At 52.9% G+C, this 216,438-nt stretch overlaps 4 protein-coding genes and 1 non-coding gene across 11 annotated transcripts; 3 read left to right on the forward strand and 2 right to left on the reverse strand.

Annotated features, from left to right (window-relative positions):
- Nucleotides 1-23,737: 23,737 nt before the first annotated feature.
- On the reverse strand, nt 23,738-174,559 carry RXRG (retinoid X receptor gamma). Of its 7 annotated transcripts, none has more exons than XM_066371375.1 (11): nt 174,421-174,559; nt 142,324-142,410; nt 45,976-46,223; nt 39,264-39,408; nt 36,961-37,143; nt 31,897-32,057; nt 31,652-31,781; nt 29,750-29,882; nt 28,561-28,652; nt 27,238-27,343; nt 23,738-23,979 (listed from the first exon to the last, which is right to left on the reverse strand). In XM_066371375.1, exons 3-11 carry the CDS (start codon nt 46,192-46,194, stop codon nt 23,832-23,834), a joined length of 1,317 nt encoding a protein of 438 aa, XP_066227472.1. In that variant the 5' UTR covers nt 46,195-46,223; nt 142,324-142,410; nt 174,421-174,559; the 3' UTR covers nt 23,738-23,831. The 7 variants fall into 7 exon arrangements, with proteins under 7 accessions (XP_066227472.1, XP_066227475.1, XP_066227474.1 ...); XM_066371378.1 differs by lacking the exon at nt 174,421-174,559 and adding an exon at nt 174,171-174,285; XM_066371377.1 differs by lacking the exon at nt 174,421-174,559 and adding an exon at nt 173,355-173,541.
- On the forward strand, nt 30,624-30,699 carry TRNAV-AAC (transfer RNA valine (anticodon AAC)). The gene has a single exon. It is a non-coding gene; the product is annotated as a tRNA-Val (tRNA).
- On the forward strand, nt 130,054-141,185 carry LRRC52 (leucine rich repeat containing 52). The gene is made up of 2 exons (XM_066366015.1): nt 130,054-130,713; nt 140,807-141,185. Exons 1-2 carry the CDS (start codon nt 130,092-130,094, stop codon nt 141,130-141,132), a joined length of 948 nt encoding a protein of 315 aa, XP_066222112.1. The 5' UTR covers nt 130,054-130,091; the 3' UTR covers nt 141,133-141,185.
- MGST3 (microsomal glutathione S-transferase 3) lies at nt 173,686-192,502 on the forward strand. The gene is made up of 6 exons (XM_066371381.1): nt 173,686-173,826; nt 188,721-188,842; nt 189,644-189,717; nt 190,571-190,628; nt 191,665-191,737; nt 192,247-192,502. The coding sequence occupies exons 2-6, from the start codon at nt 188,726-188,728 to the stop codon at nt 192,381-192,383; spliced, it is 459 nt and encodes a 152-aa protein (XP_066227478.1). The 5' UTR covers nt 173,686-173,826; nt 188,721-188,725; the 3' UTR covers nt 192,384-192,502.
- A 326-nt stretch (nt 192,503-192,828) lies between these two features.
- On the reverse strand, nt 192,829-215,214 carry ALDH9A1 (aldehyde dehydrogenase 9 family member A1). Its single transcript, XM_066371372.1, has 11 exons — nt 214,967-215,214; nt 213,631-213,776; nt 206,137-206,266; nt 205,649-205,783; nt 204,463-204,659; nt 203,743-203,883; nt 199,284-199,472; nt 198,954-199,041; nt 197,556-197,697; nt 195,020-195,132; nt 192,829-193,575 (listed from the first exon to the last, which is right to left on the reverse strand). Exons 1-11 carry the CDS (start codon nt 215,145-215,147, stop codon nt 193,481-193,483), a joined length of 1,557 nt encoding a protein of 518 aa, XP_066227469.1. The 5' UTR covers nt 215,148-215,214; the 3' UTR covers nt 192,829-193,480.
- Between the last annotated feature and the right edge of the window lie 1,224 nt (nt 215,215-216,438).

A 216,438-nucleotide genomic window follows, 5' to 3' on the forward strand; every position in this document is an offset into this window, starting at 1 on the left:
CCAGACGATGTGACTTAAATTAAACCGAAACTGAGCTGAATTGAAGAAGGGCTATATGGCTGTGAAGGGATTTCTTTTGGGACAATCCCAAATGCTCTGTAAAAGTCCCTGGATTGTGCCAGCTTCCTGCGTGAGTCTGTCACTCCCGGGGCTCCCACAAACCCTACCTTTCATGTCTACGTGTGACATTTCACACCAAATATCGGGAACCTGGAACTAATGGGGGTGGGGAGGCATAAGGAGTGAATTCTCCCAGCCGGGAGGGCCCCCAAACAGAAAGAGCGGTACCAGGGAGTGAGTGAGGTCCGTGACCGCTCTGGGCAGAGGCACGGAGCCACGAGCCAGCCACGCCTCTGTGTCATGCGGTGAACGTGCTGGTGGGTCAGGTGGAGGTCCCTACACATAGGGCCCATGGAACAGTCTCAGGCTGTTGGCCGCACGGGGGCGTCCAGTCCTGGAGCTCAGCAGCTCTGAACAAGCTCCCATGGGGACAATGCCCAGCACAGGCGCAGCTTTGTGCTGAGCAGATGCACAGACCACCATCGCCAACCCCATGTCAAGACCCCAACTCCTTACAGGGATTTCCAGGAAGGAAGGGACCCCCTCACATCTTCACCCACCGAGGACACTAAATCCTCAGAGGACCCTGGGGACACCTCTCGGCCCTGAACCCACACACCCTCTCTCCCTGCTTCTGAACTCACTCCGCTGTTCAGCCATTGACGTACTAGCTAGCTCGCCTACTTTCCAGAAGGGATTTGAGGTGACCTACAAACGCTGTGAATATTGAAATGGATCTTTTTTCATTTTTAATTAAAATTACATACCGGGAACAGAAAAGCAAATCACTCCCCCCACCCACCCAAAATAATAACGTGGGGCCACTATTTTAACTGTGAAAGGGTGTGAAACGTCACCCTAAGTTTACAAGGTGAACCAGAAAATGCAAAGCCCTACAGAATTGCTAGGATCACCTCAAAGTATGGCTCGGTTCTGTTTCTGTGTCCAATTGACTGTAGGAAAGAGTCTGTAATAATAAAAATAAAATAAATAAGAAAAATAAAAACTCCATAACTCATGGCCACAGAGACCAACTCTGCAATCTCATTATCTGTGTTGGGAATTTTTGCTTTTAAGGGTGTAGCAGAAAGTAGGCTTACTGTTGTCCCCATATGGAAAAACAACAATACAATAATTAATAAGTAGCAATACAAGAATACATTCTGCATTTTGCATACTCAAATCGTCACCTACCTTTGCCCAGCCCTGTGTACCTTGTACTCAGTTTCACCTCCTCCGAAAACAATTTTGGTTAACGTGAAACTCAAGACATACACAGCACACTAAGAGAGGACAACTACAGGATCAGGAATTGGAGAAAACAGACAAGGAGGATATGCTGAACGTAAGAGATAAGATTGATCCCCTGTGGTCAGGAGCTATGTCTACATCTTGCTCACCATGGTTTGAGCCAACAAGTTTGTTCTGAATGCATACTGGGCCCCTGTTCTGTGTGAATGTTGCAGTGAGCCAACCATTACTGTAATCGAGAGTCAAATTTGCCTTGGAGCTTCCTAGTAGCCAGAGCAAAAGGGAAACAACCATTCTGCATTGTGATTGTAGATTTGAGTAAGCAAAAAAAAAAAAAAAAAAGAAGTGTACCCTTAATCCTCATAGCTCCAGATCCCTGTGCCCCAGGTGGATAACCTGAACCTTTCACCCCAATACCCAGCACGGGGCCTCACACTAAATGAATATCTGCATCGTGAATACATGAATGCAATCATGAACAAGAAGGATTCTTTGAGGCATCTGACATAGAACCACTCCCACCTTGCTTATCCATAAATAATTCATTCGCAACCCTTTTTGAACCTTGAAGAATGAAAAGAAAAAAATTCATCAGGAGGTTATGGATAGATAGCAAAGGCAATTCTGGGCAGATGGCCGTGTGAATGCACCAAGGACAAAGCCCAGGTGAGTCGGAGAGTCTCTGTGAGCACAGGGAGGTGGGGAAAACCAGGAGTCAGTTAGTCTGGAGGCAACAGAGAGCCTCTGACAGTCCGGGCGGCTGGGCAGTAGGATAACAGGGGTGTGGTCTGAGAGGACGGCACCTGCTCCCAGTGCGGCCGACAAGCCTCAGGAAGGAGGAAGGGGAGGTGGGGGAGCCAATGGACCTTATGACTCAAACCCAAGTGAGACAGCCGGGGGGCCTGCACCAGGGCAGGGACAGCGGGGTGGCAGGACGTCACCCCAGAAGCCGAGCCAGCCACACTCAGCGCCGCCTGTCCATGGCGAGGGGAGGAGCTCGGGGACGTGGCAGGACAGTGATGACACAGAGAGAAGGGAAGAGGGATGGGGTGCAAGGCAAGTTCGGTGACTTTTCCAAATGTTTCCACATTCATTATCTCATTGAGTTCACACGCAAGCGGAGTGAGGTCCACCCTGAGCGTCAGCCTGCAAGGACTCTGCCCCGGTTTGGAGCTGCCAAGTGCTGGTGACCAGAGCCTTGCCTCGGATGCGGCCGGCCATGGCAGGGCGCCCACCCGTCAGCCCGGAGTCCGGAGCCCGAGCCCCACCTGGGCCACCCCATCCTGGTTCGGGGCCAGCAGCAGCTGAGAGCGAGGTAGCAGAGCATGCCGCCTGCCCCGCTGGCCTGAGCGCGTGGGTGTGCCCCACAGTCCAGCCAGAGCCTCCCAGCACATCTGGGCAGGGCGGGGAGGGAGGCCGCCGTCCATCCCAGTGCCTCTGGCTGCTCGACCCTGTCCCCGCTGGGCTGCTGGCTCTGGCCTCCCCACTGACTCACTCAGAGACGCAGGCAGTGGTCTCAGCCATAGGGCGGATGGTCTTCTCAGCTCCCAACGGTGCCAGGCCCCCTGCATGGTCCTGTGTGCGGCATCCAGAGCAGAGACACAACCTGGTCGTGGAAACAATGGAAAGTTACCCTGGAGGGCCCCGCAGGCTCACCTAGCCCAACCCCCTGCTTCATAGACGAGGGACTCCAGGCTGTAGCTGCTGGCCCACCCCATCACCGCTGGGTCTCAGGAAGGCACGTGGGGTCTTCTGATGGAGTCCCCTGTCCCCAGAAAAGTACACATTTCTCCTCACAACTGTATGTGGACTGTTCTAGCCTCCCCCTCCCCCACCCTTCCCCACTCAACGCAAAGCACTAACCCACAGTGCTGGGGACCTTACCCAGACACACCCCTGCACACCTGCAGACCTCTCCCTCTGTCCTCTGCCCTGTTGAGTGCAGTTCCTCCTCTGGGTCCCCTCCATGGGCTGTTGAGTATTTGCCACATGACATTATCTTTCCATGCTTGTTTTCGAGGCGCACACACCTGGGTCTGAGGACCTCGGTCCTCCCGCCTGGAGGTCCCCCCTGGAGGTCATGGTGGGTGGATGAAGCCGCCAGCCAGCCAACAGAAAGTCGCATTACCCTCCTGCAGGACCGCAGATGTCCACAAGGGGGCAGCAGCTTCCCCATTTGCAGTTTCTCCCCCAACCCCCTGGCTTTGGAGGGCAGCCCAGGGACACCCCCCAAACCCCCCACCCCTGTCTTGCCATCTGCAGGGAACCTCCTGCAGCTTGATGGTCAGAAATGGGGCCATCTTATAGTGCAGGAACCCAGGCAGCCGTTCTGACGTCACAGGAGTTGGTCACCAAAGCTATTTTTCTTGAAGCATCAGCAATAAAAAAAAAAAAGAAAGAAAAAAAGAAAAACACAAGTGTTGGGCCCCTGTCACTTCCCCTCGCTCACTCTTGAGACTCTTCAAGCACATGCTGTCCCCACGTGCACCTTCCCCACCACAGAGCTGGCTCCCTGGCGTCCACCTCAGAGCCCCGAGCGCCAGATGGCCGTGCCTCACGCTCCTGGCTTCAGGTGCCAGGTGCACAGGTCTCTCCCCCAACATCCCAATTTTTATCATCCCCACATCTTCCCTTCATCCCCCCACCCCGAGCTCCATGGTAGGGGGACCTCCTGCAGTCTCTACACTTATGGTGACCCAATGTCCTCCTCCTGCCCTGCCGTGACCTCAGTAACAGCGACATGCCCAGCTAACTGCCCTTTACCCGAGAGTCTCACCGGGCCAGTCACAGGGGTGGCTCGGTTTCCTGACCTGATTCTGGCTGACACCTCACCTCTCGCAGCTCCCGAACTCACACGGGGTTTCATGGTCAGTGTTGGGCCACAGACCCTGGGGCTCACCTGAAAGCTGACGTCCACCCATGCTTACCGCATACCCACCTGAGAAGGGTGAGGGCTCGGTGCTGAGGCGCGGGCACCATCAACTGCCTCAGGTGTTCTTGTCCCAGGGCACCACCTACTGCCTCAGGTGTTATCGTCCCAGGACCCCACAGGGCCTCAGCCTTAGTTCTCTGCCCCCGTCAGCAGGGCGGCCCCCGGACCGTGTCTGTTGGGCGTGAAAAATGCAGACTAGCGGCCTCTGTTCCCCCAGCCCACCCAACCCCATGCCCCAGACAAAGGACCGCAGAGTAATAAGGATGCCTGGAAATCCCCCCCCCCCCGCCCCGGACTCTCAGGTTGCAGCTAGGCTTGGTCTGGCAGAGAGCCCCCGCCTCTCAGGCATGGGTCCCTCCACCTGCACTGCCACTAGACACAGAAAAGCCATGCTGGACACAGAGAAAGGGGGCACAGACGTTCGACCTGCTGACCCCTGACACTGAACAAAGACCAAACAGCAAAGGAAGAAAGCACCTCGTGTCGGGAGCAGAAACTATATTTTCCGGTGGAGAAAAAAAATTAAAAGTGAAAATGACCAGCAGCAGGTCTGGATGGGCACAGGGGTGGAGGTGGGGGCTGGGGTGGACAGTCCACACCTGTCTCTGCCTATAGCAAAGCCACCGGTCAAGGCCCATCGTGCTAGCTGTGGCATTTAGAAAACAGCTGTCATCACAGGAGAGCACCAAGTCAAGTCGTCACCAGATGACTTCATTGGGATTCCTTCCCAGGAAGCCTCTGTCCCCCGCCCCGGCACAGAAAGCCACCACGCAGGACCCAGCGAGCTCCAGGCAGTGCTGTGACCTCGAGCGCCCCCTGGTGGATAATATAGGCAAAGGCATGGGGCCTCCACACCTACCTGACTGAGTTCAAGGTTCCTCTGTCCAATTCTTCACGTCCGCTGTCCACATCCAGCATCTTCATCCCCTCTTCTTCTTCCTGATTTTTTCTCTCCTGCTTGGCCCGTGTCAAGGCCCTTTTTGATGGAAGCTGTCTACTGAACGCAGCCAATGGTTGGCTCCTCGTAGCTCTTGGGTCCCTGGACCGAGGTGATTGTCTTTATGGGAGGGGTGCGGTGGGCATAAAGATGAGGAGTCTCTTCCAACTCTCTCTGCCATTCTGGTTTTAGAGGCCTGTGAGAAGAAAGCCAACCCTGGACACCAGGACCCAGAAACGCCATTGGCAAATCATCGTAGGTAGGTCCGGTCCTGCTACTGACCTCCGGCTGCCAGGACCTCAGGACCGGAGACGCTAACGGATCAATGACTCTCTTCTGGGCACCATGGACTGCGGCTGGGTAGCCCCAACCTCCAGCCCTCTCAAACTCAGGGCTGGCTTCCCTGTTTCAAGACTTGATTTCAGTTCTGAATGAATAGAAAGAAGTCAACTTTCTTGCTTTGGTCTTCTTCCGGGGAACTTTGGGGGGATCTGAGGAGTTCTCGAGCAGCATTCTGACCTTCTCTGCCTCCTTCTTCCCTGCTCATTGTAGCTGTCAGAGTGCAGGGGTCTGGTGTGTCAGGAGATCACACCACGGCGGGGTGGGCACAGGTCAGGGCAGGGAGGGCGGGCAGCCCTGGGGGGACTTATCTCCTCTGGCTCTGGGCCGGTGTGAGCTACCACCCGGCCGGTGTGGGCCGGTGTGAGCCGGTGTGAGCTGAACATGAGAGAAGTACTTCCCCTGGGACCGATAGACTTCCATGATGGCAAATTTGAGGCCCCCACGCCCTCCGCCCCATGCAAGTATGCACACTAGCATGGAAGACACAACTAATGGACCATGGCAAAGAGCCGAGATGCCGTTCAGATTCCCACTCTGCTGCGAGCCCCAAGCAGCCCCTTCAAATCAGTTCATGTGACACATAAGATAAAGCCTTCTCGCCCAACCTGGCCTGTTTTAAAACAACGTGTAAACATGAACACATGCTTCATTGTCCTAGGGCACACTCACTCGCCACTCCGGAGCTGGCCTTGTGAACATCTCAAATCTTCTCCCTAAAATGTGGGTATCTTGGGTCTTCTAACATGCCCTTGAACAAGATTGCACCGCAGGGCCTTTGCACAGGCTTCCCTCCTGCCCGTCCCACTTCCACTGGATGTATGTCCCTCAGGCCTTCACGTCTTTGGGCCTCTGTCCCATTATTTCTCAATTGGAGAGGCACACTGGCCTCTTTTAGACAACAGGCTTCTGTGTCCACTCTGAACCTGCTCACCCAGCTCTTGTTCATGATGTTTATCACCACCAGGTTTAGAATTTGGTTATTGATGAGTTGATTTTTTGTTTGCCCTCCTGTAAGGCAAGGCCCGTGAGACCCGGGGCAGCTTTGCTTACCACTGTTTCCACGGTGCCCGTAATGAGCCATCAGTGGACACCTGTTTCAGCAATGGTCAGACGCGTCCACTTGCCAACAAGCAAGGAATCAATAAAGGGGACACTTGCGTGGTGCCCTAAAAGCTTTGCCCCACATGGCCAGTGACAGGTGAGGCGCAGAAGGTGGGTGACCAGTCCACAGTGGGGGCCCAACCCCCACAACGTGACTGGTCACTTTGAGCAAAGTCCACAGTCATAATGTGATGGCACCCATAAGCATTCTGATCTGTTTTTACTGATATAACCACGGAGACAGACCGCAGAAGTACAAACATAACCAAAAACATACCTTCGACACACAGAACATGCCTTAGCGGATTTGGAAATCAGGCACGCATGCAGCGCTGGGAAGTCCAGACTACAAACACTTTTCATCAAATACACTTCTTTCCTTCTTTTCAGACCTGGGACACCCTTCTAATCCAGCCCTCAGACCCTTAATATCTCGATTCAACTTACTTCTATTCTGGCACCGAGAGCAGCTGCAAACCGGGAAGCAGTCAGAGTCCTTCAGGCATCGACGGCGGTGAAGAGATCGAGAACCAGCCCCCCAACTTTGCTGAGAGGCAGCTCTGGTGCTAAGAGAAGTCAGTGGGCCCCTCCCTGACGGGCAGGGCCAGGCCAGTGCAACTCTGCCTGTCTCCACGTCGAAGGGCACAGGGGGAAGGAAGCACACAGTAAGAATGCTCACGATGTCCAACAGCACTGGCAACAAATGTCCACGAAGTGCTTTCTACGTGCCAGGCCCCGCCTCACTTGCCTTCGCCGGCGTCGGTTAGGTGCCCATCTAATCACCGCGTCGGGTAGCCACAGTGCTCATCCGCACTTTACAGATGAGGGTGCTGAGGTACAGAGAGTAGAACAACAAAAGGGAAAAAGAAAAACAACACAAAAATACAGAACCAGGAACCACACTTCCGACAGTTCCGACTGCAGGCGTGGAAATGACCACGTAGATTGGAAATAGGCTGGCGGCCAGAGGACATGACGATGGAGAACAGAGGTGGTGGCCACGAGGGAGGACAAACCCAGCCAGCACCTGCAGGATGACCAGTGTGGGTGACCCTCAGGAACTCGGCTGCATCCCTGCTCTATGGCACAGGTCAATACTAGAACCTCCAGAGTGATCACAAGGCAAGAGGGGGCATACCCCTGTTACCCAGAATTCCCTGTCTAAGTGTGTGGATAACTGTCATTACTACACCAGCTGCTTTGAATTTTTGATCTGTGGTCACCGGCACATTTACACAAAGAGTACCTTTCAAATGCCATGCACGTTACATGTTCTCAAGCGTGCAGAGGCTTCCCCTCCCAAAAAAACCCATTTCTGCCTGACCACTGCTTCTGCATGCAACAGACCCCGCACACAGCTGGGGGGCTTCCCCTTCCAGCCTGGGCCGTCCCTGGTCCTCTGCAATGCAGGCATCGCTCACAAAATGTTTCCCACTGCTCCAGAGAGAGCAAGGACTAGGGTAGGGCAGTAATTTGGGGTTCCATCAGTTCCTCTGATTTATCATGGGGCCCCAAAGTTGTCAGCGTAAGTCCAGCCTTTCACTCACACACGTCACAGGCCCCTCGACTGCAGGGCGGACCCCAGGCTAACATGTCTGCAGGAAGGCCAGGTCTCTAACTGGCTCAGGGTCTCTAACTGCCGCAGAGTCTCTAACTGCCATGCCTCATCTGTTTCATGATCACCCCAGAGCAGGCATCCCCAAACTACGGCCCGCGGGCCGCATGTGGCCCCCTGAGGCCATTTACCTGGCCCCCCGCCGCACTTCTAGAAGGGCCAACTCTTTCATTGGTGGTCAGTGAGAGGAGCACTGTATGTGGCGGCCCTCCAATGGTCTGAGGGACAGTGAACTGGCCCCTTGTGTAAAAAGTTTGGGGACCCCTGCCCCAGAGTATCCCCTCAGATCTGTCGTCACTGGCCCAATCAGCTAAATTTAGTCATAGATATTCAAAGTCCCGGTTGCCTCATGGTGACCATATGCGCTGAGATTTTCCAAAGGTTTGTGTCCCATTGCAAACTGTATTCCCCAAGCGGGAACAGGCCTCAGGGTTTCCCTGCCCCTTCAGGGGACAGATGGCCTTTGTTCTCTCACTTGCTAGTCCTCTCTCGTGGCCAGGGAACCTTGTTCACTCCCCAGAACACTGCTACCTCCATGGAGACCCCAAGTGATGCCAACCGAGTTATCCAACTTCTCTCCAAAAGGCAGAGGCAGGTGTGGGCACGTGTGGAGCATGGCGTGGAGACCACGCGGATGTGGCGTGGCAGTATTCCAGCATGCTCGTGTCTGACGTCTGTCACCTCGGGTTGGGGGGAGGGTAGGGGGATTCGAGTGGCAGGACATAGGATGGATACTTTTCCCCCTTCCGTCCACATCTCTGCAATTACCAACTTCTCACGTACATGTTACCTCCCGGAAGGAAAACACCTGCCCTTAGTAAAAAGCAATAGATGGCTCGGATCAGCTGTGAGCCGACTCCCTGTGCATCGGCACGTGGACATGTTTAGTGGTTTCTCCCGAGTTCGTGTTAGGCGAGCATCAGTGTTTATATTTGAGAAGCCGGCCCATTGATCCTGGGAGATCCGTGCCGCGGCTGGGTGCGCTGTGTGGGACCTGTCCCCCTTCCGTCCCCCTGCTCCTGCCTCAGCTGGCTGGCTGCCCCTTGCCTGCCCGCACAGGGCACGCCAGGCCGGCCTCCCACGGGGGCAGGTCCCTGTTGTAAGGCTCCCGTGGGAAATGTTGTGAGTCCATCTTCTCCCTGCGTTTCCAGCTCCCAGGCTGGACTCCCCTCGGGTTCCCTAGTGACATGAAGGACTGACAGGGTTCCCCAGGTCAGAACCGGGGTGCCTGGAGGAAACACAGGTTCGGCAGGAGCTCGAGACCTCGGCAGGTGTGCTGGGTCCTTCCTCAAGGGTCCGCAATGACGCCCTCCAAGGAAGGGGAAGGCAGTCCCTGACACGGGCGCTGCCCACCCGCACTTCGCAGTCAAGCCCCGTCCTGGGCGTCGGAGCTCCGTGCCTCAGTGGCCCGACATGTCCAGTGGGTTACATTTTATAAGCCAGTGAGGCCAGAATGTCGAGTGTTCCCATCTCGGAAAGTTTTGTGACGGTGTTTTCCGCTGATGCGTTTGCAGGATTGTGGACCGACAAAAAAGAGCTCACATTGGAACAAGCAATCACATCCAAAGCACAATAATACCCCCCCAAAAGAAAAATTTTAGAAGACATGGGCACGTACCAGCCGGCCCTTGGGACGAGCCCCACAGTATCCCAGGAAGGGTGGGGAAATTTAGCAGGAAGACTCGTCGTGAGTAACAGTCAACACTGGGTCCGTGCTCACGCTGCCCACGACTCTGCTGCCTTGGAGTCTGAGAACACACCTGTCAGACGGGTGGGTTCTGTCGCTCAGGGCTCACAGACCAGGAGACTGAGGCTCGGAGAGCAGCCCCTTCCCCTGGGCCCACGTGGCCCTGGGCGCAGGGGCAGCACGGACAGCCCAGCTCCCGTGCTGGGCGAGCCCTCGCCTCCTGGACCCTCAGCTGCCGGAGGGCAGGGCTGAGGCTGAGGCTGAGTTTGACTCAGGGCTGCGCAGGGGCCCTGAGCTCAGCGGTTAGATCACCCCGGGATGGCCCCAGGCACTCTCTCTGCCAAACCACAGGGAGGGAGAGGCCGGCGCAGGGGTGGGGGTGGGGGGCTGCCAGCTGTTGCCGGTTGCTTTTTCTGAATTAAAGGAAAACACGAGGAAACAGAGCAAGGAGGGGGCAAAGTTCAGGGGAGGAGCTGGCAAGCCACCTCGGGCAGACCCCTGGACCGCCTCCAAACTCTCTCTTGGAAAGGGCGAGGCCAACGAGGGTGCGATGAGAGCTTAGTGAGGATTCATTGCGGATGACGGATGACTGGCCTGGAGCCCTTCCACACCACAAATTTGTTCCTTGTACACCCAAGCGGCTGAGAAGCCAGAGGAGCTGGGGGTTGGGGGACACGCTGCTTTGATGGCAACTTTTCTCTCCGCTGCAGGCATGGGGAGGGCGCAGGGGCAGCTCCCCACGGGCTGGGACTCCGTGTCCTTTCCCACTTAGCCCCAGGGGGTAGGCAGGGCAGGACCCTTGTGGCTGGAGCCGGCCCAGGATGGCCTCCCGCCTCCGGCCCTTCCCTCCGCGGCTGCATGGCCCCCGCCCCCACCCGCCTGCGCAGCTGCCAGCATCGTGTTTCGCTCCCTGGTTTTAATCATGTAACATCCCCACTTGGAAGACCCGACGCAGTCCCAGTGGCCTTATATGTCAAATCTCAATTTCTAACCCTGCGCGGTAAGATCCTCTCCCCCGGCCCCCCATTACGCCTGCTCCCCAAACTCTCCCTGCAGAGCTGCTCAGGTTAGGCACACACACAGAAACAAACCCTCAAGAGCCCCGCCCTCCCTTCCCCCACCCCTTGGTCACCTGGCAACTGTGTGCTGAGCATCCATCGCTTGCCAAGGCCCTGAACTAGGATGGGCTGCCAACATAATGAAAGGACCGGGAGGGTGGGGGTGGGTGGGGGGTTGAACACCTCAGCCCTCACAGACCCTACGGTTCAGGGATGGAGACCGTTGAACAAGGAATGACGTTTCCTTGCTCCCAACCGCCACAGCAACCGCAGCGCCCACGTTGAAACCCCGAACGCAAGGATGTGAAATAACCCAAAAAAACAGACTGTGGTGCGGGGGAAAGACATAAAAGGAAGCAAGCCAGAAGGGAGGTCCCTGGACACCTGAGTGTGGAGATTAGAATAACAATTTCCTTCCTCTTATCGTTAGGTAGTCTCCGAAGTTTCAAGACCGATCAGGTGTTCGTTTTATAATACAAAGCAAAGTGTTTCCTGACGTGTCTTCCCTTTTTCTGGCAGGAGGAAAAAAAAGAAGAAGAATAAGAAAAGAAAAGAAAAAGCCATATCGTTTCTTTTAAGGGAAATTTCGAAACTGCACCAAGCATAAAAGAGAACGTTAGAATCCCCCACAATTCCAGTAAGAACCCATAAGGAATATCAACATGTGATTGGGTGAACACCTACCTACTGTTGTGTTGTGTTGTGTTGTGTTTTTCTCATCAGATTAGGCTCACGTTGTACACAATAGTTCATTCCCTAAACAACGACATGTTATCAAGTGGTTTCCCACGCACGGCCCTGGAGCGTTCTACAATCTCATTTTCTGTGTCTTCCTAATAGACGGCCTACAAACCATATAATTGGTTTCATCAATTCTTAAACATTCATCATTGTCTTTGTCTCTAAAGAGGGAGGGAAGTGTGTAGGTGGGAAATGGGTTTTTTTGACTCACCCGAAAGTGGATTCGAACCCTAGCACAGCGACAATACTATCTTCCGCCCAGATGTTCAATTACGGTGAGAGCAAAGTCAAATAATGTACTGAAGTCATTTGGGCCGTGCCTGGCACGCGGAGCTCCACTAATGGCCGTTGTTCACCCAGGAGCCTTTGCTTAGAATACGGTCCTAGAAGGAAACCTTTGGGTAAAGGAGTTTGACCATATTGAAGGGGGGTTTTTTTTTTTTTTTTTTTTGAGGCATACTGCCAAGTTTCACTATAAAAAAAAAAGAAGAAGAAGAAATAAAAATGTATGAGTTTCATTTAAAAGAAGAAGGAGGTGGGGAGACACTGAAAAAGCAAACTTGCATTGAGCCCTGTGTGGCCGATACTAGAATGAGCTCATTGAGGAACACGGACGTGGGCGACACCCTCCCAGCCCTCCTGATACTATGATCAATCAGCCTTCTTTCCACCAGCATCGTCTGTTCCGGTCCTAGGAGTCCCCTCCCACGTGGAGTACTCCAGACCTGCCTCTGCGGCTCACGCAGAGGGCCCTCGCCTTAAGACCCTTCTCCGCGCAACTCCTTAGTTGTTTCTTTGCTCTGTGCTGCTTGAGACTTTGCCGTCTCTGCCACAGGTCCCCCACTGTCCCCGCCATCAGACCGTCAACTCTGGGAGGTCAAGGCCCAAGGCTGAGCAACGACCATAATAAAACTGGTTGTTTTTGTTCCTTCGTGAGCTACTTGCTTTCTTTGGAAGTGGAGTGAATTGTCCCCAGGTCAGAAGTACGCAGGAAGATGTCAGAGGAGGGAACACCCTCGGTAAGGATGCTCTCTGCGGGTGAGAGACCTGGGCCGCGGGCAGGGGGCTTGTGCCCCGGCAGAGGTCACACGTGAGCCGAGGAGCCCCGCCCGCTGCCCTGACACTCCTGGTGACCGCACGTTCCTGCTGTCATCCGGCTGCCTCCCATGCACCAGCGTGTTTTATGGCTCCAGAGAAGCCCTCTGTTATCCGCCACGCCATCTCAACTTGAAAAATCTTGCCCTTGACTCCTGCTTTCATGCACCCCTGCCCTGCTATCGGCCCAGATCACGTCTGTGTCGGGAGAGCGCACTCCCACCCACCGCCCTTCCTCCGCGCACGGGGGCAGGGGACGGCCCGTGCCTACCCCGGCATTCCTGCACACCCCAGACATGAAAGCGTTGGGGAGACACGCCGCATCCTCCCGGATTTATCTCTCTGTGCCTTCCATCCCCTTCCGCTTTGATGTCAGGAGAATAGTGGAAGGGAAAGCATCTAACGTGACCTCCTACCCTGGAACGCCGAGAGAGAAAGCGGTCACAGGAGGTGGGGCGCAGGGAGCAGATGGCAGAGGCGAAGGTGGAAGAGCGAGAAGGCTCTGCTTCCCCAACTCCTGCGACACCTCAGGGCTGCCCAGCGGGGACCTTCTGCAGGAGATCGCAGCGCGCCCCATTCACCCGGGTGCCGGGGCCCCCACAACTCATTCCAAGGGGGTACGGGACCCTGTGTTCATCTCGGATCCCTCAGGCAGGGCTCAGTGAGAGCCCTGGGGACTTCCCAGAAGTCAAGTACATTCAAAAACACTGGGAATGGTAAGGGTGGGGGTGAGTAGGGTGGGGAGTAGGACCACTCTCTTCCCAGGCCAGCTACTAGGGATATTAAACTGCCTCAGGTTGATCCGGAGGTCCTCATGGCACTCGGTTCTCTCCTGCCCAAACCCCCGGAGCTTGTGAGGACCAGCATCTCCCCAGTTATCATGAGTATAGCAACCGTACCCCTTCACACAGAGGCGAGGGGTGGTGGGTGTGGAAGGCAGTGTGGCCTTGGAAAGGGTGCTTTCTGAGTGCATTAGAATTTGACCCTTACCCTGGATAACAAAGCCCACTTTGTTGTGGCCTTTCATCCGCTAACTTGTTCACCAGGATACCAGCTCACTGTTACCTTCTTGCTGCTCTTCAAACAAGCCAGGATACTTCGTGCCACAGGACCTTTACACGTGCTGTTACCTCATGTACTGTATGGCAAGGTGAACTCAGTATCCCAAGTATCCACCAACTTGCACTAAACATGGTGGCTACAACCAGCCGTGGCTGTGAACACTGCTACTTAGAAACACATACATGCACGCACATGCACACATATACACACATACACATGTGTGCACACACATGCACACATGCACACAGGTACACACATGTACACACATGCACACACTCTTTTAGATAAACACACACATACACACACGCACACAGAGAAGGAAATACTGGGCCATATCTGAGCATGACCAGCCCCATCTCTTCATTCACATCTCTGACCAGGCATGTCTTCCCCGGAAGGTCTTCCCTAAGCCCCTCTGTCTAGAACAGCGACTCCCTCCCTGACACAGGGCGTCCTCTCTTCCCTCCCATTGCATGATTGTCTTCCTCACACCCTCCACCTGAGACAGGACCCTTTACCCACGGGTTCCCTTGGCTATTTTTCTATTGCCCAGAACTTGAACCCCACAAGAGCAGACAACCACTGACTCCCGAGATCATGAGTGAATGCTGACTCCCAGCAAAGCTGATGTGAAACACGCACATACAGCCCAGCTGGTCCCCAGAATCGCTTCGAGCGCCTCTGATTGCTCGGGAAGGTTTTGTGTCGGCTGAGAGAGGCTCAGGGGCGGGAGCTCCGATCGCATTTGGATGCACCCGCGGTTCCAGTGGACCGCCGCGGGAACCTCATCTACAAAGTGGGAACACTCCCAAACCCCCCAGCGAGAAGGCAAAGATTCTTCTGGAAGTGGTTGGCTGGAAAAAGGAGGCTTTCGCCAGCGAAGGCTCAGGGGCACATGACGTCCACGCATAGCCCGGGTCAAAGGCGCATCGTCTGCGGGTCATACCTGGAATTCCACTGTGTCCAAAGGAAGTGCTGTTGTCGACAAGCATAAGCCGGTTAGATATACGGCAGGCGGCGTGAACCCTGATGTTGGGAACCATCTGGAGTGGAAGGCTCAATGTGGAATTTCAGTCTTTTGGCTCATTATTATAACTGGTCAGAATTGTTTCTTTTCGGCGTTTTGACCGGCGGGGAAATGAGTTCACACAGCAGGAAATGGAGCACAGACAGCTGCCCCAGCCAGTGAGATGCTCAAGCCTGGTCTCCCGGTCTCGCGTCCTAAGTGGTTGGGTGTCACCTTGGCCACCTGGCCCGTCACACCCATCCTCACACACAGCGGTGGACGTGACAAGCACTCTCCAAAGTCTCAGACCTGCCCCCCCTCCTGAGCACCCATCCCTCAAAGGTAGAGGTGCTCTTGCGACTTGCTTTCGGCACAATGACCTGTGGAAGAGGCCACACGCATGTTATGTCTCGGAGAGAACATACCGGAGCCTGCCAGATTCTCCCTGTGTTCCTCCCAGCCACTGTGACCCCAAAGTCTGGTATCAAGGTGGAAGTGGAGATGGTGTCAGCGTGGGCCCTGGGGGTGTCTGCCATCAACAGTCCCACCGTCACCATCGCCCCTGGAGCAGGAAGTGTGGGGAGAAATGAAGCCATGTTTTATGCTCTGAGGTGTGGACTTTGGTGACAGCAGCAAGTGAATTCTATCCTGGCCAATCCACACCAACAAATCAGATGTTTCCACCCACGTTTGCTCATGGGACCGCACCATCACCGTGCGAGCCTCATTCGTCCTCCACGAGGCCAGGAGTCAAAGCTCAGATTCAAAACTGGTTCTAAAGCGGATCCCCTCTGGGCTGTGGGGTCTCCACTCTGGATGAGGTGCAGCCTTCATGCATCTCCAGACCCTGAGGGGCCTGCAGCCATTGTCCTGAGGCCACAGCTCAGATTTGGATTTGTTGTGGCCTGCGGCCTCCCAACTGAGAGAATCAGAGAGGCAAGTCAACCTTCTCCCACCCCTGGCAAAAAAAAAAAAAAGGGTTCAGAGCAGGCACACATGGCCCGGGGCGTGGGGCAGCTGAATGAGGTCAGGAGGGTCCTGAGGGCATCATGCAGGGGGTGGGGGCGTGCAGGCCTTGCCAGGGGGCACAGACATGGGGGATGTGTGATGGGACGGGTCGCTGGAAGACTTGGGTGGTGAGTCACCCACTGGGCCCGCCGCCCAGATGTGGAAGGAGCACCGTGGGTTCCGACGCTGCCCGCACTCCATGTCACCTGGGGAGCTTTAAAGAGACAAACACGCAGCCACCACCCAAGACTGACTCAGAGGCCAGGGCTGCACAGGGGCCTCCCGAGCTCACAGAGGCTTTTATTGTAGAAGGGCTCGAGGCACAAGCCGATTTCGGTGTTGCGGGACTAGGTTGTTTTCAGAATGCCCCTCTGGCAGCTGGACTCCATGGCAGAGGGCAAGGCCAGTGTGGCCTCGGTGGGTGACCATATCCCGGTGCCTCGGAGTCCCGGGGACCATGTTGCAAATTAGCCACCAAAGCCACCAAAGGCCAACGCCAGCGTCGTCACTGACAAGGGCAGGCTGCTGCATAGAATGGAGGAAGAGCCTCACCTGCCTTCCACGCACCTGTCTGTGGATCCTGAGACGCACAAGGGTTGCCCTGGGCCCATGCAGTAGCGTGGTCTCCCGCAAGCCCAGTCTCTCCGGCCTGCAGGCATGCAAGGGACCCTTGCTCCCTCTGCCGGTGCTGTAGACACAGCAGCCGTGTGTGACCCCCCAGGCCTGGGGGGGGTTCAGGTTTTGTTCAGTCCTGGTGCCACGAGCCCCATCTGTTTGGGCACTGCCCCTGTGCGGGAATCTGAGAAGCACTGAGGCTGCTCTTGGCCGCAAAAACTCAATCATCTGCTCACCATGGTACAAAGCCTGCCCTCATCACCCACAGACTAAGTCCCCACGTCTTGCCAACGTCCACAGAGGGTTTGAAAAGGCACAGTGCATGGCCCCGCTACCCCTCGGACTGGTAAGAGAAAAGAAGGGGGCCGAGGGCAGGGATCGTACCGAAGAAGCAAGGCCGTGTCCCTGCCACCCAGTGTGCCCATCAGCCCTGAGCCCCCCATGACCAGTCAGGCTGTGACAATGCCCCTCACAGTCTGGAAGAGAAACCACACCAGGTGGGTGGAGAGGCCACCGCTTCCCAGCTCTGAAAGGAGAGGGACGTTTACTTTTTAGAGATCTTTCTGTAAATATCACTGAACGATAAAATAGACAGTTACCTCCGAAAGTCTGTGTCCCCAAAATGGCCCTGCTGAGGAAGAAAATTGTCATCTGGTAGGATATGTCCCAGGGAAGCTGGAATCATATAATTTCAGGTTCTAGGCCATGGTGATTGAGCTATTTATTAGGATGCAGGTACATTCATGGCTTTGCTGGGCTTCAATTGCACAGACCTTTCAGCAGCTGGGGTGTGGATGTTAGAGTCGAGGACAGAGTGAGGGTTAGAGGTCAGGGACCAGGTACCATGCACCCTTGTCCTACTTGGGAAAGTACCAGCACGCCCGGAAGCATGCCCCTGGCTCTTCCTGCGGCATCCCACACTCGTTCAGCAGCTCAACATTTTCTAATAGCTGCCCACCTGATTACTGTGTGTGTGTCTGTGTGTCTGTGTGTCTGTGTGTGTGTGTGTGTGTGTGTGTGTGTGTTCCACTATACTCGTGGTAACATGCAAGGACCCTGAGAGATCACTAGTTTGGAATGGAATGCTCCAAAGAGCCCGTATCTGCCTCCAGGAAGCTGTGTCTGCATCGTGAACAACAGCTGCGTGTGCCCCAGCTTTTAAAGATCTTTGGAGGAAACTGCAACAAGTCAGCAACCATCCTGGACCAGCCTTCCAAAGGGCATTTCTGCAGACACAGTAGCTTCCTACCTTGTCACCTGGCTTACCCCCATGAGAGAGACTCTGCCTTCTCGTCATTCCTGACAATTTTCCAGCTTTGCCTCCAGTTCAGTCCTCCTGCTGGACTTAGTTGTATTAGGCATGTGACACTGTACCTTTGGAAGGAAGGTTATAAGTCACTTTTGAAATGCATGTGAAAAGTTCACTCTTTCCCCCATGTTTATCTTTATACATTTGCAACATTTTTTCCTCTTTTTTTCCATGTGCACTGGTGCTCTGCAACCCTATTGGTGGGGTCCCCAGTCGGTGCCGCTGTTACTAATTACGGGACATCTAGATGAGGGTCCTGACACCTGCTCAGTGTCACGAGCAGCCACCGCCCCCACCCGAGAAAGAGAGAGAGAGAGAGAGAGAGAGCCCTGGGTTCCCTAACGCTGGATGTCAGGGTTGAGAGACAATGTCCATGAAAACCTCCTATTTTCACTCACTTGTAATCGTCCTGAAATGGTCCTGTTGCCCCAAATCACTCCACACGCTCGCCCCACCCCAGGGATGAAACTGGCTGGAAAACTCAAACCAAAGTGGTTCCGCCAGTTTGGAATCAGGCAACTTGTGGGGGGAGCGGGGCAGGGAAATATCCTTCTTCAGCAGAAAAACAAAGTGTGTCCCTGGCTGTGGATGACTCCAAACAGCTGTCCCCTCACAACTCAGCTTCCCCCCCCCAGCCCCGCGGAGGGAGTGTCCAAATGAACTAGCCATCTTTCTGCATGGGGGGGGGGGGGTGGAATGGGAACAGTGCGTGATGTACGTGAGTTCCTGAGCTTGAGTCTGGGCTCTGTCTCTTGCGAGCCATGCAACCTTGAATTAGCCCTAGAGCTAAGAGCGTGTTGTGACTTTAACTCACTCAGAGTGCCTGCACCACCGGGCTCTGCAGACTTGGGAAGGGTTGAGCAAGAACATTTATACGCTGCATTACGGCAGGCTTGTGGCCTTCCCGGGGAAACAATAGCAGTACTTGTCCCTAAACCGAGGTTCCCCTGAGAAGTCACACTCAGCCATTCTCAAAATCTTCAGTTCTACCACTGAGAAGGGAGTCTAATTGTCAGTCAGGGTTGCCGCAGGAATGTCTGCTGCTGCACTGGTGTGTCACCCACCCCGCGGTAGTACTGTCCTTCCTACGTTGTCGTATATAACAAGGTGACTCAATGGTTGCAGGCCTGTGTCCCCTCTAGCTAGAGAGGGGCTGGCCGATGAGAAGAAACTGGTTCCTTCCTAGTGTAGACTAACCCCTGTTGGAAGCCTTCTCTACCAGACTCCCATCCTTCCCACCAGGCCCCCTACCCTTACCCACAGGACCCCCCATCCTTACCCACAGGACCCCCCATCCTTACCCACAGGACCCCCCCATCCTTCCCCTTTGATATTCCTCTTCTGAGCCCACCTCCCCAGAAGCTAAGCCTCCACTGTGCAAGCATCCGACCAGGGCCCTATCTGACTTTCTGTGTCCATGCGAGCCTCATTTTCCAAACCACGGCTTCCCCCCACTCTCCAAAGGTAGAGGTTCCTCTAAAACCTTCCAGAAATGGGGAATGGTGCAAAGTGAAGACGCAGGTACGATCGATTTTACAGGGAAACGTTTCTGAGTGTTCCCAGACCCCGAAAAGAGAACCGAAGAAATTAGACCACATAACAACGAATCGCACCCCACCCAGGCAAAGCAAGAATGACTGGCCAGTGCTCAGCCCGCGGAGACGAGAAATAATAAATGCACCTGTGGCTCTACTTACCGGCGTGATGCTAAGACAGCTGAACGCTTTTTGTTTATTTATTTATTTTCCGATCATGTGAAAAATCTCTGGATTTCTTTTCGGTGAGCGGAAGCAGGTTCTTTCCTAAAAAGCGAAGCAGCGTAATGATGCGAACTTTCGGAAAGCGGGGAGACACGCATCCCGGGGGGTTCCCATAGTAACAGAGAGGGACCACTCTCCGGGGAAGATGCCTGCCTGTGATGCCCCGGGCCGGCGGCAGAGGGCGCGCGCGCCCAGCGATCTTGGCACCGAGTGTCCCCCTCCTCCGCCCCCAGGGACTGGGCGAGTCACACTCACCCTGCAGCTGCACAGACAGAGGAGCCACCCGCGGGGACCTGGCTGCACGCCCATGCGTTGTGGGTGTGGCCCGAGCTGACCGCGTGTGCGCCAGCGCTGTCACGGAAGAGGCTGCCGTGGGCGTCCAAGGCTCTTCCCTGGTTGGGGCAGGCTTTGGGGTGTCCCCTTCTCCTCCCCTTCACAGGCTGCAGAGACTCCTCCTCTCTGTGACCTCCTGCGGGGAGGGGGAGGAGGAGGGAGCACACACATGCGGAGGATGTCCCATTTGTCCCAGGTGTTCCAAACAGAGGCAGGTAGGGAACAGGGTGGATAACCGTGCCAGGTGGGCACCAGACTTTGCCAGAAATCACTCGGCAGGTGCATACACGCCTAATCATGACGTTGTGCACCTGAAGTGAATATAATATCCGTTGTCATTGAAAAATACTGTTTTTTGTTTGTTTGTTTGTTTAATGGAGGCACAAAATAATGATAAAATGACCCAGAGGGGGAGACCAGGAAAAGCTCCAGAGGTGTGGCCTTGAGCTGGACTTGGAGACCAGCAGCCCGGTGGGAATCCATTGGCGCAGAGGACAGACCCCCCACCCCCCAGACACACACCCCAGGAAAGACTTAGGCCGCCGGTGGGCGAGAAGGGGCTGACCCGGCAGGAGGTGGGCATGCTCTGGGGTGTGTGAGGAGGAGGAAGGGACCAGTGGCAATTGGGGGGGAGGGGCAGCAGCCTCGGAGAGCCTTGTTGTCCTGTGAAAAAGCCCGGGCTTATCTCCGAGGAGAAGCAAAGTCAACACAGCTGACAGGGAGGCTTGGAAGGCCTCACCCCCGGAGCTGGGGACTGGGGGCGGTTGTGGGGGGGAAGCCTTGGAGGTTGAGGGACTGCTTGGTGCCCCAGGAAGGCCAAATCAAGGGGGCGCGAGACTGAGACTAGTCCGCGGGACACAGACAGGAAAAGGTCCCCCTTTCTTCCAGCCTCAGCCTCCCAACCTGCCCTGTGGTATGTCCACTCCTGTCCTTTGATAGGACCTCAGGCAAAGCTCAGAACATCCCAGTCAAAGAGTCTAGTTGAATCCAACTTTCCATCTCACATCGACTTCAACCAGGCCTGCCCCCTGAAACTTGGGCAATTTCTTCTTATTCCTCCTCCCCTTCCTCCTCCTCCTCCCCCTCTTCCTCCTCCCCTCCTCTTCCTCCTCCCCTCCTTGTCTTCCTCCTCCCCCTCCTCTCCCTCCTCCCCCTCCCCCTCATCCTTCTCCTCCTCCTCTCCCTCCTCCCTTTCTCCTTCTGCTCCCTTCCCTCTGCTCCTAATTCTTTGGGTCTAACGTCCCTCCCACCAGCAGAGACTTGGAGGAGAAGAAAAGCAATGCCTGTCACCTGGCAAGTCCCCAGCAGATGGCTCTCGTGGGGCACAGGTGAGCTAGCTCTCTGGGAGGCCTACGGGGAACATCACACTACACAAGGACCAGGTGTGGGCATCACATGCTCTCCTGGACCTCACGTTTGATATGATAGCAACTCCTGTTTGACCCCCTAGTCACTGCCCACAATAGTTCAACCCACAGCACAGCCTCTTGCTGCTGGGTGCCCAGGCCTGGGCAAGACGTTCCCCCGGGCTTGGTACCTTCAGGCACTCTAAGCACGACTTCCTTCCGCGGTGTTCACTTGACCCACTGGGAATGCCACATCCTGGCCAGACCGAGTTGGGGGATGGGGACAGCCACTGCTGTCCTCTTTCCCTGCCCCCACTATCACCCCAAGATCGACCCAGTCTTCAGAGAGCCCCGGTCAGGAGGGAGGCATCGGTCTGTATGTCCACGGGCACCCTGTCAGGGTGGCTCTGCGTTTCTGCCACTGAGAAACCTTGGGCCAGGAGCGAGATGCCAGCCTTCCTTCCTGTAGGAACCCACGTCCAGTCCTGCGAGGGTGCTGTTGTGGCCCCTCGTTTAGCTTGGGGGTGGGGCTCTGTCCCTCCTCCTGGGTCTCCTGGAGAGGTGGGGTAAAGCCACGGCCCTGCCCCCTAGGTTTCTCTTAGTCTCAGTAACTCTCTCCTTATCTCTCAACCTTCTGGGAATAGAGGCTCAAGAAGAATGTAAGGTAAGAACTACAAAATCAGTTCATGATGTCAATAAGTCCTGTGTGGACGCCTCTGAAAAGCTCCTGTCGAGAATATGAGGGGTCCTCCCGGTCTCACCTCGGGACTTTCGCCAGAATTCCCAAACAAGAGGACACCCCACTTCCTTTCCTGTCCACTAGTGAGGCGCTGTAGTCTCTCTGTCTCGGCACCACGGACCTGTGGTCACGGGATGGCCCCACACCCTGGAGACATTGGGCGGCACCCGTGATTTCTACCCCCTGGGTCTTCCCCAGCTGTGACATCTTCAGACATGGCTACACCTCCGAGGGGCGGGAGGTGGGGACAGAGCAGAATCCCCCTCCCTCACCCCGTGAGAATCACTGCTTCATAGACAAGAGGAAGTCATTGAACGTTTTTGGTTTTCTCTTTGTATTTTTCTGAAGTTGGAAACCGGGAGGCAGTCAGACAGACTCCCGCATGCGCCCAACTGGGATCCACCTGGCATGCCCACCAGGGGGCGATGCTCTGCCCATCTGGGGTGTTGCTCTGTTGCAACCAGAGCCATTCTAGCGCCTGAGGCAGAGGCCATAGAGCCATCCTCAGCGCCCGAGGCCAACTTTGCTCCAATGGAGCCTTGGCTGTGGGAGGGGAAGAGAGAGACAGAGAGGAAGGAGAGGGGGAAGGATGGACAAGCAGATGGGTGCTTCTCCTGTGTGCCCTGGCCGGGACTCGAACCCGGGACTCCTGCACACCAGGCCGACGCTCTACCACTGAGCCAACCGGCCAGGGTCATTGAATGTTTTTGAGCAAGGAAATAAAATCATAACCCAATATGGTTTGGTTGACCTCGCTGAAAGGTAGGAACGGGAGTGGTCAAGTCCAGGCTCAGAGTGCTTACTCTACAAAGGACATCTTCTAAATGATAATCTCTCCTCGTGTACAAAGTAGTATCAGAATGTCACCTCAATTTCCACATGAACTACCCTGAAGAAGGCAGGGACCATATGTCACTGATGCGTTGTGAACGTGGAGCTCAGGCGTGTGTCCCTGCTGAGCCCTGTCCCTGCGAACGAATGTCGGAGGGATGCCTTGGAGGAGAGGGGTTGAATAGGCTAACTGTGACATTGGTAAGACACGGTCCCTGCCCCCGGGGCTCCTGTCCCACAAGCAGGAGGGCTCCCGGGGCTAGAAGCTGGGGACGTTTCCTCTGGTTCCCTTTTAAGAGCAGGTGACGTAGGTTAGAGAATAAAGGGAACACAGCTGGTGGGCTCTGGTCATTTGCTCTTGGCTGTTGGGAGATGACAGGAACGCCACCCTTTAGTCACTACGTCTCACCAAGGCCCGGGACCCAAGACTCTTCCCCATCAAGAGACCATCTTTCCTTGCCTTATACTCAATGCCCCCCCACCCCTGGGACCAATCAGGACGAGGCTCTTTCTGCTTATTGATCTTAGGAGGAAAATAACAAACCAATAAACAAAAAAAGGAGCCGTTGCTGAGCAGGCACCCTCCCCCCGTTTCACCCCCCTCCCCCACGACATGACTCTGCCACCCCCCGCCCCAGACCCCTCACTCCCAAACTGCTGAGACCAGATTATTTTATCAGCCACTCCTTTGCTTTCCGTGGCAAATGAGAAAATAGTAATAATAATTCAAACCCGTGATAGGTACGGAGGCTGAGTTAGCTTCCCCCCAAAACTTCCAGAAAGACCCCCGGTCCCTCCGAGAGTGACAAAGGGTGGCCCCTGACCTCCCGACAACACTGCGCCCAGAGAAATCTCGAGTGTGTAGAAAGATTTATTAGAAGCATCACATTCTGGGAACGGGGTGGGGGGGAGCGGGGGGGGGCAGGGGGAACGTGGGTGGGGCAGGGGTCCACGCACACCTGCCCAGGTGCTCCTCCCGGCGGGAGGCCGTGGCTGCTGAGGCTCAGGTGCCCTGCAGTGGGGCTTCCAGCATCTCCATCAGGAAGGTGTCGATGGGCGTGTCCCCGATCAGCTTGAAGAAGAACAGGTGTTCCAGGCACTTCAAGCCGATGGAGCGCAGGGCTGGCAGACGCAGCAGCAGCTTGGCGAACCTGCCGGGATGCCCGGGAGGGATCAGGACCTTGGTGGGCACACACATGGCCGCCCTGCCCAGGCCGGAGGCAGTGCGGGGGTCGGGGGGGGGGGTCTGTCCTCTGGACCATCTCTGAGGCAGGAGGGAGTCAGAGAATCCAACCCTGGGGAGTGTCAGAAATGGGCTGGAGGGGCTGGCTATCTTCTAACAGGCAGCAGGCGGACCCTGCGACCTCTCTGGAGTCTTTTGGGAAGGGATCACATGGGGATTTTAATGCTGCTCCTTGCAAACACGTCAGCTTCTGCACTCATGCCGCAAAGGAACGCAGCAACACAAGCATCACAGGTTGGCTACTCTGCTGGGGTGGGGGGTACTGAGAGTCTATACCAAGGCCAACACAAACCTCCCAAACTTTGGTCCCAAAGCCTCTGCGTGCATCTGAATGGTCCCAGCATGCAGCGAAGGGGCAGTTAGACGAAGGGAAGGAACACTGGGACCCAGGCATGGCCCCACCCCAAGAGGGTTTGATGGAATTTGGCAAAGGAAGCAAGTGACTTCTCTATAAAGTACAAAGTTAGGCTAACTCTGAAACTATTTTTTTTTTCTCTAGGCATGCCAGGTTTGCAATTTGTAGAATGCCAAGTGGACGGCACTGCAGCTCTCTGAGCTGTCTGTGCAGGATTGAAGAGCTGAGAGACTAGGTCTATAAAAACTAGAAGGCAGCTGCTGTCCTCACACCCGTGCTGGGAGCAGAGTTTGAGGGCGCCTGCTGTGGGCAAGGGGAAGTCCAGAGCTTGGCCAGGACATGTATTCTGAACAGTGTCCACAGGGTGGCAGCACTCCACCACTGAGAAACCAGCCTCCCCCTCCCCCACGGACCAGGGACCCCTTCCACCACGTGTCTGTCTGCAAACCAGATATGGCTACAGAGCACTTACCTACCTGAGCCCAGGAACATCCCCGATGTAGCTGCTCGGACTCAGGGTGGTCACCTTGTGTCCACAAACAAGGGACATGCGAGGGACCCCAACTCTGCACCCCTCCCTGAACGCCCAGGCTCTGCCCCGGTCCAGGATACAGGTGTGGCCCCTGACCCCAGTGCCCGGAGGCGGCCCAGGCCCCTGGCAGCCCCTTGGAGGGAAAACAGGTACCATATTTTTCACTCCATAAGTTGCACCTGACCAAAAGACACATCTAAGGTTTTAAGGAGGAAAATAAGAAAGAAAAAAAAATTCTGAACAAAACGGTGTGTTAAAATATTTAATAAAATACCGTATTTTTCACTCCATATGACACACGGGCATTTTCCCTCCACTTTTGGGGGGGAAAAGTGTGTCTTATGGAGCAAAATATACGATAAGTTCCAAAGTTTTTAAACTGACACTCACTAGAAACAGCCTAAATGCCAATAGCTAAAAAAAGAAAAAATACATGAGGACACATCCTCCCTGTGAAATACTACAAAGCCATGCAAAAGGATAATTTTGTACGTTTCAATACCGGATAAGGTGCCTGAACCGGCTGTGGGAGGAAGAGGAGTGCCCACGCTGCCTGATTTCGTAGCCGTCGGCACTTGTTCCTGGGTGTACACATGAGGGCTGGGGAGACATCTACTCCCCCCAAAAATGTACAATCGGTTTTCACTACCTGCTTTATGTTCTGCAAATGCGTTCCTTGTTTCCTACCAGGGCGCACGCTGTGCTCTTACAATAAGGAAGAAGAGAGGGGTTTTGTTTTTGTCTGTTTGCTCTGGCTTTGCTTTTCTGTTTCCTGTGCTGAAGATAAACAGCACAGCCCAGAGCCAACCCCCGAAAAAGGCTGAGCATCTGAGCTTTCTCGTTCCTAACACCCCACATACAACACAGGCTCAGAACAGCACGTTCCGGGGCTGCCCCAGAGCTGGGAGATTCGGCACAAGTCAGCCGACGTGGGGCTTCGGAGAGCTCCTGTCAGTGGGCTCTCCCATCTCACCCACTGCAGGTGCAGGCGGAGAAGAGATGGCCAGGTGTCCACCGAAACCCTTCTCCCCGTCCTGTGATACACAGCTGGTATGTGCTCCAGTCTCCTGTGTGGCCGAGTGACCAAGTTTTAGCCAATGGAAGTGAGTGAAGGAGCTGGGGGGGGGCTCTCTCCAGGGGGCGGTCTCACCCCCAGAGCCTTACCTGTGTCCCCTCCATCAACTTGATGGACAACACAGTGTGGCTCTGGGACGTGAGAGAGCACACGGAGCAGGAGGTCTGGGCCCCTGAGTGACACATGGCAGTCACCTCTCCTGACTCACTCCCCAACCAGGACCGCTTAGTGAGCAGGAAACCGACTGCTGTTGGGCTCACTGCTGACACGGGAGGTGGTGCGTGGTCCCTGCTCTCTCTCTAACACCCGCGCGCAGGGTACCAACGGGCCGGAGCCTGCACACTCAGGTGCGTCCACAGCCTCCGACGATGGAAAACAGTTCGGCCTCTTCTGGATGAGGGGTCGGTGCTGGGTCATGACCCAGGGAAAACGGCTGAGTGGACATCAGCCTTTGCGGAGGAGTGAGTCATCAGCGAGATCTGGGAGCCCACCAAATTAACGCTAAAAACAAATCTAATGTCTTCAAGTTTTGTTTTCCATGTTCTATGAGATTTGAGGGCCACATTCTCTCTTTTTAACTGAGTTAGCAGAGGAGAGAAACTTGTTATCTAGCTGTGCTTTGGAGGAACTATTGGAGAAAAGGATTCTTTTAATGACCTGGGAACAGACTGGCCTGAGAGCTACTGACCAGTGTCTTCCTTCCCAGATGAGGAGCCCAGACCCAGACCCTAGCACCTTGCTGGAGGCCACACAGGCGGTGGTCACCTGTCCTGGCTTACCAACGCCTTCCCCTCACTGCCAGGGGCTTCCAGGGGCGGGGCGGGAAGCAACCATGTCACTCTGGAAATCCCAGCTATCTGAAATCAGAGAGACCTGGGTTCCTAGCCAGGCCCTTGGACAAGCTCCTGACCTTTGCTGACCTCCATGCCTCCATCAGAAGCTGGAGACAATGGGACCCACACTCATTCACTCGGTGCCTTGTTTGTCCGGCACGGTGTCAGGCTCTGGTGCTGCATGGTGACCGGCGGGCCAGAGAGGCAAGACCTCTGCTTCCACGGAGACAGGGTTCCAGTGGCCTTCAGCTCATCCCGGAACCCAAGTCCCATCGGAAAGCCACCTCCACAGCGCCTGCCGCCTGCTGCCACCCACCGACGAGTGGTGAGGACAGTTGTGGCCCTGACAGGCACACCACCAGCCTCCTCACCTGCCTGGCTGATCCGGGTACTTCTGCTTGGTATAGGCCTCGAGGGTGGCGTAAACCTTCTCCCGGAGGGTCTCAACCTCAGAAGGGTTGGACAGACCCTTGGCATCTGGAAAAGATGACTGATTTCACCCCCGGTGTCACCTTCCACAGAAGTGGTTCCCACCTGCGCTGGCCACTGCCCTTAAGAGTGACCAGACACACAGTGGGTGGGGAGCAACAGCTGATCCTTTGTGCCCAAGCAACCCCAAAACTCCTGGGGCAAAGGTACCGCCACTGGCTCCCTGAAGGAGTTTTATCTTGTCTGGGCCATTCCTGAAAGAGTCCCTCACACATGTGCCTACTATGTGCTAGGCGCCCGGTGAGTGACGACCAGGGCACCGAGCCAGGCCGACCGTGCCCTGCGTCAGTGCATGGAGCGACCTGTTCAGATGAAGCAGGAGCATCAGTTCCTGCGTTATTCCCGAGGCTCTCCTCCCCTGACAGCAGCGCATTGGGGGAAGCCGCTCGCCCCCTCCCCGACATGTTCATCTTGTTGGCCTGCAGGACAGCTCTTGCTGGCCCCCGCCCCGTCTCCTCCACGGCCCCTCCTAAGGTTTTCTTCCAGCATCTTCCCGCCCCCTCCCCGCCTGCCCCCAGGTGTCAGGCCAACCCCCTGCCCTCTTTCCCACCAACCAACCTTCCCCCACTCCTCAGTGAGCTCAGACCTGGCGCCCAGCCTCCGGGGCAGGTGTCGGCTGCCAGCCCGCCACGTACATCCCTCGTCCTGCTCCCCTGACCTCCAGACTCACCGGGAAGCCAGTCCTGGAAGTCTACCCTCCACCTCCAGCTCAGATTGTAACCTCCAAACACAGACTTCCGATTCCTACTCACCCATCCTTCCTTCCGACCCCACCTCCATACGCGCTAAACTCCGTTTTACCAACTGCTCGGGGAAACGCAACAAAAAACCTGGAGAATTATATCGAACGCCTCTCTTCCTTCCACGTCGGCAAATCTGTCTCTGATCCATCGGCAAATCCCTAAAGTCCACGCAGAATCAGGCCATTTCTGACCCCGTCCCTCACTACTGCCAGAGGCCACTGTCATCCCTTACCTTCCCCACCGGACCCCGAACACCCACCCACCCCCCACGCCCGCTCAGGACCCTTCGAGGTGGCGCTGGGAGTGGAGGACAGGAGGGGCCGACCCTCTGCCCCCCCCCCCCGAGTTTCCTGGCCCTGCATCCTCTGCACCCCAGCTGAGCTGGAGGACCGGACTAGAGACTGCCCCTGGTGGGGACGGCCGCCCCCCGGGTGGGGGGAGGGGCCAGGGCCGCGCAGTCACCTGGGTTGAACAGCACGATGGCACGCAGGCACCCCAGCTCCGACTTGTCCATCTGCATGTCTTTCATTTTGGACACCAGCTCGGTCAGGACTCTGTTCACAGGAGGCAGACACGGGCGATGAGGAGACCGGTCGCGCCCACCCAGGACCAACGAAAGGGACGCAACCCACGTTTACTACGCGCGCGTAACCCGTGTCCAGACAATGCACCAGGTGCGAGGGGCACAGGGAGGGGTACGATGCAGCCCCTGGTCTCAGGGCCGTGAGCAAAGTCCAAGGGAACACGGGGCGGGTGGGGCAGTGGACTCTGAGGGCTGGAGAAGCAGCCCGCAGGGTTCAGAAATGAGCAGAAATGCAACAGGCAAGGAAGGGCGAGGGCACTGCCCATCCGGGAACGCAGCAGGGTGTGGCATTCAGTGACAGGTAGAGCCCTGCGGGCACCATGAGGAGGGCAGAGCCCACTGAAGACCAGCCTGGTGGGGCCACATGGTGGGAAAGGACAGAGGAGTGGAGATGCTGGGCGGGGGACGTGCACGTGGCCCCAGAAGACCTCTACGATGGAGGTGGGGCGGCCACGGGGCCCAGGCCTTGGACAGAGAACAGCTTGGACCTTGACCTCCGCCTTCCCGGTTCCCCGTCCTCTCACCCTGAGCCACTCGTCTATCTCCACTCATTTCATTCATCTCCTTAAACCACATAGTTTGATTTTCCTTCAGCAACGTTTAGGGTGCAGAATCCCAGACTGAGGTCGTCCCTGCCTGACCAGAGGTCCTGCTGCAGAATCCAGCAAAGCCTCAGCCTGGACTCCTCGGGCCAGACCCTAGTGCTTCCTGCCCCACCCTGCCCCTAGGATGAGCACTCCAACACCCACCCCCACCCCCCACCCCCACACACAGCTCTAGCACAGAAGGTCACGCCAACACTCCAGTCTCTTCTTTGGAAACCCACAGGGATAGTGGGTCCTCCCCTCTGTCCAGCGACGACGCTGGTCTCTAACGGGTTTCACCTCATGGCCTCCGCCTCTCCCTCATCCCCCGCCCTTGCCAGGATTCCTATCACACTGTGCCACGGTCCCTGCTTCTCACCACCAGTGGCCATGGGGTCTGCCCGTCCTGTATCCCGTCCCTACCCACACCACATGCACACGCATGCACACGCATGCACACACGCCCTGGAGGCAACAGAGACACCTGTCAAAGATGGAGCCCACGCCAGCACTATGGGCGCTGCTCCGGTGGACGTGCAGACCCGTGGCCAGGAGGATGCCATCCTGCACGGAGACCGAGCGATGGGAGAAGGAGGCGATCAGGAGCTCGTTCCACCCTGCGGGGATGAGAGGGGGCCTTGAGGGAACACCAACCACAGCCTGCTTCGCTGGTCACCACCCAACACGCAGTATGATTGGGGTCAAATGCCAGCTCTAGATGGCACCGCTACTGCGTGACGGAACAAAGGATGAAAGTGGGGTCCCCTGGCCTGTGGCCCTGGCACTCCACACCCCAGCTCCCCAGTGCAGCCCAGAATGGCAGCACAAGGACAAGGACTCTACTTCCCTCCGTCAATCAACAACTACGTATCAAACGTGGAACAGGCAGTCGTCACTCTGTTGGCTGCCGTGCTGAGAAAGCAGACCTTGCCATCCCTGACCCCAGGACCTGACCACCTAGTTTTGTGTCCTCGGTGTTGACTAGAGTCATGGGGCACAGGGAGGGGCTTTCAGCCAACACCTGGTGCTCACTCATTATCACACAGGGATGGAACGGTGGACGGCCCACTGACATGAAATCCCCCTGCTGGCTCAGCGATGGAGAGGAGGCGTGGCCTATGTCCTCCACACCATGTCCTGCGAACAGGAGCCAACAGAGAGCACGGCACAGAGAGAGAACCTCAAACTAGGAGGGGCCCTGGGATGCATCTAGCACAACCTGAGCAAAGATCTGTGGCTCCTCCAACCTCGTCTGTGACATGAGACTCTCTCCCTTTCCTGATGTCATCATGATAATGAGGCACAGCTTCAGGTGGGCCTCAATAAAAAGGATCGAACTGTCTGAAAGTTAAAACATGGCCCTGGCTGGCTGGCTCAGTGGTAGAGCATTGGCTTAACGTGTGGATGCCCCGGGTTCAATTCCTGGTCAGGGCATACAGGAGAAGCGCCTACCTGCTTCTCCACCCCTCTCCCCCGCCCCTCCGTCTTCTCTCTATATCTCTCTCTTCTCCTCTCACAGCCATGGCTTTATTGGTTTGAGTACATCAGCCCTTGGCTCTGAGGATGGCTCCATGGAGCCTCCACCTCAAGCAGTAAAAATAGCTTGGTTGTGAGCATGGCCTCAGGTGGGCAGAGCATCGGCCCCAGACAGGGGTTGCTGGGTGGATCCTAGTCAGGGTGCATGCAGGATTCTGTTTATCTCCCCTTCTCTCACGTGGAAAAGGAGAGAAAAAAAGTTAAACGCAAATGATAAAGCCATGGTAGGGTTCCCATGGAAAAGGAGTCTCCTTCCTCTGTAAACAAAAGATGTTTCATCTGGGAATGAAAGTGTTTGGGGAGGGGGTGGGCCAAATGTAAGAGTTTATAAAGAATGTAAAAAGAACCACCCTGGCCTGACCAGGTGGTGGCGCAGTGGATAGAGCATCAGACTGGGATGCAGAGGACCCAGGGTCGAGATCCCGAGGTCGCCAGCTTGAGCACAGGCTCATCTGGTTTGAGCAAAAGCTCACCAGCTTGGACCCAAGGTTGCTGGCTCGAGCAAGGGGTTACTCGGTCTGCTGAAGGCCCGTGGTCAAGGCACATATGAGAAAGCAATCAATGAACAACTAAGGTGTTGCAACGCGCAACGAAAAACTAATGATTGATGCTTCTCATCTCTCCATTCCTGTCTGTCTGTCCCTGTCTATCCCTCTCTCTGACTCTCTCTCTGTATCTGTAAAAAAAAAAAAAAAGAACCACCCTGGATGGTCATCCTGTCGTAAGCATGGTGCACAGCTTGGGTAGATGGCCACACCTTCATGTTGCTCGCTTTAGGGTCCCTAGGGGAATTTCAAAATGGCAGCTCAAGTGACTGTCCCAAGAAGAAATGAACCCCAACATCCTTTACCTGCCCGGAGCAGAATAACCTGGTCCTCCAAGGTGAGGTCAGAGAAGTGGGGGATGCGCTTGGCCCACTCGACGAGGGTGAACAGCTGCTTGTCAGCGGCATGGCATATGTTGGTGACGGGGTCATTTGTCTGCAAAGAGATGAGGCGCTGAGGGTAGATTCTGGGACCCTCACACACCCCTTCCCCATCGCCAACTGCACCCAAGGAGTAGGAGACAGATGGACGGCAGTCCAGGACCACATACCGAGTTCTCCATGGTCAGGTCCCCGTAGGGCTCTGTCTTTGGTTCCACAGCAAGCTCAGCCTCCAGGATCCGCTCCACGGGCATGTCCTCGTGGCCCCCACTGGCACACTCGGCCTCGCTCTCCGCCCGCTCCCGGCTCCTCTGCCGTTCTTCTTGCACAGCTGGCAGGCAGAAGGACACACGGACATCACCAAAAGCCCAGGACAACGGTGGGGAAGGGGACAGTCTACCTAAGCCTCCTGTGTGTAAACTGGGCATCACCGGGGTGCTGAATCAGCACCAAGTCATGATGAGGACAGAGCGGACAGACCACAAAGCTATTTGCTGACACCCGTAAGGAACTGTGGGTCCTTGGATCCCTACTCTCCCTAGTTTGTTACGGTAACGACTCTGAGAAGCTTGCATGTGAAGCTTTAATAACCTCCCATGCTGCCCCTCTCTCCATGAGCCCCTCTCTCCTTTCCCACCCGCGGTCCCCTCATCCTTCCTCTAGTACACTATGAGCAAGCACCTTGCTTCAACCCCCTCCCCCTCCCCCAGGCCCCATGCGTCATCCTTGGCTGTCACGTCCCATTAGCTCCACTCCAAGTGCAGCAGCCTGGACACACGTCATCTGTCTGTCTTGTCAGGGATGCCCTCCAGGGCCGCGTGGGTATTTCGTAAGTGAAGGGGTGGAGGAAAGTCACCCAGATGACACTTCAGAACCCACAGCTCATTTGGGGGTGGGAAGGGGACATGAGAGAAGCTGGAGGTGGCAATGATCTCAGCCTCTCCAGACTGAACATCTCCAACCAGGGTCCTCGCAGCCTTCAGAACCATCTGGGTCTGTGCATCGGAGTGTCAGGCGGACCCACCCCAGCTGTGTCCTCTCCAAAGGGAGAACAGCCTCTGCAGTGTTAGCTTCCAGCCCGTGTTATCTTCCAGACCCCAGAAAGCAATGGTCTCCATCTTCTTATTCCCATAGCAATAGCAGAGTTCAGCATTTTTTTTTTAATTCCAAGAATCAAGAAAATTATTGTGTAAACTGCTGGCTTATGTGGAATCCAGCAACAGCCACTCCACTGACTACTTCAACCTCTCAGCTGTCCACCCTGCCTCCCACTGTCCACACCCCAAAGCTCCTCCTCTCCAAGGGGCCATCAGCCAGCCGCAAAGGCTGTGGAACAAACTAGAACCAGGGGCGGGACCTCTGGCTCATCATACAAGTGAGATTGAGGCAGGTGTGACAGCCTCGCACTCACAGCCCCTCGTAGAGATCCACCATGAAGCCTCCGGGTAACAACGCTCTTCAGTGGTGGGGACAGGGCCAGGATAGGAAGGCAGGGGCAAAGGAACCGAGGGAGAGAGGTTAAAGAAAGAAGAGAGGGGCCATCGCCGAGAGAAGAAGTCACAGTACCTTGGTGTCAGTGGTCTTTTTTAAAACAGCCTCTACCAGGTCCTAGCTAAGTGATGTAGGTCACAGCCCTTCACCGACCAACCCTCAGTTTCTCCATATGGGAAGAGGAACTTGTGCTGCTTGACTGAGATTGTCTCGTTGAGGATTAAATAAAATAATTACAAAAGAGTTCACAAAGGGTGCGTATTTCCTCTTCCCTGTTTGTCTCTATGCTCCTGGGCTTCCGTCCGGTCCTGTCTCCATCTCCTGTGGGACCCCTTGCCGGGTCTGCCTGCCTCTCCCTTCCTGACTCTGTCCATCGTCGGCCATGGACAGCACACAAAAGCGATCACACGTGTGTTTACTATCGGTTGCACTTAACTGGTTCACGTTGACTGCTTCTCCTATTAATTTTTCAAGCTAGGTTAACAGGCTCCCGTTTGTCTCTCTGGTGAAAGCTGGGGATGATTTCCACCACAGAGTGGTAACAGTCAAGGAAAATAACCTTCGAGCGTCACAGAAAACAAAACAACCTTGGCCTCGGAGAAGGGTTCCCATCCGATTTTCCAATTATTGAATAGTTGAGTGACCCTTTCCTGCAGATCTTGCTTTCCTAAGCGAGGAGTCCTGTCTGTCGCCGGGGGGAAACTTCCACGTGGGGGACATTCTGAGCTCCTCCCTCCATCAGGGCACATCCACGGGACGCGGGATGACCTAAAAGAGCATCAGTGTCCCGCCTTGCGACAGCATTGTGTCCAATAATCAAATGTGTTTATCACCGAAAGTTAGGAGCTCTTGCTTGTTCTCAGGAGTTCTGCTCAACCCTTTGCATGGGTTGTATTTCATACAATCCTCACCATTAGTCCCTGAACTACTATGAACCACTCAGAAGTGAGGTCACAGAGCTAGAAGTGGAGCCAGCAGGCAGCCCTAGGCTGACCGCCACCCAAGCCCACCTCAAGCCCCTCTGTTCTGCCTCAAGGCTCTGGACCACCTGCATTAATAAAGACACCAGGATGTCAAGTACTGCCTACAAGTGGCCTCAAAAAATAATCCATTCTTCAGCTATCCAAACCACACTGCATGACCAGAAATGAGGAAAACAGGACTTCACCAGGACCCCTGAGGACTGTTCAATGGCCTGGAAGTCAGAGGGTCCCAGTCCTCCACCTACTCGGCTAACAGTTAGCTGCGTAAGCTTGGGCACATTCCCTAACCACTCAGACCCTCTGTTTCTTCTTTCAGAAAATGAACACTGGAGAACAATAAATGTCCAATCCAGCTTCACCATCATGTACCCTAAAAAGGCAACAGTGCCCCCTTGGCCCCAGGCAGGTGAATTCTCAGCCCACTCCCATTCCATTCCTTTTGATCTGTCCAGCTTCCCAGGTGTGTAAATGCCACAGCCTCTCCCCGTTATCTGTTGCGAGATTTCATTATTCTCATCCTCAAGAAAGTGTCCAAACTGAGCCCCATATTCTGTCAGTCAAGGCCAGGAGTGACAGCGGCGAGGGCTTCAGCACACGGCCCCTTCCTGGAGTGGGGAGAGGAATGGGTTCAGCACGCTGCCTTCTCTTTGTCAGAGTCAATAGAACCAGTTACTTTAGAAACTTCGCCAAGAGCCCCCTTTCTCCCTCCGAACCTTTACGACTCAGCTTTCCATCATTCTTGTTCCTCCACATCCTTTTTGAATGCAGGAGCCAACACGGGACCAGTTTCACAGAAGAATCAGAACAACGTCAAGTTTAAAAGAAGGGCTACCCAGGCTCTCAAAATTCACATTGTCCCTGTTGGACCTACTTCTCTTTTTTTTTTTTTTTTAATGAAAGAACCACACTTCCCACCATTTGACCTGTGGACCACTTTCTTGCTGTTACTTGGGGGGGGGGGGGGGTTAGGTATAACAAACATAAAACATTATGTTAGTTTCAGGTGTACAACAGAATGCCTCCACGTTTGTATATACTGTGAAATCACCACACTCGGTCTCGTCAATGTCCCATCCCCACACACGGTGACACATTTTTTTTTTCTTGTGATGGGAATTTTTAAGATCTCTCTCTTAGCAGCCTTAAAATATGCAGTGCAGTATGATTAACTATGGTCACCATGCTGGACATCCCATTCCCAGGACGTATGTATTTTCTGTCTGGAAGTTTGTACCTCTCAAGCCCTTTGTCCCATGGTGTCCACCCTTCACCTCCTGCCTCTGGCAACCTCTGATCTGGCCTCCGTATCTAGGAGCTGGGTTTGCTAGTTTGTTCGCTTGTGTGCTGTTTGGGGGGGGGGGGGGTGTAGATTCCACAGGGAAGTGGGACGGCTCGAGTTCAGGTTGAGTTTTGAGATACACCATCAGATTGCCGAGAAACAGAAAGCACCGCTTCTCTGAAGGAAGCCTTTTACCTTCTCCCTTGAATTCAGCGATTGTCAACTCTGTACACCACCAGAATTTTCAAACCATGCAATCCCTGACGACTGAGTCAGGGGCACTGACCTCTTTTCCCTTAGACTGTCAAATAATAATAATAATAAAAAAAAGACAGCAGCCAACACCACCATGGCCGTCCGGTGTGAATGAATCAAAACCAAACCTCATACTTGTTGTTCAGGTCAGCAAAAACTATCACGTATTTTTCGGTGTGCCACAGAATTTTTAGTAATTGGTTTACATTTGCCATGAGATGAAAAAAAAAGGTTGAAAATCGCTGCTTTAATTCAATCTTATGTACTTTAAAAAAAAAAAGTACTATTTTCCCAAGTCGACCTGAAACTCCTCTCCAGTCCTGGACAGGGGAGCGGAGTAGGGGTGGGGCTGGCCCTGCAGGCAATAGGCCACTTGTCGATGGGAGATGTTTGGGGGTCGTTATGCCACAAAGCATGTCAATCCTATCCTGGGGAGGAGGGGACAGCGTCCAGCGGCCGAGTTTCCATCTCTCACGTTCTAGTCCACAGCATCAGGGATGAGAGGGCTTTATGAGGTCCTCCCTGTCACTTTCCAATCTTAAAAGGAACAAGAAGGATTTTCAGGTTTGTTTGTTTTTCTCACTCTGCAACCACTCAGCTGTCCCACCTGTGTCTGGAAAGATGTTATGGTTCAGAAGCACATAGCGGAGGTCTCTCTGAAGGAGACGGCTAAGCCTGATGACCGGAAATACCGACGCTCCCCAAGACCACGCACGGCACGTACCAATCCCTGAGGACCTGCAGCGGCCAAGCTTACAAACGTCCAGAGCCTGGAGCCAGGAGGCTTCCCCCGAGGGAGACGCAGGATGAGAGGGGACACGTCGGCTCTGCCGTGCCCGTGCAGGAAGGGCACTGAGCTCCAGGACCCTCCTGGACTCTCACATTTGCCCTGTGGCCATTGGAAGGGGCCGGATTAGGGACCCATCATCTGGGTACCAGGCGAGCCTGGGTGAACGTGGAGGAGGAAGCTGCCCCTGCCCCCCCTTTGCTCTGGGGACAGGTTCCCTGGGACAATGGACATCTGAGTGCCCCCTTCGGGAGAGCACGGTCCCCAAAGCCATTGCAGCCTCCCCTCCCCACTGCTCCCCACGGGAGTCCAGCTCAGCAGGGCTCTGCCTGCTGAGTCCCACATTTGTCATCTGTCCCCCACCCTCCATTTCTGTGCGTGCTGCCTCCCCCTCCCCAGGAGCGCAGGGAGGGTCGAGGATGGGGGCCGGGGGGCCTACCTTCCCTCTTCATGCCCATGACCAGGCACTTCTGGTAGCGGCAGTACTGACAGCGGTTGCGCTGGCGCTTGTCGATGAGACAGTCCTTGTTGTCGCGGCAGGTGTACAGCAGGTCCTTCCGGATGGTCCTCTTGAAGAAGCCCTTGCAGCCCTCACAGCTGTACACACCGTAGTGCTTGCCTGCTTGCAGGAAAGACACATGGGCCCTGGTGCTTCCTGTCTTGGCTTCTTTCATTCCAAAGAACCAGAATGGCTCCCCTCCCCTCCCCCCCGCCCCTCACCCAGGACACTGGCAGACCACCTGGGCAGAAAGCAAAGCAGAGAACGCAAGGCCCCACAACCCAACCCAAACCCAGTAAACACGCCAGGAAAAGCGTCTGCCCTCTGGGAGGGGGTGTGGCTTTTCTTTTTCTTTTTCTTTTTTTTTTTTTTTTGGAATTGCCAATTCCAAGAGCATTATTGGAAAAGTCCCAAGCGAAGATTTTGTGTGCATTTATTTTATCAAGTGACTCTTGTGTTTGGTAAAACAGAATGTTCTCCCTCCATTCAAGACATCATCAGTATACTTCACAAAAATATCTTTGCCTGTCATGTATTATCTAGCAGAAAAGGACCCTCGGCAGCATGAATATTTCCCCCAGAGTTGAGGTCCAAAGACTTAGGAAACCTTCCCCTCAACGTATTATCCTTCTCTAGAAACTATAAACAGGCATCTCTGACTTAGGAATTTTTTTACACGCTCTTGCCACTGGGAAAAATACATTGGTATCTGGTCTTTGTAACAAGCCCAACATGGCGGGCAGTCTCCAGCTAAGACGTAAAGGTCCGATGGAAGGTGGTTCTGCTGGACCCAGAATGACCTGTCCCATGTCTCAGTGCCTGTAGTACCTGTCCCACAACTCAGTCTCCTGCAGAGCCAGCACACCCAGCCGCCCAGGCGTCAGCCAGCGGACACGGCACCAGTTTCTAAGTGGAAGTCTTCTCAACGCTACGCACCAGGCAGCCCAGCCCCGTTGACGGGAATTGCAGGACTTGGAAACTGAGGAAACAGATTGGGCTGAGCATATGCGTGGCTGGTTCTCGAATATAACAAGTGGCGCTGCTTAGCTGCAGACCTGACGTGACTTTCTGCTTTGGCTGTCTGCTGACGGCGAAGGAAACTTAAAGTCCCTGAGAACCAGCACATGGAAGTATATGCGTCCCGGGACCTTACACATCAGAGGAAGTCACCTTAAGATGAAATCATGGCTGAGGGCGGGGATTGCCTCATGAGATGTCAGTCTGTGTCTAATCCGTTGACTCTACCAATCTACTGAACTGACATGGATCTTAAGCACGGGATTTTATCTTGGTCCCCAAAAGCCTGATGCTCTCAGCTCGGCAGTATTCGTCTTTGGGAAACAGGGGACCAATCTGTCATCCCTGTGGCTTTTCAGTATATGAAAATCCCCTGCGTGGTTGGCTCAGTGGTAGAACGTCAGCCCAGCATGTGGATGTCCCAGGTTTGATCCCCGGTCAGGGCACACAGGAGAAGTGACTATCTGCTTCTCCCTCCGCCTCTTCTCTCTTCCCCTCCTGCAACCATGGCTCGATTGGTTTGCGCATGTCGGCCCCCGGCGCTGAGGAGGGCTCCATGGAACCTCTGCCTCGGTGCTAAAAATAGCTCAGTGTGAGCATGGCCCCAGATGGGCAGAGCAGCACAGCCACACGGGGGTCTGCCGGGTGGATCCCAGTCAGAGCGCATGCAGGAGTCTGTCTCTCTATCTCCCCTCTTCTCACTCAGAAAAGAAGGACAAAAAAGAAAAGAAAACCTAGAACATTATAGAAACAACACATTCAAATACTAAAGGGCTTGTCTTTGTCGGGAACATCACAGATAACTTTCCTTAAATTTTTTTTTTTGTACTTTTCTAGTTCTTCCAGATTTTCTACATTGGCACATTACTTTTAGAATTATTTTTAAAAAACTTCATTTTTTAATTAAAGAACCCCTCAGGTACGACAACTAATGAACCACAAGACGCACTCCCAGACGCACGCCCAACACAGCAACTCCAGAGAGAGCGGGTCTTCTGAATGTTCCCTCTAAATGTAACCCTCAGAAATGAGGTCAAACTCTAAGTTCATCAAAGCTACAGGTGGTGAGCCCAGTGACCACAAGCTACACAGCCCTGACCCCGCACTGGACCACACTCACGGGCCGTTTTCATTCCCGGGGGACCAAGCAGCAGAAAAGCAGAGAGACAGCTCCCCATATGAGACAAGCATCACCTGAGGCACTAGCCAGGGGCATCTGTACGTACCTGAGGACCTGTCCCCACAGATGGCACAGATGTGTTTAACCAGAGCCCCGGGGCTGGTGGATGGGTAGTTCATGTTTGCGATCCCGGGAAGCCCCGGTAAGGGCTTGATGTCCTCTGAAATGCGGACCCCGTTGGCCACATTGAGCTGCAAGAGAAGACAGCGGAAGTAACACACAGAGCTGGCTCATCACAGCCCCAGAGCCAGAAAGCCACCAGGGAGGCCTCAAGAAGACGCAAGGTCTCTTGGGAGGGACTTCCTGAGCAGGGGTTATTGGAACAATGTGGGGTGTGATATGAATTTCGAGGAGCAAAAGAACTGATCGCAACTAGAAACCAAAGCCTCCCCCACCCCCCAACATCACAGCATGCCTGCCCCTCCATGTGACTTGCATGGCTCATGCGTCCCGCCTGAGCTAGAAACCCACCCAGAACGGGGCTCCGTGTGAGCCCGCTGTGTGTGTTTAGACTTTGAATAAAGTACCAGCTTTGCTCCAGGACAACCACAGCCCTCAGGTGGAGGGCAGAGCCCAGGAGAGCAAAAAAGACATGCACCTCCGTTCGTTTGGTCAGTGAGCAGATGTGCACACGATCGAGCAGACAGAGCTCATGGTAAAATGGAAGAGAAGATATGCGTATGGCCCTCGCCAGAGGCCACTGAGGCTGCTGAACCCACGGCCCCAGTGCACCCAACACAGGGCGGGAAGTCCCAGAGCACATTTTTGAGGGAACAGTTGATCTTCCCGCGAGCGTACAAAACCCATGGAGCCAGAGACAGCTCCATTTCCCCAGTACCCACCATGGACCAGGGTACGTGCTGGGGCAGAGCCAGCCGACGTGAACATCTGAACACATCAACCTTGTGTACGCTCCTTAGCTCACCGTCACCTGCTCCACGTCCCCCCAGGGCACTTGGGAAGATGCCACTGCTCAGGGTTTTGTACTCTACTGAGAAGACAGGTTATTCAAACCCCACTAGTGGCATTTCTGTGTGCCCATGGACACAAGTGTACATTCTGGGCCTGGTAAAGGGTGTCTCTCCTTCCTCAAAAATGCATACAATCTTGGCCCTGGCTGGTTGGCTCAGTGGTAGAGCGTCGGCCTGGTGTGTGGAAGTCCTGGGTTTGATTCCTGGCTGGGCCACACAGGAGAAGTGCCCATCTGCTTCTCCACCCTTCCCTCTCTCCTTTCTCTCTGTCTCTCTCTTCCCCTCCTGCAGCCAGGGCTCCACTGAGCAAAGTTGGCCTGTGCACTGAGGATGGCTCCATGGTCTCCACCTCAGGTGCTAGAATGGCTCTGGTTACAACGGAGCATGCCTCAGATGGGCAGAGCATCACCCCCTAGTGGGCTTGCCACGTGGATCCCAGTCTGGCACATGCAGGAGTCTGTCTGACTGCCTCCTCACTTCTCACTTTGAAAAAATACAAAAAAAAAAAAAAAAATGGACACAATCTCATTGAGGAGTTGGGACAAGCACCCAAATTGAGACCAGGCACAAGGAAACTCAAGCTTTGCAAAAGAGGGTGCAGTGTGCTTAAGTGTCCGTAGCGACAGCAGGTGACTTTCTGGGGGGTTAAGGGTGGTCCCCTGACTTCTGCGCAGTCCATGTGAATTGTGTGAGTCACGTCGCCTAATCAAAGTGACTCTAGTTCTCACAATAAACCAACTGTAGGATCTTCCTCTTGAGTCAAGGCCTTGGGACACAAGGAATGATCTTTTAAGAAACGGGGCAGAGGTTTCTATCCATGTGAATTTGAGACGTCTCCTGAGAGCCTCAGGGGCACAGGTGTTAGCACTGAGATCCACCCCATGAAAACAGGTGCATTTTAGGTCAGACGGCCCCAAAGAAAGAGCCCTCTAGCTGGCCATGGCTCTGTTTCCAATCCTCAGACGGGCAAGAACAATGATGGGAATGAGGACACTGGCAACCCCTTCCCTCCTACTCCCATCCCTGGCAGGCCCCGGTAGACAGACCCCCGCAGCCTGCGGTGATCACAAAACCATAATTACTGCTCTTGCTGCCCTCAGCGCCCCATCTTTGGGAAAGCTTGCTCAGCACTGATTAAGTATTTTAATCTTCACAACAATCCCATGAGGCCTTCCTGTTTTTCAGATGAGGAAATGGAGCCTTCAGGTGGCTCATTCATTCATTCACTTATTCATTCTGAAATGCTGAGGGGGAGGGGGGACAGGAAGGAAGAAGATGCAGGCACGGCCTCCAGGAACTGGCCGTCAGTGAGATTAAACGTCAGAAGAGGCTCTAGTTGGTTGGTTCAGTGGTACAGCATTGGCCCAGCATGTGGAAGTCTCAGGTTCAATTCCTGGTCAGGGCACACAGGAGAAGTGTCCATCTGCTTCTCCACCCTTCCCCCTCTCCTTCCTCTCTTTCTCTTCCCCTCTTGCATCCAAGGCTCCATTGGAGCAAAGTTGGCCCGGGCACTGAGGATGGTCCCATGGCCTTCACCTGAGGCACTAGAATGGCTCCAGTTGCAGCAAAACAACATCCCAAATGGGCAGAGCATCGCCCCCTGGTGGGCATGCCGGGTGGATCCCAGTCGGGCGCATGCATGAGTCTGCTGACTGCCTCCCTGCTTCTCACTTCAGAAAAATACACACAAAAAAAAAAAGTCAGGAGAATTTAGCAAGGAAAGAGTTCGAGTGATTGAGATTAGGGAAGACTTCCTGGAGGAGGTGGCATTTGAGCTGGGACTTGATGGCCCTCACCAAGGGGCAGGATTAGGGCAGGCCAGTGATGGGTAAAAGGCTGAGAGAGCAAAGGCCTGGAGGGAAGCCCAGGTGTGTGTGTCCCGTGGATGGACGGGGGAACGAGGTGGGAGGAGGGGCTGCGACAGAGTCCAGGGCTTGGCTGTCTGGCTAAGGAGAGCGGGTCAAAGTTGGGAGGTAATGAGGAGCCACTAGAGGCTCTGGACAGAGGAACAATGTCCTCCACAGTGCCTCGGGCAGCAGCGCGAGGGCAGTCAGGAAGAGATGCACAGGCTGTCGCCCCTGCCCTAGTACCACATGAGGTGCCTTCCAGACCTAACAGGTGGAGGTACAACCCTGGGCTTGGACCCGGTCATCATTCTCCCTTCACCACCTTGCCTCGTGCAGCAGGAGACCCTCAGACCCGCGGGCCGGGGCAGCTCCCTGTCCCACCTCCCTGGCAGGAACACCTGGAACAGCCCCTCTCGTACCCCTTCCTCGTGTCAGTGTGGCGGGCGGAGGGGAGGCCAGGACAGGTGGGTGGACGCTCTCTCTCTCCGTTGGCCTCTCTGTGGCTTAGGGTTTGTATGGGCTCTGAGCGGCGGCAGAGGAGATCGAAGGCAGCACCAGAGTGCAAACCCATTAGCTGCTGGGTCCCCAAGCCCCAGTCCCGGCTGTCTCCTTCCATTAGAAGCAGCCCCACTGAAGGGAGCACCTTAGGGCCAGGAGGAGGTGCCAGGGCTTCCCAGATGCCCCCTGTGCCATCATGAAACACCAATGCCCATACTTCTGAGCCGCGTTCAGTCCAAATGAGCCCACTAAAGGCAGATCAGCAGCCGGTCCAGCTGCAGGAAGACCCTCCCTGTCCAGGAGACGGACCCCTTCCAGCGGCACCCGGTTCACCTAATGAGGGTCTTTGTCATGAGGCGTAAGGACCTCCTGCAGTCAGAGAGGAGCCCCAGAGTCTGGTCCAGACCTGCCACTTCCCCGCCGGGCCATGCCTTCCGAGGGTGACCGGGGTTACTTCACGGAGACTGTCTCCCCGTCTACAGATGGGTCAGTGGTATTCAAGCTCAGAGTGTGGGTGCCAGGCAAGCAGGAGGGACGCGGAGGAGCTGCCACACCCCCTGCCCGGGCTCAGCAGACCTGTTTTTTATTTGACACGTGCATGCAGCTTTCAAAGAGGATGTTGCTGGAAGGAAAGATGTTATGGTTTAGATGTTCTTTCATCGCTAGCCAGGATGCTGTCTCAGGTCAGCTCGAGCATTTGTGGTGACAAGGCAAACATCTGAAAAAGGACAGTCACTCAGGGATCCATCAGCACCTGGGCAGGAATTACCACAGACAGAACCCAGGTCAGGCGGCAGGGTCAGGAGGGGACAGAGAGAGCATGCCAAAGACACACAGGGCCTGCTCCCGGGTCCAGCCGGCAGACATCACACTTGTGATATGCAGCCTCGCACACACCCACATTCACACACACACACACACACACACACACACACACACACACTCACAGCCGGGAAAATGCAGCCTAGATCATTTTGTCTGAAAGTTGCCTGAATACCTGTGCAAGTACCCCATGCCGTTTTGGGAAATTGCTCACCACTGAGACACTCCTCACCGGGGCAGGGACCCTGTCTTACACATGTTCAATTCTCCAGGGCCAAGCTCAGCCAACATCTGCTGAGATAAACTTCTCTAGAACGTTCCAGCCACAGGGAACATCTGAATCCATGATCACGTAGGTGTACAACATATATCACCCAGGTACATGATATAGCACTGAGATATAATAATGATAATAATAACAAATCACTTACTGCCATAGAGCTTTGTAAGCACCTAAGACATGAGTTTTCAAATCCGGTGCCTCCTTTGATTTTCATAAAAATTACTCTCGGGTAATCAAGGCAAAACCTGTTACCCTACCGTGGAGGACAGGAACTGAGGGACATGGTAGTTTGCACCGGATGACCCGTGCCCTGTCCATAGAATCGGTTCAGTGCTCTTTACGGCTCAGGACGGAAGGTCCAACAAGAGCAACAGGAGAAGGTCAAACCCTGAGTGACAGCTCGGGACAGGAGACCTGCCTGCCACTCCCATCAGGGCTACTCCCAGCTCCTTCACCCCACACCGCACTTACCCAGACCCGGGTCATGGAAGAGGCATGTTCCCCGACAAGTCCCCACTCAGCCCCACCGGCCCAGGATGCTCCAGGTCAGTTATCCAGATTGTTCAGAGGCTCACTCACGTGGCCAGCAAGGAGGGCACTCCACTCAGTGTCCTGTGTCCTCTAGTTAACTGGGCCAAGTGTCGCGGCCGCCGTGGTGGTGGGGCGGGAGTTCCGGAGCCCCAGCCCACACGCGGCTGGGTGCCTGGAGCCGGAGTTCCAGAAGCGCTTGGCAAGCTGAATATAGCTCCCAGCGCCAAACTTGGCCTTGGCCTCTGCACACAGCCCAGTTGGCCAGGACCAGCTTCCAGCTGACCTTTCAACCCCAATCCCTCTGTACAGACAGACATATGGTCCAGGAATAGCGGCCCACGCGCACACGGCCATGAGGCAGATTTGCTGGCCAGCTTTGGCTCCGGCCGCCGGGAGGAGTGGTGCTTGCGCACACCCACCGCAGCCTGGTCTCCGTCCATCACCAAACCCCTCTTATCTCTTCGTGATGATAAACGGACACTCTCTGAAACTGTGTCCTTCATTCCCTCGCTCTTTGTCTGTCTTGCCTGCTCCATTGTAACGGCCACAGCAATCAAGACTAGGCCACATACCTTATCCAGAGCTTGGACCCGGAACCCAGGGCAGTGCCGGACAGTGCTGGACAAGAGGGGGACCTCGTCAATGGCCATTTGGGTGGATAAACTCCCTCTACAAAGTCCTACTTTGTCCCAGAACCTCGACCTACCTTTCTGTCTCTAACCCACTCACATTGACCCGTTTCCCTGGAACCCATTAACAGAAAAGAAAATGAATCTGCAACTTCTTGAGGGTCCCACGTTCTGAAGGGGCGGGTGGGTGCCACCAGCTCTGCTAGTTAACAGGGTGAGGATGACATCGATGCATGTCCATCTGCAGTGCTGTCCAGGCCCCCAGTCCTCTGAGGGATCGCACAGCCTCTTGGATCCCATGACTAGGAAGTTCACAGGTCCCTTTCCCACGGTCTCTTGGACTCTACCCTACCACCCACGACAGCACAGACAACACTGCCTTGCAGTCACCTGTATGATGGGACCCCCCCCCCCGAGGACCCCCAGGGGCACTGATTCACTCCTAATTCTTCACATCCTCACACCGTTTCTCTGCAGTCTCTTCTACTGAACCCGCACAGCCTACCTCTCCGCCCACCAATGTTGGAGTCTAGCCGCAAGGAGTTCGCAGGCCGGTGGGTATTAGTGGGCCTGACGTGCGCAGAGACCTTCCTGTGCTCTTCTGGTTTTGTCTGGACTTAGGCGCCCCTGTGAGATGCCACAAGGAAAGCCCGCCCTGGGCAACTACTGCTCCTTCAGTCTGGGCCCCGAGGAGTAGACGCAGACCCCGGCCTCAGCCTCGCTGGGCTCACCCACCATCCAGGCAGAACCATCCTAGCCGACACAGAAACATAGGAGTGCAGAAAAATAATGTGTATATGATTTTGTGACACATGACAAATTGGGGACTGGTTGTTATACAGCCTCACCACAGCGAGAGCAGACTGCCACACACTGCCATCTCTGCGGGACGTTGTGAGAAGGAAGTGAATGGTGTTGGACCACTCTGTTGCCTCAGAAGCAATGCTGTGTCCACCAGGCACAGCCCTCTCTCCTGAGATCCACAAAGTCACGGCCAGGCTGAACCATTAGAACCCCAGACCCCTAGACCACGAGGCGTCCTCGGTCTGTCAGGGTTGCCCTGTCTGAGGACACACTTAGGGAAGACCCCACAGGAGGGAAGTCTGCAGAGACAGCCCAAGCTCTGCTCCAGCAGTGCCTGGGTGAGGCTGGTGATGGTGGCCGGGAGGATACCTACCTGAGAGCCAGGCGGGGCCACCAGGTTGATCCCAGGAGGGGCCGCCAGCGCTCCTGAGGGCGGGCCCATGGCCGATGTGATGACACGATACGGAGAGCCCAGGGCATTGAGGGGTGTCCCCACCGCACTCAGAGTCCGCGGGGCACTCACTGGAGTGTCCGTGTAGCCGGGGTGGCTGTCCATGGGCTTCCCTGTGGACAAGGCTGCTGACGGGCTCATGGACGTGGAGCCAGAGTGGCCAGGGGAGCCTGCAGGGAGAAGAACACAGGTGAGGGGGCTGGGGGACCATGGGCAGAGCCCCCACCAGGATTATTTCTTGTGCCCTTCCCTTCCTTCCAGCCACACCTGACCCCTGTGAGCCAAGGTGCTCACTCCTGCACCAAGCTGACAGAATAAAGACCAGCAAGGGACACAGAGGGGCGAGGCCTGCAGCAGGACGGGCCCCCTCCCTGATGCTTGAGTTCTCTGGTCCCTACCTGGAGTCTACCTTCAACTGTATCAAATCAGCCAGGGCCCTAGGGGGCCTAGGCCATGCAGCCAGGGAAAACAAGTTGATAGCAATCCCCCAGGTAGGGGGTGGAGAGCTCAGGGCTGCTCCAGAATTCCCTGCTTCAAAGCCACGTTGCTGTGAGGTTGGGGCAGGGCTGAGCCTGCGCGTCAGGAGAAATTCACTCACTCATTCATTCATCAAGGTGTCAGAGACAGTGCCAGGTCATGGGCACTCAGAGCCCAGGAGAGGATGGTTCTCCCCCCGCCCCCAACTCCAGCAACCGTCAAGCTGTTCTCGGTCTCCTCCAGGGTCCGTTTTTGTGTTGTTTTAGATTCCACATCTAAGTGAGACTTCATGGTATTTTGTCTTTCTCTGTCTGACTTACTTCGTGTTAGCATAGTGCCCTCAAGGTCTACCCATGCGGTCCCAAAACAGCAGGGTTTCCCCCCCTTTGTGTGGCTGAGCCATAGTATACGTTTTCCCCATCTTTCTCCACTCATCTATGAGTGGACACCTAGATTGCTTCCAGATCCTGGCTGTTGTGAGTGATGCTACAATGAACTCAGGGGTACAGGTGTTTTTTTGAGTTAAAGCCTTCCCTGTGAACTCTCCCTAAGCACCCCCCCCCCAGAAAACTGTGACCCTCCAGGCATCCTACCTCCATAGAGTTTCAATCTATCGGGACAATTGTCTCATAAACAGAGGTAAATCCTGATAGCCATGTTCTATGTCCCACAGCTGGGGAGGAACACATCCTGTGGGTCCACAAGGCATGGCACAGGGGTTCAAACAAACACTCAGACACGTGGGACGTGGCCTAAATTGCATTGGGCAGTCTCCACCCATTGACTCACTTTATCCCGTGAGGATCCTGCCAGCCTTGTACAGCTGAGGGCACTTAGGCTCGGTCTCACCCCCATGCAGCCCTCAGTTCCAGGAAGACTTGTCCCCTACCTCTGTTGTCTAGCGAGTTCTTATTCATCCTTCAAGGTCTAACTGAAGTGTCATCTCTTCCAGGAAGGCTTCCCTGCTGCTCCTGGTTTGGTTTGATGTGTTTTTCTAAGAAAGAGTCTGTTCATTTCCCATCTCCTTCCATTAAACGGAGCGGGGAGTGTCCACTTTTGTTTGCCCACTTCAACTGCAGCACTGCCGGGGTCCTAAGTGGCCAGGCCCTGATTTAAACTCTCAGTCTGAAGCCCACACTCTCTCCAGCCTGTGCCATCCAGGACCACAGGGAGGGTCTGAAGAGCCCTCACAGCGCTGGGTACGGCATGTGGTGACTCAGTTCTGAAGTGATCTCAAATTGAACATTCATCTGAACAGAGGGGAGGAGGGCAGCTAAGAACCCAAGCCGGAAAAACCAAAAATCTTCCCAGGCGGCTACAGACTGGAAAGGATAATTTTAGACTCTTCTGGGGCCCAGGAAGGCAGTGACATTTAAAGAGGCCAGGGTATACCTGGAACCCAGCACTGAGACAACATGTGACCTGATAGAGGAGCCGTGAACTCCACTGGGAACCAGCTGTCCCCCCCATAACTATGCCATCTGAAGGGATTCACTGTCCCTCCCACCTTGCTTCTGCGGATCTCAGAGAGACGGTGCCTTTCCTCTCCACATCCGGCGGTGCCCCATATGTGTGTGATGCCAGACCCCGTGCAGCGGGCCAGACGGGGCTGAGACCATGGTCCACACACCCACCGATTCAGGAGTCCCCAAGGGGTGGAGCCTGTACCAGTGGGAAGGAACATTGTGAATGGCATTTCAGCTGGTACGGAGGCACGCTTTTAAAGAGCATTCATATCAATAGTTTTATATTTATTTTTAGCAGTTCCCTCTGTTTATAGCAAGTGATCGGGCTTCTATTTTTTTTTTCATGGAATCATCCTCCAAAAAATAGCTATTTAAGTATTCCAAAAAGAAGACTAGATTTACCTAAAGAAAAAGTTATCCTCACTATACAAGGACACTCAATAATGTAGGCTATCATGAAATGAGTCAGGCAAAGGCATGAAATTTAAGAAACATGGGCCAGCACAAAATAAATAAGTAAATAATACACACACACACACACACACACACACATACAAATGAACTTTAAAGAACACACAAGTTTTTTTCAAAAATAAAATGAGATGATGTGAGAGAGATTTGAAACTTAAAGTACGCTGATTTTATTATTATGGGTAACAATAAAAATTAAGACTATCAGAGTGTGCCTTGACTACTCACCAGTGAGAGGGAGTGAAATAGAGAGTTCAAGTTAGCTTTGCATTTAAAAAAAAGCCTTGGCCGGTGGACTCAGTGGTAGAGTGCTGGCCAGCATGTGGATGTCCCAGGTTCAATTCTTAGTCTGGGCACATAGGAGAAGCACCCATCTGCTTTTCAACCCTCCCCCCTATTGCTTCTCTCCCTCTCCCTCTCACTCTCTCTCTTCCCCTCCTGCAGCCATGGCTCGATTAGAGCAGTTGGCTCCGAGCACTGGGAATGACTCCATGGCCTCCACCTCAGGCTCTAAGAAGAGCTTGGGCCTGACCTGTGGTGGCGCAGTGGATAAAGCGTCAACCTGGAAACACTGAGGTTGCCGGTTCAAAACCCTGGGCTTGCCTGGTCAAGGCACATATGGGAGTTGATGCTTCCTGCTCCTCCCCCTTCTCTCTCTCTCTCTCTCTCTCTCACTCTCTCTCCCCTCTCTATAATGAATAAATTTTTTAAAAATCTTAAAAAAAAAAAAAGAAGAAGAGCTTGGTTGTCGAGCAATGAAGCAACACCCCAGATGGGCAGAGCATCGCCCCCTAATGGGCTTGCCAGGTGGATCCCAGTCAGGGTGCATACAGGAGTCTGTCTCTGCCTCCCCTCCTCTCACTGAATAAAAAATAAATAATGTGGTTTTATTTCTGCTGAGTCAATAACCCAGAAGAGGTAGGCTAGCTCATCACCACATTTTTTTTTAATGAAAATTTGGAAGAATAAAGCCATCTTAGGCAAATGCATCTTGGTTCTTGCCCCCCTTCCATCCCCATGACACAGAAACATCCTTCAGAAACGAATAGCTTTGCTTTTAGACAAGGTCAGAACAGCGATGGCTTTGAGGGCAAAAGTGTTTCTCCGAGGGACCGCCATCCATTCTCACAAGCAAACACCAGAGCTTATCAGTCCATGATGTTTTCACCACCAGCTCCTCGATCTCACTCATTTTTTATTTTGTTTTTTTTTTTTTGTAGCCGCACAGGAACCATAGCTGGTTTCCCGAAGGCACCAGAGGTGTGCCAGAAACATTTTCTCTACTGCTGCGCCCTGGTCCCGAGTCTGGTTCTCCGTGCTTCTGCACCCCGTCAGTCTCGCTCCTCCCCGGCCCTATGCCCTCTAGACCCTACATGCCCGCTGCCAGACGCCCGGGAAACGCACTATGCTGTCCCACACAGTTCATTCCACCCGCTCAGGGGATGCTTTTTATAAAAAACAAACCTGTCTGGTGAGAAAGGGCTGGTGGGATTCCTCAGAAGCTTTGCTTCCCTTCTACAATGTTTCCACATTCCCAGGCCTCCTCCTCAGTCCTGGGGAAGGACCCTCCCAGCCCGGTTTCATGAACAGCACGGAGGCCGCAGGTGCCAACATGGGCGCTCTGGGATGATCTGAGTCTGAACCGGGAGGAGCCCAGTCATCCACGGGACCAAGGAGACCTTTGAGTTTTCAGAGTGTCACCAGGAACCGGAGCTGCAGGGACTCCACAGAGTGCATGCACTACCGTGACTCCTAAAGTCCCTGCGGGCAGTGGAGCACCAGAGCGCCAGGTGGGCAGGCCGGGAGCAGACCAGGCTCTGAAGCCAAAAGGCCACGGCTTAGATTTGAGCCGCGGTTTCCTCACCCGTCTGTGGAGACACTCACGACCCCTAGCCTGGGGGTTGGGGGGGAGTAGCAGCTGCCATTACTCACTGTGCTACGATGGTTGTGGGGGCGGGACTGTGTCTGGCCAGAATGCTACTGCAGATCAAGTACCTAAAAGAATTTAGCCTTAGCCCAGCCAACAGTAAATGCCCCACTGAAGATGGCCATGGCCATGCTGGTAGGGACATTCTATGTTTATAATACTGACTTCTCTGTTGGTTAGTAATGGGGTCTCTCCATCATCCCAGCCACTCTAGCCTCTCCCCTAGGACCCCCCAGATACCCCCAGAGTGGCACCCAGAGGTCCTCCGCACTGACTCCCACACTGGAGGCCTACTGGCTTTCACATATTCTTTTTTATTTTCTTTTTGACAGAGAGAGGGACAGATATAGACAGACAGACAGGAAGGGAGAGATGAGTAGCATCAATTCTTCATTGCAGCCCCTTAGTTGTTCATTGATTGCTTTCTCATATATGCCTTGACCGGGGGGGGGGGGGGGGGTTATAGCAGAGCAAGTGACCTCTTGCTCAAGCCAGTGACCTTGGGCTTCAAGCCAGCAACCATGGGGTCATGTCTATGATCTCATGCTCAAGCCAGTGACCCTGCACTCAAGCTGGTGAGCTCATGCTCAAGCTGGCCACCTCGGGGTTTCAAACCCGGGTCCTCTGCATCCCAGTCCAGTGCTCTATCCACTGTACCACCACCTGATAAGGCTCACATATTCTCAATTTCATCCCCTTGCTGCTAACAGCTACCACTGTGGTGTCCAGCACTGTGCCTGGAACATGGTAAATGCTGAAAAAATATTTGTTGACTAATTAATGAATGGGATAAATATTTTTTTGCCAATCAATATATTCAACCATATAGAGAGTTTAATCAATAGAAATTATTTGCATAAGAAATCTATGTCCTTGATGTTTCCCCAGCCCCAAACCTGTGACATCTCCGAATAAGGAAGTGTGTGTGTGCATGTGTGCGTGTGTGCGTGTGTGCGTGTGTGTGTGTGTGTGTGTGTGTGTGTTGAAGGGGGACTTACTGAGAAAGAGAAACTGGGTACTTAGAACTAGAGAATTCTTACCAAGGTGAGGAAGTTGCTTAGCAACCTCGCCCTCAGCCAATGAAAGCAAAATGCCACGCATGGGTCTATCCGATTGGACCCAGGCAGCCTGGCGTTCCCACCCCTTTGCTGTTGTGCAGGGCAGAGAGTTTGCTGTCCCATTAGCAACAGTGCTAAGGATGGAAACTTGCAATGAATCATTGATAATGGTTGATACCCACCCATGGTGGGGGGGGGGGCAGAGGGAAACACTTGCTATTTCTAAGCGTCAGCGTCCTCCCTCTGAAGTCAGGGGGCAGCTCAGGTCCTTTCCCACTCAACCCCTCCCTCCCCACAGTGGGCTCCATCGGACAGCCAGATCCATGCCTTTTCTCCTGGGGAGGGATGCGGGGCAAGCCTGAGCACCAGAGACTACCCGCCCACCTGGCCCCGTTCTTCCTGCCCCAGCTTAGGCAGGAAGACTCACACATCCTTCCCAGCTTGGCTTGTGCTGCACAGACAGGCTGTCTGTCGGGTGAGGTCAGCACGTCATCTCCCCTACTGAGGGACAGCCACAGCAACAGTAGATAGTATCGGGCGAGCGATGACCAGGAGCCCAACACGGCTTGAAACGCTTTATGGATATTGATGCATTTCGTGCCTACCGCCGTGAGGCTGGAACACGTACGTTGCTCTTCAACAGATGCAAAAACCGGTGGGCAGAGAAATTGCTCAGCCCAGCATGCTGGTCGCTGGTCACTGGTACAGGTGGCGCCCAGGTCTCGGGGAGAGGCAGCAGGAGCGGATTCTGATCCCCGCCTCGCGTGTCCTGACCCCCTCTGTGCAGTCCCTGATAGTGGTTCCTCAGTCACCTTTTATTTTTAAATCTGTAGAAGACATCTCTTTTTCTTTTTAGTTGAATCTATTGGGTGACACTAGTTAAGATAATTATACAGGCTCCAGGTGCCCGATTCTACAACACATCCCTGTACAGCGCACTGTGCATTCACCCTCCTTAAGCCAAGTCTCCGTCCATCACCATTTATCCCGCACACGCACCCCCATACCCTCCTCCCCCTCCCCCCATCCCCACCCCGGTAATCGCCACACTGTTGTCCATGTCTGTGTGTAAAAGACATTTCTTCTGAGAATCTGAATTCCGGACAAAGAATGTTGAACTTTTAGAAGAAGCCTACACAAAATTAGGTTGTTTCCTCCTGATACATCAGCAACCCTAATAATAAGGAAGGGGGAAAACCCCTTTAAAACAGTATTGTTCCAGTTTGTCTATAGTTGTGTGACTTAAAATATCCCTGTTCTACTGAGGTATAAGCTACAAACTTTGGTAAAGTTGGGGGGGGGGGGAATCATTTAAAAAAAAAAACCCACAAAACACAAAAATCCCTAAGTTGTAGTTTCCTTGGTTCATCTACAGTAACTATAAAACATTTTTCATTTAGAAAAGTGGGGGGGGGGGTATTCTTTAATCTCCTTGTCATTCTCAATCGACACATTGAAAATTCCATTTGAAGGATTAGCAAGACTCAGACCCGCCCAACACTCACCCCCACGGGAAGAACGGGCTGACTCCAACTCCTCCTGCACCATGTCTGTCCCCCTCCTGCCCTTCCCACCTAACTGGCAGCCCCTCTCAGGATTCGGGCCCTGGCACTTGCTGACGAGGACCCTCCGGACGGATCCTGACCCAGCCCCAGCCCCTCACAATCCCAGCCCCGCCCCGCTCAGTCCAGCCTCCCCCACCCTCCTCCACCTCCTCCTCCCGCAGGAGGGGCAGGGTCACTTGGCGCAGGGCATTGCCACACGCCTTTTTTATATCTGAATCGCTCCCTGCATATCCAAAAGCGCTCTCACACACGGCCATTCTGAGATGAGACAGGGAGAGCACAGACTCTGCGGGCGAACCCCTGTGGATCCCAGGACCCCAGACGCAGGGACTCTCAGGGAGTGGGGAGCAGAGGCAGAGCTGGCCTCTCTCTCTCTCTCTCTCTCTCTCTGAGAAATAAAGGAACTTGACGGAAGGGAGACCCTCCTTCTGCCCCCAGGCTCAGACCCCCTGGCCTCTCACATGAACGTGAGGACTCAGGGGTGCAGCCGCTGAAGGGCTGACCAACCCCCTTCCCAGCGTGCTGTCCCCAACCAGCCGGCCAGCCTCTCAGCGCCCATAAGGGGCAGCTCCAATTCCCCAAAAAGGAGTCTGGCTGGCTGGCTGTTCCTGTTGGGGGGCTGGCGTTGCCTCTTCCAGTGCAGGGAAGAGAGGGGTGGGTGGTCCCCTATCTTCCCCTCATTCCGCTCTCCCTCCCCTAAAATCTGCACCCATGGAAGGAGGGAAAAGCAGGCAGAGACTGATAAGCAGCCTCATTATTACCAGCATTATACATAATTATAGCAAAACCTCACTCATTTGGATGAGTTGAGAGAAAAAACCCGTCGAAATCCGTGACAAGTTGGCAGATTACTTTTAAATTACGATTTTATGACTTCTAAGTAACGCACGTCAAGAGTTTGTGTTCCAAGTTCTACAAGCTAATGGTTATTAAGTGGGGATTTTATAAAAATCTGCTTTCAAAGACTCTTTTGTAATTAACACCCCGTTAATATGCTAATGACGCTCCGACTATGCTTTTTAAATTGCTTGAAAACAGATGCAATTTAAATAGACTGCCACACTTCTACCATCTTACGTGCTTGAAGGTTGGTGGTGGTGGGGGGGTATTTATTTATTTTTTTGATGAATGAGCAAATACAAACAAACTAGCTCATACTGCGAAAATTTCATCACCATTCCAAGCTCACCGCATCATATATTAATAAGACCATAGTGCTTTTGGGGTTAGGAACCAGACTTTTGGGGACTGGAGGCACCACCTCATTTTACAGAAGAGAAAATATGTCCCAGAGTGGTGGTGTCCAACTGGCTCAAGGCCACACGGGACAAAAACCCGGGGGTCTTCTGGCTCACAGGTGTGGGCTTCTCTAACCCACTGAGAACCATGTCTCACTCACACGCTCTCTATAAATCTATGACTGCCATTTCCCCTAGTATCTGGTTCCATCAAAACGTATCTGCTGAGTGCCTACTAGGTGCCAAGTCCGGGCTGGGCACTGCGGAGACGCTGGCCCCTGCGGGAGACCACCATGGTCATTTCATTAGAGCTGCCAACTGGCTCAGAGTTTCCAGTAAGTCAGAAATTATCCCCACTTGACCAGGAGACAGGCTCCGAATGAAAAGGGTGACCCTTCAGAGGGCGTTGTGAATTATTACAGACCTAGGTTCCAAGTCTAGTCTAGCATAATGTCTGTCAATGTTTCTGCATGGAATTGATGGCATTTTGCTTACACACCACCTCTCCTCATCCCCACACCAAATTATGAACCTTGGTGGCACACGTGGGTATCATACCACCCCTAACACACGAGAGGCACAGGGCGTGGGGACAAGTGCACCCCTAACATGAACCAGCCCTGTTTTTCAAAACCAGCTCTGAATATGGGGCACCAGGCACCACTCGGTCCCTCGAGATGAGCGCCAGTGAGTGCTCCCGGCATCTGTGGAGGGTGCCCCCCACCTTGTTCCTGGAATCCCTGAATGCCAACTATGTCCGCACCAGCTCTTGAATCCAAGACCTCATTCCCTTTCTCTGTCTCGCAGGACTCTGTGGTCAGATGTGCTCTCCAGAGCCTCTGAACAGGACTCTCTGTCCCTAAAGACCACGGTCACCTTAAAATACAGTGACCAGCCCTGGCCGGTTGGCTCAGTGGTAGAGCGTCGGCCTGGCGTGCAGGAGTCCTGGGTTCGATTCCTGGCCAGGGCACACAGGAGAAGCGCCCATCTGCTTCTCCACCCCTCCCCCTCTCCTTCCTCTCTGTCTCTCTCTTCCCCTCCTGCAGCCGAGGCTCCACTGGAGCAAAGATGGACCGGGCACTGAGGATGGCTCCGTGGCCTCTGCCTCAGGCGCTAGGATGGCTCTGGATGCAATAGAGCGGCGCCCCGGATGGGCAGAGCATCGCCCCCTGGTGGGCGTGCCGGGTGGATCCCGGTCGGGCGCATGCAGGAGTCTGTCTGACTGCCTCCCCAGTTCCAGCTTCAGAAAAATACTAAATAAATAAATAAATAAATAAATAAATAAATAAATAAATAAAAATACAGTGACCGACATCTGTCCACTGTGACATCACTGTTGGGAGACACACATGGCATCATCTGTCCTCAGGTTAGGACCTTGGGTCACTCACTTCACCTGAGCCCCGAGAAATCTTTCCAGAAACAACCGACCTCCAAATGTTCTGCAGACTTCAGACCTTGTAACTAGTTTATAAGCGCCCCTCAGGGCAGAGGGCCTCCGTTCCCATGTCCCACCGTGTGCGGAATGGCTGACGGACTGGCATTTCCTGGGGCAGTCCCGGGTCTTCTATCCTTGCTGCTGACCTCTAACCTTTGCTCTGTCCACTCCCCCCCATATACATATTCCTAAGACTGAGAAAACACAGGAGACATGAGCTGCAAATCCTCCAAGAAAGAACCTGCATCGCCATGACATTAGTGACCAGTAAAAACAGGGACACGGGAGATGTCGAGTCCCAGAAATGAACCCCAGGCCACCAACCTCCCCAAAAAACATCCCCACGTATTTATTCAGCATCTCTGCTGTCGCGCCCCTGACTTCTTCTGAGTACCTTTTAAATTAACCATCACAGGCCCTTCCACATTGTAAGTTCAGATGTGGGACTCTGAAATCCCGTCTGGAGTCTGAGTTGGTCTTGAACCTGGGAGCTCTTGCTGTCTCCCTGGCCCTCCCTCGGTCACAGCCAGTGACAAGACAGGGGCCCCGTGGTCTCCTGAAGATGACGGGAATCAGAGGTCCCGGGTCACGGCTCTCGTTCTGCCAAATCTCACGCGTGGGGTGATTTATTGACAACTAATTTCCTGTGACTGGTGCAGAACCGATGTCCTACCACCTTCACTTCCTCGGCACAGCCAGGTGGACAGCCCGATGCTTTAGGAGGAGGCCGCCCCCTCTGAGAAAAAACCTGCCAACAAAATTCTGGCTGAAGTTAGTACCGCAGCCTCCACGTTTTCTGAAATGGGGAAGGGAGACTAACTCTAGTGTACATTATCATCTTCCAGGCTTTATTGTAGTGAGTCCCTACACTGTGGAAGGTGAACCCAGACCCTGTGTGGTTGGTATTGAGTGATTTTACCAAAGAGTGGGGGGGGGGGCAGGGGGACTGTCTGTGGCTTAGACCCCTCTCCTCTTCCTGCAGCCCCGATGGCCCATAGGGGGCTCAGGGATACCCAGCTGGAAGGCCACAAAGAGCTACAGACCCTGGGCCAGCCACTACACCTGTTTCCCAGGTGTCCTCATCTGTACTGAGGGGGGTCAGGTGACCTGCTGTTCCTTCTGTCTAGTTCTGAAGGTTCAGATCAGTGACAGGGGATGCCAGAGAAAAGCTGGCTTTGGGGACCCCTGCAAACAGGAGAACAATCAGGTATGGGAATAAACTTGTTCCAGAATGATCCCTGGGGGGGGGGGGGCTGGCACACCGCCCAGGAGGCGGCACAGGCCAGTGCCTTCATTGACACATTCTTATGCATTGATGACACGGGCTCTCTTGCTGGGACAGATCTGAGCAGCTAAGACAGAGATCCTACTGCTGGCAAAGCCTAGGATGTTTATTTACTACCTGGCTCTCTGGAGAAAAAGTTGGCTGACCCCTGCTCCAGAAGGTAACATGGAGTCCCATGTATTAGGATAAAGTGGGGTCCACCTAAACCAATCAGATTTTTGTGTATTAGCTCCCACCAGGTCCCGGTCCCCAGCCCCCACCCCCACCCCAGTCATTTTACGCATCTGCTGCAATTATTCGTGTTCAAAAGGAAAAAGTGCATTATGAGCCCTGTGTGAGCTGTGAGGAGCACAAAGTAAGCACAGCCTGGTCCGGCTCCCTGGGGCTGGACATTCCTGAGTAAAATGGGAAATGGGGGGTAATATAAGCACCCCTTCTCCGGGGACCCTTGACACTTTTAATTGAGATGGTGCGTCTCACTTGGCCCTGGCCAGTTGGCTCAGTGAATAGAGTGTCAGCCTGGCATATTGATTGATGTCCCAGGTTTGATTCCCAGTCAGGGCACACAGGAGAAGCAACCATCTGCTTCTCTCCCCCTCCCTCTCCCCCTTCTCTCCCTCTTCTCCTTCTGCAGCCAGTGTTTCTATTGGTTTGAGCATCGGCCCCAGGTGTTGAGGATAGCTTGGTTGGTTCGAGGGCATCAGCCTCAGGCGCTAAAAATAGCTCAGTTGATTCGAGCATCAGCCTCAGACGGGGGTTACCAGGTAGATCCTGGTCCAGGTGCATGCGGGAGTCTGCCTCACTATCTCCCTCCCCTCACTTAAAATGAAAGAAAAAAAAATAGATGGTGCACATCACACCCTTGGAAAAAGTTTCGGCACGTAGTAGGTGTCTTGATATATGCTGGTTATTCTTTTCGCTCTTGTGGAGATCTGTGAGTCAGGACCTGGGTCAGTCTCATGAGGGCTGCTCAAACCCAGGCATTCTAGAAAATAAACTGGCCTTCCCTGGGCCTCCATGTGTCCTGCTTTCAATGGCCCTGCTTCCTCTGGGGCTGGGACACCCCGGCCCCAGGTCTGGTGGCTGAGTTCTCTACAGCCACACCGGCTGCAGAATGCAGAGGAGGCAGAGGCAGGGAGCTGGCGGTCCCTGAGCTCATGTCTTCCCCACCACCCCCTCGCTCGCTGTTCAGCTCTCCATCTCTCGGAGAGACTGTAAATATTCCAGAAAAAAGTTTATACTAAATATGTGCCTTCCTAAATCTCATAAACAGCTACTCCTCTCGACGGAAGCCCTAACCACTAAGCACTTACACCCACAGGAGGTCCCCATCAGCCACCCACACATCTGCAGAGAGAAGAATATGTTCTGGCACGCACACGCTCCCCCCACACATGCATACACATGTGTACACATATCTTCATGTTGCCCACACACATGCACATTACACACACACACACACACGCACTCATACACATCATCATCATCATATTGCTCCCCCACACACACACACAAGCATCTCCAACTCCACCCCTCCCCTATGTTCATTCTTAGGCAGAAGAAGGACTATGTTACAGATGGTAAGGACTCTTGCAAATCAGGAGGCCCCCAGAAGAAGCCACCAATTAATTCTCCAAAGGTCACCACGGCCCCAGAGTGACCACTAAGCTACCCTGTGTTTTCCTCCTCAAAGGAGAGACCGTGAGTCTGCAGCCAGTAGTCTGTGCGGAGGCTGCAGGGACCCCGACCCCTCAGGTGGAGTGTGACACTGCCTGCAGCTCCCAGAGCAAGCCCACGCCCCTGGGAAGGCCACAGGGGCAGCGCAGTGGGTGCGGACTCTGCAGCCAGACGCCTGGTCCCAGTCCTCAACTGTGCCTTCCCTAGCACCGGAACCTTGAACACGGTGCTTCCCCGTACTGCCTCCGTGCCCTCATCCATAGGCGGAGCGTGGCAGTGATGGCACTAGTGCCCACTCAGAGGGTTGTTGTGAGGTTTACATTAGCTGAGCTGGTCAAGTACTGGCAGGGGTGGCGTGAGAAGAAGGAGAGCCCCCCCCCCCAATCGCCTTCGGGCCCTGCCGATTACCGCACAATTGGATGGGGGATTACAGGCTGTTTGCTGCCGGCTTCTCAGAAGAAGCAACTGTCTGATCCAGGCAAACAAATCCCTTCCGGAGCAGCTGGTAGAGCCAGGACTTGGCAGAGAAGATGAGGGTTCTCGCCTCATCACAGGGCAGGGCCGGAGTGGGCACAGTGGGCCCCTTTGTGGGGCTACTGCTATCACCCAGCCAGTCACCACCCTTTGGCCGATCTGATCAGCGTCTTGTTCAGATTGTCGGATACCGGTCCGACAGATGGAAGCATAGCCCCAGACACACATCCCAGGTGCTGATTCCCGAGGGTGACACCACTTCCCTGGGCATATCCCACACGAGTGAATTCCTGTAGCCCCTTAGGCCCCAGCTGCTAGTACGTAACAGGGCAGGGGGACATGCCAAGTGAGCCCAGGAGTGCTACACAACTCACTGCATCGTCGGGGCAAAGGCAGCTGGAGGCTGCAGGTGACATCCTCTCCTGCCTGTCATTTTCCCTGTCCCAGTGGGTAGGCCCTCCTGCATCCCCACTGTAGGTCCCCAGACTGACCTCCCTGCAGGTGGGGCCCCGTCCTCAGGCTCCTTGTCTCCTCAGCTCTTACCTGGCCATCAGCAACAAAATGAAATAAAATAATCATTCTCTCCCAGCAACGAGGAGACAGAGTAGCATCAGAGGGGACCGGGTTAACCAACCTCAATAACCTCTCCCCTCCCCTCCCGCATATCCACTTATTTACTTCCAGGCTGCGTACTGCCCTTGGGCTTCCTTTCATCTCAAATGGAATTGTGCCCAACTCCGGAGCTCGCAGGAACTCAGAGCTCCACAATGACGGCACTCTGAACCACCAACCTACCTACAGGCTTTGTGGTTGTCATTTTCTCTCCCCCCAGATCCCTAATTCACCCTTCCACAGTCGTGATGGGTGTTTAAACTCATCTGCCTGTTAGCACTTAGGTAAAATGGAGGGAGTGAACATATTAACTTTCATTAAGCACCCAGCATACCCACAATGCTCCAGCAGCTGCCTTTCCGGGAGTCAGCACATTTAATTCTCAAGGCAATACTCTGAAGATGGGACTATAAGACCTGTTTTACAGATGAAGACACTGAGGCTTGGAGGGGGTCGATACCTTGTCTAAGATCACACAGCTAGTCAGTGAGAAACTGAGAACGAAACTCAGTTCTATCTTCCTCCCTCCCTCCCTCCCTCCCTCCCTTCCTTCAATCCTCCCTTCCTTTCTTCCTTCTATTCTCCCTCCCTTCCTTCCTCCCTTCCTTCCTTCCTTCCTTCTTTCCTTTCCTCCTTCCTTCCTCCCTCCCTTCCTTCCTTCCTTCCTTCCTTCCTTCCTTCCTTCCTTTCTTCCTTCCTTCTTCCTCCTTCCTTCTTTCCTTCCTTCCTTCCTTCCTTCCTTCCTTCCTTCCTTCCTTTCCTTCCTTCCTTCCTTCCTTCTTTCTTTCCTCCCTCCCTTCCTTCCTTCCTTCCTTTCTCCCTTCTTTCATGTTTTTGTCACCATATCAGAGTGAGGGGATACTATTATAAGTTTGAGTCCAGGGCTTTCTGAAAGGGCTCCCCCACTCAGCCTCCCTCAACCATGGACTAGTCCCTGCATCCTTGAGACCCCTGTTTACACGTCTGTACAATGAAGGGCCTGAGGGGCCCTTAGAGGTCCCCAGGGTGCCAGCCCTTCAAGACCCATCAAGCAGCCCCACTGAATGTTGGCTCTGACCTCCTTTCTCCCGCCTTACCTTAGCTCTCTTCCCCAAATCCCTCCACCTTCAGCCTTTTATTCACCCCAACTGTGGCAGTGGGTCTCCTAAGCATTCACAAAGGCCTAACCTCACAGAACTTGGGGAACCTGAGGATCTCGGGGTGAGCATGCTCTTCAGACACCCAAACTCATAGGCCAGAGGTGGAAGGGCTGCCCTGCAGTGGACGGGACCAAAGTGGGAGCTGAGAAGACTTTTCACACCCAGGACCCAGCTGCCCAACTATGAACAGGAGTTGGGATGTCCAGGTCACAGCCTTGGCCACCGCACTCACTGGGCCATGTCACAAGACCGGCCCCAGTAACCTGAACGTTACCTCTTCCAGGAACACGGCCACAGCCCCACACCCCCCTGGGTCCAAGCAGTAACCCCCACATCAGTGCCCTGCATCCCTGTGTGATGAGTCTACCTGACCCAAGTGGCAAAAGGCCATGTCTCGATCACATCTGTATACCCACACCTAGCACCATGCTTGGCTCACAACCATGACCCCACGGCCCTGGATGAATGAGCAAACCCCCCTGGCCTAATGCCCCGCCTGGCAGGACCATGTCACCTTGTGAGTTCCTAGCACAGTTCACAGAGCGTCCTGCCCAGCACAGGAGCCACGCTTCACTCCAAGCCTGCGAACGAGTTGCCCTGTTTGTCCGGGCACAGGAAGTCAGGAGAGCAGGGACTTTTCTGTTCTCAAGACTTGACAAGAATTTCTGCTTTGTCCTGCCAGCCAGCACCTGGGACAGGACAGGACCTACAGGGCTCCCCCCCCCCCCCCGGAGCAGGAACGGCATGCCACCGCTGACCAGGGAGAGGCCGATAGGTCAATGGGCAGCTGGTTCCATTTACTCGAAGCCCCGGGGGACCTTGGAGCTCCCAGGGCCCATATGCCTGGGGGTGGAGGCAGCCCCTGCGAGGTGTGACCACCTGCCCTGCCTGCTCCGCTCAGTGATCTGCAGCCAGCCCTGACCCTCCCTGGAGGAGATAGCAGTGACCCTTGCCACAGACTTGAGGACAGCAGGGAGGGGACCAGAGGCTATTAGCAAATCAAAAGGGAAGACAACAGGAAGAAAATCACTGTGGCACATGAAAGTGTTACATGGAGAGCGAAATCTGCTTTCAAATACAACAAGCATGCCCTTGCTAAGAAGTGTCCCGGGCATTAAAGACAAACTCCCTTTCTCCCTTATTTTTTTTTTACACTCATTGCAAGCTAGATCGTCAGTAGTCCTGGTCATTTCTCTTTGAACTCTCCACTTTTCACACCTACAACAAACACGCAGGCTGCAACAATTCTCTCTGGTTCCAGGGTCTGTCTTCAAGTGTTCAGATGCTCCCCAGAACGGCCCCCGCCTCAACCTCTCCTGTGCTCTGTGCACATGTGTACCGCCACCCACAGCAGTCTCTCCCCTCTCCCGTGCACACGCACACTCACTCACACGCAGTCGCTCTGTGCCCGCACGGGCACACGCAGAATTCGGGACTCATCCCGTCCGCTGCCCCCTCCCTCCCTGCCGCGCCCCCTCCGTCTCCTGAGGTGGTCCAGACAGGCGCCACACTCACCGCCGAAGCCGGTGGGGAACTTCATGAAGTGAGAGTAATTCCCGTACATGTTGGCTCTTTCAGCTCATCGTCCTCTCGCGCGTCTTCCGAAGATCGCAGGAGGGGGGGACCCCTCCCCGGGCCCCCCAGGCACAGGCCCCCACGCACCCTTCAACTTGGGCGACCAAGAGTGGTCATCGCCGCCCAGCAGCAGCCAGGAGCTTGGGCTGGGCCAGCCCTCCCGGATTAGCCAGGAATCCGCCTCTCGATCGGGGCGGCCACATAGCGCGCTGCAGCCGGAGAGCGCGGCGGCAGCTGGTGCCTGTCAGTAATCACGCATAATACCGCCGCCGTCTGAGTTCCTGTTGCTAGTTTGATTAACTCGGTGCTGGGCGGCTGCGTGTGACTCTCCCAGCTCCCCACCGGTCCCCAGAGGTTCCTACCGGTGGCACGATCTATTATCTAGGAAGCCAATCGATGTGTGACCGCCCCTCCGTAGGTCAGGAGAAAGAGAGGGGGCGGTGGCAGGGAATGAAGACTCTTCAGGTGCCTTTTCCTGGACTTGCACCCACACACACACAAAAATCGATGGGGTTTTATTAAAATGCATTTTTTTCTCACTCCGGCTGCTCTCTCTATCTGATGCACTTGCCATCGGATCTGGGACCGGGCCTGGGAGGTGCGGGTCAGGGGAGGACAGATCCATCCCCAGCACTGGAAACCAAAACAGAGCAGCCCTTGGGTTTGGGGTGGGACTCTCTCCTGTGCCGCCGGAGGCTTTTGGATCTCAGAGTGGAAGCCTGAGAAAGTATAGCCAGGAGGGAGCCGGGCTCACATCCCAGGTAGGGCTGGGTGCTGGCTGCCGGTTCCCTGGAGGGCGCACTCACCTACGTCCCCTGTCAGCGCACTGCCAAGTCCTCACTCGCACAGAAACTCTTTTGGGTGGAACAGACCCACAGAGCCAGGTACCCCTTTGAGGTCAGGGTCTGTGACACAGCTTTCCTGACAAGGCACTGCTCAGCCTATACTTGCACACCTCCAACAACGGGGAGCTCACTACCCCCTCCCACTCCATTTCTGGACAGTTCTAACCATGGGGAAGTTTTTACTGAGCTGAAATCCACCCCTTCTCCCGCCCGCTTCTGTCGACTGGCTCCGGGCACCTCCCTGGAGCCACACAAGAGAGTCCCGTGAGGGTGCAAATTCAGACACAGATCTCCATGCCCATCGTCTGTCTGTCTTCTCCAGGCACGCGCGGCACCTGTAGTCATTCCATGTGTCCCCGAGTCTCCACTTGTGCCCACAGCCTATCCTTATGGCTGGCACTTGAATTCCCAGACTTGCCCTCCTGGCAGAGAACAGGGCCACCCCAGACTTGGATGTGATACTCCAGACATGGTACAAATCTCCTCCTCGTGCTGTGTGTTGGCAAAAGGGGGGTGCTGTCAGCACAGCCCAAGGCGTCAGAGCCCTAGGGCCAGGGGGATAGTGGGGGGGGGGCTGGAACAAGTATCCAAGCGTTTCTCCTGATCCGGCCCAGGACAGAGAGAGCCAGGGGGTGTGCTGAATCAGAGCCCCACAGGAGAATATCAAGACTCCAATGCTAGGAGATCCCGGAGGAAAAACTGAGAGTGAAGGGCCAGAAAAGGAACAAAAGTCAGGAGCGTCAGCCCCACATGTTAACTCGTGTAAAATGGACTTGATACCTTCCTCCCCCCATCACCAGGACCAGTTGTCTCTTTAGACACGGGCTCCATCCCATTCTCGGGCAGTTAGCTAGCTCGGGGGCTGGCACGCACCCCCTTCCCGATATCCTACTGACACGAAATGTGGGGCCAGTCCCTCTCTCCACCCCAGGTCTCTGGGATCCAGCTTCTTCCATCTGGTTATTTCTAATCCCCACCCCCACTTCATAACATGAAGAGCTGAGGAACTGATCCCTGTATCTCACCCAGCCCGTGGGGAGCGCTGTTGAAAAGGATACAGCGAGGGCACGACATCTTACAGCCCCCCACCAGAAGGTCCTCCGGCCAGGACCCTGGACCCTTGGTGCCCGCCACTTTCTAGTGATGTGGCCCAGAGAGGTGGGATCTGCGGACAGAGCGCCACTGCGGAAGCCAGAGTGCTGGGCACGGGTCCCAGCTCCACAGCTTACCGCCTCACAGCGCTGGCAAGTTACCCAGTGCCCTGGGCCGCAGTGACCGACTGCCTGGGCTTGTCGGGAGGACCAAGCACGTCCACACACGTGAGGCACCCAGACTGTCCCAGAGAGGCCAGTGAACATGTAGCTGCTCTTTTCCGTGACGACGGTGTGACGATGGTGATGGTGATGGGGCCTCTTCATCATGTCCTGCTCGTTTGTAAAATGAGGAGGCGGGGCTAGATGCATTCTAAGGTCCCCTTCTACTTGAAGTTCAGTGCGCATTCATCCGGCGCCCCCTCCACCGCCGTCCCCCTTCCCCACGGAGGTACCAGGAACATGCATTTTCCTGGGGCACAAACCACATCTTCTATCGTACACCCAGCAGGGAGGGAAGCGAGTTATTCCGACATACTTGGCCCTTTGGCAAACTGCTGCTGGCAAATGGGGGCTTCCCAGGACTCAGAACTGGCCCCTAAAAAGCTCTCTCCAGAGCTGTGTCCAAGGTCAATGTCGCCATGGCCTGTTGGTGGTCTGTGATGGACTCTGCCTGCCTCCGTTCCCTGGGTCAGGCATGTTCCGTAGGTCAGCACGTTCCCTAGGTCAGCACGTTCCCTAGGTCAGCACGTTCCCTGGGTCAGGCACGTTCCCTGGGTCAGCACGTTCCCTAGGTCAGGCACGTTCCCTAGGACAGCACGTTCCCTAGGTCAGGCACGTTCCGTAGGTCAGGCACGTTCCCTAGGTCAGCACGTTCCGTAGGTCAGCACGTTCCCTAGGTCAGCACGTTCCCTAGGTCAGCACGTTCCGTAGGTCAGCACGTTCCCTGGGTCAGGCACGTTCCCTAGGTCAGCACGTTCCGTAGGTCAGCACGTTCCCTAGGTCAGCACGTTCCCTAGGTCAGCACGTTCCCTAGGTCAGCACGTTCCCTGGGTCAGGCACGTTCCCTAGGTCAGCACGTTCCCTAGGTCAGCACGTTCCCTAGGTCAGCACGTTCCCTGGGTCAGGCACGTTCCGTAGGTCAGCACGTTCCCTGGGTCAGCACGTTCCCTAGGTCAGGCACGTTCCCTAGGTCAGCACGTTCCCTAGGTCAGCACGTTCCCTGGGTCAGGCACGTTCCGTAGGTCAGCACGTTCCCTAGGTCAGCACGTTCCCTAGGTCAGCACGTTCCCTAGGTCAGCACGTTCCCTGGGTCAGCACGTTCCCTAGGTCAGGCATGTTCCCTAGGTCAGCACGTTCCCTAGGCCAGGCACGTTCCCTAGGTCAGCACGTTCCCTAGGCCAGGCACGTTCCCTAGGTCAGCACGTTCCCTAGGTCAGCACGTTCCCTAGGTCAGGCACGTTCCCTAGGTCAGCACGTTCCCTGGGTCAGGCACGTTCCCTGGGTCAGCACGTTCCCTGGGTCAGGCACGTTCCCTGGGTCAGGCACGTTCCCTAGGTCAGCACGTTCCCTAGGTCAGCACGTTCCCTAGGTCAGGCACGTTCCCTGGGTCAGGCACGTTCCCTAGGTCAGGCACGCGCTTCACAGAACGCAGCCTGGATTCCTCGGCCTGGCCTCTCTGGAAAGTGCTCTGGGACAGTCGCCACCAGGCCCACGGACACACAGCTCCGTGGCTCCAGCCCTGTGACCTTGGCAAGCTCATTCACGTCTCCTCTGGGAAAATGCCCGCCCTGCCAGCCTCATCGAAATGTCTGGGTTTTGTTTTGGTTTCCTGGGTTTTGTGATGATGGTTGTGCATGTGCTTGGTTTTGGGGTGGGTAGGGGGGTTCTGTTTGTTTTATACTATGAAGTTCTGGGCAAACCCAAAAAAGTCACCCTTTCTTGTTTTCTTCTCTCTTCCTTTCTCCGACGGCCCCGTCTGGTCTGGGTGCTCTGCTCACGTGGGAGCACAGTTTGTTTGTTCTTTCCAGCCTCTGGTTCATCGTTCCTGCCGTCCACTGTGTTTCCACACAAATTGTCTTCCCCACATAAATGCTAGAAACACTAGTAGGTGTTCGCTGAAATTTATCTTTTTTTACTAGAAAGTGCTTGACGGGCTTCTACCAAAGCTTTTCTTGTGACATCTCCCTCCCTCATGGCTCCACGTCCTATAACAAGCCACAAGACAAGACACGGGGGGACACGGCCTTTGTGTCTAATCCACACGTTCTGAATGGCACCGCCGTGTCTTGTCCCAGACCGTTGTTGACATAACAACGTGATCCTCCAGTAAGCCCTTCCCAGACAGCCCCGCTGACTTCAGCCGCTCCACTGTCTCCAGCTGTTCCTGAGCGCTCACTCAGGTGTCAAACGGAAGGCCAAGGACTCCGGGTCCCGCGGGGGTGGGGGCTCTGCAGTGGGAATTAGCAAATTCATTCACAAGGACGCTACCTGAGCTCACTCCTCGCAGGTCCCCTGACAAGCTTAGTCCTCTTATGTGACATGCTCCACTTTTACAAAAGCCAACAGGGCCGCTCCATGAACGCGGAGGGCGTGTTTCCACCTGTGTGTTTGATGCAGGGTGGGCCAAATCGCTTATGTTCACCAGGTAATAAAAGATGATAGCTTTTTACCACAGGTCTTGTTCATGCATTTATTTGATTAATTTATTGTTTTGCTTTGGACCAATGGTGATAGAACACAGCATCTTGCAGAGAACATAAAGGAAAAACAAAGTTGCATATTAGATAATTGCCCACAGACATGAGATGTAAAATTTAGACACAAATACCTCCATGCTGTTGATGCAGATTACTAAGTCCCTATTTGTGTCGTACTCTCCCTAGGTAACAGCATGTAAAACGTTGACGGGTTTTCCCAAATAGTAAAGTTAAGCAGGGCAGATTGTATGATCCCAATATTATGAATGAAAGGTTTGAGCCCATGGCTGTGATGTCAGAGGAGGAAAGCTAGCTACTCTAACAATCCTATTTCAGGCTGTGGTCTCTCTCCACTAGGCAGTGACAGAAATGATAGGTATAAAAACCAGTCCCCTGAGCCCTGGCTGGTTGGCTCAGTGGTAGAAGGTCAGCCTGGCGTGTGGATGTTCCGCGTTCAATTCCCTGCCAGGGAACATAGGAGAAGTGACTATCTGCTTTTCCACCTCTCCCCCTCCCCCTCCTGCAGCCATGGCTCAGCCGTTTGAGCAAGTTGGTCCTGGGCACTGAGAAATGGCTCCATGGCCTCCACCTCAGGTGCTAAAAATAGCCCAGTTGCCGAGCAACAGAGCAAGCATTGCCCTTAGAGGACTTGCCAGGTGGATCCCAGTTGGGCACATGTGGGAGTCTGTCTCTCTGCTTCCCCTCCTCTCACTTAATTTTAAAAAAAAAAAAAAAGCCCCCAACTCTGACTCTTAGCCAATGCATCTTTCACCAAACAATGGTCCTTCTCTTGTTGTGTTTCTATTACATTATGTGTGTTTGGGCTGGGGAGGGGGGAGTCTATATATCAGTTTTCCCATCAGTTTTCCCCTTCTCCGGCACTCATTCATTCAATTATCATTCAGCCAACACTTCTTCAGAGCCTTTTACATGATAATCACCAGGAATGGGCCAAGGGACCAAGTATATAATGCTCCTGACCTCAGGGAGCTTACGCAGTCTGGCAGAGGAGACAGGAAGCCCATCCGTCATCACAGACACAGATCTATCACTATAAGCCATAATCAGTGCTATGAAGGGAAATAATTGGATGAGATGAAAGACTATAGCAGGGAATCTAATTTCAGTTGGAAGATCAGAGCAGACTACTTTGAGGAAATGGCAGTTACGCTCAGATCTAACGAATGGGTAGAATTGAGTCTAAGGGGGTGGACCAAGCAGAGAACACAGAGGGTCTCCTAGCCCCAAGGAGGGAATGAGCTCAGTGCATTCGAGAAGCCGGGGGTAGGTGAAATGTCCAGGTGTCCCCTTTAGAAGATCTGGCCTTTAGGACTTCCATGGAGCCACGGTCTTGGCCAGGATCCGGGGTGTACCACGCCACGTCCCCGCTGGGCTGGGGAGACCTCCCTTCCTGGCTTCATCTCCCCTCACGTGCTAGCCAGGTCCAGATGACCCGCCATTTTCCAATGGCGACACCCGGAAGCCATCATCACATGCGTGTTCATCCCCCCCTTCTACTCGGTAGCCTTTCTTCCTTCTCTTCTCTGTCCAAATACGACCCGGTTCTCATGCAGCCCTCAGGTGGCCCTCTGGTTGAACCACGCTTTCTCCCCTGGACCCCCCACTCGGTGGCTGGGACCACTCCTGGCCACTCAACATGTTCCTCTAACATTATATCAGGAATGCATCCGGGAACCCTTCTGACTAGACTGCCAACCCGAATGCCTGGCAACGGAGCCCAGGTCTTTTTTTTTTCCCCCAACAGCCTTCCCAACAGAGCCCAACACAGAAAGAAATCCCATTAAGTGTGTGACTAATGAAGGAATAAAGGTTCATTGAGTAAGCTGACATCTCCCGATGCCAGCTCACGAGGACATGAGTGTCCCCCGCTTCCAGCACTTCTGTGCAGCCCGGATGTCGTTTTCCTGGGTTACTCTTCCTGGAATCACAGCTTTGGGTGTGGACGGGCCCGGTGCCCACATTAGCACAGGGCCTCTGTCTCGGAGACTGAGCTCCTCGGAGGACAGAAAGGATTCAGAAAGAGGGGGCTCACTGACTTCAAGTGTCAACTGCCTCAGCTACCAAAACACACGAGGCCATGGCCATACGGCGTAAGATGTGTCCAAAGGCACACGCTCTATCTACACAGTGCTTTGCAGCCAGGGACATTTGTATCTGAGCTACTTGCTCAGTCACTGGTGAGTTCCCTTCCAGGGTACACATTTGAATCGGCCAGAAAGCTTTAAAAACATGGCAGAGGCCTTTGTCCACTTCCAGGGATGAGTCCATTGGTCCAGGGTGGTGGTCTGGGTTCTAGAACAGTTAAAAGACCCCCCGATGTGATCCTCGAGTGCAGATTTTGGGAACTATAGACTTGAGGAAAGAGAACCTTCCTCCAACAGGAAGCTGAGAAGGGCCCACGAGCAGAACATGAGAAACCGGCTCCCAGGATCATTCCGAGGGGCCCCTGTGCCCCCCCCCCACCTGGCCGATCTGCCAGTGCTCACCACCGGGGCTTATGACCCCAAGAAGCTCTTGCCCATGGGAGACGTGGCAGAGAGGCCATCTGCCGCACAGGCTTCACACCACTGGCTTCAGGTCTGCTGGCGTGGTGTTCTCAGCATGACATGCTCACACCCCCGCCGCTGTCAAAGTCTGACCCATCGGAGGGACCACCTAGAGTCCGTTTTTGCTGTCCGGCTTCCCTACAAAGAGTTAGTACTTCCACTGTTCTCCCCCACCCCCCAAAAAAGTCTTAAGTATCTACGACAGCACAAGTTTAATTTCTGTTGGTATCCTCATGGTTGTTAAACTGGAATGTTTTTCTTCTGTGCAGGGACAACCTCTTCCTCGTGTCTACGTTGTCTAAGGATCTAGCCCTGTGCTTTGAACACAGTTGGCGCTCAATATGTGCTTCCAGAGCGGATGCTTGAGAGTCCAGCTCAGAACAGGGCTGGCTTCCTTCCTGCCCCGGCCCCGATGGGGAAGAGTTTAAGGGTGACTTGTAACAACCTTGAACTAGAAACTGGCGTCGCTGTAAATTTCTCAAGGCAGAAGGGACGCTTACCCAGATAGCTGTCTCCAGGTCTTGGTCCCCAGTCCAGTCATGACCCCAAAACCCTCCCTTAGGCCTCCAACGCGACTGCCATGGCAAAGCTCGGGGGGAACTCTCGAAATTCGGAGCAACCGTGGTCCCACTGAGAGAAGAACGGGGTTGAGACCCAAGGGACCCGTCTGGTACCTTCCAGAGAGATGCCGGTGGCACCAATGTGGGGTACTCTCATCCCGAGGCAAGGAGCCCCAGCCAAAGAGGCGGGTGTTACCAGCAGACCTCGGGAAGGCCTGTTCCAGACCCCGAGACGGAGGTAGTCATGCTGGGGTGGTCACTATTGCCGCCAGTCCACTGTTCTACACAGGTGGAGATTTGGAGACGTCCACCCAACTGCATGCAGGCCAGGAGATCTATTTTCAGGTCCTCTCTGAGTCTAGGGGAAGAGGCTCTAAATATACCTCCAGGGACGGCAGGGAGGCAGGTCGGCACTCCGGCAGCTGAGGAGGGCGGAGCAGACAGGGATGGGCAAAACCTCGCCGCTAACCCCAACTCAGGCCCGCGGCCTCACCACTTGTGAGCTATATTTACATAAGAGCAAGTGTCTGTTATATTTGACTGGGTCCAGGGGCCATGGGCTATGTGTGTGTGGCAGTGGAAACCACGGCATGTCCTCAGTGAAGCCCCTCCCCCCAGCAAAGAGTGGAGAGGACACGAAGTTCTCGGGCAACGCCGACCTGCTCCGTTCCCTGGGTGTTCGTGTCCTCGCAAGTTCTCGTAAACATGGAAACCACAGTAATGAAATTCCCCACGTGTGTGTGTCACACCTGGTGGTCAACAAAATGCTTTCCTGGCGTATTTACAAACAAGCACGGAATGGCATTAAAAGCCCAGTCCACGGGGGCTGCCGTCAGAAAGGGTGTTGGCTACTGGCTGGGACGTGAGAATTTATCTGGCTGCCAAAGTGTTCTCTGTAACAGGGAAGGCCTCTGAGCAAGTGGCCAGCCGGGATACAGGTGTCGTCCTGCCAAAACCAAACACTGTGTGACCACCTCCACATCTGGGCAGCGAAGCCCAGATGGCCAGCAAGCATCTCACTTCAGCAAGACCTGGGTGAGAGATGTATCTACCACCAGCGTCCGGGTCACTCTGCCCTGGAGCAAAAATGAATAGAAATAGCTCCAGGTGGAAAAATGGGTGATTGGGGGCAGGCAAGCCCAGGGGGGTGTGTATCGCTCAAGAAAGGCTGTAAATTTGGAACGTATTAGCAATATGGGACAGAGCTTGAGAAACCTCTGTAGAGTGTGTTCTATCAGCCTTAGAAGAGATCCCAGCCCCCGTTTAGCGGGGAGCAGCCCTGGGACACCGTTAAGAAACTCGCAGAAGGAGACAGGGTCCGAGGCAGGCGCCCTGCTGCAGGGCTGCTCAGAGGATCCAGGCGACGTCTGCATCAGCCTCCTCTGTGGGGAAGGGGGGCTTGCTGAACTCAGAGCTTTCTGGGTCCTGCCTGGACCCCCTGCCTCAGAATCTCAGGGGCTGGAGCATGCCCGGTCATGGGTGTCCCTAACATGCTCTGTCTGCAGACAGCTCCCATGAGCAGTCAACTCTGAGCAGCACGGCCTTCCAGAGCAGTCTCTGAAGAAGGCCAGGCCTTAACGGGGACTGTGCACCACCTTCCAGTGTCACGTTTGTCCATAGGAACCTCCTGGTCACTCTGCCAGGCCAGCGTCCACGCCTTTTTACAGCCTGACCAATGTCCTCAAGCCACAATGGTGACATGGCCATGTTGAACTTAGGAATCGGCTCTTCTGACTCCAACTTCTGTGCCCTTTCCGCTCCCTTTCACCTGGGAGCTGCAATCCCTGCCTGACCCATCCAGACCTCTGTCCCTGGCGAGCTGGAGGCCCAGGCGCTGGTCAGGGGAAGGTTCTGGAGAATGGGCTGAGTGTGGCCGTGAGATAGAGGCACACCAGAGCTGACCTGCACCTGCAGGTCTTGGAAAGACTTAGTTGGGAGAAAGTAGGACCAAGAGACAAGAAATAGCCCCAAACATTTGTACATAGAGGGCCGAGGGGAAGAGGTACCGCCTGGCCAAAGCAGGCCCGACTCGTTAGAGGGACAGAGCGGGAGGCTCTGCAGGGTGGACGCGGCCGAGGTGGGGGGTGGAAAATCTAAAAGCAGTTGCCCGATATGCAGAGAGGAAGGCTCTCTCTCAGGCTGCCTGTGACTTCATCCACGAGCAGCTGTTAGGGATGCCTCGCTATTTCTGAAGCTACACAAACCTTGACGGCTCTCCAGGTGGAATTTCAGACACAGCGGCAGCCTGGGCACAGATATTTAGGGAGGGGCAGGCTTTCTGACGCCGGGGCCAGGCGAACGTGCGAGGGCTGCCACGGCCCCTCCTGCCTCTGCCCTGTGCCCCCTGCACCAGAGGGTCGGTCCGGATACCTCGCTGCCGGCCTTGGCCAAGACCAGGGGCTGTGAAATCACTCGGATGTCCCCCTGGACGTCCTGGCAGGTGACAAGAGCTCCCAAAAACTTCAGGGTCTCCAAATGCTAAAGCAAACAGGGAGGAGATCCAACTCGCCCAACGAGGCGTTCTCGAAGGTCCACTACATTCTCGCCGTTCAAGGGACCAGGATAAGCTCTAAGCTCTCAGTGAGGGATCGGCCACGCCCAGTGATTAAGAAAAGCAACTCTAATCGGTGCTAAAATTAAACCACCCTTTTCCACTGGAGAGTGGGCAGAGTACTGTTGTAAAACGATCGTTCAGGCACCAGGCTGCCGGTGGTAGACCAGGAAGACACGTGAGCATGAGCGAGGCAGCAGTGAGAGGGGCTGCTGCCGCCCTCCCTCCCTCCGCACCCACCCGCCCTCCCGTCCCGTGTACTCCCGACAGGCTAGTCCCTCTCGTGCACAGCTCTGAGGTGACTCTGACGACACCCCCTGGGCCCACAGAGGTGTCTACACCGAGTCCCATTCCACTTCCCCAGGCCCGTCCGACTGAGGACTCCCATCTCCAGAGAAGTGCACAGCAGACCGTTCCCCAAACACACCTTGCACACGCCTGTCTTCCCTGCCCCTTTAGTGTTCCCGAGCATACCCGACACGCCACCTCTTCCTGACCCTCCCAGCCGGGCTGCCGCTGTCCCCTTCTGTCTTGCTCCCCCATCCCTTTCCCTGTGTGTCTTCCTGCGCTGAACCCCTACCCCACCTCCCAGCTTCCAGCAACTCTCCATTCTGACCCGCACCCAGCTCGGTCATGAGACCTCTGTGTTTTCTCAGCGTGAAGCGCACCTGCTGAATGATGTCACTGAATGTGTGCCACTAAGAACCCACCCTTCATGCCATTTGCTTCTGTTTCGTTTTTTTTTTTTTTAACTCCCGCTGTTGTTTCAGCCTCCATGAAGGGCTGACCTCAGCGAGTGGCATGTCATCCACCCTCTTAGATCAAAGTCCCCACCTTAGGGAGGTCTCCACGCCACGCCCCCAGTCCCCTCCCACTCCTGCTGAGGTCAGAACCTCCATCTCAACACTGCATTGTACATCCACTCCTCTCTCCGGCACCTGCCACAGTTATAATAACTGTACAGCTGTCGGCTGAACCCCTGCCTCCCTCCCCAGACAGAAAGCTCCGTGAGGGCAGGGCCCCCGTCTCTGTCATCCATCTCCGGATCCTGGGATATCGTTGGTGGGCAGGAGAATCGGTGAGTGGACAGAGGGCACTGACCACACTCTGCTCTGTGCGTGCAGCACGCCTGTCTGAACCACCCCTGACCACCTACGCCCAGCCCACCCTGTGCTTGGTCCACAGGAGGTGCTCAAAAAAGAAGGGGAAGGAAGGAGGGAAGAGAGACAGGAAGGACGGAAGGGAGGGAGAGAGGGAAGGAAGAGAGAGGAAAAGAGAAAAGGAAAGAAAGTTTGTCTTGTGGGAAAGCAACCCAAGGCCAGTGAGGGTGTCAGCAATTCCCATTGGATTCAAAAGCAGATACATTTAGTCCAATACACTGGTAAGTAATGACTAAACATCCGTTCTGCATGAGGCACAGATGTGTGTCTCTGTGTACCTGTTCCTCTCTCTCTGTGTCGATCATTGTGCCTGTTCATCTGTCTGTGCGCCTGTCCTTCTGTCTGTTTCTCTATCTGTCTGTGTGCCTACCTGTGTGTGTGTGTCTGTCTGTCTGTCTGTTCGTGTGTCTATTGAGAAGAGAGGCAGCTGTGGAGACAGCAGAGGGTCGGGTTTGTCCCAGCATTGCCTTTGAGTGGCTGCACAACCTTGAGAAACCTCTGAATGTCACGTCCAATGTCCTTGGCCTTTGTGACGAGCCCCAAACTCTCAGTTTGCTGGGACCCTGTGAGGATTGACAGGAGGCCCCTTGGGAGCCGTGGAGTGGGATGTGCATGCTGATTCTGAGTGTGCGATGGGAGGAAAAGGCCACAGCTGTGTGGCCACCAGACTCCCAGTCACACCGTAAGCAGCGAGGCGCAATCCAGGAGCAGGGCACGCGAGGGTCACGCTCTCTGGCCCGACAAATCCTTCCTCTGACCCCCTGACCAATAAATCCCTGCATCTCCCCAGACGGAGGTCCATCAGCTTGTCAACTGGGCTCCGAGGCGCCTGGCTTCCAAATAAAGAGATCGTCTTAATAAAGCGGAGTGCCCGGGTGCTATGGTAACGGGCATTACAGGGCTGCTTTTGATAAGAACAGGGAGCCTGCAGATGGGGAAGAGGGTGGGGACACACGCATGGAGGGGCAGCGGAAAGTGCACATGCGACAGACACTGTGGGCACCGAGGGGACCACATTAACAGTATCACAGGTCCCTGCCTCTCAGGGAAGGGGGGGGCTTCCGCCCAGGCCCTGCCACCTGGACGCTATTTCCAGCACCTCCAAATGTCCTGCCGCTAATGCCACTGAGGACCCAGCCCTGTGCGTAAGCTGGTAGCCCCAATGTTGTTGCATTTTTTTCCATATAAGCCCATATAAAAATCTGGATAAAACCAGGTTGTGTATTAACAAAACCATTAGAAACACACGTGCCTCTTTGGACCCAGACTTTCAGGAGCTCCCTGGGAACCGTTCAGCGTGGGTTCTTGGCCGGCGAGGTCCTCCCAGAACCCCACCACCACACAGTGTGAGAGCCAGCGCGTCGGTGCACGGGGAACAAAAGGTCAAAACTAATGCTGACTTCGGCACCATCAGATGCCACTACCCTGTGAAAATATCACCTGTGTGTCCGAGGATGGAGAAGGTGACCAACATGACAGAAGACACAGCCGGTGGACAAGGAAGGGGACTCCTGCCTGGCGAGTCCATCCATCTTCCACGAACTGAACTGGGTACTTCATTCACGGTCGATCGCTTCTGCAGGAAAGTTTGACATCGTGGGTCTGGGCCACCAGCCAGCTGTGAGGTCTTTGGATTTTCTCCACAAGAAGAACATCCGTTCACAGACATGTGTTATGATCCTGTTGTTAGAGAGCTTCCTCTTCCAGCAGTCCCTGTGTGTCTCCTGTTTAACTTCACTTTCTTTTCCCTGTCCTGCCCATTCCCAGCAGTCCCCAAGGTCCTGAGACAGTCACGGCGTGACAAGAGCTCCATCCTGTCCTGGCTTCCATCTTGGGCTCCTTCGGTAAAACAGTGGCTGCCTCAGAGACCAGCTGAACATGGCTCTTTTTTGTATTTATCGCCCACAGGGATGTCCCCATGGTTGCCGGGACTAAAGGACATGGGTATAAACAAGAGGAGAATTTAGCATAGAAACTCAAAAGGCTCTCCAGCGACCAGGACATGGGGGTCCCTGGAATGGTGGGTCGTGGATGGCTCTATTTTTTCCTCTTGTCTATGGTTTCTAAGAAAACCTAGATTTCTTTTCTTTCATTAGTTAGGATCAGACATGCCTATAGAGAAAAGAAGGAATGGGCCCTGGACAGTTGGCTCAGCGGTAGAGTGTCAGCCGGCATGTGGATGTCCTGGGTTTGATTCCCAGCCAGGGCACACAGGAGAAGCACCCATCTGCTTCTCCACCCCTCCCCCTCTCCTTCCTCTCTGTCTCTCTCTTCCCCTCCCACAGCCAAGGCTCCATTGGAGCAAAGTTGGCCTGGGCACTGAGGATGGCTCCATGGCCTCCGCCTCAGGCACTAGAATGGCTCTGGTTGCAGAGAAGCAACACCCCAGATGGGCAGAGCATCACCCCCTAGTGGGCATGCCGGGTGGATCCCAGTCAGGCGCATGCAGGAGTCTGCCTCCCCACTTCACACTTTGGAAAAATACAAAAAAAAATAATAATAAAATAAAGGAAGTAATGACCTATGAGTCCTCTCAATATCTTAAGCAAACTGAAAAGAGTTTGGGATTTTTTGTTTTTTTCAGGAATATGCATTAGCTTGGAATAAGGCAGAGTTGGAGCAATGTTGAACCAGTCGTGGGGTTTTAAAGTGACTTCTATGTTCTCCTGCAAAACCTCTCGATATCTTGTAAGTTCTCTGTTACCTTTTCTTATCATCTATTACATTTCCAGTGAGAAAAAGAAACATTCTAAACAAAAACAGGCTTTAGCCTTCTGAATCATTTGTTTTCGCTATGGATATATCAGAAATCACATTCCCGTTCCTCCACACATTTTATTTCATGAGGCAAGTAGCTCAGGAACCACAAAAAAACCAAACGGAAGAAGCCTGGAACCGTCGCCACCCCGAAAAAGCCACACAGTTGCAGCCCAAAGCCCCGGGTTTGATGAGCATGGCCATGGCTCAGCCTGCTCAGGGCCCACTCACCTGAATTACATCAGACTCTCTCACCCCATCAGTAAATCAAACCCTGCAGTTCCCCCTCCGCCGTCTCTCCCCTCCACCCCCTCCCAACCACTCACTATCATTCAGTTTCCACTTGCTTCTCATGTCCCTGGAAAGACGCACCATCAATAGTCTTGGGCCGTGAAAGCCCACCCTGTTCTCCAAACACCTTCGTAGAGGGTGCATGCTGTGGACTCAGAAAACCCGGGTTCCGGCCCTTAACTCTGCTACTCACCCCATGTGTGACCTAGAACACAGACTCACCCTCTCTGGCAGTCCATGCTCCGATCAATGAATAGCGTGACCGTTGCGACTATGAGGGAATGTGTGAAAACCCACGGCACGAGGACCCCTGCATAGTGTGGGGTCTACAGATATTCTTATCCTGAGAGGGCATTGCATTCTAAAGCCAGGACCCAGGGTTGACCAGCAGGCCCACTGGATGCCTTTGCTCTTTTCCAAGTAGACCCTTCAGCAGGGGAGCCCCAAGAGGCCAGGCTGACAAAGACAATGTCCAGAGATCAGGACTATCACACGCTGCTGTTATCAGGACCTGTGACCGACCTCAGCAGCAGCCCTGGAGGCTGAGCGCTGGTCGGCTCCGCCTGCCAAGGACAGAAAATGGTGCTCCTGGCTCAGGCTTGGTAGATTCCGACAGATTCAACAAACATGGTTTGATCAACAGCCGTATTCTGGCTACTGGGCTGGCCCGGGGGACAGAAGAAGTGGAAGAAATAGTTGTGGCCTGACTGGTGGTGGCACAGTGGATACAGCATCAATTTAGAGTACCGGGGTTGCCAGTTTGAGACCTGAGGTTGCCAGTTTGAGCCTGCCCACTGGCTTGAACCCAGGGGGTCGCTGCCCAATCCTGAGGTTGCTGGCTTGAGCCCAGGGTCACCAGCATGAGTCCAGGGTCACTGGTTTGAGCTCAACATTGCTGGTTCAATCCCCAGTCGAGGGACATATGAGAAGCAATCAATGAATGCACAACTACAGGGAGTCCTCGGGGGTACGACACAGTTCCATACCTATGACAGTGACGCAACCCGAATTCTGGTGTAAGTTGAAACACACCCTAGCTTAAGTCACTTACCTGTCCTAACACAGTTGTAAAACCATAATCCAGAACATAAAAACACATCTATGCCACAGAAAAAGAATACCACGTATTCTTCTGCCACACACACCCAAACTGGCTCACTCACGTCATCCGGAAGTATGACGGTATTCTTTTTAAGATTTTATGGGAGGGAGCATCATAAACTCAAAATATCGTATGTCGAGACTGTCGTAACCCAAGGACCCCTGTATGTGGAGCAACAAGTTGATACTTCTCTCCCTCCCTCCCCCTCTCTCTTTCCCTCTCTCCTTTCTCTATATAAGAAAGAAAGGGAGGGAGGGGAAGAATGGTTCTTTTGGAACTCACAGTCTAACAAATAATTTGACATAGAACCCAGTATTAGGCTATGCATTGCCCTTTCTTCCCCATTCACAGTCAACACCTCTTTTTTTTTCCCCCTATTTTTCCGAAGTTAGAAGTGAGGAGGCAGACAGACTCCCACATATGCCTGACCAGGATCCACCCGGCATGCCCATCAGAGGGCGATGCTCTGCCCATCTGGGGTGTTGCTCCGTTGCAACTGGAGCCATTCTAGTGTTGAGGTGGAGGCCATGGAGCCGTCCTCAGCGCCCGGGACACCTTTGTTTCAATAGAGCCTTGGCTGTGGGGGGAGGGGGGGGAGATAGAGAGAAAGAAGAGGAGGAAGGTTGAAGAAGTAGATAGGCACTTCTCCTGTGTGCCCTGGCCGAGAATCAAACCCTGAGACTTCCACATGCCAGGCTAACGCTCTACCGCTGAGCCAAACAGCCAGAGCCACGATCAACACTTCTTGAAGGTGCTAACACTGCCCCCACCCTCCCCCTACCCTCTGGTCACCTCCTACTCACCTCCTAACCCTCACGGTCTGGCCCCCACAGTGGCCCCTCTCATAAGACCACTCCTTTCCAAGGTCACCAAGAATCCTTTGTTTCCGATTGGAAGGCATACATCAGTTGTGATTTCTTAGACTGCCTGATAGCACGTGACACAACCGACCATCCTCCCTCCGGCTGGACGCTTGCTCCTTCAGCCTCCCCAGCACAGCACTCCCCAGATCCAAGTCTTCAGGGGCCTGCTGGACATTGACACATGACTGTCTCACACCTGATGGGTCTCAGACACATGCATGCCTTCCTTGCAGGTTTCTTCCACCTCTGAACAGCACCTCTACTGGCCACGGTGCTCACGCCCGAGATCCGAGTCGTCCATGAAACCACTTTCCACTCGTTCCTTGTTCCTCAACCCCTGGCGATCCTGTGGCTCTCTTCCTCTCGACACCCCCACCTCGGTCTCCTGTCTCCTCTTCCTCGACCTACCACAACACCTCCTAGCTTCCTCCCTGCTGCCACATCAACCCTCCAGCCCACCAGCCTTCAACAGCCAGGATGTGTTTGTAATGTACATTTAATCATACTACTCCCAAGGGCAACGCCCTTCAAAGATTTATCCCTGCGCTGAGAAAGAACCTCTCTGACCGTACCTTGATCTACACGGTCCCCATGACCCCAGCCTCCGATGGCTCCTTGACCCCAAACACACATCCTCTTGCCCTTGATCACTGTCACGGATGCACAAATCTCCTTCCAGTGCCAACAACGCGCCGCAGGCTTTAAACACGCCATCCCCTCTGCTTGGAAGGCTCTGGTACCCACTCTGCCAGGCAACCCTCAACCCAGGTATCCAGACCCAGTCTGCATGTCACCCCCCAGAAGCTCCAACCCAAATTCAGCTTCTCCCTGCCCCCAGCTTCTCCTCCCTCAGAAAACCTCGTTACTCCTCATCAAATCTCATCAGACTTTTATATTTATTTATCCCTTTATGTTTGCATCCCGATGACAATGACTAACATCGAGGGCGGGCATTTTGTCTACGACCTGAACCGTCTTCCATTCAGGATAGAGACCCGGCAAGCCAATGGGATGGTGCAGCCACAGGGGAGGCTTGGGCCAGCTCTCAGAAATCCCCACTTTCTCTTTCTCTCAGGAAATGACGAGCGGGCTTCCCAGGACCACTCAGGATTCGAGAAAATCCCAGCATCACAATAAATAAATAAATAATCCAGATGCATAAATAAACCAAATAAACCACTAACCCTGGAGAAAACAAAACAGATCAGAATTGTTTAAAGTGATTCTAATGAGCGTGCACAGGGAAGTTGGGGGAGATAGTAGGTTTGTTAAAAACAAAAACAGGCCCTGGCCGGTTGGCTCAGCGGTAGAGCGTCGGCCTGGCGTGCGGGGGACCCGGGTTCGATTCCTGACCAGGGCACATAGGAGAAGCGCCCATCTGCTTCTCCATCCCCCCCCCCCTTCCTCTCTGTCTCTCTCTTCCCCTCCCGCAGCCAAGGCTCCATTGGAGCAAATATGGCCCGGGCGCTGGGGATGGCTCCTTGGCCTCTGCCCCAGGCGCTAGAGTGGCTCTGGTCGTGGCAGAGCGACGCCCCAGAGGGGCAGAGCATCGCCCCCTGGGGGGCGTGCCGGATGGATCCCGGTCAGGCGCATGTGGGAGTCTGTCTGACTGTCTCTCCCCGTTTCCAGCTTCAGAAAAATACAAAACAAAACAAACAAACAAAAAAAAAACAGTTGCTAGAAAAATAAAATATTCAGGGAGCAAGACAGTATTATTGGGAATTAAAGGCACACTTGCTAAAGGGGAAACGTCCATAGAACAACTAGAAGACAGCTTCAAAGAAACCCTCCAGACCAGGGATGAAAAAAGACAAAGACATAAAAAATGTTCACACAAGGTAGAGGATCCAATCAGTAAGTGTACCGTCGATAAAATGAGTGTTCTAGAAAGGAAGTACAGAGAAAAATGGAAAGGACAAAAGAAGGAAGGAAGGAAGGAAGGAAGGAAGGAAGGAAGGAAGGAAGGAAGGACGGACAATGCCTGGATACAAAATACAAACTTGGTCCACCAACCACATATAGCCCAGTGAAAGTTAGAAATGCCAAGGACAAAAAGGAAGAAGGGAGGGAGGGAGCGAGGGAGGGAGGGAGGGAGGGAGGGAGGGAGGAAGGAAGGAAGGAAGGAAGGAAGGAAGGAAGGAAGGAAGGAAGGAAGGAAGGAAGGAAGGAAGGAAGGAAGACAAACCCTAAAAGTTTAGGAAAAAATAAAACTGGTTACCTATAAAGCGACACACATCAGAGTGTCTCGTCACTAAAACCGCATGGTAGAGGTCGACGCAGAGGACAAACCTCCTTAAACCAGGAATTCTAGCCAAACCATTCAAGGGGCCGAGGAAAGGGAGAGGCTGAGACACCCCATGACCTAGAAATCTGACCTTGGACGCACGCCTCTGGAACGGTGATTTGGAAGCACCACGCTCCAGCTGAGCAAGACAGATATCAGAGAGCAAGGAGGATGCGGGGAGAGTGGGAGGTGACCCAGAAGTGAAAGGAACGGTAATCCTGGAGTGACCATTCTCCAGAGGCCCAGGAAGTAAGCGAGCACATTAGAGAGGAAGGACAGGGGTCACTGAGAAGAATACAGCCTGGAAGAGTCCAGGGACGGTTTGGGAACGAGTCGTTGGAATTAGATGCTAGATGGATGATCTCATGGTTAAGGTGAGACACGGCACCGCTCTGAAAACAGGCAGAGGAACAGGTAGTCAGGAATACCGGGGGGGGGGGGGGGGGGGGGGGGGGAGGGGGAGGGGGGGGGAATAGTTAAGCAAAAAGCTGTAGAAGAAAGTTCCAGTCCATGACAGTTGTCCGAGGGGCTGGGCGGCGGGGGGGGGGGGGGGGGGGGGGGGGGGGGCTGGATGAAAAAAGCTGATGGAGTTGAGAAGTACAGATGGACAGTGACCAAGCAGTCCCAGGGATGTAAAGTCCAGCACAGGGAATATCAGCAATAACAACGCAGCAACTCTGTGCGACGCCAGGTGGGTACCGGAAACATCAGGGGGGACATGTGTCCGCAGCCCAAGCTGATGACACGGAGAGCCGGGTTCCCATTTTGCCTGCACAGCTCTGGTGAAGGTGAAGTCCACGCGGATGGGAGGACAGGGGGACGCTCCCAGGATGGGGGCGTAAGTCACTCAGGAGAGAAGAGAGGAGAAGACACACGCAGGGAAAGTGACTCGGACTGTTTTTGTGTCATCAGAAAAAGGCAGCAAAATTGGGCTCAGTGACTCCGGGCCAGAGCTGCAGGGACGGGGCCAGGTTTGTAGAGAGGACCTGATTCACTGATTCAATTTGGAAAAAAAAAAAAATCACTGTTTAAAAAAAAAAAAAAAAGGAAGAATACAAATGGAAATTTTTCTTCTCTTCTTTGAGTCTGTTTCTTCCAGTGCTGTCTAGACCTTTGGTCCCCACAGGCCCCTCCTCAGCCTTGCAGGTGGACTTTGGAGAGCATGCCATGCACTGCGGCACACCTGTCGAGGAGGCAAAACCACGCAGCACTGCCCCCGAGGTAGGCACAAGTGCAAAGTCCCCAAATCCCGCCACCCGTGTCCTCCACAGCTGGGGAGATGGCCACAGAGGGGCTCTGGTGATACCTCCCCTCCTGCACCTCCCTTGGAGCCCTGTGCGCCCACCTGGGAAGGTCCTGTGTGTCAGCTCCTTGGTACTTTCTCACCCTACTGACGCCCCGCCCCCGCCCACACCCTCGTTCCGACACCCCACCTCTCCACTCCTCACCTCTCTGCACATCTCTGCTCCCTGAACACCCCTCAGCACACGCTCGGCCTTCCTCCTCTTATGACTTTCAGAAAATTCTGGAGGTGGGAAGAAAGTTCATCGATAATAATAAGGCTTTCTATTTTGGGAGCCTCTACCTCCCGCACAACCCCAAGAACGCCGCAGTCAGAGAGGAGTAGGGAAAGGGGTGACAGGGTCTTCTGGGGAAGGACCCCCCTGCCGTAGGCAAAACTCCCCAAAACCTGCCTCAGGCGGGCGCCAGTCTTCCCAAGTCTGACCCTGGGGTCACACTCAGGTCCATGTCTGCGTCTCAAACCCCTGACCCCCCTCCCTACCCCAGCTGGACCCCTGTCCACAACCCCTCTCACTGGACCGGTCATGACCGATGCCGAGTGTTCTCCTGGCCTCTGGTCTCTGCCAGGCAGCCGCCAAGCCTCCAGACAGCGGTCTCTCGCAAACACAGCCCTGGCCGCACCTGGAACGCGAGGCAGGGGTACAGGGTGTCACAGGAAGACGGTGGGGCTGGGTTATTGGAAGCGTCACAGGTGAAACTCAGAAGACCAGGAGGTCGCCAACAGGGGTCAGGGGAGCGATGTCTGAGGTGAGGGCCCAGCACTGAGAAGGCTGGGACCACAGGGCTCAGATGTTGCAGGGCCCATGAGGGCTGTGGGTGGCGTGAGTGTGGATGGAGGCAGAGTGGGGCTGCCCGAGGAGAGGACAGGAAGGAGGGCAGGGACCTGCCCGGGGGCCAAGATGACTTTCTGACAGCAGAGGGATCGCTGGGTGGCGGGAGCCACAGGGAAACCGTGGGCAGAGTTACGTCGAAGGGCGCTGATTCCAAGAAGAAAAGAGGAGAGAGCCTGACCAGGCGGTGGTGCACTGGATAGAGCATCGGACTGGGATGCGGAGGATCCAGGTTCGAAACTCGAAAGTCACTGGCTTGAGCGCAGGCTCACCAGCTTGAGCATGTGATCATAGACATGACCCCATGGTCGCTGGCTTGAGCCCAAGGTCACTGGCTTGAGCCCAAAGGTCACTGGCTTGAAGCCCAAGGTCGCTAGCTTGAGCAAGGGGTCACTCACTCTGCTGGAGCCCCCTGGTCAAGGCACATATGAGAAAGCAATCAATGAACAACTAAGGTGCCGCAACAAAGACTTGATGCTTCTCATCTCCCTTCCTGTCTGTCTGTCCCTCTCTCTATGTCTGTCCAAAAAAGAGAGAGAGAGAGAAGACAGTATGGCACCCAAGAAAAGTGCAATGCACGTCACCAACCCTCATCACCAGGGCTCCCGGTTTAATGGGTACTGAGTTTCAGGGGCAGGGCCTTCGATCCAGCTTGCTCAGTGCCCCCCATTTCCCATCCAGTAGGTGCACAGGGAGAGCAGAGATGACAGAACGCCACAGCCTCTCAGTGGGTCACCCCCAGTGCCCCACCTCTGAGCGGGAGAAATTCTCCAGGGCCAGCAGGGCCAGGCAGGGCTGATGGGGGGCAGGGGAGGAGGAGGGGGTGTCCGTTGTCAACAGTCCCCCCCAGAGCTGCTTCAGAGGATGGGCTCTCTGACCACATGCCTTTCCGTGACATCACCGTGCGTGACCTTTGGGGGCCAGCAGGGTGGACGGGGACAGGCCACGATTCTTTGGTGGTCACAAAGGTTGGGATTGTGAGCTGCCCAGAGCCAGAGAGTGGCCTCAATGGGGACAATGTCTCTGGCTGGGCTGGCAATGGCCTCCCTGCCCTAGGATATTGCAGGGACTATAGTAGACCTGTTGTCTTTGCTCCTTTTCTATATTGAAAACCACATTGTTGAGCACAGAGGCCGTGTGTGTGTGCATGTGTGTGTGTGTGTGTGTATGTTCACTCACACGCAGACGTGCAAAGACTCTTAGAAAATTGCATTTTGCTCTTTGAACAAATGGTGAGAATGTGGAATGTGGAGTGGAGAGCATGCCGGCCAGCCAGCAGAGAGAAGGCCGTTTTCAGAGGAAGCCTCAGGAAGGAAGGAAGGAGGGGAGGAGAGGGGTGTGCGGAATGGGGGCGGGAGACGGGGGACTTCTGCAGATGCTTCCAGAACACCAGAAGCCCTGGAAGAGATCAATATGTCCAATGAGCCCAAAGTGATCACAGCAAACAGCCAACTGCCCCACGCTCACTTACAGTAATAGCTTTAAACACTCGACGGAAATAACTCAATTACCTTATCGATTTGGGAGATTCCGGCCACCTCCCCAGACACATCACCCCAGAACACACCGCAGACCCTCACACACTACTTTGTTGTTATTGTTCCGCTTCTTCAAAAAAAATTAAAAAACACTAATGTAATTGGCAAGACCTGCTCCACCAGCCTGGAAGATGAATAACATTGCATCTGCTTTAATATGCACACGAACCCCCCACCCCGCCCGCCTGCCCAAATTGATGGTCAGTCACCTCTCTCTTGGGACCTCCTCCCCCCTGAATTAAAGAGCCCCAGGTGTTCATTCAGCCCTCACTGACCCATATAAGACATAAGGGAGAAATCTAATCAGTCCACTAGTGCCCCCCCATCCCTCCCAGCTCTGCTGTTGTGACTTCCCAACCCTGCATGTGGGGCGGCTGATGTCCACATGGAAGGACACCTCGAAGAGTCCCTGTGCCTCCGCCCACATCCTGGAGCCCTCAGTCCTGGGCTCCCTGGGCCTGCGCCAGGTGTCAGTCTTTGTCTGCCCTGTGTCCCTGCATGTGCAGACGTCCCTCTCACGGGCCCCTGCCTACCACCTCACACCTCGCTCAGATTTAAAAAGAAAAAACCCTCTGCTCCATCATTCCCCTCCCTGCCCTTTCCCACCTCACCCACCCCCTCAACCCCCTTCTATCTCTCTCTTCTCTTCTCCCCACCACTTTCCCTCTCTCAAAAAAGAAAAGAGTTTTGAATGAACATCCCTCCCCCCTCCGCCATACACTCGTGCCCGCAAGCATTGGACGAGAAAGACCATGGCTTTTATAGCTTCCACACCACATCCAGGTGTGGCACAGTCTGGTGCTCACCGAGCCCTGGGGAGGCGGGGTGGGCATAGGAAGTGGCGTGGGTGGCCAAGACCAGGCTGCTGTCCCCAGAAATGCCCACCCTGCAACCCTCCAGGCTGTCTGGTGGGAACAGCCCGGCCTTGTCCCCTGGCCAGGAGATTTTCGGTGTCCAGCTGTCCAGCTGCTGAGGTGGGGACACCTCACAAGCACATGGAAGTGGTTCACTATTGGCTGCTTCACATGGGAAGGTCCCCAACACCTGTTCCTCCCCGCCCCCTGCTCTTTCTCTTTTCTGAAGGGAATGTTTCTGTGGTAGGGACCACTTCTTGATGTAAAAATCCTTCTCTGTCTGAGAAATGGGGGAGAGGGGGAGCTTCATGTTCCTGCCACTGAGACTGACCATACGCCGTTTACTGGGGAAAAAGAAAGAAGCCTCAGATTCCCTAAACCCCACCCTGCTCTGTGCCAGGCATTGTTCTAGGCATGAGGGGCACCGTGGTAAGACCCACCTTCCTGCCCTCACGGGGCTCCCGGTCTGGCAGGGGACAGACGAGGCACAGGTACGCATCGACTCACTGCAGATCGCTGGAGGCTCTGGGCAGGACGGGACCAGGGCGCCAGGGCTCGTGACAACACCGGCACCTCCTCCGGGTACGGGGAAGGAAGGTCTCTCTAAGAAGCAGTCATTGAAGCCGAGACCTGAACACGGGCTTGGGGACAGGACTGGAGATGGCCCTCCCAGCCACGCCCACTATGGCCCGTAAGTTCTGTGTTGTTGTCACCCATGATTTGCACATCAGGAAGGTGAGGCTCCAGGAGATGCGAGGACGCACCAGGGGCAGGTTTAAAACCGGAATGATGGACACCTTCCCCCCTGGGGGCACCTGTCTCTTTTTTCTGAATGGTAAAGAGGGTCTGGGAGGCTGGGCTTGCCGATGTCGGCTGACCCTTCTTTGAGCTGGATGTCCAGTCCCAATATAAAGAAATGAGCACCTACTACATGCTCGAGGAAGGTCTAGACTCCTTTCTCAAGGTTCTTGGAAGACAAGCCCAGGCATGACCCAGTGCCCAGACGTGGCCGTGGTAGGGAAGATAATTGTGGTCAGTGTCCTTGGACAAAGTGTTCTGACGTGAGTTGGACCAGCAAGGCAAGGCCATCTGGCCAGGCAGAACAGACGGGTCGGGATTCCCACCAGGCGTGAGCTCGGGGAGGAGGCTGCCAGACCTTTCCGTGACCTGCCACCATACTAGAGAGCAGAGGCACGGGTCGGACGCCCTGTAGCCATCCTTCGGTTGATGTTTTCTGCGTGTTGAGTGCGCGGGTCCTCCATACTGCACAGAGTCCTGGGTGAACATGCAGAGATGGGAGAGCCACGGTCTCAGCTCTCAGCCATCTCCCTGAAGAGGGATGCTCAAGCTTATGAAACAACCAGAGGACCCGAGCCCCCAGCTGCCAGGCAGCACACAGAAGCCACATGGCATGCGGCTGAGGCTGTGAGGGAGGGCTTCCTGGAGGAGGTGGGGAGAGAGCCAGAATGGCAGAGGGATGATGGCAGGGTAGACACTTTAGACAGGCCATCTGCAAGAGCACAGAGTAGGCTAGCGGGGGAAGGGACCGTGAGAGCACAGGGGATGGAGCTTGGGAGGCCAGAACTTCTGCCCAGTCAGGGAAGAGTGACTCACTGAAGGTTCTTGAGTGAGGGAGTCACAGAGTGAAAGCAACACTTCCTAAATGAGCCTGGCGATTCTCGCTCACAAGGGACACCTTCCGATCTTTAGACCGCTCTGTAGACATTATTTTATTCAATGCTGACAACCACCCAGTGAGGGACAAAGTCACCACTGACTTTTGTAGCTCGGGGAGAGGACGGGAGACGTTTAAATGAGTCGCCCCAGAACACACTGCTCTGCGGAAGGGGACACAGGATCACGGAAGGGGTGTGGCTTTTTAAATGAACCCCTTTGAGCCTCCGGGTCTCCTTTTTAAAAATAAGAATAAGCCTGACCTATGGTGGCACAGTGGATAAAGCATCAACCTGGAAATACTGAGGTCGCCAGTTTGAAACTCAGGGCCTGCCTGGTCAAGGCACATATGGGAGTTGATGCTTCCTGCTCCTTCCCCCCTTTCTCTCTTTCTTTCTCTCTGTCCTCTGTCTCTAAAATGAATGGATGGATGGATGGATGGATAGCTGGCTGGCTGGCTCCTGGCACAAGAGATGTCCTACAAATATGCTTTCTTCCTCTTTTTCTACTGACCCCAACCAGGCCCAGAACAAACCAAGACATGGACCCACCTTCCCTCTCTCTCTCCATGGTGCTCGTGAGGCTCTAGAGGGAAGAGACTTCACCCCTGTGACCACACAGACCATGCAGCGTGAATGCCACTTTCAGCCAGGCCAGGGCCCCGTCCCCAGATGCGCGAGGGGTCGAGCCACTGAAGGCGCTTGGCCAAGCTGCACGGCCCGTAAGAGCCGGCCACCGTGGGAGAGAATGGCTGAGCCACGGACCGACAGACGGCAGGTGAGGCTGGACGGCACAGACTCGTTCTTTCTGGGGGTGGCAGGCCCGGATTCATTTTTCATTTGTTTTTTAAACAGACAGGATTTACAAGAACAGCTTAGCAATTTCACCCTTACTTATTATCATTTGACATAAAAAACCATTGCTGATCCCAGGAAAGCTCCCTATTCTTTTCGGAACATCTTCCTATGCATCGCTGGACTTGATCTGGGTCCTTGGGAGGGAGACGGGCCGGCTTTACTGTTCCCTTTGAACGGACGGAAAATCCATGGCTTAAGGTGGGGGAGAGGGGCCCCAGGAGCCCGGCGTCCTGCCTGTGGTGGCCCCCCTGCCCACCCGTGTGCTCTAGTCTGAGTCCAGACCCATCTACAGAGAGGCGGGGTTCTGACATCTCAAGTGCCCCTGTCCCCTCAGCTACTGAACCATCAGACGCCCACAGGAGGCTTGTGCCACTGATGGGTACGTTGGATGGGCGTGGCAGCCTTGCAAAGTGGCATCTACCCGGGGACGTTCTGCAGACAGGCTGAATTCACGTGAGAGGCAGACAGGGGTCCCTCAGCCTCCACCCGCCCCGGGAGCCATTCATGCTGCCCTGACCACCCCTTCCAACCCTGTCAACCTGCGACCCCCTAATAACACAGAAGTCTCACTGGGAGCCAGGACTCCTAAGGCCAGCGCTGGGCCCAGCCTCTAACTTCAGCTGCAGGCCTTGACCGGTCAGTTCACGTGGGCTGCTGACCCAGGTGGTGACCAGCTCCAGAACAGCAGACCAGCTCGGGGCAGCACAGAGGGGCTGCGGCCAAGATCAGCAGACGGGGACTGACCAGCAACCGTGAGGGGCTCTGGGTACTCAGGAGCCGCAGGCACCTGGCTGACAGAGCCCCGCCTCCACCCGGCTTCTGTTCCAGAGAAGGCACAGGAAAGCAAACATGGGCACGGAGAAGAAAGAGGGGAGGGCTAGGTTGCCAGAAGAATCACCAGGATGAGACATGGTTCCTGTTTCAAGTAGAACTGTCATAAGCTCTGTTGAGAAGTGGACATTTGAGCAAAGATGTGAGGGAATGGGGGAGTTAGCATGTAGATATCAGGAGGACAGGATTGCTGCCAACGAGACAGCCAGAGCAAAGGCCCTGGGGCACAGGGAGGAGGCCGGGAGGCTGAGCAGACAGTGAGAGTGGGGAGGGGGGCACAGATGGAGATGAAGTTTGGTGGCACATTCCAGCTCTAGTTTAGGTCACTGAGTTTCTTCAAAGCTAACTGTTGGCCACATAGAAAGTCACGCTTTTCTTAAAAGCATCATTGCTTTCTTCAGAAAGGGCTGACTACTCACGCACGCAAGGCGCTGGGACCCACAGAGGGCTGTGGCGGGTACAACACGGTCCCCCTTCATGAGCAGCTGACACTCTCAGTAAGGATCCCACAGAGAGTGAGCGTGCCCAGAGGAGAGACAGGGCCAGGGCTTCGCACACCTGCGTGTTCGGCAAATACTACTCTTTGCCAGGTCAAAGACCTGCTGTCTCCAGATACCCCAGTTAAGCCCAAAATGGGACAGAGATGGGAAGGGTAGTAGGAGAAAAGGGGACTTGGCAAATGAGGAGTAAAATGGACCAAGAGAGACGGACAGAGACAGAGGGAGAGACGGACGGGGAGAGAGAGAAGGAGAGAGTTTGGGGCCAAGACGTCTCTGGCTTGGGTTGTTTCTTGGGTTCCAAACCACCGGCTGGGTGCATGGCGTTGGGATGACTCACCCGTGGGTGGACAGCACAGCTTTCAGTGTGAAGCCACTTTATGGAGGGTCTTAAGACTGCCCCCCAAATGCCCAGGGGCTCACCCAAGAACCCAGGGACAAAAGTGTCCCTGTGGATGAGCCTGAGCCGCCACAGGTGAAGACTCTGACAAGGAGAGGTACCCACATGTCAGACGGAGGTGTGAGCATGAGTCTTCCTCCAGGAGAACGGGAGGAAGAGGCAGGACCGGCCTCAGCGCTGAGTCCCAGACGGGGCTGCACGGCAGGGGCCCCCGTGGCTGCACAGTCTTAGGCCCCCAGCACAAGCCCAGGAAGTTCCTGGGGGGGGTGGACTTAACTGTCTCCGCCACCCCAACTTCCTAGGTTGAAGCCCTACCCCCAGGACCTCGGGATGTAACAGTGGAGTGAAGGCTCTTAGAGAGACGAAGTTAAAATATTGATAAGACTGTTAGGGTGAGCCCCAAGCCAACCTGACTGGTGCCCTTACAAGCAGGGGAGACTGAGGCACGCAGAGAGGCAGTCGAGCCATGTGCACTGAGGGAGGACCCCATGAGGATGCAGCCAGAGGGCAGCCAAGCAGAGAGGCCTCGGGACAAGGGACAAACCGGCCCGCCAGCCTCTCAGCGCTGTGCTGGGCGCGTTCTCACACGTTACCTCATTTCACTGTTAACACAAACCTGAGGCCCCAAAAGGAAGTTCATTGATTTCCCCAAGGTCCCCCCATTAGAACACATGGGGCTCAGGTGGAAGCCCAGGTCCTTGGGTCCCTGTGTTGTACCCCTGGGCCTCCTCCATGGCAGCTTTTAAAGAGCAGGGGTCTTAGGACTGCACGTCACTCCCTCTTTCCGAACTCAGTCAGGTCCTCCCAGAAACACCGTCACCCCTAACCCTTCACGGGGGTTCAGAGTAAGTCCTGTGCTATAGAGGAAAAATATATATATTATATATATACATTGCTCACAAAAAATAGGGGATATTTCAAAATGAATATGAAGCGATTAAAAAAAGAAACATTTGGGTTTTCTTTTATTAAACAAGAACATCAGAAAAGCAAACAAGTCAAAGAAAGTTGTTCGATGAGGCAAATGAGATGTAAAACCAACTTTTATTTCATAGGTGGAAAAGCACTCTGCAAAAGGCTGAAAGTAGTGGAGTATCTGCACATCCCCTGATCGCCTGATTTTTATGATAAGTGTATATAATATACATATACGCACTAAGTCCTAACTCCAGTGGCTTTCTAAAACAAATCCTGCTCTGAGCATGCTGCCCTGTTTCACAGCTCATCAAGAGGCATGGGGAACCCCAGGTACATTCCCAAGGAATCACTGAGGAAGTCTGATCCCTGCTCTCTGGAGGACTGGCTACGTTTTTGTCCTCGGCTGTTTGCTAAGCACAACTCGGTCTGGAGCTCCCCTGGTTAATATCTATTTTTAATGGGATATATTTGTAATGGGGTGTATTTATAACCTCCTCCCCATGGGCGCTGGGTCACAGAGGTATTTTAATAGACTGGCCATGGCAGCAAAGTGACCAGACGCAGGTCGGGCCTAATTGTCCGCAGGGCCTGACCATCTTGACTAACTGGGCTTTAGGAAGAAGCAACTCCACCCCCTGGTGTCTGGTTCCTAGTTCCACAGAGGGGATCAGTCACTCCCAGAGGGACAGCGGGCATTGAGGGGCTTGAGAGGTTCAGTGGACATGGAGAGGAAACATCCAGGGAAACCCTGTGACGTCATTCGCTGGGCAAGTTTGCATCTAATACATGCCACACAGAGATTCACTGGTGGAGGAGACACAGCGCTTTTGGTGAAATTATTGAGCACGACTGGCAGAAGCTGGAAGGAATCTCAGAGACCGTGTGGTCTGGTTCTCTCACATTACAGACAAGGACCCCGAGGCCCAGACAGGGGAAGCGTCTTGTCCAAGGTCAAACCAAGGGTCCCCGGCAGGCTAGGGCTGGGGTCTCGCTGACACCGCACGCCGCAGCTCTGACATCCCAGGCAGAGGGGTCAGACCCTCCCTCACCGAGGGCGTCATGTCCAAGTCGGTTCACCACACATTGCGAGAACCACGCGCACATCTGCAAAGGACCCACACAGAAATAACCAGAACGGACGAGGGAACGGAAAACAGGTTTGTTTTTCAATGAAGCCGCAGCGCTTGCAGCCGGACGTGGGAAGGCGGTCTCTGGCCGCCAGGTGGATAAACGAGTGCAGCGGGCGAACCGAGAAAAAAAACACGCCGAGGGACGTCTCGAGAGGACCTGGTACGGCGACGAGCACCCGCCCGAGCTCGCTGGAGGACCCCTGACCCAGCGCGGGGAACTGTGGCGTGTGGCCCCCTCCGTCTCACCTGCTCTTGTTAGAATTCAGGGACGATTCCAGAGCCCTCTGCAAGACCGCCCGACGGCTCCCATAGCGAGGCGTGCGGCGTGGCCAATCCTATCATTTGCTTGAAATTTCCTCTTCAAACCACTTCTTTGCCCTTGTGTTTTCTTAATTTTCAAAAAGCCTTCGGATGAAACGCCTCTGTAAGGAGCCGACGCAGAATCTGGAACGTTGGGAGTCTTTTTTCTTTCTTTCTTCTTATTTTATTTATTTATTATTTTTTAAAATTCTTGCCAGAGGGGACGTGCTGAGGGATGGGCCTTGGCAGTCACTGCGGGTTCAGGCGAGCCGAAGGCCAAGGATGAGGCGACGTCGGTTGACAGACACCACAGATTTCGACAAGCAGGGTTCTTTCTAGAGGTCAGGGTGGCATGATCAGGCGCAGCTGAACTCTGACCTCGGGGCAAAAGGTCGTCAGCTCTCTGTTATTTACGTAAGTAACCTAAATATAGGTATCCCCTGAGGTGAGGACACATCTAAAAGCCAATGCAGGCAGAGGCTAGAGACGGTGAGTTAGAGATGATACAGGATGGTCCTATAAAGGGGTAGTCACTGTTCTTCCCCCCCTTGCCCATGAGGGCACAGTCACAGCCCACAGCGGCCCTGGTACATTCAGGAAGGGCAATGAGACACCCTTGTGCAGCGAGGAAATGGAAGAACGCCAAACCCCAGGTTAGAAAGGGATCAGTCCTTCCTTCTTCGCAATGGCTCTCAAACTATCTCTTCAAAAAGCAACTCTGCAATGTCCCTAAATACATGTCACTGCCTTGGACCCTTTCTCTCTCTTGTTCCTCCTTTGGGACCAAGCTCAGGGTCCAGTTTACCCTTGAGGTTGAGTAATGGGCAGCCCTCTCCTGGGCCATCTGCCGCCCACAGAACTGCTGTCTCCTCCTCACGCCAGCATTGGACAACAGGCCTGCCCTGAGCCTGGACCTGGTACCCTGCTCAGAATGACTCTGCATAGATGTCCAACACCAGAGCGGCGGTCCCTGTCATCTCAGACAATGGTCACCCACCAAAAGTCAGGACCGAAAGTGTGTGCGTGGTCACGGAGGCGGAGGGGAACGCGTTAGCCTCTCAGGCTTCTGTGAGTCCTTGGCTCTGCTTTAACGTCTCATGTTCAGTGATTTTGGCCACCATTCCGGATATTAGCAAAGCAAAACCCAGGTGCTATCGTCCACTTGATTCAAGGCTCCCCTTGTAAACGGGTTGGGGGGGGGGGGGGGGCTCACAGGAAAATGGTGGTTCCAAGGAGTCGTGACGTTTCATCCATTTCCCTGGACTCTAAGACTCATCCTGAAGCCCAAAAGAGAGCAGACAGTACAGACCTGATGAATTTTCCCTCCTCCCCAGCCCGGGCCATGCGGGGTTACTGTGTACGTCTGCAGCAGAAAAAAAGTTAGGAAAAAAATGACCTGGCCCCCTTCCTCCCTCGCCGTCCCAGCAGAGGGCTCTCCTCTATGAAGGATGGCTGCATCGTCCAGCCCACACGTGCAAATGCACAAAAGCACACACGAGGTCACAGAGTGTCGGGCTAGAAGGTGGCCGGTCGCCGACTCCTTCCCTGAGAGGAGACAGAGCCACTTCAAAGAGATTCTAGAGGATGACCCCACAACCTCCAACAATTTACCTTTCTGTGTGCTCCCTAGAATCTTCACAAAGCCGGCTCCTTGGGGATAAGGATTCTGTCGTTACCTTGGGATCCCTGCCACCTCACCCTGTGCCTGCACACAGTGGACATGCCCACCCCCAAATAAATAAATATGGTTTTGAATGAATGAAGAGCTCTCCCTTATTTTGGAAACCCTCCCTGGCTATGGGAAAGGCCACTTCCCAAATTTCTTCAGCAGCACCTCCCCCTGGCCCCCACCCCGGTACCCAACTCACACCTGTGCACCTAGAAAACAATGAGAAGAGAAATTTCCAAAATATTAGGATTCTATGTGGCTAATTTAGTGTCAAACCCAAATTATTCTTCCTTTGTGTCATTTGTCCACACTAAGGTTAGGCTTCCCTTTGTTGGGGTTTTAACAAGTTAAAAGCATTATTCAAAATGTTCAAACCAGGTTCAATTCCCGGTCAGGGCACACAGGAGAGGTGACCATCTGCTTCTCTTACCCCCCCTCTCTTTTATTCTCTCTCTCTCTCTCTCTCTCTCTCTCTCTCTCTCTTCCCCTCCCGCAGCCATGGCTTAATTGATTCAAGCACATTGACCCCGGGTGCTGAGGATGACTCCATAGAGCCTCTGCCTCAGGAGCTAAAAATAGCTTGGTTGTGAGCATGGCCCCAGATGGGCAGAGCATCAGCCCCAGATGGGGGTTACCAGGTGGCTTCTGGTCTGGGTGCATGCAGGAGTCTGTCTCTATATTACACTCTCATTTAAAAAAAAAAGTTTTCAAGAACTGGGTTCAAGGCAGTGACTGGATCACCAAGGCTATGACAGTTTCTAGGGGAGATGTTTGTCATGTTTAGTAGCTGAGTCTACCGTGGGCCCTTGGATCCTCTCCGTTGCTCCTCTCATGGCAAGAAGCAGCCTCTGATATCCTAGGACAGTGCCTGGCCCTGGGTAGCCATTAAGGATTTCTTGATCTCATGGAACAAGTGAGTCTCTGAATGAGAGCAGGACACCCTTACACTCTCTAGGCTGCTGCTGGGAGCTCCAGCCCTGGTAAGCCCCCTGGGCTGAGTCCCAAGAGACTCAGACAGGAGCTGTTCAACCATCCAATTACCAGCTTTCCACACCAGCGTCAGGGGTTCTGTGCCATCTTCCACCCCCGCTTATCCGGTCCCAAAACACAGGCTCAGTCCCTTGTATCTCCGCGCCCCCATTCCCAGTTCCTGTGTCACTGAGCACCCTGGGCTGCATCAGACAGGAACTTAACTAGAATCACCTTCTACAGAAAGGGTCCCTGCAGGACTGGCTGCATCCTTCTTGCGGTCACTGCTCCCAATAGAGCCCATCTGACCTCCCCCCAGGCTCAGAAAGGCTGATGGCTCCCAGGTTCCTAGCCCAGCCTTGGAAGACTGCACTCTTCCCTGGTGGTTTCCCTAAGCCCCACCCACATCATGACAGACAGTGCCTTGGTTCAATCCTGCTCGGGCACCCAGTTTGACGTGATGGGACCATCTCTTTTCTGCCAGGACCCAGCCTCACCCATCCATCTTGGACTCCTTTCTGACCCACAGTAAACAACCCAACAAAAAGCTCTCCGGAGGTTGTGTCTGTGACAGGTTCCTTGCATGGAGTATAGTAGTTGCTCCATAAATCATTTAATCCTATCGTCAATAACAAAACTAACCTGCATCTCTTCCAGCGACTGGTCCATGGATCGTGTTCCCTGAATTTTGAAAAGTTTGGGTGTGAGTATGCAAGATCTTGAGGAACGAGAATTTCATTTTACGTTGACGAGTAATCTCTCTGTTACTAGAACTAACCTTCTCAGCCTTGGCTACATAACAAGAAGTACTCAGCCTGTGGTGCCTTTATGGGAATCCCTGGGTCACCCCCACACCCCCCGATCTAATCTGATCAGTCTAGAGTGGACCTCAGCCACCAGTTTGCTTTACATTGATAGCAAAACCACCGTGAAGAGAAGCAACATCACATGATGTGGTGGCAGGCAGGGGCTGGATGAGAATCCAGTCTTGGCACAATATCATGAGCTACATGGTTTGAGCAAGAAACTGATTCTTCCCCCGCCCCCACCACCACCAGGCTTCGGTCTCTCCACATGTTAAAGATGGTTTGATGCATCCTGACATGGTCTACACAACAGAACACCTGGGGAGGCGCTGGATCACCTCCCCCACATCCAAGCAGGCCCCTCCTGTCCTGTTTTCATTGATCTGGAATAGGACCCAGGCATCAGCATTTCTGTCATGTCCCCAAGTGGCCCGATGCAAGACTGAGTTGGCAGCCCCTGTGATGGGTGCCCCTGGTGCTCCTTCAGCTCCAGCCTTCCCGCGGGATCCAGGCGCCCAGCTTCACGAATATCTGAGCGATCGGGAGGTAATCATATATAATTATATATATTTTAGGAAAGTCCTCATGGATGGGTCCATCCCAGAAGCACACACAGACTAGGCCTCATGAAAGGGCTGCCATTTCTCTTTAAAAATAAAAATTAAGAAAAATAAATAGTCCTATCAGTTGAGCAAAAAAATATCTAAAGCAGCTTTAGAAATAGATTCCTCTGTGTGATGGGCCTCTGCTGCTCTCCACTGGCCTGAGAAGGGGCCCAGTGTCTCCCCAAACCCCCCACAGCCTCTGCCAGGCAAGGGGAGGCGGGGTTTTCAGTTGTCAATCAGGCCTCTTGGCTCCACTCCCGCCTTTTCCAGTTCCCTTAGGCATCTGGGCTGTGGGCCCACATGCGTTTCCCCAGCTGGCCTTAAAGGGCTGATTGCTATTTCCACTTAAATTTTGTGGCCACGTGGCCCTGCCCAAGCCCAGACTCTCCTGTGCCAGCTAAAAGCCCCAGGGCTAGAGCGACCCCAGCCAAGTTCTGTCAAGGTGGACCAAGACATCTCAGCCCAGTACCATCATGTGCTCTCCCAGCCGGACAGCCATGGAAAGCCGTCCGTCCATCCGTCCAGAAGCCCACCACGGCCCAGTTCCGGGTTCCCACAGTGGTGGTGGGGGGGGGACAGACCAAAGGGAGGGAAACAATCCAAAGAAGCACCAATTCAAGGCCAGACTCAACAAGCAAGTCGTTACATCGCCATTCTGAGCCAAGCCGCACTTCTGGACCCCGATCCACAACAAATTGAAACCAGGACAAAGGTAGTTAGGTCTAGACACTCCTCCGGTCAGCCGACGTCCAGGGCTGTCACTGAAATCATCCAGGTCATTGCTTCGACCTGCACCTCTTTTTGGCTCTGGAGACAGAGCTTCTCTTCATGAAAACGTATAAACGAATACGTTCCCCGCTGAGGCTGGGGTGACCAAGGAGAACCCCCCGCTAGCAAGAAGCTCGAGGGATTTAGGCAGGTTTTAGTGGGTAAACTTTAGAGCCCAGAGAACTATTTTTCAACTTGCTCCAACTTGGTAAAACTACAGTTTCCGCCAAGGTTTTTCTGAGTGTGCGAGAGAGGGAAGAGGCCCACCCAGGCTTTTACTTGGCGTCCGCTCGGAACCTCTGCTTGCCCACACACTCCCCGTTTTCAAGATAAAAAATAAAATACAATCCTGCTTAATAAGGACCTCTCTGGAGCTTTGTCATTACTCACCATTCAACTGGCCTAGAGCCTTCACACCAGAAGCAGAAACAAGATAAGGCAGAGCAGATGTCTGGGGAAAGGTCAGGGACAGGTTTGAACATGTCCCACTTAGCAGGTCAGCCAGTGTCCCCGCTCCAACGCCAGCTGTCACCCATTGTCTCCTGGCCCTGGTCCCATCCCTGCCCTGCTCAGGGAAAACGCCCAAAGGAATCTCCGACCCTGCAGAGCCATGAGTCAATATGACTTCCAGGATAGTCACCCCACACCCCGCGTCCCACCCACCTCGTATGTAACACAGGACATCACGCCCTGTACAGGTGCCGAGGCCAGGAATAGCATTGGATCACGCTTGGGGAACATGGGGTGGTGCGTCTACAAACTGGATTAGAGAGCTGGATGGCGGTCAACACTGTGCCCCGGGCACTATTGTGAGTGCCCAGCTCGCGGGTGACAAGCATGGGCTCTGACGTGAGGCCAGCCTCTCTCACAGCGGGACCATGAGCAACTCACAGCACATTCCAGCCCTCGGTGTCTTCCTCTGTGAAGTGGGCCAAGTCCACTTCCTCTATAGCCTGACTGTGAGGATGTGGGCAAGGCGTACGCCGAAACCAAGGAGTTTTCTCCAGAAACGTGCCATCTGATGAGCCATTCTAGTCGCCTAGATGGTGTCGCGGTGGGAAATAGACTCTGTCCCTCCGGTAGACCATTTCTGAGCCTCCTCTTGGGAACTGGCCCAGTATTTCCCCGAGCAATCTTTGCACCTCAAATTGCACACCCAACAGTGGCCAAGACATGGAAACAACCAAAAAGCCCTTCAATAGAAGACTGGATAAAGAAGATGTGGCACATATACACTATGGAATACTACTCAGCCATAAGAAACGATGACATCAGATCATTTACAGCAAAATGGTGGGATCTTGATAACATTATAAGGAGTGAAATAAGTAAATCAGAAAAAAACAAGAACTACATGATTCCATACATTGGTGGAACATAAAAATGAGACTAAGAGACATGGACAAGAGTGTGGTGGTTACCAGGGGTGGGGGGAGGGAGGACAGGGGGAGAGTTAGGGGGAGGGGGAGGGGCACAGAGAACTAGATAGAGGGTGGCGAAGGACAATCTGACTTTGGGCGAGGGGTATGCAACATAATTTAATGACAAAATAACCTAGACATGTTTTCTTTGAATATATGTACCCTGATTTATTAATGTCATCCCATTACCATTAATAAAAATTTATTTAAAAAAAAAAAAAAAATTGCACACCCAAAGCAGGGGTGCGGGACAGCACAGAGGCCGCAGGGGAAACGAGGAAGGCCCTTGGGGAGCAGCAGGACAGACAGCCTCCAGTCGCACCTCTGCCCGGTTTGTGCCGGCCAGGGCGAGGCCAGTGCCTCTGCCAAGCATCCAAGCTAAGGGTGTTTTCAAAGACAAGCCATTTTGTAACTTTTTGTTCGGATACAAGCTAAAAGCAGCACTGGTTGAAGGAAATAGACACGTGTTTTTCAGGGGGCTGCCTCGGGAGTTACACTGAACTTGTGCCTAGCATGTCCAATCTTGGTCCAGGAGCACCTCCGACGGTGTCAGGACGGATCGAGAATGGCTGAAGTCCAGGATGTCAGAGCTTTGTAAAAACATTCTCTGAATGACACATCGGAGCCTCTGAAGGTCCTTCTACCCAGACAGAAGAAAGATGAAGTCTAGTTTCTGACCAGATTCTCCGCTGTCTTCCTTAAGTAACATGGGGATAGTGAGCTCACTTTCCTTGAGAACTGAGATGGGAAGAAATGAGGGTTGTGGAGCATGGAGCGGAGTTCCCGGCACAGAGGAAATGCTTCCACTCCAAGGTCAGCTGTTGTACCGGTTGTGGCTTTGTAGCTACTGTTCAGTCATTCAACAGACTGTGAGCCACACCTGGACCAGATGCAGTGACTTCATAAAAAGATACAGCAGAGAGGTCCAGTCCCTCAGAACACTCAGAGACTTAGGGGACGAACGGACATGTGAATGTTCTCATGCAAAGTGGCAACTTCTCTGCCTAAGGTCTGGACAGAGTGAGACAGGCACCCAGAGCGGAGCCAAGGAAGGCTTCTTAGAGGAGGCAATCTTTTAGATGGGTTTTCAGGACTGAGTAGGAGTTTGCCTGACCAACGGAAGGGGTATACAAAGAACAGCCTAAAAAAAGAAAAAAAGAAAAGAATAGCCTGAGTTGATGAGACAGTGTTATGGAATTGTGTTCCTCTTCCCGTCCTTACGTTGAAGACCCACCGCCCAGTGCAATCGTGCGGTCATTTGCTGATTAACAACCCAGAGACATTCTGAGAAATGCCTCGTTGGGCGATTTCATGGTGTAGGAACACCATCCAGGGCTCTTGTGCACACACACCTGTATGGTTCAGCCCAGGACACACCCAGGTCACTGCTCCTGGGCTACAAGCATGTTCCTGTACCAAACACCACGGGAGTAACTCAAGCACAAGAGAACGTGACAGCCACAAGAGACTCGGAAAACTCAAGCCGGATGCAGCTGCTGCCGGAGTCACCGGCGCTCTGCCTTACAGCAAATCTCTCTTACATGTGGAAAACGTATGCTCTAAGATGATGACGGAAAGTCCAGGATCGTAAACACTAGAACCAGTCACACCATCGTTTCTCTGACCAGGTGTTCTAGGCTGTACATCTTGCACATGCTAAGCTTCTATACGCCTGGCTGGGAAGTAGGTCTGTTGACCCCAGGTGGCGCCGTAAACACGGTGGGGGTCACATATTGGCTAAGATGCTAAGGTCACCGGGCTCAGTATGCTTTCTGAGAGGTGAGGGAGTACCTCCTTTCTGCCTGTGTCTAGAGGTGTCACCGTTCATTCATTCTTCCATCTCCTTTCTGCTGAGCGTGTGCTTGTTCACATAGTACCACACTGTGTCTTACAGGTGAAGGAGGGTGAGGGTTTGGACCAGTGTGGCAGCCGTGAAAGTGAAACATGGAAATGAGGGGCAGGATTCAAAACAGGTCCCCAAAGTGCAACCATCAGGATGTGTGAGTGATGGAACCTGGAGGCGGGGAAGGGAGAAAGTGGTTGAGGATGACTTCGAGGTTTCTGACCCAAGGGACTGCATAGACGGTAACCCAGCAATCAAAAGCAAGACCAGAAGAAGGTCTAGTTGGAGCAGGAGATAGTGAGTCCACCCTGGGATGGGTTAGGGCAGCTACTGCTGAGCCAGCAGTAGAGATGGCGCAAGAAAGTTTGGACACGGCTGGGGCGTCGCAGTGACGCTTGGGAGCCGGCAGTCTAGACGTGGTGACTAAGGTCACAGGCGTAGGGAAGACTAGCCAGAGAAGAGAGCGTGACAAGGGAGGGTGCCCTCGGAAATGTCACATTTCGGGGACAAGCAGAGGAGCCTGGCCAGGGGCTGTGAAGACTTGAGGAGAGGTGGAAGGGACCAGCAAACGAGTGGTTGCCTGGAAACCGAAGGAAAAACAGGTGATGGACAGCCCTCGCAGCCAGCTGCAGCAGAGAGGACACCCGGGAGGAGGACGACACAGATCGCCAGGCTGGGGCACAGACCAGAATGTGACCAGACAGCAGCAAGGGAGCTGGACCCGGTCTCCGGCATCCCTCCGCCAGGGTTAACGCCAACCTCAACGCTCAGGTGCGGCCAGTCTGCCTGTCTGCCCGGGGCAGTCAGAGGTTCCAGCTGCATGTTCGGAAAGTTAAAAGAGCACGGTGAGCCCTGGCCGGTTGGCTCAGCGGTAGAGCGTCGGCCTAGCGTGCGGAGGACCCGGGTTCGATTCCCGGCCAGGGCACATAGGAGAAGCGCCCATTTGCTTCTCCACCCCTCCGCCGCGCTTTCCTCTCTGTCTCTCTCTTCCCCTCCCGCAGCCAAGGCTCCATTGGAGCAAAGATGGCCCGGGCGCTGGGCATGGCTCTGTGGCCTCTGCCTCAGGCGCTAGAGTGGCTCTGGTCGCAATATGGCGATGCCCAGGATGGGCAGGGCATCGCCCCCTGGGGGGCAGAGCACCGCCCCTGGTGGGCGTGCCGGGTGGATCCCGGTCGGGTGCATGCGGGAGTCTGTCTGACTGTCACTCCCTGTATCCAGCTTCAGAAAAATGAAAAAGAAAAAAGAAAAAAAAAAAAAAAGAAAAAAAAAAAAAAAGAGCACGGTGAGGGGGACAAGGGCAGGCAGGCTGGCCCTTGATGTTGACACCTTTGTCTAAAGGTGCTCCTGCAGCCCAAAGGCTAGCTCGAGAGAGCCACAGAAACTAAACAAAAGCAACCATTTTAAAATACTTTTTCCATTGATTTGAGTGAGAGAGAAGCATCAACTCATTGTTCCATTTAGTTGTTCCATTTATTTGAGCACTCGTTGATTGCTTCTCGTTCGTGCCCCAACCGGGGGTCGAACCTGCAACCTCAGCAGCCAGGACGGTACTTTATCCCCTGAGCCACCCAGCCACGGCCAAAGCAATCTTCAAAAAAAAATTATTCCTTTCTATAGCCAAGAGAAAAGGAGAGAGAAAGAAAAAGCAATTCTGCCGCAGTGGAGTTCTCTGGCTGCCAACCCCTGAGCCCGGGCTGGAGAAGGACTGGGTCTTATTAAACATCCACAGCACCGGAGGGAAGACTGGAGCAAGCTTTCCAAGGTTCCCATCTCACTTCCAAACCCAAATGGCTCACAATTGACCTCGGAACTACAGAACTTCATCCCTTCCAGATGAAGGATGAAGACAGAGTCGGGACAGCGTTCTGAACGGGAACCATCACATTCCTGGGAGGCCTCTCTGTTTTTCCTGCAGGCTCATGCTCCTAGAGCTCCTAGAAGACCCAGGAAGCCATGAGCCGGCCCTCCCTCCCGTCTGGGCACTTCAGCTTGGGGAGAAACCATGTGACCCGAAGTCAGACCTTTGACCTTTGTCTGGGTGCCACCCGTGGTTGACTTGCACCACATCTTGCTGGCATTGCCCAGGTGTCCCCTCAGTCCCGGTTCCCAGAGCAGGTCCGTCCCCGGGTCAGTGTGATTACCCAGCATCCCCAGCTGTTCCCACCGGCCCACTGCACTTCATGACTCATGTGGCAGAAGGACCCAGGGCATCCCCTTGGGGAGACAGCTCCCAGGGCTCCCCACCTCACTTCCTTTAGGCTGAGAAGCCCCATCATAAAATTTGCCCTGACTGGGGGCTTCAACCTGCTGCCATCAGAACCCTTTCTTCTTGGCAGGACAGCAGCTCTGTCCCCTGAGAGAAATCCACTATTTCCCACGTCCCAGAGGCTTTCAAAGGGGGTTGGGGGAGGAGCGAGAAGCCCCACACACACACACATAGCCCAGGGCACCACGTGGTTCTCTGCTGTGCCACTGCCATTGGCCAACAGCTCGTGCTGGCTGAGCTCCATCCCCCCCTTCCCCAGCCTCCTCAGCTTCCTCACAGTGATGCTGCACTTCCCAGGTCCTCTACCTCCCCATCCCCCACCTGGTCTTCCCTACCGTTGTCAGAGCAACAGGCTGATTCACGGGGAAGTTCAAGAGGAGGAGGTGGGGAGGTGGGAGGCACGGGCCAGGAAAGGAACACACCATCGAGATGAAAGAACCCGGGATGGCCAACCGGCCAACCGTGTCCCCACGCAGGGCAAGGCGGCACGGTCCTGCACTCCACCTGTGGGGCCGAGGCCTGGGCTTCAGGATTTGGTGTCTGTGGCCTCAGAAGTGTCTCAGGCCTGGCCCAGGAGCCAGAGAGAGCAGAGGTGCTAGAATCTCAGGCTCGTCTCTCCAGAACACGGCTGGCATGTCGTTGATGACCTCCGCACATGCGTCCAAAGATCCAAATTCGCTCCCAAGACCTTGACCTCGCCAGCTCTGGTTGTGTCCCCTCCTTATTTAGTGACCCCACTGAGAACAGGACAGGAGCCCACCAGCACCCCCTTGGGCTGCTAAGGCAATGCGTGGACCCCGTGAGCACCAGCTCTTTCCAATTCCGACCATTCCCTCCCCCAACAAATCACTTTTTTTTTCTCCTGATCATGCCAGGAACTACTTTCGCATGATCGAGCCATACAGCCGTACCCACGAGCCAGCTTGGCTGGTGGGGCTGCCAAGTGGAAAGCCGAATTGATCTGGTGTTTTTCATTCTACTGACAACAGTTTAATTCAGTCAAGCTGCAATTCATCTTGGGCACGTTTCAAGCCTGGGAGGAGGAGGGATCACGCCAGTGACTCTCTCAACTGGAAACCCGGTCCTGAGGCTGTGCTGATGAGTGTGTCTGTAGCGACTTTGGGGACGTCAATCCACTTAAACGTTGCCACAGTGACACTCCCCCCCCCCAAAAAAAAACAAAACTTCGGAGGAAGGTTATATAACATCAAATAGCCATTTGGTTCTGTCTGGACTCGTTTCCCGAATGTACAATTTTAGAACATCGAATGAAGCTAGAATTTTTTTTTTTTATTTGAAGTCCATTTTAGATTATTTTACTCTGAAGATTTTGGTCGACTTTCACAATACCCTGTGCTCCCGTAGACACTTAGGGTTTTTCTCCCAGAAAAGCAACAGAGAATCAGGTCTCTCTGTCCCGCAGGTCAGGGACTGGTCTTACCAACACTAACAGAGAGAACTAAGGCTTCCATAATTCAAGGCTATCGCCAGGACTGCACAAATGACCAGTGTCACTGGGGCTCTACCTCTGCTCTGCTCTGCCCCAGATCCTCAGAGAAGGCCACCTCGCAGAGTCACAGGGTTCTTACAGAAGGAAAGGGGACAGAGAGAGCAAGACTCTCCCACTCTCCCACAAGTGCACGTTTTATAATAACGATGGCTAACTACTCTAAGTTGAATCCTTGTAACAGCTTGATGATGATGTTGGTAACAATAATTCTCTCCAAATGATGGACACATAGGTAAGTTAAAGCACAGAGAGGTTAAGCAATTTGCCCAGAGGCACACAGCTCATCCAGGGGTAGTGCTGGGAAGCCAGCAAACAAAGTCTGACTCCAGAGTTCACGTTCTTTGCCACCCTTTCCCGCAACACCCAGACCCAAGCACGAAGGATCATCTGGAGGGCTTGTTAAAATACAGGTTGCTGGGCCAAAGGCCCATAGTTTCCAATTTAGTCGCTCTGGGTGGGGATGGGGCCTGAGGACATACATTCGAGCACATTCCTGATGACGGTGAGGCTGCCCACCTCCCAGGGAGAATCGATGGTCTATGCTCCGGCCTCTGGAGAAAACTGCTACCCCCCTTGCTTCTTCCCCACACACTCCTCCAATCCAGAAAAAAGCTCAGTGAAAGCATCAGTGACATGAGTAATCTCGTGAGAGCCATCAACCTGCCAGTCTCTTAAGAGAGCTCCACGGTTTCTCAGATAGCTCTGGGGAAACGGGGGCGGGGCGGGGGGACAGAGTCACAGCCTTCTCAGAGGAGCCCCTCAGAGCCCGGGAGAGATTACCCAATGGCCTTGAACCCTCTTCTTCCTTCCAGCTATACCTCTTTTGTTGCTAACACGCGGTTTCTAAGCAAATGAGTAGCATTAAGCAAAAATAAATCCCGCCTGTGTGTTCACACTTCCCCAGTAAATGTCTGTAAAGTGAGTCGACCTCCTCAAGTTGATGGACAAGCTCCCCCATGTCCCATCCCCTTTGGTGTCCCCTCCAGAGTACAGATGACAACAGAACACGCAGATCAGGTAAAACCCAGGAGGTTCTGAAAGGAGAAGTCGGGGTAATGTTGGCACATAGACACGCAAACCGGAAGGCAAAGAGGTAAACCCCGTGGGCACTGAGACCCACAGGGTCAGAGGGGCTCTCTGTCTGACCACTCCCCCCCACCCCAAGATTCGAAAGGTACTTCCGCCATGGCCCACATTGTTCTCCGCAACCGCCCCACGTGAATACAAAACTGGGTCGCAGAGTATTCAGGAGGGGGTCCCAGGAAGGACACCGGCCAAGTCCCTCTACAAAATATGGACCCTACAGGGTCTCCCAGGTCAAGGCCCTCTGCTGAGGCCCTCAGTCTCCGGCTGAGGACGCTAGTGTCTTGCAAAGGGTTTGTTACTAGCGAGAGCCATGTGCACATGCCTTACTGATTTACATACCGGTCCTTCTTATCTATAGAAATAAGAAGAGAATTGTGTTCCCCACCCACCCCACCCCTGTGATGACTCCTCTCTCACTCCCTGGGACTTCAGTGTGTTTCTTGAATTAGAAAGAGAGACAGTGTGAACAGCATGGGGTCTGGGAACGGCACATAATCTGAGCATTGCCCGTGAGCGTGTGGCAGACGACATGCGGAGACATGGTCAGTCACGGGAAAAGGGTGAGAAACCACTGCGGCAGCCAAGTGAGCCACCTGGAGATAACCCAGGTCACGGACCTGCTGTTGAAGGCCTGGGATGTAGTTCAGAGAGGGAGGCCCTCTGCTCACAGTGACAAACAGTAGAATCCAACACATTGTAGGTGGCTTTCCATAACCCTGAGCTAATGACGCATCTTGAGGTGGATCAGAAGAAGAGTCTTTCTCCCTAAAAGAGCTCAAATTCATAATTTGGTTTCACTTAGTTGGAATTTTTATATATATTTATATATATATATTTTATATATATATAAAACAGTAGTAGTCAGATGTTGATTGTGCCAAAATAGAGAGCTACTTAATCCAATTCCTTTTTTAAAAAAAATGACTCATGGGTGATTTATGCATTAATAACTAGTGGGGGGTGGCGCCCAGCAATCCCCGCCCCCTCAGGGGCACATTGCCTCATCTGTTCCCGCCCTGTCCCAGAGTTTCTCAGGGTGGTCCATTAAACATGGCAAGAGTGATGAGGTGTAACCTCCCACGCTTGGTCAGGGAAGACACCCCTGCTTCTGCTTTGCCTTCCCAGGTCTTGTTCTAGGAGAAGCAGCTGATACGCTGTGAAGAGGACAGCTGTTAAACAGCCCTAGGGAGGGCTCTACTCAACAAGCAATTGAGGCCCCAACCTTCTAGCCATGAGAGGCGCCATGTTGGATGTAGGTCTTCAAGCCTTCAGATGATGGATGAAGACTCATGACATCCTGAGCCGGAACCACTCAGCTAACCCATTTCCAGAAAATGTGCAGATAATAAATGCACTGTCTAGACAATAACTGTGTATTGTCATTTTAAGCCACTAAGTTTGGGGGTGATTAGCTAGGTCGCCATAGATAACAATGATCTAACTGATGTGCGAATCACAAATTACTCTTTTGTCATTCACTCCAACCAGACACTCAAGGAATCCTTATTTTCCAAAACTTCAAAAATATTGAATAAAAGACATATTGCTAATTTCCCATAAGGAGTCCAAATGAGTTTTGGGTTTCATTGTACATATGTGCATCTGTTTCTTATTTTGACCAACTGGTAATATTATTTATTTGGCATTAGAGTCTGTTCTCCATTGGTGGCCCCTCAGAAACAAGTCTTCTGAAATAGGGTCTGTTGTATGTTTGTGTATATTTTATGATGAGGTCTAGGCGGTGATTTGGGGTGTGACTTAGTTATTTGTGCTGATTTAAAAAGCCACAAAGTGATGTGCCTTTGATTAAACAAAAAAATTACCATATCAAAATAATTTATTTTCCTCCCCTGGATATGGCAAAAAGTATTCACAGTCCCAAGGGAGAAGGGGTCCACAGAGGCGATCTCTGAGAGTTCCACCTTTAAAATGGATCAAAAGGTTTCAGAATGATTCTGCCTTTTTGGTAAAAAAAAAAAAAAAAAAAAAAAAGTCAGGAAACAATAACAAAAAAAACCTTAAAACCCCACAATTCTCCCTCAGCACAGGGAAGGTGAGAACCAGAAGTATTGTGCAAAGAGAACTGTTCCGCTCTGGACAATGTACCAGCCTGAAAGACCACAGGCTCCATCTGCTAGACCTCCATGACTCAGTCAGGTCCGTGTGTTCTGAGGACGTCTCACATGGCCGCGTCTGGGAGCCAACAGGAGAAGCATATTCCCAAAGCAACACTAGCCCTGTTTAGATTGTTGCCATCCTGAATTATAGGTCCCCTTTTAATTAGTGCAAATCATCCAAAGCTAGCAATATTTGCAAGAGTCTTAGCCATGATTTATTCTCCTCAAGAGAGAATGATACCCATTGACGATTGCAGAGAAGGAAAGCAATCAGTCTCACCAAGAGATTTTTACCAAAGCTGGAACCTTGAGGCCCTTAAAAATAATGGGATATTTTCCAAGTATTGCAGCATGCTCCCCCCCCTTCCCGCAAGTACATCCTGTTTGAGGACCAGGGGAAGGTGGTCAACATCAGTGCTCCCGAACTGCCATCACATGTCATCTCAGAATGGGGGAGGGCTGGAAAAGTCCCCAGAGGCGCCTCAAAGACACACCAGGCAGGTATGCCTGGTTGCTAGGGTTACCAGGCTGCTTAGAGGTCTAGCCACCTCTCTGAACCAGGAAATCCTAACCTGACGTTCAGGTGCTCAAACTCAATATTCATCCCAAGAGCTGGGAGTGCAGTAACTGCCCCATCATCCCACCCATCACAATGCCAGCAGCCAAGTTAGGGGTCCCCAGGGCCATGAGGGGACCATGCACGAAGAGCCACTGTGTGAATATCTGTTAAGACCGAAAGGTGAAGTCAAAGCCAACATTCCCTGCTCTCTCCAGGGTTTCCTTCTACCTGGCTTTGTATCCGTTTCTTCTCCAGTCAGAACCAACATCCCATCTGTCCGTGCGGTTCTCATGCGCCCAGACCAGACATCAAGCACTCCGATGCCAACCGGGCTGGGGCAGTGGGTGGGTCAGCGGGCCGGGACCCCAGTCGGGAAGGACTCCTCTGTCTACGGGGGCCTCCGAGGCTGGTTTTCTGGGCTCCAGATGGTGATCGGGGTTGTTACGAAGCAAGCGTTATCCCCATTAATGAGGCTAATAAAACCAAGCGATGCTTGACCACCAACAACATATGGACAGCCCCACAAAGCACAGATTTACCGGCATTATCGGGAAATGAAGTTTTCCACATCAATGAATTTTCTGGAAAATGAGGGCTTGCCTCTTGAGCGCCAGATAGATAGATAGATAGATAGATAGATAGATAGATAGATAGATTTTTTTTGTTCTGAAGGGACTAACCCTCTAACCCTGTAGGATGGGAGTAAAGTGCCAAATCCATAATACACTTCTCTATTCTTGTGGAACCGTTGATCAAAAACCACGGGTGCCATTGTTTCTGCGCATCTCGTTATAAACATATAACAGGGTAGGTGGCAGGGGGTGAGGGGGGCATCTCTGTTCGTAACATTCTTGGATCGTTATTGGGACAGTCCATACAGAGACACACCGGGCTCTCTGCCCTTGACAGTAAGCTCCTCAAGCCGGAACCAGGGCTTTTGAACCTTGACCTTGTCTCCCCTACAGCCTTGTTGCTTGAAAGGTGGTCCCCAGAGGAGCAGACCAGCACCTCCCGGGAAGAGGAGACATGCAGACTCGCTGGCTGCACTGCAGAGCAGCTCAGTGAGTGAGACCCGGAGCTTGAACAAGAGTCTCAGAGGGTCCCCGGGCACGCCGACAGTCGAGAAGCAGTGTTCCCTCGCTGTCCCTGCCAGCTTCTCCCCACACCAGTTACGTCCTCATCACCACCTGAGTTAGACGCACCAGACACGGGGCCCCGGGTGGACCCCAGAAGTAAATCTCGGGGGAGTGAAACCCAGAAATCTGTCACTGCTGTCTGGGGGTGCTCCACTCTGGGGGTAATCCGGATGCTCCCCAGTGCTAACAGAGCATCAACCCCATGCCTCACTCATAGGAGGCTCTCCACACGTCTTTTTATTTTTTTCCAACTCAAATGCCTTACATCAACTTGGAGCAGATGGACCAAATCGGTGAAGTTCGGCCGTGCCTTGGAGAGGGCTGCCTTACAACTGAGCCTTCGTTTCGGTAAGGGAAGACGCTGCAGCATTCGACACAAGCCTGAGATGTGGCCGGGTCCTGTTAGAGGTGTTCCAGCATCCTCACCCAGGGGCAAAAGGCTCAGCGAGGACTTCCACCCAAAGCTCCTTAGGAAAGGCCACCTTCAGCTCCTCCGCCCCTCCTGAGGCTCGGGGAACCTGAGTTCTCATTAGCACCCCCCCCCCCCCCCCAGCCCAAGAGACAACAATCCAGGGTCGAAGTGTCTAACACAGTGGTTAAGACCTCTGGCTCTCTTAAGTGGAAGAAGCCAGACTCATTTCCTGCTTGCTCGCCGGAGCCCCTGCTGTCACACTGCCGTCACCCTGCCGATGCCGGGAGGGCACGCCCGAGTCAGCCAGCTCGATGGAACCCAGGAGACAGGCAGCGGGCACAGGCCACCGGGGAGCTGCTGACAGCCAGCCGACCTCCTACATAAGCAAGCCCGGCCAAGATCAGCAGAGCCACCTTGCAGACCCTCCAGACGGCCATGCCAGCAATAAACACCCTTATTTGCGCCTCCGCGATTTCACAGCCAGCCGTCACACGGCATCCTCGTGGCGACAGAGGAGCAATCGAGTGGCTGGGATGAGATCCGACAAGCTGTCAGATATTACACAATGGTAAACTAGTAAAGGTCGGTACATATCTAACATAGTAAGAGCTTAATATATACTAGTATATCTATCTCCAAGGACTCCCTTGGTCTATGAGATATGAAAGCCTGTGGGAAAATATCTCATTCATTCCTCCCTTATTCAGAGGGTCATGAAGATCAAAGGATGGAGGGAACCTTGGCTCTGGGTCTGATCTACCCCTCTACCTGCATTTGAAGCCTCTTTTACTTTTTTCTCAGCCACGTTGATTCCCTTCTGGGTCCCGACAAACTTATTATTTCCTCTAGCACCTCTATCCATTGTAAGAACTTCCTCCTTAACCCCTGCCCCTCCCCCCGTCTCTGTCTCTCTCTAGCCAACCCCAGGTGGGGGGGGGGACAACCCAGGATGTCGGGTCCAGCTTTCCATTCTCTTCTCAACCGACCACTTCTCCGTCTCAGCGTCTGTCAGAGAGACTCCGAGCACGGTGTGATTTATCACCTCCTCAGACGCCTTCAACAGGCAGCCACTTCGCGAACTAAGAGCTGCTAACGCTGCCTCATCCATCACGTTCCCTGCGTCTTGCATTCATCTTAACGGCCTGGCTCCACGCACACAAGGACAGCACCCCCCAGCCCCTCCACCCCCGCCGAATACAGAAGGGCTGGTCTGCAAAAGCTCATAAAACAAGCATCCACTCGGCTTTCCAAAGGCATGGGTAAGCCGCAGGAATGACTTGGAAGGGAAACCCAGGCGAGCAAGCTGTTTCTTATTTTCCGAAGGAAGAAATTATTTAGCCGGATTCAAAACCCTGTCAGGCACCTCACATGTTATTACCGCCGAACAGAATGCCTATTCTTCTTCCTCACCACCCCGGCCACCGGGGATGGGCCCTTCTCTTCCCTAAAAGGACGGGAGCGTTTCCAGGTCCCGTTATGCATCCTGCGCAGAATCTTCACCTTAGCCGCTGAAAGATCATTTGCCCCCCCCCCCCAACCGAGAAGAAGGCAGGAGGCAAGTGCCTGTCTAGGAAAGTGACAGATTCGACATGACATGCCTACAGACCCATTACATCTGTCATATGTCTCCTCTTCACTCTTCTCCGCAATTAAGGTTTCCATGAGCCTCCCACTCCTCTTCAAACCCTGCACGTGAGGTGTGTGTAATTAAACCCCCTTGACTTCAAAACGCTTCTTTGTCAGATGCCTTTCCTTTAGAAAAGTTCCCTTCCTGAATTTCCCAACTCCCCCACCCCAGCCCCACCCAGCACCCTTTCCCGACTCGAGTTTTGTGATGATCAATAAAACCCTTTTGTTCCACTCTTCTGCATCTGTCTACACTCAGGTCAAGTGCCGCCTCCTCCAGGAAGTCTTCCCTGCATACCTAAGCCAGCCTCATTTGGATACCCCTTTCTCTGGGCTCTCCTAACCCCCTGCACGTGCCTCTAGTGTAATGTTTGCCTCCTGTCCTGCAGTCATCAGCATCCTCGTGGTCCCCCACACTTAAGCCCGTGAGACAAGAACAGGTCGTGCCAGCCTCAGAGGACTTTGCCTCCCCTGTGAGAGCTCTGGCCAGTTGTTTGCTAACATGCGCCGGCAACTCTTTTGTTCCTGCTAAGTCTAAACCAAGTGTGGCCTTTGCTCCTGTCTTGTTAGCCTCACAAAGAGAATAAGATGCCTTGATTGATAAGCCCCCTGGAACTTTCTTAAATCATCTATCAAATAACCTCTGTGTATCTGGGATGGGGCTCAATTTGTACTAAGCCTTATGGGGGTTGGGGGGGGTAGTCAGGAAATACAAAACTTGCTCTCAAACTAATACAATACTGAAAGTCATCTGTGATTTAAAAAATTTTTTTTATTCTTCTGAAGAGAGAAGCGGGGAGGCAGACAGACTCCCATAGGTACCTGACTGGGATCCACCTGGCATGCCCACCAAGGGGCGATGCTCTGCCCGTCTGGGGCATTGCTCTGTTGCAACCAGAGGCATTCTAGCACCTGAGGAGGAGGTCATGGAGCCATCCTCAGTGCCCGGGCCAACTTTGCTCCAGTGGAGCCTTGGTGCAGGAGGGGAAGAGGGAGATAGAAAGGAGAGGGGGAAGGGTGGAGAACCAGATGGGCGCTTCTCCTGTGTGCCCTGGCTGGGAATCGAACCCGGGATTTCCACATGCCGGGCTGACACTCCACCACTGAGCCAACTGGCCAGGGCTTAAAATTTTTTTAGATAAAAATACATAAAAACTAGGTCTCAGACAATAAGAAATATATTATCGGGCTGGCTGTTTACCTATACGTCTATAAAACATGAATGAACTAGACACGGGCACCAAGGAGCGCCCAGTAAATCACACAGGTACCAACAGCTAGAAGAGAAATGAAGACAAGAAGAGATGACCGAAAAAAGAGGAAAGCTGGGTGGGTGTTCAAGGCCACCGTCCCCCCAGGAAGCTAGTCCTGAAGGAGGGCAGGTTCCCGGTGGAGGGAGAGAAGCAGGTGTCGCCAGACGAAGACCGGCACAGAGGCGGGACCTGCGGTCTGTCCAGACGGAAGGAATAATGAGCAGACCCGCTTGGCTGAGATGAAGGCTGTGGGAGGAGGAACAGTGGGGAATGAGGTTCCAAAGCCAGACCAATTAATCTTCATTCATCCCCAAATAAAAAGAACCTTGTACATCACCTACTTTTAAGAGGCCTTACGACACCCGTGTCCGGAACAGGAAGCGGGCACTTTCCCCGGAATGGGGGCTGTTGCTGTAACTCCACCGCGCTGTCCCAGCGTTAACCAAGGGCTACTTCTCCACCTGTGCTTTATCTATGTAGTTCACCCACCCGGGATAAAATGTGCCCAGCTCTGCACTGCTCTCCATACAAGACTCCCGCCAAGACACTCAAAAATCGAGGCGCTGGAATTCCTAATGTCCGAGAACAGACTTTTGCCGCGTTTTTCCTCCCCTGCCCCTGTCCCTCTTCCACCGTGTCTTTGGGACAGGATGCTCTCAGCGGTTCCACCAAACTCCAGACCATCTGAGTCCTTCCTTGCAGAACACATTTTCATCACGCTAGTAGATTTCAAAAGAGAGGAGAGAAGGAAACAAGCCATAAACGAGTTGGCTTCGAGGTTGAAACGGTTAAGTTTTGAGAGCCCTCTTTTAAAAAACACCGGTGCTCAGGTCAGTGGCTAAGAGTTGGCTCTCTCCGCCAGAACACTGTTAGTGCCATTCTCTGATGAGAAGGAAGACCTCTCTCTTCCTGTCTAAATGGAGAGTGTAGATCACAGGCCGGCCAACACTGAGCAGTCCGGCGCCCCCCACGGAGCCTGACTCCCACCAGCCCCTGAGCCGGCTTCCAAGCAGCCCAGCATTCCGGGAAGACCTATCTCCTCTCACTGAGGCTCAGATGTGCATCTCCTGTTCTCTAAACAACTCCTGAAGCCCCATCCTTGTGGGGGTCCTTTAGGACCCCAAGGACGAGTAACCAAGTGCTTCTCTGATCAGACACTGTCACTAGTGAACGTCTTTGGTCCCTTTCCCTCACAGGTCACCATACCCACCCCCACACAGTCTCTGCATCCATTCACCTCTGCCCATCACCCCAAACGTGCATCCTTGAGCCGTGTGCCCACAGCATAAAGCCTGCATCCGACCTCGTCTGCGGCACACTAGAATCTTCGGATCTAGGGGACGGCACTGTCTGGGACAAGAACACCAAACAGGTACTCATCCACACACTGTTTCCTCCCTTGGTGACAACCGCAGAGACCATCATTTCCACAGCAACTGGCACTAATGTGCATGCCGTTTCTTAGAGACGCGGGTGTGAGGGCATTACTTTCGGAACAAGACAAAGGGTTCCGTTACAGACGGGCGGACCGAGCGCTGTCTTCGGCTCCCATTCACAGGCCTTTGCTTCTTTCAGGGTTAACAGGAAGTTTCCAATTTCTCTCACAACAGTGGCGTTGATGAGGGGGCGAGAAAGGGACCGGGAGGTAGTCCCCGCCGATGGTCCGCCACCCGCAGGGCTGAGGCTGGGTCTTGCGGCTTCCTGTCACCTGTGGTAGATCCTGTTACCACCTCCCGACAGAAAGGGTTCCGAGTCGAGCTCGTTGCCGCACATCTTGGGTAAGAGCCGGAGACAGGATCCACCCTGGGTCCATGAGCCCCACATCTTGGTACTCACTCAGCTGCACCTCACCACCTTCGGTCCAGGTAGAACCATACGCTTGCAGCTCAGCAAATCCGGGAGGGAAGGGGAGGGGAGGAGAGGGGATCACTGGATATGCCTTGGCAAGTAACGTGGAGTCCTGCCAGGCACCAAGGGCAGGCCTAGAGCCAAGAGACTGTGTCCTAACTGGCAGTATCCAAGGTGCTCACAACTTTGGACCAATTCATGTCCTTGCCCGTAGGAGCAGGGGCCGGAACGAGTGATTCCCAAGGGGCTCTCCCGCTCTAAAGCCCTGACTCCCTTGGAGTTCATACGAACTGGGAGGTGGGGTAGTGTGCTGCCCACGGCACTGCGGGGGAGAGCGGAGCTCTGTAAACAGCTATTTCCTCTCACTGAGGCCCAGACATGCGTCTCCTGTCCTCTTCTAAACAACTCCTGAAGCCCCATCCTTGTGGGGGTCCTTTAGGATCCCAAAGACGAGTAACTAAGTGCTTCTCTGATCAGACACTGTCACTAGTGAACATCTTTGGTCCCTTTCCCTCACAGGTCACCACGCCCACCCCCACACAGTCTCTGCATCCATTCACTCTGCCCATCACCCCAAACGTGCATCCTTGAGCTGTGTGCCCAAAACAAAAAGCTTGCATCCGACCTTGTCTGCGGCACGCTAGAATCTTCCTGGGCTTGCCTGACCTGTGGTGGCGCAGTGGATAAAGTGTCGACCTGGAAATGCTGAGATCGCCGGTTCGAAACCCTGGGCTTGCCTGGTCAAGGCACATATGAGAGTTGATGCTTCCTGCTCCTCCCCCCCCCTTCTCTCTCTCCTCTCTCTCTCCTTTCTAAAAAATGAATAAATAAAAATAAAATAAAGTTAGAATCTTCCTGGGCTTGCCTCCCCAGAACAGCAGGCAGAGTCATGGCTCCCGTGTCTTGCAGAAGATAAAAAGGAAGCCAGGGGACTGAAACATCTGTCCAAGGTTGCACAGCGAGCTTATAAAATCACCAGGGCAGAGACTCGGGTCCCCAAATTTCCAGTCACAAGCTCTTTCCACCTAGACTTCCGAGTCCATCCCAAGCAGCCTGCCCCTAGGTTTTCGGTGGGGGGTGGGGGGTGGGGGGCAGAGCGAGAAGAGGTGGAGAAAAGGGTCACAGCCAGCATCTCTGCAGCCTCTGATGGAGCACTGGCCTCGCAAAGGTTTAGGGAGGGCTTTGGGCCATTCTCTAGCACTCATGACACCCATAGGGATGGACACCCTAGCAATTTCCTGCAACCTCAGCTCCCTTCACAGACCTTGACACATACAACTTCCCTCCTCTATTCAGACTTGAGTATGCTTTGTCTTTACAAACCTCTTCCCTTTAAAAAAAGAGAAAGAGAGCCCTGGCCAGTTTTCTCAGTGGTAGAGCGTCAGCCTGGAGTGTGGAAGTCCTGGGTTTGATTCCCGGCCAGGGCACACAGGAGAAGCGCCCATCTGCTTCTTCACCCCTCCCCCTCTCCTTCCTCTCTATCTCTCTCTTCCTCTCCCGCAGCCAAGGCTCCATGGGAGCAAAGTTGGCCCCGGAGCTGAGGATGGCTCCATGGCCTCTGCCTCAGGCGCTAGAATGGCTCCAGTTGCAACGGAGCAACGCTCCAGATGGGCAGAGCATCGCCCCCTGGTGGGCATGCTGGGTGGATCCCAGTCAGGCACATGCACGAGTCTGTCTGACTGCCTCCTCGCTTCTCACTTCAGAAAAATACAGAAATAAAAACAAATTTAAAAAAAATAAAAAAGAGAGAGAGAAGGAAACAAAGACTAAAAGCAGAGTACATCGAATAAAGAGACTTTCCTCTGCGTCAACACACAATCACAGGGAAGAATGTTTAAGAAAGCTGCAAAGGTCATGAGATCTCAGTCTTGTCGGCTCTATTCAACAGAAATTACAGACATGCACTTTCGTGGTCAAAACAAGTGGAAGCTTCAGGAGTTACGGGTCGGATCAGGGAAGAGTCAAGAGGCAGCTTCCGAAGTCGTCTTTATGGAATGGACCTGAGAAAGTTCATTGTCAAGAGTTGCCCAAGCAGAAGGGGGCAATGGTCTCACACTGGCGTGCGTTGCTCCGCGTGGCTGCGCCCGGCCTCACCAAACCCGTTCTCGGACTATTCGGTCTGGGAGCCTCGTCCGCTGGTCCCAGACACTCAGGTATCTCTGAGCAACCTGGTCACCTCAACAGAGCTGGTGCTTTGTAATCCTTCTGAAAGTGGCTTTCACCTCTGGGAGCCGTCAAACAACTAATGACAAGTGACATTCTAAGTCACCAGCCCAGTGAGTTATTAGTACTGCATTTGGCTGGTTCTTTGGGGGAACTTACACAATTGTAGTATTTTGTATGGCTATGGTACACTTTATTAATAACTCATAACCACTGCAAATCAAATGGAAATAATAGCTATTTTTTAACACTTTCTTATAGGTCAGATGCCCTAATCATAGGGCTTGAGTATTTTCACTTATGCTCAAACGACCTTAGGCATAAAACAACGATTCTCTCCACTTTACAGGTAAAACGAAGGACAAGTTCAGTAAGTTGCCAGTCACATAGTGGACAGTCAGGTCCACCTGATTCCCAAGTTCATGTTGGAAGCACACACTCAGACCCCCAGTATTGAGTATTCAGATCCTTTATAGGAGGATGCTATCAACCTCCTGAAGGAAGTGGTGCTTTTTTGTGGCCTCTAACTTGACCTTCGTACCTGTTAACCAAAGGCAGCCGTAAACCCTGGATGAGCTTCCTGCTCTCGCTGCCCCATATGCAAAGATAACCCTCCTTTGACAGGACACTGTGGGACTTTTATTTGCGGCCCCAGAAAAGACCGGGGTCAGATAATTTTCATTCCTTTAACAAAAAACAACCTCTTTGATGTATGACGCCTCCTGTTAACTAGCAATGTAACACCATGATCTGAACTTCCTTCAACAAGAGTGGGCAGAACTGCCTGACCAGGCAGTGGCGCAGTGGCACAGTGGCACAGTGGATAGAGCATTGAACTGGGACACAGAGGATCCAGGTTCAAAACCCCAAGGTCGCCAGCTTGAGCATGGGCTCATCCAGCTTGAGTGCAGGATCATTAGCTTGAGTGCGGGGTCATTAGCTTGAGCATGGGGTCACTGGCTTGAGCATGGAATCATAGACATGACCCATGGTGGCTGGCTTGAGCCCAAGGTCACTGGTTTAAGCAAGGGGTCATTCACTCTGTTGTAGCCCCCTGGTCAAGGCACATATGAGAAAGCAATCAATGAACAACTAAGGTGCCACAGAGAAGACTTAATGACTCTCATCTCTCTCCCTTCCTGTCTCTCTGTCCCTATCTGTCCCTCTCTCTGTCCCTCTCTCTGTCTCCCTCTGTCTCTGTCTCTCTCTCTCTCTCTCTGTCTCTCTCTCTCTCTCACACACACACACATACACACACAAGAGTGATCAGGACCACCCACTCTGAGCTCAGCATCCTATAACACACAAGATCCCTGGGCACCAGGGAGCACCCGTCTAACAGGAAAATGAGTCATTGTGGTACATGATGATACGAATTATCATGGAAGTGAAAATGAAAAGCCCAGGAAATCCTGGGTGATTCTGTCTGGTGGTATCCAAAGAGACCCAGCATTTCAATGGGATGGGGAGCAGAATACAGTCTCAAAGAGCAGGTGGGAACTGCAAAGCCAACCAAGTGTGAGAAAGAGGACCTGAAAGTGACTGACACCAAGTGTCAAAGGCACCAGCCAGCACCCCCCACAGGGCCCAGGGGTGACAAATGAGCTGGGGAAGGGAGTGGGGTCAGATCTCGAAGACTGGACTGTCCGTCACGTGTTAAGAAGATTGAACATCATCCCTACACAGGACAATGGTGAGCCGCTGAATGTCCCTGGGGAGTGGCAGGGCACAGTTAGAGAGCTCGCCTACAAAGGAAGGCAGTTAGAGAGCTCACCTATGCGGGCTGCATACCTGGCACATGAATAGGTATCTGGGTCTGGGTAGGCGTGGTGGACCTGAATATTCAATTAAGTGAGTTTCCTAAACATGAAATGGATGATAGATTTCTCACGTCTCTCTATGGCAACTAATCTTAATTACCTCAAAGCATGGAGCGGAGCGCGGAAAGGTGTTTCAACTGTTTATCTTCCCAGGGAACATGTCAAAGCGTTTACTCGGAGTATTAAATGTGCATCTTTGTTGGTCTGGGGCTTAATTAAATACAATTGAAACCTGTATTCAGGTTATTGAAAGTGCATGTTCCTGGAATGATACAGGGGGCAATGCTTCTGAGTGGCCACATTGCAACATTGTTATTAAAAGAACAGAAAACTTCTCTTAAAAACACCCAACGGCCCTGGCTGGTTGGCTCAGCGGTAGAGCGTCGGCCTGGCGTGCAGGGGACCCGGGTTCGATTCCCAGCCAGGGCACATAGGAGAAACGCCCACTTGCTTCTCCCCCCCCCTTCCTCTCTGTCTCTCTCTTCCCCTCCCGCAGCCAAGGCTCCATTGGAGCAAAGATGGCCCAGGCGCTGGGGATGGCTCCTTGGCCTCTGCCCCAGGTGCTAGAGTGGCTCTGGTCACAGCAGAGCAACCCCCCGGAGGGGCAGAGCATCGCCCCCTGGTGGGCAGAGCATCGCCCCCTGGTGGGCAGAGCGTCGCCCCTGGAGGGCGTGCCAGGTGGATCCCAGTCGGGCACATGCGGGAGTCTGTCTGACTGTCTCTCCCCGTTTCCAGCTTCAGAAAAATACAAAAAAAAAAAACCACCAACACATTGTGCCCTGGTGTATCAGTCTATCCCAGGGGTCGGGAACCTATGGCTCGCAAGCCAGATGTGGCTCTTTTGATGGCTGCATCTGGCTTAAAGACAAATCTTTAATAAAAAAATAATAATGTTAAAAATATAAAACATTCTCATGTATTATAATCCATTCATTTCCTACCACTCATGTTCATGGTTGTGAGTGGCTGGAGCCAATCATAGCTGTCCTCCGGGACAACACCAAATTTTTATTGGATAATGCATAACGTACATGGGTGGGTCGTTGTGAGGTCAGGAAGTAAACTTCCCTCCTTTTAATCAAGTAGTCAGCTAGCTAATTGCAGAAACCCTTTTGATGAAGAAGATGGCTAAAAGAAAAAAAGATGAGGAGTATCATACTTTTCAGCAGGAATGGACAGAGGAATTCACCTTTGTGGAGAGAGCAGGTTCTGCAGTGTGTCTAATATGCAATGATAAAATTGCATCGATGAAACAGTCAAATATAAAGTGGCACTTCAACACATGCCATACTACATTTGCATCAAAATATCCAGCGGGGGACAGCAGGAAGAAAGCATGTCAAGAGCTACTGTGCAGAGTGCAAGCTAGTCAGCAGCAATTCCGTGTTTGGACCCAACAAGGTGACTGGAATTCAGCTAGCTTTGCTGATGCTTTAGGTATTGTGAGAAACAGAAAGCCATTCACAGATCGGGAGTATGCCAAAACATTCATGCTTGATGTTGCCAATGAACTTTTTGACGACTTTTCGGATAAAGACAAGATAATCAAACAAATAAAAGACACACCTCTGTTGGCAAGAACTGTTCACGATCGTACCATCATGATGGCAAATCAAATTGAAGCAACACAAGTGAAGGACATAAATGCAGCACCATTCTTTTCTCTCGCTTGGATAAGTCAACAGACGTAAGCCATTTATCCCAGTTCAGCGTGATTGCAAGGTATGCTGTCAGTGACACACTACATGAGGAAAGTCTTGCTGTTTTGCTTATGAAAGAGACAACAAGAGGTGAGGATTTATTCAAGTCTTTCACTGAGTTCGCTAAAGAAAAAAATCTACCGATGGATAAACTTATTTCAGTGTGTACTGATGGTGCTCCGTGCATGGCGGGGAAAAACAGAGGATTTGTAGTGCTTCTTCATGAACATGAAGAGACCCATCCTAAGTTTTCACTGCATCCTACATCAGGAGGCACTTTGTGCTCAGGTGTCCGGTGAGCAGCTTGGTGAGGTAATGTTGCTGGTCATTCGGGTGGTCAACTTTATTGTTGCCTGAGCTTTAAATGATTGCCAGTTTAAAACACTGCTGGATGAAGTTGGGAATAATTATCCTGGTCTGCTTCTGCACAGCAATGTGCATTGGTTGTCAAGAGGGAAGGTGCTCAGCCGTTTCGCGGTTTGTCTGAGTGAAATCCGGACTTTTCTTGAAATAAAAAACATGGAGCATCCTGAGTTAGCTAACACTGAGTGGCTCCTGAAATTCTACTATCTCATGAACATGACTGAACATCTGAACCAGCTCAATGTAAAAATGCAAGGCTTTGGAAATACAGTCTTATCCCTTCAACAAGCAGTGTTTGCTTTTGAAAACAAGCTGGAACTCTTCATCGCGGACATTGAAACAGGTCGTTTACTACACTTTGAAAAACTGGGAGAGTTTAAAGATGCATGCACAGCAAGTGACCCTGCTCAACATCTTGATCTCCAGCAGCTAGTGGGCTTCACATCTAATCTCCTGCAGACATTCAAAGCATGCTTTGGAGAATTTTGTGAGCGCACTTGTCTTTTTAAGTTCATCACCCATCCACACGAGTGTGCAGTGGACAGCGCTGACCTGAGTTACATCCTCGGTGTCTCCATCAGAGATTTTGAGCTACAAGCTGCTGACCTGAAGGCTCAGACATGTGGGTGAATAAGTTCAAGTCACTGAATGAAGATTTGGAAAGACTTGTACGACAGCAAGCAGAGTTGGTGAGTAAACACAAGTGGGGAGAAATGAAAAAACTTCAACCTGCGGACCAGCTGATTGTCAAATTTGGAACGTGATTCCCATCACATACCACACACTGCAGCGTGTGAGTATTGCTGTACTGACAATGTTTGGCTCTACATATGCATGTGAGCAGTCTTCTCACATCTAAAGAATGTTAAGACCAACCTACGATCACATTTAACGGATGGAAGTCTCAATGCCTGCATGAAGCTTAACCTCATCATGTATCAACCAGACTACAAAGCCATCAACAAAACCATGCAGCCCCAGAAGTCGCATTAATGGTAAGAAGTACTTTATTCATTGTTGGTTAGCAACAGCACAACAACATTATTAAAAAGAATTCAGACTTATTGTACTTTAAAAGTGTTGGTCTTACATAAAATGCACACATTTACTTGTATTTAGTGTTAAACATATTGTATGGCTCTCAGGGAATTACATTTTAAAATATGTGGCGTTCATGGCTGTCTCAGCCAAAAAGGTTCCCGACCTCTGGTCTATCCCAACTAAGAAAACACCAGACTGGGCCCTGGCCAGTTTGCTCAGTGGTAGAGCATCAGCCTGGCATGTGGAAGTCCTGGGTTCAATTCTCAGCCAGGGCACACAGGAGAAACGCCTATCTGCTTCTCCACCCTTCCCCCTCTCCTTTCTCTCTGTCTCTCTCTTCCCCTAACACAGCCAAGGCTTCATTGCAGCAAAGTTGTCCAGGGTGCTGAGGACAGCTCCATGGCCTCCACCTCAGGTGCTAGAATAGCTCCAGCCACAACAGAGCAACGCCCCAGATGGGCAGAGCATCACCCCCTGGCGGGCATGCCGGGTGCATCCCAGTCAGGGGCATACGGCAGTCCGTCTCTCTGTTTCCCTTCTCACTTCAGAAAAAAAATTTTAAATTAAAAATTAATAAAAGGCCCTGGCCGGTTGGCTCAGCGGTAGAGCGTCAGCCTGGCGTGCAGGGGACCCGGATTCGATTCCCGGCCAGGGCACATAGGAGAAGCGCCCATTTGCTTCTCCACCCCCCCTTCCTCTCTGTCTCTCTCTTCCCCTCCCGCAGCCAAGGCTCCATTGGAGCAAAGATGGCCCGGGCTCTGGGGATGGCTCCTTGGCCTCTGCCCCAGGCGCTAGAGTGGCTCTGGTCACGGCAGAGCAATGCCCCGGAGGGGCAGAGCATCGCCCCCTGGTGGGCAGAGCGTTGCCCCTGGTGGGCGTGCCGGGTGGATTCCGGTCGGGCACATGCGGGAGTCTGTCTGACTGTCTCTCCCCGTTTCCAGCTTCAGAAAAATACAAAAAAAAAAAAATTAATAAAAAAAGAAAACTCCAGACCTACTTAGAAACAGCACATTTATTTTTTCGGGTTCTGGGGCGGGTGTGGATTGGGAGTGTGGCTACAAGGTCACGTGGAATGACAGGTGAGTCCTGAGTCAGTACTGTACTCTGATCACGGGCTCAGGTGTCATAAAGGAAGTTCCCAAGTCTAGGGACCACATTTACATACAAGGGACTCCAGAGGAGAAGAGAGGAAGCAGACCAGCGAGTTCCCAAAGACCATCTAATCACAAAAGTGTGTGTATGCACACACACATTCACACACACACACACACATCAGGACTGGTTTCTTCACTGCACTGAAGATATTTAAGAGCCTTTGGAGACGCAGAGACCTGGATTCAAACCCCAGCTTTGCTAACTTAATAACTGCGGGCACCTCGCTTATCTTTGCCGTGTGTATAACACTAAACGTGTAAGAGATAATGTAAGTAATGTGCTTAGCCACAGGGCCGGGCGCTCAGTAAGAATCGGCCACAGTGAGCTGCGACTCATCAAACCCCCAAGCCCCACCATGACAGTGTCATTGTCATCATTCCCACAAACCTGTGCCTCTGCACTGGCTGTGCCTTCTGCACGATGGGCACGCCCTCGCCCCATCAGGAGCCACCGTCCGTCCCAGGTTCGTGCCGCCACTTCCCCCTCCTCTGCCCCCATCAGCCCAGCTCACGTTCTTGGTGCATGTCTGTGTTTAAGGGTGCGAAGCTGAGCTCTAGAAGCTGGCCTGCAATTGGGCGGAGACACCCTTATGGGGAGGGTACTATCATGATCTCCACTCGGCATTTGAGGGAACTGAGGTTTAGGAAGGTTCAGAAACCTGCCCGAAGTCACGCGGCCATTTCGTGAGAAAGGAGATTTCATAGGCAGCCTGATTTCCAAACCCTTAGGCTTAAACATGACACTGTGTGACCTCCCCTCCCACCAGCCCCTCCTGTCCCCTGGACTGGAGTCCCTTTCTAGGGCCTGCTGGCTCTATGCCGTCCCTGCCTACAGCGACAGCCACGGCCACAGGCTCCCTGCTGGACCACACATCTCCAGGGGCTATGGAAATTGCCGTGGGGAGCTCAGGCACATGGGGAGCTGGCCAGGGCGGGGTCTCTGAGCCTCAGCAAGAGCCCTTGTGGAGTGGGGAGGTGGGCGGAAGTCACAGAGGCCAGGGAGGAGACGGGCACACGGGTCTAGGGAGGTACGGAGGGCCCGGAGCCAGGGCATGGGGGTGGGAATGGGGAGGCTAGATGTGACAGACATTACCTCACCAGGCATAGATACACCCAGGCTGCCACTCGGCTTAATAATTCTGTTACTAGGGCAACAGCAAAAAGAATCCATCTCAGAGAGAACCCAGTGTGGCGCGTACCTACCCACAAGCGTGGCAGCCATAAGCTGGGAACACGGGAAAGGCTGAGGGGCACCGGGGGCGCACAAGTGGCCAACTGACTAAGTAGGACCTGTGGACCAACCCTGGATTGTCACGTGGGCATTTCTCTGACCTTTCACCCCTGCAGTTTGGGGGGTGGAGAGACATTTGAAGCGAGTTCTCCGGGAAGGTACAAGACCCATCAGGCAGAGGCTACTCAAGCCCCATGACAGAGGAACAATCCTGCCTCTGATATTGAGACTGAGAATCTAAGGACATCGGAAGGAAGGGGGGTACTGGGGCCCCATGGCCCTCATGGGGCTCCCGTGGACTAGAGTGCAGATGGGCCGCAGACCGTGCGAGGGAAGCCAGAGCTTTCATCGCCAAGTGAACAAGTCATTCAGCTGTCTGCACCCCTACAGCGTGGGTATCCCCAGGACGATGCTAACGTTTTCAGTGTGTACAGGAGATGACATGTTAGGAGGAGCCTGCCCAGAACAGGGGACACCTGAGCCCTGAGGGAAAGCACCAAAGCCTGGTGGGACCACAGGAGACGGAACTGTCCCCTCCCAGGAGTCCCTAGTCCTCCCTCAGTTTCTCATTCATCCTTTGGGGAACGTCAGGATAAGACAGCCATACAGTGTGGGATTTATCTCTGACAGCTGACCTTTCCCAAACACGAATAACAACAGCCTTTTAAAGTCCCCAGGAAAACGGAGATGTAGGGGCAGCCTCACGGCCCAGCCCAGGGTCGGTGCCGTCCTTGCTGACCTCTGGTCACCTGCCGCGTTGACGTAGGGTCAAAGACAGAAGCCTCTGACACCTGCCCGTCACAGCTGGGTTCTGGATGCCCAGAGGAGGGAAGGTATCTGCCCAGGGTCATTCAGTGAGGAGCCTTCTTTTCTCAAAGCACAGACACCCTCAGAGCTGTCTCCCCACCATGGAATCCAGGAGGCACCTATCAGGAGAGTCCTCCCTGAGTCGAAGGGCTCACAAACTGAGTCCCAGCATGACTGTTTCAGGCACAAGGACTGCGACACATAGGAGGATAGGCTTTTGTTACAGAACTGAGAGAGTGATCCAACCCCCTCCAGATGACATGCGACTTCAAGGCGTCCCCCTGGATGGTGCTGGGTCCTGAAAGCCACAGAGAATGTTTTCTGTGCAGGAAGGAACCCTGAGGACAGGGCCTTCCTAAGGAATATGCGAGTGGTCCCCACTGGCCTGCGCTTTTGCCAGGGTCCATCTCCTGAGCCTGAGCCGGCAGGCGGGCAGCCTGAAGGAAAAAGACAGAAATAGTCCCCACCAGTGGGGACTAAAAACAGACCCAAGGTTCACATGGAGATACAGACATATGTCGATGTAAATATATATATTTGTCCCGGAGGTCCTGGCCCTCCTGCATATTGTAGGACTTCTTTTCTCCACCTAGATGACCTTGTTCATTCATTCGCCTTCCTGCGACTTGTCCCAAGCCCTTCCCGCCCAGACGACCTGGCTTGAAGGGACTCGGGTGCTGTCAAAAGTCAGAGTGAACAGGATCTCATCACAACCCCAGCTCCCAAGTCCTGGAAAGCATGACGTCCTTTAAACCTGAGCCCACTCAAGACCCCGCCAGGGAAATAGAGCACAGCGCAAATGTGCGGGCGAGCGCCATCACATCCAGAGTAGACACTCAGCAACTTGCAGTTCACTAATCTGGGCCTCTCTTTCTATCTATCTCGTGAGCACATAAATGTCTGGCCCAGGACCACTTCCCTAGCAAGGGCACCAGGTGCCTGGGCGGGGTGTTTAATGGCTGATGACACCCAGGGACAGCTTCCCCTGGGCCACAAGCCGTGTAGTCGCTTGAACCCCTGTCCCCAGGGCTGGAGACTTAAAGCATCAAGCCTCTGTCTTCTTCCTGCTCACAGATGGGGTCTGGATGGGATGTGACACTTGAGGGGGCCCTGAGGGAACATCCTTCTAGTTTCACAGAAAGGACACCCAGACCCTGAGAGGTCACACAGTCCCTATGCTCCATGGTCCTCCATCGTTCTAAAGGTTGTCCCTTTGCTCGGTGTCACCCTGCCCTTGCCCGTTACCACACCAGGGTCTGTGCCCACCTGCCTTTGGATCATGACAGAGCTGTTGGGAGGCACACAGGCACCTGGGAGGGGTCATTCGGCTAAGAGGACAGTGTCACTCACAGATGCAGCTTAACATAAGAGCCTGCCAACCACAGGACTCCACTAGAGGGCGGACCGATTCCAGGGGCTCCTCAGCACCCTCACTTGACACCCGCCTGTGCTACCGGCAGGAGGGTCACACCAGCCCCTAAGGGGCAGAGGCAGCCGATAAAACAGCTGACTCACTAAAGGCAGCCCGGCGGAGGCTAAACCGCACAAGCCCTGCCTGGGGAAGAGCAGGTGCCCTGTCTGCGGCCAGACCCAAGGGGCCACACGCTGCTGTGCTTAGCAGGGATGGGAGGGGCCTCTCCTTGGCCCCCAAATACCTGTCCTGTTGGGTGGTGCCTGAAGCCTTTCCATTAAGAAGGAATTTGGGCCTGACCAGGCGACAGCGCAGTGGATAGAGTGTCAACCTGGGATACTGAAGACCCAGGTTCGAAATCCTGAAGTCTCTGGCTTGAGTGCAGTCTCATCCAGCTTAAGCAAGGGTTCACCAGCTTGAGTGTGGGATCATAGACATGGCCCCATGGTCACTGGCTTAAGCCCAAAGGTCACTGGCTTGAAGCCCAAGGTCGCTGGCTTGAGGAAGGGGTCCCTCGCTCTGCTGTAGCCTCCCGGTCAAGGCACACCAACCTGTGCTACTGGCAGGAGTACAATCAATGAACAACCAAGGTGCCACAACTGAGTTGATGCTTCTCATCTCTCTCCTTTCCTGTCTGTCTGTCTCTGTCTGTCTGTCTCTCTCTCTCCTAAAAAAAAAAAGGGGGGGTGGGGTGGGGATTTGGAAGTCCTAAGGAGAGTCAGAAATTATCTTGTCCACCTCCCTTAACATACAGGTGAGAAAAATAAAGCCCAGAGACACTCAGCAACCCTATCAAGGGCAAATAGCCTGGTCTAAAACTTTCCAAAGTAGGATTCCTAAAATAACAGTCTCATAAGGTGTTCCTTAAAAAAAAGAAAAGTTAGGGATTCTGGGAATTGGCTGGTTTGGGAAAGGTTCCATCCTCTGTTCTCCCGTCTATCCCATTCATTCTCTAGTTCAGTGGTCCCCAACCCCCGGGCCACAGACCGGCACCAGTCCATGGGCCATTCGGTACCGGTCTGCAGAGAAAGAATAAATAACTTACATTATTTCCGTTTTTATTTATATTTAAGTCTGAACGATGTTTTATTTTTTAAAAATGACCAGACTCCCTCTGTTACATTCGTCTAAGACTCACTCTTGATGCTTGTCTCAGTCACGTGATACATTTATCTGTCCCACCCTAAAGGCCGGTCCGTGAAAATATTTTCTGACATTAAACCGGTCCGTGGCCCAAAAAACGTTGGGGACCACTGCTCTAGTTGACAACTATTTACTCTACATTGCAGTGAGGAGCACGTTTTAGGAACCTGGTCTAAACCAGCAAAGCCGAAGCTAGCCCTCGGGGGTGCAGATCTCGACCACACAGCTGCCTCCTGCGATTCCTGGAGGCTGACCACGCATGCTGCTTGGTTTAAAGAGGAGAGAGAGAGAGAGAGAGAGAGAGAGAGAGATGGCTGACTGGCGTGGGTCAATAACCTCAGATGTGCTTTTCTTCTCTGAGGCTTAGCAAAGTGGACGCTCTCATAATCACACGGCCAGACAGGTAAGCCTACGCCCGAGGCAGCTGTCTGGAGAGAGCTCGTCTGCAGGAGGAGGCCCGGGATTCAATGGGGCAACCTGTCTCTCTGAGGGAAGGGGGAGTCAGAAAGAGAGAGAAGGGCGGAAAAGGAAAGGCGGACGGCTGGCGCCGTCCCTCCATGAGCCTGGGCAGGCCGGGCAGCCGTCAGCTCCAGAGGAAGCGAACAGACAACCAAGGGATTAAGGGGGGAAGAAAAAGAAAACAAAACCCTCACAGACACAGACCACAGCATGGTGATTATGGGAGGGAGTAGGGGTGGAGGAGGAAGGTAAAGGGGGACAGGTGGTGATGGAGGGAGACTTGACTTGGGGTGGAGAACACACAACAGACAGAAAATGTATTGTAGAATTGTACCTCCCAAAACCCATATAATTTTATTAACCTATGTCATCTAATATATTCAACTAAGAAAAAAAAAAGGAGACAGAAAACCAACACAGCCTGCTGGTCACTCTCCGAAGAGAGCGTCCCTCCCGCCCGGCCATCTAACTGCACCCTCGCCCCAGGGGCCCCGGAGGAAACCGTGATGACTCTGGAAATTAATTCTGTTCTGTGGGTGTCCTGGGCAATCACGGTAAAATCCAGCAAAAAACTTTTTTCTTTCCTTCATTCTTTTTTTTTTTTTTTTAATTATAGGGAAAGGGTGACTCCCCTCTCCACAAAGCCCTGTTTCAATTAGTACCGTTATCATTAGGGTCATTATGTTAAGTGTTTGCCTTTTCGACTTCAATAAAGGGTCACTTTCCATTTGGTAAACACTCCCAAGTCATCATCTTAATTCACCGGAGGAATGCTGAGTCAGTAAATACAATCAGGTCTTAGAGACCCGGCCACAGACCCACTGGGGTTTATTAATTTCCCTTCTGGCAGAAGAAAGCAAGAGAGGGGAACAAACCACCAGAGACATTCACGCATCACCCACTCGATAAATATTTATTACCCACAAGGTGCCGGGCACTGTGCTACACTAAATATAGCTTTCATTGCTTTTATGAATAATCACAGCTACGTTCCATATGAATATTCTCAAGAACGAAATCCTGTTGTCCTGAGCAGACACCGCATTTTAAGCCTGGAGGGGCTCTGCCCTCCACCCCCATCCCCCCACCACCGTCCCTTTCAAAGACCTGCTCCCATCACCTGGTAGGCAGTTCGTGCGTAGAAGCGCATGCTAGAAGCACTGGCTATTTTAAAAGTCCTAGGAGATTACAAATAATAAGAAATAGTTCATATCATCACACTCTGATTTTTTTTTTTTTTAATGCAGTTGGGTCTTGTTTTAAAAGTAGTAGCGCCCTGGCCGGTTGGCTCAGCGGTAGAGCGTCGGCCTAGCGTGCGGAGGACCCGGGTTCGATTCCCGGCCAGGGCACACAGGAGAAGCGCCCATTTGTTTCTCCACCCCTCCGCCGCGCTTTCTTCTCTGTCTCTCTCTTCCCCTCCCACAGCCAAGGCTCCATTGGAGCAAAGATGGCCCGGGCGCTGGGGATGGCTCTGTGGCCTCTGCCTCAGGCGCTGGAGTGGCTCTGGTTGCAACATGGCGACGCCCAGGATGGGCAGAGCATCGCCCCCTGGTGGGCAGAGCGTCGCCCCTGGTGGGCGTGCCGGGTGGATCCCGGTCGGGCGCATGTGGGAGTCTGTCTGACTGTCTCTCCCTGTTTCCAGCTTCAGAAAAATGAAAGAAAGAAAAAAAAAAAAAGTAGTAGCTTATACGTGGTCAAATGGTTCTGAAGAACACCAGCCCGCACAGATACTGCCAATGCCGATGGCGCTGTCCGTTGGCGTACTGGGAACGCAGGCTCAGAGAAGCGCCCTGCAGAGTGACACCCCGGCTGGTTTGAGAGGAGGCTTCCCCTTTGCCAGTCCCACTCTGAGAGGCAACCTTGAACAAGTCCCTTGGCGTACCCGTGAGAGAAGGAGGACATTGGACTGGAGACGTCCGTGTGCCCTCTACGGCCCGTGGGTGACAGGGTCCCATGTAACCCAACCCCTCTGTCATGCGGAGCTCACACACACACACACACACACACACACACACACACACACGCTGCAGGGCCGACTCCCCCAGGGGCAGCCAGCTTACCGAGACACCAACACCCCCCACACCTCCCCAGAAGGGGAGGCAGGACCTCCTCAGTTAGGTTCTACCCAGCCCAGCCCAGCCCCGCAGTCTTCTGAGGCTGCTGACATCACAAAGGTGTCAACTGGCAAGCTCATTGTCATGTGGCTCTCCCCTGGCTCTCCTTCAGTTACAGACGCGGGGCAAGGGTGAGACCTTTCACAGCCGCCAAGCAGGCAGGCTTCCAGTGGCGGTCTGGGAGCAAGCTGCCAGCAGTGCCACTTGGCCAGGCCGGGCCAGGCTGGGCGGGCTGGGCGGGCACTGGGCCTCGCATTTCAACTTCTGCTCAGTACTCCTGTAATGGAAAATTGCTCTGCACAGAGCTAGAGCGTTACAGTTCTTTCCGGCACCCCTCCCCCTCCCCACCCCATCTGATCAGAGGAACAGCGCCCGCCCGCCCGCCTGCCCACAGAAAGGTAGAAGGAGAGAGCAGTCCCACGGTGACTTCCTACTATGTCCCCTGCTTCGGGCCCTGGGCCCAGGTGGTTACTCTTCTCCTTCGGAATGGGGCTGGTGTCAGGGTCCAAGTGTCCAAACAATTGCCAGTGTCAAGCCCAGGAGGTGGTCTGCACAGGGAGGCAGCTGACGGAGTACCCCCCGGACATCCCCCTGAACACCCGGAGGCTCTACCTGAACGACAACAGAATCCCTTTCCTGCCGGCAATGAGCCTGGGTCTCCTCAGTGACCTGGTCTACCTGGACTGTCAGAATAACCTGATCACCGAGGTGATGGACTACACCTTCATCGGGGTCTTCCGGCTCGCCTACCTCGACCTCAGCTCCAACAACCTCACCGTCATCTCCCCCTACAGCTTCTCCATGCTCAGCAACCTGGTACAGCTGAACATCTCCCACAACCCTCACCTCTTATCTCTGAACAAGTACACCTTCGCCAACACCAGCTCTCTCAGGCACCTGGACCTCAGAAACACCGGCTTGCAGATCTTGGACCACACTGCCTTCCAGAATCTCCTGACGCTGCACACCCTGTATCTGAGCGGAAACCCCTGGAAATGTAACTGTTCCCTGCTGGACTTCACCATCTACTTAATAGTGTCCCATCTGAACTACCCAGGTGAGGGTGTGATGGGGTGTGGGGGGGTGGCGGGGGGGGGGGCCAGTGATGGAGTCGGAGCCATGCATTCCAGAAAAGGGGAAGTCAAAAGATGGTCAGGATGGGACACAGACACATAGGGTGAATCTGACTGAAAGCATTCTTAGTGCTCTTCAGGGTCCATCCTTGGGTTGACTGGAGAGGCAATAAGGACCAGTAGGGAAGTTCTGGAAGAAGGGTTCAAAGAACTGAGTTCTAGCCCCAAACTCAGCACTTGCAGACTGGCTGCCCCTTGCGAAAAGCACAATTTCTCTGAGCCTCAGTTCCCTGGTCCATAAAGCGGGGACAATCATCGCGTTACCAAACGCACAGAGTTGTCTCGTTGACATAGACCACGATGTGTGGAGATGACAAAGTAAGAAAGTAAATAGGGGGGTTATCCCATCGGGGAGCTATTTTAACCTGTTTGATTCAGGGACTGGATGTTTCCGGGGTCTAAGCACGTCCCGTCGTTCCCAGGCAGTGGAAAATCCAATAGAGTGATGTATGGAAAGGACAGTGTCACAGTCATGGTGGGGGGCCGGGGGCACAGTGAGAGAAGGGGACGAGAGGCTTTGATGAGAAAGCACCTTTGGTTTCAAGATGCTAAGCTCATAAAGCAGGAGAGAATGACCTGCCATCGCGAGAAGGGGCCACCAGGGCCCTCGGTGTCCAGACGTATGTTCTTGACTCTCCCCTGGTCGATTTCCAAGCCAGTTGCTGCTATTCTACTCAGCACTGTGCCCACCCTTCTGCCATGGCCCCAGGGTACCCCGGGCCCCATACCTCACCTCTCACCTTCCAGGCAGGTATAGAAATAGAATCGACCCACCTAGGGTTGTTGTAAGGATGACACGAGAACATTTGTGGGCTGTCATTTGCGTTGAACCTGGCACACCAGAAGCATTCCATAAACAAACGCTTGGCAGGTGTGGGAAGATAGAAAGTACCAAGAGACATCAGTCAGGTGGTCCCGGGACAAGCAGAGGGCACTGGGAAGGCTCAGGAGATGTGGCATGGAAGGACAGTGTCCCTGTCTGGGAGACATGACTGTGGGGTTACCTATAGGGATATAGGTAGGGTGTAGGAAGGTGGGCAGCCGGTCCCAGGGCTCTACCCCCTGAGAACACGAGAGAGAGGGAATGTTGGAGGGAGGTGGGGTATTTCGCAATTTACGGGCACAGGAGGTCAGACCTAGAGAACCAAACCAGAAGCCCCAGGCAAGACCTGGGGCTTGACTGGCAGCAGCAAGGTGGCCACTGCTGCCTCTGGAACTGAATTTACCTAAAGGCAAGTCTCACCTCCAGAAACAGGTGTGGACACATGGGGGCAAAGGGGGGGAGCTTTCTGGGGCTGCAGCAAGGAGGTTAGTCCCCCTGTGGGGCAGACGTGGCCCGGGAAGAAAGAACTCACCTGTTTGGTGCAATTTGGGGATCTGGAGAGTCCTGAGCTAGGCCTTTGCCCCGATACCTCCTCATGTGCTGCTTCCCACTGGGCTGAAACCAGCCTTGTGAGATTCACCCTCCTGGGTCCCCAAAGTGCCCTGATATTGAAGAGGACCCCACAAAACATACACGAGCTCCTGGCCAGAATGATACAGGTGCCCCTAAACACCTGTATTACCAGCCCTCATGTCAGAGGGAGGAGGGAATTGTGAAATCCAGGTAGCTGAGACTATTCCGCAATGTTATAGGACCTTGAAGGAAGCCCAGGTCCAGGGAGGAAATAAAGAGGTCAGAGGACAGAAGGCATGAAGGGTAATACGGTGTCTAGCCTATGTCACATTGTGGCTAAGGTTGATTCCCCCACCAACACACACACACACACACACACACACACACACACAATCACACACAGTGGCTGCAGAGGGTATTTCATTCACCTGTTTTCATGACAATGTTGCCCTGAATAAGAGCACCGAAACCTGGATGCTTCTCACCCAAGGCTTCCGTCTAAAGAGACCTCCAGTGAGCGGCTGCCCAGATGCACTAAACACCGTCCAGCTCTCAAAGGGCTCAGGTGCTCACTTCCCAAAGCCGGCAATCCCAACAGAAGTGCCGGTGTGTCGCCCAGTGCCAGCTGCCAGGGCGCCCCCCCACGAGCCCTGATCCATACAGCTAATACAGACCCACCGATTCCATTTCCTTCTTGGCAGAGGTCAGCCGAGCAGAGGGAATGCTCCTGGCCGGAGCTGGAATTTTCCAGTCATCGGTGCTATCTGAAGGTGACAGTAGCACTTGACCTCTCCCCGGGACAGTGTTCCCTCCCAGGACAGGGCTGGGTGCCTCTCAGGAGGTGCTCAGAAACGCACGCCACTCTAAGCTCCCGGAAGAGGACCTGGCCTCCCCTGGCCCCTTCCCCTCCATCCCCAAGGTCTGGTCCAGCACTGCTGGGGGACATGGTCTAGGTCTGTGCTTTCTGCTTTAGTAGCCACTGCAGCTGCTCCAACTGGACCTGCCCTGAGATGCTAGTGGTTAATTATGTTTGGAAACGTCTCTCTCACAGGACATTTGCAATTTGAAATTTTGCCGGCACGACTGAGGAACTGAATTTTTCATTTTATTTGTTTCCATTCATCTAAATAGCCACATGCATGGCAAAATGGCTACCGTATTGGTCAGGGCCACCTTTTATCATAGGAAGATGCTTAGACTGGAACTCCAGAATCCAGCCTCCTCACAGCCTGGAGACCTCCTGCTATCCAAGCTCAGTGGTTTCCCCCCGTGTCACGGGACACACCACTGTCCACTCAACGCACACATTTACTCTGTGTGCGTCATGCAGCCACATGGTTGGGGAGCTTTCCTCACAGAGGAAGACATCGCATTTCCCGTCTTTAGTAAGACAATCTAGGGAGGCGAGGGAGAGAATGCGGTTGGAAGCCAAGAGCGCTGTCCTGGTCCCGGCATTGCCACGGGGTGGTTTTGGGCAGGCCACTGCCTTTCCCTGTGTCTCGCCTGTCCTGGAGGTAAGGGAGTGAGTAGGGTTAGAGACCCTCGAAGGCTCCTTCTAGCTGACCATTCAAGGATCAAAATAGAAATAGAAGATGCACTTAGATGAGTGAAGTAGGAGGAAACTGGTGGGCTGCAGACAGGGTCCGAGATAAGCCACAATGGATCAGGGTCAAGGGGCCAGTGTTCTCAGAAGGAAGGCTGTGGTCACACACGACCAGGCAGTGGCAGCAGTCAGCCTCTGATCCCCACACTCGCCACCCCCCCCCCCCCCCCCGTCTTCAGTGCCCTCTATTTGACTAGAACAACGTCCCCGCCCCCCCGCCCTGGGGACTCAGTGCCCTGGACCTGCCTCATCAGCGGTTCCCAGACTCCGATGAGCCCAGGAACCCCAGTCCAGAGGGTCTGAATCCGAGACCCATCGGTGCAGGCACGCTGTGGGCCACACGCCGAGAATCCCGTGATCATGGCCTGTGTCCCCAGCCTGCTGCAGCTGCTCCAGCCTGACCTGTGCTGAGATGTTAGTGGTTAATTATGTTTTGGAAACGTCCTTCCTCGTGGGAGACGTTCTCAGTGTGACATGGAACAATTAGAAACAGTGGGAATTCAGAAAGCGACGGGCACCAGGAGTGGGAGTAGGGGTTGTTTCGGGACAGAGGGTCCCTCTGTGTCAGCTCTTATCGTCCTCGGGCAGGCCTGCTCGAGCCCGGTGGCCTGGGCCGGAGTGCCACAGAGGCAGGGGGACAGAACCCCTCTGGGATGTGTGCAGGAGCAGATGGGCTTGGTCAGGTGGTGTTGCTCTGAAACCAAGTCATTTGAGGGCATTTTGAGCAGAGAACGTTTTTGTTTCATCCTGAAGGCTGTTCTGTCCTGTGCTCGGGGCTGCTGTAATTGGATCGTGGCCCCGTTTCAACCCACCAAGTAGAAAGTCATCCACAATGTGCCAAAACTGAGATTTCCAGAATGAATGCAGGGCCTTGCACTTGTCCACCATTACCGCTAACCGTCCCCTCCATCAGGGAGATGGCAGTGATGACCAGAGATTACAAAAGGGACCGGCTGGGAGCAAACACTTCCCAGGCCGTCCAGTGCTCTGCTCATGTGTGGCCCTCCCTCATCACAGACACCTGGCCTGTGGCCCCACCGGCTGATACTCAGACAGAGCACCTCAGGAGGGCAGCGAGAAGGTTGATGGGGGACCGCTGTGCCAGTGACCCCCTAAACCATACAGGAAACTCGAGAAGAGATGGGGGCAGGCATGTGCCATCCAGGAGGGGTCCTGGTGAGTCTCCCTAACTCAGCCCAGTTGCGATCTCTGAGAGGAGATGTCTTGGACGGTTCTGGTGGTATGAGGTGGGGAGGGTGGGCACCAGACAGCGGTGGGTTACAGACTGACCTGCGAGAAGAGATAAAGCAGAGAAGACGGGGCAAACTCTTCTAGGAAGCTTGACTGTGAGCAGAAGGAGACCAGATAATGGACAGGAAGGATTTCAGGGAAGGAATTTTTTAGAAGAAAGGAGATACCAGTGTGTGTTTCTCTGGTAGGGGAAGGAGCCAAGACATGGGGTGTGGGCATCACTGTCAGGGTGAGGCGCCAGGCAGGATGGTCTTCAGAGTCACAGAGACGGGGAAGACCCCTCCTCGGAGACTGCAGGGAGGGGGAGCGCCCAGGGGGTGAGGAGGACCATGTGAGATGAATCGAGTCAGGTCCCCCTTGAGACTCCCGAATTTTCTCTCAGTGACGTAAAGGACAGAGAACGGCTTCATATCCGGGAAAGTGTATGATTTCCCGTGATGTTTCTAGGACGCTTCTTATAACGCCGGCCCCAATTAGGTGATTGTAACACACCTCTCTCTCCCTGAGAGAATCATGCTCTAGTTGAACAGGCAGAACCAAGACGGGCTCTGGATTCGGGCCACCTGGTTTCTGAAGCCAGCCACTGTCAGGGGCCAAACCGCATGGCTTTGGCCAAACGTCTCCATGAGACCCTGAACCCTCATCTGTGGAATGGAGATAAAACGGAACCTACGTCTCAGAGTCGTGATCATCGTGACATAACTCATGTCCATGACAGGAAGACTGTGGGGTGTTGAGACAAGGGAGCTGCAGGTGGGCAAAGGTGGGCGCCAATGCCAGGACCAGAAAAGCTCCGAGGACCATGAGTGAGGTGCTGAGCAGGAGTCATGCTAGTTAGAAACTTCGGTGGCACTGGGCTGTGACATAGTCCGGCATAGGCTCCCCTCGGGGGAGTCATCTCCCCTAGAGGTAGGACCCAGAGGCCACCCACCATACAGCACGAGGTAGCAAGAACCGGTCTCAAACGGTGTGGCAGCTTCAGGCCTGCCATGTGAGGTCAGACCAGTCACCCACCCGTTCTCTCCTGTGTGCGCCCAGTGGACAAGCACGGAGCCTCTCCCGTGTGCCAGGCACTAGGGCGCACAGGTGAACACGCAGGGCCTCTGCCCCCAAGCAGCGATTGAGGAAGGCTCACAGTCGTTACCTTTCAACACCAGGACTGCATCCTACACCCACCCCCTCTGCACTCCCCTGCACGTTCTCCTCGGCATCTCGGAGGACAGAGAGGTGCCCCCTCCCCGGCTGCAGGCTTGTCCTAGTCCCTCCGTGTGGTCCTGGACACCGCCTGCTCCTGCGTCCTCAGGGACCGCACCCCCTCAGCTTTCTGTGTCCTCCCCCAGCTCTGACCAGGTGAGCAGGGACTGGCGCTCGCCTAGTGCAGAGCAGTCCCGGGGGGCCAGAGGTCAGCTGGCACACCTATGGTCCTCCATCTCCCCAGGGTCCCTTTCCTCTAGCTGAGCATTATGTCCATGACACAGGCCTCATTAGTAACAAATAACAATTCACTCGTCAACCAGCCCACGGGCGACTCTGGCTCTGGTGTTCATAAAGCAGCACGCTGGATGTCGGGGACACAGCACAGGCGAAATCCCATGTCTCTGTGGACTTCATAATCTAGTGGGTGGGGGCAGACAAAAGATAAACCCGCTCCCCTGACAAATGCACAATGAGGCCAGAGCAAAGAAGAAAGAAGGTGAAGGTCGGCACATCCCATCTGTGTGGCTCGGGCACGCCGGGTACCCACAAGGAGAGAGGGGAGACAGAGCCTTCCTGTGCTCCCGCTCGCTCAAGGACCAGGCTGCACCACAAAGCACCCAAGAGAATAGAAACCGGTGTGTGTTTGCAGTTAGCTGAGAGGCTTCCAAATTCCACCCTCTCACTTTGCACAGCCCAGACGGCTTCTCCGGGAACCACAAACCCTGGGAACCCACAGGGGACCCCACAACCGTGGTCCCCTCCTCCGCAGACTGAGGAAAGAAGGAGCTTGTCTGAAAACCACCAGGTTCAGGCTGACTTCCGAAAGGGAAAGGAAGGCTTCCTGGGCACCCACATGAATAGGTGTGGCTCTGGGCTACACACCCACTGGTCCCTCCAAGCACCTGATCCCGGCACACAGGTTTTCCACCTGTGAGCCAGCAGCATGCTATGCGTGGAAATAAAAAAGGGAGTAGGAGATGTTCCCTTAGGAACTATTTGCAGGAAGGGTTTAAACATTAATGACACCTGTAATTTATACCAGGGAGTTTTAACTGGGGCGAATGCCCCGGACCCACGGAATGTGGCTGCATAAGGGGTCACTTGGGGCCAAGTCACGTGTCTGAAATGTGAAGGAAGCCCCCCTTCCCCCACCTCCCGGAGCTGTGCAGAGCACTGGTAGACACAGCGGCACCTGGCTGCCTGGTTGCACTTTGTCAAAGGCAAGGAGATGGAGCTAGCCAGAGAAAGAATCATTTAGAAACAATGAATTCCTTCTGTAGAGTGGCAATGATTCAAAGTGTCCAGTGTGATCAAGAGTAGAGATTAATTTTGTGAAACGTCCAATATGATCAACAGTAGAGGTTAATTTTGTGAAGCGCCTTGTACGGGGCTGGCCCCTATCAGGGACTCCAGAATCAGTAGATGGATCCTATAATCTCTGACATCATCATACCAAACTCAGAAAAGGATGGATAATTAACCAGCCAAAGAAAAGGAAGCAGCAATAATAGACTAAAAGGCAATGAAGCAGAGGAAAAGGGGCATAAAATAGTGGTGGTGAACAGAAACCAACAGCTGAGCTAAATGTATCAGTCTAACATGAAATGTTAACAAGGCTGCTTAAAAAATACAAGGTTTGCTAGATGGGGTGGAAAACAAAACCCAGCCACTCACTACTTACAAAAACACACCTTAATTATAGGCACACAGAATGATTAAATGCAAAAGGATGGGGCAGAGATAGTGCAGACCCTAACCCAAAGAAACTCGAGACAACCCTACTATGTCATCGAACAAAGCAGACCTCAAGGCAAGAAGCATGACTTGAGATGACGAGAAAAGGCTCGGTGAGAAAAGGGTAAACGTCCCAGGGAGTGGTGACAGTAATCACTTCCTATGCATCTAATAACTTGGCTTCAAAATACGTAAAGCAAAACTTAACAGGACCATACGAAGAAGCAGACAGATGCACGCCCTTACTTGATGGCTTCAACACACTTCCCTCCATAACTAATTGACAATAGACTCAGAGTAGCTAAGAGGCAATCATTCTGAAAAAGTATTAAAACGTCAAAGAAAAGATCAAAAGCCAATAGAGATGTAGAAGAGCACTATAAAACCACAACCTAATTGCCATCCATGCAACAATGTGCTCCACAAAGACAAAACACGCTTTTTCTTTTTCTGGGACACATGCCTATTTACTAAATTTACTGAAACCAACTTGAGGCTCAGCCGGAAAGCAAATTCTTGATAAATTTCAAAGGATTGAAATCATAGACAGTGTGTCCCGGACCACAGTAGAATTGAACTAGAATGTAATAATAAAACTATTGCTATCATATCCCTGAATATTTAAAAATTCATTCTTTCAGTGCATGATAGCTCTTATTCACAGGAAGGGTAATGATCCCACCCGATTGACATGAGCCAAAAGCCAGCCTTGTAGGATATATATATGATATATATATATATATAAAAGCATCCTTTCCTGGCAAATAATCACCAAGCAAGGTAGCACAGGACAAGGCAATAAGGATGCTATAAGGAAGAAAGGCACAGACCAGATGAGTTCAGTGGTGGCGACAGTCACATGTCCTCCGAGTGAGCGAGTGGAGGGGTGAGGTTGGAGAAGGGCTCCTGGGAAGATGCATTTTACACTCTCCCTTGAAGGACAGGAAGGAATTGGTCATGCGCATTGGGGGAGGAACACTAGATGCAGGAGGAGCCCTGTAACTAGGGCAGCTGCAGACAAGGCAGAGATGCCAGGAGGGGTGGGGGAGCCAGTAGGACTGGAGCCCGGAGTGCTGAAAAGCCCGTTGGGGTGGGTGGAAGGGGACACGTGCTACAGGCTCAGAAGGCCAGGCCACCAGGAGGTTATTCTGAGAACCACAGGGGAGGAGAGGAAGGTTCTGAGCCAGAGTTTGGGGGGGTGGGGGTGGAGAGCTGTGCTTGTGGAAGGGACATCCCAGATGTGTAAGAGGCAAGGTGGACCCAAACTGGGAAATTAGGTAACTGATGGGCATAGGGTGACTTATGGGAGGGACCACTGGCACCTCACGGTGACAGGGAATGGGGAGGGGAGAGTAGAAAAACTCAGGACCCCTCCCCTCCAGGGCCACTCACACAGCTCACCTAAGAGCAGCCGAATGAGGCATTAAAATCACCACCCAGCCTGACCAGGCAGTGGCGCAGGGGATAGAGCGGCAGACTGCGAAGCTGAGGACCCAGGTTCGAGGTCCCAAGGTTGCCGGCTTGAGCATGGGCTCATCTGGTTTGAGCAAGGCTCACCAGCTTTAGCCCAAGGTCGCTGGCTTAAGCAAGGGGTCACTTAGTCTGCTGTAGCCCCCAGGTCGAGGCACATATGAAAAAGCAATCAATGAACAACTAAGGTGCCGCAAAAAAGAATTGATGCTTCTCATCTCTCTCTCTTACTATCTGTCTGTCCCTATCTGTCCCTCTGTCTCTCTCTCTGTCCCTGTCACACACACACACAAATCACCGCTTAATTGCTCCTTTCATGTAATGCTCCAAAGTGGGGAAGTGCGTGTTTAATGTTTAGTCTCATCTCTGCCACCCAAACCACAAGTTGAAAGCCAAATAAATCTTTTTTAAAATAGAATGCAATAATCCGCCCCCCACCACCAGACACACCCAGACCCTCTGAATCCCATGGTTTCCTTGCTCGGGCACATCTCTCTTTCTGTGTCCCCATGTCGTGTCTCAGGCAGGTGCTCCGAGCCCTCCCCTGCCAGCAGTCCTGAGGAGTGGCCAGGAGACTCTCATGCTCCTCACCAACCCCTCTCTTAGGCTTCCTGGCCAAAACCCCAGGGGTCCCAAGCCAGGCTGACTGACAGAGGTCCAGAGGGTCGCAGTGTCCCTGCCCCCTGATGGTCACCTGGAGGGAGGCCAGTCCCCAAGCCCCTTCCCTCTCCTGATAACTCGCCATGAAGCACAGACACCTGGGGGCCGCTGTCCACACTCAGTCTGGAGAGGGGCCTCTTGCTCCCCTTCTCTCTGTCACAAGTCAAAGATGTCACAAACACCTGTCCTGCCCCCCCTCCCCACAAAGGAGTGCGATGCCCTTGGGTGGCCTTTGTGGTCCCTGGCTGGGCTCGGGCTCAGGCTCAGGTATAGGGAAAGACAGGTGGGGGTCACCAGGGGAAGGGGACAAGCAAATGGTGACCATCGGTGGTGGACTGTGGAGTGTCCATGCTCCATGGCCATCTGGCTGGGTTTCAAAGCCTCCGGCTTGCTAATGTCATTGTCCCCTTCACTGAGGACCCTTCAGAAGCCACACCCACTTTCAGGAGGTGACCTGGGGCAAAAAGCAGTTCCGGGCTCAGTGCTTCTCAAACTTTCAGGCACCCGCAGACCAGGGGGTCTGGGGGACCTGGGCCAGGGGGCTGGGGCCTGAGAGGCTGTGCTGCTGGTGAGGTCCAGGCGATGCCCACACACCCCACCTACCTTGTGTAGTGAGGGTCCAGGCAGCCTCTCCAGGTGCCCTTGGGCCGCGGGAATCTGGGAGCTCCACCACCTCAGAATCCCACCTGCTGTGTTTTCCCCACAGATGAGCAGAACGCCACATGCGTGGAGCCCACGGAGCTGGCCGGGTGGCCCATCACGCAGGTGGGGAACCCGCTGCGGTACATGTGCATCACGCACCTGGACGGCCACGACTACCTCTTCTTGTTGCTCATTGGCTTCTGCATCTTCTCGGCAGGCACAGTGGCCGCTTGGCTCACAGGCATGTGCGCTGTGCTCTACCAGAACGCCCGGCGCAAGTCGAGCGAGGCGGAGGACGAGGATGAGCACGGGCAGCGGGTGGAAGTCAGCCGGCGGATTTTCCAGAGCAGGACGGACTCGCAGCAGGACGGCTTCCCGCGGCTGATCTAGCCTCCGGGGACCGTGCCGGGCCACCGTTCCCAGGTCCCCTGCCTTCTCTTTGCCCTCCCTGCCCACCACTCCCTCTGAGCTGCCTTTGCAGGTTAGAATAAAATATTTCTTAGTGAATAAAACGTTGAGTGGCCAGTTCACAGGCTGGTCCGTCCCCGCTTGACCCACCCCAGGGCCCTTCTCTGAGCTCAGCAGGGTGGCGTGAACATGGTCCAGAATGCTGGGGGCCGCGTCTCAGTGCTGAGGAACCCCCCACCCCGCACCCAGAGCCAGCAGGCTCAGTCTCAGGAGCACCCACTCCGCCCTCCACTAAGCACTGGGGGGAGGGAACCGGAAATGCAGGATGTAAGATGTGCCCCCCAAGAGTAAACAGTTGGAAGGGGGCATCAAGACTAAAATGAATCAAGTTGGGGAAAATGCCAGACACAATGACAAGAGGTGACACTCATGGAAGGTCCCCAGGAGCCATCTGCACGCTCCATCTCGTAATGATCACAGTGACCCTCTAACATTCACACGAGTTCACAGTGACAGAGGGAGGCCCGGGCAGGGTACACAGCCGACCGAGGCCACCCAAATGGTCAGCAGCAAAGCCTCCCAAAGTCCACGTTCATCCCTCCACAAGAAGCTGCCCCCTTCTCCCACCCCGGGACGTCTCGCTAGACACAACCAACATTACATCCTGTGAATCTTGGACAGAAGAACAAGGGGAGAAGCCCATCAAGGTGGCCCGCCCTCCCCGGGTCCTGACGGAGTACCCGGCTTCAGTTTATACACAGGTTCTCCCCGGGTTACCCCTCAACAACCAGGTCCAGTAGTCATTGCTAGCCTTGCTCCCCTGAAGCTCAGAGAGGCTAAGAAACCAGGTTAGGATCACACAGCTTACAGCAGGCAGAACCCCAGGCCGCCTGTCCCCCCAGCCCCCGAGCCTGTGCTCTGTGCCCTGAAGTTGAAGTACCGAACGGAGTGGCCACGCACACACGCTGTGGTCTAGCTCTCAGGCTGACTGACCTGTCATGAGAGCTGGAATTCAGAGTCGAAGGGACGAAGAGAAGAAAGAAGGTGTCAGAGAGAGAAGTGAGGCCAGACCCTGCAGGGCTTCTGACTCACCTATCCTCAGGGTTAGGAGAGCATATGCTGCAGTCACAGGTAACCCCAAAGTCTCCCTGGCTTAGCGCCACAAAGACTTACCTCTTGCAGGTGTGGAGCCCAACGTGGGGGAGGGCAGCCCTCTTGCCCGAGTAGCTGCTGCCCTGGAGCACAGTCCTTGGAGGTCTCCTGCAGAGGAGAGAGGAGAGGTCATGGTCACATCCCTCCTAATGGCCTGGGCCTGGAAATGACACGTGTCACCTCCACTCACATGTCTCATGGTCCCAACCTTATAGGAGGCAAAAGCAGTCTGTGCGCCAAGAAGACAGTCTGTGCCTCACCCAATACAATGGGCAGGGACTCTGAGCTCCCCCTGCACGCGAGAGCTCTGGGCATGAGGATGGCATGGTCCTCTCTGTGTGTTAGGAAGCTCTCTGTGGGGGTCAGGTGTGACAGGAAACAATGGGACCAGCATGACTGCAGTGCCCCGGGTTGGGGGTGTGGGGACAGGAGAGTGACAGGAAAGGCAGTGTGCACAGAGAAGTGGCTGAATTTCAGAGTTATGTCGAGGGAGGAACAGTGGACATAATTCCACGGGTGACAAAAGAGGGAAGAGGTGGAAGGAGGGGAGGGTGTTAAGGAGAGTACCCACATTCTGGCTCAGACAGCCAGGCGGCCAGGAGGCACAGTCCCTTAGGCAGGGGAACCAGCACGTGGGCTGCTGTCAAAACTGGCCGAGAGGTAAAGCCCAGGGCGCAGGAAGGCACGTGTGCAGAAGGTGGGTGGGTGGGGAAGCAGAGGGGTGACTCCTCCTCCTCCTCTACCTGGCAAGTCCACTCACAAAGCCTTTCCACTACTTTGAAAGGTGTCACCGACCCGTTGTATGGCTAAGAAAACCGAGGTTTCAAAGGGTACCGCTCGACCTGTTTCACCTGGCTTGTAGCTGGGATTGAGACGTTCAGCAGCCAGGTCTTCCTGACGCTATGGTTTGCGTTTCCCCTACCAATGTGGTCTCCCTCTCTGTCCAGAGACAGACTTCGATGTTAGGGACATGAACAAAATTAAATGTTTCCAAATTTGATTTTGCACCATCTTGCCCTCGGCCCTTGCCTGTTCCTGGCTCAGGTTCATCTCTAGGATCAAATTCAAAACCTGTGGGTTTGCCTGACTTAGGCGGTGGCGCAGTAGATAGAGCATCGGACTGGGACCCAGGTTCGAGACCCCAAAGTCGCCAGCTTGAGCGAGGGGTCATCTGGTTTGAGCAAAAGCTCACCAGCTTGAGCCCAAGGTCGCTGGCTCAAGCAAGGGGTTACTCGGTCTGCTGAAGGCCCACGGTCAAGGCACATATGAGAAGGCAATCAATGAACAATTAAGGTGTTGCAATGTGCAACAAAAAACTAATGATTGATGCTTCTCATCTCTCCATTCCTGTCTGTCTGTCCCTGTCTATCCCTCTCTCTGACTCTCTCTCTGTCTCTGAAAAAAAAAAAAAAAAACCTGTGGGTTTGATGGGAGTTTGATCCACACCATCTAAAAGCTCGTGTTAGAAAATAAGGCCATCCCCGGCTGGTTGGCTCTGTGGATAGAGCATCAACCTGGTGTGCAGATGTCTCAGGTTCAACTCCTGGTGAGGGCACACACCATCTGTTTCTCCCCCTCTCCTTCTCCCCCTTCTCTCTCTTTTCCCCTCCCACAGCCAGTGGCTCAAATGTTTCGAGCACTGACCTCAGGCACTGAGGATAGCTTGTTTGGTCTGAGCACCGGCCCCAGATGGGGGTGTTGTCAGGTGGACCCCAGTCGGGGGTGCATGTGGGAGTCTGTCTCTCTATCTCCCCTCCTCTCACTTAAAATAAATAGGTAAACAAGTAAGTAAGTAAGTAAATGAAGCCAAATTGTCTACTACTGTTAAGACCACAAAAGGATTATCAGCATCTTTGCAGCAACCAGACAGTGGGGACGGCGCACAGGTGGTCAGCTCCAGCAACAACGGTCCTCACACAGCTGGCGGGTCAGGGTGGAACTCAGAAAAGGGGGCAAGCTGCAGGCGGTATTCCAGTAGGGTCAGCGTGGGAAAGCGTGCAGGCTAGCGGATTCCTTAGGTGGGCCTATGATTTAGGCCAAGAGATTAACATTTAAGAACAGTATTTAAAAAAAAATAATTTTTTTTTAATTGTAGAAGAACAATCCAGTTTTAATCTGAAACAAAATGTCATTGGGGTCAACATGTTGGTACATTTGTAAAGCGCCTTAAGCTATCCCTCTGTGGAAGGCACGATACCGCAGTTTACTTTTATATTGTATTGTGTATGCCTATAGCATTCGGTCTTCAAACTGAATCCTTACAACATGGCTGTTTTAGAGAATAAAGCTCTGTGAGGAAAAGGAGTTAACAGCTTCGCAACATAACTAAATTGTCTCTGCGTTCTTCTGAAGGTTGTCAATGAAAATAATCAGCCTGTGTGTTTAGTGAATCTATTTGTATTTTTTTTCAATCATTTTATCTAAGGTGATACTTGCCAGGATCATTTTTTTAAGTAGCAATTTTTTAAAGTTATTTTTATTTATTTATTCATTTTAGAGAAGAGAGACAGAGAGAGCATGCGAGAGAGAGAGAGAGAGAGAGAGAGAGAGAAAGAGAGAGAAGAGGGGGGAGGAACAGGAAGCATCAACTTCCATATGTGCCTTGACCAGGCAAGCCCAGGGTTTTGAACCGGCAACCTCAGCATTCCAGGTCGACACCTGATCCACTGCACCACCACAGGTCAGGCCCGGGATCATTTTTTTAAAAAGCAAAATTCAAATCTTCTCCCCCGCTCCAAAAAAAACATAACAAAAGAGTACAGTCTGCGACATGACTTGGGGTCTTCCTGGGTGCCCCTGCCTGTACTCATGTCAGTGACTGTGGGCTCATTACCAACCCGCCCAAGTGGACGGCGATGGGCTCAATCTTTCTGTCTGGTCTCCTTCAGAGGTAACGCATGGCTGACCGTCCCCCCCTCCTCTGAACTGGGCAGTGCAGGGCCCACGGCAGGAAGTCCACAGACCTCTGAGCTGCAGTCCCATGGCCACCACTGGACACGGACACTCGGAAATCAGGCAGGTCTGTCTCCTAGGGGCAGCCTCGCAGGGGTGACCGGGACCCGAGGAGAATTGGCCTCTGCTCAGCTGGTCTTAACCCCTCGTCCCCAACAACCAATGGGAAGAGAGAAAGTGACCGTCACGGTGAGTGTGGCTGACACAGTGAGACCAGTCGGACCTCCTGCGCAGTCTGAGCCCGGAACGCATTGTAATCTCCGTCTTTCTCCTCCTCCCCATAAATTCACTAGGGGTTAAACTCAGATTGTGGTTCTACAATTCAGAGAGTCTTCATACAAAGGATCTAAGACCATGGCCGGCACAACATAGGCCCTTGGAGAATGGCCACTTTGGGGACAGAATGAGCCCCCTTCGCACTCCTCGTCTGAGAATCTTCCTTTTGGATGGGGCTCGGAGACACAGGTTACGTGACAACCCCCAACCCCCGGCAGCAGGGCCTTGCGTCAGCCCTTTCATCCCCCGAGGCTTCCACCTCTCCATTAGTAAAAACACAGTTTGTGGACCGGAGCTGCGATTTTCCTCACGCCCCAGATGTGTGTGCTCGTGGTGATGGGGTTAGTCCAAAAGAGGGCTTCGACCAGTGGAGCTGGTTTCTCTGAGCCTTACCAAGGGCTTTTACACAGTTTTATTTAAGATTAAAAAAAAAAAAAAACACCTCTTTTTATTTAAAAAAAAATTGATTGTAAAGTGAGACAGAACTCTGCTCTGAGGCAGTCATATCACCAAAGAATAATAACCCCACCAAGATGCATTCTACACATGTCAATACGGCAGACAGACATAGGCTCACAGTCGTGAGTGCAGGATACAGTTTGTTCCTGTTATTATTATTTATTAATTACTGTGTTCTTTTCCGTCCGAACAGCGGCAAGCCTGCCTTTGCCCCATGCTGTATGCTCGTGGAAGAGACATCTGCCTGGGGAGGTCAGGATGGCGTCAGCAAGGGACAGATACCAGGGTGGAGGTCAGGGTAAGAAATTCCAAACCGAGGGAAGCATAAGCCAAGTCCCCAAGGTAGCCTGGGTGAAGAGAGGGGACAGGAGGTGACATTGAAATCTCATATCCTCCCCTAGCAGGCAGGACCGCACAGACTCCCCCGAAAAGCAGTGATCACGACAAACTACTGCTGAGAGAAATTAAAGGAGTTCAAGTATGGGAAAAGGCATTCATCCCATCTACATTGTTGAGGTGGGAGCTGTCCTCCAAATTCATTGCCATGTTCAAACACACACACACACACACACACACACGAAATCCAGTGGCCAGTGGGCCTCTTGCAGAGATGGACGCGGTGATTTCTAACACACAGAATGGCAAAGGCCACAGAATAGCCAAAACAGTTTGGAAAGAGAAGAGTGACGTTGGAGGACTTGGACTTTGCTAATTGCCAAACTTTATCATACAGCGACAGGAATCAAGAGTCTGTGGTTGCATGGATCTGGGCTGGAGGCGGGGCAGGGCCTGACCACAAATGGGCATGAAAGGTCTTGGCGGGCGGGGGGTGGGGGGGTGGACACAGTCTAAAACTGGATTGCGGGAATGGAGACCCAGCCCTGCGCATTCACGAGATCTCACCGGCAAGTACGCTGGAGATAGATGAAGCAGATGGTGTGTAACTCACACTTCAATGCATCTGCCTTTTGAAGGGTCTTAGTCGACTCCTCTACAAAGCATCGCAGACAAGGGGAAGGAGGCGGTCTGGGCAGGTGTCCCCCACCCCCAGCCTTCCTCCCTTCCCTTCTCTAAGAAGGCCACCTGAGCCCTCCTCAGGGCTGGAGGCATCTTCCCCAGCAGCGCTGTGCCTGACTCCACACCTTAGTGACTTTCCCCTCCTAGCCCCAATTCAGGTCTCTGGCAGCAAAGCTCACCTTGCAGAAATACTGTAAGAGTGATAAATACTTTAGGTCCCCAGGGAGCCCTGTCAGTTCTCTGAGAGGGCATCGGTGACCCAAGGGCAAGGAAAATTTTATTCCTAGGCACCCTTCGTGCCTTGAACAGCCTGGCGGGCTACCAGGCAGTCTCAGACAATAAGCTGTCTCCTTCGCGGCAGGGCTCAGATCTCTAAGACATCCACGCTCCCTGAAAAGCTAATCCCTACACGTGAATGCCATCCACCCCCCGGGGAAAACAGGACACATGCACCGTAGTTCACACCAAAGCCTGTTCGCTAGGCGGAGGGGACAGGGGACCTGACTTGTGAGCACAGTAACGTTCTCCACCGGAGCCACAGAATCAAAGCACCTGGTGGGCTTTAGAAATACACGCAACCTGACAGAGCCTGCCACCGACTCAGATATAACTGGCCCAGGTTGTGGCCTGGGCAGCAGTATTTTTAAAAAATAAAACACCTCCAGGTGATTCCCCTGCATGTGCAGGGCTGAGAGCCACCTGCCTTAGAGGGAGACCATTGTCCAACAAGGGTTTCCCTCCCTGAGCCCCTCGAAGCCTTAACGAGCACTTCTCCCAGAATCAGGACCTGCTGCTCCCCGTTTGCTGAGAGCCACCACTGGTGACACCAGCTGAACGCCGGACCCCAGGACGTCGTCCCCTGCAGGGTAGACGCTGCCGTTAGTCTCCATGCATCCCCGATGAGCTCCTGTCGACTGTCCGAAGCTGTAACTCCCTGACCGTGACGCCCGAAGGGAGGGTCGTGGAGAGGCAGAGAGATGTCCTTGTTATTATCAGGACTCGGGCCCTTTTCTCAACACCGCGGACCGAGAATGGAAGCACTTAGCACCACAGTGACACGGTATTAAATATTGAAGGCCACCGTCAAGCAGTAATCCCAGACAGGCGTGACGGGGAGAATTTAGGACGGGACTCCCCACCGGCTGGGGCGGACAGGAAAAGCTTTGTGGGTGAGGCAGAGCTGTGGGTGGACCTTGCTAGACTGATGGCATCGGAACTGGGGACAGTGGAGGGACAATAAAAATAGCCACCACAGCGGTAGAGCGTCGGCCTAGCGTGCAGAGGACCCGGGTTCGATTCCCGGCCAGGGCACACAGGAGAAGCGCCCATTTGCTTCTCCACCCCTCCGCCGCGCTTTCCTCTCTGCCTCTCTCTTCCCCTCCCACAGCCAAGGCTCCATTGGAGCAAAGATGGCCCGGGTGCTGGGGATGGCTCTGTGGCCTCTGCCTCAGGCGCTAGAGTGGCTCTGGTCGCAACATGGCGACGCCCAGGATGGGCAGAGCATCGCCCCCTGGTGGGCAGAGCATCGCCCCATGATGGGCGTGCCGGGTGGATCCCGGTCGGGCGCATGCGGGAGTCTGTCTGTCTCTCCCTGTTTCCAGCTTCAGAAAAATGAAAAAGAAAAAAAAAAAAAATAGCCACCAATACCAGTAACTGTGACAGCGCTACTAGAAACCAGGCACTCCCGTGTGGAGCAGCATTTTATTTAAACCTCGCGATTAAACCTGATGGTCCTCGTGTCACTGACGAGGAAATGGGGGCTCGGAGAGGTCAAAGGTGTGTTCACGTTCACAGTACGCCAGCAGGAGGCGCACCCGTGCAGCCGGGACCGGGACCCAGGACAAGCCAGAGACCCAGAAAGGAATCTATATCACTTGTATGATGTCACCCAAGGAACCAGGGACACCTGGAAGGTTGGGCCCTCGTCACCAGGGCCCGGAAGAGAACTCTGCCCAACAGGGACAAGGTCCCATCACCGGCGTGGCTCTGCCATGCACCAGGATGCCAAACCACCTCAGCTCAGCAAGGAGGGCTGGAGCTAAAGGAACACCGGGTTTCCTTTGCTGGGAATGCGAGATGAGCTGAGCGCTGTCCCTCCTGGGAGCACACCCACCCTCTCCTGTCCCCCCCCAGCTCACCCTGGCTTTTCTCTCTCCTCTCCCGAACTCCCAGGGCCCTTCTTCAACCTCTGTGACGTGTCCCCTGAGCCTGCGCCACCCAGCTGGCTCACTTCTACCTCCTCTGTGACTTTCTAGATAAACTTCCTAAAATGAATAAATAACTAATAAAAAGGAAATACGAGATGAGAAAAGCACCCAGAGAGGCAGGCAAGGGAACGTGACTAGGGAGGCCCAGGGCCCAGGATCCCTGAGGGGGCAGGTTTCTCCGGCTGCCAGGGAGGAATCACGGGGCATATGTCCATGTCCTGCCCATCGAGGACCCTCCCAGATGGCCTGGCAGAAGGGCAGCGACGGAGGAGAAAGGACAGAGAGGGCCTGGCAGAGACACCACAGAGGGTGGACTGGCAGCTGAGCCTGCCCACCTTGGCTGAGTGACAGTTTTCAAAATGCCTCGTTGTACAGTAATCAGACAAGGTGAGGGACCTCGTGTATATTCAGGTCCTGGGATCCTACCCAGGTCCGACTCTGTGAAAGGCCTGCCTGCTGGGAGCCGGCAAGCTTGTTGGAGCGACGGGAACACAGGAAAGAGAGTGCAGAGTACTCAGGAGTTACCTCCTCAGTCATCGGGACCCAGTTCACAGAAGGAAAAGAGGGAAGGAGGGTGGAAGGGAGGGATGGGAGGGATGGGAGGGAGGGAGGGAGGGAGGGAGGGATGGGAGGGATGGGAGGGATGGGAGGGAGGGAGGGAGGGAGGGAGGGAAGGAAGGAAGGAAGGAAGGAAGGAAGGAAGGAAGGAAGGAAGGAAGGAAGGAAGGAAGGAAGGAACCGTACCCATTCCAGCACACATTGGAGCTATGACAGGGCATTACACGGGGTGTGAAATAACCACAAAGGCCATGTCCTTGGTCACTGAGGTTCCTTGTAGGCACACTCACTCTGCACATACCGCTCTGTAGGTGAGTGTTACTATCTTACAGTAGAGGAAACTGAGGCTCAGACCTGAGACTTCTCAGACTAAATCCAAACGACTCATGAACTGTAATCAGTGAGAAATCAGCTCCCTACCCTGGAACTAACAGCCTTGAAACCAGCAGGTAAAAGAGCAAATCTCAGCAACTGCCGACCTGCTGTCCCCAGACGCATCACATGTCACAGTCCACGTTTGGCCCCGACTGGCCTGCATCTCGGTGGAGTCTCTCTTAGGACGAGGTCAGCAGTTCGGCCAAGGCAGTACAGTTTCATGACCAGATCATGACCCCTTATCACACTGCTGCCCGGACTGTTGAGGCCAGTGGGATTGAGTCACAAGACCATACCTGCCTCAAGCTCCAAAACAGGGCGAAATTGTAGAAAGTCCTCCCTTTAGAGCTGGGCTGTTTGTCCTCCCACGCACGAATGCATATTCATGGTCACCGCACAGTTATATACAGAGCAGACTGGCATGGTGCATCGCCTGGGTTTAAGGGGGAAAGAGGAAGTTCCGATGTGAAGACCCCCAGAATTCACACCCGGGGCTCCAATGCTCAGTCTCGCAGGGACCTCCATCAGCAGAGGGGAGAGGGAGACACGGCTCCTTGGCCCAATCCTGAAGGAGTTTCTCCAGGCACCGTTGAGCACGGCTCAACTGTTGCTGACCCCTCTTTCCCGACCCACAGGCATAGGAGAGCGTGGAGGCTGGGTGAACACCTTGGCGTCTCAGCTCATGTGACACACACAGGAAGCCAACCGATACAGCAAGACACTGCAGCCCAGGAAAAGAACGAGCTGGCCTTCCAGGGGATCTGATAAGCCACTGAAATCTGCAGCACGATGTCCCTCAAAAGGCACCAGGGAGCAACCCATTCATCATCATCATCATCATCATCATCATAACAAAACTTCTCCAGACCCTCTTTCCCTCCCCACCCAGCTTCTTGCTCTCCCATAGAGCACTGAGGGGAGGTACAACCACCACGTGCAGATCCACTGCCCTGCCCCCCAAGTGCCCCCAAACCACACCTCTCAAACTTCCACCCTTCCTGCTTCCCTGTCAGAAGTACACTGCTTCCCTCTTGTCTGCCCGCCAACCACTGTGACTGCACCATTCAGTCCCAGTCCCTTCTCTGTCGAGGGGTGCGGGGTGGGAACAGCAGCGCCTGCCCATCTGAGAAGCCTACCCCCCTTTCAGAAGGCAGGGGCTGGGGAGGGGTGGCTCTGAAAGGGCATACGTTCGCTGTTCTGTCTTGCTCACTAAAATATAGACTTACATGTATCTGAAGTCAGATGACCTGGGTTGTCTCTGTCAGTGTGTGTGTGTGTGTGTGTGTGTGTGTAATTTTGGGGACAATTAACCTTAACTTTCTTCAGGTCTCTTTGTCTATAAAGTCAAGTAACAGTGATTCCTTCTTCACGAGGAGGTGGGGGTGATTAAATGACAAAATGCGCTTTGTCGTTGGGGAGATGGGGAAACCAGGAAGTGCTCTGTGAACATGATCTCCCAGCCCGCGGAGCTGAATTCCATACCTCACTGTGGGTATTACGTGCGCACCATCCATCACTGTAGAAGGTTTCATCAGATACTCAGACGTATAAAACGGTCTGTTTTCTAAGTTGGTCCCTCTTCGCAATCTTGGCTAGAATCTCTTTTTTAAATTAATTTATTGAGTTTACAGAGAGAGAGAGAGACAGAGAGGAAGAGAGAGAGAGCAACATCCATCTGTTCCTGTACGTGCCCTGATCGGGGATCAAACCCACAACCTCTGTGTATTGGGACAACACTCGAACTAACCGAGCTATCTGGCCAGGGCTCTTAGCTAGAATCTGAAGGGTTGGTTCCCTTTGAGTCATCCGATTCTACCAACTCATCTTGACACACTCCATAACGTGGAGCCCACCATCTTCAGACCACCAGTCCCAAATCTAAATTCCTAATCCTCAGCCCCAGGTCGGCTTCCACGTAAACTTTCAAACCTCGGCCACTCATTGCACAAAAGAGATTTCTGATCGGATACTCCCTTTAAAAGGGACTCCCATTAATTTTTAATAACAAAAATCGAGATTTCCCCCCCATCCTACCCCTCCCTTCCCCCGTCCCCATCTCCAAGTTCCTAATGAACAGCAGACACAGGTTATAAGAGGGCAGGACCAAAGCGGGGGGGGGGGGGGGGGGGGGGACTGTAGCATCCAGGACCGAAGGAACAAAGAATGGAGGAAGAGTCACCAGGAGGCACTTCTGCAAAAATGCCAAGTCTATTCCCTCTAAAAATTACAACTGTGAGCGCGTGGATCCCCTGATTTCCGGTGAGAATGGTTCCGTATGTGAAGGTTGTCAGCGTGGGTAAGTCGGGTTGGGTAGAAGGGGACCTAAAGAGGAGAGATAAAAGCCCAAGGGATGTGCAAGTGACAGAGGGTGACTCCGATAGCTAGGGTCTTCTTCACCTTTGAACTTCACGTTTGGGAGAGGGTACCTAGGGACCAGGTGAAGGAAACACCTGGCAGCTCCTGTGACACCTGCCCAAGAAAGGCAGCAGGTGGTGGGCATCTTTCCCCCATCCGCTCCCCAGGAGGGGAGGAGCCTGGTCTTTCCATGTCTTTCCATAAAGCGGTGCTTTGACCTTGGTTCATGACCACCCGCCTGTGGGCCAGCCCATCACTGGGGAGAGGGAGGGAGACGGGTAAGAGGGGAGAGGGAGGAGCAGCTGGGAAGAGATCTTTAAAGACACTGTCGAATTGTTCTCTTTGCACAATTCCATGCCAGGCAGACCATCGGCAGCATGTCTAGTCACCCCCTTGGTCTTTTCCCAGGAAGACATTCTGTAGGACACTCAAGCTCACAGGGCCCGGTGGTCTGGAGAGCTCACAAACCCGAAGAGCCCCTTCAGTGACCCTCACCACCGTCAACAGCAGCCGCTGAAAGGCGGTAATGACACTTGGATACGGCCGCTGAAGAGGGGCATAGCTCTGCCCAAGCTGCTGAGACGCTACGCGCTCCAGCCCATTGCATGCTCGCATCGGAAGCCATAAACCTGCCAGGAAGCCCAAATCAACATGTAGCACCGTGAGATGTTCTCCATCTGTCATCCCTCCTTTGAATTCCACTGCCTTTTGCTTACACCCAGCCCCTCCACTGCGGCTAGAGAGGAAAACACCCTCCAAGGCCAGGGAAAGCCAAGAAGACCCGCGCAGGACCGAGGGCTCCGTCCCGGAAACGCCACTCTCCAGATGGCGTTTCACAAGCAGGACAGACAGGCACCGACCGCCTCGCGGGGTCCGGTGGCCTGGCTGAACCTCTGAATCACCTGATCGGGTTCGATCTGAGTCATGGAAAAAAACCTGGAAATGTTATCCAGTCACCAAACAGGAAGATATTTCCAAGGGACCCAGGATGCCACCCCAAGACAAGCAGCTCTTCCTGGGACCTTCAACAGCTGCCCGCACATTCTCTCGCGTGGCCCTTGCCGAGAATGACCACGCCACATGTCTCAAGAAAGAGATGTTGAGAATGGCAGATTTTTCCCCAAAGAGGAAGATTTTGTTCTTTAGAGTTTATCTGAAGAATCAAACCTACCTACGCTTTCAACTGCAGATAAAGGACACTAGTCAAAATAAGCTTTCCCCGAACTTACTTGAGGGGTCCTCACCACCTAACTGAGAGGTCAGGGTGAGGTAGATTAGTGAGAAGTTAGGAAAATTCCTTGCCAGGCAGAATGGGGAAACTGAGACACAGACAGTTATACAGACAGCCGAGCAACTTACAGCCAGATACAGAGTATTACCTCCTTAGAAATAGCATCCAGGCCTCAGTTTTGTGGGTGTTTTGATTGACTGATTGATTTTTAGAGAGAGGGGAAGGGGGGAGGGGGTGGGGGGAGAGACAGAAACATCTATCTGTTTCTGTAGGTTCCCTGACTGGGGACCATCGAATAGGCAAACTTTGCATATCGGGGCGACACTCTAACCAACTGAGCTATCCATCTGGCCATGGCCAGCCTCAGGCAGGAGGCTGTCAGCCACCGTAGCCAGTCCACTCTCCCGGTTGTTGCCCACCTGGGCCTGTGTCAGTGGGGGAGGGGGCACACCTGGGAAAACTAATGAATATTCTATGGAAATCCTCCCCTAAACTCCCAGTCCTTAGAAACCCTCAAAACAAAGCCCTGTCTTTTCTTTTTTCCCCCTTTCCCCTTCCTCTCTTCCCCCTTCCCTCTCTGCTCCCCCACCCACCCACCCACAGGCATGCATCTCCTAAACCCTAAGGGTCCCCATGAGGCTTGTAACCAGGGGACAGCGGGCAGTGGCAGCTCTTCCCAGCTATCCCCTGAACGTGTCTCCAAGGCCCCCTTTTCTCCACTCACTTATTTCCCAGAAGGTTTCCAGAGGGCTAAGGCAGCACCCCCCACACACACCAGGAGCAAAGCTCCTGTTGCTTCTTCTCTCCTAGACCCCTCCTGGTCTCACTGTCCCCAGCTTTCATAAACTTACTCTCAGGACTGCCTGGACTCATGCAGTGAAATTTTTCCTGTACCAAGTCAAGAAGCTGCAGAGTAGCCGGCTGGCCCTTGGCAGACCCTGTGTCCAGTCCCCTGTCTGGTAACAAGGGCACTAAAGGGGTTCAATCTTAAGAGATGATTAGGAAAGAAATGCCCAGACACTGCACAGATCCTGACTGCCATCCCTCAATTCATTCAATAAATAAATCGACAAAACGCACACCTACACAGACAACACCCATGTGATAAGCCAAATGAGAAATAGAAGAATAGTTAAGAAATAGACCTTGCCTTCATAAACTAACTCGACACATATACCAAAAAACAAACACACACACACACACACACACGCACAAAAACTTCACATAACATGAGGTAGAACGCATTAATTGCCTTGAGCGGGGTCAGATAAGAGGCTGTGCTCCTGTGAGTTCAGAGAAGGCTGGAGTTGTTTCTGGTGGAAAGGGGGTGGGCAAAGCTTCACAGAGAAGACAGTATCTCAGGCGACTTTTGAAGGAAGGACAGGATTTGAACCCGAGAGGTGGGAGGAGTGTGCATGCCGGGGGACAGCATCGGCCTAAGCGGTGGGTGGAGAAGGCAGACACAGGAAGCGAGACACTTTTCAGTCCGGCACATAACGCAAGGGGTGGAGGCACTGCAGACATAAGCTACTTCTATGTCACGACTGCACTGTCTTTAATTCAAATAGGGCAGTGACACGGTGCCTATGAGTTACCAGTGAGGGCCAAACTGTCATCGTTGTGGGTGTCGGGGGCCTCAATTCCAGGGGAACAGATACAAAAACCAGGGCACTTTTTAAGCACATCCTCTGATTCAAAGCTGACAGGTCCTGCTAAGGGAGGAGGGGGGGTGAGAGGAAGAAAATGACTTCCAGTTGCTACAGTGAACCCAAGGGATGCGTCCTCCATGCCTGGCAGCTGCCTCTGTTTGTGCAGTGTCTTCAGTTTCCTTCACTTCTAAGGGTGAACCTCTCCACCCTCCTTGTCCCCACGCCCTGACCCTTGGTGACTACCTGCTGGAGAACAGCACATCCTGCTCTCACCCTCTGGGGCCCTGCCCCATGCCCCCAAGCCACCCTGGGCACCAACACTCTGGGCCTGAGCTGTCTCCCCAACTGTCCCTGAATAACAACAGTTCTGTGCCCTGGGTTTCCTTCAGCACATGGGGGGCTGACATGGGACCTCAGTTCTAGACTTTTGGGTGGAAATTCTCTTCCACTTTGAGAGAATGAACCATAGATGGTTACACACACACACACACACACCTCACTCTGCTGATGGCGGCTCAGAGATCAGTGACTTAGACAATGCTGCCACCTGTAGGTTGAAACTAAAAGTTCTGCTGGATTGATCAGAACGTATCTGCGGCTCTGGAATGGGCCGTCACTGAATTTACTACCGTTATTAGTGGTGCTTCAATGATCAGATAAGACTGGGCAGGGGCTGCAGGGAATATTGAGGTTCTGGGAATGCAGAGGAGGACCTCAGTGCAGACCCCAGCAGAGAGAGTGAACGGGGAGAAAGTTTGGGAAAATGGCCCTGATGTGACAAATGGATGAAGAGGAAGATTTCAACACCCGCGCTGAAGCCCTTCCCTAGACCACACACCAACCGGGCAGGATACAGTCACGAGAGGAATCTGATTCAGCCCCATTAACGTCCCGCAAGACTGTCACTGTGTGCCCGTCACTCCAGTGGGAAAGGCTGACCTATCTACAGACCTGCAGAAGCTCACGGCTCAGACACTTGAACTTGGGTCTGTCTGCCCTGTTCCCACGGCCCAGGCTCATGCTGCCATCCAAGGTAAGTACCTGTCCTCACCGCTCGCCTGGTTTAGGGTAGGCGTTGAGTCTGTAACAGTGGTCGACAAACTGTGGCTCAGGAGCCCCATGCGGCTCTTTGGCCCCTTGAGTGTGGCTCTTCCACAAAAAACCACGTGCGGGTGCTACCTCGATAAGGAATGTACCTACCTATATAGTTTAAATTTAAAAAATTTGGCTCTCAAGAGAAATTTTAATCATTGTACTGGTGATATTTGGCTCTGTTGACTGAGTTTGCTGACCACTAGTCTATACGATTGCGTTCTTGTTTTTTGGTCGCATGCAGGATGTTGAAGAAAGGACATTGAGACTTTGGATTTAAAGTTTCAACAGAAGATGTCTGAGAAATCTCTACCCAGCGAGGGGCTCTTCTGTTTGCTCTTTTCTGCCCCATGTCTCTCTCCCTCTGGCGACCCCGGCCTCACCACATGCACGGAAACTGTCTAAAGCTCTGTCATCCATGTCTGCAGCCACTGGCCACCTGAGGTGACTGAGCACCCACAAGGTAGCTCATCCAAATGGATAGGTCCTGTGCATGTCCAATACACACCCGATTTCTAAGACTTCGTACAAAAATTAAAATATACATCATCTCACTAGTGACTTTTTAGATGGATTACATGGTTTCCTGATACCCTTTGAGATGGATTGGGTTATGTGAAGGATATTGTTAACATTAATTACACGTTTCTTTTTACTTTTTTTTGGAATTTTTCTGAAGTAAGAAGCAGGGAGGCAGAGAGACAGACTCCTGAATGCGCTCGACCAAGATTCACCCGGCATGCCCACCAGCGGGCGATGCCCTGCCCATCTGGGGTGTTGCTCCATTGCGGCCGAAGCCATTCTAGCACCTGAGGTGGAGGCCACGGAGCCATCCTCAGCGCCTGGGCCAACTTTGCTGCAGTGGAGCCTTGGCTGCGGGAGAGGAAGAGAGAGATCAAGAGAAAGGAGAGGGGAAAAGATGGAGAAGCAGATGGGCCCTTCTCTTGTGTGCCCTGGTCGGGAATCGAACCCGGGATTTCCACATGCCACACTGATGCTCTACCGCTGAGTCAACCAGCCAGGGCCTCTTTTTAACTTTTTTTTAAAATTATTTTTATTTATTTATTTTTTTTTACAGAGGCAGAGATAGACAGGGACAGACAGACAGAAACGGAGAGAGATGAGAAGCATCAATCATTCGTTTTTCGTTGCGCATTGCGACTTCTTAGTTGTTCATTGATTGCTTTCTCATATGTGCCTTGACCGCGGGCCTTCAGCAGACTGAGTAACCCCTTGCTTGAGCCAACGACCTTGGGTCCAAGCTGGTGAGCTTTTTTGCTCAAGCCAGATGAGCCCATGCTCAAGCTGGCGACCTCGGGGTCTCGAACCTGGGTCCTTCCGCATCCCAGTCCGACGCTTTATCCACTGTGCCATCACCTGTTCAAGCCTCTTTTTAACTTTTTAAGGGACAACTAGGACATTTCAATTACATCCATGGGTGGCACTGGTTTAATGAGAGCCAGCATGCCCTTATAAATAAAGGCATCGGGTATGTTAATTAGTACAAGCTCGCTAGTGTGAATCCGAAACCCATTCCACCTGAGTTTCGATTATGACAGCTGTAACTATTAACTGGGGAAGGGGCCGGGGGTCTCAGGTGCTAAGGAACTAATGATGCCTGACTTTCTCTGGTCATGTGTCTTACAGGTGACTGACTTATTCATGACTTATCCCAAAGTTTTCACTGTGCAGATTACGTTAATAATGGTGTAATTGATAGACAAGAAGCAAGTGGCCTAACAGGCACAAGGACGCCCTTCACATGACTTGCATTACAGAGAATGAAGCCTCTGCTCCCCCACTCAGAGGGGTGTCCCCAGGGCTGTGGCATCTTCACCTCTATGTGGTTCAATGCCTTTGAAAAGATGGAAATCTCACCGTGAGCCAGAGTATCACTTAGTAAGACTAAAGCAATTCCATACAGCCACTCCTTCCCCACCCCGAGACTCATTTCCAGGCTAACCCTGGTGTCCTGGCAGGTTTATCTGAATCTCATCCAGAACAACCCTGGAAAAGTGGCCTTAGAGAATCGAACAAGCCAATGGAACTAAAGATAAAGTAATTTCAAAGTTCCTAACCAGCGATTAGGACAGGTTCAGTCAAGGGCTCCCCCGGGGTGACAAGCCATGAGTCCAGACCATGTGGAGTTCCCTCCTGGCCGAGCGCTCCAGAACAAGGGTCACCTGGGGCCAGAGCACGTCCCCCAGGGTGAGCACCAACAGGAATGCCCCCGTCCCGCTGGCTCAAGGACTCTGAAAGGCCTCCTTTGCCTTGGAGTCCATCGTGAGGCTGTTTCCCAATGGGAGGAAGATGGGCTAATTGATTTCTCAAGTTCACTTTCAGAACGAGACTCTGATCCTCAGCTTTCCGCAGAAAGGAACACACCCAACAAAGTGAAATCGAAGTCAAAAATAACCTTGGGCTGAGGTCTCCCAGGAACCCACTGGAAAGTGTACAAGGCAACTCACCAGTATCTTCTGCCAGCATTTCTCAATTTTCCTGCTATGTGCGATATTTTCCATGGGTGAGACCAGAGATGCTGGTTGTAAATGATAGTCAGATGTTGGAACAATTCTGTTGCGGAAACATGATAATTTCCAGAAGCCCCTTCTCCATACACGGTGTCTTTCGGTGAGACCCACCACAAAGAAAAAGACTCGTAGGAGAATGAATGGCAGGGGGAATCTGGAAATTCACCAGGAAACAGCACCCCACCGGGCCTCCAGCGAAACAAAAGCACACTAATCGGGAACAGGCCGGCTTGTAGGGGTCATGGAAAGAGTACACGCTGGGCTCCCAGAGCCTGGCTCCGTTTCTAAGTCAGTAACCTCCAGCTTGTCAGGGAGGATTGTGGTTAATGCTGAGAAAGACATGTGCTGAAAGCTTTCTAGTTGCCCTTGAATTCCTGAATCTCTAGTCAGAATCTCACACCACACATGTGCAAAACAGAAAGGTCTGGTGAGTTTTAAGCAGGGCCTGCTGTAAGATAAAATCCTAACTTATACAATCAAAACATGAGGAGCTGATTGTTTATATCAAAAAGAGAAAACAAAAAGATTCCACTTTGAAATTGTAAATAAGATGTTTCCTGTTCAGACATGAGGTTGCAGTACAGGAAACTGCCCGTGTTATTGACTGTTTGGACCAAATAAAACCTAAATCCTGACAAGCCCATCTGGTTCCATCTATGCATTTTATGCACAACAGGGGTGATAGGAAGAACAATTAAAGAGAAAATTAGGAACCCTTACCAATTTCAAAGCGAGAGAAATAAAGGTGTTTTTTTTAAATAGTTCCCAAAAAACAATTCAAAGTCAACAGAAAAATATTTCGTTCAACACTATTTTGACCTACATAATTTTTCAGTAATGTTACCCAGAGCCTGCTTTAGGCTGAGGACTGCAGGATGTGGTCAGTGATGACTAAGAGTTTTGGTAATGAACATGGCGATGCCTAAAATAATAGCGATAAACTCTCCACTTACACATTTTCACGTTTCAAAGCAGCTTACATTGAAATGAATGTACTAAAGCCACCGCCCCAAACCTTTTGTGAAAATAAGACAAAGAGAGGAGAGAGGGTGCAAAAAAGGAAAGATGAACTAATTTTCATGATCAGAATTTACACATGCAAATGAGGATTGCTTTTCAAAGGCGTCCCCATGGGAAGCTACATATAGACCTCCAGGTGACATGATCACTGTGCCCAGAATGCTTATGACCTGCCTCTTGGTACTGTCTTTGAAGAGACATTGGTACATCACTTTGAAGGAAAATTGGTACATCACTTATCTCTCTCCTTTTTCCTCTTAAATTCCAAACTGGGATCAACCAGCTATTAACCTGTTTAGTTCAGAAGCTCGATCCAAATGCTTTTGGGCTATTTGCTAAACTACAGACATAATCTGTCCCAACCCACCGAATGTAAGACAGCCAGAGCAACCCTAAGGTAAACTGTGGACCTTGGGTGATGATGATGATGTCAGTGTAGGCTCATCAACTGTAACAAATGAACCCGCGCCTGGTGGGGGTGGTGATAACGAGGGAGGCTGTGCATTGCAGGGCAGGAGGCATCTGGGAAATCTCTGCACCTCAATTTTGCTGCAAACCTAAAACTACTCTTAAAAAAATAAAATCTTAATAAAAAGGGGGAAATGTCATATATAAAAATAAAGTTTAAAAACTACTCTTAAGAAAGGGAAGATTTGTCTACTCTGAGGATACTGAGAAAGTCTGGTACATGCCCCCACTTTCCTGTTTTGTCCTTTATTCCCCCCCCCTTCTTCTCCATTGGTACCCTCCACCCTCTGAGAGGAAAAACCTGGCCTAGCTTTAAACCAGCGGTTCTCAACCTGTGGGTCGCGACCCCGGGTAGGGGTCGAACGACCAAAACACTTGCCTTGACATGGGACCGGGGTCGCAACCCACAGGTTGAGAACCGCTGCTTTAAACCAAGGCGATGCGAAATGAGACTGTGGGGAATGTCCCTCACGGGGGACAACCCCAGCCCCTTCTAAGTGATTTCACTATATCCCTTTGCTTCTTCTGCACCTATTAATGCATCTGAAAATTTCAGACTGTGGCAGAGATCCCTAAAGTAACCTCTCTCCTAAGAAACACACGTGGAAACAGCCTGACCAGGCGGTGGCGCAGTGGATAGAGCGTCGGACTGGGATGCGGAAGACCCAGGTTTGAGACCCCAAGGTCGCCAGCTTGAGCACAGGCTCATTTGGCTAGAGCAAAAGCTCACCAGCTTGGACCCAAGGTCGCTGGCTTGAGCAAGGGGTTACTCTGTCTGCTGAAGGCCCACCATCAAGGCATATATGAGAAAGCAATCAATGAACAACTAAGGTGTCACAACGAAAAACTGATGATTGATGCTTCTCATCTCTCTCCGTTCCTGTCTGTCTGTCCCTATGTATCCCTCTCTCTGACTCTGTCTCTGAAAAAAAAAAGAAATAAACACACGTGGGAACATAAAAAACTAAATAGGTCTAGCAAGCATATAAATCAACTGGCAAGTAACGTATGTTTTCCTCATAGAAAAAGGAAGGTGAGGCCCTGGCCGGTTGGCTCAGCGGTAGAGCGTCGGCCTAGCGTGCGGAGGACCCGGGTTCGATTCCCGGCCAGGGCACATAGGAGAAGCGCCCATTTGCTTCTCCACCCCTCCGCCGCACTTTCCTCTCTGTCTCTCTCCTTCCCTCCCGCAGCCAAGGCTCCATTGGAGCAAAGATGGCCCGGGCGCTGGGGATGGCTCTGTGGCCTCTGCCTCAGGCGCTAGAGTGGCTCTGGTCGCAACATGGCGACTCCCCGGAGGGGCAGGGCATCGCCCCCTGGTGGGCAGAGCGTCGCCCCTGGTGGGCGTGCCGGGTGGATCCCGGTCGGGGCGCATGCGGGAGTCTGTCTGACTGTCTCTCCCTGTTTCCAGCTTCAAAAAAAAAAAAATAAATAAAAAAAGAAAAAGGAAGGTGAGAAAAAGGCTGACTGCTACCGTTTTCAGAGTTTACTTGTTTTGAACAATGGCATTGAGTCACAAAATAAAAATATTTCTTATGCCCATGTCAAGGCAAGTGGATTTTTACTTGAAGGTTGAACAAGAGGAAGTACTCTGGGGGTAAAGAATGAGGGTAACGGCTCTCCCCGCTGAAGAAATGAGGCAATTGAAGCCAGGCCATCTCTCCGTCTATCTGGGAAGTTCTTCCTGGAGGAACGGGATTTTGGTCCTGGCAAGCGCATTTGCACAGGGTTTTTGCTGTACTCCCGGCCCCTCCCAGGGCTTCCGCGGTTGCTAAGGCAACAGGCATCCTCAGAGATGCCGGGGCTGACCGCAGTCCCCGCCCAGGGCTTCCGTGGTTGCTAGGGCAACAGGCCGCCTCCCGCACACAGCGGCAGCCTAGCCAGAAAAAAAAAAATCTGCCCAATAGGCTCCGCCCTCTCTTATGAGCCCTCCGCGACCCACCAATCAGACGCTGCTACATAATAATATCCGAAGCTGAGTGACGGGTTGGGGATCTGAGGAGAGATCACACCTGCTGGGTCCTGGCAGGACCACTGCCGGCTGCAGCAGGTAACTAACTGATAACAACTCCAGGGTTTGCTCCCTGAGACGGGGAAAATAAAAACCACCCATCATCACAATCACCATCACCAACACCATCACCACCATCGTTGCCCCCAGGACAGGACAGGGACCTCAGGTCATATAACAGTCTGTAGTTTTTAGGCTAAGGGAAGATTTGGGCAAGTGGTGAAGTAAGGCTGAATTAAAGAGGAAAATGTTGACCCTCAGAGGAGGTAATACGGTGAACGCAGGGAGGTAACAGGTACCCTGACAATCCCATTCTGCAGTTCAGAAGGCAGTAGGATTTCAGAAAGAAAAGGACAAAGATAACAAAGAGGAAAGAAGAGGGAAATGTTGGAAAAGTCTGGAAGAAAGGAAACCAACCAGCTAAACCAGTGTAAAAACGGGGGGGGGGGGATTACTAAACTGCTTCTGTGTGGGTAAAATTACCATATTTTCTGAACCTCTATCACGGGACAGGAAAACAAGCTGCTGTACTTACGGAGAAAGCTGAGGCAGAGTTAAACGAGTTCTGCCCTTCAGACGCCAGGATAGTGTCTGTCCACCTGAAGGTGGTTTGGACTCAGAGCCCAGAAGACTGACGCTGAAGAAGGAGGTCACCCGGTGCCCGAGTGACTAGGGAAGAAGTCTCATCCATCGGCACTCCGAGTTCAAGGTACTGTGCCAGCATGCTTCGGAACATAGTCATTCCTGTATCAGAATGCGGCCAACATGATCATACTGGTTTTTTGGCTTTTGCTTGTTTGTTTTGCCTCTTTTTCAAGCTAGTTTCTGATTTCCACAGAGGATGCTGTAACTCTGAGCTTACTGTCTGCAGAGTTACTGTTCCAGGAACATTATCAACGAAAGGAAAGGTCTTCCTTCTCCACTGCAGATAAATACCACTGCTGCTTACCTTGGGCTCTGCCAGACTTCTTGCTCTGTCTTAGGAAAACAGCTTGACTCTAATCTAATTCACTTCCGTGAGCATCTCTGCTCCGTTTTGCCTCAAGAGTGTCTCCTGCTTCTTTTCAAGATTTTCAAGAGCTGGGATCTAACTCCATGAGGAGTCTCACCTCTTGTTCTCCAAGAGCTCTGAAATCATGTAACAGGGGCGCGCTGGAAACAGCCAGCGAGCTCTCTAACAGCTGGAGTGTCAGTTGGTTGGCTTCTTCTGTGTCCCTACTCTTCCTGTCTCTTTTCATGCAGCTGACCCACTGGAGGGATGTTTCAAGTCACTCTGCCCCCAGTATGGTATTTAGAGGAATTATGCTGCAGGCAAGCAAGGCAGTGGATGTGCTGGCTTCGCGTGCACTGTTTGTGCCCCCCACGTGGGCAGTTGGTGTGTGCGCTACGACTTCACCCTCTGTCCACCTAAGCAGCTCTCTGCAAGCTAAGACTGAGGAATCAATTAGGCATCGCCTCCCCGGACTCCTGCTTGTCTTCCTTCATTTATTCAACGTCAAGTACGCTGGCCATTCCCACTCACTCCTGAATCCGTACAGTCTGAGTGTTTAGAAACGAGGGGAATGAAAAGGGAAGAAGGCTGGAGTGAAAGCCTTGTCTCAGAAGCACCTGATCAAGGGAAACAGCTCTCTAGACCACTCTGGAAATAGCAGGTGCACTGAGGAGGAAGCCGAGTACACAGAGCTGATCTCAGCACTCTACGTAGAAGGTATGTGTGGGGGAGACAGGACACGCTGGAGGTCATGAGCACACACGCCTTGGTTCAGGCTCCAGCTCTGGCACCTGCTAGCTGGGTGACCCTAGACAAGGTGCTCAGCCTGTTTCCTGGTCCATAAAAGGGGGACATAATGGTACCGACTTTGCAGAGTTTTTATGAAGAATGAAATGGGTTAATAATATAAAGGGTTTAGAATGGGGCCTGGCATTTCGAAGTGCTAAATAGGTATTAACTGCGGTTTCTATAAAGCTACAGGTCCACACCCACAGCAGTTTGCCCACGCGAGAGTCTCTGGCCAAGTTGTTTTTCGGGGAAGGAGCGTGGGCCATAGTTGCTCATACGCACCTGTTTCTCTCCTGCTGGTGCCCAGGATATTAATTAAGCAAACAAGTTTTTTGCTTAAAATTCAGTAAAAGCATCAGAATTTTCCTTTCTAGTACAGTCTGAGGTGAACAGAAACCCTCGCCCACTGATGGTGCAGTTTCCCACCAATAGCTCCTCTGTGACCCTATTAGTAGCAGCGGAGGAGGAAAAAATAGGTAAGGATTGCACAGTCCCCCCGCCCCCACACCTGCCAGGCTGCCACCATCAGATCCTTCCGCAGCATGCCCTGGACACCCACAGCTGGAATCCAGCACTGCGGTGGGCACAACTCAAGTGACATTGACTTTGAAAGGTGTCGCCGCAACAGGAAGTACACAGGGAGAGAAGGTGGAGAGAAGAAGAGAAGGTGGAGAGAGGTGGATGCGCGGTGGCACGGGATGACAGCCAGAGGGCTCCCTTCCTCCCTAGTGACTCCACTTTGCACACGGGCTGTTTTTGCTGCCTGGACTCTCACATCATAAATGGCCTTTAAAAGCTTTCCCTGCGCCTTCTTTCTCCCACACTCCACATCTGTGGCCCTTTCTCTTCTCCTCTCCCTCTTTTCTTTCTTTTTTTTTTTTTAATCTCAATCCTCATTGTTACCACCTCCCCCCTGCAATGTCGACCCCCTTCTCTTCCAGTTGACCGATTGCTGGTCCTGTACTCAGCAACGCCCCCTTCTGGAGAGTGGGCTCCTCCCTGGGACCTCCAGGTAACACATCCAATGGTGTCCCAGCCAGGCCTGTGATTTTAGCATCCCACCGGCGCAGCTGGGGTCCAAAGACTGCCAGTTTGCCTTAGGTTACCTCCAAGATTTTCCTGAGCAGTGTCCATCCGTCAGAGTGCTTTAGAGGATGTGACCTTCTGCAGAGGGCACAGGTTGGAGCATTATAACCCGGGAGAGCACCTCCTCGCTGGACTGGAGTTAGGGAGTCATACCCAAAGGCAAGAGGCCTAGGAACCAGGAGGTTCTAATATCGGTTCTGGCACTTGTATCTGTAAGCCAGTTACCCTGTTGTTTTTTTCTGAGTGGCATTTCTTTATCTATAAAATGTAGATAATAACCGTCTTGTAGGATTTATAACATGTGTCAAATAGCTCATTCAATAAATGTTACTTCTCCCTTCTCCTGTCCTGTGCAAATTGGAAAGAGACTAAACCAGACCGTTAAGCCCCTTCCAATGTACATAAATCGTCTGTTCTGTGTCTTACTACCATGATGAACCCCATAAACTAACGGAAGATGGCTAATTAGCAAGTGGCTAATAAAGATTCCCCTGATGTGAGGAGATCGGGAGCCACTGAAAACTGAAATAAGGTTGCTGCCTCTCTGAGCGCTCCCCACCTCTCCTTCCTCTGCAGGCCTTTCCCAGGCTTTGAAGAGGCGGAACAGTTTCCTGTCCCTCGGCTAAGGGCCACCTGTGAGCAGGAGTGGCCCCCGCCTCAGCCAGGACCACTCTGGGAGGGAGGCTCAGACAGGACCTCTCTGGGAGGGAGGCTGATTCAGCTGTCCAACCACAGAGTCCCAGCCGAGAGACTCACCTTTCCTTTCTCTGACTTGGTGCCTCCTCTCAGAACCCAGAGATGCACGGGTGCTCGGGGTAGAAGGTGATGAGACAGGCTGCCTAACATCTCCACAAGCGAACTGTTGTCATTGCCTCCACACACCCCGCAGCCCCGGGCGACTCCAGATGAAGTTGGGCCTCCAGTGCAGCTCTGGAGTTCACACAGCAGCTCTGCAGACACTGTCCTTCCTGACTTGAAGCGTTAGCTCCTAGTACCGGGGGTCCTCAAGTTACCACAGACTTGACATATAACGTTTCGAGTTTACAGCACTCATTCCCATAAAAACTTACAAAAATTGTGATGTGTTTCGACTTACACCATTAGCATCATACTTATGGACCACACAGGCGAACTGGTTTGGTGGCGCGCCACAGAATAATACAGTAACACCAGGTATGAGTAGTGGAGTTGGCATCCCCCAGTATGCTTACCTATGCCGTTTTGGACTGCTAAAAGCACAAGTGTTCTGTTTGTGTTGCTTTGTTGGGTAACTTTTTGGCCCTTATCATGGCTTCTAAACAAAAGTCAGAGTCTTTAGATGATAGTGCTTCAAAGAAGAGGAGAGCCATCACGATGGATGTCACAGAGCTACTGGCATCACACGGAGAGGAGCTGTCTGCTGAGGACCTCACTCAGCTGAAGAAGCAGCTAATTGAAGAGGAAGAGATAGAAACCCCAGAACCCAAGAGATATGTTTGGCAGAAGGTTATTCTATGGTGGATGATGGGTTGGCAGAATTTCAGGCTGAGGATAGTGATGGCAGATTCAGTAAGGTCTACAGAGCATTTATGGATGCCTTGTGATGCTATAGGCAAATTTTGGAAGAGAAGAAGTCATCAACCTTCCAGACTAGCCTGGAACAATGCTTTAAGAAGGTAGAGAGACCTGCAACAGATCCTATACCCTCTCCATGAGCTGCTCCTTGAGATGAAACACCTGTATTACAGGTAGAATCATCTCCAGCATCTCCTGCCTGTTCCTTAGGCAATCCTGATTCACCTGACCCAGTGTCTCCAGCACCTTCTACAGGTGGTTCTCCTGCCTCTCCAGCTTCCTCCTCCCAACCTTGCAATGCCTCTTCCAGTGTGCGAGCAAACCACGGGAATAAAGGTAAGGATTTTTTTTACACTAATTTTTTGTCATTTTATTCTGTTACTACAGTACAGTGTACAGTACAGTATATTTATGTCCTTTTCCTTTTTCTGTGGCTTAGTTGTGTTTTTATGTTCTGGATTATGATTTTACAACTGTGTTAGGATAGGTAAGTGACTTAGGCTAGGGTGTGTTTCGACTAACACCAAAACTTGGGTCATGTCACTGTCGTATGAACAGAACTGTGTCGTAACCCCCTGTACTGGCCTTTGACACAGAGCCAGGTTAAGGCAACAAAGCTAGTGACTCACGTTAATGTTCCCCGGGGCTCAGAACATTAAGGAAGAACATTAAGAAAGCGGGGCAGGAAAAGAGAGTTTCTCAGAGAAATCCAGACATACAGAGACATGGATATTACGTTCAAAGAAATAAATATGTTAACCTGAGTTTATTGTAAGGGCATAAAGCCTCTTATTATTCCTGTGACGAGGGGCATGTGAGCCTGGAATGAGAGAACTGAAGTACAAACGCTCTGTGAGGCGCGGCGTGGCAGACAGACTCGGGTGTTTCTGCCGTAGCCCCACAGGAGTAGCAGGGCCAAGTGAGATAATGTGGCCCAATTCATTTTGGTAAGTACCCAAAGCATTTGACTAAATGCTTCCTGGTAATACAAATGTCTGCTGACTCAGAGCCCTCGTTTCCATAATAAAAAGGGTCCCTAGAGTCTATTTGGAAAGAAGTTTCCTCTCACCTCCTCTGTCACCCAGTTCCAGACCAGCGATCTGTCCCCTGGGCACAGTGTGGCTGGTCATTCTCCCAGTGTCCCAGCTCCTTCCTAGAACCCCAGTGTGCGGGTGCCTTTGGATGAACATGCGTACTGAGTTGCAATGCAGAAATCTCCTTCTTACTGTGAGAACGTGGCGAAAAGAGATCAGAAATCCACACCTTCCCTGTTTTCACTGAGTGGCCATAGTCCTGATGGCTTATAGGATGGTGAAGTTGGGACCAGGAGCAGATGACAGCCCAGATCGCCATCAGAAATGGTCAGCCATTCCTTGTCTACTCCGTGTGAAAATTTAAGCCAGGAAGCTGACGTTAGGAGCCGGGCGGGCTGCCTGCAGACAGCCGTTTTCCTGGACCATCCTGCAGGGCACCGGGCTCTGCCCTTGTCCCGGCTCCCCCTGCACTGCCCTCCGGAGACCCTCCCACTGGCACTGTGAGGAATGTGCCTGATGTTTCTTGGCTGTGGTTTTTAAGCGTGTTTGTGGGTAAGGCAGAGGAGGCGTGGGATTCAGAACGTTGTTCTGAGGAGCAGAAAGCCGCCCTCAGTCCTCCAGCTGCAGTTTCCTCCCCAGAGGAAGGAACAGTGCTGAGGAACCACCATGCTTACCTTTTGGAACTGGCCTGGAAAGGAGGTTCCTGAAAACTGGTTTTATAACCCTTGGGGTTTCGCCATCAGAGGGATAAACGGTTTGGAGAAAGTTGGTGATTCATAGATCAGGGGAGAGCTGCTCAGGCACTAAAATCCCCAACCTGCACTGAACAGGCACCTTTCCAGGCCTCTCATACCTGTGTTGGCATCACCCATTATCTGTTTACACATCTCTCTGGCCTCCTGAACCGTAAGCCCCATGGAGGCAGTGTCGGCCACCTCTGGCCCTGCGACAGCAACACCTTCTGACCCTTCACACCTTTGGGGAGTCCTCACCATGGCCTCCACAGCAGGCATGCTGCCTCCACAAAGGAGGGGGGCCTGGGCGCTCCCTTTGGGACACCCTAGGCGCCCCTCCTGCTTTTGACTCAGGATCTCACATCCGCTCACCCTCTGAGGAGCAGCAGCTTGGTAAAATCCACCCACCACCTGCCCATCAGGTGCTTTCCAACAACAATCCACCCGCTCTGTCCACAGGTGTTTCCACGAGATGGATGGGCCGTCCAGTGTCACCAGGGTCACCTGGGTTCTGCTCCTTGCCACATCTCCCACTCATGAGTGGGACGCTCAGTGAGCAGAGCAGAGGCCTCCTGAGATGCGACCACCATCTCGTCTGAGCACCAGGATCTTAAGGCCACACACAGAGCCTTGGGGATGAAGTTAAAGAAAGATCATGGCCCAGAGTCCTGGCAATGGCTGCTGTCGAAGGAGGGTCACTGGGGAAGCCAGGGAACCAGCAACGTTGAGGAGACAGAAGCAGAAGCCAGGTCAGGCCCCAGAGCTGTGCACGGGGCCCTCAGCGAGGGGGAGGGGGGGCAGGCTGGAGGACCTGCAAACCGACCATGGCTGAATTTCCTGGAAGGCTAAGCCTGGGGAAGAATGTGACGGGAAGCCGTGATGTGGAAGACTGACATGAAGGTAAAGGGCCCGAGGAGTGCCAGCAAAGGGGCGGGACGCAGAGACAGCTGCCTCCTGAGAACTCTGGTCAGTGGGGAAGCTGTCAGGTCCTGGGAGAACTGTCCTTGTCACTTGAGGTCCTGGAGCTGCAGCAGGGTCCCTGATGCTCTCATGGTGGCAGAAAGCCTGATAAGGGTCTGTCATGTCTATTAACAAACCATTGGAGAGTTAGTCATGCTTATAGAACAGGGAGGTAGACAGTATCCATTTTCATTTTGTGAAGTCAAAACATAGTTGAGGGAGGACCTGGCTGGTTGGCTCAGCAGTAGAGCATCAACCTGGTGTGTGGAAGTCCCGGGTTCAATTCCTGGTCAGGATAAAACACATGGGAGAGGTGACCATCTGCTTCTACCCCCCTCCCCCTCCCCTCTTTCCTTTCTCTTTCCTCCCGCAGCTATGGCTCAAAAGATTTGAGCATGTGAGCACATCAGCCCCAAGTGCTGAGGATGGCTCCCTCAAGCCTCCACCTCAGGTGCTGCAAATAGTTCGGTTGCCAACGGCCCCAGATGGGCAGAGCATTGACCCCAGATGGGGGTTGCTGGGTGGATCCCGATCAGGGTGCATGTGGGAGGCTGTCTCTGTATCTCCCCTCCTCTCACTTAAAAAAAATAGTTGAAAGATGCTGAGAAGTGAAAGGGAGATGACTAGGGAGGGCAAAGTGTAAAGTACAAAGGTCTGGGTGTCAGGAGATGCCACCTCTGGAGAAAGAAATGGAGACCTGAATAAGTGGTTTGACAGGACACAGGTCATCAAGGAAGAACATGGGAAGGTTATTTAACTGTACAGATGGAGAGGGGGGCGGTTTGGAGGGTGATGAAAACCGACTGTCATAGCACAGAGTCAAGAAACAACGTCTGAAGCTGATGTCCAGAAGGAGCAAACATCTGATCTACTGTAAGGAGGCACCTCTGAAAAAACCCCGTGATAGACAGGGTTCAAGAGCACTTGCTCCAGGATGGCGGGACCAGGTGGAACTGGGAGCTGGTCCTGTACTGCCTGACTTAACAGGTGTCCTCGAACTGCATGAATGAAAACGTTGGAATGAAGAGAGCGGTGGTTGTGATACATTTGAGAGAGCGAGGCACCCAAAGTAGCGAAAATGAAATACATTGCATTATGTAAAGGCCTTTCCTGTTTCCTGAAAACGGAGCCATGTCTTGAGGGTGTAAGATAGCCAAAGTTTCACTACACCCTTTCATCCTTTTCCACCTGAAGCAGATCCACCCCCCACCCAGAGCCACTGAAAACCCGGGCCTGCAGGTTGGTTACACTGTAACTACTTAAATAAAGACAAATTAATCACCCAGTCACTAGTCTGATTTGAATGAAATCAGACTTTGCCCCAAGATATGGGCCCTGATATGCTTTGCCTGCCGAGCTTGCAGTTTCACGTGTACACACAGCACTTCTATGCAATCAAACATCCATGGGACATGCTCCTTTCATACCCTGGCAGGTCTAGCCTGCTGTGCTACGTGCCAGGTGGCCACACCTTAACCCTTCTCCTGCAGATCCTTGTGCAGACGTGCCCCAAGGTCCTGCGTTCCCTGTGCATTGTGAGGCTCTGACTTTTAGATAAGGAAAGAATAGGGTTTTTGCTTAATCCTAAGCATGAGCAACGTTTAAGTTTTACACTGGCCTGACCAGGCGGTGGCGCAGTGGATAGAGCATCGGACTGGGATGCAGAGGACCCAGGTTCGAGACCCCGAGGTCGCCAACTTGAGCGTGGGCTCATCTGGTTTGAGCGAAAGCCCACCAGCTTGAACCCAAGGTCGCTGGCTCCAGCAAGGGGTTACTCGGTCTGCTGAAGGCCCGTGGTCAAGGAACATATGAGAAAGCAATCAATGAACAACTAAGGTGTTGCAACGCGCAACGAGAAACTAATGATTGATGTTTCTCATCTCTCTGTTCCTGTCTATCTGTCCCTGTCTATCCCACTCTCTGACTCACTCTCTGTCTCTGTAAAAAAATAAATAAATAAATTTTACACTGAAGAAAAAAAAATTAAGATTGTTTTAGTGGAGTGCCTAGGAAAAGCCTCTGTGTTTTCCAAAATTTCTATAATAAACAAATATTGCTTTTGTAATGAGAGTTTGAGAAAAAAGGTCCTGAGTGGTTAAGTCCTGTTTTTTGGCCAAACAAGGAAAACTGGGGAAGGAAGAGCTGGAATTATGCTCCTGATTCTTCAATCACTCCTCCTATTGAAACCATGTCAACGTCAATAAATTAAAAAATAAACTTTTTTTTTTAAGTATTATATAATGAAAGAAAAAAAAACCACTCCTCCTATCACCTCCAGCTTTTTCTTACATAGAACAGGCAGCAAGTGACTCACTCCCTTCAGACTGCAACCAAACCACCACAGGCTGGTGACTTAAACAGCAAGCATTTCTGGAAGTTCCTGGAGGCTGGGCCAAGATCAAGGTGGCAGCAGATTCAGTGTCTGCTTCCTCTTACACAGATGAGTCTTGGCCAAGGGGGTTCTCTAGGGTCTCTTATCAAGGCACCTATCCCATTCATGGGGGCTCCACCTTTCATGACTAATCACCTCTCAAAGGCCCACCTCTAAAATGCGAACACACTGGGGGGGTTAGGTGGGGGCAGTCAGTCTATATAGCAGCAGGGGGGAGAGGCGAGAATCTCCTTCCTTAAGATAGAAATGCTCCCCTACTTTCTTACTTCCAACGTTCAATCAAAACAAGCCCTTGACAACCAACAGGCCAGAAACCCTAAAACAGGGGTCCCCAAACTACGGCCAGAGGGCCGCATGCAGCCCCCTGAGGCCATTTATCCGCCCCCGCAGCACTTCCCGAAGGGGCACCTCTTTCATTGGTGGTCAGTGAGAGGAGCATAGTTCCCATTGAAATACTGATTAGTTTGTTGATTTAAATTTACTTGTTATTTTAAATATTGTATTTGTTCCCGTTTTGTTTTTTTACTTTAAAATATGTGCAGTGTGCGTAGGGATTTGTTCATAGTTTTTTTTTATAGTCCAGCCCTCCAATGGTCTGAGGAACAGTGAACTGGCCCCGTGTAAAAAGTTTAGGGACCCCTGCCCTAGAATATATAAGGCCTTCTTGTACCTAAGAAGTTGAAAGCGTTGAGAATGCTTGGAAGTTGCTGAAACAGCCCTAGTCAACACTGGACGAGCCCCCCCCCCCAAGGACTTTTAGATGTGTGGGTACCACCGCCCGCTAAAAAGGACCAAACACCAGCCTAGAGCACATCCTCTAAGATGCGGGGTAAAGCCTCTCTGCACCTCCACCTGGAACCACTGCGCTCCCTGGCGCGCTCCGAGGGGGCAGTGCCCATGTGCCCAAGGAAGACTGGGGAGGCCCAGGTGCATTCCCCAGGCAGGCGGGGGGGAGGTGGGGGGTCAGAGCGAAGGGGTGGGCCGACTACACAGCGCCTGGACAAGTCCCGCTCCGCGAGCCCCACCCTGCCACCTCCCGGGATTGGACTCCAGGCGCTAATAGCGCTCGGCTCGTGCTGGCGATCGGAGGTCCGCAGTCCCCGAGACGGTGCGGTCCTGCTCCCGGAAACAGAACCGCGAGGGCGGGACCAGGGCTCGGCAACAGTGATAAGAGCAACCATTACTAGTCAGGGAAACGCGCGGGCCCGAACACCTCTAAACCCCTACCCTTGGCGGGGGCAGCGGTCTGAAACCCCGAGCACATGCTGCACCCGTTCGCACCCCCACCTGGAGGGGGGAATCGCTCTGACTTACGCGCACGCGCCGTGCAAGCCTGAGCCTCTCTCTTGCCGCTGACCGCCCCAAGACGCAAGCTACGGTGGCCGGGATGGAGGCAAATTACCAACGTGCGACCGTTCTGTAAACCCAACTCGGGAAGCACGAGCTGGCTGGCGGAGTCGTTTTAGAAAGGTGCGGCTTGCAAAGGCCTCCGCAGAAGGGGCTAGATGAATAAATTTGGGTGTGGAAGGGAGAAGTCAGGGGACAAACGCGAAAAGAAAGAAATTTCAGCCTCTGGCTCAAAACCAGGAGCCTGAAACGCGCGCTCATTAGATGCCGCGGTGCGCCTCGCCTTAGGGGCGTGGCCTCAGGCAGCGCGGGCGGTGGCGGGGCCTGTGGTAGGCGGGGCCTCCTCGAGCCCCGCCACGCCCTCCCGGAGGCCTCGGTCACTGCACCCACACTTCGCTGCGCAACTGCGTTCTACACCAGCCCTTCGGAGGTGATCCAGGTGAGTGCATGCACCTGCAGGCAGCAAGGGGCGCCGGCCCTCGGGGACGCCTCAGTTCCTGCGCTGGGCACCGCCCATATCTATCTCTGCTATCCCAAGCTGAAGAGGGACTCGCTCGCTCTCCCCCTTTCCTGTCTGTAGATTTCTGTCTACCTTTTCCACCCCCTTTGCCCTCCACCCGCCCTGCATCCTCCCCGGGATGGAGTTGGGTTTGCAGCGTCTAAGCCGGGGGATGGCCGTGCCATCTGTATGTAACTCAGGGAGATTCTCAAGGTCAACCCCTCCAAAGTCGCTTCCTTCCCTCTCCCCCTGTGCCCGGGCTGTGCCTCCCGAGCCCACCCGACCTTGTCAGCTGCAGCTCTAGTGCGGAGGTGGGCGAGCAGGCACTGCGGGGCAGTAGGCAGTGGGCAGCGCAGGCCCGCGGGTAACGACGGAGCGCTGGAGCGCTGGCCCGCTGCGGATGCAACTGTGTTGCTAGGGACCTTCCGGGAGCCCCCCCCCCCCCCCGCCCAGGGGATCGTGTTTGTTTCCCAACTGCCCCACAGAAACGTTTGTCAGTTTGCATTGGAACCTAGAAGTGGGAGCATTGCCTACCTCTGCCTTTGAGCAGGATGCGCGGCAGGAGGCGGAATCCTCATTTACGGTTCTGCCTTGGGTTTCTGAAAACGTCCCGCCGTCTGGTGTCGGCGGTGGAAGGGCCTGGAGACTCCATGGTGAGTCATCCCAGAGTGCGGCTTCTGCTAGTACTTTCCTTGGGAGTCACGAGGTTACGAGCTACATTGTAGCTTCGGGGACAAGTGTGGGAAAGGAGAGGGAGGGAAAGCAGAAGACCGGAGGGTGGTGGGGGTGGGGAAGAGGGCGTGGCCGGGGCTTCGGTCCCTAACCTGAAGAAGGGGAGCCGTGGATGAAGGACACTTAACAGACCTGCAGTTGTGCTGTGGGCCTAGGCGTGGTCATGGAGCATGGCCGCAGGGTTCAGCAGCTTCCTCTGTGCCTGGAGGCTGAAGCAGGCTTCTCTTGGGCGATCCTGAGATCCCTGCGAGCCTGCAGTATTGAGAGGCACCCCAAGGGTCTCCGTCAGAGTTCCAGGCTCTGTTTTATTTAGTTCAGTGAATTTGGTTCAATAGTGTCTGAGTGTATGTGTGTGTGTGTGGGGGGGGGGGGGGGGAATCAAGAATGTGTATCCTCCCAGGGGTTAAATAAAACTAACATCTAACTATTACAAACAACTACTTTTTTTCACCCCTGGAACGAAGGTCTGTTAAGCTTCCCTCCTGACACAGTGTGACAGAAATAGAAAACTTTGTCAAGCATCTTTTTTCCCTCCCTGAACTCATGTTGCTATATATAAAACAGACACACTGGTAGAGACTCTGTGGCCAGCCCTAGAAACTGCACTGCAGGGGCTTGCTTCGGTAAAGGAACAAACCTGGAGAAGGGCAGTCTCCCCTCCTTTCCCCCTGCTGGCCTAGCTCTCCCAGGACACCATCGTGAAAGGGAAAACTCCTAACTGGAAGACAGCAGATAGACTGAGCATGTGTGAAAGAAGGGCTTTACCCCATTATCTAGAGAAATGCTGAAAAGCCCCTGGAACAATCTAGAATGAAATGATGACACCTCAGTCTTCCAAAAAGAAATTTAGAGCCCACTGCACAGCCAGCAGCATTTAAATATACTGTTCCCTGTATTTATAGTTAAGTATTCTGAATCCATATTCAGAACACCATTGCCAACCACAACGGACAGTACACCGTTTGCATTTTTAAAGCAGTATTTGTTGTTGTTGTTTTTTAAAGTGTATACTGAGACAGTTTTTGCAACTGATTCATGGGTACTCCTTGTGGGTATACTATTCTCCTGCAGAGGAAAAATTTAGTAGTTATCAGGAAGGTGACTGCTGTGTAAAATAGAATTCCTGAGTTTCCCATACTGTCTCTCACAGCATCTATCTACTACCTACCTATCTTTGTGCAGAGAAAAGCAGTGAGGAGACGAGACAACTGTGTTACCTTCCAAAGACATTTGCAGAGATACCTTTAAGGATTATCACTATTTGGAATGCTAAGCACCCCTCTGAGTTCTTTCTAGAGTTGACCTGTTTATTAACTGGAAGTTGGCTTCCAGTATTTTGGTGCCTTCATCCACTTTTTAAAATAAGTGATATTTTATCTCTCCAGCCTAAGCAATGTGAACAATTGGTACAGACAGGCATGGAGGGTGAAGACCCCTGTTCCAGGAAGGAGGCAGCTGCCCAGGCAGTTCCTTCATTCAGAATGGTGGGTCCCCTTGTGGGGACTGGGCAGCTGCTAGGAATTAACTGCTCTCTGCCCGCATTTCTTGTGATGCAAAATGCAAGTGGTGTCAGTGTGAGTCATTTGAGATTTTTTCTTCCTCTTCTGGAAATCAGGGCTTTGTTTCCCTACATCCTTGGTCCCTGTGTAATGTCAGTGAAAGGACAGGTTACATGGAAATCATTTTTATAAAAACAAAGTACCAATTTCTGTGCTGCCTTGCTGCTCGCAAACCTGGATACCTGACAAATTAGAGGACGTTTTTCCTTCCTATACTATCTCCTCTTCTGTCATCCTGTAATGCCAACACTCATTAAAAAAGAAAAAAAAAGTCCTTTTTAGACCTTTTCCAAGGTGGGGGTTTTTTCTCTTTCAATTAGGAAGATCCCAGGCTTTAGTCACAGGTTTAGAGTTAATTATTAACTTTCTATTCTTGCTAGTATTATGCTCAGGAGAAGGGTTGAGGAGGCAGATAAGTTCCAAAAGAGGTCAGGTATGGTCAAAGGTGGCCCCAACCACCCTGACAGGAAAAGTAGACAAGGACTGAGAGCACAGACTCTGAGACCAGACTGTGTGAATCCAGGCTGTCTCCGTGATAGCTGTGTGACCTTGGGCAGATGACTTAACCTCTCTGGTGCTCTGCGAAAAGGCACTGAGCACTCACACTGAAGGTTGCCACCTTCAGACTGCGGAAGCCATCCTGCAGCCTGTCCCTGTGGTCACATGTTCTGGGAGGCCGAGCTCCGGGAGGTCCAGTGTGACCCAGGGCTTCTAGATGAGGTGTCACCACATCAAGGCACTGAAGTCACACTCCAGAGAGAGGGCAGCAGGTTGCGTGCTCTTTCTTCCTCTGCAAAATGGAAGTAATAATATAGGGGTGCCCTGAGGGTTTAATGGGTTGGTATTGGTGAACTCCTTAAACAGTGTTTGATGTGCAGTAAATAATATCCATGCTAATAATAAGTATTATGGACAATAATTGATTTCTTCAAGTACTCTTGCTCTGGTCTACATCAGCACCTCCGGCACGCTGGTCTCCTTCTCTTTCTTCCATAAGTACAGCCCTTTCCTGTCCCCACGCTGGTGTTCTCTCTCACACATTGTGGTTTCTGTCCTGCGGAGCCTGTCTCAACCCTTCCCCTCTCCTGTTTCAAGGTCCTCCTGTGCTCTGTCCCTCCACTGGACTGTGTTCTTCCTTCTCGGTCCGGGTCACCTCTGTGGCCCTACCCCTCCCGTGGAGCACGGTGTGACGCGAGGGGCTCAGCCCGGGGAAGGAGCCGTCCTGAGCAGTACTGAAGAAGGTGGTAGGTGCGGGTGTCAGGCAAGCGTCCCATGAAGGCGAAGGGTTTGTCCGGCCTTGACGGTTGCACATCAGTCCCATTTAAGGAAATGTTGAGATTTTTATTTGCCTCTGTGTCCTGGGGTTTCTCCCCACTTTTCTCCCTGCCCCTGAGGTTGCCACTTTCAGACCGCGGAGGACATCCTGCAGCCTGTCCCTGGGGTCACATGTCCTGGGAGGCCGAGCTCCAGGAGGTCCAGTGTGACCCAGGGCTTCTAGATGAGGTGTCACTACATCAAGGAACTCTCACCCGTATAGAGTCTGTGGTGTCAAGAATCTGGGGAAGTGTCATCACAGCAGCCACGGGATCTGTCCCATCTTGTTACAAATCTATTATTCTTAGAAGAGCTGAAGTACCGGTTTTCCCCGGGGACAATCAGTGTGAGTGCTCAGTGTCTTTTCGCAGAGAAGTCACACTCCAGAGAGGGGGCAGCAGGTCGCGTGCTTATCTGGTCGACCTGGGTCAGTGCAGACATCCCCCTGACCAGGTGCCAGCCACTGGACCTGAGCATCTTCTGATCCTCCCTTCCCCCTCCCAGGGCAGGCATGAACTCCAGTTCTCCGAAGTGTTGACAGTAAAACAACATGTGAGGCCTGACCTTTGGTGGCACAGTGGATAAAGCGTCAACCTGGAACGCTGAGGTTGCTGGTTCGAAACCCTGGGCTTGCCTGGTCAAGGCACATATGGGAGTTGATGCTTACTGCTCCTCCCCCCCCTTCTCTCTCTCTCCTCTCTAAAAAAAAAAAGAAGAGAACTAAAAAAAAGTTAAAAAAATAAAATGTGAAATTTGAGTATTTTTTTTTATTTATTTATTCATTTTAGAGATGAGAGAGAGAGAGAGGAGAGAGAGAAGGGGGGAGGAGCTGGAAGCATCAACTCCCATATGTGCCCTGACCAGGCAAGCCCAGGGTTTCGAACCGGCAGCCTCAGCATTTCCAGGTAGACGCTTTATCCACTGCACCATCACAGGTCAGGCCAAATTTGAGTATTTTATATGACCAAGCTATAGCTGGATACATTTGGGTTTTAGCACAGTTATCGCTAAAGGAAACAGCTCTCCCGTCCTCTTGACTTGGAGTTAGGAACCAAAGAACGGAGGTTCCGGCAGAGACCCGCTTTATGACCCAACCCAGCTGTCAGCTCCTGCAAGTCATTAATCAAGAGACATAGTGACTCATGTGCTTATCAAACGACTTTCCCTTTTATCCCTTGGAGAACTAGCTACTGAATATCAGTGCAATTGGGGGGAAGAGTTATGTCTTCACCTGGGTTAGCATTCCTTGTTCTCTTAAATGTCCACGTCCTCGTTCGCAAATATGTCACTTGAAACGCTGACACGCAGACAGATTTTATCATGTGTATGATGCGTTTGGAAATGTAAGACAGATGCACAGAAATCCTGTGACCGCCCTGTTCTCTCTCCCATCATGGAAACGGAATCCCTTCGATGTTGCCTTCCTCTGGGCTCTTCGGAGTCTCCACTGAGCATCCCGTGGGCTCAGGAGGGTCTGCTGCCCTGCTGGGAGACCATCGGGAGGCCTGTTCCTCTGTGCACCCAGCTGGCGTCAGAGCCATGGCTGCGCAGCTACCTGGGGGGTGCTTTAAGTGAGCGAAGTAGATCCAGCACAGTCACCCTCCCCAGCCCCCCAGTGTTGGGGACTCTGGGAAGTCCACTGGGATGGATCCGACCAGCCCTCCAAGTTACAGTCCTCATGTTACTCATGAAAATGACTGTTGCTGTGCCGTGTAAAATAGGGAAACGGATAAAAGGAAGACTGTGTTGATGCACAGGCAGCTGAACCGGGGTTCTCACGAAACACTGGGGAAAAAGGTTCCCACTCAGTCTCCGAGTGCTTTATTGTTGTCCCCCGTTCCTGGGTGCATAGCGGCGTCATTTGAGAGCAATCCTGCCCATGGAATTGGGGTTACCAGTGTCCGAGCTGCCTTGTGTCTGTCTGTGGGCATAGAGAGAGATGAAAGTGGGATCCTCTCTCCCAGAAAGCATCTGATTGATTTCACTTTAAAGAGAAGGGGTAACGTCACGGCTCAGAAGTCATAAATATTTCAAGGCGAATGCCCGCATCCATGAAGGCTGCCCTGGCTTCCCCAGCACAGTGTTGACTGCTCTGGGCAATTCATGTTGGCAGCCGGGGGCACCAGAGTCAGGGGTGAAGGAGAGCTTCGTCCTGGGGGTGCTCGGCTGTCGTCCGGGCAGTTTTCTGGGTGACGCCTGTGTAACTAGAGGAGTCCCTGCCCCAGAGAGCTAAGGTGAGCAGTGGCCTTAGGAACAGGAACGGGAGGTCAGGGCTAGTCACACCTCTGGGAGGGTGTCAGTAAGTTTCCTAGAGAAGAGTACCTGAGCTGAACGGCATGACGCTGTGGGGTCACTCAGGCCCTGGCACGGAGCACAGCTTCCAGGGCTGGGACCCATGCTTCCGGGGCAAGACTCACTTTCAGTTCAAGTTCCATCACTCCTGGAGTGAGGCTCTGCAGTGCTGCCTGGTGGCTTTCTTAAAATCCACCTGTGTCTTCTCGCTGGCTGCACGGAAGCAACGTGTCCCAGGCGCTCCTGTACCCACTCACCTGTCTGACCCGCAGACCACAGGCCCCCTGCTGGTCACCCAGGAGCCGCTGGGCTATGATCTCCCCTACAAACCCACGGAGGCCTGGGGTTTCTCTGCTGCCCTCTGTCCCATACCCCGCCTGCTTCAAAGTATTCTTCCCAGTTTCTTCCCCCACCCCCACTTCATATGTCCTTGAAAAATCGTGTTGGGCCTGACCAGGCAGTGGCGCAGTGGTTAGAGCATTGGACTGGGATGTGGAGGACCCAAGTTTGAAACCCCAAGGTTGCTGCTTGAGTGCGGGCTCACTAGCTTGATTGTGGGGTTGCTGGCTTGAGCGTGGGATCATACACATGACCCCATGGTTGTTGGCTTGAGCCCAAAGGTCGCTGGTTTGAGCAAGGGGTCACTTGCTCTGCTGCAGCCCCCCGCCCCCAGTCAAGGCACATATCAGAAAGCAATCAGTGAATATCTAAGGAACCGCAACAAACACTTGATGCTTCTCATGTCTCTCCCTTCCTGTCTGTCCCTATTTCTCTCTCTGTCACAAAAAAATAAAAATAAAACTAATATTCTTTAAAAAAAGAAAAAATAAAGTTGTGTTGGGCTAGTCATGAATACTTTTGTAAGTAGAAAAAGTTACAAGTCAAGGTGTTGCTGTTTTTAAAAATACAGAAATACTTCGGTTTCTTAGTCTCCAAAGTAGCATGCGTGGAAAACCCACAGCAAACAGCCTATTTAGTGATGGAAGACTGAATGATTCCAAGACAGGGACATGGCAAGGTGGCCCCCTCTTGTCACTTCTCTGTGACATTTGGATTGGTTCCAGCCTGACAAGCTAGCAAGAGAAAGAAATGACGCACATCCAGGTTGGAAAGTAAGAAATAAACTGTCTTTACAGAGGACACTGTCCTGTATGTAAAGTGTTCCAACGATCCTGGACCTGCGCCCCCTCGCCTGGCTCTTGTGCCCTGGCTCTGTCCTCCCCTCTGTCCTAGGGGAGCTGGGGTGTCACTCCTGCTCTGTGCCTGAGGGGAGCTTTGTGCAGGTTTCTCCTTGCTGCTCCCCAGCTGAGGAAGGAAGGTGTGATCTAACTCCTGAGTAAGGAGCAGCCCCGTGCAGTAGTGCATGCAGAGTGGGACACTGGGCCAGTCTGCCGCGTCCGGACTCCGGCTCTGCCCTCGCTAGCTGTGGGACCTCAGACAAGTTACTGACCTCCCCTTGGCCTCAGTGTCCTCATCTGTAAAATTGGGGCAATAATAGGAATGACCACACAGGATTGTTGTGGGGGCTGAGTGTTAATTGATATAACCGCTATTTCATTGCCTGGCCTGTAAGAAGCACTCCACGGGTTCTCTGTCTCGCAGGTGCTGTCCAGGGTGGAGGGTGACACTGTTTCCTGTGTTGCCATTTCTGCCCTAAGGAATAAAAAGTTCATCAGGAGTTAGTTGGAGGCCCCACGGGATCCTTAAATAGCCCTTTCATTTGAAGTCCCGTTGCTGATGGCTCAGAATGTAAGAGGCACCTGATCCGATGCTCAGTCTCAGGAGTTCACATGAGCATCCCTTTTGAAAGGTGAAAAGCCTTAAATTCTGACCCACTGAACACGTGCAAACATTTGATCTGGTAAGCGAGATGGTGACCATGAGGAGAGAGCTGTCATAGGAATCAATTGGCTGTCCCAGAAGCTACTAAGAGCTGTCTTGCCCACCTGTTTGGTCATGAGTCCTCTGTCTTTGGATCTGAATGAAGAAACCGGTCACCAGTGGGCACACCCTTCGTGAGTGAGTGTGCAGGGCTTTGCTGGGTGGAAGTCTTTCTGCAAATCCACCTCTGGTCTCCTCCTCCCTCCCCTGTCAAGTTCTGGGGGCGCCTGACCAGGTGGTGGCGCAGTGAATAGAGCATTGGACTGGGATGCGGAAGGACCCAGGTTTGAGACCCCAAGGTTGCCAGCTTGAGCACAGGCTCATCTGGCTTGAGCCAAAAAAAAGCTCACCAGCTTGGACCCAAGGTCGCTGGCTCGAGCAAGGGGTTACTCGGTCTGCTGAAGGCCCACGGTCAAGGCACATATGAGAAAGCAATCAATGAACAACTAAGGAGTCCCAACAAAAAACTGATGATGGATGCTTCTCATCTCTTTCCATTCCTGTCTGTCTTCCCCTATCTATCCCTCTCTCTGACTTTCTCACTGTCCCTGTAAAAAAAATAATAAATAAAAATTAAAAAAAAAAGTTCTGGGGGCATTGCAGGACAAAGGGAGACTCCAAGGACTCGGAGACAAGACCCTGCCTGTGAGGTTAGACTTGGACAAAATCCACACCTCCAGAGAATTTCCTTAAACTGTGGTGCCTGACCAGCATCACCAACCTCACCGAAGAACTTGTTACAAATGCGGACTCCCAGGCCCCGCCTGAGAAACTCTTGGGACGGGGTGTATTTTAACGACCCCTGCAGATGAGTTTGATGCTGCTGATGTCTGAGAAACCCTTCCTGGAAACTTAGGCCTCCCCTGAGGTCCTGTCTGCATGCAAGTGACCATATCAAAAGCATGTGCAGGAGTCACGTTGTCTGACCTCAGAGGGCAAGTGGTCCATTTTCAGATGTGGACCATTTTCATCCATCATTGTTCAAGTTCACGTTAGATGGCTCACTGATCAGTGTGAAACAAGTGTGCGCAATCTCCCTGGCAGAGGCGTGGCCTGCGAGGGTGGGCCAGAAGTAAGGCTTCCTGGGGAAAGGGCAGGACCCGCACTGGGCCATGTTGGCGGGACTGGACAGTGAGCCAACTCAGGAGGCGGGCGCCTCCAAGCTTGCTTCTGTCTTCCAGCGTCCAGCTTCCCCCTAAAAGCTGCTGCCAAGCCTGACCTGTGGTGGTGCAGTGGGTAAAAGCGTTGACCTGGAACGCTGAGGTTGCTGGTTCAAAACCCCAGGCTTGCCTGGTCAAGGCACATATGGGAGTTGATGCTTTCTGCTCCAACCCCCTTCTCTCTCTCTCTCTCTCTCTGTTTCCTCTCTCTAAAAATTGAATAAATAAAAAAAATCTAAAAACCGCTGCCAAAGGGTCCCATCTCCAAAGCCAAAAGCACACGTTAAAGTCTGGTCACACAGCTCAGCAGAGAGGACTACTTCCTCCTTATGAGAACTCCCTCTTCCCTCCTATCGAAAGTCTGTGCTGCTCTGGGCCTCTTCATACCTCAAAGCCCGTCCCATGCATGTGAATTGCATCCACTTGGAGGGCTTTCTTGGTCAGTGATGGCTCACTTTGGGTTACACTGTCCCTTAGGAAAGTGGTGTGTCCTCTGTGGACCCTTGACAGCCTCCCAGTGTCCTTCCCCCCCTTCCTCCGCCTCTCAGCTGAGTCCCTGGAGGGAGAAGCAGGAGGCGTGGACTGGGTGGGACATGCTGGTAAAGTCCTTCTAACCTCCTCCTCTCCTGTTCCCACCACTCCCCAGGGCCCAGCCACCTGGCCACCTTTCTGTCCTTGAGTGTGCTGCAGCTGTTCCTGTCCCTGGGCCTTTGCACTTGCGTTCTGATTGGAGCGTTCTTTCCCCGGAATGTTGCGCAGCTATCTCTTCCTCCTTCAGCACACCTGCCGCAGCGAGGGGGCTATGGTGGTCCTGAGGGGGGAGCCACGCCCTTCTCTCTGCAGTGTGTTCTCAGCGGAGGGGGCCGCTCTCTCCAGTTTTGCTTGCTGGTTTCTTGTCTGGCTTTTGTCATCCCGAGAATGGCAGTGCCCTGTGAGCAGGGACCCCACCATACTCTCGCTGTATGCCCCCACACCTTAAACAGTGCCTGGCATACAGTAAACGCTATTTGTTGTTCTTTTTTTGTGTGTGACAGAGATAGAGACCGAGGGACAGATAGGGACAGACAGACAGGAAGGGAGAGAGATGAGAAGCATCAATTTTTTTTTTTTTCTGAAGTTGGAAACGGGGAGGCAGTCAGACAGACTCCCGCATGCGCCCGACTGGGATCCACCTGGCACGCCCACCAGGGGGCAATGCTCTGCCCATCTTGGGGCATTGCTCTGCCGCAATCAGAGGCATTCTAGCACCTGAGGCAGAGGCCACAGAGCCATCCTCAGCGCCCAGGCCAACTTTGCTCCAATGGAGCCTTGGCTGCGGGAGGGGAAGAGAAAGACAGAGAGGAAGAGAGGGGGAGGGGTGGAGAAGCAGATGGGCGCTTCTCTTGTGTGCCCTGGCTGGGAATCGAACCTGGGACTCCCGCACGCCAGGCCGACGCTCTACCACTGAGCAAACTGGGCAGGGCCGAGAAGCATCAATTCTTCATTGCAGCACCTTAGTAGTTCATTGATTGCTCTCTCATATGGGGGGGGGGGAGCTACAGCAGACCGAGTAACCCCTTGCTCAAGCCAGCAACCTTGGGCTCAAGCTGGTGAACCTTGCTTAAACCAGATGAGCCTGCGCTCAAGCTGGTGACCTCAGGGTTTCAAATCTGGGTCCCCTATGTCCCAGTCTGACACTGTATCCACTGTGCCACCGCCTAGTCAGGCAGTAAGCACTCTTTGTATCATGCATGGTTGAATAAAGGAATTTAGTGTCCTTAGAACTCAGTATGCTGTCCACACCAGGAAGCTAACTCCCCCTAAAACACAAAACCTAAGTAGGCCAGCCTTTTGGCAAATTTGAGTCTATTTCACACAGCATCAGAACTAATGTCTACGTCAAAGCACATTATCGATTTGTAGAAAAGTCAGTAAGTATCTCCTTACTTAGGAAGTATCATATTTCACGCATGGACAGACATGTATGTACCCTTGCTGCCCTTTACAAAGCATTGGTGCTTGGATTGACATTTATCAGACGTTCATATCAGATGGTAAATTTATCTCACTTGATTCCTCAAACCATCCTGGGAAGTAAACAGCATTCTCCCATTTGTCCAGAGACTTGGTAACGTCCTCAAACTTGCTGAGGCTGCGTGTAAACACAGGTCCAACTCCGGAATCCCCACTGTCTCCAGTCCCACGGGTTGTCCCTTAGGGAGAAGGACCAGTCCTATACCATGCTCTGGTCTGCCAGGCATAAAAACATTTCCAAAAGGATCACGACTCTTCAGTCAGCAACAGAACTTGATTAAAAAAAAAGAAAAACTGGTCCCTGGCTGGTTGGCTCAGTGGTAGAATGTCAGCCCGGCATGTGGAAGTCCCGGGTTCGATTCCCGGCCAGAGCACACAGGAGAAGCGCCCATCTGCTTCTCCACCCTTCCCCTTCTCCTTTTTCTCCATCTCTCTCTTTCCCTCCTGCAGCCATGGCTGCATTGGAGCAAAGTTGGCCCAAGTGCTGAGGATGGCTCCAAGGCCTCCACCTTGTGCTAGAATGGCTCTGGCCACAACAGAGCATCGCCCCCTGGTGGGCATACTGGGTGGATCCCAGTTGGGTGCATGTGGGAGTCTGTCTGTCTGCCTCCCTGCTTCTCACTTCGGAAAAATACAAAAAAAAAATAGGAAAAACTGGACAGAATGACTCAAGTTCCTTTAAACCTTCAATTTCCTCTTCTCGCAGCTGAACAATTTTGACTCCTTCCCAGACTGCCAGTTGCCAACTAGCAGGAAGCCCACACCTCCACAAGTACTGTTTCTGCCTTTCCCCAACCCAGTCAGTTTCAGGGTTTTTTTCATGTGTGTGGTACATCTATCTGTACCATTTCTGGGTTTGTGATGATAAATAGTGCTGAGGTGAGTGTCTCTGGACCAAATTGATTCCCAGTGGAATTAATGAGGCAGAAGGTCAGATCCGTGTCAAGAGTATGGCCAGCCTGTCGTCGGGCTGTTCCCCAGGTGACTGTACCTTACACCTGCCCCAGAAGTGTGTTTTAGCACAGGCTCGATACTTTCAAAAACCAGGCTGGGCAAAAGTATGTTTACGGTTGTGAGTAAGCAAAACACAAGCGCCTAATCTTGCATTATTATTGGTTAATTATTGTATTATCTTCCCATATGAAAAACTGTAAACCGACTTTTAAAAGACCCACCCTGTATGTACCTAAATGCACTTTTATTTACACCAGTCGAGTGAACTTCAAATGGATGACCTTGACCGCTGTAATGATGACTGACAAGCGAGTTACTGAGTAGCCCATGCCGTGTTGGACGTGGGGCTCCGGAAGGACTTTGGGACTGTGCGTCCAGCACCTTGCAGGAAGGAGACAGAGTCTAGGGCAGAGTTCCTGGCCACAAGGATCTTATCTTGTTGGGTGGGTGCCAGGGTTGCTGAGGAACCAAGCGGTGCAGTGCCACGCCCAGAGGTGGGTTACGGGCCGCTTATCAGCTTGGGGAGCCTGTGCCCTAGCAGCTATCTGTGGGCTCCTGGGTGGGCAGGTGGGCAGAGCCCTGGGTGCGGCGGTGGCTTGGCTCCAGCTCTGGGTGTGGCCGCTGTGGCTTGAGCTGCCACCCCACCCCAGTGCATGCACCGGGCCTGAACCGCGAAGGCCCATTTCTCTAAGGCCTGGGAACCTCCATCGCTTTGCCCCAGCTCTCTTAAGAAAAAATGAATTCAGCAAGTGATACAGGTTCTTGGGAAGCCCAAGTGGATGATGCTGATTCTCTCCTTCCAGGACAAGCCTGAGCCATTTCTCAGTCCCTGTTGGGTTCATGTTCCCAGCAGCTGCGAACCTGCATGTTTCACCCTCACCCTCCTGGAGTAGTCCATACACCCTTCTGCTCCTGTTGTTTCATTTGATACTTTTGAGGGGAAAAAAAAGAGACTTACATAGGAAAGGGGCATATTTCATTCCAGGCACTGTGCTAGGTGACAAGCACTGGAAACAAGGTCGTTCCTAAGAGCCACCTGGAGTGGCAGGTTCAAATGATCTGACGGGCACCTGTAAGCACACCCCGAGTGCTTGGCACAGAGAATGCCAGACAGCACGCTCCCTCCCTCATGGGAGGTCGGCAGCTGACCTCAGCGGAGCCGGGCTCTGTTTCAGCACAGATCCCAGCAGCGGGCAGTGCTGGCCACTGTGGCGTAGGAAGCAGGACTCCTCATTTGGCGGGGCACGGGGAGGTGTCAGGGAGGGCTGCCCAGACTTTGCTCCTGCACCCATACGGGTGTATTTGCGGCTTCTGCAGGGAGAGCCTCGGGGAGAGTGGGCAGTCTGCTGCTCCCCAATGACCATGCGGCCCTTTGCAAACCATCCACTACCTCCTTAGCAGAGTGCGAGGAGAGAGGCGGTCCCAGGTTTAACCTCCCAGACTGCATGTCTGCTTTGGAAGAGGAGCTCAGTCGTGCATACCCAATTCCACCTGGAAATTTCTGAGCACCTGCTTTTGGGGGTTCATCGCCTGCAGTAGTAACACCTGCTCAAGAGGCACTTTGTCCTGCCCCCTGGCTTCTCCTACCCCAAGCCCTTGTAGATTGGAAGAACAGAGGTGAAGGACTAAGCCACCAAATCCTAAGGTTTTGCCTGGGCTAGTTGGATTTGGGGGAGAATTCTAAAACAAGCCCTGGTCCTATCTCCACCATCCTTCCACTGAGCCTACTTTTCCTTGTGCATAGAATTAATGGGGTCTGGGGGAGTGTTAAAAGGAAGCTTAGAAGGGCTGCACAGACATGAGGTGTCCGCACGCGGCCAGGGAGCCCGGCACCCTGTCCAAAGGTTCGGGACTGGAAGCTGCCTCTCAGAGGACTTGTCAACTTTGACCTAAACCAGATAGGCTTAGTTTTACTGTTTGTAAACAGGCAGCTTGTGACAAAGTTAGAGGCAGCCTTGTTTTTGAATGGCCCGGTGGCCCAGAGGAGTTTAATTCCAAGGTTCTGAGGCAGATTGGAAAGCTCGGCCGTTCATTGTCAGAGGTATTCAGAATTCGGCCCAGGTGTCTGTTCTGGTAACTACACCGGGGCTGACTTTCTACTCTGAAAATGCCTCACTCTGGAAGAGAATGAGGACGAGCAAGCTCGGAGGGCCTCCCGTCTCCTTGTCATCTGCAGCCACACAAGGTGGGCAAGTGTGACCAAGAGGTAACACCTGTGCTGAGTCAGCCCTTCCCAGTGTGTCCCTACCCCAGAGAGGGGGTTGGTGGCAGCCCCTCACAGGCAGCTCAGAGATTAGATACATCTCATGACCAGAATCTTGATCACGAGAACCCAGGCACAAAAAGAGGACATACATTAAGCTTGTGAACACTCTGTGAATGATGCATCCTTGAATAATTTTTATTATTTTTTGTATTTTTCTGAAGTTAGAAGTGGGGAGGCAGAGAGACAGACTCCTGCATGTGCCCAATCAGGATCCACCCAGCATGCCCACCAGGGGTCGATGCTCTCCCCATCTGGGCCATTGCCCCATTGCAACCAGAATCATTCTAGCACCTGAGGTGGAGGCCATGGAGCCATCCTCAGCGCCCAGGCCAGCTTTGCTCCAATGGAGCCTTGACTGCGGGAGGGAAAGAGAGAGAGAAAAAGGAGAGGGGGAGGGGTGAAGAAGCAGATGGGTGCTTCTCCTGTGTGCCCTGACTGGGAATCAAACCTGGAACTTCCAAACACCAGGCCAACGCTCTACTGCTGAGCCAACCAGCCAGGGCCTATCCTTGAATAATTTTTAAATTCTGTTGCGTGATGCACAGCACGTAGCTCCCACATACTCTTTGAAGCGTCATTTATACACCTGTCTCTGTGGCCCGCAGGTTTGCGTTGGCACCTGCCCATGTTACAGGGCTGGTCTCACTATTCTTTCTCCCCCAGCTGAGATGGCTGTCCTCTCCAAGGAGTACGGATTTGTGGTTCTGACTGGGGCCGCCAGCTTCCTCATGGTCGCTCACCTAGCCATCAACGTCTCCAAGGCCCGCAAGAAGTACAAGGTGGAGGTGAGTGGGACACGCTGGTGCTGTTGTAGGCTCGTCCTGGTGACAGCTTGTTCCCTGTCCTGGAGGGAGAGGGGAGGCGAGCTAGTGGCCCGCGGCAGCAGCTTCAGGGCTGGACCAGCTGGAGATTCTTCCCCTTTTCCAGCAGGTCCCTGCTGGGAACCAGTTTCCACCTGGTTTCACTTTGTCTCTTCTATAGAAAGACCAGGTGGGCTGGCGTGAGAACAGTCTGCCTTTGGACAGAGCTATTTCCCAGGAAGGGTGCTATTTTCTAAAGAGGGTTCAAGGCCATTGTTTCCTGGTTGTGGCATCCTCACCCAAGCAGGGACTGCCTGGTGCTTTCAGTTCTAGCTGGTCCAGGAGGATCATTACTGAAGTCATCCGTGGTGAGCGGTTCTAGGTGTCTATTTCTGTCTGGCAACATGTATTAGACTACCCTAACTAGAGCTGCTTTTAAATTTTTCCTACCTAGTTTCTTTCATTTTTATGAAAACGTCCATTGAAATTCTTCCACATTCAGCTCCTGTTCCCCTATTGGGGGAACTCTTACAAGGCTGTGTACTGGGTGGCTTTGAGAAGGAGCTGTTTCCCTCTGGTGTCTTTGTAATGGCTCAGAAATTGGGCAGCGATGGCTTCGGCACCTTGATATTGGATATTAACAGTCCCCGACTGAGTCTGCCTCTGAGAACCCAGACATTGATCACCTGTCAAGGGTACGATAGCAGGTGCCCGGGGATCGATTAGCCTGCAGGTTCAGGGTCACTGTCCTGACCATCTGATCAACACGCACTCTTGTGTTCACAGTATCCCACCATGTACAGCACAGACCCTGAAAATGGGCACCTCTTCAACTGCATTCAGCGAGCCCATCAGAACACGTGAGTGTGGGCCGTGCGGTGGCAAGGCCTCTGCGGAGCAGGTGCCTCTGTCCAGCTTCCCGGCCTGTAGTGCCCCTGTCGGTAATAGCAGCAGTGGCAATCATGGACACTCGTTAAAAGTATCATTTAGAAAACTTGTACATGAATAGTAAACAAAATAAGGGTTAGAATGGTGGTGTTTGGGATAATCTTTCAAGACTGTGTCTGGGGCTCCATGACCCTCTCCAGGATGTCTAAAGTGACTCTGAGTCACAGGACCCTCCTCGACAGCTGGTTAGACGGGGCAGACCTTCCCTCCGTTTCTCAGTCACCGCCGGTCCCAGAGGTGGGTCAGTGGCCGGGCCTCCTCCCTCAGTCAGTGTTTATTTCAATTTTAAGTGTCTCACTTGGGAAGTAAAAAGGTAAAAGGGTTCTCCGTTTTAGGGCACTTACCTGGGGCACTTTTTTTTTTTTTTTGTATTTTTCTGAAGTTGGAAACGGGGAGGCAGTCAGACAGACTCCCGCATGCGCCCGACCGGGATCCACCGGCATGCCCACCAGGGGGCAATGCTCTGCCCATCTGGGGCGTCGCTCTGTTGCAACCAGAGCCACTCTAGCACCTGAGGCAGGGGCCATAGAGCCATCCTCAGAGGCCTGGGCCCACTTTGCTCCAATGGAGCCTCGGCTGCGGGAGGGGAAGAGACAGAGAGGAAGGAGAGGGGGAAGGGTGGAGAAGCAGATGGGCGCTTCTCCTGTGTGCCTTGGCCAGGAATCAAATCCGGGACACCTGCACACCAGACCGACGCTCTACCACTGAGCCAACTGGCCAGGGCTTTTTTTTTTTTTTTTTTTAATGTTCTTCTGTCTCTTGCAGGTTGGAAGTGTACCCACCGTTCTTATTTTTCCTAGCCGTTGGAGGTGTGTACCACCCGGTAAGTTATTCCCTGGGGGTTTCATCTGGGATACAATGTATTCCTTCTAGTCCCCTGGACGGCTCATCTGGGCTACAATATGTTCCACCTAGGCACCCGGAGTTGTTTAAAAGAATTTTATTCAGTTACTTCTAAGTTCTTTAAAGTGGACTGACTTTTCCCCAATTTTTGTTACAGATAAAGGGAAACATCATGGATACTTTGTAACTTTGCCCATAAGTGGCTTCCTTTGCAAGTTCATTCATTCATGCAACAAACACTTACTGATTGCCCAAGGTTACCAAGATGAACTGACCAGGCAAATACCATAGGCACCTAAGTGTGTGAGGTTATTGGTCAGAAGGTGGGACAGACCTCAGAGGCCACTTACCTGTGGGCCACAGGGCTGGTCTGCACTGTAACCCATGTAAATAGGCTTCCTGAGCTTGATTACTTGCCTTTTGGATCCTGCCTTGACCAAAAGATGTTTCCCCTTAACTGCCCTCTGGCCAGAGAGCAATCATGTCCCCTTCTGGCCCTGAGCCCTCGTTGCCCTCTGGTCTGTACATGCTGCCACAATGGGACGACCTCTGCAGTTCCTGACCCACCAGAGCTAGGGTCTCCCAGCCCAGGGGAGTGAAATTACTCATTTTGCTAAAACATTGTGTAGTCAACGTTAGATGTTAATCAAGATCTGCTGGTCCTTGCCTGACCAGGCGGTGGCGCAGTGGATAGAGCATCAGACTGGGATGCGGAAAGACCCAGGTTCAAGACCCCGAGGTTGCCAGTTTGAGCGCGGGCTCATCTGATTTGAGCAAAGCTCACCAGCGTGGACCCAAGGTCGCTGGCTCGAGCAAGGGGTCACTCGGTCTGCTGAAGGCCCACAGTCAAGGCACATATGAGAAAGCAATCAATGAACAACTAAGACGTCACAACGAAAAACTGATGATTGATGCTTCTCATCTCTCTCTGACTCTGTCTCTGTAAAAAAAAAAAAAAAGATCTGCTGGTCCTTGAATGTAAATACTAATGTGCCACCCCTACTTTTTTTTTTTAGCGAGTAGTTTCGGGCTTGGGCTTGGCCTGGATTGTTGGACGAGTTCTTTATGCCTATGGCTACTACACAGGAGGTAAGGGCACACGGACGCCTGCCAGGAAACAGTTAAACTCTTAAGCTTCTGTTTTCCTCCTTCTCAGGGCCTTAAGGAAAAGGGGTGTAATTGGGTACTTGGGTGACAGTTCTGTTGCATTCTTTCTTCTAACCTTTGAATGGTAAAAAAACATCCTTTGAGCATTTTCTGAGTCAATTGCTATTGCAAACCTCCCAACCCTTGTGATTGATGTAGATGACATTACCCTATTGCAAAAATGGGGAAACTGAGGCTTAGCAAAGTTGAGGCTTCATCTAGGTCACCAGGCTATCATGTGGCAACTACCTATCAGCCAGGATTCAGAGCTGGGCAGCCCTTACCACTACTGGGAGATGGTCTCGCTGTGCTGATGTCTCTAAGGATGAAGGCAGCACCGCCAAGGGCCCGGAGCAGAGGAGCTCCAGTTAGTACCCTGTACCTTTCCGGAGGTCCCAGGAGCCCTATCATGACACACTGCTTTGCCTGAAGTGCCATTTCTTCTCTTCCAGAACCCAGCAAGCGGACCAGGGGTGCTCTGGGCTCCATCGCCCTCATTGGCCTGATGGGCACCACAGTGTGCTCTGCCTTCCAGCATCTCGGTTGGATTAAAACTGGCTTGGGCCATGGGTCTAAATGTTGTCATTAAATAATCAGAGAATGTTTAAAACTCATTTTTGAGTGACTTACTTTTATTTCCAATTACCTTGCTTTTGTTTTTATTTTCTAAATATAATAAAATTTATCTGGCATTAGCCTCATCCATAACCCTGACTCTGGTACTTATTTCCTGTTGAATTTACATTTGAAATATGCACCGTTACTACACAATGGGAGGGGCCCCAGGTACAGAGCACGCTCCCTGAGGAAGAGGGTCCTATAGTCTGAGAAGTCACCAGTGGCCGGCCCCGCTTATTGTGGCACCCAGGACCTGTGTGTTTACGGCAGCCTGAGAGCCCACATATAAACTGGGGCCACTGTGGGCACCTACTCCAGAGAAGGGCAAACCCATTACCATCTGCACGTTATGCCAGCCCTAGCCTGCGTCCTAAATGACCTTGAGAGGTGTTTACCTTCAAAGCAGGAAGCAGAAAGAATGAACCGTGTGCTTTATTTGATCCCAGTACACTGCAGGAGTATGCAGGTAATCTGCAGAGTTAACAGGTTAGTGTCGAGGTGCAGAGAGCGAGCTGGAGCTCAGAGACAGAGGACCCTTGGCCTCCCCTCACAGCCCGGAGCAGACACAAAACACTTTCTCCAGCACGCTCACATTCCCACGGGCTGACCCGTCCAGTGTCTGATCCCCTCTCTGTCCCAACTGTCAGCTCTTGGGGGGGAATGTCAAAGGGCTGGAGCTTAAAGCAGGTCAGTGAACTGAATTCATCCATCCGAGTCCACTGGGGGACCTAAGGGGAACCCATTCTTCACTGTGAACTGCACAGGGAGTGCAGGTGGAGGCGGGGAGTCGAATCTAGGGACAAGCTTCATCCCAGTCCCGTCCCAGAAGTGGGTTACTGGCTGTTCAAGATCACGCAGAAAATCACTTTGCAGGAAAATCACCACTTTCTTGATTAGAATCTAAAGGCACATCTGCACACGTCTGTTGGGAAGAGGAGTGAGCAATGGACAGTGACGTGGAGCCAGACACGGACCCTGCATGACCAAATCCCGGACATGCCGCGTGCGCTGCCTCTGCTGGTCTCGCGAATCCTCAGCCCACAGGACCACGGGGTTGGCCGCCTGCTTTCAAAACACAGATTCCACGTCCCCCATCTCCACACACACAGTCTTCAGTTGTGAATAATACTCCATTGTCACACGGCCGTTCTCTCTGCCAAACCCTGGTGGGGAGACAAGGGGTGACAAGGAGCCATCAGTGCAGCGGTCTGGAGAGTCACAGTGACCTTCAGACACGGCACTGCCCAGCAGACTGTGGAGGAACAGAGGGCGGAAGAGTTGAAGCCGAAGTCCTCAGGCGCACCCAGGGGCTGCAGAGCAAGGCATGGGAAAGCGCCCCGCTGGCAGCACATGCCACTCGCTGCCAGATGGCCGGTGCGTGAGGCTCGGGGTTCAAGGAGCTGCACCCCGGCATGGCCCTGCTTGTCAGCCTGCCCCAGACTTGGGGAGGCTCTTGCTCCTAAGGCAGGGCCCAGTCCCCAAAAATGCACGTCCGCAGAGGGCACCATTCAGTGGCAAAGGCGCTTGTCAAGCTGTTTCCAAATCCCCCTGAGCAGAGCTGGCTGGGCGGTAGGGCCGGGGTGCTCGTGGACCTGCCATCCTTCTGTCCCTCTCTTGTCCACCAGGCATACCCGTGGGCACTGCCCCAAAGGTTAGATATGGGGCATGGAAAGTGGCCAAGGAGGCCCCATGAGGCCACACTTCTCCCGGTGCTGACAGTTCCATAATAATACAATAGCGCCCGGTTCCCCCTCTGCATGTGGGCCTGTGTGCACAGCTCGTCCGGGCACCCACAGGGGCGAGGACGACCAGCGGACCACGGTTAGGGAAAGCCAGGAAAAGACCAACTAAAAAAATCAACAGCCACTACCTCGTCAGCGTTCGTCAGGGTTGCCATGGTGGCCAACTGTGATGGCCATTAACGTATGCAGAGACCAGGGGCTGGACCATAAAGTCCAGACCCGCTTTCATGAGAAGAGTACAGGAAACGAGTCAACATTTACAGGCAGCAGACCTCACAGAGGGAACCCAAAGTGACAGCTATACTCCAAGTGTTGCTAACTCCTCCTGCCATACTGAGCGTGCAGAACTGCCACCAGGACGGCGACAGGTCCATGTGATCATTGAGGAAATGGAAGGAATGGGCAGGGCTCGAGGAAAGCACTCATGTGCCCTCCGGTGTAGAGACAATGACAATAACTGATAAGTACCGGATGAAGGGATATTAATGGGTCCTAATGGAGAAGACAATATATGCTTTCTGAAACTTCAGAGTCACGGTACCCAAAACAAACCTAGCAACTCCGCAGTGGATGGTGGCAAACACTCTTGGGATGGGAGCTCCGGATGTGGTTTTATTCCTACAGCGATCACACACTGTGAAAAGGAGCAGTTCTACCCACGAGATAAGCCTTTCAGAGATGTACATTAGCCAGGTGACACCCATGCCCAGAGACCGGGCAGAGGGCCTGAGGGGTAGGGATGAGGAGTCTGTCCACTCTCCCCGGTGACTCTGGGACAGACAGGTTCAGGACCCTGGTCGGGAAGGGCTGAATGACGGCCATGCCCCTAGAGATCCAGTGGGCCTGCCTGTCCCTGGCTCCTCACCTGACTTCTTATATCCACCGAAGGGCAGCTCCACAGGGCTGACGTTGTAGTTATTGATGAAGCAGACCCCGGCCTGCAGCTCGGCCACTACGCGGTGAGCTCGCTGGATGTCCCTGCAAGGAAGACCGCGTGGGTTACTCGGTTTCTTTGTTGCCACTTTACCTGGAGGTCCGACTGTCAGGTCTAACACAGACACCCGCGTATGGATGTCCACCATTACTCACAACAGCCCAGTGCAGAGACACCTAAGTATCCATCAGCATGGCATGAACACGCTATAACACATGATGCAATGTTATTCGGTAACAGAGAGGAATCAACTACTGACACCTGCTCCAACATATGAACCTTGAGCAACATGCTCAGTGAAAGCAGCCAAGCACATACGGTCACACTGTATATGACTCCATTTATGTAAAATACCGAGAATGAGCAAATTCACAGACAGAAAGTAGCCCTGGCTGGCTGGCTCAGTGGTAGAGTGCTGGCCTGGCGTGTAGATGTCTCGGGTTTGATTCCTTGCCAGGGCACACAGGAGAAGTGCTCATCTGTTTCTCTCCCCCCGCCCTCACTTCTCTCTCTCTCTCCTCCTCCCGCAGTCAAGGCTCGATTGGAGCGAGTTGGCCCCGGGAACTGAGGACGGCTACATGGCCTCCACCACAGGTGTTAAAAAATGGTTCCAGTTGCAAAGAGCAAGGGCCCCATATGGGCAGAGCATCGCCCCCTGGTGGGCTGGGCTCACTGGGTGGATCCTGGTCGAGGCGCATGCAGGAGTCTGTCTCTGCCTCCCCCTCCTCTCACTAAAATTAAAAAAAAAAATTAAAAAGTAGACTGGTGGTTGCCAGGGGCTGGGGGTGAGAACAAGGAGTGACTCAATGCTCTTGAACTGGTGACAATGTTCTAAAATCAGGTTATAGGGGTGGTTGCACAACTCTGTAAATAAACTAAAAAACACTGAATTGGCCCCTTTCAATGGGCAAGCTGTTCAGTACATGAACTATCCTAGCAAAGTTGTTACAACGGAAACGCCCGTAAGTCGCCTCCTTTGTGACTGGCCTTTGCCCGTGTCGTGGCAGCAAAGCGAGAGCCGAGACTAAACCAACTCCATCCCCCAGTCCAAGTGCCACCCCCACACTGGGCTGCAAGGGCGCAGACATGGCACGTGTGAGACCACGGTGCTGGGTGTCCGTTCACACCCGCAGAACGCATAGTGCTGCACCCAGGGCGGACCCTGGCGGGGACTTGGGGTGACGATGACATGTTCGCACAGGCTCATCAGTTATAACAGATGGACTGTCTTGGGGGAGGGGGGTTGATAAAAAAGGAAGCTGTGCTTGTGCGGAGGGGGGCACAGGTGGATGGGGGAGCCCTGTGCCTTCTCAATTCTGTGCTAATTCCTCTCAAAAACAGGTTTTGTTTCTTTGTTTATGAAAAAGCAGCAGCCCCTCAGCCTTCCCTCCAGAGCTCAGAGACGTGGTTCCATCAAGTCCCCAGGGAGACTCGGGCCACCTCCCCAGGTCCTGGACCGCAAAGTTACAGAAAGATTGTCGCCTTGCTTATTGCCACAGAAACGGGAAAATCCCAAAGAGCCTAACCAGGCGGTGTAGCAGTAGATAGAGCGTTGGACTGGGATGCGGAGGACCCAGGTTCGAGACCCCGAGGTCACCAGCTTGAGCACGGGCTCATCTGGTTTGAGCAAAAGCTCACCGGCTTGGACCCAAGGTCGCTGGCTCGAGCAAGGGGTTACTTGGTCTGCTGAAGGCCCGCGGTCAAGGCACATATAAGAAAGCAATCAATGAACAACTAAGGTATCACAACAAAAAACAGATGATTGATGCTTCTCATCTCTCTGCGTTCTTGTCTGTCTGTCTCTGTCTATCCCTCTCTCTCACTCTCTCTGTCTCTGGAAAAAAAAAAAGGAAAATCCCAAGGAGGCAGCGGCCCTGAAAACTGCTGTGACAGACAAAGACAGTCTGCCCAAGCTTGCATGTGACCGCGCAATTGCAACCACGTCGAAAGCATTTCGCTTCCAAATCACTTTTTGCTTGTATTACAACAATTAGAGTTTACATAAAAAGACATCAATCACAACATGACTTACAACCGTTAAAACTGGATACTCCCTCAATGTGCAGTAGTCAAGAGAAAAATGTAGACGTGTGTTACGATGCATTCCAGGTAGGGATCGCTTGAAGCCACTACCATTCGTGCTTTGGAAGAACCCTGCCCCGTACTTGTACGGTGACAGGTTTCAAAATTCCTGGACATATACATTTTCATGTAAGGCAGAGACAGGCGCCTTACATATTTATCCCATAAATCAATGCAAAACGGTAGACTTTTTATCGACCAAGCCTACGGCTCAGCTTAAACTCCAAAGTGGGGCTCTCCAGCCATTCAGGGTAAACAAGCAAATGCTACTTTGGCATCTTCTGACTTCACAGAAAGTGCCACTGGGAACACATCAGTCACCGTCTGACCAGAGATGGCAGCCCCTCCTTCGGAGCCGGTGTGGGAGATGGGCTTCCCCACATACCTGGTGAACACGCCGGCGGCCAGTCCAAAAGGGATGTCGTTGGCTCTTTGCAGAACCTCAGCTTCGGTGTCAAATGGCAAAATGGCCATAACAGGCCCGAAGATCTCCTCTCTCACGCAGGTCATATCATCTCTGCAGTTGGCTGCAAGCAGGATGGCAAGTCAGACAGCGTGAGGGTCCCTGACAGGCCTTCACTTCACAGGGCACCGTCAGGTGCATGGCTTCAAAGAAAGTCCCTCACTGTTCCCAGTGTGGCTACACATGGGACGCCCCTCACGCAGGACAACTCGACACTAAGTGTTGGGGTCACAGCCTCTGTGGAATCCTAACTCCATGTTTCAGTTACCCATAAACCACTTATGGGGAGACCAGGATGTATGTACCAGCACAGTCACCACGTCATGAATTTCAAAAGCCCACGGACCTCTCGGCACACAGCGGATACCAATGTGCATTATGGGGCAGCAGCCTCCGGAGTAGCGGTCCTCCTCCCCCCCCTCCAAGCAACGGTGAGGGACCTGGGTGAGGACAGTGGATAACACTGTACCCAACCACCCAAACCTGGAGGCTTTTAGTTTGAAAGGTGGTGCTAAAAGTTCTTATTACATCACCTAACTTTTAGGACAATGACCACACTGTCTCATGAATGGGCACTGCTACGATGATGTCCTGACATTCAAAGATGGACGTGTCCCCAACCATCGTTTTTTTTGTTTGTTTTTTTTGTATTTTTCCAAAGTGAGAAGCGGGAGGCAGTCAGACAGTCTCTCGCATGCTCCCGACCAGGATCCACCCGACATGCCCACCAGGGGGTGATGCTCTGCCCATCTGGGCTGTTGCTCCACTGCAACTGGAGCCATTCTAGCGCTTGAGGCGGAGGTCATGGAGCCGTCCTCAGGCCCGGGCCAACTTTGCTCCAATGGAGCCTTGGCTGTGGGAGGGGAAGAGAGATACAGAGAGGAAAGAGAGGGGGAAAGGTGGAGAAGCAGATGGGGGCTTCTCCTGTGTGCCCTGACCAGGTATCGAACCTGGGACTTCCATACACTGGGCTAATGCTCTACCACTGAGCCAACTAGCCAGGGCCCCCAACCACTGTTCTTGAGAAACAAAATCCATTACTTCATGTTTTATCAAACATGCACTTTCTCTCCTTTGATCTCCATGCCTTCCAGAATAACAGGTGGAGAACCTGGAAGGCTTCAGTGAATGAGCCCACCTGGTCGTCCCATGGAGGGGAGCACAGGAGCTTGGAGGTAACAAACTTCCATTTCTTAAAATATGGGTGGAGGGACACCATACGCCATCCCTTGCTTGACACCCCACACAGTCTTGGTAAGAATTCTTTTCCATCTGATACTGATCGCAAACCGTTTAAAAGCCAACAAGAAGAGGACCTACTCAGCACACAAGGTCTCATGTAGTATCCACCCTTTAGTTTGGGGTCTTCAGGAACGTACAGGTCTCCCCCACACAGCACCTTAGCCCCCTGCCAAGGAAGAAGACAGAATGCGCACATGATGTTAAACATGCAACCCCCACCCGCATTCCCAGGCAAACGTGTACTCAGTCACTCTGCCATGAGGACCGAGCAGGACATGGCCTCAGGCCCCAGAGCAGGGGGGGATGGCCACAGGACGGGCCCAGCTCCCAGGCAGGGGGGAACGGCTCTCCCCTCATTCCTCCCGCCCTGTCCCATCCCGTCCCACCCTGGCTCCCCGGGTTCTGCACCTGCTCCTTGGCCTGTTTAACAAACCCAAGGACCCGCTCCAGGTGAGGCCGATTGATGAGAGGGCCCATCCTGGTGTCCTCCAGAAGGGGGTCTCCAATGTTTATCCGTTGGGTCCGCGCCACCACTTGCTCTGTGAATTTGTCAAGAATGTCCTTCTGCACGAACACCCTCGTGCCGTTACAGCAAACCTGAGAATCAGACACAAGTTGACCAGTGTGCAAATGAGGAGAAAGGAGGAGACAATCCCATAGGTTTAAGTTTAAAAAACAAACACACACACACTTGTGTACTCTTTTAAAGGTTATTTCCATCTATAAAAGTTACCCCGCCTGACCAGGCGGTGGCGCATTGGATAGAGCGTCAGACTGGGATGCGGAAGACCCAGGTTCGAGACCCTGAGGTCGCCAGCTTGAGCGTGGGCTCATCTGGTTTGAGCAAAAATTCACCAGCTTGGACCCAAGGTCGCTGGCTCAAGCAAGGGGTTACTCGGTCTGCTGAAGGCCTATGGTCAAGGCACACATGAGAAAGCAATCAATGAACAACTAAGGTGTTCATTGCGCAACGAAAAACTAATGATTGATGCTTCTCATCTCTCTGTTCCTGTCTGTCTGTTCCTGTTTATCCCTCACTCTGACTCTCTTTCTGTCTCTGTAAAAAAATAAAATAAAATAAATAAAAATAATTTAAAAGTTACCCCTATCTCTGGCCCATTAGCTCAGCAGTAGAGTATCGGCCCGGCATGTGGAAGTCCCAGGTTCAATTCCTGGCCAGGACATACAGGAGAAGTACCCATCTCCACCCTTCCCCCTCTCCCCTTTCTCTCTGTGTTTCTCCTCCCTTCCTGCAGCCATGGCTCTATTGGAGCAAAGTTGGTCCAGGCACTGAGGACGGCTCCATGGCCTCCACTTCAGGCGCTAAAATGGCTCCAGTTGCAGCCGAGCAATGCCCCAGAGGGGATGAGCATCGCCCCTTAGCGGGCATGCCAGGTGGATCCCAGTAGGGCGCGCGCAGGAGTCTGTCTGTCTGCCTCCACATTGAAGGGGATCACACATGTAATTGTGGACATGTTGCTCCTTCAGTACAAACCGTCAGCCCCCTGAGGTAAAATTTACATCTTTTTGTGTTCGTTTAAATTTTCTTAAGGCCCTTAATAAATCCACATGACCCTCAGGCCCTCTCCTATCTGCTCCTATTGGCCCCTGACTTGGCTGCACATTTAAGAATAAGGAAGCCTGGGAGGAGACAGAGTAAAAACAGTTCAGAACTCAGGCCTTGAGCCCAATAAAAATGCAGGGCAAAAAAAAAAAAAATGGAGGGCATTTCCTAGCCTATGTTACTGTCCAAAATCACAAATAGTGAGTGTTCACTCTCCCACGGACAAGAACATAAATCCTGTTCACATGCTACCAGCTGTGCAAAGAATTACACCTGGCAGGTACAAAAAAAGGGGGGGGGGGAGTTCTACAGAGTGAAACGGTGATTTCCAGGATGTGTCAGACCAGAAAGCGACAGGCAAGGAAATACCTCTGATGCGCCACCTCCCGTGCATGAGAGAGAGGTGGGAGAATACATGAGTATCTGCTCACTCATGTAAAAAGAAACAGAGGACGGGAACAGCAGAAACCGACAGGGCCAGCGGCCTCCAGGAGGGACGGGAACGGGTCACACACGGGCAGGAGGACCAACACTTCTGTGTGGCTTTCTGTAAAATTCTGCCACCTAGAACCCCGTCAGTACTTCCCCTAATCACAACAGACAAAACTTCAAAGTCGGGGGGGAGGGATAAACCTCAAATGAAACAAAACGGAAATAAGTGACCTTGTTACTGGACACGAAGGTGGTGAAGGAAGAACTGACCCGATTAACTGTTTGGACACACAATTTTCACTACGCCCGCAGGCCAAAGACAGGAAGAACTGCCACAAAAAGAAAATATGAACTCTCGTTAGAAGGTTTATTTTTCACAAATCTGAAACCACTATCAACGTATTCTAGGGCTGAGCAGTTAAATAAACATTCAACAGGTAACAGACACCAAACTTCTCCTTCAGAGAATAACAGTGGAAGGGGGAAGGCGAAAATAAACCCTGTAGCAGCGGAATGATTGGAGATATCTGTGTGAGCGAGTTGTTATTAATACAGAAGTAGATGTGTGTGCAAGTATGCATGTGCATGTATATGCATATGGATGTACAAACATAGGTACCAACATCTACCCCCAGCCCCGGCCTGGGAGAGGTCTGGAGGCAGGAGAACCAGGAAGAAGCCCGCTTGGCACCCTGACCTTGGTCTCTCAATACCATCGACCACTGAACGAAACCAGGGCTCCTTAGACGCATCCTGCTGCCAGGGCACGTGCGAGGCGCATCTGGGACAGCTCGCTGTGCCAGCAGGTAAGTGCTCAAAGACGGGTGAGGAAACATCACAAGGTCACAGAAGGGGACTCTCACCTGCCTTGCCAAGTACAAGTATTTGAGCATCAAAATACACAAGCAGTGGGTTAAACTAACCCACAGTGTGACATAAGGGCCCACAGGTCTGTGGCGAGAGAAGTAAAGAAATGAAAAACAGAAGACAAGGGAATGTTCATTTTCATAGTAAAAAGTGAACTAAATAAACGTGGAAGGGATAACAAACTCGAAATATCACCATGCGGCGAGCACTGTAATGAACGCTATTTCCCAGCAAACATCAAAAGGGCACTAAACTGGTGTGGGTTCAGTCTGGTGGGGACAGAACCATCTCTCTGTGTCTCACCTGACAGTTAGTGACCTTGAAGCGAGAAACAGTAGCTTTGCACGAAGAACCACATGAAACAAGCAATCAAAATTATCAAAGTTGGCCCTGGCCCGTTGGCTCAGCGGTAGCCTGGTGTGCGGGGGACCCGGGTTTGATTCCTGGCCAGGGCACATAGGAGAAGCGCTCATTTGCTTCTCCACCCCCCCCTCCTTCCTCTCTGTCTCTCTCTTCCCCTCCCGCAGCCAAGGCTCCATTGGAGCAAAGATGGCCCGGGCACTGGGGATGGCTCCTTGGCCTCTGCCCCAGGTGCTGGAGTGGCTCTGGTAGTGGCAGAGCGACGCCCCAGAGGGGCAGAGCATCACCCCCTGGTGGGCAGAGCGTAGCCCCTGGTGGGCGTGCCGGGTGGATCCCGGTTGGGCGCATGCGGGAGTCTGTCTGTCTCTCCCCGTTTCCAGCTTCAGAAAAATACAAAAAATATATATATATATATCAAAGTTAACGACACCATTGAGAACAAAACATCACTTTTGTGGTGGGATTTTTTGGGTGGAGGAGGAAATAATGCAAACCCTGTATCCAATCAAAGGGAACCCCCAGGCACACCCAAATGGAGGGACCTTCCACAAAATCAATGGACTATACCCTATAACAGGGGTCCCCCAACTACGGCCCGCGGGCCACATGCGGCCCCCTGAGGCCATTTATCCGCCCCCGCCGCACTTCCGGAAGGGGCACCTCTTTCATTGGTGGTCAGTGAGAGGAGCATAGTTCCCATTGAAATACTAGTCAGTTGGTTGATTTAAATTTACTTGTTCTTTATTTTAAATATTGTATTTGTTGCCGTTTTGTTTTTTTTACTTTAAAATAAGATATGTGCAGTGTGCATAGGGATTTGTTTATAGTTTTTTTTATAGTTTGGCCCTCCAATGGACTGAGGGACAGTGAACTGGCCCCCTGTGTAAAAAGTTTGGGGACCCCTGCCCTATAAAAACGTCCAGGTCTTGAAAGCTAAGAGTGACTAGGACCTGCTCCCAATGGAAGGAGACAAAAGGGATGGCTAAAGGCGATGACCCTCTCCCATTAGATCTTTGACAGAAAAAAATTTGTTTTCTTCTGCTAAAAGGACAGAGGTCAAGAAAGAAGGAGAACTCTGAATAAGATCTGCGGACTGAGTAACAGCCTATTGCTTTTCCCAAGTACACTGAGCTACGTAAGAGAACGTACTTGTCTTCAGGAAACGCGTAAGTACTTAGAGGTTGGAGATCTTATGCCGGCAACTTTTGAACAGTTCAGAAAAAAAAAAAACAGTGATAGGTATATTACAGACAAACAGAATGACAAAGTAAACATAATTAACATTTTAGAAACCCAGCTCAAAGGTTCAGGAGAGCTTGACCTGTGGTGGCGCAGTGGATAAAGCATCAACCTGGAAACGCTGAAGTTGCCGATTCAAAACCCTGGGCTTGCCTGGTCAAGGCACATATGGGAGTTGATGCCTTCTGCTCCTCCCCCCTTCTCTCTCTTTCTCTCTCTCCCTTCTCTATAATGAATAAATAAAATCTTTAAAAAAAAAAAAAGGTTCAGGAGAATTCTTTGCACTGTCTGTGCAGCTTTCCTGTATGTCTGACCTCATTTCCAAGTAAGAAGGTTCTCTAGAACACTCTGTTTCATGCAGGGGTGGAGACACCCTTCCAGCTCCTCCCCGGGGCGAGCACGCACCTCGCCTTGCGTGAGGAAGTTGGCCATCAGCGCACCCTTCACGGCGTTCTCCAGGTCGCAGTCTGAGAAGATGATCAGGGGAGACTTGCCTCCGAGTTCCAAGGTGACCGGCTTGATTCCTTTCGCCGACATCTCCATGATCTTAGGGAACGAGAACAGACGCACTCAGGAGGCAAGCACAGAGGAGATGGCACGCAGGGGGGGGGGGGCCTGGACCCTGGCCTCCCACGTCATTGTGGACTACACAGCCTGTGATCGATGTACGCTGCCCCCGTCCACTGAAAGATCCTTTGCCAGACCAAGGAGCATACATCCGGGAGAGGGAATTCATTTTTAAAATCCTGTCAACTCACCCATGGGTCAAGGACAGGGCAGACTGTGTTCAGGGCAGTCAGAGCTCAGAGCACTAATTAAGGTCTCAACAATGAATGTGAAATAAACTGAGAAAAACACCGTTCCTTCTGAGGTGGCAGCTGCAGACAAGTGGAATCATCACATCACACATGTGGCAGCCCGGGGCTTGCCTGAGACATAGGAGGTGATGGCTTCCGCCTACCTGAGAGTCCGCCCCTCCTTCTCACGTGTGAAGTTTCCCTCGACCCACAGCCCCCTCCCATGAGGAGCCAGGAGAGGTCAGAGGGCAGGCCTCCATCTGGGGCTCTAGGGGCCTGGCATCCACAGCCCGATGCCACCGCATTGCCCTGGAAGGTGCGATCTCACCTTTGTGCCAGTGGGCACGCTGCCAGTGAAGGAGACCTTGGCCACGTCGGGATGCTGACACAGAAACTGGCCCGTGGCGGCCCCTCCCTGTACCACGTTGAAGAGGCCAGGCGGCGCCCCCGCCTGTGTGTAGATCTCCGCCAGCAGCAGGGCAGACACGGGCGTGAAGGGGGACGGCTTAAAGACCATGGCATTTCCTGCATGAGCCCAACACACACACTCACACACGTGGGTGATCATCTCGGGACAGGACTAGGGGACAAGGCAAGAACATCTCCACCCATTCCCTGTCCCACCAAATCCTGGGCCAAAAGCGTTATCAAGGCACAAATGTACTTTGTTCCTCCTCCTTTGGTCTCTCATTATAGGGACCTCAAACCACATGCCCCCTCAGTCACCCACCATCCCACACCTGCATGTCCCTCTGTGTCATCTCATCTGACACCTGCTTCACAGAAGGAAGAGGCAGGATCAGTCTCAGTCTACAAAAGTTGCGATTGGAGACCGGGAAGGTTAAAGAATGCACCGAGTCTCTAAAGCCGCAGCATCGCACTATTTCCCCTCCACGGCTCAGGCGTGCACAGGAGCACAGAGGGGAACAGAAGGCGGCCACCCCTTGACACACACACCCCCAACCTTACGCCTGTTCAGACAGATGTCCATGCCCACAGATCCATCTCCCTGGTATGGGATGGCGATTGGGGCCGGTCAGCCCAGGCTTCCGTCACAGGAGCCTTGGGCCTCCTTCCTTTCAACGCAAACCGGGCGGGGGGAGGGTGTCTTCCCTTCTTAGACCACCCATTCCCTGTCCCACCAAATCTGACTCCTCAACAGGCTTGTCCGACGCAGACATTCACGTCCAGAACGGAAGATACCTCACAGCAAGGACAAATCTAATTCAGCCTGACAGAAAAGACCTCCAAGGCCACAGCTAACTTCCTTCCCCAAAACAGAACCAGACGAGGTACACACAGACAGGAATGACAAAGATGCCGTGTGTGTGCTCAACCCGCAAGGCAAACTCCCTCAGGGCCGGCGGAGTGGACACGTCCTCTCTGAGGCTTCGCATGCCCAGCCAAGGCCTTTTGAGGTGCAAAGTATGTGTGTGAGTGTACACATGAGTGTGCATGAGTGTGCACAGGTGGGGCAGAGGGCACAGGCTCCCAGTGGAGGGACACTCTCTTACCACAAGCTAACGCTGGGGCTGACTTCCAGGAGGCTATCTGAAAGGGGTAGTTCCAGGCGCCTATGCCCACGCACACACCCAGCGGCTCCCGCCGGGTATAACCGAAGGAGCCACCTGGCAGCTGGATGTGCTCGCCTATGGGGAGACAGGAGCAAAAAGGAGGTGGGTCTGCTCTTCCCAGGGCCTCCCCAACATCTGGCCTCACCTGTCCCCCACCAGCCTCCCGGCTGCTGGCGGCACAGGGCGCCCCCTGCACGTTGCACCCCGCCTCTCCCTGCTTCTGAGCATCCTCCCCAAGTAAGGAGGAGTACTCGCCATCCTCACACCCATGGTCACCCTAGAAAACCCCCGGGCATCCAGGAGATCACGTGCATGACGTGAAATGCGGGAGACGGAGGCCCATCTTACTCCCGGAACCTTGGCCCTCTCCCCGGGCTCTGCCCCCTCAATCTGGGCAGCAGGTGGCAGAAGGATGGCGGGGGAATTACCAGCCATGGCCCCAGCCAGGCCCGCGTAGTATTCCAGGCACTGCCAGGAGGTGTCAATGTCCAGGCGGGCCTCAAAGACAGACTTGCCGTTGTTGATGGTCTCCACAGTGGCGATTTCATCCTTCCGCTCCTGTGGGCCAAAGGGGGCCATTAACACATTACCATGCACCACTTGGTAAGCAGCTGCCCTGTTCTCCCACCAAGTTAACTGTCCTGGAATTAAGACATTTCAAGATCATATGAAAAAGACTGTTTTAAAAAGTGAAGATTACATATGTACACATGTATTTGCTTGTATACTGTAGAAAAGAACCGTCTTTAGGAAAGTTATGCAAAATAGCCCACTATGCAATCAGCAGGTACAAAGTGATGCCCACGCATGGCATTAATTCTCCCGAAGATGTACAGCACTAACTTCTAACACTCAAACTCATCAATCCTTTGTTCACATACTGTTCCCAGTTGTAACTTACAAGTTCAAGATGCCGGAGATGGCTTCGGAAAAAACAAAAACATTTGGGAAATCAGACCTAAAAAAAAAGACCTAAATAATGTGTTTTTCTCCCCAAAGAAGATGAAAGGATTAAATATGTAAGAGAAATATTTGCAGCCCTGGTTGGTGGCTCAGTGGTAGAGCATCAGGCTGGCGTGTAGATATCTTGGATTAGATCCCCGGTCAGGGCACACAGGAGAAGCGTCCATCTGCTTCTCCCCCAACCCCTTCTCTACCTCAGAGATTTCCGTGCTTCTGGTCTATATCCTTCTGAGTTTTATAATTCCCTGCAACGCGGATCTAGCTTGTTTGCTTTTTTTTTTCTTTTTTTTCCTTTTTTTAATAATTTTATTTATTTTTTTATAAAGATTTTATTTATTCATTATAGAGAGGGGAGAGAGAGAGAGAAAGAGAAGGGGGGAGGAGCAAAAAGCATCAACTCCCATATGTGCCTTGACCAGGCAAGCCCAGGGTTTTGAACCGGCAACCTCAGCGTTTCCAGGTTGACACTTTATCCACTGCGCCACCACAGGTCAGGCTCTTTTTTATAGAGACAGACAGGAACGAAGAGAGATGAGGAGCATCAATCATTAGTTTTTTGTTGCGACACCTTAGTTGTTCATTGATTGCTTTCTCATATGTGCCTTGACCGTGGGCCTTCAGCAGACCGAGAAACCCCTTGCTCGAGCCAGCAACCTTGGGTCCAAGCTGGTGAGCTTTGCTCAAACCAGATGAGCCCATGCTCAAGCTGGCGACCTGGGGGTCTCGAACCTGGGTCCTCCGCATCCCAATCTGACGCTCTATCCACTGCGACACCACCTGGTCAGGCTTGTTTGCTTTTTAAGACTGTAAAAAACTTTAACTTTGCTTTGTAAGAGGAGAATGTGTATGAATCTCTGACCTCTTCCCAAGGCAATTAAGGTAAAAACAAATCTGAAACTGGAAGGAGAACTTAGAGTCATCAGAGGAGAAAGTAAAAAGAGACAAGTGCACCTAGTTCAAAAGGAAAGTGTGATAAGGTGCCAAAGAACTGTTAAAACTTAGTACTGGCAATGCCATTTTAAAGAGGAAAAGTTTGCCTGACCTGTGGTGGCGCAGTGGATAAAGTGTCGACCTGGAACGCTGAGGTCGCCGGTTCGAAACCCTGGGCTTGCCCAGTCAAGGCACATATGGGAGTTGAAGCTTCCTGCTCCTCCCCTCCCTCTCTCCCCCCTTCTCTAAAATAAATAAATAAAATCTTAAAGAGGAAAAGTCAGGCTGCTTGCCCCCTCCTTTCTGTGGAGAGTGAAGGGAGAAGAATGCTCCTGGACCTTCCTGGCTTGCAAGGACAACTGGGTCAGATAAGTCATAATTTACAGAGTAAGAAAGATAGAACTTATCTAAGAATCCCTTCACTTCTTTCTTAAAAGCCTTTAGAAAAGAATGTTATGTACCTTAAGAATTCCTAAACTCTGAGTCACCCTCCCATCCTAAAGTCGTAAGAGTAATGGATACCTCTAGACAAAGGGATCACAAGCCCCTCCTTATCCACCCCAACTGGTATGTGATTTGGTCTATAAAATCAGCCACAGAATGGTGGGGACTTTCTACAGGATTTGGGATTGTGCCCCGTGTAGCTAGCCGGCTAATAAACTCCTCAAAAATTCATTTGGACTTGGTGTCTCTGTGGGGTGGTCAGCAATGGTGGACGGTCACATGAGACACCAGACCCGGGAACTTTGGCTAGAACCGCTCGCCCACATCCAGGCGCACCAAAAGAAACTTCCCAGGAGCCCTTTGGAAAAAGCGACCATCTGCCAGCCAGTGAGATTTCACCATGTCATATTAGCTCAACCACCCTAGATAGGACCCTTTAAATATCTTCCACATGGGTCACCCCATGCGACTTCCCTGGCCTCCATGTCCCCGGGACCAGGGAACCTCATCCAACAGGAAGCACTCTGTACTCAATAAAGCCTTTACTATTCCACACTTTGTGGCTACGGCCCCGAAAGCCGGGAGGAGTTGAAGTCCGTAAGGACTGCTCCTCTTCCCTTCCCCTCCGAGAAAGAACCAGGACCTCCGACCTTCCACCCACTTCAGCACACGGTGCGGTAAATCCCCTGCCTCCAGTCTTCCCTCAGTTCTTTCTGCCGAGACTCCCTGTCCGAAACCTCAGCTGCATCAGGGACCTCTTTCCGTTCCGAGTACGTGTGTGCCTATGGAGACGTCACAAGCACATCCACTTTACTTGACTATCTGGTGGCCAGAAACTGAGTTGCAGGACGCCAATGCTTAACTCTGACCACTCCGAGAACTGAGGATGGCCGTCGGGGCACAGGAATCTAAACCTAATTCAAAAATACTACTGGAGTTGCCTTATCTGAAATCTCTCCCTCCCTAAAGAAGAAGAAACTGTTCTTCTCCGCTGTGGCCAGGCCACAGAACCCACTGGATAATCAGACCAGGTAGCCTCCTGAAGGGACTTTCAGTTTTAACACCCTCACCAATTTATCACCGAAAAAAGCTGGGAAATGGTTGGAGATCCCTTACATTCAAGGCTTCTAGTTATTCGCACTCCCGTCCTAATCTCTGCACCACCTGCTACAGGGTGCAGGCTCTTTTTCCGGCCAGAGAAATCTCACCTAAACCCTCCGCTCCAAATCTTTCCTCCTTTGCCCGATCCCCAACTCTCTCCCCCTCCTGCCTGACCCCCGGGGGCGCCCTTCTCTCAGGACCCCTCTCTGGTCCCTCTGCAGACCTCTTTCACTTGGGTCTCTTCCCTCCAAGAGCCCCCTCTCCTCTCTTTGCTGGATCCTGTTTCTCATTCACCTGCAAATATCAGTCTCTCTTTCTCCTCCCCTGCTGGCCAGGGGCCCCTCCCTTCTCCTCTGTGTTCTTAAGCCCCTCCTCTATCAGGCCATTCTCAGCCTGCCATTGGCTCTTACACCGGTTTGCAGGACGCCCAACCCCAATTTTCTTGCAGGAAGTTCTGGCCCTGTCCTGCCTCTGGCTCAGACCTTTCTGGCCAGATCTGGGTGCCGGGCTCCCCAGGAGTACCACTCCTTTTATTTTAACCCCCAGACCCTTATCCGGGACCTGTGAACATGGCATTTAAAATTTTCAGTGGTCATGACTAGTAGGAACAGACCAAGGCTGTTCACCAGGCCCACATGCAGCAGAAGGTAACACTCCAAACCCAGGCTCTTGTGGCAGCCCTAAGGTCGGCAGAGCAACAGGGGCAAGGCACAGAAGGTGCTCGACCTAAGTCCGGGCCGCAAAGAGGAATCCCACCAGCAGCTTGCTTTAAGTGTGGCAAGGAGGGTCATTGGTCCCAGCAGTGCTCCTGCCTGAGGCCACCCAACCCTGCCCTAATTGCAAGCAGCCCAGTCACTAGCAGAGCAACTGCCCCCTTTGGGCAGCAGGCTCATCCTTAACATCTCTACGTGGAGGACAGGCCGCTCAGATGGGAGGCCAAGCTAGCCAGACGGGCCCATCATTCGAACTCCTAGACCTCCAGCTTACCCTGACACAGCCTGGACTCGGAAATCCCCCATCATCCTCACCAAACCCAGGGTAATGCCATAAGAACAGGTAAGTCCATCTCATTTCTTGTGGACATGGGAGCTGCCCGTACAGTTTTGCCATCACACTCTGGACCTCTAATTCCCTCACAGGTCTTGGTTATGGGAATGAATGGGACCCCTTCCTTTCCCCTTCGCACGCCACCCCTGACATGCAGTTTGGACGGAATCCCCTTTTCGCACTCGTTCTTAGTTATGGCATCGTGCCCTGTACCCTTTCTGGGTCGAGATATTCTACACAGTCTCGGAGCCACTATCCAGCTGACAGCATCTTCCCACTTACTCCTACCATTCCTCAATACCAAGGGCTCCCCCATAATCAATGCTACCCTCATTTCTAACCATGTCTCTCACCTCAAGTTTACCCTCATGCAGGATTGCTGGCAATTTGGAACCACTGGGCCCAACCACCTCCAGCTCACCAAAGGCTGAACCCTGCAGATCCCCCTATTACTCCTCTTTTTTTTTTTAAATCCTTACAGGACCCATCCACGAAGTTTCTCCAGTCACGGCCAAACAGATATTCCTCCTGACACCCCTCAAAGCCACCACCTTCCAATCTCCCCCTCCCCACGATGCCCCTAATCAGCAGGAACTAACCAGACAAATAAGAGGCGCCCCTAATTAACACAAAAGATCAGAATGTGGGGTAGTCATCAATGGGGGGCGGTCACATGAGACACTAGACCTGGGAACTTTGGATAGAACTGCCTGCCCACAACCAAGCACGCCAAAAGGAACTTCTCAGGAGCCCTTTGGAAAAAGCAACGGTCTGCCACCCAGTGAGATTTCACCACGTCATATTAGTTCGACCACCTTAGACGGGACCCTTTAAATATCTCCCACACAGGTCACCCCATGTGACTTCCCTGGCCTCCATGTCCCTGGGACCAGGGAACCTCATCCAACAGGAACGCTCTGTAGTCAATAAAGCCTTTTATTATTCCACACTTCATGGCACGGGCCCCTTCCTTTTTCAGTGAGGAAAAATACTTTACAGTCTCTCCATAACCCGTGGATTAAGGTACAGTACTTTACAACACAAGGAGGTTCAGCCTACCAGGCAGTGGCGCAGTGGATAGAGCCTCGGACTGAGATGCGGAAAACCCAGGTTCGAGACCCCGAGGTCGCCAGCTTGAACACAGGCTCATCTGGTTTGAGCAAGGCTCATCAGCTTGAGCCCAAGGTCGCTGGCTCAAGCAAGGGGTCACTGTAAAGCCAGTAGGCACGACCACGCTCACAGCCGCCTGGTCCATGTAGGTTTGCATAAGATTCGGACAGACGGTAATGAAACAACGGAGCCAAGAATTGGTGGGCCATTAGCTTTAATCCTAGCTTGCACCCGGTGGGCAAGAAATACACACAGTGGGAAAACACTTCCCTTTCCATTCAGGGCTCCCAAAACCATACTTATCCAAGTTTACTAGAATCAAAGGTTTCTAACCTCACCAGCCTTATTCACCTGTTTCCCATCTCCTTCTCTCTGCACAAACTGGCTTCTCCTTCAGCATTGCACCATCTTGGCTGCCACTCCTCTCCTCCACGTGGCCTTTTTCTGCTCTCTGCTCTCCAATGCTAATCTCAGGAACCAAGAGAGAGCAAGCTCCCAGTCTGCCCCATTTTATATTGTAGAAATCAAAACCTTTAATCCAATATACAAACAAGAAAGTCTCTGATACAAAGTCACTTATCTGAGGCATAATGGGATTCCTCATGAGAGTACACCACCCCAGGATGGGAAAGGTTTAGTCTTAAAACTAAGCCTTAGGCCAGGGGTCCCCAAACTTTTTACACAGGGGGCCAGTTCACTGTCCCTCAGACTGTTGGAGGGCCAGACTATAAAAAAAACTATGAACAAATCCCTATGCACACTGCACATATCTTATTTTAAAATAAAAAAACAAAATGGGAACAAATACAATATTTAAGATAAAGAACAAGTAAATTTAAATCAACAAACTGACCAGTATTTCAATGGGAACTATGCTCCTCTCACTGACCACCAATGAAAGAGGTGCCTCTTCTGGAAGTGCGGTGGGGGCCAGATAAATGGCCTCAGGGGGCCGCATGTGGCCCGCAGGCCGTAGTTTGGGGACCCCTGCCTTAGGCTATAACAACTTTGCCAGCTTACAGCCTATCTCCCACACCAAAAGCGAGCAAACATATGTCATATTTAAAAACTTATTTTGGCCCTGGCCGGTAGGCTCAGCGGTAGAGCGTCGGCCTAGCGTGCGGAGGACCCGGGTTCGATTCCCGGCCAGGGCACACAGTAGAAGCGCCCATTTGCTTCTCCACCCCTCCGCCGCGCTTTCCTCTCTGTCTCTCTCTTCCCCTCCCGCAGCCAAGGCTCCACTGGAGCAAAGATGGCCCGGGCGCTGGGGATGGCTCTGTGGCCTCTGCCTCAGGCGCTAGAGTGGCTCTGGTCGCAACATGGCGACGCCCAGGATGGGCAGATTATCGCCCCCTGGTGGGCAGAGCGTAGCCCCTGGTGGGCGTGCCGGGTGGATCCCGGTCGGGCGCATGCGGGATTCTGTCTGACTGTCTCTCCCCGTTTCCAGCTTCAGAAAAATGAAAAAAAAATAAAATAAAATAAAAAAATAAAAACTTATTTTGGCCCTGGCCAGTTGGCTCAGTGGTAGAGCGTCGGCCTGGCGTGCAGGAGTCCCGGGTTTGATTCCCGGCCAGTGCACACAGGAGAAGCGCCCATCTGCTTCTCCACCCCTCCCCCTCCCCTTCCTCTCTGTCTCTCTCCCCCTTCCGCAACCAAGGCTCCATTGGAGCAAAGTTGGCCCGGGCGCTGGGGGTGGCTCTATGGCCTCTGCCTCAGGCGCTAGAATGGCTCTGGTTGCAACAGCGTGATGCCCTAGATGGGCAGAGCATCGCCCCCTGGTGGGCATGCCAGGTGGATCCCAGTCGGGCGCATGAGGGAGTCTGTCTGACTGCCTCCCCGTTTCCAACTTCAGAAAAATACAAAAGAAAAAAGAAAAAAAAGAAGAAAGAAAAACTTATTTGACCAACAGTCACTCAGTCTGCTGTAGCCCCCCCAGGCCAAGGCACATATGAGAAATCAATGAACTAAGGTGCCACAAGGAAGAATTGATGCTTCTCATCTCTCTCCCTTCCTGCTGTCTGCCTGTCTCTGTCCCTCTCTCTGAGGTTCAAGCTGCAAAGCACTGGAGGCTTGCTCAAACAAAGACGCAACAGGAAGCTGGCCGGGCAGATGGCACAGGGAGCCAAGGTCCAGACCGAACGGCCTGAAAGAAAACTGGTTGAACAGATCCAGGTGAGCAGAGGGAAATGCATTTCAATTTCATTTAAAAAAAGTTATAACCTAACAGTGCATTGAAGTTGAACTTGCAAACCATCCTCAAGGGCCCTCTACCGGGCAATGCAAAAAAAACTTTTGGAGGGGAATAAATTAAAAACACACCAACACACCCTTATGATCCTGGCAGCCTCCAGAAGGATTCGGCCACGCTCCAGACCAGATTTTTTACTCCATATTTTGAAGGCACTCTTTGAATCTTGAATAGCCAAGTTGACTTCCTTCTCTCCAGAGTACGTGAAAGTAGCTATCACCCGGCCTAGAAGGACAAGACAAGTCAGTATGACTTCACACCGTTGCACACATTCAGAGTATTATGGATTCAAGTTTCCTCTTCCAGCCCCTTCTTGTCTTTTAAGTATGGTTTGACTTAGTAACCACTCACATGCAGCAGTTCTTAACTCTATTTTGGGGGTCACTGACCCCTTTAAGAATCTAATAAAAGCTGCAGACTTCTCTGCAGAGAAACAACCATATTACATAATCAGCCAAGCTCTAGTCCCAGGCCCCAAACACACCCTGAACTTGTGGTTCAGGACCCCCGCCCTCCCCTATTGAACATGAACTTCCCAGTGGTTAATCTTGCCACACCCCTTAACAAAGGTTTGAGTAGCTCAGGGATCCTTGTAAAATCAACCTTAAATCCCCAGGCTATAGTCTATATAAATTATCGCATAGCACTAACACTTCATGAGCATGGTTAATAAACAGCAACATCAGGAAACAATAATTCCTAAACACAGGAAAGTTGTGTGTTTTTTTTCTCTCCATTATAAAAAAACGAAAAATCCAGTGTCTCCTTTTCTTACTCCAAGCTTATTAGGTATCTCTGTTCTGGGACAAAATATGATCAGTTTTCCTCAACTCATAAACCCAGAGCTGAGACTGACTCTCCCTTCCGGACTAGTTTATGCTGACACAGCATTCCTTCCCCTCCCACAAGAACTCCAGGGGCTCTGCTTTCTTCCCAGAGAGTTTTGCAAACCTGCCACTCTATTACAAATAGGCACAGCCAGTTTAGCGAGGGGCTGAGGACCCCACACATTGCAAGTGGGTAACAGAAAGAGCAGGTCATCTCGCTCTGGAGTCAACAGGGGGCTGGCGGCTTAGGGCTGCTCACTCGTCCACAGTGATCGATGGACCCCAAACTGTTCGGTCCCCTGCCAGCCAGCCTGGCGCTCCGGCAGCAGGCCTTTCGCTTTGCACGAAACGTTTCCATTTCTCTCCCCACAAAGCCCAGCAAAACAAAACAAAACAAACCAGAAACCTCCCGCTCGTCCGCCCCAGTTCCCGCCGCAGCGCCAAGCACATGGTCAACCGAGGATTCGAGCAAGGCTTTCCTTTCCCAACTTTGCTTCTCGCGCAGAGAGGGTGGACCCCGGGGAGGGACGCCCAGGTTTCCCCACGCCCCTCCGGATGCGCCCCGCCCCCGCCCCGCCACCCCGGTACCGGTGGCGGGCTCGAAGGCCTTCTCGCTGCCCGAGGCGTCCGCCGGCTGCACGCGGGCCCCGCTGCGGTAGTTGAGCGGCTGCGAGACGACGAAGGTGCCGGTGCTCATGGCGGCGACGAGAGCGGGCCGGAGAGCGCGGGGCAGCGGGCGGAGAGCTGCCAGGCCACCCAGGGGCAGCATACGGCGGGGACGCGAGTGCGTCGCGGAGCCGAGCAGAGCAGAACCACGGGTAGATCCGCCTGCGACGGGCGGGGCGAGGCCAATTGACGGGCCGGGGCCTCACGTGGGCGCGTTTGCTGGGGGCGTGACCTAATATGGCAGGGGGGGGGGCGGAGACACATGTTTGAGCGGGGCCTTCAGGGGCGGGGCCTGGGCTCCATCATTCCGGCCAGGTTATTGCTTGTCCGCAAGGATAACACACACACACACTCTCTCTCTCTCTCTCTCTCTCTCTCTCTCTCTCTCTCTCTATCTATCTATCTATCTATCTATCTATCTCTATCTATCTCTATCTCTCTCCCTCTCTCTGTCCAGTGGAGAGGGCTTAGTTGCATGGCCACATCAAACTGCAGAGCAAAGTGTGGACTTGGGGAGTCAGGGTTCTCCAGAGAAACAGTCAATAGCATAAATTGAAGGATGGATGGAGGGAGGGAGGGAGGAAATAGAGAAGGAGGGAGGAGGAAGGGAGGGAGGAGAGAAGAGGTGAGGCAGATTTTAAGGAGCTGACTTACATGATTGTGGGGCTGGCAAGTCCGAAGTCCACAGGGCAGGCTAGGGTGGCTAAAGCATTGACCCGAAGTGCCCAGGGTGCCGGTTCCATCACGGGTCAGGGCATATACAGGAACAGATCCATGTTCCTGTCTGTCTGTCTCTCTCTCTCTCTCCCATTTACTATCTTGCTAAAATCAATAAATTAAAAAGAATTTTTTTTTAATCTTCACCATCTTGCTTTTCTAGTGCCTCGGAGTTGGTCCTGATGGAAATACCCCGGCACCAGGTGGCAGCAAATAAGACCCAGAATGAGGAAGGCTGGGCCCCACCGAGGGCTGCCCTGCAGGGCTGCCTACCTCCCGATGGCCTCTCTGAATCAGCCACACCCCTAATATTAACTTAGTATCTCTCTTCTTCCCCAGGGTCTATGCCCCACCCAGACCCCATAACTAGGGCAGATCTTGGGGAGACAAGGCACCTGGGTTGTCTTCCCCTTTGCCATTGTTAGGTTTGGGGACCGGCATGTGACCTGATCCCGCTGGGAGCCCTGAGGAAGTTGAGAATCTTCTGGGTAATAATGGTTTTTCTAGCTCTCAAAAATGCCCTTGGGAAACAAAAGCCTTCACTTTTTCCTGCCAGGAGGGAAAACAGATTTGCCAACAAGAAAAGAAGGTCATCAGAAAGTGAGGGAGGAGTATCTTTTTTTCCTTAACAGGGTTGGGGTGGGAGTGGGGGAGCAGAGAAAACCAGGCAGACACTT

Source organism: Saccopteryx leptura, chromosome 2 (assembly GCF_036850995.1).
Source record: "Saccopteryx leptura isolate mSacLep1 chromosome 2, mSacLep1_pri_phased_curated, whole genome shotgun sequence".
NCBI classification, from domain to species: Eukaryota; Metazoa; Chordata; class Mammalia; order Chiroptera; family Emballonuridae; genus Saccopteryx; species Saccopteryx leptura.

Coding starts and splice junctions, on each gene's coding strand:
- RXRG (XM_066371373.1), bottom strand. CDS start 62,444: ATGTACGGGAATTACTCTCACTTCATGAAGTTCCCCACCGGCTTCGGC. Junction 32,058..36,960: donor CATGGGCATGAAGAGGGAAG/GTAGGCCCCCCG, acceptor TCTGCCTGCCAG/CTGTGCAAGAAGAACGGCAG. Junction 28,653..29,749: donor GTGGGCTCCATCTTTGACAG/GTGTCTCTGTTG, acceptor TCCTGTGAACAG/AGTCCTGACCGAGCTGGTGT.
- LRRC52 (XM_066366015.1), top strand. CDS start 130,092: ATGTCCCCTGCTTCGGGCCCTGGGCCCAGGTGGTTACTCTTCTCCTTC. Junction 130,714..140,806: donor GTCCCATCTGAACTACCCAG/GTGAGGGTGTGA, acceptor TTTTCCCCACAG/ATGAGCAGAACGCCACATGC.
- MGST3 (XM_066371381.1), top strand. CDS start 188,726: ATGGCTGTCCTCTCCAAGGAGTACGGATTTGTGGTTCTGACTGGGGCC. Junction 188,843..189,643: donor GCAAGAAGTACAAGGTGGAG/GTGAGTGGGACA, acceptor TTGTGTTCACAG/TATCCCACCATGTACAGCAC. Junction 191,738..192,246: donor CTATGGCTACTACACAGGAG/GTAAGGGCACAC, acceptor CTTCTCTTCCAG/AACCCAGCAAGCGGACCAGG.
- ALDH9A1 (XM_066371372.1), bottom strand. CDS start 215,147: ATGCTGCCCCTGGGTGGCCTGGCAGCTCTCCGCCCGCTGCCCCGCGCT. Junction 206,267..213,630: donor AGGCTGCCAGGATCATAAGG/GTGTGTTGGTGT, acceptor TTTGGCCCACAG/GAGCGGAAGGATGAAATCGC. Junction 199,473..203,742: donor ACTTCCTCACGCAAGGCGAG/GTGCGTGCTCGC, acceptor TCTGATTCTCAG/GTTTGCTGTAACGGCACGAG.